This window comes from Staurois parvus, unplaced genomic scaffold, assembly GCF_062004578.1.
Source record: "Staurois parvus isolate SC_StPar_1 unplaced genomic scaffold, SC_StPar_1.0 ptg000686l, whole genome shotgun sequence".
Classification (NCBI taxonomy): Eukaryota; Metazoa; Chordata; class Amphibia; order Anura; family Ranidae; genus Staurois; species Staurois parvus.
The window spans coordinates 746,978-985,323 of NW_028318482.1; the positions used below are offsets into that span (position 1 = coordinate 746,978).

At 42.0% G+C, this 238,346-nt stretch overlaps 2 protein-coding genes across 3 annotated transcripts; both read left to right on the top strand.

Annotated features, from left to right (window-relative positions):
* The first annotated feature begins 5,398 nt into the window (after positions 1-5,398).
* Positions 5,399-93,232, top strand: SSU72 (SSU72 homolog, RNA polymerase II CTD phosphatase). Its single transcript, XM_089652549.1, has 5 exons — positions 5,399-5,589; positions 32,223-32,366; positions 82,834-82,973; positions 85,573-85,691; positions 91,257-93,232. Exons 1-5 carry the CDS (start codon positions 5,510-5,512, stop codon positions 91,356-91,358), a joined length of 585 nt encoding a protein of 194 aa, XP_089508675.1. The 5' UTR covers positions 5,399-5,509; the 3' UTR covers positions 91,359-93,232.
* A 22,611-nt stretch (positions 93,233-115,843) lies between these two features.
* On the top strand, positions 115,844-236,458 carry TMEM240 (transmembrane protein 240). Of its 2 annotated transcripts, none has more exons than XM_089652550.1 (4): positions 115,844-116,016; positions 116,258-116,364; positions 189,123-189,331; positions 231,890-236,458. In XM_089652550.1, exons 1-4 carry the CDS (start codon positions 115,960-115,962, stop codon positions 232,036-232,038), a joined length of 522 nt encoding a protein of 173 aa, XP_089508676.1. In that variant the 5' UTR covers positions 115,844-115,959; the 3' UTR covers positions 232,039-236,458. The 2 variants fall into 2 exon arrangements, with proteins under 2 accessions (XP_089508676.1, XP_089508677.1); XM_089652551.1 differs by having other exon boundaries at positions 115,879-116,016; positions 116,223-116,364.
* Positions 236,459-238,346: the final 1,888 nt, after the last annotated feature.

Genomic DNA, 238,346 nt, shown 5'->3' on the forward strand with positions numbered 1-238,346 from the left:
TTGACTGGGATGTCAAAGTCACCGAGGATGATGGCAGGCACCTCAGAGGAGAGAAAGTACGGTAGCCATGCTGAAAAGTCATCAAGAAAGTGTGAAACTGGGCCTGGGGGCCAGTAGATGACTGTGATCCTCAGACAAACAGGAGAAAAGAGACGAATACAGTGCCCATCAAAAGAGCGGAGGGACAGAGATGGAGGGGTAGGAAGAACCTGGAATGTGCTTTGTGGGGAAAGAAGAAGTCCAACTCCGCCCCCTTTTCGTCCACTGGGTCTGGGCGAGTGAGTCCAGAGCAGGCCACCGTGGGAGAGTGCAGCTGAGGAGACAGAGTCGGAATCCTGGAGCCAGGTTTCAGTAATAGTAAGTAGGTTGAGGGAGTGGGAGAGGAAGAGGTCATTGATAGTAGAGAGTTTGTTAGAGGCTGAGCGGGCATTCCAGAGGGCACATAGGAGGGAGGGGTTGGCGCGTGGAAGCAGGGAAATTGAGATGAGAGAGTAAAGGTTGCGGCTGTGGCCAGAGAGGGGAGGCTGCTGCTTCTGTGGGTTGGAGTTAGATGGTGGAGGGCCAGGGTTTGGAGCGATGTCTCCAGAAGTTAGTAGTAATAGGAGGGTGAGGGAGGTGAGGTGGGATTTATATGAGGGCAAATGCCGCAGTGATTTTGTAGTGACATTATGTGGACCAAGAGAGAGCAAGAGATAAGTGCAATGATATTGAGAGGGCAGAAGTGAGGGTGACATGTACAGGTTGTGGGGTGGAGGGGTAAACAAGAGAGAGTTTGAGAAGAGAGGGCATTATAGCAACAAAGAGAATTAGCAAGAGCATGCTGGAGAGAGGAGAGATAACAAAGGAAGGCTGACAGAAAGAGGTAAGAGAGGGAAGAGCACTTGCAAATTACAGGAGGTGAAGCACTAATGTTTGTACTTGCCTTAGTCAAAGTGCAGTGTTTAAAGTACCATGCACTTAGAGTCGTAATGACACTTGGCGCAAGGAATGCCAGCCTGTCCCCTCGCCAGCTGTCCCAAGGACTGTATTGAATTTATACTTGGATGGACGGGGGGGTGGGGGGGGGGGTTAGGCAACTGTTCAATTAAGCTAATAAATGACACATGGTGGATATGTTCTGCCCTTAACAGATTGTGAGCAGGATGGACACACGATAAGGCAAGGTGTTTGATCTCACCTAAGGCACTATGAGGCTAAGTTCACTTCATACAGGCAAGTATACACAGTAGTTACAAAAAAAATCTAACAAAGCAGATAATTTCAGGCAAGCAAAGTAGCTTAGTGATTGAGAGAGAAATGGAAGCAGTGGTTACCAAGGGCAACAGGAAGGCAGATGTCAGTTGCAGGCAGAGTAGGAAATTTCAGAGCAATGGAAGCAGTGGTTACCTGGGGAGCAGAGGAGAAATGATGAGAGGATGTTGGGATGTTCCCTGTATAAGTGCCATGCACTTGAATACCCAACTGTCCACTCACCAGCTGTCCCAAGGACTGTACTGAATTTATACTTGGATGGATGGGGGGAGGTTAGGCAATCCTTCAATTAAGAGCTAATAAATGACACATGGTGGATGTGTTCTGCCCTTAAGATTGGAAGCAGTGCACACATTGTTGTGTATGGGGCTGCGTAGCCGCAGACTGGTCAGGGTGCCCATGCTGACCCATGTCCACAACCAAAAGTGCCTACAATGGGCATGTGAGCATTAGGACTGGACCACGGCGCAATGGAAGAAGGTGGCCTGGTTTGATGAATTCCAGAATGATTTAAGGAACACAACAACCAGTTTGAGGTACTGACTTGTCCTCCAAACTCTTCAGATCTCAATTAAATCGAGCATCTGCTGGACATGCTGGAAAAACATGTCCGATCCATGGAGTCCCCACCTTACAATTTACAGGACTTAAAGTGGAACTTCACCCTAAACAGGAAGTTCAGCTTCTAAGAATCCTTCCTTCTTCTTCTAAAATTATTGGCACTTTTGGAGGGGGAACCAGTACCTAGTCTGTTAAGCCTAGTACACACAATCAGAAAATTGTACAAAATATACAGCTTTTGATGCGATTGTGCGATAAACTGATTGTTAGTGCACAGCTTTCAAGAGCCGATCTGAGTTCATTCGAAACTATCCATAGAGACAAAGCTGAAAAATGTTCTCATACTATACCAGATCGTACAATTTTCATTTAATCAGTACAGTTTTCATCTGAACATACATTACTTCTGAAGTTGTATTCTGTCACACGAGAATGTTCGTAAGTTGAGTAACCTCTTCGTTTTCGATATGAAGACTAGCATGCAAAAAAAAACATAATCATTGATCTGATATTCTTATTGTTTGTAGGAGGCTTTAGGGTACCCGCTCCAACTGGAATAGCCTAGGTCAGGGGTCTTCAAACTATGGCCCTCCAGCTGTTGAAGTACAAGTTCCATCATTACTCTGCCTTTGGGAGTCTTGCCTGTGGCTGTCAGAGTCTTGCAAGGCCTCATGGGACTTGCAGTTCCTCAACACCTGGAGGGCCATAGTTTGGAGATTCCTGGTCTAGGTGATTCCACCTAATGTTCTCCTCCCGCAAGCTCCTGGGACATGTGTCAGGTCCATTCACATGGAGCAGCACAACTCACGCATGCACAAAAAGAGGCCAGCTGCGAAGCCACAAGGAGTTATAGCCAGCTTCCCACAGTAAACAGTGACACTGGGGACCTGAAGACCGCTGAAGAACTGGCCCGGGTGAGAACAGTGCTGGATCCCAATACAGGTAAGTGTTTTTTTATTAAAAGTAAGCGGCTACAGTATTTGTTTTTAAAGTCTTTATTACAAATTTCAAAAGGATAAAATCAAGCAGCTACAGTATTTGTAGCTATTATACTGTGTTCACACTAGCCCACAGGGTTTGGGCTGGTTGCAGGTGTTCGCACCTGTTTCGGCACCCGCATCATGCTGCTCTGGCAAGACACCATTTTGAACGGAACACCTATACATCTCAGCCTGCATCACAATTACGGGAATCGCGGTTTTCCTGTGGCTGCGTTTTTGTGCAGGACACGTTGTGACGATTGCGCGTCAGACCCCTGACCTTCTCACCAAACTCGTGACCGAAGGACTAGCCAATCTGAAGCTGCGATGTCACGTGCGTAACAATACAATGCCCAGCTGCACCCTTCACAACAATTTTCCAGCCAGTGGACCACAAATTGATGTACCGGCAGCCTGGGAGCGATTGTTACTTGGTCAGGTTAATTACGCAATTAACCCTTCACACTGCCACCACCTCCTTTTTGAACAGAGAAAGAGGAAACTTGGCGATATCAGCTATAACACTATAATGGTTGAGATAATCATCTGTATAACACGGTCACCGCAGACAGGTTATACAGAGGGTTAAACAAACACAGTAGCGCTCTTTTAGAGGCAGGAATTCGTAAGTTGCAATAAAGAGCTATAGAAACAGTTCAACACTTTCAGAAGGAAAGATTTATTACTAAAAGGTCAAAAGGGTGCAATAAAAATATTTATAGAAAAAATATGTAACCAATAAATATATAAATATACAGAGAACAACAGCACAGCAAAGAGGTAATAGAAAGGAGGTTAAAGTACTTGCCAATCAGCCTTGGGTTTGCAGATCAAGTTTCAAAGCAAAAGGGCACGTCTCCCAGGTTGGTTCTGATGTTAAAAGGGAGAATTCTTCAACTTCTCTTAGGCCTGACAGCCCATTTTGTAGTCCCCCAGCAAGGGGTGTCTCTAAAGCCAAGGACCAATGCCTCGTTTAGGGAGGGATCATCTGGGCAGATACTTAAACTAGAGCCAAAATCTCTCATAGTTTATATTTTGCTCATAACTTTCCCTATGCACAAGTGACATTCCACCCGTGGGTAGATTACTATGCAGACGCTTCTGAGGAACGGTTATGAAATATAAAATACAGACTTGCATGGTTCAAGAGATATAATTCTCTGCTGTCCTAGGTCTTCCAGTCAGGGAGTGTGATCTATCAAACGATTTGTCTTCTCATGGCCAATCTGAAGATATACCTGGTTTTTATGCAAGTCTCTCATATTCCAAGATATAAGACATAGGGGAAAAATGGATTTTAAAAGTGTTATCTAGTCTCTACTCCTCTGGAATGTGTTTGAACTCAGGGGAAGGCTTGGGTTATCTTTTACAATGTGATAGATTGCACAGGTTCTTTGGACAGCGAGGCCCCAGCTCCCTTGGGGGTTTTACAGCTCAGGGCTCCCTGCTGTGCTCTGGCCTCCTGTGACACTGCCAACACACAGGCCATATGTCACTGTGGCTGAACAGAGAGGAAAAATGAGAATGAGGGGGATATGTTTGTACAAGATGGAGGATCCTTTGCCAAGATGGAGATTGGAGCCAAAATAGTTGAACCGTGTCCATCTCTGTGGGCATCATTGCTACACACGTGGCACAGCTGCCCATTCTAACAAAGGGCTACCATGTCTGAGCAAATATGGACCATGCAGCTTGCATTAGTATGAAGGGGTTAACTTTGTTTTCTACCAATTGAAGCTCCTCTTTAGGTCTTCTTTTGGCTTGGTGCCAAATAGCACAGTACAGGTGAAACGCGAAAAATTAGAATATCGTGCAAAAATTCATTTATTTCAGTAATGCAACTTATCCATGGGGCATTGCCAAGAGAAAGATGAGAGACATGAGACCGAACAATGCAGAAGAGCTGAAGGCCACTGCTGAAGCATCCTGGTCTTCCATAACACCTCAGCAGTGCCACAGGCTGATAGCTTCCATGCCACGCCATATTGAGGCAGTAATTGCCATAATCATCACAACTATGACAAATCACGGCTTGAACTATCTTGCTTTGCATGCAACGAGTCTATCTCATATATTAGTTTCATCTTTTAAGTTGCATTACTGAAATAAATGAACTTTTGCCCGATATTCTAATTTTTGGAGTTTCACCTGTACACCTTCAGGGATCGAGTCCATGTCTGCATGAGGTTTGGTATGCAGTCATATGGCTGGTCGTCACCTCCTGGGGTCCATGGATACTTCCTCCAGCTCCATCACTGGAGGTCCTCTGTACAGACCTGAGGCTGCAGGAACCAGACATGGCACCCACCATTCACTGACTGGTAGAAAAGTTCTGCCACCTATAATACACAAACAATAATAAATGGATATTTTTTGAAAACTGGGTGATTTTTTTATTTTTCCAAAAGACGGAATTTCCCTTCAGGTGACAGTCTCCTCAGAGATGTTCTCGGTAAGGCCGGAACGGAAGGTTCGCCATGACAGACAGGCCACCATAAAAAGGAAGGAAGAGAAGGCCTTATGAGGTAAGTGGTTTGTGTTCTCCTCCTTCTGCATTCCTCAGCGCTCACGTCACCTCCCCTTCTTTCTCCTCGTCACTTCCCGGTCCTCCCCGCCGCCATTTTAGTTCCTGGAGAAGGCGGAAGGGCCGCCATCAGCTCGCTTTGCCTGTTGTGTAATCGGCTGTACGGGGGATTGTGTGGGTTCCCGCCGCCATCATGCCGTCCACCCCGCTGAGAGTGGCCGTGGTGTGTTCCAGCAACCAGAACCGCAGTATGGAGGCGCATAACATCCTCAGGTAACTCAGGAGAACGGCTAATGGCCGCCACAGCCCCATCCCCTCCCCCTATCCTGTGCTGTGATATCAGGGGCCCCTGACCGAGAATTCAGTGCTGGAAGAAAACCTGTCACCCTGTACAATCAGAGGCGGGTTACCTCAGAGTGTTGGCGGTAATCTGTGTCGGTGGCGCCATATGGTGGGCCCTGTCTTGGGATGGGGGGGCCCTGACTGGAGAACGGTGGGGAAAGATGGGGTCACCCAGTTGCAGTAACACATGTGAGGTGAGATAAAGGCCAACTCCAGGTAAATAAATGACCCCCCCCGTGGGCTGTGTATGTCTATGGGAACAACAAGGCCTCAGCCACACAGAGTGTACAATACCGTACAGGGCCATGTTTCCCTGTATGGGGGGGGTACAGGTGTTCAATGCAGAAAGTCTCATTGACTTCTATTGGGGTGCAGCTGCTGGGCCATGTTTACCTGTAGGGGGGGGGGGGGGTACAGGTGTTCCATGCAGAAAGTCTCATTGACTTCTATTGGGATGCAGCTGCTGGGCCATGTTTACCTGTATGGGGGGGTACAGGTGTTCCATGCAGAAAGTCTCATTGACTTCTATTGGGATGCAGCTGCTGGGCCATGTTTACCTGTATGGGGGGTAGAGGTGCTCCATGCAGAAAGTCTCATTGACTTCTATTGGGATGCAGCTGCTGGGCCATGTTTAACTGTATGGGGGGTAGAGGTGCTCCATGCAGAAAGTCTCATTGACTTCTATTGGGATGCAGCTGCTGTGCCCCAAAATGAAATCCATTGCGGTGCCTGGTGTATGGCCCATACTCTCCTTGTGTGTGTTTTTGGCGGCACAGACCCACACACACATACAGGGGTTAGACAAAAAGTATGGAAACACGATCTGTGATGTAACATTCTTTTGCTTCTGCTGTGTGATGAGACACCTAGCTAACAGGTGGGAAGCCTCACTTTTGTCATTCACTGCGTGCGCTGCTAGTAATGACGGTTTCCCACAAACTGTATTTTCCGTCGTAAGCTTTGATACTGCACCTCATGACACAGCAAATAAATTGGCAACTTCAGTCACAGAGACACCAGCTAAGCGATACTAACAATTTGCCCTCTGAAGCTCCGTGAGCTCTGACATGACTTTGTATTACTAGCAGCTCACGCAGTGAGGGATGAAAGTAAGACTTCCCACCTGTTAGCTAGGTGTCTCATCACACAGCAAAACAAAAGAATGTTACATCACTTCCTCTTTCAATGCGAAACATGTCATCACTTTCACACCTGAAAATCATGTCATGTTTTCCATTTATTCTTGTCCTACCCCCTGTATGCCATATTGGGACACAATGAAGGTAGACATTACAGTTACAATCCAATTTGGTACAAGAGGACACAGAGGGCCCTGCTCGTTAGAGCTTACAATCTAGGAGGAAAGGTTGAGTGATACAAAAGGTAATAGCTGTGGGGGGATCAGCTGATGGAATAAATGGTTTACTAGGTAGAAGCATGATAGGCTTCTTTTAAAGAGAACAGTTTTCAGGGATCCTCTAAAGGTGGCTAGATTGGGGTAGGGAGTTCCATAGGATGGGAGAAGCTCGGGAGAAGTCCTGGAGGCAGGCATGGGAGGAGGTGACATGGGAACTAGAGCAGAAGGTCTTGGGAAGATTGAAGAGATCGGTTTGGTTGATATTTTGATACCAGGTTGGTGATGTAGCTGGGGGCAGATTTGTGGATGAATTTTGGCTTTGTAAGAAGTTAGTATTTTGAATTTTATTTGTTGGGTGAGTGGAGGCCAGTGGGGGGATTGGCAGAGAGGGGTAGCAGGCACTGAATGGTTGGTAAGATGGATGAGCCTGGCAGCAGCATTCATGATGGACTGGAGGGGGGGGGGGGGGTAGCCTATGTAAACGTAAGCCAATGAGGAGGGAGTTGCAGTAGTCAAGGCGAGAGATAACCAGGGAGGGAATTAGAAGCTTTGTGGTATCATTGGTTAAAAGGGGGCGTATTCTGGAGATGTTGTGGAGGTTGAGGCGGCATGATTTGGACAGGGATTGGATGTGGTCCTGAAAGGATACTTCAGAATCCAAGGTTACCCCTAGCACCCTGGCATGCAGGGGTGGGTTGATAGTGGTGCTAATGATCCTGACCGAGAAATCAGGGGATGAGGCACGTGGGGGAGGAAATATTATGAGCTCAGTTTTGGATAGATTGAGTTTTAGGAAGTGGTGTGACATCCAGTCTGATATGTCTGTTAGTAAATCGGTGATACGTGAGGAAACTGATGGGGTGAGTTGGGGAATAGAGATAGATTTGTGTGTCATCAGCATAGAAATGGTATTGGAAACCATGGGAAGCTATCAGCTGACCCATGGAAGAGGTGTAGATCAAGAATAGGAGAGTTCCAAGGACAGAACCTTGGGGAACCCCAACAGTGAGAGGAGGTAGAGTTGTGACACTGAATGTGTGTTGAGATAGTTAAGATTCGAACCAGCGGAGAGTACAGTCACAGAGGCCAAGTAAATAGTTTTTTTTTTTTGAGGAGGAGGGGGTGGTCAGTTGTGTCAAAGGCAGCGGAGAGGTCCAGGAGTAAGAGTACAGAGTAGTGACCATTGGTTTTAGTGGTTAGTAAGTCCTTTGTGAGTTTTAGGAGAGCAATATATATGAATGGGACTCCCCTCCACCCGTGCTTCTAAACATGGGCCTGCACAGGGCATGGATGTGGTCACCCCGTGTGAACAAGGCCTAAAAGAAGGTATACTTACCCAATACTTTGTTCCTCCCTGCAGCTAGGCCGGCCCCTGCAGCATCTGCACCTCTGCACTCTAGTGATCAAGGATTCTGACTAGTGGTGCACCGAAATGAAAGTTCTTGGACTGAAACCGAAAATTCAGGATGCATTGGGCTGAAAACCAAAATGGACAGTTTTCCAATAGGCTGCTTTCACACTGAGCAGTTTTTGCAGCGCTTTTGCGTTTTTAAAAAAGGCAGAGGAAAAGCTCAAGAAAAATGCATCCCTTTGAATTCAATGTATGTTTTCAAACTGGTCTATTGTGCTTCCCTTGTGGTGTTAAAAATCCTGCTTGCATTTTTGGTGCATGTTTATTGAGTTATAAAAAAAAAATGCCACCATAAACACACCTCCCCATTGTGATCTGGTTCTCACCAATGTGTTTTTTAGGGCTTTTTGCAGAAACGCACTAAAGTTCATTTAACATGGTTTCCTATTGGACACGTTCACAGCTATGCTTTTTTGAGCTGCTGCCTTTTTTGGAAAGGGTCAGGGACTCTTTTTATAAATGCAAAACATTGTGTTTTTGGTTCAGTAGACTTCCATGTAGACGCTGCAGAAAACACGTGTAGTACTTGCATCCCTGTTTCTGACATTAAGACCGGAGCTGGGTCCATAGCCCTTCACTGAACATGCAGATGCCAAGTGACAGTCCACCAGCAGAGTGGGGGATCACCGCCTGCTGGGGGAGCCAAGGAACATGTAATTAAAATCGCTTTTCCTCCTCCTTAGACAAAACAAGCTATTAACCTGTTCACATCCTTCTATCAGTGTGGGTCTGTGTCCCAGCACACCCATGGTGAGTTTGGAGCTGTGCACCCACAGGGTTGTCCTATTCGGACACAGAGGTGGTGTTCCAATAGATGTGAAAGGGATTAGATGTATGGCACACCTGTGCATCCCCATGTGAATAAACATGACCCTGCACGGGGAACAGATGTGATCACCCCTGTGAAGGAGGCCTAAAAGGAAATTGGCTTCCACAGCATCTGCAATTTAATGCTGTAGCGGTGTAGGGTTCTGACATCAAGACCAGAGCTGGGTCCATAGCCCTGCACTGGACATGTGGACACTGAGGGACAGTCCTCTGCTCAGAATGTGGGGAACAGAGGATCGGGTAAGTAAAACTTTCTCTTCTCCCCTAGAAATAATTTTTTACCTGGCCCGAGTTGGGTTTTTAGGTAACCTATTGATTTGTTTGCTATCTGCCCAAAAAATTCACATGAAATATGTTGGTAACGCGGTGTGCCGCAACACAGGGCTGTGCATTGTGGTTCATTGTAGCATGCACTAACACATGCACTACTGCAGCGCAACAGTATGAACCAAGCCTGACTGAATTCACACCTTTGCATTTCTGTTTCATTCATTTTCCGTAAAAGTGCAAAGCATACATTAGGTCTCATTCACAGAAGTGGTAAAAACAGGTGGTTGAGCAGCTATTTTACCGTCCCCTAAAGGCTTGTTTATACCAGCTGGACACTCTGAGAAGCGATCCATGATGGGTCATTCTTCAGAGGGCTTTTCACAGGCAGTGAGGAATCATTATGTTGTTTCCTCACCACTAGAAGCCTGCATTACCATACCGCCCGATTCATTTGAATGGGTTGCGGGCAGTGCTGCCTACTGAATGCAAGTGTAAACAAGGTCTAAAACACAACATTCAGCTAAAGGAGGTCATACACATGCTGCAATGCTTTGCTTTACCTTGGCACTTCAAGTTTGTCAGGTGGAGCCACCTGTCAACTTGCCTGTGGAAGTCAATGGGACCGATCTCTAACCAAAAGTGCTTGAAGCGCAATAAAAGCATGCAAAATCTTTCTGCAGGAAAAAAATTCAGGAGGCGCTGGGAACATGTTAACCACTTACCCGCCTGAGGATATACCCCCCCTTCCTGTCATGCAACGCTGCATTCAAATGAAATCTACATACTTTCTTTCGGTAGTATTTGATCGTCAGTGCATTTTTGTTTTGTTTTGTTTTGTTTTTTTTTTACTCATTGCGCCATAACAAAAATAGCGATCATTTTGAGAAAAAAAACTATTTTTCACTTTTTGCTATTAAACATGTCCAGTAAAAAAATTGTAAAAATCAAATTTCGGCTAAAATGTGTTCTGCGACATGTCTTTGCATAGAAAAATCCCAATACGTGTAAATTGGTTTACGTGAAAGTTATAGCGTTTACAAATGGCAGTATAGATACTGGAATTTTTTTCTTTCTTTCACTAGTAATGGCGTCGATCAGCGACTTATAGCGGGACTGCTGTGGACATTCTGATATTGGGAGGAACTGACTTGGTGTCACTAACACTGTACTAATGGCACTGGGCAGGAAGGGGTTAACATCTAGAGCGATCAAAGTGTTTTACTGAGGGGCACAGCCATCCAGAGCAGTGTGTGGGGAAAGAACAAAATGGGGAAAGAACAAAAACAAAAAGAAGGTGCACAGGCCTAGTGCATTACCATAAAAAATGTTTAATAAAAAATAATAAAGTAGGTGTTGTACTCACAAACGACAATATAGTCAAGGCACATCATAAAAGAACAGCTGGATCAACACCGCGCTGAGTGACAGTCCGCAATAGGGAGTTTAGACATCCAAAAGGCTGACGCGTTTCGAGGACTTGCCTCTTCCTCAGGAGGAAGGACTGTTGGTAAACAAAATAGTTCCCGTCGGAGATGCTCGGTAATTACCGACCGGGACCCGGTGATTTGCGGCGTGGGTAGGGTACGTGCGCTCGGCTCATGCGAGCCCCCTACCTGAAAATGCAAAATCGTAAATATATGTGATTTTGCGCACCCCTGCTGCCCTGTAGCAGTATATCTGCTATAGAGTAGTGGGAAAATGGTTACAGCATATCTATACCCTAAACGTTTTTCAGTTTTTGGTGGAATGGGAAAAGGATAGAATCCCTGTCAGGTTTTGTTGCTATCCATTGGATGTCTCCAACTTACAAGCCGACCTCAATGCACTGTTTATTTGGGGAACTATGTGGCAAATGAGGTACAGTGTTGATAAATGTAAGGTTATGCACTTGGGGGCTAAGACTATACATACGCCCCCTACCCGGAAATACAAAATCACGTGATTTTGCGCTCCCCTCTAGCCGTATATCTGCTATAGGGCAGCAGGAAAGCGGTTAAGTGGCATTCCCTGGTGTGCAATGAGCCTGGTTCACATAAGTTGATCAGCCATAACATTATGACCACCCACCATAACCTGTCAAAAGCATGGATTTCACTAGACCTCTGAAGGTATGCTGTGGTATCTATCAAGCCGTCAGTCGAAGATTCTTAATATCCTGTATTTTTGAGTTGGGGCCTTCATGCATTGGACTTGTTTCTCGCACATCCCACAGACACTCAATTGGATCGAGATCTGAAGAGTTTGGAGGCCAAGTTAACACCTCAAACTTGCTGTATTCCTCAAATCATTCTTGAATTCATCAGACCTGGCCATCTTTTTTTTTTTTTTTTCCCATAACTGTTGTCCGGTTCTGATGCCTACATGACAATTGTAAGTGCTTTTGGTTGTAGACACGGGCCAGCATGGCCTGCGGCTACACAACCCCGTACACAACAAACCGTGATGCACTGTGACGCTGATCTATCGGAACCAACCAATGTTGGTTATGGTTGGTCTTTGATTCAGAATACATGGGCCAGCATTTTTTCCCCAAGTTCGTCAGTGAGCCTTGGCCACACATGACCCTGTCATTTCGCCTGTTTTCCTTCTTTGGATCACTTTTTAGTCGGTCCTGATCACTGCAGATCGGGAATATCCTACAAGAGCAGTTTTCGCGATGCTCTGACCCAGTCGTCTACCCATTATATATTGGCTCCTGTCAAGTTGCTGAAACCGTACACTTGGCCATTTTTCTTCTGCTTTCAACACCTCAGCTTCAGGGGACAAAATGTTTACTTGCTGCCTAATATATCCCACCTACGTTTAGATGCAATTGTAATGGGATAATCCATGTTATTTACTTTACCTGTCAGTGGTCATAAAGTTATGGCTGTTTAGTTTTCTTGCTGCGTTGCGACATGCCATGTAAAATAGTTTAGGTACTTTTTTTTTTTTTTTTTTTTTTTTTTTTATGCCATCTATTGATATGCTTTGTGGTAGTGGTACACCGAAATGAAAATTCTAGTGCTGTAACCGATACCGAAAATTCAGAATGCATGTAGCTGAAAAACAAACCGAAATGTCTGCGTATGTGGAGGTGGGGAGGCTTCTTTTCCCTTTTTTTTTTTTTTTTTTTCTACTTTCATGTATTTTTTTAACTTATGATTTTATTGCTGTCACATAGGGGACAAATAGTCCCCTGTGTGATAGCATGTGAGTGACAGGTCCTCTTTGTAGGGGGGTGGGGGGCAGTGTGTGCAAGGAGGGGGCAGAAGAGGAGCAGTGTATACAGAGAGGCTCCCTTACTGGCTGTCACTATATGTCAGTGCAGGTTTTTAAATGCAATTGCCTGCTTTTTTTTTTTTTTTTTTTTTTTTTCTTCACTATAGCTCACAGAATTAGCTGTCACTTTCCCTGGAGCAAAAAGAAACTTTTTTTGTTTCTTTTATCTCCAGAAATAAACTAAAAAGAAACTGTTTCTTTTAGCTCCGGGGAAAGTGTCAGCTAATTCTGTGAACTATACTGAAGAAAAGAAAAAGCAGTAATTACATTTAAAAACAGGCACTGACCTATAGTGACAGCCAGTCGCTGTATAAACTGCTCCTCTCTTGCTTTTCTCAACCATCCCCTTATATCTGCAGTACACACAGTCTCCTGTATCAGCACCTGTATTGGCAAAATGCCGATAGTGCTATTTTCTGCTGATATGTTTTGGTGTCCAAAATTTGGGTGCATCCCTACTCTGTGGGGCCTGTGGAAGGCTTTCAGGGTGGACGAAAAGACTGTTAATTGCAAATGCTACAGTTTCTGCCCAAGCAAAAGGCCTTGTTCTTTTGGCCTAGCTACATTTGGTTAATAGCGGACTCTTCTCACACCTGCTTAAACTCTGATCACAAAAATCCAGAAAACATTGAAAAGCACATGAAAAGAGAAGTGCACAGGTGTGAAGGCATCCTAAGATGTGTCATCACACAGGTAAACAAAATGATTGGGTGGCAACAGGGTGTTTGTACAGAAGTCATTCTGTAGATGACTTCTTTACAGCCGCTGTGCCCATATGTGGATCAGAAATTCATCTTGATTCTTGCTGAACCAGCTGATATTCAGTACATGTCTGGCTGGGTTAAGAATACTCATTTATTATTATTATTCAGGTTTTATATAGTGGCAACGGTTTTTGCAAGGCAGTTCAATACAGAAGGAATCAGAGGGCCCTGCTCCTTTAGAGCTTACAATCTAAAAGGGAGGATCAGGTGATACAAAAGGGAATAACTGGGTGATGAGCATATGGAGAAAATAAAAGTACAGTTGTTGGGTGAAGGCAGGATAAGTTTCTCTAGTGAACAGTTTTCAGGGATCATAGTAGATTTCAGTGGACAGAGTAGACGGTAGTTGAACAGATTGGGGTAGAGAGTTCCAGAGGATGGGAGAGGCTCGAGGAAAAGTCCTGGATGTGAGCTCAGTCAGAGTTGACAAGGCAGCTAGAGAGTGGGAGGTCTTGGGAGGAATGAATAGAACAATTTTGGTTTGTATTTTTAAGACTAGGTTAGTGATGTAGCTGGGGGCTGAGTTGTGGATGGCTTATTAAGTTAGTGTTTTCAATTTTGTTAGTTGCGGGAGCAGAAGCCAGTGGAGGGATTGGCAGAGAAAGACACTGAACAGTTGGTGAGGTGGATGAGTCTGGCAGCAGCATTCATGATGGAATGAAGGGGGATAGCCTATGTAAAGATAACCCAATGAGGAGGGGGTTGTAACAGTTGAGGTAAGAGACAACCAAGGAGTGAATTAGAAGCCACCAGATGCTGTATTGTCATTTGCCACTGTAGCCTGCAGTGAGTGAAACCTCTACTTATGGCTATGCAGCCTCTCCCCAGCGCTACCACTTCAGCCCTCAGATCACCAGGCAGCCAGCATTAGATTTTCTAGGAGCGGGAGCCTTACAACCGGCACATTCACAGTTGACCGTGGGGCTCCCCACCGAAGAGAATCAAATGTGCCGCTGACCTCACAAGAGGCAGACTGTCACAGAAGGATCTTACAGGAGTTGGTGATGCCAGTGCCATGTGTAATGTAAATGTTTGGCACAAGGATGTGCAATTGCTATCACCTGATGCCTGGGACATGTAGTTCTGGGCGCCGGGCAGGTAGGTTTTTTTTTTTCTTTCTTTTAGCCCTGCTGCGGGCAAGCAGCGGGCACACCTGTCAGGTAAAGAAATTGGCGGCAGCGTTGCCGCCGATTGGTTTCACACAGCCTCTCCGCGCCCTGGGCATGAGATTTTCTATGCTCCGCTTGCCCATCTGTGGGCTCAGCTCGCCGTCGGTTAGAGGGGAGGGAGAAGCCCACAGTGTCAGCCTCTCCCCCACTATAGGTCCCAGGCTCCACTTGCCTATCTGCGAGCCCGAGACTGGTTCGGTGGGTGCCACGGGATGTGGTATAGGGGAGGGAGGAGATCGAACATGTCCACTTCTCTCCCCTTCTCCTGACCCGGAGTTGATGTGATGTCACTTTTGGGTCCCCGTTCAACAGATTCCCGCCGGTCATTGAGGCCGGGAAAGATTGTAATGCGGTGCAATGTACACCGCATTACATTAAGTGTAGTACAGGGGAGACATGCAGGGTCTTTTAGACCCTGGATATCTCAGAGAACCTGTCGCCAAAAATCATCACATAGGGGACTTTTTGTCCCCTATGTGAATTTAAAAAAAAAAAAAAACTTACTTTTTTTTTTTTTTAAAAAAAATGGAAGTTACACCCAAGCATATAACACTGCCAAATTGGTCATGGGCCCCCACCCCCGCATAGGTACGCACAAATGTAAAAGGACATGCATGAGCGCCTACACTACACATGAAAATGTGGATTGCGATACACCTGTTGCATATCGCCACGCACGCCATAATGGGAGCAATAAATCTAGCACCTGACCTCCTCTAACACTATACTGATGACCTGTGAGGGGCTTAAAAGTTTCACCTATAGAAAATATAGGGTACTAAAGTTTGTTGCCATTTCACAAGTGCACGCAAATTTAAGGTTTGCCATGTTGAATATCTATGTACTCGCTGCAACCTCATCTTTTATATTTTACAAAAAACTTGGATAATTTTATTGCTTTTCGTGCCCCAAATTTAAGTGTGGTTGTTTGGTTTTTTTTTGTTTTTGTTTTTTTTTTTTTTTGTTACTGAAATTTTGTGTTTCCTAGGCCTTTGTGATATCGTTTGATATAAAAAAAAATTGGAACTACTGCTGTTTTATTCTCTAGGATCTCTGAATTTAGAAAATATATAATTGTTGGGGGTTTTGTGTAATTTTCAGGCCGAAAACGATATTTTAAATGTGTGCAAATAACGCAAAAACAGCTCTGGCAGCGAAAGGGATAAAGGATAAGCCAGACACTCCCCTTTCCTGACGAGCAGCCAATCTGTGCTCATTACACTGCAAGGTCTCTCCCCTCCCTGCTAGTCCCTGGGGGTGGAGCTGGAGACAGGCGGGGGGGGGGGGGAAAGGAGATAAACAGTGAATGTTAAAAATATTAAACATTTACATCGCCATAAAGCCCCTTTTTGTTTTTAAAAGCCCCAGACATTACTTAAAGCAGATTTAAATATGGTTTTGGTTAAATTTGTTTTTCTATCAGGACAAGTAGATTTTCATGAGGGACAAGTATATTGGGACACCTTTTTTTAGTCCTTGGACAAGTAGTTTTTTTTTAAAAACGTTCACACCCCTGTGGCAATAAAACCTAGAAGCTGATTGGTTTACAAAGCTTAATTGAACAAGCTGAAGTTAGAAGCTAATTGGCTACCATTCATCGCTACACCAGATTGAGTGCATCAGTTTTAGTAAACCTCCCCCAGCGTGTTCTCTTGTCAGTTCTATTGTACATTTTAAATAAGTTCCAATAGTACCTTTTGTAAGATTGGATTTTAAAACATTGAATTGTGAAATTGCAAACAATTAACTTTGCACGTTATTCTTGGTTGTTAATGAAACTGAAATTTTGCAGTTTTTTTTTTTTTTTTTTTTTTTTTAGCCGACTTCAATGCTCGGTTTAATTGGGCAACTATGTGGCAAATGAGGTTTAATGTTGATAAATGTAAGGTAATACTAGGGGGGGTGCAACTGGGGGAATCAATGGTGGAGAAGGATCTGGGAGTTCTGGTAGATCACAAGCTTAATATTGGCATGCAATGCCAAGCTGCAGTTTCTAAAGCGAGCAAAATCTTCTCTTGTATTAACCGCTTCTCATCTGCCCTATAGCAGTAATATTGCCACACGGCAGCAGGAGTGCGCAAAATCATGTATATGTACGTGATTTTGCATTTCCAGGTAGGGGGTGCGCGCGAGCCCTACCTACACCGCTATTCACGGCTTCGGCTGTCAATCACCGGTCCTGGCCGGTGATTATTCACCAGCACCCAGTGACTGAGGGCATTACCGATGGAAGGGGAGAACTGTAAGTAAACTGTTCTCTCCCCTGTCAGCTCCTGCACAGTGCTATGCTTGCAGTGAAGCACACATGTACAGCACACAGTTAACCCTTTGCTCTCCCCATATGTTAACCCCTTCCTGCCCAGTGCCGTTAGTACAGTGTCTGCTTTTTTTTTTTTCTTCTTTCTTTTCACTGATCACTGTATTGGTGTCACTGGGGAGACTAGCAAAGACATGTCGCAGAATACATTTTGGCCTAAATTTATGACTAAATTTGATTTTTATATATATATTTTGAACATGTTTAACCACCTCCCATCCGCCATATAGTAATATGATGGACGCAAGGTGGTTCTCGTTCTGGGAGGACGTCATATGACGTCCTCCCATTCTCGCCACGCATGCGTGGCTCAGGGAGCGTGCAGCTTGGCGATCGGCGGTGCGAGGGACACAGCGAATCACGGAAAGAGCCGAAGATGTCCGCTCGGTCATGTGATCAGCTGTGTCCAATCACAGCTGATCACATGTAAACAGGGAAATGTCGGTTATCGGCATTTCTCTCCTCTCGAGCTGACAGCTCGAGAAGAGGACAGCCGGTAATTGGCATTCCTCGGAGGGGACATGTACACTGATCATCAGGGCACTGATGATCAGTGTAGCCCCAGCAGCGCCACCTGTCAGTGTCCATCAGTGCCTTGTGTTAGTGCTCACCAGTGCCACATCAATGCCACATATCAGTGCCCATCTAAGCTGCCTTTCAGTGTCACCCATCAGTGCCAGTCAATGCCAATCAGTGCTGCCTGTCAGTGCCGCCTATCAGTACCATGTATCAGTGCTGCCTTTCAGTGCCCATCAGTGATGCCTGTCAATGCCCATCAATGCCACCTATCGGTGTCCATCAGTGAAGCCTATCAATGCCCATCAGTGCAGCCTCATTAGCACACACCAGTGAAGGAGAAAAATCACTTATTTACAAAATTGTATAACAAAAACTAAAACTTTTTTTTTTTTTTTTTTTTTCAAAATTTTCAGTGGTTTCTGGTTTAAGAAAAAATTAAAATCCCAGAGGTGATTAAATACCACCAAAATAAAGCTCTCTGTCACAAAAAAAGATAAAAATTTCATATGGGTACAATGTTTCATGACCGCGCAATTGTCATTCAAAGTGTGACAGCGCTGAAAGCTGGAAATTGGCCGGGGCAGGAAGGGGGTATAAGTGCTCTGTAGGCTAGCGTTTAATAGCAAAAAGTCAAGTTTTCCCTGTGTGGTGTCTGGTTTTTTTTTTTGTTTTTTTTTTTTTCACCTCCAAAATTGTTCATTATTTTTTGCAATATTTAAAAAAAAAAAAAAAAAAATAGGTGATCAAATACCACTGAAAGAAAGCTCTATTTGTGGGGGGAGGGGAAGTACGTAAATTTTGAGTGCAGCGTTGCACGACCGCGCAATTGTCAAAGTAATGCATAGCCATAACACAAAAAATGGCCTCGTCAGGAAGGGGGGGTAAATCCTTTTGGAGGTCACGTTGTTAAGCGGTATAGACTCCAGAGAGAGAGATATCATATTACCCCGGTAAAAATCATTAAGACCTCATCTGGAATATGCAGTTCAGTTTTGGGCACCAATTCACAAAAAGAACATTGGGGAACTGGAGAAAGTACAGAGAAGGGCAACCAAACTGATAAGAGGCATGGAGGAGCTCAGCTATGAGGAAAGATTAGAGGAACTGAATTTATTCTCTCTTGAGGAGATTAAGGAGGGACATGATCACCATGTATAAATACATCAGTGGTTCATATAGTGTAGAGTTATTCACCCTGAGGTCATCACAGAGGACAAGGGGGCACTCTTTACATCTGGAGGAAAAGAGATTTAATCTCCAAATACGGAAAGGTTTCTAAACCGTAAGAGCTGTGAAATATGTGGAAAAAACTCCCTCAAGAATTGGTATTGGCCAGCTCCGTGGATTGCTTTGAAAAAGGCCAGGATTGTTTCTTGGATACACAGAATATAACTGGATACTAACATTTATAGATAAAATTAATCCAGGGAACATCCGATTGCCTCTCGGGGAATCAGGATGAAATTTTTTTTTTTTTCTTCCCTGCAGGAGCAAATTGGATCATGTTTTGCTGGGGGTTTTTTTGCCTTCCTCTGGATCAACTGTGGGTGTAGGATTATAACTTTTTTTGGTTGAACTGGAATGACGTTTTTTTTTTGTGTTAGATTAACTATGTAACTATTTTATACAGAACAAGTGCCCAGTTGTGTGTTTATAAATAATCGACACCACTGCTTGTATTGTCTTCCGAATGCAACAGTACACCCCAATTTGCTGCCTTTCCAGCTTCAAGGGGAGTGGTTGGGGGTGGAAATACGTGGCTCAGCCGCATGTTTTTATGCGTTATTCAGGAGCATGGCAGCTCTTTCAAATGGCCGGATCTCACAGCTGTGGTACAGTGAACCAGGCCTTCGTGTGAAGGAAAGCAGTATTCATGCTTTCAAAAACTTCGGTCTCAACAAACTTAAACTCTAGTTTTGAAAAAGAGAAATTCTATTCAATTATTATGTTTTCTTAACTTAAAAGTGCGTTTTATGAACAATTGGATCTGTAGTGTTCATAGAGCTGTGCAGGTGACCGCAGCTAATGAACATTATAAGCAGACAGAAAAGCACAGCAAGGGATGGGTTAATGAAAAATAAATTGTAGGGCCATTAAGTAGTGGATGTGTGTCTGTGTGGATTATTTTTGACGAATAAAAATTATTACTTTATGCCAGTTTGAATTGCCATTCAAGTTCTTGATATTTACATTAATGGAGAAATAAAAGGAAAGCACAAATGGGTCTGTAATACCTGTGTTTTTAAGAACTATAAATTCATAAGGAAAGAAAAATGGGTACATGTTTTTTTTGTGTTCAGAATTTTGGGGGACCCATAAACTGAAAGGGTTGTAGTTTTTTTGAAAGTGTTATGTTGGTGACCATTTTAGAGCCAAATAGTGGTTAGTGGAGTTATTTAAGAATACCTGTTTTTTCATAGCAGTAAGGACATGGCATCTGGCTATACCTGTGTTTTGGAAATAAAATGTTCAAGGGCTCATTCACACAGGCAAATTGGTTCATACAGTGTGAAGAGTCATTTATTTATCTGAGCTGTGCGCAAGCAGCTTGGTTTTTGTTAGTGGAGACAGAATGAGTGTACATATTCACCTGACTGTCTGCATCCAGGTCTTTACACACATCCCCTCATCTCACAATTACATCTGCCGGTGAGTCTGTACAGCCTCTCTTCTCCATTGAGAAAAACAGGCTGCCTGTGTGCACCCGCCACACAATAAAACCAATGGCTCTTCACGTTCTATAGGCCGATCCACCTGTGTGAGTCCACAGTCTCTGCATAAGTGAGATGTTTGACTTGGGGCCGGTATCACTACACTACAATACGATGGTTTTTAGCATAATAGGAAGGCCTTCAGAGGGTAGGTGGGCTGTGTTTTCTGTGGTCAGTGATGCATATGGATGTTTTATTTCAAAATACAGGAACTGCTAGGTATCATTTAGAGTCTGCTGGCGTAGCATACTGTTGCTTTTGTTAGACGTTTGCCAGCACTGCTTTGCTGTCATTTGTACTGCAAATACTTATTTACACCTTCTAAGTTCATCTGGCATGTTTTTCTCTAACCGTGAATGAACTGGAATAAGAAATGCAAGTGCTTATTGGGTGTAGCTGTGATGTATTTGTGTATAAGGGCTTTTACAGTTCTAATTTTCTGACCTATATAATTTTTTTATACAAATTGTCTTGACTTGTAAGTCTTGAATTCTTCAACCTGACTAGTACAGGAGTTTGTGTGCAATATATTCGTAGATCCATTTTTCTGCAACGTATTAGTGGTTTTGTCCTCTCTGAATTTTTATGTTGGCTTTATTTAGGATACAGCCCTATATAATGGTATATAACATTTTTTGACTTATTTATGTTTTCCTTAAAAGAAACTTGTGCTCACAGAAGTACAGAGACTGCCATTTTTTTTCTCTTGCTATTTTGAAAAGGCTAGTTGCCTGATTTTTCCAGCTGGCCATATACATAGCAGTCTTTAAGTGATTCCAAAGGCTCAAGGTGTTTTACCTTCATGCATTCTATGCATGAAGGCAAAAAAAAATCTTCTGTGCACAGCTCCCCCCTCAGTCCCTCTAACACCTGAGCCCCATTGCAATCCAGCGACTTCTACAAGAGCCTTGCTTCTACGGGGACTTTTGCTGTTGGCTCCCGTGGCTGCCAATCACAGCCAGTGAGCCAATCGGAAGATGGAGGGGAAGAAGTGAGCTGCAGCTGTGCGTGCGAATGGATACGCCGAGCTGCTGCTGCTCAGGAATGCGCCTGCTCGGAGCCTGCAGGAGCACTGATGGGTGACCCAAAAAGAGGATGCAGGCTGCTCTGTGCAAGACCACAGAGCAGGGAAGTATCGCATATGTGACTATGGCCTGCTTCTCACAGGCTTCAGCTTGTATAAGAGCAGTGTGAACCACAAGCTTTAACAGAGGATTTGCAGAGCTTTCAGTAAACTTTTGAAGTGTTCAAGGTACTAACACAGATCCTAATGGGAGTGCTGATTGCCACTTTAAACAAGCTGCTAACAGGCTTTCAGCAAGCTTCAAGAAGGGCTGAAGCCTGCTAGCAGCATATTAAAAGTGGCAATCAGCATTCCCATTAGTTTTTGTGTTCATCCTTTACAAACTGGAGCTGAATGGTACTTTTAAAGGATAAGTTCACCTTTCATAACATGTTACACCCATATTCAGGGTGTAACCTTATGAAAACACCAGCCCCCGCTCTCCGCCCTTCCCCCACTTTGATGTGGCTGTCTGCGGCTCTGCCCAGTCATGTCACTCCTCTGAATGAAGTCCTGACAGCAACTGTCGGCTTGTAGTTCTCCATGAACTGCCACAGTGTCGTGGAGCGCCGTGGTAGTTCATTGAATCATTTTATGTCAGATTCCTTAGCAATTTTGGCAAAAAAAATGGAATAGTTTTATAGAACGCTTTATCAAATTTCTGCATCTATGGCTAGTTTCAGGATGACTAAATGGAGTAATACTTTGAGATACTTTCTTGTTGTTCATATTGCCGTACTCAGTTTTGCAATGCTTCTCCCTGGTGAATGGTGATTACGTTTAGTCTTACTGTATGTAATCTCAGAGGATAAGGACAGACAACTAACATTTTAAGGTGTTTATGAATATCAGCTCCTTTGTTTCATGCAGGCTTCCTTAATATGAACCTGTGAGTAGAAATATGGGAGTTTTGATGGATCTTATAAAGGCGTAGGGTCCATGGCTGTCATCTCACAATGATCAGTCTGATGACTCCAGAGCTTGCGTCTTCACATATTCTCATTTAGGCCAACCACATTCTGAATTTCGTTTTCAACTTTGGGAAAACGGGGATATCTTTTAGGTATGACGCTTTGATGTTCTGTCTTATCTAGAGAATGTTGTGTTTCACCTTTCATCAATCTTTCAAATACAACTGCTACCTAGGGATCTTGCAGCCAGTGAGTCATGGCTGACGCTCTTGGCCTCAAGTTTTTGAAAAAAATGTAGTTTTTTTCATAAAGATCTGGGACTTATTTCTAGTGGTATTATTAAAGTGAATCTATTTTTATGGCATTCCACAGTAGAAGGGTATGCCGTAATATACAGCAACAATATTTTTAAAAGGAAAAAAACTGTACATTTTATCATTAACTGCTTTACAGCCGCCCTATAATAGAAATACTGCTACACGGAGGCAGGGGTGCGCATAATCAGATGTGTATATATGTGTGTTTGTGTGTGTGTGTGTGTGTATATATATATATATATATATATATATATATATATATATATATATATATATATATGTACCGGTATGTATGTATGTATATATACAATTTTTTTTTTTGCATTTCCGGTAGGGGGGCACGTGAGCTATACCAGCGCTGCCGGTCGCTGCCTCGACTGTCAGTCACCGGGTCCCGGACAGTGATTACTCGCCGGCACCCGGTGATTGCCGAGTAATACCGACGGGGAGAGAGAACTGTATGTAAACAATACGGTTCTCTCCCCTGTCCGCTCCAGCACACTGCTTTTGTATGGCTCTGCATAGCAGTGTGCTTACAGTGGAAAGTACAGACACAGCCCCATAGTAAAACGCACAGGTAACCCTTTGATCGCCCAGATGTTAACCCCCTTCATGCCCAGTGCCGTTAGTAGTCAGTTCTTTTTATTAGCACTGATCACTGTATTTGGTGTCAGTGGGGATGTCAGTAACACAGTTCCCCCACTGTAACACAGTAAGTCCCCCCCCACTGTCAGAGTGCCCACTGCAGTCCCTTCTATAAGTTGCTGATAGCTGCCATTACTAGTTTATATATATCTATACACAGCCATTTGTAGATATATATAGATATATATGATTTATTTTTTACGCTATAACCTTAATGTAAACCAGTTAATTTACACGTATTGGGATTTTTTTTTTTTTTTTTTTTTTTTAGCAAAGACGTGCACCAGAATATATTTTCAACTAAATTTTGATTTTTTTTTTTTATTTTATTGGACAGGTTTAATAGCAAAAAGTAAAAAAATATATATTTTCTCAAAATTGTTTATAGTGCAAAAAATAAACCACACAGGCAATCAAATACCACCGAAAGAAAGCTCTATTTGTGGAGGGGGAAAAAAGTATGTACATTTTCATTTGGATGTAGTGTTGCATGACCGCACAATTTTCACTTAAAGTAACGCAGCGCTGTAATGCAAAAAAAATGACTGAGGTTTCAATCCTCTCGAGGGCAAGTGATTTAAAAAAGAAGTATGGATTTTTCAAAAATCAAAAACATTTATACTGGCTTAGATCAGCAGTCTCCAAACTGCCGCCTGGACGCCAGATGTGGCCCTTTGCTTGCTTTTATCTGGCTCTTGGGGTAGTATTACCCCCACTCTTGGCAACAGTGGGGCACTAGTCCTCCCACTGACACAAACAATGGGACACAATTATTCTCATTGGTACCAATGGTGAGGCACTATTCCTCCCACTGACGTCAATAGTGAGGCATTGTTTACTCCCACTGATGCCAGGGCACTGACCACAGTCCGGCCTCCCTAAAGTTAGGATAGTAAAGTGGCCCTTTGTTTAGAATGTTCAGAGACCTCTGGCCTAGATGGATACAGCATCTGATTGATGCTGTATCTGTCCCCCACCGGTTCTGCAGTGAGAACTGAGTAATCAAACACCGCTGATCGCTCAGTTCTCCCCCTCCGCTCTGAGCAGAGAGCTGTGACTGTCATTGTCTGGCTGTCTGCCTTGCCCCTCCAGCACTGAAGCGCAGGACTGTGGAGGTGGGGAGGCTATCTCAGGCTCTCGGTGGATCGCTAAGGCCTAGGCGGTCCAGGCTGCAGGGTGGATCCCGACCATTTGGTCAGGAACTTTTCAACGCTTGGACTGGTTCGATAAGATCAGCCAAAAGCAGACTTTAGCTTGCTGTTGGCTGAAAGCTGATCACAGGAGTGCAGAATGAACTGTATTCTTGTGACCTCCAGGATCTTTTGCTATACATCTCCTTTTTAAGGCTAGTTTCATATTGATGCCTTCTATTTTCTTTGTAAAACATACCAATACCCATGTGGTGCACAGCAGCACAGATCTAGTTTTTAGCACCTTTACAGCCTACTCAAAAAGCATTGACTCTCAACGCAATGCATGTTAGCCTGTGAAACACTGCACTCTATTGTGTGTCGTAAGTTACTTGTACAGTCTCAAGACAGCCTAAAACATAGTCCTTTTGCTCCAGGCATGTGACTACTTGGGCTGAGGTGTGATCTGGGAGAATTTTGTCAGCGTGCAGTATAATCACACTGCACTAGGCTGCAAGACAACTGCGTTGATTTACTAAAGGCAAATATACATATTGTGTACTGCCAGTGCAGTTGCTCTAGATCTCAGAAACCCTGCTTATTTCTCTCATCCAATCTTGCGCGAGCAAAAATGCTGTGGTGTTTTTTTTTTTTTTTTTTTTTGTTTTGTTTTTTGTGTGGTGTGTTTGTGGTTTTTTTTTTTTTTTTTTTTTTTTTTTTTTTTTTTCCCCTTGCATGTTTTTGGGTATTCTTTGCAAAGTGAAGCTTTACCTCATTTACTAAGCTCTGAAGCAAGTGCAGTTGCAGTGTACAGTAGATTTGTCTTCAGTAAATCAACATTTACACACAGTCCAGATTATTATTGAATTTATTATTGTTCCAGCGATTTGTGCACTGATTTACAAAATACACAGAGCCAGTACAGTTGCAATACAGTTCAAGACGAGAGGGTTAGGAGGACCTACCTCCTGAGAGCTTACAATTTTAAATGGAAAGGAAATTGATACAAAAGTTAGTAACTGCTAGGATGAGTTTGAGAAAGTAAATTCAGTTGTTTAGAGGTGGCATAGGCTTGCTCAAAGAGACAAATTGTCAGGATGAAGTAGGATATAACCGGACATATTGTGCTAGGGAGTTCCAGAGGATGGGAGAGGCTCTAGAGACGTCTTGGATGTGAGCTTGAGAGGAGGTGACTAGGAAGCTAAGAACAAGGAGGTCTTGGTAGGTATAAAGAGAATTGGTTTGGTTTAGTTGGCATTTTGAGACGAGCTTGATAATGTTTGGGGAAGAGTTGTGGGTGGCTCTGTAGATTTAGTATTTTTTAATTTTATTTCTTGGGCAAGTTGAAGCCATTGGATGGATTGGCACATTAGAGCATCAGACACTGAAAAGTTGGTAAGGTGGAGTCTGGCACAGGCAACAAGTTTTACATGGCTGATTGCTAAGGCACCTAGAGGAAGAATGATGCTTTAAAACGATGGTGCTGGCCTTCTGTAAAGTATGACCCAGAGGGCATATGTGAGACAATAAAAAGGGTTACATGTTACCTTGTAGACTTGAATGCAAAATGAGGAAAAATATATGACCGTTTCTGTGGCTTGCTGCTGCTTCTAATTTGTTTAGAAACACTTTGGCATGTTATTGCATTTAGGTGTTAGACTCACAATGGATTTTATTCATTTTTTTTTTTTTTTGTCCAGCCAGTAATCAGCATATCTACAATTCACTTGTCCTGTCTTACTATTACACATTTAACTTTTTCTTTTTGGCCTGTAACAAACCTATTTAAAGGAGAAGTTTGGAGTTTGCCAAACAAATAAGAAAACCTACCTACTCCTCTAAGTAGCAGCATCGGTGTGATACTGCAGGTGTCCCACGTCAGCTCTAAGCCCGAGAACTGGGCGATCATATGACTACTGAATACTTAGTTCTGTGTCTACTCAGGGTGGAAGTGAGTGCTGAAGGAATAGAGAGGAGAGCGGTGACTGACAGTCACTGCTCTCCTCTGTTCCTGTAGCACTCTCTGGAGCACCAGGCTGGGGAGGAGCCAGGCACAGCTGGCTCCAGCTCTCAGTTGAGAGGTGCAGTCAGGTTTATCCCGACAATATTGTTGGGTTCCTTCCAGAAACTGGAGTGGCTCTGCCATGTCTGCTAATGGTGTGCGATAGCCCACTATTGGCTGATTCTGGATCACAGGACAGTAAATGTAAGTGGACTCCTGTGACCCAGAAGAGAAGTATAGCCAAAAAAGCTTTTGGCCATATTTTCTCTTTTAAAAGAAATATAGTAATCGCCTAAATAATCAGGCCTTATCATATTGGGGGAGCCCTATTCTACTCCTGATTGAAGTACTGGGCAGTCAATGGAGTTTACATTGGAAATCTATTTTTCAGTCTGTAATGCAGCACTAGACTGCACTAACAATTGGCACTGTATGGGGAAATGTGTAAACTAAAACGCCATTCTGGAACTTTCAGAGCATAATTTGGTAAGCAGAGCACAACCTCAGATCTTAGCCTGCATTCACAATACCTGAGCAGAGTGTAATTCTGAAGTGTGTTTTTTGTGAGGTTTTTTTTTAAATTTTGTTTTTTTTACAAGATTTAAGAAAATGGTTTTGCACAGTGTATCAAGCTTCAGGCATTTGGTTCCTGGGCTGGGAATGGGGGGAGGCTAGCAGCTCAAGTTGAAAACTTGTTGCATATTTACAGACACTCTCTTTTGAAGTCTATGGGGCCAAAAACAACAGATTATGCTCAAATGGCTTCTGTAGTATTTTCAGCACAAGGCATGCATCAAACTACAAGTGACTGAGTATTGAAGTTTCAATGGGCAATTACAAACAATGGGAATCTACATGTTGTGCATAGTCAAGCATAGAGAAACCTACTACAAAACCCTCAGGTGTGATTTGGGGCTAATGGAACATCCAGTATGGAGTAATTGCCTGTGGTTAAGGACTGGTAAGTGGCTCTGGACACAAACTGCCTGCGTATAAGACTGCTCATCTGTCTGACAGTATGTAATTGCTCCTTTATATGAATACATGTGAACAGCTGCCAGTAGTGTCAGCCTGCCATTGATATGTACAGTCTTCCTGTCAACAGCGGAACAAACACCTGGCATGACCGGCTGCAGAAATAATCAAATCTGGGCATTGTATGGCCAGGACAGCCATGTGAATGAGACTTAAAGGTTTATATGTAAGCAATACTTTTTTAATTTTTTTAAGTTTCCTATTTATACCATTTCTCCTCTCCTCCTGTCCAAGAGATACAACTGGTAGTTAAAGTATAACTAAAGACGAAACCCTTTTTTTGGATGGATTAGAACACCTATTTTTTTTTTTATTGCAGTCTGTGCCCCCCGTTTTAGGGAGATTCACCTTCTGTATTTGTAAATTTGGGCTATACATATTTACACCGCATGTGGAAATGGGTGTGCTACAGAATGCACAGGTGGGAAGGCGCAGCTGCAGGGAGAGAACTCTGGGCATTTTTAATTTATTGAAGATTTCAGCTGGAGTTGTGTATTATTTCTCTCGTTTTTATGTGCTGCAAATTCATTGTTTGGGGTTTCTTTGGAAATGTATACCACATAGGGATAGGCTTGGGTACCTAAAGTGATATTAAAGGCAGGCTTGCCACCCTGCTGCTGAGTGCCTGCAGAGCAAGCAGCTTGCTATGGGGGCACCCAAGCAGGCTCGCTCCTGAGCCGCTGCCCTGTCCTCTTACACACAGAGCCTTTTGTCAGGCCCTGCCCCCTCTCTGCTCACTGGCTGTGATTGACCGCCAATGGCTCCCACTGCTGTCTCAGACCATGAGGAGGGAGATTCCCTAGAGAGCTTGAGGCTCTTGTGCACATCGCTGCATCATGATGGGGCGCACGTCAAAATAAGTGGGCCTTGGGGGGGGGGTTCTGCTGCACATACCTTCAAACATAGACTGTTCCAACTGCATCCAATCTGCATACGTGTGAACCGACACTTAATGAACGACCACAGCGCTCCACAGTAGTTCACTGAGAACTACAAGTAGATAGCCCCGAAGGTTGTCGGGACTTGTTTTCTCATTCGGAACACTGTGAATGAATGACGCGGCCGAGTGGGTGGAGCCCTGCACATCCGCCTTTTTATATAAAAAATTGTGACAGCTAGCGGGGGTGGGGGAGGGAGAAGATCCTCCATTTGCTGTTGCGGGGGTCGGTCTGTTAATATGTTACATCCTGAATATGGGTGTCACATGCAACGTGTTACGAAGGGTGAACTTCTTATCCTTTAAATCAGAACTTCATCTACTAAAAAGAGAAGTTCTGTTTCCCCTACTGACCTGCATGAAGAATGGGTATGTGCTAGAGCCAGGGGTCTTCATTCTAAATTTAAACAAAGGACTAGTTTTTTGTCCTTGAGACTTTGAGGGGGGTGGGGGGGGGGCAAATTTGTAGGCAGCCGGAGTAGAAAATGTCTTGGGCTTCATGGTCTCTGGGATTAGAAAAAAATTATAGTGCCTGTAGTCAGTAGGAGGATTAGTTCCCCACTTTGTTAGATGGAGCCATCCTCCATCCCATTGTTGGCATAAGTGATAGGATTCGTGCCACAATGTTCATTTTTGTAAAGCGCTGTGCAAACTGTTGGCGCTATATAAATCCTGTATAATAATATTGTTGGTGTCGATGAAAAAAATGATGCCTCATCTTTTGGTGTCAGAAGACTAGTTTCCCTTAGGCTAGATAAAGGGCTGCATTTGGGCCACAGTTTTAGAGACCACTTTGCTAAAGGATTCATAATTTTAGCATCAGTGGTGTGGAAATTAAAAAAAACAAAAAACAACTTGCCCAAAGGAATAAATTGGGGTCCCACTCTACTTGTCCCTCATGACAATTTACTTGTCCTGATAAAAATAATTTTACCAAAACTTTATTAGACAGTGGTGATTTTAGGAATGTCTGGGGGCTTCATGGTGACTTAAAAAGCGCAATGTTAAAAACATTAACATTTTATCTCCTACTTGCCTCCCAGTCTCCAGCACTGAACCCAGGGACTAGCAGGGAGGGGAGAGACCTTGCAGTGTAGTGAGCACTGATTGAATGTGCTTCAGGAAAGGGGAGTGGCAGGCTCTCAAGTAAATGAGGTGCTGGTCCCAATGAGGACAATTGTTTTTTTGTTTTTTTTATTGCACACTGTATTTGTGCAGTGGTTTTTCAAAGGCATTTTTTGGAACCGCACTTTAATGAAAAGATGTTATGCCGACTAAATAGATACCTGACGTGACGCTTTAAAATTGCGCACACTCGTGTAATGCCTACAAACTACAATAATTAAAAATCTCCATAGACGATGCTTTAAATGTTTTTACAGGTAACCAGTTTAGAGTTGGAGCAGGTCTAGCACTAGAATTATCACTCTCTCGAACGTTTGTGGTGATGCCTCACATATGTGGTACAAATTCCATTTACAAAAGCGTGCGTGAACCATGTATGTGTGTCTGTGTGTGTGAGCATGAGGGGGACGGGTGCTTTTTAAGTTGTTTGTTTTTGTTTTTGTTATTGCTATCCCAAAGCTTAAATATCTCCTTTGATAACAAAGCATGACATCTCCTCTTTAACCACTTGCCCTTCTGAGGATTTACCCCCCCCCCCCCTTCCTGACCAGGCCATGTTTTGTGTTACGGCGCTGTGTTATTTTAACTGACAATTGTGCAGTCATGCAACGCTGCACCCAAATGAAATTTCCTTCCTTTTTTTTCCCCCCACAAATTGAGCTTTCTTTCAGTGATATTTGATCGCCTGTGCGGTTTTTATTTTTTGTGCTATGAAAAAAGACAATTTTGAGAAATAATATTTTTGATTTTTGCCATTAAACATGTCCAGTAAAAAAAAATTAAAAAAATCAAATTTAGTCATAAGTTTAGGCTAAAAAAAAAATTCCAATACGTGCAAATTAATTGGTTTACATGGAAGTTATAGCGTTTACAAATGGCGACATAGACACTGGAATTTTTGTTTTGTCTTTTACTAATCAAGGAGGCGATCAGCGATTTTATAGTGGGACTGCGGCTGGCATTCTGACACTGACATCCCCAGTGACACCAATACAGTGATCAGGGCTAAACAAAAAGCACTGACAATGTACTAATGTCACTGGGCAGGAAGGGGTTAATGTGAGGGACGATCAAAGGGTTTACTGGGTGCTGGGAGTGGTTTACTGGGGGTCGGTGTTGGTGCTTCACTGTAAGCACACTGCTCTGGATAGAGCAGTGTGTCTGAGCTGATAGGGAGGAGGACTGTTTGTAAACAAAGCAGTCCTCCTTCCCATCGGAGATGCTTGGTAATCACCAGCCGGGAAACCTGTTATGGGGGAGAAACTCATTATTGTGGCATGTAAAAGCCCTCATCTGCTGTCTATTGCAGTTTATAGATGGCTGTTTGTTGAGTGGCAAAAATGTGGCTCTACTAAACAATTACCACCCTCCACCCTCCAACTGCACATCTAAATAAAACCTTAGTGACACTTTAAATAAAATACAAAAAAGGAAGAAAAGTATTCCAGTGTTGCTAATCTTCTGCTGACTCTTTGCAGCCATGTCCTGCCTACATGTGTGTCCCCCATGGGTGACTCCACTCCTCTTCTGGGTGGTTTCTGGTCACCATGAAATGCTGGAGCCCAGCTGTAAAGAGTGGTAATTGGTAATGGTAAACAGCACTTGGGACTCTTCTAAAACATCTACCTGCCTTATTCCACAATGATTTCTCCATATGAGTGTCTTCCTAGGCCGGAGCCGCTCACAGTGGAAAGTCTGGCGTTGCAGCAGACATATAACACCCATGGAGCCAGAAGAGCTCAGACCTGGCCGGGAGAACTTGTCTCCCCTCCTCCACCTCACAGCACACTAAACTTCCAAAGGAGTACCGGCTCTGCATGTCACAGCGCCGATACAGGAGGCACCATAGTTTATCTGCCTGCCCCCGGGACACGGCTCTTCCCTGCCCTGAATAACCTGTGTGGGCTGTCAGATGGGAGCCAGCCTCAGACAGCGTACCTCCTGCTGGTGACAGGGAGTGGCACGCGATCAATGTGGGAGAATCAGGACTGTCGAGGATCTTTTTTCTACACACGGGAAGGAACAGTGAGCGGGCTGACAAAGGCTTCGGGTGCCAGGACACAATTTCTAGTCACCATAGCGACCCGATACCTGGGATTTATCGAGCCCTGATGGGACTTATAGGCCAGATGACTGTTGTACCTAATTTTGATATTTTGCTTGTATATAGGTCACCAGTAATATTCCATGTGTTTGTTACTAATTAGGGTACCCAACATACTGTATATGCTGTCTTGCAGTTTTCCTGCATGACTTTTTGCAGGTAACTCTCATGAGGTTTTTGTGATGCTGATCATCCTGATTAGATTTGGCTATTTTGTATATTCGGTTGTAGTTTTAAATATCAAACTACCCACATGTAAGTGCAGCTGGGTTTTTACATTTTTTTTTTTTTTTTTCTATATGATATTCTAAAATATTTCAAATGGTCAGCCATTAAAAAAAAATGTTGGTACACATTTTGGGTATTCATGAATTACCACTAGTTTAGTCTAAAGGTATAATTTAGAGAAATCTATTTCTTCGTTCCTGTGGCAGCTAGCGATCTTTTATGCTCCAGGCCCGGAATGTGGGCTGGCAATTAATGTTGTCATGTATATTAGCGAAAATGCTGACTATAATATTTCATAAAATCTGAATTGCTTTTTGAACTTCAGACTAGTGCTAGGATGAAAAGCTTGAATATGCTGTATGATATTGCTTTCTGTGCCACATTAGAACACCCAGTGAAACTGTGTTTTTAAATAATGCATATCTTTTTTTTTTTTTTTTTTTCCCTTTCTTTCTTTCAGCAAACGGTCCTTCAACGTCCGATCTTTTGGAACAGGAACACATGTTAAACTTCCCGGACCAGCACCGGACAAGCCAAATGTTTACGATTTCAAAACCACATATGAACAGATGTACAATGATCTCCTTAAGAAAGACAAAGAACTGTATCCCCGGGGAATTCATTTTGTTTAAACCAAAAAGGTGTCAACTCGTAAAGGTGTAAATCATAACTTTACATTTGCAGCTCCTCCATGTGGGAATGTAGGCAGGTATAACATGAGTATTGTGATATGGTTCAGGGTGCCGATAGTGGTAAAAGGTAAATACTGCATGTGTCAGCTGATTTTAGGATCAGAATAGTGCCTCGGTGTTCCAGGTAAAGAAATGTGCTTACAATGTCGTAAGCCAGTTGTAATTTAGCAGATGGTTGGGAACTGTTTTTGTTTAGGTTTCCTGTCCTTGCAAGGATAAAGACCATAAACTTTACATATGGACAGAATGTTACATTGTAATGTTTGTCAAGGGTAAGTATATAATCGGTGGTTGAAACATTGTAAATTCAATTTTATGTTTTGCAGGGTCAAGTCCTATGGTTAAAGACTCCAGGGACCTTGCATTATTCTATCCACTCGACGTGAACATTTAATATTTTCAAGCAATTAACGCATGCTTAAGTAGCAATCCCCCTAATGGATCGCTGCTAGGAAGCATGATTTTTTTTTTTTTTTTTTTTTTTTTTTTTCTAATCCCATAATTTTAGCGTGTGTGTGTGTTTCTGTATAGCTCAGTTTAATATTTTCTGTCCTGTTTTCTGTTAACATAACCTCTTTGTTACAGCAATTACTGTTGCTTCCCCATAATCCATGTTATTTCTTACAGAGAAGTCAAACTGTCTTAGAATTTTGCTTTTCTTCACCAATTGCATTGCCCTGGAGCATTTTATTGGCAAAGGATAAGCAAACGTTTTTTCTCAGGATATAAAGAGGGAGTAAGCTAAAACCATATAATGCTATTGAGTGCCTGTGTATAGTGTTCTATTCCAGTGGTTTTAGGCTACAAAATGTTTGGGGGGTGTATTATTTATTTATTTCAGGTACTTATCTAGCGCCGTCAATTTACGCAGCGCTTTACATATATATTGTACATTCACATCAGGCCTCAACCCTCAAGGGGTGTACAATCTAAGGTCCCTAGTTTACATTCATACACATACTAGGGTCAAGTTAGACAGGAACCAATTAACCTACCAGCATGTCTTTGGAGAGTGGGAGGAAACCGGAATACCCGGAGGAAACCCACGCAGGCACAGGGAGAACATGCAAACTCCAGGCAGGAGGTGCCGTGGCTGGGATTCGAACCAACGACCCGAGTACTGCCAGGCGGAAGTGCTAACCATTTAGCATACATTCCCCCACCGATTACAGCTTCTGCAGGGAACTGATGAACCTTGACCCCAACTAATAAATGTTAGCCACTGCAATTCTGGCTGAGTAGTTCTAAATTTATCTTATTGGTGCAGTTACAAATCCAACTACAGCCAGATTTGTCAGTGTCCTCAGTCACAAGTGGGTAGAAATCCTCCTCCTTCCACAGCAATAAAACGTGAGAGCCTTTAACCCCTTCACGCCGGCGCCTCCCGGCCCTTTAAGGGGTTTAGGGTCATGTGACCGTCGTGACACGCCGTCACTGCGGTGACATGATTGGGAAAGGTCCCGATTGAAAGAGGAGATCAGGATCTTTCCGTGAGTACCGGACATGTGTCCTGGGAGCACGCAGGGCGCGCTCTCTCGGCACATATGTCCTTTTTTAATAAAACGCAAATTGATTTGGTGTTGAGCTTCAGAGACAGCCATGTAAGACAGCAATTTAGATATTGCACTTGTGCCTTCATTTCCAAAGATCACATAGATGGCCCTTCTTGATCTACTCTTAACCACTTGCTGTGTGGGCCAATTCTGATGTTTTGCTCATATATGTGAAAATTTGCATTTCATTTATTTTTTGCTAGAGAATTAGAATTTTCAAACATTTTCTGCAAACAAAGGCCTTGGAGAATAAAGTGGTGGTTGTTGCAATTTTCTTAGTTTTTTCTTTTTTTTTTTGTTTTGTTTGTGCAGCTCTTTATCCAATGCAAATTTTCACAGCAAAATACACTTTAATGAATTTTAGTGCACGTTAAAAAAACACTATATAATACACCATTTTTTTGTAAAATCTAAAAGATGTTGCACTAAGTAAACAGATGCCTAACTTTAAAAGCCTTTACAGGTTGCCAGGTTAGAGTTACAGGAGGTCTGGTGCTACAATTATTACTCTCACTTTGACACTCATGGCAATACCTCACATGCTTGGTGTGATAACCATTTACATATGTATGCAGGATCTACATATGTGTTCATATTTGTGCGTTTAAATATACTTTCTCATTAAATTGCTTTGGATCAACTTTATTGCTATCACAAGAGATGAACACCGTTCCTTGTGATGGCATGGGCAGTGAGATATCTTTACTGAGAGTTTTTGGGTCTGTTAGACCCCAGATCTCTCCTCTGCCCTCAAAAGCATCTGATCAAACAGATGGGTTCGATCAGATCAGGGACAGCTTGTGAACAACAAACTGAAACCAGAAGTGATAAAATCCTTTTGGTTTCATCCTTCACAGAGGAAGAAATGGTAGAGATGCACCTTCCATTCCTATGTACTGAGCTGGCCACACAGGCTGTAGAGTCACTTACAGAAAAGCCAATCACCAGCTGCAAATTTTGATAGCAGGATTATGGCTACAGCTGCCATGATCCTGGTATCGCTGTTTCCATCTAGGGATGTGTATGTATGGTAGGTGGGAAGCGGTTAACATTGACTTGTTAATCATATCTCAGACTTTTTTTTGGTTACATAATTTTCATACCTCCAGAAATGGAAATGCTCTTTCCACTAAGATCATTTCATTACTCGTTCTTTTTCGAACTGGACAATATAAAATTTTAACATTTTAGAAATGCAAGTTCAGTCTACAAGAAGTACTAAGATCATAGCCTTAAAAGTGGATACAGTTTTGAGGCAGTGTTCCTAAAGGTAGGCAGTAAATAGCTGCCTTGTCTGCATGATATTTGCCTATCACAAAATCTCACTCAGAAATATTTATTTAATACCTTGTACATCATTCTCCTACACATCTCTGGAATGTGATTCATGGTGACAGCTCAAATGCCTTTTTCACGGTCTTTGTGTGAAATTGACCAACAATTATATGCCCTTGTCATGGACCTTGGTTGCACGAACAGACAGGGAAGGCTTGTGCTTGATCAGTTACCACATTTCTGTTCGAACAGACTCATGAATGCAATAATCTACCATTTCTTTTGTGTTCCTCAAAGCCTTCCTTTCAAAAAAATTTTTTATATTCTTTTTTTTTTTCTCGTTTCATATCTTTTTTTTTTTTTTGTTCCTCTGTTTCTTTTTTTCACAAAGAATTACATGTCCAGTAGTTACTCCACAGTGGATTTGACAATAATAACTCAAAGCTTTCATGCTCATTAAAGGAAAGATCTTGGATAATCATATCTCACAGGGGAGAGATTTCTAGTAGTAAACCAGTGTATGCCTTCAATTTCTCTACTGGTGATTTCCTGTCTGTTGCATTACCTGTTTTACACAGTTGCTGCTTTAACACAGGGCAGCCTTTTTCAACCCTTTGAACACAGAGGAACCCTTGAAATAACATTTCATGTCTCAGAGGACCTCTGCTAAAAATTACATCTCACTAGGGTTGCACCGATACTTTTTTTTTTCCCTCATCGGCAAGTACGAATACTGATACTTGTACTTGCCAAAAGCAATTGCTGATACCTTTTTGTGGTGTGACTTGAAACTGCGCAAAATGAATGGACTCAAATTGCACTACAAAGAAAAGGGATGGGCTTTGAACCGGAATGCGGTACAATTCCTGTCCGAATCACATGCTATTTCCCTTTGGGTGTGGTGCGAATTGTAGTGCAATTCAAGCCATTCATTTTGTATGTCTCAAATTGCACCAGCAAGGAAACGTGATTCGGACTGGAATCACTCCACATTCCTGTTCAAATTACATGCAATTATTTGCGATTTGAGCTAATTTTATCTTGTATGGGCTCAGATTGCACCGCAAAGGTATCTGTTTTAGGTACAGTTGCAAGAAAAAGTATGTGAACCCCTTGGGATTACGTGGAGTTTTGCATGAATTTGGGCATAAAATGTGCTCTGAACGTCATCTAAGTCACAACAATAGAAGAACCTAGTCTGCTGAACATAATACTACACAAACAGTAGATGTTGCCATGGTTTAATTGCACATAACATGTTAACATTCACAGTGCAGGGAGGAAAAAGTATGTGAACCTTTGGACTTAATAACTGGTTGACCCTCCTTTTGGCAGCAATAACCTCAATCAAACATTTCCTGTAGTTGCAGATCAGACCTGCACAACGATCTGGAGTAATTTTGGACCACTTCTCTTCACAAAACTGTTTCAATCGGGTTGAGGTCAGGACTCTGACTGGGCCACTCCAGAAGGTGTATTCTGTGCTGTTGCAGCCATTGTTTTGTTGAATTACTTGTATGCTTTGGGTCATTGTCCTGTTGCATCACCCATCCTCTGCGGAGCTTCAGTTGGCGGACAGATGGTCGTATGTTTTCCTGCAAAATGTCTTGATAAACTCGAATTCATTTTCCCATCAATGACAACAATCCGTCCAGGCCCTGTGGCAGCAAAGCAGCCCCAAACCATGATGCTCCCTCCGCCATGTTTTAAAGTGGGGATGAGGTTTTGATGTTGGTGTGCTGTGCCTTTTTTTCTCCACACATAGTGTTGTGTGTTCTTCCCCAACAACTCAATCTTGGTTTCATCTGTCCACAGTATATTTTGCCAGTAGTGCTGTGGAACATCCAGGTGCTCTTTTGCAAACTTCAAACGTGCTGCAATATTCTTTTTGGACAGCAATGGCTTCCTAGGTGGTGTCCTCCCATGTACTCCATTCTTGTTTAATGTTTTCCTTATTGTAGATGTGTCAACAAAAATGTTAGCATGTGCCAGAGATTTCTGTAGGTCTTTAGCTGACACTCTGGGATTCTTCTTTACCTCCTGTAGCATTCTGCGCTGTGCTCTTGCAGTCATTTTTACAGGTTGACCACGCCTAGGGAGAGTAGCAACAGTGCTAAACTTTTTAAGGGCAGGACAGCTGTCAGCAATACATCCAATATCATCACATTGATTGGAGTCAAGGTTGGCTCACTCCTGGCTCCAATTAGCTCTGGGAGAAGTCATTAAGCTAGGGCCTCACATACTTTTTCCTCCCTGCACTGTGAATGTTTACATGTTGTGTGCAATTAAACCATGGCAACATCTGTTTGTGTAGTATTATGTTCAGCAGACTGTGTTCTTCTATTGTTGTGACTTAGATGACGTTCAGAGCACATTTTATGCCCAATTCATGCAAAACTCCACATAATCCCAAGGGGTTCACATACTTTTTCTTGCAACTGTATGTAAGCATTTGCAAGTACTTGTGCAAATGCTCAGTATCGGCACCGATATCGGTATCAATGCAAACCTACGTATCGCATATATCTACAACTCATGATACGTTGGTGGGATGGTCAGTGGGGAAGAATGCTTTATACACTTGTCACTGGAAAAAATTACCCCCTTACAGATAGCTAAAAAGATCAATGGTGTCAAAGGGAACTTATCTGAGAGGCAGATATTGCTCAAGGAGCCCTAGGGTTCAGTGGAACCCTGGTTGAGAAACCCTGCTATAGGGAATAATCTGCCAAAAAGCTACCTGCCTACAGTAGGAGGAGAAATTTGCATGATGCAAGACCTTCAGAACAATGAAATGGACCAGGGGCTTAGAGGTAAGCACTATTCATGCTACACCCCCATCACAACATAATTTCTAGATGTTTGATCATTTTGGTGGCCTTGTTTTAACCCATTTGCTGCTGCTGACATCTATTACAGTGATGGCAGCGCTGGCATGTAAACACACTTCTGGCCACAGGCTGTGTTTGAGGAGTGCAGAGGTGACATAAGTGTCTAAGTAACCTTTCATCTGCCCTGGGCCATCACATGGGGGGCTTATGTGCCTCCTTGTGATAGCAATAAAGAATTTAAAAAAAGGAAAAAAAACTTTTTTAAAAGAGCCTCCAAAATTTTGGAGTGCATATGTACAGATGTATGAAAACAATTGTGCCACCCATGTTTGGCCCAAATGACACCTGCCCGAGTGAGGCAAAATTCTAGAGACATCATTAGAAAATGTTTTGATGCAGCTACCTTCAGAGAGAGATTTTTATTTAACCCCTTGGCACCAGGGTCTCCTGGCCCTTTAAGGGTTCCAGAAGCGGGGGGGTTGGGTTTTAGGGTCATGTGACTGCCGGGATTCGCTATCACGGCGGTCACATGATCGGGAAAGGTCCCGATTGAAACAGGAGATCAGGACCTTTCTGTGAGTACCGAATGTGTGTGCTGGGAGCGCTCTCGGCACATATGTTTTTTTAATAGAATGCAAATGTGCGGCCACGTCTAGGCCCAGATGCCGGGAGGCTGCACATTTGTGTTTCTGCCGGCGCCAAGAGGTTAAAGCAGTAGTAAACCACCGGTAAAAAAAATTGGGCCCCCTGCAGTTTAATGCCATAATGTGCAAGTATGTACCGCATACTAGCACATTGTGACTTGCATACATTTCAAACAAAGCCCTCCCGTGGAGCTGTCACTGCTGCCAGGCTTCCATCTTCACCCGGTCTTCCTTCCGGGTTCGTGGGCTATAGCCGTTTGCATGCCCATGGCCGCCGTGATGTCACTCCTATGCATGTCATGGCGCACTGCATACTGTATGCCCTGAATGTGGAGCAGATGACGTCATCGGCTAATGCCAAAGTGAGCATCTCCTAAAAAATGGTGCATATTTAGAAGATATTCATTGTACCAGCAGGTAAACCTGATTTTATAGGTGTACCTGTAGGTACAAGTTAAGATAGTGTTTACTACCACTTTTAAGTACAGATAAAGGCTCCTGTACAACAGCCTAAACAAATACAAAATCCAGTTACTAGGTGATGCATGTGTCTTATAAAATTAAAAACTTCCTTTACTGTCACCTGACTGAGCAAGATCCTTAATTTGTACTTTACATGCTCTGCCTCCAAGACTGTTAGGGTTTCAGCACCAAAGGCAGTTCTGTCAATCCAGAAAGCAGTGGGCAGGACTAGGTGTGGCAAGGGTGAATTGACAAGCTACAGGCTTCGTAATCGGCAGTGACCATGTTGATGGCCAAGCTCCCTGCAACAGTTTTCATTCCACCGTAGTTCAGACAGACTATGTGGCGGTGATGCATTTGCACCAAGTTGCAAATCTGCTCTGAATTCAGGAGCACTGCAGTATTGTTGCTACAATGGTACTAGTGGGGGCTAAACGTAGAGAGCTCAAACCTGGAGAGAAGTGTCCTAATGTGCAAGTACATTATGGGAAAAGTTGGCCACCCTCACCATGCCTCTCCCTTTTTTTTTTTTTTTTTTTTTTTTTTTTTTTTTGCACACATTACAATCTGCAGTTTTAGATTTAAAATTACTTAACCACTCGCCTTCTAGAGGATTTACCCCCTTCCTGACCAGGCCATTTTTTGCGATATGGCATTGCGTTACTTTAACTGGGAATTGCATGGTCATTCAACGCTGCACCCATAAACAAATACTGACAATTTTGAAAAAAATATTTTTGCTATAAAACATCCAGTAAAAATGGAAAAAAAAAAATTAATTTCTGCATAAATTTAGACCAAAATGTATTCTGCTACATGTCTTTACTACAAAAAAAAATCCCAATACATGTAAATTAACCACTTGCTCTCCAGAGGATTTACCTTCTCCCCCCTTCCTCACCAGGCCATTTTTTGCGGTATGGCGCTGCGTTATTTTTTAAGTTTTTTTTCTATTAAATACTTTCCTCCCGGCCTATAGTAAAATAATGGCCGGGCAAGCCTCATCCCTCCGATAGGGCTTCATATGGTGTCCTTTCCGGATCGCGCTTTGTGCGTGCCTGCAGGGTCGCACTGTGGTGAGATCTGTCACTGGCTGTGTACCTCAGACATGGCCGATGACAGATCTGTGTACCGGCCTCCTTGCCAGTGCCATGTGACCTGCTGTGACCAATCACAGCAGGTCACATGACAGTTGTATACAATGGATGGCTTCCTTTCATGCTATCCAGTGTATACACAGGTGTCTAGCTGTGAATGGTCACAGTGCTTATATGCACAGGCTAGGCCAATCGCAGCCCATCTGTGTCATGTGATTAGCCATGGCCAATCACAGCTAATCACCAAAAAAAAACCCTGAATGAATCTTTCATTCAGTTGAATGCTTGCTTATAGCAAAGAAATTATGTGCTATAAGCAATCAAATTTGTGTTTAAAAAAAAAAAAACAAATACTGTTTTTGATTTGGGTTATTTTCACCAAAAAAATGTAGCAGAATAGCAGAATTATTTATTTGCCAACTTTTATAACAGAAACAAAGAAACTTGCTTTATTTTTATTTTCAAAACTTTCGGTCTTTTTTTGTTAATTTAGCAAATACAAACCCCAGTTGTGATTAAATACCACCAACAGAAAGCTCTAATTGTGTTAACAAAATGCTAAAATTTTAGTTTGAATGACAATTGCACGGTCATGCAACACTGGACTCAAAGTGTGAGAACGCTGAAACCTGAAAATTGGCCTGGGCAGGAAGGGAGTAAAGGTGCCCAGTACTGAAGTGGTTAAACATGTCCCAGTAAAAAAAAATTAAATAAAATTTTGTCTCAGATGTAGTTCAAAATGTTTTCTGCAGCATGTCTTTGCAAAAAAAAAAATAAAATCCCAGTACGTGTAAAGTAATTGGTTTACAAAAGTTACAAGTGTTTACAAATGGTGTGTATATATTCTGGGATTTTATTTATTTTTACTAGTAATGGCGGTGATCCGCGACTTTTAGCGGAACTGCGGCGGGCATTCTGACACGGGGGGGGGGGACTGACTTGGTGTCACTGACAATCCCCAGTGACACAAATACAGTGATCCGTGCTAATAAAAAGCACTGACGCTGTACTAATGGCACTGGGCCAGAAGGGGTTAACGAGGGGTGATCAAAGGTTTAACTGTGCTGTTTTGCTGTGTGTGCTTCACTGTAAGCACACTGCTTTGCATGGCTCTGCTATGCAAACCCATGCATAGCAGTGAGTAGGAGCTAACGGGGGAGAACTGTATTGTTTACTTACAGTTCTCTCCCTCTGTCGGTAATACGCCTCAATCACCGGCTGCCGGCAAGTAATCATTGGCTGGGACCTGGTGATTGACAGCTGAGGTAGCAGCACAGGTATATAATACAATAGTATTGCTGCTACAAGACGGACAGGAAGCGGTTAATTTGGTTTACGTAAAAGTTATAGCGTCTACACATGGCGGTATATATACTAGAATTATTTATTTACTTTTTATACTAGTAATGGTGCCGATCAATGACTTATAGCGTGACTGCAATGGGGAATTCTGACACTGAGTGGGAACTGACTAACTGCCACTGACATCCCAATGACACTAATACAGTGATCAGTGCTAATAAGCACTGATACTGGGCAGGAAGGGGTTAACATCTGGGGCAATCAAAGGGTTAGCTGTGTGCTGTTTTGCTGTGTGTGTTCTACTAGGGAAACATGCTGCTGTGTATTTCTCTGCTATACAGAGCAGCATGTTGTTGCTGGCAGGGTAGAGACCTGTGGAGTGTGGGTTTTTTTTTTTTTTTTTTAAACACAGATCTCTGCCCTGTCCCTGTTTCTTGGCGATCGTCAGGTTCCGGCAGAGAATCTTCAGCCGGGACTCGGTGATTGACATCCGTAGGCATGAATGGCGGTGTGGGTAGATTGGTGCGTGCATGTGTCCCCAACCCGGAAATGCAAATTATGTATATATACACTTGACTTTGTACAGCCCTGAAATACTGCTACAGGGCGGGGGCCAAGTGATTAAAACCCCAGAACAGTGTATGTATATACAGTTGTGTTCAAATTAAAAGTGTGTTGAAAAATTGAATAAAGCTCAAAATCCTTCAAATAGCTTTTATTTCCATATACACAAATGCATTGGGAACACTACACATTCTATTCCAAATTAAAACATGAAGAAAAATAAATCAAATTTGTGTTCCTCTAAAAAAAAAAAAAAAAACATTGAAGAAAAGTGAATATTAGACTGTTCAAAAAAATAGCAGTGTTTGTAAAGAATACAAACTCAAACATTCACTATATAAACTGAAAAATGTTTGAAGATTTTGCTTTCCTTTGAATCACTTAATTAATATTTAGTTGTATAAGCACTGTTTCTGAGAACTGCTGTACATCTGTGTTGCATGGAGTCAACCAACTTCTGGCACCTGTGAACAGGTATTCCAGCCCAGGATGATTGGGCTACATTCCACAGTTCTTCTCTATTTCTTGGTTTTGCCTCAGAAACTGCATTTTTGATGTCACCCCACAAGTTTCTATTGGATTAAGATCCGGGGATTGGGCTGACCACTCCATAACGTCAATCTTGTTGGTCTGGAACCAAGATGTTGCACGTTTACTGGTGTGTTTTGGGGTCGTTGTCTTGTTGGAACACCCATTTCAAGGGCATTTCCTCTTCAGCATAAGGCAGCATGACCTCTTCAAGTATTCTGATGTATTCAAACTGATCCATGATCCCTGGTATGCGATAAATAGGCCCAACACCGTAGTATGAGAAACATCCCCATATCATGATGCTTGCGCAACCATGCTTCACTGTCTTCGCAGTGTACTGTGGCTTGAATTCAGTGTTTGGGGGTCGTCTGACAAACTGTCTCTGGCCACTAGACCCAAAAAGAACAATCTTACTTTCATCAGTTCACAAAATGTTGCGCCATTTCTCTTTAGGCCAGTCAATGTGCTCTTTGGCAAATTGTAACCTCTTCAGCACATGTCTTTTTTTCAACAGTGGGACTTTACGGGGGCTTCTTGCAGATAGCTTGGCTTCACATAGGCATCTTCTAATTGTAACAGTACTCACAGGTAACTTTAGACCTTCTTTGATCTTCCTGGAGCTGATTGTTGGCTGAGTCCTATTGGCTATTCTATCCATTCGAATGGTAGTTTTTCACTTTCTTCCACGTCTTTCAGGTTTTGGTTGCCATTTTAAAGCATTTGCGATCATTTTAGCTGAGCAGCCTATCATTTTCTGCACTTCGTTATGTTTTCCCCTCTCCAATCAACTTTTTAATCAAGTACGCTGTTCTTCTGAACAATGTCTGGAACGACCCATTTTCCTCAGAATTTCAGAGAGAAATGCACTGTAACCAGCATGTACAACATTTGCTGCCTTCCTTCCTTAAATAAGGGCAATAATTGCCACCTGTTTTTCAAAGAATGAATGACCTCACTAATAGAACGCCACACTGCTATTATTTTGAATATGCCCCTTTCAATTAGTGATTCAATTACACAGAATCAGCAGCATGCATGTCATGACTGTTGGGTCTGTTGGATTTCTATTACTCTACTACACCGGATAGTAAATTATTTGCCATGTAGAAATATCATTTCTACCAAAAACAGTGATTGATCAGGTTAGTGATGTCTGACTGCTATTATTTTGAACACAACTGTATGTGTGAATATATATATATATGTGTGTGTGTGTGTATACTGTTTATTAAACTTTTATATGTATTTTCAATTTAAAAAAAAAATGTAAATGATCATTGCTAGAAAACACAATTTAAACCCGTATTAAGCACCAAACCAAAAATGTTATATATTGCAGCTTACCAGTCAATGGATGTGGCGGATACATTAGTTTTTTTGTTTTTTTGTTTTTTTTTCCCCCCTCCCTGTTTTCACCTGGAGATCTGGCCAGTAACACACCTCCTGTATTAGAGTGCCTCCACTCTGGATGATGTACAGGAGGCATCTTTGGACAGCAGCATTGTCTGGAGAGAAGGCACACTAGGAAATTAAAGCAAAACTCCAGTTCACACTTTTAACAGTTACAGCAGTTTTTTCTTCCTTTTGGGATAAAGTTTTTACATAAAAGTTGATCACTGTAAGCACACCAGTGTCAGTGGTAAATAGTTTGTCTCATTCCTGTGACTGCTACATCTACAAGAGAGCTTATTTTGAAAAATATTTACTGGCCAGATCACCAGGTAATAATAAGGGAAAGAGAGCCTAAAAATAACAAATGTAGCCATCACAGAATTTGTAAGGTGCAATATGTTCATTTTTGGGTTTAATCCACACTATTTTTTCCAAAAAATAAAAGGAGGTAGTATCGAGTAAAGAAATGCCAAATAGGTCAAGCCTCAAAATGGAGTTAGCCCACACACAAAAAAAAAATAAAAAAATTACATAGTGACCGTTGTTTACGTACACTTGCATACTCTATGAACTTGCATTTGTGAGGGTCCATTTAATTTTTTTGCCTTTTCAAGGGGTTAACAAACCCCCTATTTGATAGCATTGGGCAGGTCAAAGGTTTTCTATATGGGGACATCAGGTATTACACATTTCTCCCCTGCCATTCACTGTAACTAATCAAGCACAGATCTTGCTTGATTATCTGCTTTACCAGACTCTGCAACCAAGAAATAACTGCTCTGAAGATGGAAATGCTCAGCTGTACTCTTTCGGCTTTATACATAGTAGAAGAGATCAGGTAGTGGATTTTCCCAGATCTCCTCCTGCTCTCTATTCTGAAGGCATTTAATGTGGTCTCTGGAAGAGCAGAAGAGACCAGTAACCACCGCAAGCACTATAAAAGTGATAAGATGGCTATACAGCAGCATGGATCACTTTTACAATAAAGCAGAGTTCCAGTTAAATTAAAAATAAATAAAAGTCAGCAGCTGCTAAAACTGTAGCTGCTGACTTAAAACACAGACGCTTGCCTGTTCCTCAGTCCAGCAATGTCCTCGCCACGGCTGGTTTCACTGGCTGTTTTCTTTCCCCTGCATCTTTAGTGTGGGTACCTGGCTGTGACAGCTTGCGGCTTCACAGCCGGGTGCCCACTGCATATGCGCGAATAGCGCTGTGCTTTGTGAATGGTCCTGTAGTGTTCTGGGACCTGTCACATGTCCCAGAAGACTACAGGGGGGTGGACAACTTCTGCTTCTGATTGCCTTAGGCAATCGCACTATAAATGGGAGCAGGTACCTCTCAAATTCAGGTACCTGCTCCCCAAAAGTGCCAATCCTTAACGGGGAGCTGAGAACAAAGACTTAAAGCGGAACTTTTGGGTGGAGCTCCGTTTTAACCACTTGTCCATCAAGGTACAATTATAAACCACATGGTATAAAAATGGTTAAATCAAGCTTACAGCTTCTGCAGCTGTTAGCCTGGTACCATCTTTAGGAGCTGGTTAAGGACTTTCTGACAAAAGCGATTTGGCAGCTCTATGCCCCCCCCCCCCCCAATCACTTTAACAGGGCTCTCAAAGGGTGTGACCCCCAGCTGTGGTGGTTCTCGGGCTTTCCCATTCCTATGGGGGAGCCCAGGACCAACAGTAAACACCTTCCACATAGAAAGCAGAAGCAAATCCATTCCCTCAGTCCCTTCTGTGATTAATGAACCTGGAAGCATCACAGTCACAGCTGTCATTCCTCAGTTAGTGTAGCAGAGGATGCAGCTATTCAAACACAGTCTGTGATGGCAATAAAAAAAAAAAGTTAGCAACAATTTAACATTTTAAAGCGCTCCATTCCACACACACACCTACCTTGGTATCTTCAAGAACATTGGAGTTGAGAGTATTAATTCTAGGACTATAGTTAATAACTTTTATAACACAGGCTTTTAAAGTGCAACCTATGGAGAATGTTTGGGTGCCATGATAATTTTAGGACCATATTTAGGTTGTCGTGTAAATATCAATATTTTTTATATTTTGCCTAAAAATTGATTGGGTATAATATTGTTTTTTTGCACTAAAATTCATTTTGGTGTATTTTTTTTCCCTGAAAATATGCAGTTGATAAATAACTGCAACTATTGAGCAACATAAAAAATTGCTACTACCATTTTATTCCCCAGGATCTCGGGAGGGGGCACAGTAATTTCTAGTGAAATTTATTTAAAAACTGTCCTGGTAGGCAAGTGCTTTAAATCTGGGAACCAGCTGAAAAAAAATAGATACAAGCTCATAGGTGCCACAGCTTATGTTAAACACAAACTCTGGATGTACTACAAATGTCCAGAGAGCTGAAGTAGTCAAATGGGAGGGTTGAATGCCGCTTCAAGATACTTTAAGTAACACATATGCTTCAGGCAGGTCCGTCCCTCTAATTTATCTGAAAGGAATATAAGATGCTTGTTAATCAGTTTCCCGCTTTTTTGTTTTGGAACGTTTTCTGTCTCTTCAAGAACTCAATCCTACTAGTACTGATACAATTCCCAGGTCAGTGTGACATCTGTGGGTGGGTGGTGAGACTGTCTTCCCAGGGGTATTGTCTCAGCTAGTGGATGAACAACAATGAAATTGTTTGGAATGTATGATCTCGAATTGCTCTCATGCAGTGCAATTGTGGAAGTACCATAATCTACACTGGAGAAGATTATTCAGTGCTGCATATGAAAGGGTGGCTTAAGATGACCATAGATGAAATGAAATTCATCCTGTTCAGAAGGGACCAGCTGAATGTCAATCCATCTATGGGTAGGCTGGTTGTAAAGTTGATCTCTTGAATGACTTTTGTACAGCTAGCCTTTTGGAAATTTGTCGCTTGAGCAGGGCCGCTGACTATTGCTGTTGATGCTGATGAGTTTATTCTGATGGCAGGAAAGCTTCCTTGCTGTCAGAATACAACTCTCCAGGAGGTATTCCCCCATCAACCTTGAATGTGTGGTTGAATGAAAGGAAATTAACTGTGTATGTAGAATCATGTAGTGGGGCTACATGGCCCAAAGGCTATGACAATACCAGAATAGAAAGCCTCACTTGAACACCTTACAAACAAAATAAATAAATGCCATGCCTAGGGCATTAAACAACCATCTATATCTTTTTAATTTTGGCCTGTAATCCTCCTGATTGGTCAGTCACAGGCTTCTCCCATAAAAAGACTAGAAGGATTAGGCCAAGGATGCCTTTGCGGCTTCACAGCTGGTTTCCTGATACTTTGTGAATGGGCCGCAGTCCTCTGGAACCTGTGAAGTGTCCCTGAGGGCTGCGGGGGACCAACATCTGGCTCAGTTCAGAAGTGTCAAAACCAGGTACCCGCCCCCTTCAAAAAGGTGCCAAACGTGGGCAGGAGGCACAGAGCTTCCACTTTTGGGCGGAACTCTGCTTTTAATATGGTATTCAACCCAAAAACAAACCTTTTTTTTATATTGCAGCTTACCAGTCACTACATTTCTCCCCCCTCCAATGTATTTTCATCTGGTAATCTAGCCAGTAACGCCCTTCCTGTTTTAAAGGGTGTCCACTCTGGATGGAGAGCAACGGAGACCCCTTTGGACAGCAAGCATTGTTAATCTGGGAAAATGGTAGTGTTGGATGCATTTGCAGTTTTAGATGGACTATTAAATAGAATATGAATTCCAGCTCCCACTTTTAAGCTGTTACAGTAACCGGTTTCTTTTTGGGATAAAGATTTTACGTAAAATCAGTGGAAACCAAGGCAAACACAGCACATAGCTAAACAGGGGGGTTGAGAGAAGGGGGGTTTTGGGAGGACTAGGTAAATGAAACTGTAGGTGGATAAGCTCTGATCAGGCAGTCGTCATTATGTACTAATACCACTAAGTAAAATAGAATGCAATACATTAACCAAATAGGGTAACACAACGGTTCAAATCTGGGTAGCCAGAACTAAACAGAGGACTACAAAAAGTACAAGGTGGACGCTGCAGCACATGAATCAGGAGTGGATGCTCCATCTGTGTTGCACACATGGAGGAAAAGAGTGGTGCCGTAAGGTATACTTTTCACTATAGACAGGGGCAAAAAGCCACCATAGTGTAGTAAGTAAAATCCAACAATTTATTAACCACTTGCCTACCGGGCACCTTCACCCCCTTCCTGCCCAGGCCAATTTTCAGCTTTCAACACTGTTGCACTTTGAAGGATAATTGCACGGTCATGCATCACTGTACCCATATGAAATTTGTATCATTTTTTTGAGACAGAGCTTTCTTTTGGTGGTATTTAACCACATGCCGCCCAGCCACTGTAGAAATACAGCGGCAGCGTGGCACGGCTGGGCAAAACCACATTTTAAAACGTGTGTTTTTAAAACAGGTAGGGGGCGCGCCGCCACCCTACCTGTCCCGCCGATCACAGCCGTGGATGTCAGTCGCCGGATCATAGCCGGTCGTTACCGGCTATGTCCCGGCGATCGGCGGCAATCACTGACAGAGAGCACAGCTGCAGTAGCTGTGCTTTGTCAGTTCCCTTACTGCTCCAGGACACGCTGATCGGGACAGAAGAGTTTCTCTCTCCCGATCAGCGGTGTTCCCTGCAGTACACACCCCCGCCCCCTAGTAAAACACTCCCCTCATACAGTTAACCCTTTCCCTGAATAATAAACTTAACCCCTTCCTCCCCAGTGCCATTAGTACAGTGTCAATGTTTTGTTTGTTTTTTTTTTTTGCACTGATCACTGTATTGGTGTCACTGGGTATGTCAGTGACACCAAGTCAGTACCCCCCAATGTCAGAATGACCGCCGCAGTCCCACCATAAGTCACTGATCGCTGCCATAAGTTGCTGATCGCCGCCATTATTAGTATAAAAAAACTAAAAATCCCAGTATCTTTCCCGCCATTTGTAAACGCTATAACTTTCACGTAAACCAATTAATTTACATGTATTGTTTTTTTGGTTTTTTTTTTTAGCGCAAAAAATAAAAACCGTACAGGCGATCAAATACCACCGAAAGAAAGCTCAATTTGTGAGAAAAAAAAGGATGTAAATTTCATTTATGTACCGTTTTGCATGACCGCGCAATTGTCCGTTAAACTAGCGCAGTGCTGTATAGCAACAAAATGGCGTAAATTGCAGTATCTATACCATAGTTTGTAGACTCTATAACTTTCACACAAAGCAATCAATATACACTTATTGAGATTTTTTTTCACCAAAAACATGGAGCAGAATACATTTTGGCCTAAATTTATAATTAACTTTGAGTTTACTATATATTTTTTATAGCTGAAAGTAAAAAATATTGTTTTTCTTCAATTTTTGGCCTTTTTTGTTTATAGCGTGAAAAATAAAAAGCGCACAGGTGATCAAATACCACAGAAAGAAAGCTCTATTTATGTGAAAAAAGGACGTAAATTTCGTTTGGGTGCAGCATTGCATGACCACACAATTATCAGTTGAATTAGTGCAGCGCCGAGTAGCAAAAAGAGGCCTGGTCATTAAGGGGGGTAAATCCTCTGGAGGTCAAGTAGTTAACCACCACTGCGTTTTATTTTTTGATAAACAAACCAATAACTGAAAATTTTGAGAAAAATTTTTTTTTTCTTAGTTTCTGTTATAAAATTTTGTAAATGAGTAATTTTTCTCCTTCACTGATGTGCGCTAATGAGGCTACAGTGATGGGCACTGATGAGGAGGCACTAGTAGGTGGCACTGATGGGCATTGACAGGCATCACTGGTGGACACTTATAGGTGGCACTGTAAGGCAGCTCAGATGGGCACTGATATGTGGCATTGGTAGGCACTGATATGTGTCATTGGGCAATGCCAGGTGACATTGATGGACAATACCAGGTGGCACCGATGGGGCTACACTGATCATCAGTGCCCTGTTGATCAGTGTACATGTCCCCTATGAGGAATGCCGATTACTGGCTCTCCTTTCCTCATGAGCGGTCAGCGTGACAGCTTGTGAGGAGAGAAATGCCGATAACCGGCATTTCCTTATTTACTTGTGATCAGCTGTGATTGGACACAGCTGATCACATGACAGAACTGAAGTCATCTGCTCTTTCCACTGATCTGTGATCTGCTGTGTCCCAGGGACACAGCGCACCACCGATTGCCACTCTGCGCGCCCCTGGGGGCGTGCACGTGCAGTTAGAGTAGGAGGACGTCATATGACATCCTCCCAGAATGAGAGAACCACCTTTCATCCGTCATTTCCTTATATGGCGGGCAGGAGGCGGTTAAAAGATTTAATTGCACTTGCAAGAGTAAAGATGGCAGACAGTAGTGGCCAGTACTGCATTGTCAGCGCTTCAGCAACTCAGGGTCGAGGACCACCGGCATCTGACACTGCATTTCTTATGCTATCCTTTCCCTATACTTGTGTGTTGCATTTTTGTTTTTTTGCTCCATTTTAACTTACCAAACACTGTACTACTCTTGGCTGAATTTTCTTGTATGGCAAGGTTAGTCATGGTCTCAGCTGCTTCACTACTGAAGTTTACCTTGGTGATCGGTGGAGTGAAAGCAAATACTGAAATTTCAACTGTCTGAAATCATTTTTTTTATGAGCCTGCTGAGCAGCACCACCAGGAACAGCAGACTGCACTAGAACCAGCTGGACAGGTAGGACTGTGTCAACAAATTTCCAGGAAATTTGGCTTTTCCTTCTAAACAGTTTTCCAAACTGGGTGAAGGGCTGGGGCATGTGAGAGTGTCCCCATACCCTTTACTTAAGTGCAGCCACACAACGGAGCGCCAAATATCTGCAGACAACAGCTGTGTACTTGGGATGGCTTAGGAGGCCAGCCTCACCTGCCTGATCTCCTGTCCTAGTGCTAAGTTTTAATTTTAGCTCTTAAAGGAATCTTCTCCCTGTAAGCAAACATTTAAAAGTCAGAAGCTACAAATACTGTAGCTGCTGACTTTTAAAAAAAAAAACCAAAAAAAACCACACACTTGTCCCAGGATCCAGCAATGTCCTCACATGACCCCACTCCTGTTTTCGGATCCAGGCGCTGACATCTTAACTTTGGGCAGCCGACTCTGATTACGGCTTCACAGCCTGCTGCACATGCGCAAGTAATATTGTGCCCCATGATTGGTTCTACCGTCTCCTAGAACCTCTGACATGTCCCAAGAGGCTGTGGGGGGAAAGATGGGGAGGAGGGACTTTTCCATTCACCTTGGCGGCCAGAGCAAAAGTGGGAGTGGGTACCTGTTAAAAATCAGGTACCCACTCCCCCTCCTTCCAAAAGGCACTCCAAACATGGGAGAGGAGGAAGAAAAGAGGAACTACCCTTTTTGGATGAAGTTCTGATTCAAGTAGTGTTTACATCCAACTACCATATTTGCTGTGCAGGTAATCTAATTCAACCTTTGCCCAATTTTCTTTGCTACCACAGTACTTTAATTTCTGCCTGGACCAAAACACCTATATGTGTATTTGTAGCTGCAATGTGTAGGTTGTACAACATTGGTGCAACAAACAAGGCCATTGGTACACGTAGGATGGTGAGCCTGTCCTCTCCTGCACTTACTGGAACCTATTATGTGCTTGTCACCAGGCCTTCTACGCATACTGCCTCCGGTCCTACCCTTTGCACACCTCTCCTGCAGATTTCTGTTAGCCATCATACACGCCACACTCCTTCTCATCTATACATACTGTCCACTGTCATACTCTTTTTCATGCCTTTCCTGTGCATACTGCCCACTGTCACGCTCTAATATTGTTTGTAATGTCAGGAACACATTTACTAGCATAAAGCATGTATAAGAGAATGACCTTTAGCCCAGCAGGACTTCTGCACTTGCGGACTACTGCTGTTAGAAAATTCAGATGGGCATTGTCCATCTTATACAGTTTGGTGTACAGATCGATTTCTGTGTTCTCCGTTTCATGTTGGCCCAGTTTAAAGAAACTGCAACAGTAGACTGTACCATGGTCTGATCCATCATGGCCTGATTCATTTAGCTTTGTGGCTAATATATATATATATATATATATCATCATAGGCATAATGGCTTACATTTCTTATACTTCTCTGCTGGTTTTCCTTAGTAGTGCCTTGCATTTTACCCCTCATAGTATCTGATTTAAGAAGCAGTCAAGTACAGAGTCTACATCTTAAACATGCAGCAGAAACATAGGGCATTTGTTGGGAGCCCCCCGATAATTTCTTAAAACTGCCCCCATTATTGGTACCCACTATTTTTGGAGTCAAGGCATAATGGCTCCTTGAATAAATGAATTGTGTCTGCCTAGACCAGTTTTTCTCAACCTTTTAAATATGGAGGAACTCCTGAAATACTTCTTATTCTAAAGCTGGCCATACACATGTCGATTTTCGGATGAGAATATTTGTAAGAGAAGTCGTATGAAAATTCTTGGAACGTTCAATGAAAATTTTGTCTTTTGCTTTTAACATTTGATTTTAAAATGAATCTAGTTTCTGAACAATAACCACATACACTGGCCGAAAATTTGTTTGATCGAAAAACGTTTTCCTTGTTGCTCGTTCGAATTTTCCCATTGCTACTGTCGAAAATGAACAACGATTTGACCCCACTAACAATTAGAAAATCAAATATTCTTTAACGAAAATCTATACGTATATGGCCTGCTTAAGAGAACCCCTGCTAAAAATTATATCTACAGCTCATGATAACATTAGTGTGTTGGTTGTGGGAAGAATGCTACTTACATTTATGATCATTGAGAAGAATTACCCCCTTATAGATAGATGGCTAAAAAGATCAATGGTATCAGTGGCAGAAATTGCTCAAAGAATGCCTGGCAACCTCTGGAGGAACCCTGGTCGAGAAACCCTGGCCTAGATTATTCATATAATAGTTGCATCCATTTTTCATCTTCCTTTAATATGAAGTGTCCCTAATATTTAGGCTAGACAAAAATTTCAAACTCGACTATCAAATCCTGAAAAGAAGGGAATCGCTTCTTATTGCTTGAGTGTTTCAGCAACAATCTGACCAGAAGATATTTTTTTTTTCTTTTCCATTTTCTGGTTGCATGCATAAATGCAGACTTTTGTCCTAAAAGACTGTGTGAATGGTAGTGACCCGTAGTGCTACTACTGCTTATGAAGAGGCTTTAAGGAAAAAAAAAATCTTCTGGCTTTATAGCCAGTGCATTTTTTTTCCAAAATTTGCTAGTCTTCAGTGGACAGCGGTGTCCCATCAAATAGACACAATTGTAGAGTTGTGTGGGACATATTCTTTGACCTGTACATCTACCAGTCTATCTGGAAAAAATGTCGGGAGACATTTTTTCCTTTAATGCTACAGTGTGAGCCTTTGATAGAAAGTGTGCTTCTGAATACATGCATGAATATCTTGTATTTATATATAAGGAAATTTGCAGATGTGTATAAATTGCATCAGTTAATGGACTACAGTAGCATGCTTTCAATAAATGTTTAGAACTTTAGGGAAATATAAAGATGTAACATTGCGAAAAAAAATTCTGACGTCCGCCAAGAGATATGTCTTCTCAGCAAAGTTTTGAGTATCATAAATGTTATGGCATGTAATTTTATAACTTTACAGTAACAGCCGAGACTAAAGGCAAATGTCTTACTGTGTGACTGTATGTTGTATTGGGCCAATAAAATGCCCTCTTGTAAACTTTTGGTTTAGTGTGACTTTCCTTAAACAGTTTTATGGAGCTCTGGCCTCTTATCTGGCTCCACTAGGGCAATAATAGAATATGCCCTATTGCCTGAGTATTTAAATGAGTGTTCCATTGGCTGAGGTTAGAGTATCCAGCCTTAATAATGGTAGCAGTAAGAATTGCTCATTGTCCCTGACATCCCCACATTTTGACTTTTTTAGACTTCATCATCACAGTAACTTATGTTAAGATACGTTTATTTAATTTGATATCCTTTGGACCCTTAGACGCCTAACTGGAACTTATTTGCTATGTTACGATGTTGAAAATGAGTCCTAGCATATGTCATTAAGAGCTCTTCAGTTATTTCCTCGGGACATTTTTTAGTAGCTTACTCAACCTGGGGCCTTTTGAACCTTAAAAATAATGTTGCTCATGCATTCTTGGCTAGTTATTAAAATTGTACTGCTATCATATCACAGCTACGTTCTAGAGATATTCCCCATAAGGCCTTGTTGACAACAAGGGTTCAAATGAGGCAGGCAGAAAACTGCCTGCTACATTTTTTTTTTTTAAAGGGTTTTAAGACCGTGACTGACCCATTATCCCTTTTGCTGCTTTTCTCAGCACACATGAAATGCACCGCCTGCAGATTAAAATCTGTATTTTAACTGGAGTCATCAAGCTATGATTTGTAAAAATATGAATCTGTGCCCAGGTTATTAACATTAAAGACGTACATATTCCTAACAAGCAGTAAAATAATGTTAACGAAGTCCTCACTATTCTCTCTAGTTGCTTGCACTGTAAAGTAATGCATCCCCAAATGTCACAATATGGACATTTAAAGTAAAGTAAGGTTTGTTTTTTTTTTTAAATTTTATTTATAGGCTTTCTAACAACTGAAGCTAAACTTTAGCCTTGGCTTTCCACAATGGATTGATTTTAAGAGGCATTTTACAGGTAGTGAGGTGGTGATATGTTGCCTCCTCATCCCTTGTTTTAAGCCTTGGCAATGAAACATCATGGCCCCACAACTGTGTTCGCGTTTGGTAGTGGTACTGCCTGCTGAATGTGACGAGTATAATTTTTGTCACAACGTGTACACTCTCTTACCATCATCTTTTCTAAAAAAAAAATGGTCTATGCCGTCAAGGGGTCTCAGTAGATATTACAAATCTGTGCAGCTTTGGAAAAGAATCATTCATTTTATTGTTTTACTTGTAGGTCGTTTGAGTCCCTCGGAAGCCTGGAAAAACCCTTGTTAGCAACCCCCACAGCCTACCTTTTTGCTAGGACTCCTAGCAACTCCTTCACTCCTGCAATACCAGGAGTGAGCTTCCAATGTTTTCACATCCTAGCAACAAGTCAGGATTGCTAACTAGGAGTTTTTTTAACCATGCTTTTGAGGAGACCCAAATGGCCTACAGGTAAAACAAAATTAAAACTGAATTCCACAAATTCACAAACTTTGTAAAAAAATGCAGGCACACCATGAGTTAAGTCCTAATTGCTGCCACGTGTGGGCTTATATGGGACATGATTATGGCTCTGCTGAGGATACACTCCACAGTCTGTAGGTGAGAAGCACAGAGCAGCTATGTCCACCCCTCCCCTCTGCTGTCCATTCACAAAATTCTTTGAATTGTGAGAATGAGGGGAAGGATGGGCATAATAGCTGCACCACTCTGCACTTGAAGGGGCTGAGTCCAGCAAAACTCTATGCTGCTGGATCATAATAAACCTGTCAGATATAAATAGAGATAAGCCCAGGAGGTGACAGGTACTTATTGAACTTGACTCGGTGCTTTCACTTTTTACAAAGTTGCTCAATTCCTGAAATTCAGCTTTAAAAGATAAGTTCACCTTTCTAAAAAAAAAATTAAAAGTGCACTTTTTTGCAGGTAAAAAAAATGTGCATTTATTATCTTTTTGTAGGAGGCTGTAAAGCATTGAACCCGCGATCAGCAGATCGCGGGTGCAATCTCAGACTCCTGCAGACTGTTGGCATATCTGTCTGCTTGTACCTCATACGGGCAAGCAGTTACACAATGATAAGGAGACTCAATGAATTACGTAAAGTGCTCACTAGCAACCCTGGTAGCTCACCGAGAACTACAAGCCATCATTCTCTAACAATTGTACAACCGTGCTATAGCTGACTGACCGCTACAGCGTAAGTGTCCAGTTCTGGGAATTTGTCATATGACACAGCTGATCACATGACTAGGTAAAAGGCCAATCACAGCAGCCTTGTACCATGTGATCAGCTGTGTCCAATGACACAGCAGATCACAAAGTAAATACAGTCGCCGGTTATCAGTAGCAGTTTCCTCACAGCTGTCACAGCATGGGGAAAGTACTGCTGATAACCGGGATATATCACAACGGACATCTGCAGTAATAATCAGGGCACTGATGATCACTGCCGCCCACAAGTGCTGCCTGTCAGTGCCCATCATTGCTGCATATCAGTGCAGCATCATCAGTGCCTCCTCATCGATGCCCACCAGTGCCACCTAATCAGTGTTGGCTATCAGTGCAGCCTCATCAACGCACATCAGTGAAGGAGAAAAATTACCTGTTTGCAAAATTTTATAATGGAAACAAAAACTTTTTTTTTTTTTTTTCACATTTTTTGCTCTTTTTATTTATAGTGCAAAAAATAAAACCCCCAGTGACGATTAAATACCGCCAAAAGAAAGCTCTATTTCTGTGAAAAAAATAACAATGTCATAAGGGTACAATGTTGCATGACCGCGCAGTTGTCATTCAGGCTGGATTCACCCTGATCTGGTGCGGAATTTGCAGTGTTTTCTGTGCAAATTCCACACCACATCAGAATCTCACCCCGTTCATGCGAACTGATGCGGGTGTGTTGTTAAGTTAACAACACCCCGAAATCGGTCCAAAAAACATGTTGCAATGTGCAGAATCTGATCGCATAGGTGTGAATACCCATGCGAACCTGACTTTAGTGCGGACCCATAAAGGGTCCTGCACCTTTTTGGTGCGGTGCGATTGGAGCCATACAAAATGTACGGCTCCAGTAGCACCACACACAAATCGCATGTGGTACGGTTCCCGTGTGAATCACATGCGATGTACCGCACCGCATTAGTGTGAACCTAGCCTCAAAGTGCAACAGCACTGAAAGCTGAAAATTGGCCTGGGCACAAAGAGGGTAAAAGTGCCCGGTAGGCAAGTGGTTAAAAACAGGTGGAACATGTAACATTTTCAGAAAAGACACAACTCCATGGATAGGTTCACCTTCGGGAACATGTTCCACCTGTTTTTAGAATGTAGCATGTTCCCAATGCTGCAGTCTCTGCTCGATTTTTCACCTCCCCCCCCCCCCCCCCAGACCCACCCCCACAGCCATGTCATTCATTCAGAGTTTTGTGAATGACTGAACTACAAGTCCCAACAGCCTGAGCGGCTGCTGGCTTTCAATGAACTACCATGGTGATGTGTGTAACGCCATGGTAGTTCATTGATTCTTCCTGTCAGTATATCTGCTTGCGGGTACATCCCATACGGCAAGCACATAAACTTACAGGTCTACTGATCGCTGGTGCAATGCTTTACAGGCTCCTGCAACAAAAATAATAAATGCACATTTTTTTTTTTACCTGCAAAAATGTGCTTTTATTATTTTTGTCAAAAGGTGAACTTGTCCTTTTTAACTACCTGTTTTTACCACATCCCCAACAATAATGTAAATGAGCTCTCAAACACGTGCTGTGCTTAAAACAGAGGACTGGCAACCTGTCAAAGATTCTGCTGCAGTAGAAAATGAGAGAAGCTGTAATTTCAGTGATTCTGAAATCTGAAGATAAGTATCTCTACAGTGCCTACAGCTACAGATGTCAATGCGGGCCTATTTTAAGGTCAGTTCACTCCTAAGTGCGTATGCACTGGTGATGTGTGTTGTGGTACGGTTTTGTTTTGTTTTTTACTTGAGTTTTACATGAGTACTTTTCCTTTTACCCAATATGCATTGCAGCATGATACAATAAAATGCTGCCTGCCTCATCTTTTTTCAGCATAAACCAGCATGTTCAAGTGCAATAGAAAACAAAACCTTTTTGTTGTATCCATGCATTTAGTGCTACCTTGACCAACACATGGTGGGAAGAAGCCCATAATATTACACTGCTTGTTTAGACTATGTAAGTACTTTAATATGTACAACCTTGTGCACAGGTTCACTTTTAGGGCCCAGCTTTAGTCCACCAAGCAGGTCCAAGTCCTAAAGAGTGGACATTATGGGGTTTATTTACTAAAGCTGGAGAGTCCAAAATCAGACTCCCTTCTGCATAGAAACCAATCAGCTTCCAGGTTTCATTGCCAAAGCTTCATTGAACAAGCTGAGGTTAGAAGCTGATTGGTTTCTATGCAGAAGGGAGTCTGATTTTGGACTCTCCAGCTTTAGTAAATAAACCCCCATGTGTTCAATATAATGTAGTCCACAGCACCAATTAACATAACTTTCTTTTACTATGACATTGCAGCAGAAACAATGCAACATTTTAGTCTGGCTAGGATTGTGTGTGTGAGTTTTTTTTTTTTTTTTTTTTCCTCCAAGCCAATATAAAACATTACATTTTTACATGTAAGAACATCATGCAAATCAGAACAATTAGATATTCAATAACATACAGGTACCTGTTGGACAATAGAGCCCTTGATACAGCTAAAATGTTCAGAAGCATAGCGTCGGAATACATCTGGGCAGTTATTAATAAATTTAGTTTTGGAGCAAATGTTCTGTTCTTGGCTCCACTTACTGTATGCTTGTCACCTAGCTTCTGTTGGTGCTAATGGCTTGTTATCACCTGAATTCCCACTACAGCAGGGGTGTTCACGTTTGCCTCTTTTTTGTTTCTTTGGCTATTGAACCACTTACATGCCTTCTCCAACAAGCACCTGAAATAGCTGGTTTCCATAGGGATCAAGGGGAGGAAAAAATGCACTTTATGCAGATGACCTGCTCCTCTTTTTCTCGGACACCCACTCCCTCCAGGCCTCTATATATATTATTACTGAAATCAGTCAGTTTTCTGGTTTGCAAATTAAGTGGGATAAATCCGTTCTTATGCTGCTCGATCCCTTCCTGGCCCCAGTAGCTAATACTCTCTCACATCAAGGTGGTCACATATTTAACGGTAACTCCACTTTTGTGGAAAAAAAAAATTAGCAAATAAAAATATAGCATACACAATTGCACCACAAGTCATATTTTAATTGAATGTTATTAAAAATTATCTTTCCTTTTCAATCTGCTGAGCTGTAATTTTCTGTAAAATACAATGTAGTATGGCTACTTGGGGGCGTTTTTGTACACAGATGGTATACAGAACACCTTCCAGATCTGTCACGTCCTGCTTCTGTGATTGGTTCACTGATTTTCCCAGAAGTCTGGCATCTCCTGCAACAAAAATGTCATATTTGGTCAGATACTCCCAAAGGGAAATCACATCTAAGGCTAGGTTCTCCGTGTTCTTGCGGGCCGCGTTCTGCTTGGGCCCGAGAGCCCATTCATTTGAATGGACTCCTGTGCCCCAGGACACGCAAGGAAGAAGTCCCTGCACTTCTTTGGAAAACTCATCTCACTCGGGAACCTCGGTTCCCAGTATGGTTGCGATTTCCAGTGCGGGAAGTGTGCCATTAAAATTATTGGCACCCGCCTGGGGGTCCGCATTCCTCTGTGCAGGTGGTGCGGCTGCACTGATTTTTGTGCAGATCTGCTGCGGCACCACCCGCACATATGTGAACCAGGGGTAAAACAATGCAGATCCTGCAGGTGCATCAGCTGATAGATCATTATGAAATATCTCCCATACAGATTCACTCTGCACACTGACAAACAAATCGCTACTTCTTCCGCATAACAAAAGGAAGGAATCTGCAACAAAGTTTGTTAAAATCCTTGCAATGTGCATAGATCACCCAGAGCGGAATATTTTTTCTCAACAAAAGTGGAGTTACTCTTTAAATACCTAGATATAAAGATATCCCCTACAATTACTGATTTTATTTCTCTAAATCTGCTTTTCCTGATGTCTAGATTTAGCTCACAATGCAAGATATTCATTAATTTTGGGTATATCAAGCTGATATAGCTTGAAGCAGTATAACTTCTGTCCCTTAGTCTGACTGCCATATGAGTAGACTATCGGTGTTAAAAACCTGCCCATACATTATAAAATTTTCTTTTTCAGTTTCCTTTAGATTTATCTTCAGCTATGTAGGGCCAGGCCCTGTCTGACTGCATACAAATTTAAAGGTTTTACCTCATATATGGTTTTGGTAAATCAAAATGTAAAGGCTACAATTTTCCTTTAAAGGACTCCTTCAATAATGTTATTCTCGTAGTATGAGGGCTTCTTCCTTAGGCTCATATGGATAGCAAACGGTCATGTGCTGAGGAGGTACAATTACAGTATCCAGCTTCGCTGTCTGCAGCCTGTTGGTCTATCACTGGCTTAATTACGCTGCAGCTGGACATTGTACCAAATGATACTCAAGTTTAGGGGCAAGTGTGTTCCGGGATACATGCCTGGAACACAAGTATTCTGCATTCCAGTAAAATCTTGACCTTCTGTAAAAGCCCAATTCCAATTGTCTAATTTTCTGAAGCTTGGAGAGCTATTAATATGAAAATAATAGGTTAAAACCAGTCTGATTCTTTAACCTGTGCTGGCCTTGCTTTACGATCATTTTGAATTCTGTGAGGGCCATACTGCCCGTGGAAGCCACAGAAATGTTTGTTATGAGAGGCAATACAAAGGTTCTCATATAGTTTTAAATTTTTTCACGTTTATCCCTTTCATGCACGCAGCAGTTTGGGTGTCATTTGCATAGGGTGCAATGACAGGTGTCCTTAGACTTTTATTACTGTCCTTCAAAGCTGCAAATTTAAGCACAATAGTCTGGATCCCTACAAGAATTATATTTATCCAGGGATTTATTTGGGCCAAATTGCAGTTTTTTTTTTATTCCTAACTCTGACCACAGAGGACACCAGCATACTTCATGCCTTCTGCAAAATCATTATCTGATCTTCCCGCAGCTTTAGCTTTAACCTCTGAATCTTTGCTTGGAGAGGCTCTGTCCGATAAGGAGTCTCAAAAACCCTTGCTGGATGAGGTTGTCCCTAAGGAGTTGCAGGCAGCTGTTGTAACTCCCAGGCGACCACACTGATGCTTATTGACTATTGGTGCATGCCAGACCGAAGATGGAAGTGCAGCCAGTAGCTTCTATTAGTTCTGCTACCAGTCTACAATCCCTGAGAGGCCCTAAGATTACTAAGATTTTTTTCTCTGCTCACACTTTTTCTAGACACTCTGTATGCTGACTAGTAAACTCACAAACCGTTTGCATCTCTCAAATGTTTTACCGTCCAGTACCAGTTTGAGGATGTCTTTATTAAGAATTGAACTTTTCCCACAGTTGACCTGGCAGTGTCCCGTCCTAATAAAGCTCTAATGACCCCTATAGAAGATGGGCCAGTGACAAATGGATCCTACAGATAAATGTGTAGAGAGACTCTCCAAAACCTTGTTTTTTCTGGCAGGCCTTGCATTATAGCATGACCATGATGTTAGCCTGTCAAACATTAGGGGAATGGACTAAACTCCAGGCAAAGGGTTGAAATGCTGCGCTGAAGGAGCAGGCATGTCCTTTGAGGGTGAATGTCTCTTCAAAGCTGCCTAATACTTCCTCATCAAGGATATTACTGGGAATAAGAATACTTGCCTACCACCAGTAAAAGAAGCCTAGGCCTCAAGCTGACAAACATTGTTTCTTTTCTGAGGAAAGCCTCACAGGCTTCAGCCTTTAAGGAAAAAACCTCAATCCAACCTGCAGACAAGTCCTCTTTGGCATGAAGGGGAGACTCCACTTTAGGGTGACATCTGTGAGCTTTTGCAGACTTTTGGATAGACAGCACCTCAGATGCCTGAATATGGGAGGTGGTATAAATTGGCTATGAGCTAGAGTTCCACTCCCAAACTTCCTCCTGAATTTGTCTTCCAACCTGCAGATTTTACTGCTTAGATTATCAGATCTCCATGTGGCCCTTGCAGGCCTTCTGAAGCAAGGGATTATGGCCTCTGTTCCTGTATCAAAAAGGTTTCAGGGAATTTATTCCAACCATCTTTTTCACCATTGTAGAAGGGAGCATCTGTGACATCTTGGATCTCAAGATCCTGAATGCCTTCTTTCAATCCCAATTTTTTCCAGCACATCAGAGGTTTCTTTGCTTTGCCATGGGGCCTCAACACTTAGTTTGTGACCCTGCCATTCATTCTTTCATCTTCTCCCACTAAATTCACCAAGGTTGTATCTCCTGTGCTTCCTATGTTACGCTCTCGGGGCATCCCCATTGTGGAGTATCTAAAAGGCCTCTGACTGAGGGATAATTTGGCACAGATCTCAACCAACAATGTGGTATGTACGATTCAGATTTTGAAAAGGTTTTGTTGGATCATGAACCTTCAGAATTGTTCATTGGAGCTAACTTATCGCTTGCAGTATCTGCGTCTGATCCTGGACACTGCTCAATTTTTCTTCCACTACACAAATTTCACACTCCAGTCAGAGTCGACAGGCTCTTCGCTTTTGCATGAAAGTCATGGAGCTCATTGTAGCCCCCCTTTTTTTTTTTTTTTTTTGAAGCAATGATCTTTGCCCAGGTTCCCAACAGACCCCTTCATCTCAACATCCTCTCACCATGGGACAAATCCGTACATACTCTAGAACAGTTGATAAACCTGACACCAACATTCAGAAGCTTTAAGTAAATGGTTGTCTCTACATCATTTGGCATCTTGACGGAAAGGTCTTCACTCAGGATCCAAGTGAGCAATGCCACAGTGTGGCATTCATATCAACCATAAGCGAAGATGTCATACAGCTTCAAGAGGAGTAGAAGGGATGTTATCCTGTACAAAACTTTGTGCTACAGTTTGTCTTCCATTCACATTCCAGGTGTGGACATTTGGCAAGCACATTACCAGCCTGAGGTGCCTGGACCTGGGGGAATGGTCCCTATATCAATAGTAGTTTCAGGACTTGTGTCACATGGGAGAACCCCAGATGTAGGCCTCCTGGCTTCCAGGTTCAACAAAAAACTGGCCAGATTTGTCTCCAGGTACAAAGATCCTCTAGAGGAAGCAGCATCTGTTCTAGTAGCTCTGTGGAATCCGAATCAACTAATTTCTTCCCCAGAAACTACTTCCTCGTCTGTTCCACATGATCAAATATGGGAGCATTCTGGAGATCCTCATAGCTTTGCACTCTCCCAGGTGGACTCCAATCGGTTTAGACTCCTGACAGATGCTTTGTGAGCTTTTCCAGTTCAACTGGATCTTTTATCCCAAGGACCTGTTTACCATCCTGCTTTATAGTTGCTGGCATTAATGGCATGACTGTTGAAGCGCAGATCTTGGGAGACAAAGGCCTCCCTGCCTTGGTGATCCCTACAATATTAAAAGCCATGAAGCTCACTTCCCGCGAGGTCTACCATCGCACATAGGCTTATTTTACTTGGTGCAAGGATAGAAACTTTAATCCGAGCCAATACTCTGTGAGATAAGTCATAAACTCTTCTCTTTTTTTTTTTTTTTGGTCGTATGTACTATTAAAGGACAGGTCTTAGTGCTTGTGATCTTGTTCCAAGGACTGCTAGCCACTCATTCTCTAAGACCTTTTGTACAGGGTGTTTCTCATGTTGTTGCCCCTGTGTGCTCCTCTGAATCAGTTAAGGACCCAACTAATAAGCAATTGGAAGCCCTCTCCGGGTCTTTTCTTGCTGGAAGAACTGGTGATTCACCCTATTTTGGCAGTGACTTTGCTTTGCCAAACTATAGCTAACTGGTCAAAATCCCTTAAAAGGACTTCATGATTTCTAAGGTTGATCCCTTGCTTATAAGATGTGTGGAATACATGGCTGTAGTTTTAAATTTCAGTTGTTGCTAGCAATTTCCCATCTCATTTCTTGCATGGGGCTTTTGTTGATACCAATGTGTAAGATACATGTGTACGCATGCTTTAAAGTGTAAGAATGTTTTGATCCACATGACCTTTGAGGGATGAGGCCAGATCATTGTCACTTTTTATAACAGAAAATGCCTGAATAAGGATCTTCTGGTACACCAGGAACTCTTTTTTTAATGAAAGCTGAAAATGAAAACAAAAAAATTAAAACTACTTTTGAAATAACATTAACCCCTTGACGCCGACGTAACACTCACCCCCTCCCTCCTAGATTGTAAGCTCGAAAGAGCAGGGCCCTCGATCCCCTCATGTTTTGCATTGTATTGGTATTGTTCTGTCACATGTTCTGTCCCCCTTTGTAATGTACAGCGCTGAGCGAACTATTGGCGCTTTATAAATACTGTATAATAATAATAACACAAATATGCAGCCTCACAGAACTGGGCTTTTTTCCGTGAGGCCGCATATTTGCGTACTGTCTTTGTGCTGGGAGCGTGCCATGTGGCGGTGTCACTGAGAGCACTGAGGTCCTTAACGATCGGGACCCAGGACTCCCGATTCCGGGTCACATGAGCGCTGTGATAGCCAATCAGAGGCTATCACAGTGATCAGTCACTGTACAGGCCAGCCCCCTTGTTTTGTTTTTTTTCTCTATGAATGGAGGAGAGAGATACATTGTATCTCTCTAACTCCTGGCATAGAGAGAAAAAAAATGTTTGTAAAAAAAGATAAATATTAAAAAATACCTAGATCAAGGTTTGATCTAGTTCAGTGCCAGGGTAAGTGTTTGGGTCAGGGTCAAAGGTCAGGATTTAAAAAAAAAAAAATTGGTATCCCTGTCAGTGTCAGTGTGTTTTAGGTAAAAAAAAACAAAATGCGCACTATTGTTTCTGGGCTGTACTACGGGTACAAATAACATACACATATATGGTATCGCTGCGATCGTCAAGAGCTGGAAAATTTATTTTGGGTTGTTATTTGGTGGTAGGTTATGATAGTAACAAGAAACACACAGCTAAATAAAAAAAAAAATTTTTTTTTCTTTACTATTTTGGGCCAGTTTTCGTTTTATGATAAAAAAAAGAGATAACCATTACAATTTACCACCAAATGGAAGCCCAATTTGTCCTGAAAAAAACAAGGTATAATTCACCTGGATGTACAAAGTGTTTTATCCTTAGGTGTGCAGGGGTTAACTTGGTAAAGCTTGTTGAGCCTCACAGCTGGGCCTTGTGGTGCAATATTGTTTGTACATGTGTGGTGTGGTGCATTTCAGAATGAATGGCACTGCAATGCACAATTACCTGTGCATTACAGTATCATGTGTGAGTTAATGTGATGTACAATATGAGCCCAGCCTTAGGGGTACCATTGGACATACCATTGCACATAGACACTAAAGCATTTAATGTCTGACTCATGACTGGGCAAGGCTTGCCAGGTGAAGAAGAGATGGGAGAAAGTGGGAAAACTTTGATCAATATTATTATATTCCCCCTGTTCAGCCAGTAGCAGCAGTTTCTTTAGCTCACATCCCCTGCATAGGCGAAATGGCAACAGTTGAACAATGCAACCAATTCTGTAAGGACTGTAGTGTAGACATAGTGCCAGATCATGCCTGCAAGTATGATTAGCACCTTGTTAATGACTTTTAATTCTGTTTCCATGTGATCAGTATTTAATGCAAACAGGAAATGTTTGAGGGACTAAGCGACTAGTATCATTACTGCTGTACTCTACTGCATTGCTAAAAATAGCTCATGCACCTTTTTCAGTACATTCCACTGCATAAATGGGTTGTTTTAATGCAGCTCATACATGTACAGTAAATGGGCCCTTAAAGAAGAAAGCTCTCAACAACAAAGCATTTTTTTTGTTAAAAAGGTGATTAGTTTACTTTTATGTCCATGTCTATCGAGGAGGGGAGACTGAAGGACTGACTTGCATTTTTCTACTCTATTAAATGGCATCCTATTGTTGTTGTAGATGGATTGCTCAGTGGTGTGACTACTGATCTCTTGTGCAACAACACGTGTGAAAACTAAAATGAACAATCACATGAGATTTTTAGTCTCTAATGCTAACTTGTGTCTACCCATTGCCAATATAGTCCTAGCCTTAGTGACCTAGCTCAGATCATGAAGCAGTGAGTACTAAATGCTGTTATTGAGTAACAATCTGCCTAATTAGAGAGTTGAAGATTGGTCACTGAAATCTGTCTAATGGTGTAGTGTATTAATAAATACTAAAACTAAATGGTAAAACAAAGGTGGTAGCATTGGTCTCTATGTGAAAAGTGCTCTAAAAGGGAGTGAAAGAGGACCTTGTTGATGGAGACTGTGATAATGCAGAGACGCATTATGGGTGAAGCTCCATGTGGGTGGGGGTGCTTCAAAGTGAACTATTTACAGGCCATTCAGTGCTAATGAGGAGGTAGTGATGCAGCTCCTTGAACAGATAGATAGGACTGGGACAGTGATGATGATTTTGCCCTGTAATCAACTGGAGTAATGGCACTGGTGAAAGGGTGGTAATTTAGAAACCTATTACAAGATAGTTTTTATGGTTTATGGAATCCCCAACTAGAAACAATGCTCTACTGGACCTCATTTCAAATAATGAAGCACATATACAGTAGGTTCATATAAGAACATCTGGGTAGCAGTGACCTTAATATGATTTAATATTATGTTGGCTGTAAACAAGCACATATTAGAATTTTTAAAACACTTAACTTTAAGGGAGCAAATTTTCTAAAGCTGAAGGTTGCTTTCCAAAAAGTTATACTGGGAGGAAATATTGTCCTCAAAGAACACTGCGCAGAAATGGGAATGTTTCAAATTGGCTGTATGCAAACACACTGCAAAATATATCCCCAAGAGCAATAAGTTTAAATGCCAAAATTAAACCTATGTGGCTCAGGTTCAAAGTTAAAACTGGCATAAAGAATAAGAAATGCGCATTTAAAAATGAAGGAACACTATCCTCATTTTGAGTTACAATAACAAAACGTAAAAAGGAAATAATGGCCACAAAAAATTCAAAACTAACGACAGGTTGCCAAGGTAAGTAGGATGACCCCTCCCTCCCCCCCAAAAAAAATTCTTCAGATAAATTAACCACTTGACTTCCGAAAGATTTATTTCCCCCCCCCCCCATTCATGACCAGGCCATTTTTTGCAATGCGGTGCTGAGTTACTTTAACTGACAATTGCATACATAAGTGAAATTTGTATATTTTTTTCCACAAATAAAGCTTTCTTTTAGTGGTATTTGATCACCTTTGGGTTTTTTTATTTTGTGCACTATGAATGAAAAAACACCAACATTTAAAAAAAAAAAAAAACTTTTTTTAACTTTCTGCTCTAAAACCTATCCGATAAATACATTTTTAAAGATCTAATTTCTTCATAAATTTAGGCAAAAATGTATTCTGCTACATATTTTTGGTTAAAAAAAATCCCAGCAAGCATCTACAAATTGTGGTATATATACTGGATTTTTAATTTGTTTTTTTTCTATATACTAGTAATGGTGGCGAACAGCGACTTATAGTAGGACTGCAATATTGCAGCGGACAATCTGACACTTTGTGGGAACCAGTGACACTAATACAGTGATCAGTGCTCAAAATATACACTGTCCCTGTACTATTGACTCTGGCTGGGAAGAGGTTAAATGATCTAGGGCGATAAAAGGGTTGTGTGCCTAGCCAGTGTTTTCCAAGTAAAAATAGAATATAATAAACACAATCTGCTATATTTTATTCCCTGAATAAAATCTAGCAGATCGCCGTTGATATAACACAGCTTTGCCTTGTTTACATAGGCAGAACTGTTATTTCAGTCTCCTCAGCAGTCAACAGGTGCTGGCGCTCATCCATCCACCAACACCTGTTGATCAGCTTCTGCTGTGTCCAATCGTGGCAGGCATGCCCCCCTGTGGTGGAAGTGCAAAATCACATGTATATAGATAAGATTTTTCACAGCATATCCACCCTGTAGCAATAAATCTGCTATAGGGCGGACAGCAAGTGGTTAATTCTAATAATAAAAAGGTCAGGTCTGAGCACATAGACCCTTTACAAGGCAACTTAAAGGTGGTGGCTGGGGACGAATTGCTTTCTCAATGGTGTCCAGAGGGCTAAAAAAACAGCCGGGCCACAGTTTTGCCAGCCACCGGAATTCAAACGTTACAGCCTGATAGGGCTGTACACCTGCCAATGCAATTTTAACTTTGGCTGCAGAGTTTGACAGTTGGCACCATCTGTCAAAATACCACACTGAGATCAATGGGGCCGCTCTGCAACTGCAAGTAAAAGACAGGCTCGCAGTTGAGACACTGTGCCACAATGTAAAAATGCCATTCAGTAATTTAAAAAAAAGGTGTCAGAAGACAGCACTAGTGCCTGTCAGCCACTGCTATATTGCTCTCTGAAAAGCCATAAAGAGAAGGCAGATTTTATTAACCAATTCCCAACCGCGCTATAGCCAAAAGACAACTACAGCACGTTTGGCTAGTTTTGGGAGGCTGTCCATGGATGTCCTCCCAGAACCGCACACCAGGCGCGATCTGTGATTGTCGTGTTCTTTGGACACAGCTGATCACGGATCCAGGTAAAGAGCCATTCACAGTGGCCTTTTTACCAAATGAGCAGCTGTCTCCAATCACAGCTGATCACAGTGTAAATAGGAAATGCTGGTTATTGGCAGTCCTCTCCTCGTGCTGTCGGCTGGTAAGCAGTATTTCTCAGAGGGGACATCTACAATGATCATCCGTGCCCTGATGATCAGTGTAGCCCCATCAGTGCCTGGCTATCAGTGCCCATCAGGGCAGCCTCATTCAGCAAACATCAGTGAAGGAGAAAAATCACTTATTTACAAAACTTTATAACAGAAACTAAAGTTCAAAATTTTTGATCTTTTTTTGTTTAGAAAAAATTGAAAACTGCAGTGCTGATTAAACACCACCAAAAGAAACCTCTATTTGTCTCACAAAAATTACAAAATATAATTTTGGGTAGTGTTGCATGACTGCTCAGGTCATTCAAAGTGTGACGGTGCTGAAAGCTAAAAATTGCCCTGGGCAGGAAGGGGGTAAAAGTGCTTGGTAGGCAAGTGGTTAAATACCTTTTTCATCTCTTTGCATACAAAGAAAAATGGGGGAGCTGATTTCCATAATGGGGATAGTATTGACATAGCTCAAAATTGATATGATCCAGAAACCTTGAGACAAGAAAAGATAGATAAAGCACCTGAACCAGATAGCTTACACCCATGGGTCCTAAAAGAATTGAGCTCTGTTATTGCAAAGCCAGTGCTTCTAATTTTAGGAGACTCTTTAACAACTGGCTCAGTACCAATTGATTTGGTGCAAGACCAATGTGATGCCTATATTTAAAAAAAGGATAAAAAGCCTTTATGAAGTAACTACAGGCCAGTTAATTTAACTCGTACATTCTGGAATTGAGCATTGGAGTTTGTTACAGGCCATTCAGTGGTAATGAGGAGATAAGAGATAATATACAAAAAAAAAAAAGTTTCAATTACATACACTTTTGTGCACATTGAAACTACACCGAGAGCTACGAATGTACTATGCAAGTCCAAAAAGCTGAAGGGTTAAGCACATGCTGATGGCTGCAGCTGCACCCATCAGCTTGTGCCCATTTTTCTCCGCTGTTTCCTGGCTTGAAAGTGATTTCTTCTCTCCCCCCTACCTTGTGGAGCCCAGGACCACATAGAAGGGCTTTAGGATAGCGAATGGGTGGAGACAGAGGAACATCTGGCCCTCAATCTTCTCTGCAGAGAATGAAATCAGAAAATGCCTGGTCTTAAAGTGGTCATTGTTTCTGACATGTTTACATGTGAAAATCAGTATTTTTGCTAGAAAATTACTTAGAACCCCCCAAACATATGTTTTTTTTTTTTTTTTAAGCAGAGGCCCTAGAGATAAGAATGGTGGGTGTTGCAATTTGTTTTGTCACATGGTATTTGCGCAGTGGTTTTTCAAATGCAAATTCATTCTGGTATAAGCAATTAAAGTTCAGGGTAGGACTACGTCACTTGTCTGGAAGAAGAACTTCAGTAAAATAGTCGGAGACTGCTTAGCAACCAGCAACTGTAAAAACAATGAACACTTTGAGAAGTATGTAATGTACAATATAGTGATAGTGCAGGAGTCTGTAAGGCAAATTGCAAGGGTGGGCAGTGCACCCTGGAACTGGAAGTGACAAAATACTCATCACTTCCAGTTTCTAAGACCATAGAGCTGATCGGGGATGATCAGGTTCTCGGTTATCTCTATGGTCAGTGGGTGAAACTTCTGGTTCAGTCTCTGGCTTCCCAGTGGGATGGGAGAGTCCAGGAAGGAGGGGGGGGACCCCTTTCCGCAACTTGTAAAAGCAATTCAGCAGCTTTTCAGCCTCTTGCATTGCTAATAAATTTTTCAACATCGCCAGCTGAAAAAAAAAACGATATGGGGACATAAGTGCAGCTGCAGCCATACCCACTTCAACCAAAGGATGTACAAGTATGTTATTTTGGGGGGGAGGGGTTTAATATTGTGTTTAGTATAGAGATTTGTAGATTAGACACTAGAGGGATGTTTGCAGGTAGTCTGTCTTGCACTGTGATTATTCAGCCTCCTGAAGAAAGATAGCAACACAGGGGTTCATTGTTTTCAATGAATTGACTGAGCTTGTTAGGAGAAAACTGTGGCTGTCCATATATAATTAGAATTTATACATATAAACTGTTTTAAAACAGGGGTCTCCAAACGGTTGAAACAAAGGGCCAGTTTGCTGCCCTTCAAACTTTAGAGGGGCTAGACCTGTAGCCAGTGGGAGTAAAAAATAGCAATGCCATAGGCTTGATCAGAATACATGCCTCTGCCTGTGGCTGTTTGAGTCTTGCAAGGCCTCATGGGGCTTGCAGTTCCTCAACACCTGGAGGGCCATAGTTTGGATACCCCTGCCCTAAAGGCCAGATAAAGGCAAGCAAAGGGCCATCTAGAACCCGGGCTACAGTTTGAAGACCCCTGTTTTAAAACAGTAGCATGCAATAAGATTTATCTACATGAAGCTGTGTTTTTGCATGTTTCTCTAAAAAGGATAATACAGCCCACTTGAGAAGACTGACATGATCATGTGATTGTGATACTTAGATTCTTCTTCTAGGTCAGTGACCAGAAAGTGTAGAAACCAGAGACAGACTAGTGTTTTTAGGAGGCGCTCAGCAATGGCAGCTACACAGTTATTTAAAGATGATGTATTAAATATTTGTTATTTTGTTCTGTACAGGACAGAGTGCTTGTAGTACTTCATCCAATGTTGTTAGGTGCTTCCTGACCCTAGCTATGATGTCTGACCTTCACCCCCTCCTGCTGCAGCCAACCCAACAACAGCTAGGAAGGAGATTGCTGCTTTATAATGGCAGCTTGTCTTGGCTTTGAGCATTTTCCCAAGGCAACAGCTACAGCATACTAAAAGATTGTAGAAGGAGGGGGATGTGTCAGCCTCTGCATTCCTCTTACCATTGCTTGTCTCTGGAAAGTGCTCAGAGCTTAGATATTCTGCTGTCCATGTGATACCACAAATAGATGTGAATGGGCCCATATAGTTTCCCTGTTCATACTAAACTGTGAACATTGATCTGAAATAGCCACATGAGAAAAAATGGGATTTCTGCTTGAATGTATTTTTGTGCAGTAAAATAATGTGTTTTGCTGCATAAAAGTGGACACTTATAGTGAATCTGTGCCCAGACTATGCACATTACAGTATTTCATACTGTGAACCAGCATTAAAAATCACTTTATTGCGTATTACTCCTTTCGCAGTTAAATTGAGACAACACCTCAATCACATAGCATAACTTTAAGAAAAAAATAAAAGTGAATGCTCACCTTTTACTTGCTCTTTATGAAAACGCTAAAACAAATGTTTAGTCTACTATGGTGGGGAGGCTGGGGCGTTCATGTTTATCATATTTAGCCTCGTCTGTTCTGTTTGAGGGTTAAAGTGGTTGTGAACCCTTACACAAAAATGTTAAATAAGTGAACTTTCAGACAACGTGCACTTTTTTTCCCTGTTGCCCTGATCTAACCGTAGCCACCTTCCTCCTACAGGTGGTCCGTTTGCATCCGACCGCCCCATAGAGAACAGTGGTCTGTGTCTGCTCTTCTAAAGCAGAGTGGACACTGATCTGTCATCTACCTGCTTGGTGGGGATCAGCGGACAGATCCCTTGCTGAGCAGTCAGATCTACTTTGCGGAGTCCGCCAATGTGAAAGGGCCCTACAGGCCTGTAATGTTCAGGCATGACCAGGTGATAAATAATCCCCATAGGCCTGGGCTGGGGGATTGAGGTAAGCATGCATCTGTGAAGGAAGGTGGGATGGTTTAAGTAAGTTCTAAGGGGCAAATATGTGTACTTTGTCTGTAAAATTAAACTTTTACTGTCATGTCAAAAGTAATTTTCAGTATATTTAAATTTACAGGTTTCATTAAAATACCTGGTGATCCTGCCATGAAGATTCTTATGTAGGCACTTGCTGTATAAGGTGGCTGTACTCTATCCCTGTTTCCTGATTGCGCTCCTGTTTTGTCTGATGACTACAAATGACAATCATAACAAAAAAGTACCTCAAACTTCACACAGGCATGGTCCACTGTTGTCGCCATCAGGAAATATGCCCTGAGAAATGCCATACAACCATCATTGGAGTTCATGTAGGCAGGGAGTGGCTGCAAAGAGGCCACAGGAGTTCAGCAGCACTGGGATGCAACAAAGGATGGCAAAAATATGTACACAAGTATTTTGTTAATAATTTAAAATGACACTTGTTTATTATACAGGGCTTGAGCAAACTAAATGACATCCTGTTAGGTTTCTCTCTGTCATTTTTTTCCTTGGCAGGCCCTTCCATGCTATCTGCGGTTGCTTCTATGGCAGTTTGAAATCCTAGTTCAATCCTAAAGGATAACTTAGTCCAGACAGTTAGACTTTATATACAACCTTATGCTATTGCGCAAATAGCTTCGCGGACATACTCCGCCAAATCTCCAGGGTTTGGTCTTCTCCATCCGTTTGCAGATGATCATTTATATAATTTTATCTTCAAGTGCACACGCAACTCAAAAGGACCTTCTATTGTTTTTTTTTGGTTTTGATTCAACATCCTGTCAGAGGGTGACTTTGTTCACTCTCCATGGATCCACTGTATGTAGGAACATCGCAACCCACTCTTACTCGCTACCAAGATAGTCTAGGGACTATAGTATGTGTTGAGGGTCTAAAATAGTACGCAACTAACATGCACTGCTCATTCAAACACAAAAGTGAGCATGGAAAAGGAGACGTTTGGGAGCTCACAGAGAATGTTATAAGGAGGCAGAAAAACACAATAAATCTATTTCATGAAAATAATTAACAGGGCCATCAAGTAGTGGATTTATATGGATTTTTTCATTGTTTTTTGAGAATAAGAATATTGTTCATCACTGAGCTCCTGTGCAAGTGCTTCTATCCAGTTTTGAGTGGTTACCCTTTGATAGCAAATGCCTGTTGGAAAAGTACATGAAGGAGATTACATGGTGTGAGTCCTTTTTCCCCCCGGAAGATGAAAGCTTGTGCCTCTACTGGTATGATTTCTGCTGCTGAAGGTAGGAAAGGTTTTTTTTTTTTTTCTATTTTTGACTTCCAATGCCAAATCAATGACAGGAATGTACAATCCTAATTCCAAAAAGTTGGGATGCTGTGTAAAATCTACATAAAAACAGAATGCAGTGATTTGCAAATCTCATAAACCCACATTTTATTAACAATAGAAAACATGTCAGATATTTAAACTGAGAAAATGTACCATTTTAAGAAAAAAAGATTTTGAAATTGATGGCAGCAACATGTCTCAAAAAAGTTGGGACATGGCCATGTTTACCACTGTGTAGTATCCCCTCTTCTCTTAACACTCTAAATGTCTGGGAACTGAGGGGACCAGTTGCTGGAGTTTTGGGAGAGGAATGTTGTCCAATTCTTGCCAGATATAGGATTCTAACTGCATTCTAACAATCCTGGGTCGTCTTTGTTGTATTTTTGGTTTCAAGATGCACCAAATATTTTCAATTAGTCAAACGTCTGGACTGTAGGCAGGCCAGTTAAGCACCCGGATGCTTCTACTACAAAGCTATGCTGTTCTCATAGATGCAGTATGGAGTTGGGGTTGTACTTTCGTAAAGGAGACATGGCCCTTCAAACCAACCAAAACTAGTTGCAAGGCTTCTTCCAAGTGATGCGGTATCCCCACTTTCGCACTCTCTGCCTTCTCTCCCATTCATGCTTTCAAACTTGTTTCCTTTTCCGTCATAGAATGCGGATCTGCTTGCTGCTGTCCAGAAGCTCTTGTCACAAGGAGACATTATCCCTGTACCAACGAAAGAACACTTTCACGTTTTCTACAAAAACTTTTTTACAGTGTCCAAACCAAACTGAAAAGTCCCTTCCGTTCTGGATTTAAAGACTCACAAATGCTCCCTTCTTCTTTTCAGGGGATTTACTGGCCTCCAAAGATATCTGGGATGCGCACATTTTCATCTTTCCACCACCTCAACACTATCTACATTTTGTAGTGAGTGATCAGTATTACCATTTTGTTGCCCTTTCTTTGGTCTCTCCACAGCCTTGTTGGTTTTCACAAAGGTGCCTTCCCTTGGGTTTGGCTCTGCTGTATGCTCAAAAGATTAATGTTGTGCTGTACCAGTCCTTCCTGTCCCTGTCAGCAACTGTCCAACAGAAAAGGCAGACTCTGCAGAGCTTTGGATCCTCAGTCTGAGGAAGTCATTACTGGATGCAGCTCCCAGACACCCTTGGGCATTTGCAGTGAAAGCTCTGATGACACTATAGAATACGTTCAATCTGATATGTCTTTTTTTTTTTTTTTCTTGCCAGTTTCTTTAGGATCAAGTTGTAGGGCTGCAGGGAAATTCATTTTTGCATTAGAGGAGTTTTGCTTTTTAAATCTGCTATCACTCTTGCCTCCAACAACAATAATTTGACAATAATTAATCATTGCTCATCCTTCATATATGACAACACAAGTTAGAGGACATTCTGGTGATCTTCATCACCAAATTGTTCCAGGAGGACATAATACTTGGACATCCTCAGATTTCTTACAGATGCTCTGTGGGCCTTCCAGATCATCTAAATCTTTTGTTTGAAGGGCCAGTATTGCATCCTTCTTCTTGATCACTGGTTTTAATGGCATGTCTTGAGAGACTGGGGCCTATGAGACTTCGTCATCCCCACCTTCTGGAAGGCTAAGAATATGACTTTATGCTAAGTGTACCATCACACCTGGAAGACCTATTTTGCTTGGTATATGTTGAGAAACTTTCATCCTAGAAAGTACTTTATGGAATGTATTCTGACTTTTCTCCAGTGTGGTCTGGATTAGCATCTAGCCTTAAATACCATCAAAGGACAACTCTAGGCCTTACCTGTCCTGTTCCAGAGGCCTTTGTCCTCAGACTTTCTAGCGAAGTTTTAGTTCAGGGTGTAGCACGTCTTTCCCCCTGTACGTTCTCCTGTGCCCCTTGGGGCTTTAATCTGGCTGTCTTAGCGCTGAAGAAGCCGCCTTTTGAACAAATTATGAATATTCCCTTGTCTGAGCTTAATCGCAAGGTAACTTTTCTTGCTGCTTTCGCCCTGACAAGGACAATCTCTGAGTTAGTAGCCTTATACTTCAGGGAGCTATACTTAGTGTTGCACAAGGCCTAAGCCCTCCTTCCTCCCAAAGGTGGGTTCTTTCTACCTTATTCAGGATATTGTCCTTCCTTCCTTATATCCTGCTCAATTCTCAGGGAAACCTCTATTCACTGTCTTGATGTGGTGCGTGCCCTGAGAATTTGCATCTCAGCTACTTTATTTTAAGCAATAGGATTCCCTCATTGTACTTTCCTAGGTCCCCCAGCTTCCCACTCCACCATTGCTAGGTGATCAGACAAAATATCATTAGAGCCTATGGGTTTAGGGATACGGCACACTCTACCAGATATTTAGTGCCTCATGGGCTTTTCATCATCGTGCATCTGTTTCTCAGGTTTAAAAAAACTGCCACGTTGACTTCTGTTCGTTTGTTTAAGTTTTACTAGATCGAAGTTCAGGCCTTCAGTTTCAGGTGTAAGGTGCTACAAGCTGTTCTTTGAGTCTGTCAAGCCTTAATTGATCCATTTGTTATGTGGACCAGTTGGCGCTGTTTGCTATGTTGCCCACCCCTCAGTTGGATTACTTTTTCACGTCCCAGTCCTCATTATTGATTAAAGAGCCTATGTCCCAACTGTACAACAAAGAAAATAGGATTACTGACTTACCAGTGAAACTCGTCTCCTGAAGTACAGTATAGGACATGGTACCCTCCCCTCTGTTTTGGTGTTCTTCCTATTGCTTGCTGCAAAACTGAGGCTAGCTGAGAGTGGGAGGAGTTACATTTGGGGGATGTCCCTGCATCTTTTTTTTGTTTTTTTTTTTGCCAGTGTCCAGTCACCAGGTAATGGCAAAGAAGGGCCATTTCACATGGGCATTTCGACCACGTCTCCTCCAGTCTTGCAGGCAAATCTGAATGCACACTCGGTTGCTACATGTTGCTCTATGGTGAGGCACTGTCCTCCCAGTCTCTGTTAGCCAATGAGGGTGCAGACTCTGCAGAGCTTTGGTTGGATGAGGAAGTCACTCTCCGCGATAGGCATGCAACCATTTACATCTGATTACCTACGAGTCATTTTAGGTCCAAAAAAAGGAAAAGGTCTGTATGTTGTTTTTTTTTTTTAAATGTTATGAATCAAGGGTAAAAGGATGTAAACGGGAACACATACATACATTTACACTGGTCGGCCTGTAGAGGCCTAATGAGTCAGTTAAACTCTGGCAGGATGCTGAATGGATATGGATGTCCTTAAAGTGGCACCTGTACTGGCTCTGAGCTGTTCATGGATCCCCTGCTGATTAGAAAGTAGCATGTCCATGTAAAAGGGCTCTAACATACTTGTTTTGATTGAAGAACCTGTGTCCCATACTGTATTACAATTTAAAAAAAAGGATTTTACAAGCAAGTCAAAAATTCTATTTCAGCCACGAATATAAAATAGACATACATTCCTGTTAAGGTTTTAATACAAACTGGCGACTTACAAGGTAAACCTGGCAATCAAGATTCAAACTCTTCCTGTAGGAAAAGTATCTGTGTAAAAAAAACAAAACAAAACTCTAAAGTCTAATAAAATTGTCATAACTCAAGATCAAACTGACTGACTAAGGCTTTCAGTGGCATAAAGATTGTTACTGACAAAACCTTTCCAATAAATAACTTCCCTCTTATTTTATAATGTTTAGCTTTGCTGGTCCATGTTCTTCCTCTGTAGTCTCTACCTGTACCCTATATTTCTCCTTAATGTACACTTTGTTTCTGTTTCCATCCAATCTCATTACTTTCTGCACAGTTTTCTGGCTGCAGTAACTGATCTTGAATTATTTAGTTTTTATAGCAATCAACTTAACAGATTGAATCACAATGTACAGGTTTTATTGGTATGCGTGCAAATAGATGTCAGAGCAGTAAGCATGGGCCAGTGTGATCTTTGAACTGATAGAGGTGTATGGGATTTAGAAAAATAACAGATGAAGTGTATGGGTTCTATGTATAAATGTTTTTACAGATTCCAACAACTTTTACCCACATTTGTGTAAATCCTGTGTGAACACTTTTTTAAGCTGGGTTCATACTTTTCCACTGCAGTGTGTTGCAGTAACATGTACATTACCATAGCACACATAATGCATCCGTTTTCTGTGGTGCCATTTATTTTAAAAGGCACTCCAATACACAATGAAGCTCCAGTGCAGCGAATATGTACACCACTACCATGTGTTGTGGTGCAGAGCATTGTCAAAAATGGTGCATGCGGGCTATACTGCTGCCAGTGACCGAAGGGGAAGATTTGCTCCTTTTCTAGTGTAGTCAAAAAGCCTGGAATGCTGCTTGCTGCACGTGTTGTCACTTTCTCCCTAGTGTGTGCTCCATAGGAATATATACCAGAAGGGAAGTGAGAAGTGTTGGTGGGGGAAATTGCCTCACTTGGGCTTTGGATATCCATAAAGATCCAGAATCTAGCACTGTCAGAACCAAAAACAATTGTATATAGATGATAAAATAACAAATATAAAACGGTTAACCAAAATAAAATGATTTCAAACCTATTTTAAGTTTCCCCAACTTTCTGTGTCCAGGCCTGCTCATCCGTCCCTGTACAAATGCAAACACTTGGATGTGCAGTGACACACATACAGCTGCAGCCTGTTGTGTGATTTGTAATGGCGGCTGTATACACACCTGCCACTCCTGGCCACATAAACACACCTTCCACACTATGGTCCTTTGTGCCCATGTGAATAAGGCCTAGATACCAGTGAATACTCTCATACAGTTGCAAGAAAAAGTATGTGAACCCCTTGAGATTACGTGGAGTTTTGCATGAATTGAGCATAAAATGTGCTCTGAACGTCATCTAAGTCACAATAGAAGAACACAGTCTGCTGAACATAATACTACACAAACATTAGATGTTGCCATGGTTTAATTGCACATAACATGTAAACATTCACAGTGCAGGGAGGACAAAGTATGTGAACCTTTGGACTTAACTGGTTGACCCTCCTTTGGCAGCAATAACCTCAACCAAACGTTTCCTGTAGTTGCAGATCAGACCTGCACAACGATCTGGAGTAATTTTGGACCACTTCTCTTCACAAAACTGTTTCAGTGTAGCAATATTCTTGGGATGTCTGGTGTGAATCGCTCTCTTAAGGTCATGCCACAGCATTTCAATCAGGTTGAGGTCAGGACTCTGACTGGGCCACTCCAGAAGGCGTATTCTGTGCTGTTGCAGCCATTGTTTTGTTGAATTACTTGTATGCTTTGGGTCATTGTCCTGTTGCATCACCCATCCTCTGCAGAGCTTCAGTTGGCGGACAGATGGTCGTATGTTTTCCTGCAAAATGTCTTGATAAACTCTGGAATTCATTTTCCCATCAATGACAACAATCCGTCTAGGCCCTGAGGCAGCAAAGCAGCCCCAAACCATGATGCTCCCTCCGCCATGTTTTACAGTGGGGATGAGGTTTTGATGTTGGTGTGCTGTGCCTTTTTTTCTCCACACATAGTGTTGTGTGTTCTTCCCAAACAACTCAATCTTGGTTTCATCTGTCCACAGTATATTTTGCCAGTAGTGCTGTGGAACATCCAGGTGCTCTTTTGCAAACTTCAAACGTGCTGCAATATTCTTTTTGGACAGCAATGGCTTCCTCCGTGGTGTCCTCCCATGTACTCCATTCTTGTTTAATGTTTTCCTTATTGTAGATGCGTCAACAAAAATGTTAGCATGTGCCAGAGATTTCTGTAGGTCTTTAGCTGACACTCTGGGATTCTTCTTTACCTCATGCAGCATTCTGCGCTGTGCTCTTGCAGTCATTTTTACAGGACGAGCACACCTAGGGAGAGTAGCAACAGTGCTAAACTTTCTCCATTTGTAGACAGTCTGTCTTACCGTGGACACATGAACATCAAGGCTTTTGGAGATACTTTTGTACCCCTTTCCAGCTTCATGCAAGTCAACAATTCTTGATCGTAGGTCTTCTGAGAGCTCTTTTCTGCGAGGCATGGTTCACATCAGACAGTGCTTCTTGAAACCAGTAAACCCAAAACAGGTGTGTGTTTTTTAAGGGCAGGACAGCTGTCAGCAACACATCCAATATCATCACACTGATTGGAGTCAAGGTTGGCTCACTCCTGGCTCCAATTAGCTCTGGGAGAAGTCCTTAAGCTAGGGCCTCACATACTTTTTCCTCCCTGCACTGTGAATGTTTACATGTTATGTGCAATTAAACCATGACAACATCTAATGTTTGTGTAGTATTATGTTCAGCAGACTGTGTTCTTCTATTGTTGTGACTTAGATGACGTTCAGAGCACATTTTATGCCCAATTCATGCAAAACTCCACGTAATCCCAAGGGGTTCACATACTTTTTCTTGCAACTGTATGACATGTTCTCTAGCCCTGGCACAAAATCTTTGAAGTGTATTATGCAATGCCATGACAAGGTCAGAGAGATCATCTGTTTTGGTACATTATACCGCGTCTCTCGCTAATAGTAGGGAAGATGTACACAAAGGTCTGATGTCCCTTAGATACAACAGTTGTTACAATGTTCAATCCAGAAATACTGATTGAATTGCCTGAGTACGGTAATAAAGAGAGTCCTGAAATTATAGTCTGCTGAGGGTACTTGAAGATTGGAGCTGAGCAACACTGCACTGAAAAAACCGCAGTCCTACTTTTAATGCTCTAATAATGCAACCCATTTATTTCCATTAAAAAAAAGGAATGCCCTTGAATGAATACATGTATGATTACAAAAACCTTTTCTGCAGCTCTTCAAATTAGCAGAAGGCAGAGAATTTAAATGTGAAAAACACCGAGGAGTGGATGGGAAGCTCTGACAGATCTCTATGAATATTCACTCAAAGCTCTGATCCCATTGATTGAGAAGCGCAGTTCACTAGATTGGCCATTCTCAGCTGCTGATAGTATAAGGCTGTCTAATGAAAAGACTGTTCGTGAACTGATTTTTTTGCATTATAGACTTGTTGTAGACTTGAGCTTCTCCTTCTGACAGGCATATCCATTAAAAATATGCTGCTGTATACCCACTCTCCTTTTTCATGTTACCATTACATTTGGTATAAATGATCTAGCATGCATGTAAATATGTTTTCCTACATTTTTTTTTTAGTGGCTAAAAATGGGTTTTCTATGTGGTCACAAGTGGTTGTACATGTGCTTAGGTAGCTTAGCTGTGTGCGGTGCTGGCAAGCACAAACTACTGTATGTACAAGGGGTGTCCAAGTCAAACTGGGACTTTATATAAGAAAAGAACAAAAAGGAGTGGAAACTGCATTTATTTTTTTACATACTCCTCTGCTACATTTATACACTTATCCCGGTGTTTCACTAATGTCCGGAAAGCTTCGGCATAGAAGGATTTGTCAGTGCGCCTGAACCATCCTAGGACAGCCTGCATTACTTCATCATCAGTGCTAAAATGCTGACATCCGAGGAACTCTTTTAGGGGTCCAAACATGTGGAAATCACTCGGAGCAAGGGCCGGGCTGTACAGGGGATGTGGCTATACCTCCCAGCTGAGTTGCTGTAATGTGTACATAGTGCAATGAGCAGTATAATCTCATGCATTGTCCTGGAGAAATAGGACGCACTTTGAGATCAAACCAGGCAGTTTTTTCAAGATGCGCAAGCACATTACTTCCATGATGGTCATAAGCGGAAAACTGTCTTTGTACCCAGTTTGCACTAACTTTTCGAAAATGCAAATATTCGTGAGTGATTGTGTTCACTGTTCCCAAAGAAAGATTTGTCTTGTGCAGTTTCACAACAGATTATGCATCAATTATCTAGGATCAGGCATTCCATGCGCTGAATGTTCATAGGAATGACTGCTGTGGACTGGGAACCACCATGGCCAGGATTGTCACAGACGGACCCACAGCCATCTTTGAAACGTTTACACCATTCAATTGTCTTACCGCGGCTGAGCATCTCATCACCATACTATGCTTGAAGTCTTCTGTAGATATCTGCGGGTTTTAAGCCTTCGTGTACAAGAAACTCCATCACCACACGCTGTTCCATACATGCATTAACACTGTTGTCTGCCATCTTGATTTACAGTCTCTTGACTGGCCTGCAACATGTGCGCCACCCATCAGTAATAGGACACATTTGCGACTTACTAATGTGTGTAGTACTGCCATGCCAGCATCCTTTTTATACCTCCTGTAAAATTAAAAGTCCCGGTTTGACTTAATGTCCTTAGAAGATTGCATTGGAATTGGTACTAAGGCCCAATTCAAGACAGACCTTTCTTTTTTTTTTTATTTATTTGTTTAAGTTTTCCTTTTAGTGGGGAAAGTTTAGAAATTCTGTCAGGTTTAGAAATGTCACTTTCTATTTCTTAAGGTGGTGCCAGAGCAGGAAGTGAAGGTGAATATCCCCAGTAAGGACACAAACCATAATCTGACAGGTTCTTACCCTTCCCGACTGAACTAAGACTGTTTTTTGTTTTTTTTGGGGGGGGGGGTTTAATGTATTCTTTTGTGACTTGGGGTAGGAAAGCAAAGAGATTTTATCCCCAGCACAGGTAGACTGTAATAAAACTGTCAATTCTAATCCTGCTTTGATCCAACTACAGCTGTGTTCAAATAAAAGTAGACAGCAATTAATAATTTTTTCAAGTTTAGAGGTGATGATTTCCATTTTTTTAAAAACATTTACTACAGGATGTACCCATAACACTGTTTTTAGGGCGCAACGGTAGCAGTTATTGCTTTTGTAACTCTAACTGTATCTTTCCACGACCCCATATGAGGAGAGGGCAGCCCCATCTCTGGCTTATTCAGGTGTGTGTGTGTGTGTGTGTGTGTGTGTGTGTGTGTGTGTGTGTGTGTGTGTGTGTGTGTGTGTGTGTGTGTGTGTGTGTGTGTGTGTGTGTGTGTTTATTTTTTAGCAGCAAACTTAAGGGTGGCCTGGTAAATGCATAAAAAGGAGCTGCATTTAATAAATATTATACTTTTTTTTTCCTATACGTATATATGTTTCACCAGACAGGAAGTGATTAAAACTGAGCAGCAATTGAGACATCAATAAAAGCTGATGGGGTTCTATCTAGCCTTCTCCTCCCTTAGCTAAAATGTTTGCTTTTCAAGCTTTACTTTCTGAAACAGGAAATGTCTATAAAAGAGTCCCAGATAGTAGTAAAAACCTAACAGGGGTTCCATTCCTTCCCAACTCTATCCAAAATTAAAAATGTTTGGACTGGATGTATAAATTAATGCACACAAAATTCCAAAGATATGTATTTTGTTTAAAATATTAACATGACTGGTTGCAAAAGTTCCTTAATTCATGATAATTCAGATACACACAGAATGGTATTTTGCACATGCTGGACCGAAATAAGAGGATTAAGCCACGACCGGAGAGGTTCCAGAACTGCAAGGACTATTTTGACCTAGTGATCACCTGCGAGGAGAGAGTTTATGATCAAGTAGTTGAAGGTAAGAATGTTTTTTCTTAGATATTGCATGCAAAGAAAGGCTCGAAAGCTAGCCATATAAGGTTCAACTCTCGGCCGGTTCGGCAGGGACTGGCTGTGATTCGAACCATCTATGGCCAGGCTGATTGCACTCAATTCAGTTATTGCACGACTTTGGTACAACCAGCATATCGGATTTTTCATGCGATTATTGCCAGCGGCTATAGCCTCTAGCAATAATCACTGTGTTCTCCTTGCAGGGCCAGCTGGGGAAAACACAATAGGTCTGCAGGAGGGATTCCCCATCAACGCTGACTGCGATTTTTCTTTAATGCAACTCATGGTCATCATTGCATCATCTATAGCTGGCTCAAGTTCTGAGATTGGACATCATAAACTTACTGATTTTGCTATTATCATCATTATCAAACAAATTTAATCAGATTTCTGGAATGTCCAGCTCCCCCACCACCAGTGGCCATCTCAGAGCCAAGCTTTGGTATTCTGCTGCTGCCTTATTCTTTACAATGTAAAATAAATGGATAAAGTGAGAGTGACATAAATGAAGTAGGTGGAACTGGGAACTCTGATACTGATGTCCCTGAAGTTGGAGGGTGAGAGTGACGGAGCTCCCCAGCATCATCCCAAGCTGGAACAATCATGATCAGGCAGCATTTGCTTATAAATCGATCATAAATTGACCTAGACTGATAGTGTAGGCCAACAGTTTGTAGTCAATGATGACTAAGTGGAATTCCTTAGAGAATTGTGCCCAAACAGGCAGCACGGGATTCCTTCTTTTACCTTTGTCAGCCAGAGGAGTGCCTTCTGTGTGTCTCTTTTGTAGCGTGTTTCACTTAGCTTCTTAGGAGCCCACTAATTAGAATTAAACTGGCCATACATGTGTAGATTTCTCTCTTTCACATAGATTCCTCCATCAATGCTAAACAGCTTACATAGAGTAATAGAGTATTGAACTGTATTGTTACTGTACTGTCTCCCTCCATAATGTAAAGCGCTAAGCAAACTGTTGGCGCTATTTAAGTCCTGTATAATAACAATATTCTGCTATCTAGACTGTGTCTGTATCTGATTGGATGCAAGCACAGTTCAGCATAAGATTTTCAGACATCCTCCTTTGACAAAAGCTGATAGAATGACATTTGTAGAGTGGAGAGGTGCTGACAGGGCAAGACTCAGCTTGAATTTTGTCCAAAATTCAAACTGTGTATGATCACCCTTACTATCCACCATCCTCTTGTTTCTAGAGAATACACTTATTAGCAACTGAGACACTCTTATTGGACAAGGGAATTTTATTTGGTCTGAATTTTATGGTAGCTGGACTCCTTATTAAAGCTAGTTCCAGAGAGGCACACAGAGGAACCTTTTCTGGCTAAGTTTGCTATTAATTGTTAGTCAGGGAAGACAGATCAAACTGCATTGAGAGAGAGGAACAGTAAAGCACGAGCGCAGGGTACATTTTCTAAAGTTTAGGTAGATCCTACATACCCAGTTAGCAGATTTCTATTTATTTATTACAGGTATTTATATAGTGCTGACAATTTGTGCAGTGCTTTCCATTTATTGTACATTCACATCAGACCTTTCCCTCAAGGAACTTACAATCTAAGGTTCCTACCTCGCATGCTTAAAAATAATAAGGCCAATTGAGACAGGAGCCAATTAACCTACCAATGTGTCTTTGGAGTGTGGGAGGAAACCAGAATGTCCAAAAGATATCCACACAAGTACAGGGAGGACATACAGGGGCTTGGCAAAAACAAAACCAAACGGATTCCTCCATCCACACAAGCAAGGTGGATGGAGGAATCCTCCATATGGGGACTCTCAACTGTTCAAATACACTGATCAGCAGCTGCAGCCACTGATCGAGAAACATTTTCCTACATTCTTGTTCTATAGAAGACAATCTAATGATCAACTTTTGTCAAACAGAGATGCCCATATGCAGATCGAAATTCGATCAGTTCTTGCTAAGCCTAATTTTCGATCCATCTATGGCCAGCTTTAGTAAGTGTTGTCATTCTAGAACTGGAAGGGTTACTGGCAGGATCACCAGGTTAAAGAAGAATACCAGGTATGGATATTTTTACATAGTACGTTGGTCCAGCCTTGACCAATGTAACATCGCATTTACCATACTTGTGGTATCCCCCTGCAAACTGAAAATCACTGTATTAGGCACTGCTACCCCGGTGATCTCCCCTAGCTTCTGGGTCCAGTGCTAAGTGGCTGCATCTCCACTTCGGCCAGTTATGGTATATCCATAGTTACATTGATCCAAGCTGGACCCATATAACTGTAAAAATGCCATACCTGGAATTCTTCTTTAAAATAAAGGGGGGGGGGAGCCTGAAAAAAAAAACTGACAGCCTATGGCATCAAGGACTGACGAGCTGCAATATATTACATTTTTATTTTTAGGTATAGATACACTTTACCCTGCTGGTGTTTTTTGTTTTTTTTTTTACCTTGCTGGTGTTTTTTTTTTTTACCTTGCTAAGGTTCAGTATTCCTTCTTGCTAATGCTATGCTCAGCACTGCTGAGTGATTGCTTTGTTGTAATGCTGTGTGTTTATTTTTTGTCTCCTTTACAGACCTGAACTCTAGAGAACAGGAAACGTGCCAACCAGTACATGTAATAAATGTTGATATTCAGGATAACCACGAAGAAGCCACATTAGGAGCCTTCTTAATTTGTGAACTTTGCCAATGTGTAAGTTTGTAAATATTAATTTGGTGTATTGTAGCACATTTCATTAAAAGTTGAAATGGCATGTACACATGGCTCTGCATAACTTTGTATCTCGTGCTGCTCTAAAATCATAGTCCTCCAAGCTGGATCATCCGCAAAGCACCCTAAAGCAGCAGCCTAGGGCCTGGTAGATGTCATTCAGCCCAGCTACAACCTTCATGCTCCTGCAGTATACCGGGGGATGGTGCAGTCAGTCAAAGCTCTGTTCCTGTCTGTCACTTCACAAAGGAGGATATGCTTGTAGGTAGTTGAAGTCTGATTTGCATTGCCAATGTGGCAATACAGGCAATTCAAATAAGGCTTCTTTGTGTATTTGCTTGCTGCTTTGCCTAGGGCTCCATTCTGCCCTAATCCCTATTCCCACTTGCAAATGCGGCTGTTTGCAATCAAATGTGAGACTGAGCAGAGCTACAGTACCCTGCAATTAGCTGGGGTGGGAAGTCCCTTTGAAAACAGTGGGAGGCTGATAGCTCCCACATCTATTCATGGCCACTAGCATGTAGTCACTTATGGAGACAGACAATCTGTATCCAGGGTCAAACATTCACAGGTAATAACTCCATAGGTGATTACATGGGAGCACCCACGAATAGCTGCAGGAGCTATTAGCTTCTCACTGTTTCCAATGGGGCTTCTCCCCCTGCAGCTAATCACAGGGAACCCCTGTATCTAATTGCAAATTATGAGTATAAGAGCTACTTCCAGTGAGCCGAGGAGTTCCACTTCCAATCAATATATGTAAACCCAAATTAGGCAGTGGAATGGCTTTTGTTGTGTACAAATTTCAACTATAAGCATCAACATACAAATAGAAAATTCCTGCAATCGGGAGAATCAGAGAAAGAAAATAAGAGGAAAAACAGCAGCAGAAGAAAAAAAAAATTGAGTTGGGGTGGAGGGGATCTAACCTCACTCTTCTGTTGCAAGGGCAGCACAGTATTCCTTGGAACAGATGAAGTGTCCAGTGAAATCGCGTACGCCTGAATTTCTCCCCTTTGCTGGGCATCACAGCTGTAATGCTTTCCATAGAATTAATTTCAGCTATCTTGGTAAACCACAGCGAGAGTGTAGGAGGGGAGTCCTGCCTCCAGAGTGCTAGTATGCAGGCCTTGGCTTCATTCAGCAAGTGATTCAATATTTTACTGTATTTCGGGAGGTCAGAGAGGTGTAACAGATACTTTGATGGGTCCGTAGTCCAAGTCAGTGAGCTGTTTGATAGTCCCCCCGACTTAGAATCAGAAACCCTCAAGCTTTCTACATTTCCAGAAGACAGAATAATAATGATAGAAAAGCGCCACACCTTTAAGAATAAATAAATGCAAAATATATATAGCAGCAACTCCAAACCCCCCAAACATTTTTGGGCATAAAAATGAATAAACATAGGAATGCGCTAATACTTTAAATAAACAACCAATTTAAAGTATCCATAAATTAATATGTGGAAGTCCAAACACCATAAAAATATCCCAAACTCATCATGTGAAAATCATAACACCGTGATCAATCCACCACCAGATAAATTGGATAAACTCACCAGAGCTACAGTCAGGTCCATAAATATTGGGACATCGACACAATTCTAACATTTTTGGCTCTATACACCACCACAATGGATTTGAAATGAAACGAACAAGATGTGCTTTAACTGCAGACTGTCAGCTTTAATTTGAGGGTATTTACATCCAAATCAGGTGAACGGTGTAGGAATTACAACAGTTTGCATATGTGCCTCCCACTTGTTAAGGGACCAAAAGTAATGGGACAGAATATCAATCCACCACCAGATAAATTGGATAAACTCACCAGAGCTATATGCTGATCAAATTATAGACCAGCATAACCGCTATTGCTCTGGGAGCGATGAATGTAGCAATTTCCAGACTCTTTGATGCAATGCTCTGCAGTGGTCAGTAAAATTCCAGGTAATAGGAGGCAACACTCTGCAGTAAAGGGAAATTTCCGGACTTTAAGGAGAAACACTCTGCAGCCAATCTTTCATAAATGAACCTTTTCGTGAATCGACAATCTCCATAAGTTATGGGACCACACTCGGGACAAAGAGAAGACATGATGGTGCAGCACGTTTTTAAAACAATATTCGTTTAATACATACTCGCAACACTCACAAGATCAGGTGTCCAGACCGACACCAGCGTATATAACACAGGCAATGAATGAGCTCCGCTCACCGCGGATCACCTTCGACAATCACAAGGAGTGTACTGACGTCAAACATCCAGTTGGCTACGCCCTGCGCGTTTCATCACCACAACATCCCCGTGAGGACATTGTGGTGACTAAATGCGTAGGGTGTGGCCAGCTGGATGTTTGACGTCAGTACGCTCCTTGTGATTGTCGGAGGGGATCCGCGGTGAGCGGAGCTCATTCATTGCCTGTGTTATATACGCTGGTGTAGGTCTGGACACCTGATTTTGTGAGTGTTATGAGTATGTATTAAACGAATATTGTTTTAAAAATGTGCTGCACCATCATGTCTTCTCTTTGTCCCTGAGTGTGGTCCCATAACTTAGGGAGATTGGTGATTCACGAAAAGGTTCATCTATGAAAGATTGGCTGCAGAGTGTTTCTCCTTAAAGTCCGGATATTGCCTATACTGCAGAGTGTTGCCTCCTATTACCTGGAAATTTACTTACCACTGCAGAGCATTGCATCAAAGAGTCTGGAAATTGCTACTTTCATCGCTCCCAGAGCAATAGCGCTTATGCTTGTCTATAATTTGATCAGCATATACAGTCAGGTCCATAAATATTGGGACATCGACACAATTCTAACATTTTTGGCTCTATACACCACCACAATGGATTTGAAATGAAACAAACAAGATGTGCTTTTACTGCAGACTCTCAGCTTTAATTTGAGGGTATTTACATCCAAATCAGGTAAACGGTGTAGGAATTACAACAGTTTGCATATGTGCCTCCCACTTGTTAAGGGACCAAAAGTAATGGGACAATTGGCTTCCCAGCTGTTCTATGGCCAGGTGTGTGTTATTCCCTCATTATCCCAATTACAACGAGCAGATAAAAGGTCCAGAGTTAATTTCAAGTGTGCTATTTGCATTTGGAATCTGTTGCTGTCAACTCTCAAGATGAGATCCAAAGAGCTGTCACTATCAGTGAAGCAAGCCATCATTAGGCTGAAAAAACAAAACAAACCCATCAGAGAGATAGCAAAAACATTAGGCGTGGCCAAAACAACTGTTTGGTACATTCTTAAAAAGAAGGAAAGCACCGGTGAGCTCAGTAACACCAAAAGACCCGGAAGACCATGGAAAAAAAACTGTGGTGGATGACCGAAGAATTCTTTCCCTGGTGAAGAAAACGCCCTTCACAACAGTTGGCCAGATCAAGAACACTCTCCAGGAGGTAGGTGTATGTGTGTCAAAGTCAACAATCAAGAGAAGACTTCACCAGAGTGAATACAGAGGGTTCACCACAAGATGTAAACCATTGTTGAGCCTCAAAAACAGGAAGGCCAGATTAGAGTTTGCCAAACGACATCTAAAAAAGCCTTCACAGTTCTGGAACAACATCCTATGGACAGATGAGACCAAGACCAACTTGTACCAGAGTGATGGGAAGAGAAGAGTATGGAGAAGGAAAGGAACTGCTCATGATCCTAAGCATACCACCTCATCAGTGAAGCATAGTGGTGGTAGTGTCATGGCGTGGGCATGTATGGCTGCTAATGGAACTGGTTCTCTTGTATTTATTGATGATGTGACTGCTGACAAAAGCAGCAGGATGAATTCTAAAGTGTTTCGGGAATATTATCTGCTCATATTCAGCCAAATGCTTCACAACTCATTGGACGCCGCTTCACAGTGCAGATGGACAATGACCCAAAGCATACTGCAAAAGCAACCAAAGAGTTTTTTTAAGGGAAAAAAGTGGAATGTTATGCAATGGCCAAGTCAATCACCTGACCTGAGTCTGAATGAGCATGCATTTCACTTTCTGAAGACAAAACTGAAGGGAAAATTCCCCAAGAACAAGCAGGAACTGAAGACAGTTGCAGTAGAGGCCTGGCAGAGCATCACGCAGGATGAAACCCAGCGTCTGGTGATGTCTATGCGTTCCAGACTTTAGGCTGTAATTGACTGCAAAGGATTTGCAACCAAGTATTAAAAAGTGAAAGTTTGATTTATGATTATTCTGTCCCATTACTTTTGGTCCCTTAACAAGTGGGAGGCACATATGCAAACTGTTGTAAAACCTACACCGTTCACCTGATTTGGATGTAAATACCCTCAAATTAAAGCTGACAGTCTGCAGTTAAAGCACATCTTGTTCGTTTCATTTCAAATCCATTGTGGTGTATAGAGCCAAAAATGTTAGAATTGTGTCGATGTCCCAATATTTATGGACCTGACTGTAGCTCTAGTGAGTTTATCCAATTTATCTGGTGGTGGATTGATCACGGTGTTATGATTTTCACATGATGAGTTTGGGATATTTTTATGGTGTTTGGACTTCCACATATTAATTTATGGATACTTTAAATTGGTTGTTTATTTAAACTATTAGCGCATTCCTATGTTTATTCATGTCCAGAAGACAGGCTCAGTTTCTTAGTTCAGAATACAGAATGGCACACAATACGTGGTAGGTTAACTGGATCATGTCCATAAATTGGACTTAGTATGGGTATGTACTGTATGCATGTGAGATAGGGACCTTAGATTGTAAGCTTGAGGGCAGGGACTGGTTTATATAGCGCTTAAATTGTCAGCGCTATATAAATGTCTGTAGTAATAATTCATAATTGGTTGCTGTGGGAAGCTGCTATACCTTCCCCCCAGGTTCTGGTTTAATAAATTAGTGACAGTGTAAATCACAAACAATCAAACCCAGCATAGCATAAAACGAATGCTTTGACGTTTCAGTCGTAGAGAGAAAGCATAGTGTATTTTCAGTTCTGATTTCTAATACGTCTTACATTTTTTTAGCATGCATGTTTATGTTGTTGATTTAGATAGATAGCAATTTCTAGATTAGCCAGTAGGTGGAATTCAGTGTCTTAGTGCAAAGCCTTTCCCATGATCACTCTCTTGCTTGTGCTCGCTCTCGTGCAAGCTATCTCTCTCGCACATGTGGTTGATCTGTCGTCCAATCGAGGTATAGGTGCAGAAGTGACACCCTTGAATTCCATTATAAAACGGTGTCACCCTCCAGGTTGTGCTGTCTGGTAGAGCGGTATTAATAAAAAAATCAGCTGCACAGAATTGGTAATGCAATGGCAGATAAAACTGTAAATATGTATTTTAAATCTGTAAATCTCAGCTTGCCTGGCTTCAATCCTGGATAAATCCATCACAGACCCTTTTTTGGATGAGCCTAATTGTGGTGTTGCAGTAACTGCAAGTATTTGCTTCCCCGGGAAGTAATGATTACAAACACAACTATTCCAATGCATCTGAGGAATCTGTGAATATTTATTTATATTGATATTGTATTTTCATGCACACTTCTTACTAAGTATCCCCATCTCCTAATATTACAGATACAACATACAGAAGATATGGAGAATGAAATTGACGAACTATTACAAGATTTTGAAGACAAAAGTGGCCGAACCTTCCTTCATACTGTCTGCTTTTATTGATGCAAGTCCAGCCAAGCCTTATTCTATCTACAATATATCATTGTATTTCTGAAAAACAAAACTTTACAAAAAAAAAACCCTTTTTTTGTTTCATTTTGGTTTTGTTTCCACCCTCTTGTGTTTCTCCTGCAAAGTGTTTTCCTTCAGGTATTTTGTCCAAAACAAGCAGGGATGTACAAATGTTTGTGTGTATATATGGAAAAGAAAATATAGACTGAAAGACTTATATCAAAAAAAGAAGAAAACAGAATTTCTTATGATTGTGCTGCATAAGTATTATTTTAACCCTTTTTTTTTGTTTTTTGTTTTTTTGTTTTTTTTTTAAAAAGTGAGCTTTCTGTCTGAAGAAAGATTTTTGTTTTGGTGCTAGTTACATTTAGACTCCTTGCTGTCAGAGGGTAACAGCACACTGTTAGGTCTGTGGTCAGCTCCGCTAATAGCACTGATGGAGAACTTCAGGCAAAACACTCATTTAAGAAAGACGATCAGTAGGAATAACAGATTTTTGTGTCTGCTTTTGCTTTATGAATACACAGAGAAGGTAACGTCCTACATCAGATTTTGGCATGCTATAGCTTAAAGGGCTGCTTGTGAAATGAGAAATTCTGAGTATATTTGGGACAACACATATCTGCTGTTAGTTTGGCCCTCAACATACACTATCTAGCCAAAAGTTTGTGGACAAGATTTTGAAGTGCGCCTGTGAGAATTTGTGCCTATTCAGCCAAAAGAGCATTTGTAGGGTCAGGTACTGATGTTAGATGAAAAGACTCTGCGTTCCAATACATCCCAGAGGTGTTCAGTGTGGTTGAGGTCAGAGTCCTGTGCAGGTCACTTGAGTTCCTTGTCACCAAATTAATCAAACTGTGTTAATGGAGCAAGCTTTGTACACAGGGGAACAGTCTTGGTGGAACAGAAAAGGATCTTACCCTAATTGTTACCACAAAGCTGTATAGAATGTCTTTGTATGCTGTAGCATCAGAGAACATTTCCTTGGAAATGCCTGAACCATATAGTAGATATGATGGTCAGGTGTCAACAGACTTTTACTTTTGGTCATATGGTGTATGTAGTAATCTTGTATGCTATATGATTTTGAACAAACTAGACACACCCCAAAACAGTGCTAATATTTAGTATGCTAGCTGGGAAGTGGAGCTGCTGGAGTTTAGTAGCATTTTTTTTTTTTTTTTTAATGCCAGTGGTTTCTCACAAAAGGAGATAAGAAAAAAAAATTGTTATTGAGTTGATGATTGCTCCATGATCTTATTGTGAAAGACAACAGGAGCCACTAATCCTTACATAAATGCTCTCTGACAAACTTGTGTGACTTTGCCCTAACTCCAGTTTAAGGATTTCTGGAGCTAATGCCTGGTACACACTATAAGTTTTTTTTTGGAACTAAAAAAGCCCTCAGAGATTGCTGTACTAACACAAGCAAAGTTAGTACAGCGATCTCCCCCACTGTGTTGTGTTCTGACAGAGGGACTGCCCCTCTTCCAGAACAAACAACTCGCAGTCATTGGGTGAGAGCACTGATCAGAATCCGATTGGGTGCTGGTTTTCCAGCATGTCCATTTGACAGATCTGATCGTGAGACTGGCTTCTGTTGGACAGGGAGCTGTACACATGGTCGGTTTCAACTGTACTGGTTGATTTTGAACAATATTCGGCCCGTGTGTACCTGGCTTAATAGATAAAACTATGACGATAGTTGTGATCTGATATTATGAAAATTATTTTTATCGGTGGATGCTTTTATTTTATTTGTGTGTGCTGACTGAAGTTCTCATTCAAGTAGCTTATGGCGGATTACAAATATGAATGCTAATATCTGTAATATACTAGTTAATAAATTGAAAAGGTATTCAAAAGATGGTGTCATAAGTCTTTTTTTTTTTTTTTTTTGTTTACTCTGATGTCTAGTTGCATCTGTGCTTAAAGGCATTATAAACCTTCTTACCTGCATCTTGTGTTTTTCACCGGCATAAGATGTGCATTGATCATGCACTGCAGTTTCATGGTGTCATTTGTTGCTCTGTACGCATAGCCTATAGAAGAAAAACTGTTCAGATGATTCTGAATGTAAAAAAAGAAACCGATTCTTCCATCCACATAAACAAGGTGGATAAAGGAATTTCTACCCCCCACCAGGACATTGTATTCTGACAAGGGGACTCTGTCCCTTTGGCAAATAGGAACAAGTAAAGTGAATGAATGGACATAGGGGAATTGACCATCCATGACACTACAAACTACAGCCGCAACATGTGAGTCTATCATTACACAGTAAGGCAAATATGGGACACAGAATATAACTACACCAAAACCTGGTTAAAACAAAAAAACATTTAAAAGTGTACAATGCCTTTTTATAGCAAATTATTAAAGCAACTAGCATCCAACCACACTCCATTCCTTACTCTGTACTGGGCACTCATTTATATCTTGAAGACTCTTAGTATGCCATTGAGCTGAGCATTTGACCATTAGGAATTCCTACACTAGTTAATGTTGAATATTGCCATTACTCCCCTATTGTGCTGGATTCCATTGAAAGGTTTAACATGTTGAGGAATTACATGCTACATCATTAGATTGAGAGTCCGCACTCCCTGCTCTGTTCCTGACCAATTTGTCCCGTCAGCATGAGGTAGATTCTTCTTTCCATTGCTCCTAACTGCAAGAGGCAAGTAGTTCACACCTCATGTTGGTGCCTACAGTGACCTGGTCACAATTGACCATTGATCTTCTCTGCTTAAGCATTTGTCTTTTGAGTAAAGAAAGTTTATACCTGGTGTTTTCTTTGGGTTGTGCCTATTACCACAGTGCAACACATCAGATCCCAAGTACCAGGGGAGCAGGACACTCCAGCTCATGATCCACTAACTGTTCTAGGGTGGCCTGCAGCGTTTCTCCTAAGGAACCTGACACTCACAGCCTGGACTGTTGTCCATCTTGTCCACTGCTCAAGCCAACTCACTCCTCAGAGTCTTCCATAGCTCTGTTCTGGTGTGGCCCCATATTCTGTCTTATCCAGGAAAGAGTTATCTGCAGCTATGCTAGATTTTATGGGCCAACTTGCAAATATGATTGCTGACCCTGACCAAAGAAGCTGTAAGCGTTGTTCTATGCAGACTTCAGAATCTTTGACATTCCTGCAACTATAGCAGCCTCCATGCCTTCTGCTGTGAATGTAGTCCGAAGACGTGTCTAACAGGTATGTATTGGATGACTGTTCCTGACAAGCCTCAGTCAGCTGAAATAGATCCCAGGCTAAAAGTTACCATATCTGTTTTTATTAATGCGGTGTGAGTTTCATGTAGAATAGAAAAACCTGTAGCTTCTGCCACTGCTGTTACCATTCTGGGATCCCTGAAAGGACCCATGACTATCAAAACTTTTCTGGTATACTCAACCTGCTTTGTACAGAGACTGGGCCAGTCCTAACAAATTATTTATTCCTCTCAAATGCTTCGCAGATACATATCCATTTGTGTTTTTCCTTAAAAAGTGGCCTGACCCTAGTATGGATCCGGCAATATCCCAACTTAATAAATCGCTGACTGTACCTATTGAGCATGCTTCAATGTTTAAGGATCCCACTGACAAACATTTGGAATCCATTTCCTAATCATTATTTTTAACTAGCAGGCCCTGCTGTAGCTGTGATGTCTGTTTGTCAGACCTTAGGGAAGTAGACTCAGCTGATCTCAAAGGATTCAGCTACAGTCCATACTGACTCACTAGTTGTAGAGCTATTAGAGGGTTTTTTTTTAACTGCATTAGCAAGCTACAGTTCATACTGACTCTTTAGTTATAAAGTGCATAGAGCTTTTTACTGCATTATCAAGCTACAGTTCATACTGGCTCTTTAGTTGTAGAGCGCTTAGAGCCTACATTATTGTGTTGAAGGTCTAGTTAACTGTTATCTATTATCTGTCTTATGTTTTATGTGCCTTTTGATTGTGAACATCTTTTTAATGCTTCCCACGGCTATTTCAAAAGACATCACTAGCGGTAAGAGTACTTAAAAAACCAGCAGAAGAAGCTGAAACTTTAAACTGGCAAATCTTGTACCACCTCTGAGGCTAAAATGAGTTCCTTCTGTTTCTCCTAGACTTTTCATTCCAAAGCCAAGCCTAAGGGAGGAGCCAGTACAACCACATACCCTGGTTCTCCATGTCAGTAGACAAGCTCCCTTCTCATCCCGGATGCCTGGATAAGTGACCCAGTTGTTAATTTACTAAAATCAAATAGACTGCGCTTTGCGGGTACAGCTGGGCTTATATTTCCCAGAGCTTAGTGAATGTGTTAAAGCTCTGCTGATTTCCATCATCCAGTTATGTGCAACCAAAAATTAGTTTTTTTTTTGTTTGTTTGTTTTTTTTACTAGCACCTGATCTGGTATTCTTTACAAAATAAAGCTTCACCACATTCACTACGCTCTGGGGAAAATGAATGCAACTAAACCTTGCAAAGTGCAGTCTATTTGCCTGTAGTAAATCAACCCCCTAGTGTCCAGGGGCTACAAGCTACAATTCATTCTCTACTTCTGCTCTGTTTAATTTTATCCAATCTACCTGTGTCTCTCTAAAGGATAGCAGACCTCTATTCTGCTCTTGCAGACCTTTTAAATCAAGGACTTATTGCAATTGTATCTAGAGAGGAAAGGTTTCAGGGTTTTTACTCCCTTTTCATTGTTCCAAAACGAAAATGAGGTATTCACCTCATCTTGAACTTGAAGGAATGTCTTAATTCGAGTCCAAAAGTTCCGCATGGAAAACACCACCCATGTAATAGCCTTCCTTCACCAGGAAGACTTTCTGGTTTTGGTGGGCCTACAAACTTCTGTGTCCCCATGTCTTCTGTGTATCAATGTTATTTCAGGGTTTTTTTTTTTCCTGTGGGAACTCAACACTACCAGTTTGTTGCCCTACAATTTGGTCTATCATCCACACCTCCAGTGTACACCAGGTATCTGACTCCTGTGCTGGCCTTACTATGCTCTCAGGGTATTTCCATTGTGGGATATCTACACAACCTAGAGTCAGCTCAAACTCTGACTTCCAATTTGATGTAGACAGTTCAGGCCCAAAAAATATTGTTGGTTTGTTGCTGAACCTTCACTGGACTCCATACATTACTTGAAGTATCTGGGTCAAGTCGTAGACACATACCAAGCCAGAATATTTTTCCTTAAGGAACGCTGACTCTCTGCTCACACAACCTGACTCAACAGTCCCAGAGTCATCCAATTCTGAATCTGCATGAGTGTTCTGAGTTGATGATAGCATCCTTCAAGGCCGTCCCTTTTGCTTTGTTAAAATTCAGACCCCTACAACACAACAATCTGTCCTCATGCGTCAAAGCTGTCCAAACTTGCTTGTTCGTGACCTGCTGGTTCATGAATTCTTCCAGACACCACTACTGTAAAATATCTAAACAATCAAGAGTATGTCCAGTGCTTCAGGACAAATTATAAAAGGTGTTAGCCTGCAGATGACATTCCAAGCCTCTTATCAGATTTTCAATCCACTTATGGCAAATGGGTCCAATAAACTGTCAAAATCACCAACTGTGCGTCTTCTTACTTTTTCTTCCCAAATATCTTCAACTCATCACATGTGAAACCCAAAAGAAACTCCTATTGTGTAGTATTTTTAAAAAATAAATAAATGGAAAGAAAGATATCTATATTGTGCTCACGTGAATATACCAACATCAGTGCACCTCCAGAGATAAAGTGCTCGACCCACCACTTGTGTGCCTCTTACCAAATAATCAAATTAAAACCGCATATCATTCCATTCCAGGTAGGTAAGTGGATCAACATCCCTTGGTGTTCCTCCTCTCGGTATAACAAAATGGATCCTTTAGGGGACAGGGTATGGTAATCTCAGCCTCTCTCCCAGTCTTCTCTGTAGTCAGCTTCCCCATAGATCAATAGTTAAAGGACATGGAGAAAGCAAAAAGAGCTTGTAGTGCAAAAAATCCCTTAACAGCTTTACCAATATGCTTACATGTAAGAAGGTATACAGACATCCAACACTCAAAATGGCCACCTGGGTGCTTCCAGTCCTGTCTTCTGACATCACTTACTGACGCTTTTTGTCCATAGACTTTTGCAAAGGAATATGGCGCTTCAGAGTGAAATTATATGCTGAAATTAGTGTCTGTGTTATAGGTAGGATAAAAAAAGCAAAAATGTGCACCATTGATTCTGGGCCCTACTACAGGTACAAACAACAACTAACATACACATATGTGGTATCGCTGCAACCATCAGGAGCAGGGGAATTTATTTTGGGTTGTCTTGGGTAGTAAACTATGGTAATAGAAAGAAATATACAACTAACTTTTAATAAAAGGTTGTTTTTGTTTCTACTATTTTGGGCCAGTTTTCCTTTGATAATAAAGAAAAATGGGAGATATCCAGTACCATCTACCATCAAAATAAAACCTTATTTGTCCCGAGAAAAACAAGGTATAATCCACCTGGATACACAAAGTAGTTTCGATGACATGTACAAATTTACTAACACAGGTCAGAGTTGCAAAATTGTGTTCAGGTAGTAACATTTGTTTTACCCTCAGATACCAAGGCATATCACAATATTTCCAACAAACACATTCCTGAAGATGGCTGTCCAGTGTGAATGGGTGTTGCAGTGACCACCGGTTCGAACCGTAGGAAGCTTTTGTATGCACTTTGTGACCACTTAATAAAGCTTTGGACCCGTTGAAGAAATCTTGGTGTGCTGATGACATTTATTTGCATTCTCTGTCACTAAGGGGTTAAATTATATTTGTATACATTGTTAATTTTACAAATATCTAATGCAGTATACATCCATGAAACTCAGTTTAAAAAGCATTCTTGCCTTTCGAAAACGAAAACCTAGCACTGCCTGCATACCTGGAAGCACCCTGTATATCAGCAAACCATATAGGTCCTGTCTCTGCTAGGAGAGATGAAGAAGATGTTTCCTTCCTGCATGGTCACTCTGCAGTCTGTGGATTATATTCATATAATGAGTTTAAATATACCGGTGATCTTGAATAGAGCTCTCCAGCTGGGAAACTAAACATTTAAATAAAGTGTTGCATATTTGACATAATAATTAAAAACTCCTGTTAATTATTGTTTTAGTATCAAAAATGAAATATATATTTTGCTCCTATCAGCCAGCAAACAATGAACAATGGGCAGACAAAACAGCACAAAAACCAGAGGAAGCCCTTAAATCTTTCTCTTTTATCAATTTCTCCCTGTTCTGTCATCTTTTCTCAGGATAAAAAAGTGGATTTGAATGGACAAGGTGGAGAGGCAGGGTGGTAACGTCTTGAACTCCACCTTACTCAATCAGAGAATGCCTTGTATTCACTGAAAAAATTACAAGGTGTTCTCTGAATGGTGGCAGTGCCAAGTGAGTGATCCCCTGTAGTTGCAGAAGGGCCACTCAGTTCAGGACCTGGAAAACTGATGCTATCACTGTAGTAGTGACATCTACTACAGTGATTCGCATCTTCCACAGGGATCAGGTGTAAGGTATGCATATTTACATAGGTCCAGCACAGGGCAGAGGTCCAGGCACGATGGCAGTACTCTAGCAGTGCGGGGATTAACTCACTAGCTAGCAGTGAGCCTGGGGCAGAGAGGGCTGTGAGGTCAGTAGCATCTGTAAGGTGGGATGTCCTGGGGGTTTGCGGTCCAGTCAGTGAAGGAGGATGGGAGGGGTACGTGGGGTCTGGCTGCAGCATAGATCTCGCATAGCAGCAGGCAGGAGAGAGCGACCAGGGCGAGCAGAGCAGCTGCTGCCCAGGGTCCACTCTGACATTCATATATGGAGTTGGGCGCGTACTCGTTGCTGTGGTAACCCAAGACTTGGTGTTGGTTTACCATGATAACAGGCTCCGCCCCCTCGATGCTGGTCCTGCACAGGGAGCATGGCCTTTGTCTCTGGTGGGCATGGAGTGCGGGAGAAGCAGGACCGCGCAGTGCCCGTTGTAACAGCGTATACCCAGAGATGGACGCGGTTCAACCATTTTGGCTTCAACCTCCATCTTGGCAAAGGAATTAACCATCCTGACAAATATATTTCTCCCTCATTCTTCCCCCCTCCCTCCTTAGAGAGGCCTAGCGACATTTGGCCAGTATGTGTGTGAGTTGAGAATCTCACAGGAGGGTCATAGGAGCTATAAAGCCCCCAAGGGAGCCGGGGCCTCCCTGTCCAAAGAACCTGCAAATTGTAACACCTCGTAAGAGATAAGGCAAGCTTTCCCAGGAGTTGAAAGAGATTCCAACCTAATAAACCTAACTCAGCATAGGTGACAGAATCAGATAAACACTTTTCAAAAATTTCTCCCCTGTTTCATATCTTGGAAAATTAGAGACTTACATTAAAATTGGACCTATCGTCAGATTGGCCACGAGAAGGCGAACAGTTTGATAGGTCACTCGCATTGTCTCAGATACATAGGAAAACAGAAAAGTATATCTCGTGAACCGTACAGTGTATAATTTCATAATTCATATCTAATCAATCCTCAGACGTGTCTGCATAATAATCTACCCACGGGTGGAATGTCACTTGTGCAGCTGGAAAGTTATGGGCCAAAATATGAGTTAGGGGAGATTTTGGCTCTAGTTGAGGTATCCACCCATACCTACACGCCCTAAACGGGGCATTGGTCCTTGACTTCAGAGACACCCCCTGCTGGGGACTACAAAATAGGCTGTCAGGCCTAAGAGTGTGGTTGAAGATATCTCCCATTTTAACATCAATACCACCTGGGGAGACCCGTGCCCTTTTGCTCTGAAACTTGGATCTGCTAACCCAGGACTTTGGCAAGTACCTTAACCCTTTCACCTCTCTCTGATATCTCTTTGCTGTGCTGTTGGTCTCTGTATGTTTATATATATATCTTAGTTACATCTTGTTCTGTAAATATTTTTATTGCACCCGTTTGACCTTTTAGTAATAAATCTTTCCTTCTGAAAGTGTTGAACTGTTTCTATAGCGCTTTATTGCAATTTATGAATTCCTGCCTCTAAAGAGAATGCTACTGTGTTTGTTTAACTCTCTGTATAAAAGGCCTGCGGTGACCGTAATTATGCAGACGATTATCTCAACCATTATAGTGTTTTAGCTGATATTGCCGAGTTTCCTCTTTCTCTGTACAAAAAGAAAGTGGTGGCAGTTTGAAGGGTTAATTGCGTAATTAACCTGACCCAGTAACAATCGCTCAGGCTGCCGGTACATCGATTGTGATCCAATTAGCTGGAAAATCGTTGTGCAGGGTGCAGCTGGGTGTGGCATTGTTACGCATGTGACATCGCCGTTTTAGATCGGCTAGTCCTTCGGTCACGAGTTTGGTGAGAAGGGCTGGGGTCTGACGCCGCGATCGTGACACCCGTGGATACAGGGAAGGGGCACATGGCGACAAGAGTGTAGCCTGCATGTGGCAAATCTACATGCAGGCACCGCAGGGAGGCCTCCTGGTCAGGGGCTGCATACCTTCTTCCCATACAGCAGTTCAAAGAGAGATGGGGCAGGTATCGTTCCCAGTCTGGCTCTAGGTCCACAAAGGACCGTAGTATGGCCTTCAGGGTCCCGTTGAAATGTTCACACAGACTATTTGTCTGGGGGTGATAGGGGGTGATCTGCCTGGCCTGAACTTCACAGGTCTGTCAGAGGGCAGAACAAGGTCCGACAGGAGCTGAGTCCCTTAATCTGAATCGGAAGCCCACTCGAGTGAAAATGGTAACCATGGCTTCCACAACTTTGGGTGCTGTGATGCTGGACAGGGCTACTGCTTCGGGATAATGAGTAGCATAGTCTACAATGGTCAGGATGTGCCGCACCATGGTTCCTTCGCCCTCGGTTCCTCCATCCCTGGTCAAGAAGACGGGTGGGAGAGATGGAGGGAGAGATGGAGGGCTTGGGGGAGCGTGAAGCTGGTTGGTGGACCAGAGGTCAAATACGCTGTCAGACTCCTATCTGACTGATGATTCGAGCCAGGGATTGGAGTGGGCGTGCATGTTTTGAGTCTTCCCACCCAAATTAGGAATCCCTAGTGGGAATAATCCACAACAGATTCCAGGGCAATATGTAGGCCATGAGGGTCCTAGGGATAAGATAGGTAGGGGGAAGGGAGGGTGGGGAGTAGGGTTGTGGGTGGGTGAACAGAGGGGGGTGGGGAAGAAAATGGGGGGATGTTTTAGGAGGGGAAGGGAGAAAAAGGAGAATGTCCATATTTTAAAATGTTGATATCTGTCTTCCTTTGATGGGAAATTAGGTAGTGTAGTAAGCTAACAGTAGAAATGAGCCTAATTAAATTCATGACATATAATGTGAAAGGGTTAAACTCTCTGACAAAAAGACACAAGATAATGAGGGAAATACACCAATATTCCATAGATGTAGTGTTTCTTCAAGAGAAACCTATAACTCAGGATACAAATGTCAAGCTATATATTCAAAGCATAATCCAAGGTGGTATTATGCTGATTCTCCAATTAAAAAGGCTAAAGAAATTGCAATTGGGTTATCAAAAAACATAAGTTTCACCCTGGAGGGGAGATTAGAGGACCCCGAGGGTCGGTTTCTGTTCCTGAGTGGAAAATTACAAGGATTTGAATTCACATTACTTAATATCTACTGTCCGAATAAAAACCCTGTAATATATCTGGAGGGTGTATTAAGAAAACTTATTGAATTTAAAAAGGTTACCCTGATTGTGGCAGGAGATTTAAATTTGTGTCTGGATCCTCAGTTGGATGTATCATCAGGTAGGTTGAGAGAGGGGGGTAGGAAATTAAAATTATTGAAGAGGTTACTATATTAGTGCCAACTGACCAACACTTGGAGAGTAAAACATCCGAGAAAGAGACTATACCTTCTTCTCTCCTGTATATGGTTGAGATTCAAGACTGGACTATATAATGATCGAACATAGACAACTGGAGTCCTTGGTTAGTTCCAACATAGAAGTTATGTCCATCTTTGATCATGCTCCTGTCACAATGATGTTATGGGTAGGAGGGGAACAGGATAAATTAACTATGTGGAGACTAAATGAGATGCTTATACAGGATCCTGAAACAGAGACAAGGCTAAGGCAGGAAATTGAGAATTTTTTTGAGCTCAATGAGACTGAGGAGGTTTCAGTGGCCACAATTTGGGAGGCACACAAAGCATACATTAGGGGAATATTGGTTTTGATAAGAGCGGGAAAAAAAGAAAGAAAGAGGGAAAAAAGTAAAGATGGTCATAGAGGAGCTCCATAAGTTAGAACAGTTACATAAAATGAAGCTAGATACAGATGTTTATCAGAAGATAATTTCCAAAAAGAAAGAACTAAAAGATCTTATGGAACAGGAATCGAGAAGAATATTTAATTGGGTTTCAAAAGAAAGATATCAGTTGGGGAACAGACCTGGAAGATACTTCACAGAAAAAATCCAAGACAGAAATGGAGAAATGGCTTATTCCACCACTAATATTACCAATAGGTTTCAAAAATATTACAGTGGACTGTACAATGTGAGCTCCAGAAATCAAAAAGAAATGGAGTATGAAAAGAAGAAAATAAGCCGGGAATATTTCCAGGAGGCAGAGTTACCATGAATAGCAGAAGAAAAATTAGAGGCCCTAGAGAGAACTATTACCCCAGAGAAAATGACCTTGGCCTTAAAGAATATGGCTACAGGAAAGAGCCCTAGCCCCGATGGATATACAATGAGATATTTAAAAAAATGTAGAGATCTCCTGGTCCCTAAAATGTGCGGTTATATGAATGCAGTAGGGGAGGGGCTGGAAATGAGGGAAGAGTCAATGCAAGCCTACATAACGATCATAATTAAGAAAGGAAGGATAGCTCACAGTGTGCTAGTTATAGGCCCATATTCTTATTGAATATTGACATTAAACTGTACGCTAAAGTTCTGGCAACTAGATTGAAGGAGTGAATACATCTGGATCAGGTAGGATTTATTCCCAGAAGAGAGGGAAGGGACAACGGCCTGAGATCACTGCTCCTCTTACAAAAAGCAAAGAGAGAGAATTAGCCAACAATATTTCTGTTGATTGATGCTGAAAAGACTTTTGATAGGGTTAACTGGGGGTTTATATTTGAAACGCTAAAGACCTTAGGATTAGGGCCTAAAATGTTAAGGTGGATAAAAGAGTTGTATAACAATCCATCAGAGGCGGTTAAGGCTAATGGATTCCTCTCTCAGCTTTTCAGACTGTACAATGGTACTAGACAAGGATGTCCACTTTCTCCTTTGTTATTTGTTCTATCCCTGGAACCTGTCCTGGCAAGGGTAATAAAATGTATAGATATAGTAGGAATAAAGATAGGGGAAGTGGAGCATAAGATAGCAGAATATGCAGGCGATATGTTATTCTATATTGTATATCCTAGAATAATGTTGCCCAATTTACTGAGATTTTTAAAACAGTATGGCGAGTTATCAAACCTTTAAATAAACCCTGCAAAGTCAGAAATTTTAAATATAAATACACCAAAGCTAGAGAAACTGACCTTACAAATTCCCGTTAATAAATGAAATAAAGAAGGAGCTGGGAGGACTTTTAAAGGGAAGAGCCTCCTGGATAGGTCGTATAAATCTGGTAAAGATGGTGATAGCACCAAAAATCCTGTATAGGTTTCACATGCTTCCAATACAGAAGAAAAGAGACAGGATGCGCCTATCTGAGTGTAGTAATAATACTATATTTAATAGCAAAGGATTAAAAAAACACTCACAAAGGAAGTAATAAAACAAGCTCATCTGTGTATATGAGAGATGACCATTCCTCAAAACGTCCTGCAGGCATCACTGGTGGTTGGTGCAATAGCAGCTGGGCTGATGGAGATGGTGAGAGACACTGTAGTGGTCAATCCTACAGAGTGGTGGTGTTGTAGAGTTGATCCAGTGGCGTTTGTGCATGAAGGAACCTATTAACCAGCTTGAAACACACCGGCAGGATGTGACATCACAGGAAGAGGGTCAGTGGGGAGGAAGAGCACAGACGTGGGAAAGTCAGGCTACGCGCTCGGAGCCTCTAGCTCCTTTTATTGGCTGGATTGGCTCTACAACACCACCACTTTGTAGGATTGACCACTACAGTGTCTCTCACCATCTCCATCAGCCCAGCTGCTATTGCTCCAACCACCGGAGATGTGGTTGTGGGGAAAAGGGAACAATGGCACATATAGGGTGGGATTGCCCAAAAATACAGGATTACTGGAAGGGAACTACCCTATACAGTTGCAAGAAAAAGTATGTGAACCCCTTGGGATTACGTGGAGTTTTGCATGACTTGGGCATAAAATGTGCTCTGAACGTCATCTAAGTCACAACAATAGAAGAACACAGTCTGCTGAACATAATACTACACAAACATTAGATGTTGCCATGGTTTAATTGCACATAACATATAAACATTCACAGTGCAGGGAGGAAAAAGTATGTAAACCTTTGGATTTAATAACTGGTTGACCCTCCTTTGGCAGCAATAACCTAAACCAAACCTTTCCTGTAGTTGCAGATCAGACCTGCACAACGATCTGGAGTAATTTTGGACCACTCCTCTTCACAAAACTGTTTCAGTGTAGCAATATTCTTGGGATGTCTGGTGTGAATCGCTCTCTTAAGGTCATGCCACAGCATTTCAATTGGGTTGAGGTCAGGACTCTGACTGGGCCACTCCAGAAGGTGTATTCTGTGCTGTTGAAGCCATTGTTATGTTGAATTACTTGTATGCTTTGGGTCATTGTCCTGTTGCATCACCCATCCTCTGCGGAACTTCAGTTGGTGGACAGATGGTCGTATGTTTTCCTGCAAAATGTCTTGATAAACTCTGGAATTCATTTTCCCATCAATGACAACAATCCGTCCAGGCCCTGAGGCAGCAAAGCAGCCCCAAACCATGATGCTTCCTCCGTCATGTTTTAAAGTGAGGATGAGGTTTTGATGTTGGTGTGCTGTGCCTTTTTTTCTCCACACATAGTGTTGTGTGTTCTTCCCCAACAACTCAATCTTGGTTTCATCTGTCCACAGTATATTTTGCCAGTAGTGCTGTGGAACATCCAGGTGCTCTTTTGCAAACTTCAAACGTGCTGCAATATTCTTTCTGGACAGCAATGGCTTCCTCCGTGGTCTCCTCCCATGTACTCCATTCTTGTTTAATGTTTTCCTTATTGTAGATGTGTCAACAAAAATGTTAGCATGTGCCAGAGATTTCTGTAGGTCTTTAGCTGACACTCTGGGATTCTTCTTTACCTCATGCAGCATTCTGCACTGTGCTCTTGCAGTCATTTTTACAGGACGACCACGTCTAGGGAGAGTAGCAACAGTGCTAAACTTTCTCCATTTGTAGACAGTCTGTCTTACCGTGGACACATGAACATCAAGGCTTTTGGAGATACTTTTGTAACCCTTTCCAGCTTCATGCAAGTCAACAATTCTTGATCGTAGGTCTTCTGAGAGCTCTTTTCTGCGAGGCATGGTTCATACCTCACATGAACCAGTAAACCCAAAACAGGTGTGTGTTTTTTAAGGGCAGGACAGCTGTCAGCAACACATCCAATATCATCACACTGATTGGAGTCAAGGTTGGCTCACTCCTGGCTCCAATTAGCTCTGGGAGAAGTCATTAAGCTAGGGCCTCACATGCTTTTTCCTCCCTGCACTGTGAATGTTTACATGTTATGTGCAATTAAACCATAGCAACATCTAATGTTTGTGTAGTATTATGTTCAGCAGACTGTGTTCTTCTATTGTTGTGACTTAGATGACGTTCAGAGCACATTTTATGCCCAATTCATGCAAAACACCACATAATCCCAAGGGGTTCACATACTTTTTCTTGCAGGTGTATATATACAGTTGTGTTCAAAATAATAGCAGTGTGTTGAAAAAAGTGAATAACGCTCAAAATCCTTCTAATAGCTTTTATTTCCATACACACAAATGCATTGGGAACACTACAAATTCTATACCAAATCAAAACATGAAGAAAAATATGTCAAATTTGTGTTGTTCCTCTAAAAAAAATGAAGAAAACTGAATATTAGACTGTTCAAAAAAATAGCAGTGTTTGTATTCTTCTTTACAAACTCAAACATTCACTATATAAACTGAAAAATGTTTGAAGATTTTTCTTTCCTTTGAATCACTTAATTAATATTTAGTTGTATAAGCACTGTTTCTGAGAACTGCTGTACATCTGTGTTGCATGGAGAACAGGTATTCCAGCCCAGGATGATTGGACTACATTCCACAGTTCTTCTCTATTTCTTGGTTTTGCCTTAGAAAGTGCATTTTTGATGTCACCCCACAAGTTTTCTATTGGATTAAGATCCGGGGATTGGGCTGGCCCCTCCATAACGTTAATCTTGTTGGTCTGGAACCAAGATGTTGCACGATTACTGGTGTGTTTGGGGTCATTGTCTTGTTGGAACACCCATTTCAAGGGCATTACCTCTTCAGCATAAGGCAGCATGACCTCTTCTGTCAGGGATCGTGGCGGCGAGTGACTTCGCGCATGCGCGGAGTGCCGATTCATTCGATTCGGCGGACACTGAGACCTGGATGGCGGCGGCCTCGCATGCGCACTCGCGATTGCGGACGCTCACCTGGCACCAATGGCAGGGCAGGGCACACTATTTAAACCTGCCCCGCACTGACAATCATTGCCGTATGGTCTTTGCTCCTGTGTTCCTGTATTCCTGCTATTGAGATTCAAGCAGACTGGGGCTTAGACTCCGTGCCCTGGGGAATCCTGTTCTGTGGACTGCTAGAGGCCCTGCTAGGTGGTTACTAACAGAACCATACGGCCATGATGGAGCCTGGAAGAGGACCATCCCCACTGGAAGACATATGTCAGCATTTGGCGACACTAACACAAACCGTCAAATTGCTGAAGGAGGGTTACACACACCTCGATGGCCGTATTCAGACGTTGGCCACACCAGCGGCTCCACCTCAGTGCTCAGGTTCTGCCGCTGCAGCCGGAGAACCCTCAGAACCTCCCGGCCGGGCAGTAGTCACGTTGCCTCCACCGGAACCTCATGTACCGTTGCCGGAATGCTTCAATGGGGATCAAACGAAATTCAGGGCCTTCCGGAACGCCTGCCAGCTGTACTTTAGTCTGCAGCCCTGGACATTTTCTTCTGAAGCAGTGAAGGTGGGTTTCATCATTTCCTTACTCCTGGATGAGCCCCAGGGCTGGGCCCACCAGCTGATGGAGACCCACGATCCCCACCTAGAGACCGTGACCGACTTTTTCAACGTCCTATATGACGATCCACAGTGGGCAGCATCCGCACAATTGGCCCTGTATTCTCTCCGGCAGGGCCGCCGGGCAGCGGAGGAGTATGCATCTGAGTTCAAACGCTGGATGGGGGACACCCGGTGGAATGATGCCGCATTACGCCACCAGTTTCGCATGGGCCTGTCTGAATCACTTAAAGACGAGTTAGCCAGGGTGGGCCTGCCTGACTCTCTGGAAGATCTCATCACCCTGGCCATACAGATTGACCGCAGACTGTAGGAACGCAGGTTAGAGAGGTCAACCCCATGACAAGGACCCACATGGGTACTACCCCGCACTCCAGTCCAAATCCTGTCAGGAGGAGGCCCAAACTTGGGTCCTGGGGGAACGCCAGAACCTATGCAACTCTGGTTGGCACGACCATCACTATCAGTGGAGGAACGCCAGAGACGATGGGCGAACAACCTATGTCTATACTGCGGGGGAGCAGGTCATGTGGTGCGTTCTTGCCCAGCGAAATTGGGTAAGTGTTCTTCCATTTTTTCTACTGTTTCCTCTAAACGTAGTTATGCCAATTACTTAGCCATACCCGTGTCTTTTCAGCTCCCAGGAAGAGCTGTGTCAGCAACAGCAATTATTGACTCCGGGGCTTGTAGTTGCTTTATTGATCTAGATTTTGCCACCCAACAGAGGATTCCTCTCCAGACCAGGGAACACAAGCTTAATATCTGTTTGGCAGATGGGTCACGTATTAAGTCAGGACTGGTGGACTGGGAGACCCCACCTATCTGTACTACAGTGGGTAACCATCACCGGGAGTTCCTTCGTTTGGATGCTATCCCATCCCCTCTGTTTTCAGTTATCCTGGGACTCCCTTGGTTGCGGGCACATAATCCCCAAATTGATTGGAAGACGGGGTCTGTGCAGTTCCTGTCATCTTATTGCCAGGAACATTGTCACGCCCCAACCTCTGTGGCTCCCCAGTCACTCTTATGTATCGATGGGGACGCCGAGCTTATCCAGATCATCCCCCCGGCCTACCATGACTACTTAGACGTTTTTAGTAAGCGGGGTGCTGACATTCTCCCTCCACATCAGACCTGTGACTGTCCCATCGACCTCCTACCCAGATCTGAGATCCCATTCGGACGGATTTTCCCCCTATCTGAGCGAGAGTTGGGAGTACTCAAGGAGTACATTGACGAGAACCACGAGAAGGGGTTTATCCGCCCCTCCACGTCACCGGCCGGGGCGGGAATCTTCTTTGTTGAAAAAAAATAAGTCCCTCAGACCCTGTAACGACTACTGTGACTTGAACAAGATTACGATTAAGAATCGTTACCCCCTTCCCTTGGTTCCGGAACTGTTCCAAAGGTAAAAGACGCCAGCCATATTTACCAAATTGGATTTGAGGGGCGCATATAACTTGGTTCGCATAAGGGAGGGGGACAAGTGGAAGACTGCATTTCGCACAAGATTTGGCCACTTTGAATATCTTGCCATGCCCTTCAGACTGTGCAATGCCCCAGCCACATTTCAGCATTTTATTAATGACATATTCCGAGATTATCTGGACATTTTTGTGGTTGTTTACTTGGATGACATCTTGATCTTTTCCCCTTCTCTGGAAGACCATAGGGGTCATGTCAGAAATGTGTTGGAACGTTTACGCCAACACGGGCTGTATGCGAAAGCTGACAAATGCAGCTTCGAGCAGCACAGCATTGCATTTTTGGGGCTGATAATCTCCACCACGGGGGTTGCGATGGATTCCCAAAAGTTCTCGGCAATCTTAGACTGGCCAGTACTCACAGACAAGAAGGGCGTACAACGCTTCATAGGATTTGCCAACTTTTACCAAAAGTTCATCAAGAACTTTTCAGGCCTCTTGTCTCCCATTACTCAGCTCACCAAACAGGGAACCCGTTTCCGGTGGACGCCCGAGGCTCAAGCAGCATTTGAGACCTTGAAGAAGCTGTTTACTACTGACCCTATCCTTAGCCATCCTGACTCCTCCCTGCCTTACATTTTGGAAGTGGACACTTCGGAGAATGCAGTTGGGGCCATTCTGTCCCAGAGAAAAGGTACCAAGGAAATTATGCACCCGGTGGCATTTTTCTCTAAGAAGTTGACATCTGCGGAGAGAAATTATGATATTGGCGACCGGGAGCTTCTGGCTATCAAAACAGCACTGGAAGAGTGGAGGTATCTACTGGAAGGGGCCATACATCCAATTTTGATTTTCACTGACCACAAGAATCTGGAATACTTGAGGACAGCCAAACGTCTGAGACCACACCAAGCAAGATGGGCACTCTTCTTTGCCAGATTTGCGTTCCACATCACGTACAGACCCGGGTCCAAGAATACGAAGCCCGATGTTCTCTCACGCATGTTTGAGAACCCAGAAGAAGTTCCTAGACCAGACACCTTCCTGTCCACGGGAAATTTCCTCGCCCTCCAGATGGAGCTACGCTCCAGGCTTCAAACCGTATCCATAGGAATGCCAAGCCCACCTGGGGTATTTCTACAGAATAAGGAGGGTCTCTTTTGGAAAGAAGGGCAAATCATGGTACCTGAGGAGGTCCGAACCTTAGTGCTGGGGCACTGCCATGATCATCCTCTAGCAGGACATTTTAGAAATGTGAAGACTCTAGAGTTACTCCAGCGGACGTTCTGGTGGCCAAACATGGCGAAAGACTGTGAACTATATGTGAAAACCTGCGCCACGTGTCAGAGAAACAAGCCCACCAGAAGTAAGGCCTGGGGTCTACTACGACCATTGCCCATACCGGATCGGCCATGGCAGATGATCTCTATGGATTTCATAGTGGAGCTCCCACTGTCTCAAGATCACTCTGTGATTTTTGTAATCGTGGATCAGTTGTCAAAGATGGCCCATTTCCTGCCACTAAAGAATACGCCCTCAGCTATGGAAACAGCACAGATTTTCGTGAAGGAAGTAGTGAAACTCCATGGAGTTCCAGAAGACATTGTCTCGGATCGAGGGGTCCAATTTACCTCAAAGGTCTGGAGAGCATTATGCGAGGTTCTGGGAATCAAGCTGCCCCTTTCATCGGCCTACCACCCTCAGACGAATGGGCAGACAGAAAGGACAAACCAGACGCTGGAACAGTACTTGCGATGTTACACGTCTTTTCTCCAAGACGACTGGCTGGCACTCTTGCCATTTGCGGAGTTCGCGTATAATAACGCAAAGCAGTCTGCTACAGGGCAATCCCCATTCTTCGTTAATTACGGGTTTCACCCCACATTTGTACCTGACCTGATTCCGGAAAGCCCGGTCCCGGCTACACAGAATATGCTGGATTTTTTCTCCGCCAATAACAAGGTACTTCAAGAAGCCATGTCAAAGCCCAGGGGGACAGTAAGAGGGCCTTCGACAGGAAAAGAAGAGGTGAGCTAAGCTTGCAACCAGGAGACCAGGTCTGGCTAGCTACTACCAATTTGAGGATGTCTTGCCCCTCGAAAAAGCTGGGACCGAACTTTATGGGCCCATTCCGGGTGAAACGGAGGATCAATGAGGTGGCATATGAGCTGGCGCTCCCAGGAACCTTCAAGATTCACCCAGTGTTTCATGTGTCACTACTGAAGCCAGCAACGCCAGATCCCTTCCCGGACCTAAGGTCCAGGCCTCCGGAGCCTATAACCATCAACGAACAGGAAGAATTCGAGGTTAAGGCAATCATTGATTGCAGGAAAAGAGGCGGTCAGACACAGTTCCTGATTAAGTGGAAGGGTTATGACCCTGTAGAGAATTCGTGGAAACCGGCCCAAAACGTTCACGCCGCTAGACTGGTCCGGGAGTTCTATCGTAGCCACCCATGGAGGAGAGATCGGTTGGGCATCCGGAGGATGCCCGTAGAGGGGGGAGTAATGTCAGGGATCGCGGCGGCGAGCGCCGATCCATTTGATCCAGCGGACACTGAGACCTGGACGGCGGCGGCTGCGCATGCGCACTCGCGATCGCAGCTGCTCGCCTGGCACCAATGGCAGTGCGCACTATTTAAACCTGCCCTGCACTGACACTCATTGCCGTATGGTCTTTGCTCCTGTGTTCCTGTATTCCTGCTATTGAGATTCGTTGCTGACTTTGCCTGAACCTGACTTCCGCTGACTTCTCCTGCTCTGACCCCCTGGCTAGTTTGACCTCTCTTCTGAATATCCCCATACCTGATCTGAACTTCTGTTACCGACCCCAGCAAGTGACCTGACTATTCTTCTGCCTGTCACCTTGTACTACGCTGATCCCACTGTTACTGACCTGGCCCGTTTGACCACGCTTACTACTCTGCCATCTATCCATCCATCCCGCTCGGATCCAGCCTTCCGCTTCTTCACGTCAGGCTCTCTACCTGCATATACCTCTGGTGGACCCCTCTACCACGGGTGGGTGTACTCAGGGGCCGCGACCTGGTCCCTGTCTGCTCCAAGCCCATCCCCACCATCAGGGGCCCTGGTGAACAAGCAGACTGGGGCTTAGACTCCGCGCCCTGGGGAATCTTGTCCTGTGGACTGATAGAGGCCCCACTAGATGGTTACTAACATCTTCAAGTATTCTGATGTATTCAAACTGATCCATGATCCCTGGTATGCGATAAATAAGCCCAACACCGTAGTATGAGAAACATCCCCATATCATGATGCTTGTGCAACCATGCTTCACTGTCTTCACAGTGTACTGTGGCTTGAATTCAGTGTTTGGGGGTCGTCTGACAAACTGTCTTTGGCCACTAGACCCAAAAAGAACAATCTTACTTTCATCAGTCCACAAAATGTTGCGCCGTCTCTCTTTAAGCCAGTCAATGTGCTCTTTGGCAAATTGTAACCTCTTCAGCACATGTCTTTTTTTCAACAGTGGGACTTTGCGGGGGCTTCTTGCAGATAGCTTGGCTTCACATAGGCGTCTTCTAATTGTAACAGTACTCACAGGGAACTTTACACCTTCTTTGATCTTCCTGGAGCTGATTGTTGGCTGAGTCCTTGCCATTTTGGCTATTCTTCTATCCATTCGAATGGTAGTTTTTAGCTTTCTTCCATGTCTTTCAGGTTTTGGTTGCCATTTTAAAGCATTTTCAATCATTTTAGCTGAGCAGCCTATCATTTTCTGCACTTCTTTATATGTTTTCCCCTCTCCAATCAACTTTTTAATCAAGGTACGCTGTTCTTCTGAACAACGTCTGGAACGACCCATTTTCCTCAGAATTTCAGAGAGAAATGCACTGTAACCAGCATGTACAACATTTGCTGCCTTTCTTCCTTAAATAAGGGCAATAATTGCCACCTGTTTTTCAAAGAATGAATGACCTCACTAATAGAACTCCACACTGCTTTTATTTTGAACATGCCCCTTTCAATTAGTGATTCAATTACACAGAATCAGCAGCATGCATGTCATGACTGTTGGGTCTGTTGGATTTCTATTACTCTACTACACCTGCTAGTAAATTATTTGCCATATAGAAATATCATTTCTACCAAAAACAGTGATTGATCAGGTTAGTGATGTCTGACTGCTATTATTTTGAACACAACTGTACGTGATTTTGCATTTCCAGGTAGGGAGCACGTGCGAGTCGCACGTGTGCCCTACCCGCGCCACCATTCACGGTCACGGCTGTCAATCACCGGGTCGCGGCCGGTGATTACTGGCCAGCGCCCTGTGATTACCGAGGATCTCCAACGGGGATGAGAGCTGTTTTGTTTACTAACAGTTCTCCTCCCTGTCAGCTTGGGCACACTGCTTTGGACATGTAGCAGAATACATTTTGGCCTAAATTTATGATGAAATTAGTTTTTTTTATTTTTTTACTGGACATGTTTAATAGCAAAAAGTCAAACATTTTTTTTTTCTCAAAATTGTTGATCTTTTTTTTTATAGCGATAAAATACCACCAAAAGAAAGCTCAATTCTTGGGAAAAAAAAGACGTAAATTTAATTTGGGTGTAGCGTTGCATGACCGTGCAATTGTCAGTTAAAGTAATGCAGCGCCGTCATGCAAAAAATGGCCTGGTCATGAAGGGGGGTAAATCCTCAGGAGGGCAAGTGGTTAAGACAGCTCTCATTGACTAACATAGGATTTCACATGTCATCCAAGTTGGGGTCTCACAAATCGGATCCCAAGTCTTGGCAGCGTGCACTGAGCCTAACACGGCAATGATTCTAACATTAACACTACATTGATTCTAACATTGGAAGTCACATAGGCTGATTTATTTGTTATTGTACGTAACCAAAGTTGGGAAATTTACTTTGCATTTGCTCTGACACCCTCTTTATATAATGTATTCCCTTTTTCTTTTCTTTTTTCTATGTAAAGAATACAATTTGATCATGTGACAATGTTTCGTATACTTATCTTTTAATTGAAAAAATAATAAAAAATTATTGCAAATGAACAACTAACATATAACATTCCCCCATCTGAACACTTAGAAAACACTGGGAAAAAAAGGACACAAATTTCATTTGGGTGCAGCGTTGCATGACCACTCAATTGTCAGTTAAATAATGCAGTGTAACGCAAAAAATGGCCTGGTCAGGAAGGGGGGGGGGGGGTAAATCCTCTGGAGGACAAGTGGTTAATATAACAATGATCTATGTTCCTTCCATTGTTGTGGGAACTTCCTAAGTCTACCACACTCTTGCAATGCAGGTCCAGCGGTATTTTAGCACATGCACCACTAGATGCCAACAGTGAGCAAGCATCCCCATGCACCATCTAGCTATGTGTGAGCTGAAGTCACCTTTTGTCACAAGTGGAGGGACTGACAGCAGGTCCTTAAACCTCTTCTAAGTCCCATGATCCTACTCCTATATAGCACAAGCAACATAGAGCTTACCTTTTCCTACACCTCTTTAGCTATCATGGAAATGGCAGGGGGTGGGGGCATTACATAGCAATGATTTAAATGATGCATTAGACCCCATAGGATGTCCATTCATCTTTATTACACAAGTGGTAGTCAGCACTCTTGCTTGTTCATTAAGGATGAGCAGCCCACAGCAACCAATCAGATGAGCTGTGGCCCCCTAGGTTTCTGTCCATGCATCCTCCCAGGATCTAGAAGGCTGCTGCATATCAGAGCAGCAGCACTGCATGCCTTAACCCTTGACATGCCAAGAAGCAAAAGCATCCTGTATCCAAGGCTTGCCCTTATTGAAGATTTCATGAAATGGCTAATATGTATCCCATCTGTGACTTGTGTTGCATAAGTGCCTCCCCTCCCCCCTCCATGCACCCAGAGCAGTGCCCAGGTCCAGCATGGCAGCAGGGGGTGGTGGGCTTGGTGTGTGTATGATGGGGTGGGGGGGATAGCTGTCTCTTTCCCGACTTCTGCTTTCTAAGAGAGGGCTGTCCACATCCCTGCTATTCACCTAAAACAATGGATGATTCCATTAGCATATTCTAGTAGGAGGAAGCCCAGTGGCGTACTGCATGGTGCAGAATATCAATTGTGGCTGCAATGTCACTGAAAGGGAACAGGGCGTGCAAGATGCTCCAACACATCACGTCCAGCCACCTCTCTAGAGGGGACACCAGGCTCAGCTCCCCCCCACTTCCGCTCTGCTCCCCCCAGCCATGTCTATAGAGCCCACTTGTGCAGCTTAGGATTGTCTTCTCCTTCCCTTGTGTTGGTGTCATGATGGGGGAGAGTGATCAGCTGTCATGACGCCAATGGAGAAGGCTGCCCTCCTGCCTTGCCACTTCTGCTGGGCTCCTCTATAGACATCACATCGAGTTTTGCAGGAGAAAAAAAAAAGGATCCTTCTGTGATTGACTTCTTCTTCTTCTTCTTTTTTTTTTTTTTTTTTTGCTGGATCAATGAGCGTTTGATGCAGAGAGAAGGGGTGTCTGCCTGGATGGCATTGTGACAGTCCTAAAAATTTCCAGGGAGGGAGGCAGAGAGGGATTGGGGGAAGAGAAGAAGAGGAGGAAGAAGAAGAAGGGTGATCAAGACTGATTCGACCCCCATACTCCAAGAAGAAGGGGGGTGGCTGCTAATCCTTTAAAGAGCAATACAGGACTACAGCAACATGATCCTGCCTGTGTTCCTCTCTGTCTAACTGGATTCTTTTAGGTCTTGCTTCAACATCAAGGAATTGCAGCTTTGGTTTTTTTTTTCTTTTCTTTTTTTTTTTTTTGGGGTGGGGGGTGGGGGAGGTGGAGGGAGAGGGGGGGGGGGGAGATGACCAGTTCTGACCTTTGCGGAGAAGAGGGAGGAAAGAGAAGAAGAAGAGTACCTGCTATTTTGGGGGCAACAGACACCACCTTGTCAATTCCATCTATATGCACATGAGCGCTAACACCATGATCTTCATGGTACTGGGGGCGTCTGTTGTTATGGTAAGCCACACTCTTCATCACTTGGCTCATTGACATGTTGATGGATTCTTTGTAGCAATGTCATATTGGCTTGATGTCAGTGTGTGTGAGTGTGAGTGTGTGTGTGTCTATGTGTTGTGTCCTTTGCAAGAAGTGGCAGCGTTGTGATGACTGCTCCAGCAATTTTTTTAGCCAGCAAACTAGAGTCAATGTTTTATTCCATCCAGAGTTGACCAGATGCCTTGGTTATGGGCTCTTACAGGCAATAGCTTGCTTGATGGACATGAACGCTCTTTTGGACCGATTTCACAATTATATCTTACCGCATTTAAGAGGGGAAGATCGGGTCTGTCACTGCAACTGTGGAAGGTGAGTCCCCCTCCTCTCCTCCTCTCTCCTCTCCTCCTCTCTCCTCTCCTCCTCCTTGATTGCATTTTGATCTGTCTTTGACTGCATCTGATAACACTGAGGATTGCCTGCTGTGCGCTGGCCAGCCATGGGCGATTCAGCACCTTGGCCAGCTCAGGCTCTCCTCTCTAGGACGTTGCTTGTTGTTTCTGTCATTCAGTCTTGTCTGGATTTTGAAGGCTCCTCACTCTCACCCCACCACCAACCTTCCTTCCTGGCTTGCATGGGCACAACTGCAATTCAAAGCAAGATTTCCCAGAAGGCAAGCGCAGGATGGGGGGGGGGGGGATACAGGTGCCCTGCACCCCCCCATGGACTGCCCATTTGGACTGGGCAAATTATAAAGCAAAAAAACCCCCAAAAACTCTAAATCTGACAATTAAAAATAAAATATTTTAAAAAATGGTTCCCGTTTATATTTTTTCAAAGCACAGCCTATGTATATAACGTACGCAACATACTGTAACCCAATCAGATTTCAACGGACTGTAGTAGACACAAAGAAAGATGAATTCTGATTGGCCGCTGTGTGTTACCGTACTTTGCATGTTGCTCTTTGCCTTATTAAATAATGTCTGCAGTATGTGCTTGCTGTTTATATACATAGGATATTCATTTTTGATTTGGCAAAAGAAAGTTGGAATAGACCCGCTTCCTTGGCTACCCTGCGCTTGCCTGAGTCCACTATCTTCTGATGTGAGTTTGAGGCCTGCAAAAAACACTAATGGTTAATATTGTGCTGTATTATCAACCTTACTTTGCATGAACTTTATGTTAAATGCATTGCAATACTAAATGCCTTGGCTTGTCATGACATGGATCAAGCAGGTTACCCAAGCCTGAACAGCAAATTATAAAGCTTGTAAGTTCTTTTTTTCTATTTTAGGAGAAAATGGTATATACTGCAGATGTAATATATTTTGCATGCAAGCATTTCGAATGATCCCTTCTGGTCTTAGTGGCAAGTGATTTCTCATGCTAGGGTTAGGCTTGTCAAACAAGGATTCAAAACTTATTTGAGAGGTACGGGGCAGTTTGAAATCCATCTGCAGCAGAAGCCTTTGATGCAACCAGATTACAAATGGACAGTAATATGTAGACCAGCCTCCACTACAAAGCCAACCTGACAAATACATTGCCAACTAAACACGGGATACCCTCCAAGAGTCTTTCATTAGAGCTTTGTTACAAAATGTTTTCACACAACTTTTACCTAGGATTCAAACAAATTTGCAGTTAGTTTCCATGTGTGAATCCTGGGTGAAAGTTGTGTGAAACATTTATAAATAGACTCCATGTTAAAATGGAAATATACTGTAATTTGTGTGAGCACATAGAGCGTTATTATAATAATGCCAAAAGGACCTAAATATGGGAGGATTCCATTACTGACTTGTTTGTGCAGGTGCAAGTTCCAGTGTTGTCATCCCATTTTACTATCAGTGAGATCAATTACGTGTCTACCAGGTGACCTGACACCTCACTGGCCACATGCTTGGTGTAGGTGGCTTTCCAAGTAGGATGAAGGACCTAGAGCCGAAACCTTCAAATACACTGGAAGCTCTAATGTTTCTGCCCTGACATTTTAAAGACTACAGTTTTTGTTTGCGGTCCACAGTGTTGCATACTAAAAGCTAGATTCCATATAATAATAACATACCTATGCCCCTCTTTTAAAGGGGGGAACCCACTGTCTTCACTTTGGCTTTGTTACTACAATTTAGAGGCTCTGATTGGTAGCCTTCTAGTTTAGTCAATTAATGCCTCTGCCTCGGACAGAACCATGGCAAAGGTATGATTGTGAAGAAAGTGCCCAGCTGAACTCTATGGGACTTTGCTCCAGGATATACTGTAGGTAAGTATTAGTCGAGTCTATAGGGCAGAATGGGGAAGCAACAGACTTATATACAATGCTTTAGTGCTTTAATTCATCTCAGCCAATCAGAATTAAAGATGCACTGGAAAATGACAGTACAAGAATAAAACTATGAATCTTATTGGTTGGTTTGAGAAAATACAGATTGTTTTTATGAAGTACATTTCATAATAATAATAATAATACAATAAATTTAGAGGCATTGTTGGTCTGTCACTGACATCCCAAACTTAGTTTTTTCAAAGTTTTTAATTGAGTACTTCTATTGGCTGTTCAGCATGAATCATGAATTCACAAGAGACGTTGAATAGCATGCTGGATCTTGCTCACCGTCAGATTCTTTTGATATGTGTGCTTTTCAGCAAGTGCTGACTTTGTTAATTTGCAATGACTTTTTTTGTCAGTGAAATTTGTCTGGCTTGTTTTCGTAGCACAGCCATCCAGTTGGCTGGTTACCTTCATTCAGTTTTCTCAATCACTGAAAAGTTGAACCTGTATTTTTTAATGAAGTGGTCAAATATTAGTGCTTTGCTTCCATTTTACTTGGATGAAATCTCACACTCCTCTTCTGGCTGATTCATGAAAACTGGGGCTATTACCATGGCAGCCATATAGACTTATTCTTTTCATAGAAAATGAAAACACAGTTTGGAATTTTGGGTAAGACCTCCAGTGTTCTTTAGTTTGGATAAATGAGGTCTATCCTTTATTTTTGTGCCATTCATATATACTGCTGAGCATAGATTGATGTTGTTTACATCTGCATTTTTTTCTATTTAAAAACATGAATATTATGGAAACATTGTATTCATTTGAATGGGCTGCCAACACCCCACAACACAGCCCAAATGAGACATCAGCCATTTTTTCTAACACAATGCACCAAAACACATGATATGAGGTGCAGTATCTTGGAGTGCAGTGTAGGTACATATGTTTCAGTATGTTGGGAAGCTACTCAATATTATTAATACCGCAACAAGGCACGAACAGCATGTGTAGCAGTACAGCATAACCTTTATTATACAGCGGGCAAAATAAGTATTTTACACGTCACCATTTTTCTCGGTAAATATATTTCTAAGGGTGCCGTTGACATGAAATTTTCACCACATGTCAGTAACAACCCATGCACTCCATACATACAAAGAAACCAAAACAAATAAGTTCAGAAACTAAGTTATTTGTAAAAAAATGGAATGACTCAGGGAAAAAGTACGGAACACGGTAACTGAAATGTATTTAATACTTCATACAAAATCCTTTCTTGGTAATGACAGCTTCAGGACGCCTTCTGTATGGAGAAACTAGTCTCAGTGCATTGCTCAGGTGTGATTTTGGCCCATTCTTCCACACAAACAGTCTTCAAATCTTGAAGGTTCCAAGGGGCTCTTCTATGAACTCTTTTCCATAGATTTTCTATTGGATTCAAGTCAGGTGATTGGCTGGGCCATGCTAGCAGCTTTATTTTCTTTCTTTGAAACCAATTGAGAGTTTCCTTAGCTTTGTGTTTGGGATCATTGTCTTGTTGAAATGTCCACCCTTGTTTCATCTTCATCATCCTGATAGACGGCAGAAGATTTTTATCAGGTATGTATTGGTACATTTTTCCATTTATCCTTCCTTCAAAGATATGACGTTTGCCAGTACTGTATGCTGAAAAACAGCCCCACACCATGATTTTCCAACCTCCAAAATCTCACTGTTGGTATGGTGATTTTGGGGTGATGTGCAGTGCCATTTGACCGCCAAACATGGAGTATATTATGGCATCCAAAGAGCTCAATTTTGGTCTCATCTGACCATACTATATTCTCCCATTATTTCTCAGATTTGTCTAAATGTTGTGCAGCAAACTTTGAATGAACTTCAACATGCTTTTTCTTCAGCAATGAAGTCTTGCATGGTGAGCGTGTATACAGGTGCATTACTTATTGTTTTCTTTGAAACAATTGTACCTGCTAATACCAGGTCTTTCTGAAGCTCTCCACAAGTGGTCCTTGGCTCTTGGACAACTCTTCTGATAATTCTTTTCACTCCTTTGTCAGAAATCTTGGGAGGAGCACCTGGTCGTGTCCGGTTTATGGTGAAATAATGTTCTCTCAACTTCCGTATTATGGCCCCAACAGTGCTCAAATGGAACATTCAGAAATTTAGAAATCCTTCTATAACCAATGCCATCAGTATATTTTGCAACAATAAGGTTTGCGAAGGTCTTGAGAGAGTTCTTTGCTTTTGTGTTACACCTTGGTATGGAGACACCTTTTTTTGGGGCATCTGTTGAGACTGAACCAGCTGATATTAATTTGCACTGACAAGGGGCAGGATTGCTTTCTAATTACTGATAGATTTCAGTTAGTATCTTGGATTTCCATGCCTTTTTTGCACCTCCCTTTCTTCATGTGTTCAATATTTTTTCCCTGTGTCATTCCATTTCATTACACATAACTTTATTTCTGAACGTATATGTTTTGGTTTCTTTGTATGTATGGATTGCATGGGTTGTTACCGACATGTGGTAAAAATTTCATGTCAATAGCACCTTTAAAAAAATATTTCCTGAGAAAAATGGTGACGTGTTCAATACTTATTTTACCCACTGTGTATATATATATATATATATATATATATATATATATATATATATAATTGTAATATACTGTATATAAAACACTTTGATTTGCTAATAGTGTTGGGTTTTCCCATCAGAAAGTCCAGCACTACCTTTAGATTCTCTGGCAGTCTGTTTTATATAGTTAGTTAACCTCTTGGCACCGGCCGAACACAAATGTGCAGCCTCCCGGTGTCTAGGCCTAGATGCCGAGGGGCCGCACATTTGCGTTCTATGAAAAAAAAACATATGTGCTGAGAGCGCGCACACATGTCCGGTACTCACGGAAAGGTCCCGATCTCTTCTTTCGATTGGGACCTTTCCCGATCATGTGACCGCCGTGACAGCGTGTCACGGTGGTCACATGACCCTAGACCCCACCTCCCGGCTTCTGAAACCCTTAAAGGGTCCGGGAGGCCAAGGGGTTAAGATGTTGCCATCTAGGCTAGCATTAGGAGGGGGGTGTCTCTCTAAAAAAAAGGCTAATAAACAAAAAATTCTAAATTAAAATTAAGATAAAGGCAATTATGTGGGTGACTTCCTTATGATAATCCGATAGAGGACTACTGCAAAGTAACACCTACTTATCTTAAAATGGCTGAAAGAGAAAAGAATACTAGGCATAGTGTGTTTTATTCCAGAACGTAACTAGTAGCTGATTTATGAACTTAAAGGTCTTATAGAGACCTTGTCATAAAAGTGCTACAGATATAAAGGGGAGGCATAATTTTGCAGCAGCCTCTAGTAAACTGCATTTACAGTTATTGCTGGGACCCTTTGACAGGCAAAGCTCTGGCATTTCTAGGTTTTAATGGACCTTGTAACTACCTCTCTCTCCACCCACCCACACCTTGACCCACTGGCCAATATATAATGGAGGCAGTAAGGAGCTGGAAAACATTGTCACTTTCATGGGGTGCCAAAGCTTTGGTCATAGTTAGGGCCAGTGCCGGCACAAGGTCATCTAGCACCCAGGGCGAAGATACCAAACTGCGCCTCCCCCCAAGATGTATAAGCATTATGTGTCAGCAGAATCCCCCCCCCCCCCCATGCATAAATTCCCTTTGCAAGCCAAAATTCTCCCCAAACAAAAATTCTCCCTCTTCCCAGTACAACCCCCCTCCTGCTAAAAATACCCCCTCCCAGCTTAAATCCTCTCCCTCGAAATCCCCCCTCCTAGCTTAAATACCCCCCCAATCATTTCTATTAGCACAAAATCTCCCCCAGATCCCATTCCTAACACAATCCTCTCTGACAAAAATTCCCCCTCCTAGCACAAATCCTCTCCCCTCTCCAAAATCACCCCTGCTAGCACATGCTCCCCCAAATTTCCCATCCTAGAACAAATTTTACTCCCTGCCACCCCTAAAATTCACCCTCCCAGCACAAATCCCCTCCCCCAATCCCCCTTGCTAGCACAAATCATTTTCTCTATTCCCCCCAGCACAAATCCCCCCCATATTTCCTTTCCTAGAACAGCCCAACCAAATTTTCCCTCCTAGATCAAATCTTAGCTTGTCACCCCCCAATTTCCCCCACCCAGTACTAATCACCCTTACCTTCTTCCAGCAGGAATCCACTCAAATCGCTCCTCTTAGCACATCCCCTCCAAATTTCCCCTCCTAGGTCAAATCTTACTCCTGTCACCCCCCAGATTCCCCCTCCCAGCACAAATACTCCCAGATTTCCCCTCCTAGAACAAATCTTACTCCTGAGACCCTCCATATTCCCCTTCCTAGCACAAATTCAACCCCCAAAAACATTTCTGCAACAAATCTTACTCCGTCAACCCCAAATTTCCCCCACCTAACACTAATCCTCTCAGCCCATTGTCATCCCCAGCACAAATTATTTTTTTTCTGCTCCCCCCAGGTCCCCAGTACAATTCTACCCTCCCTCCAAAATACAGACTTCAGATGCAGTGTGGCGGAAGACTGTGGTATGTCCTTCTTCCCAGACTCCTCCATATCTTGACCAGGGGCGGACTGACAACTCATGGGGCCCCCAGGCAATAGGGGATCATGGGGCCCCTGTATGAAAAAGGTACCAGGGGCATCTCATGGGGCCCCCTACTGACCCCGGGCCCTTGGAAGTGCACGAGTTTCCAAATGGTCAGTCCACCCCTGATCTTGACACATCTTGACATCACAGTTGAGCCTAGGGGAAGCAGACTTGCAATATTTAACAGAGGCATGGCACTGTGGTACCATACTAGTGATGCTACTGCTTTCAGATCAGGACTTTATTGGGTTTATTTACCCGCCCCCTACCCACATTCTTTGGTAAGAAGAGATGATGGGTGGGTAAACAAATCCTGCACAGTCCCGATATGAGTGGAGCTGGAGGGGATAAAGCGCAACCCACTCCTGGCTGTCTTCTCCTCCAAAAATGTGCATGTCACTTTCCGTGCTAAGCTGGTAGGAGCAGAGAAGCTGCTGTCACTCTCCTGTTGCTTGTAGCATCAGGAACTCTCCTTGCACCCCCCTCCATATCACATAATACCAGTGCCCAGGTCCCCCTTTGTCCTGGCCCTGGTTAGGGCAAATGGCAGTACAGGGATATTTATATTTTATCTATTTATTTATTTCAGGTACTTATATAGCATCATCAATTTACACAGCACTTTACATATATATTGTACATTCACATCAGTCCTTAACCCTCAAGGGGTGTACAATCTGAGGTCCCTAACTTACATTCACATACTAGGGCCAATTTAGACAGTAACCAAGTCACCACCAGCATGTCTTTGGAGTGTGGGAGGAAACCGGAGTACCTGGAGGAAACCCACACAGGCATAAGGAGAACATGCAAACTCCAGGCAGCTGGTGGCTGGGATTTGAACCAATGACCCTAGTACTGCCAGGTGGAAGTGCTAACCATTTTAGCCACTGTGCTGCCCATATTTTATGTTTTAATATGGGTGGAGCTTTAACTGTAGATGTGATTTTTGAGTTCAACAGAGGTCACAAGTGTTCTTCTTATAACTGCTCATAAATGGCTGAAGAAACATAAGACTCTTTCTGAAAAAGCTAGCTGTCTTGCTGTCTTTGCCATTGATGGATTTAGTTCAGGAAAGTCAGATAAATTCAGAGCTCTCAATCTGCAGACTTGTTCCAGTTCAGTAACGCATAATGAGCTGAAGCCATTGGAAAAGAATGTTGGCCAGAAGACCAGTATTTTCTGAAGAGAACATATTATTCTTTTCCTTTCCTTCCACAATGCAGTACTGGGTACTTGAGTGACCAACTGTGAGGACCCAACTCCATCATGTGTTGGGGGTATCCCTAACCCAGTGTATGCTCCAACCAGATAATTGTGGAGCTTACACAGGGTGTTTTCACTTACCTCTACTGGGCGAAAGGGAAAGAAGAAGAGTGAAGAAAGGTAAATATAAAAACATTGGGAACAAGGAAAGTAACAGAGTGAACCTTTTGCTTTGCCCTACATGGCATGTTCAAGCTAAGGGCATAAGTAGTAACATATTTACCATAAGGCACATGCAGGAATACCATTATGGGAGAAAGGTAACATAGCAGCACAAAAACACAATGTAGAAATGTGTGTTACTTTTTAAATTATATCTTTTTCTTGACATCCTGGATATGCCCAATACCCTATCACCATTGTAAACACATTATAGAGTTGTTATGAAAGAGGGAGGGGATTATACGACAGGGGATGCCATCCATTCATGTGTGCATATAGTTCTGCACATCAGAACTAATTTTTTAAAAAAGTATAGGAAAAGATTTATATACATCTATCTATCTATCTATCTATCTATCTATCTATCTATCTATCTATCTATCTATCTATCTATCTATCTATCTATCCATCCATCCATATGTATTTATACAGGGTTTTCTTTGGTTGGAACATGGATCACTCCTGAGCCCTGTATCCTGTGTGATGCCCACCCCTGAGCTCTGTGCAAAACACACTCCTGAGCACTGCACAATGTGCACTTCTGAGCTCTGTGATATGCGCTCCTGAACCCTGCGCCCTGTGCGATATGCACTCCTGAACCCTGCGCCCTGTGCGATATGCACTCCTGAACCCTGTGCCCTGTGCGATATGCACTCCTGAACCCTGCACCCTGTGCGATATGCACTCCTGAACCCTGCGCCCTGTGCAATATGCACTGCTGAACCCTGTGCCCTGTGCGATATGTACTCCTGAACCCTGTGCCCTGTGCGATACGCACACCTGAACCCTGCGCCCTGTGCGATATGCACACCTGAACCCTGTGTCTTGTGCGATATGCACTCCTGAACCCTGCGCCCTGCATAATATGCAATCCTGAGCCATGTACTCTGTGCATTACACATTTCTGAACCTTGCACCCTGTGCAATATGCAGCTCTGAGCCCTGACCACATCCACCATCATTTGGAGTGGAGCCACCTTACTTCTCTTCCCTGATGATATATAGCCACTTGCCAATATTTGTATTTGTAACTAGACTTGCTAAACAGAAAAACAATATGGCTTAGCAAGTCCAACATATTTATAAGCTGCATAGAGCTTGCCATTTTTATTAAAAGGTGGCTTACTGAGGTTAAGTAACTCTCAGGAGCTACATAGAGGTACAGTACATTGGTTTAAAAAAAACCCGTTCCCAGAAAACACAATATCCACTATCAGTGACAGGAAAAACAAGGAGCCGGTACATACCAGTCTCTTATTATAAATCTTCCTTTCTGGAACTGATGGATTAGGGGAATATATGCAGTATGCACATTTTGTCTGTGCTGTAAGTCAGGGCCCAGGCACTTTCCTGTGTCCCTCAATGCAATTTGGGCACCTCAGAATCCTAAAGACATTGGGATGTGGGATGTGTCTATGTTCTGACTTGTGATGAAATCAAGTATTGCATATGGTTTGGGGTCTCCTGGGGGGACACAGGAAAATAATTTTAACAAGCATGTGGTATGTAGAAGCACCTCAAGATACCTCCAGTCTCATAGTAATGACAGGTTACAGAATATTTTCTAGCAAAAGGCTCACTTTATCCATAGTCAGGGGGCAGGCTGCTAAGACGAGGTTATATAGATTATTCCATCAATAATATTGATGGAAGCTCTGCATTCTAGGACAGCCATATAGTAAAGGGGTTGCAATTCCACAAATACAAAGCAGAAATCTGAAGCCACAGAAGGCAGGGGGAATTTATGTTCAGCTGTGCAGTAAATACGTCAAGTGGTCATTGTAGATAATGGGGCTTGCATCTTAGTCGACAAAGCATTGGTGTTTATACATGGCTTGGTGCAATATTTAATTCTCCTTCAGTGAATGCTTCCTCCATTCATGTCTAATGGATATTCTGCACCCAGGACAAGTTTGTCATTTACATAGTTAACCATATCACAGGGTTCGCAGCCTATGTCATTCCAGTAACTATAAGGAAACACAATTCTGATACTCAACGTATAGGATTATCACATTCCGTGGTGATCAAAGTATCACAGCATAAATTATTTCAGTGTTTAAGTAGGTGGATCAGTGATTTTTAGCACCATTTTTTTGCTTTTAGTGCCATTGATTCTGGCATCAAATAAGGTAAGGATGCTAATGCAGGGGTTCATTTATTGTTAGGAATTCGATTAGGGTTTAGGTGTGACACATTTGTTCATATTCCAGTGGGGACAGCACTGGAAGTTTTTGGTGCAGGTCTGCTAATTTCAAAAATGAATTTAAATTCGGCAGCACCTCTACTAAAATGAAGAAAAAAGACTACATCTTAAGCTCAGTTCACACTACTGCAGCTTGAAAGACACGTAACTTATGGTGTGACTTTGCCAGGCGACCTCCTGGCAATTTCCTGGCAACTTGATGTGACTTGAGTACTACTTTGATGCAACGTTATGCGACTTTGAAGCAACTTTCATGCCATGAGACTTTTCCTATGGCCAATTAGAATGTAATGTCCTGTAATGTCGGATCCAAATCACATCAATATACATGAGGATCCTACTTGGAGGCGACTTCCATTAATATATATGGGCACAAGTCAGATAGAAGTCAGATAGAAGTTGCCCTGAAGTAGTACAAGAACCTTTTCTAAAGTTTGGGCAACTTCAGTAGTGCTAATTAACCTCTTAAGGACCACCCTATAGCAAATATACATGATTTTGCAATTCCTGGTAGGGGGCGTGCATGAGCCGAGTCCCCGGCTGGTAATTATCCACCAGCGCCCGGTGATTACCGAGCATCTCTGACAGGGAGGAAGATTGTTTTCTTTAAAAACAATCTTCCTCCCTGTCAGCTTGAGCACACTGCTCGGGATAGCTGTGCACAGTACAGCCATCCCGATCACTGTGCTTACAGTGAAGAACACACCCCCTGCCCCCTAGTAAAACACTCCCAGCACAGAGTTAACCCTTTGATCGTCTCTCAAATTAACCCCTTCCTGCCCAGTGCCATTAGTACAGTGTAAGTGCTTTTTTTTAGCACTGATCACTGTATTGGTGTCACTGGAGATGTCAGTGACACCAAGTTAGTTTCCCCCAGTGTCAGAATGTCCACCGCAGTCCCACTAAAAGTCGCTGATTGCCACCATTACTAGTAGAAAAAAAAAATCCCATTATCTATACTGCCATTTGTAAACGCTATAACTTTCACGTAAACCAATTAATTTACACGTATTGGGATTTTTTGTAGCAAAGACATGTAGCAGAATACATTTTGGCCTAAATTTATGATGAAATTTGATTTTTTTAATTTTTTTACTGGACATGTTTAATAGCAAAAAGTCCAAAATATTGTTTTTTTCTCAAAATTGTCAGTCTTTTTTTGCTTATAGCACAAAAAAAAAATGCACAGGCAATCAAATATCACTGAAAGAAAGCTCAATTCTTGGGAAAAAAAGGACATAAATTTCATTTGGGTGCAGCGTTGCATGACCACGCAATTGTCAGTTAAAGTAACGCAGCCCCTTAACGCAAAAACTGGCCTGGTCATGAAGGGGGGTACAGTTGTGTCCAAAATTATTCAACCCCCAATGCTGTAAAGGGGTTTAGGGACTATAGTGTACATTTGGAATTGTATTCAGAATCAAATCCTACAAGGACGTTGTAACTACCCAAATGCAACTAAAATGACATCAATTGTTTATGTAATACAGTAGTAAATGGTTCTTATGTGGTTTCTTCATTGCCACAATTATTCAACCCCTTAAAGACTACCACTCTGAAGAACAGAGGTTCATACAGGTGCTTTCCATCAGGTATTGAAAACACCTGTGGATGTCACCGAGCAGCAATCAAGCATAATAAGCACCAATTAGGCAGCTTTAAAATGACTGTGATACTCAGCTCCTTCTAGACATTTACTGGTGTGGTTACAAACATGGTGAAGGCAAGAGAATGGTCCAGGAAGACAAGAGAAGAGGTGATTTCTCTTCACAGGAAGGGCAATGGCTATAAGAAGATTGCAAAGATGTTAAACATACCAAGAGACACCTTAGGAAGCATCATTCGCAAATTCAAGGCAAAGGGCACTGTTGAAACGCTACCTGGTCGTGGCAGAAAGAAGATGCTGACTTCGACTGCTGTGCGCTACCTGAAGCGTAGAGTGGAGAGAAGTCCCCGTGTGACTGCTGAGGAACTGAGAAAAGATTTGTCAGATGTGGGTACAGAAGTTTCAGCCCAGACAATAAGACGCACACTGCGTAATGAAGGCCTCCGTGCCAGAACTCCCAGGCGTACCCCCTTGCTGTCTCCAAAGAATAAGAAGAGTCGACTGCAGTATGCCAAAAGCCATGTGGACAAACCACAAAAGTTGTGGGATAGTGTTCTGTGGACTGATGAAACAAAATTAGAACTGTTTGGGCCCATGGATCAACGCTATGTTTGGAGGAGGAAGAACAAGGCCTATGATGAAAAGAACACCTTGCCTACTGTGAAGCATGGTGGAGGGTCAATCATGCTTTGGGGCTGTTTTGCTTCTGCAGGTACAGGGAAGCTTCAGCGTGTGCAAGGTACCATGAATTCTCTTCAGTACCAGGAGATATTGGATGGAAACGTGATGCAGTCCGTCACACACCTGAGGCTTGGGAGACGTTGGACCTTTCAACAGGACAATGATCCCAAGCATACCTCCAAGTCCACTAGAGCATGGTTGCAGAGGAAAGGCTGGAACATTTTGGAGTGGCCATCGCAGTCACCAGACTTAAATCCGATTGAGAACCTCTGGTGGGACTTAAAGAAAGCAGTTGCAGTGCGCAAGCCTAAGAATGTGACTGAACTGGAGGCCTTTGCCCATGAAGAATGGGCGAAGATACCCGTAGATCGCTGCAAGACACTTGTGTCAAGCTATGCTTCACGTTTAAAAGCTGTTATAACTGTAAAAGGATGCTGTACTAAGTACTAAGATTGAATGTCACTTGGGGGTTGAATAAAACTGATAATGCTGTGAGCACAGAAAAGACATTTGTGGTTATTTCATTATAACTGTTATGTTATATTTGTCTGACCTACAAGTGCCTCTTTAATGTAAATGTAAGCAAGATGACTGAATGATCAAAAGCAATGTCAAACTGGCCAAAACACTCAATTTCAGTGGGGGTTGAATAATTTTGGACACAACTGTAAATCCTCAGGAGGGTAAGTGGTTAAGACAGCTCTCATTGACTGAATGGGGAAAGAACAAAGAGAGGGCACAGGCCTAGTGCATTACCATAAAAAATGTTTAATAAAAAATAAAGTAGGTGTTGTACTCACAAACGACAATATAGTCAAGGCACATCATAAAAAAACAGCTGGGTCAACACCGCGCTGAGTAACAGTCCGCAATAGGGAGTTTAGAAATCCAAAAGGCTGACGCGTTTCGAGGACTTGCCTCTTCCTCAGAGCCACTCCTCTTCCTCAGAGTGGCTCTGAGGAAGAGGCAAGTCCTCGAAACGCGTCAGCCTTTTGGATGTCTAAACTCCCTATTGCGGACTGTTACTCAGCGCGGTGTTGACCCAGCTGTTCTTTTATGATGTGCCTTGACTATATTGTCGTTTGTGAGTACAACACCTACTTTATTTTTTATTAAACATTTTTTATGGTAATGCACTAGGCCTGTGCGCCCTCTCTTTGTTCTTTCCCCATTCAGTATATTTGGATTCCCCTGGTCCATTTGAGGGCAGCAAGGTGTGCATGTTCCAGGACATTCTTAATGTGGTTGTAGCCTGCATCGAGTCCATCCCCAAGCGCAGGAGCACTTGTGTTTGCTGGTTCTTTGAGCTCTCATTGAATAACATGGGATCCTAACTCCGGCACCATCTGCCTGGAGTTTGCATGTTCTCCCTGTGACTGCGTGGGTTTCCTCTGGGTATTCCGGTTTCCTCCCACACTCCAAAAGACATGCTGGTAGGTTAATTGGCTCCTGTCTAAATTGTCCCTAGTATTTATATGTATGAATGTGAGTTAGGGACCTTAGATTGTACGCCCCTCGAGGGTTAGGGACTGATGTGAATGTACAATATATGTATGTAAAGTGCTGCGTAAATTGACGGCGCTATATAAGTACCTGAAATAAATAAATAAATAATAAATAATTTCACATGTAATCCGAGTTGGGGGTCTCACAAATTGGATCCCAAGTCGCGGCAGTGTGAACTGAGCCTAACACTGCATTGATTCTAACATTTGAAGTCACATAGGCTGATTTATTTGTTATTGTACGTAACCAAAGTTGGGAAATTTACTTTGCATTTGCTCTGACACCCTCTTTATAAAATGTATTCCCTTTTTCTTTTCTTTTTTCTATGTAAAGGATACAATTTAATCATGTGACAATGATTTGTATACTTATTTTTTATTGAAAAAATAATAAAAAGTATTGAAAATGAACTAACATATAACATTCCCCCATCTGAACACTTAACAAATAACCTAATCCCTAAATGAGCCTTTACACTGAATTCTTAACCCTTAAAGTGTATGTAAAGGCAAATCTTTTTTTTACATTTTTGAGAAAGATTTACACCGTCTGGCAGGATTCTACTGCTATGAAGGGAAAAGAAATTAGGCCTGTGACACTGCTGTTACTTGTATATATTACTTATCCTACTACCAATTTTTAATCTATTTCTGAAATTTTATTGCATCAATATGTCATAAAACAAACACACATAAAAAAAGAGAAAAAAGGTTAAAAAAACAAAAAAAAATTGGAAACTCTTCATTGGCCAGTCTGTTATTATGGATGCAAACTTTCAGGATCCACTGGGTCCCTTCACTAGGCTTGTACACTTTGTAACTAAAACACAACAGAAATGAACTAACCGTATTCTCCTTGCAGCAATACATTCTATTGCTAGAGCTTGGAAGCATTGGAACATTCATTTCTCTACATGAAATTAAGATTACGTCATTTCATAATTTACACAAAACATTCCAGTATGTTGTCTGATTCTCATAAAGAAATGTTTGCAGATCCGTAGATTGCTTATGCCCATTCAGAATCTAATTTTGATATATATGAACTCCCATTCTTGGTATCACCTGTCTAACATCTTAACTTTTATTTTTTGGCTCCCCTTATCATACTTCCTCCCCCTTTTTTTTTTTAAATTACCTAACATTTGATTGTATTGAATTGCTACCTTTTATGTATAATTTTTCTGTTATAGTATACTTGCAATTATAATTTTATTTGTAATAAATTACTCTAAATGTAATAAAATACACTGAAAAAAGTAGTTACCTTAAAAAAAGGTTGAACTGGAATTCCAGGCTAAACCCAACTAGTGCTAAAATTGCTCCCACTCCTCTCCTAACACCTATGCTAACTAAGCTGCGTAAAAAAATGATGTGTTTAATTGCCTATTTTCAGCCTGTCATGTGATCAACCCCCCTTGTGTCAGTCAGTGGCTGCTGAAGGGGAGAGAGAAGGGAGCGCCAACAATGGATGGGCCATAGCCTAGGGGTGACATCACAGTTCCAGGTTTTACAAGCTGTTGTTGAGCAATCTCTCTTCTCCCCTAAAGTCGCCCTTGACTGACAAATGGGGGTCACGTGACCAGACCGAAGCAGCATGAAAGTAGATAAGTATATATGTTTTTCTTACACAGGTCAGTCAGAATAGGTGTTAGGAGGGGGGAGGGAGTATTTTTTGGACTAGTTAGGTTTAGCCTGCAATTCTACATTAAAAATATCAGCATGACCCTGAAGCTTGAAAGTGACACTAAACAATATCCTTATTTCCCAAATAATCCATACACACCCACTACCTACAATCTATTTTTCATGAAATTGTTTCATACTGTGTTTTTCTGCCTCCTTTTTTTCTTTCCTTTTCTCCTCTCATTTCTGTTTGTTCCGATTGGGCAAGTAAACATTAGTAGCATCCATATGCATTACTCTAGGAACACTAAAAGTCCCACAGTCCATCTCAGGAGTGAGCAAGAGAGGGTGGCTATGTTCTTTTATAAAGTTGAACCATGGAGAACTAATGAAGCCACCCTTTAACAGAAGGTTGGATCACAGCAGCAAAAAAAAAAAGTGAAGATTTGGAGGAGCTTTAGAGCGAATTAAAAATATATACAAATATATACCTGAATAGATTTTTGTAACAAGGATTTAGTGTCACTTTTGGTCTATTAAATATTTATAGACTCCCTGACTGTAATCTGTAGAAAAATGTGAAAATTTGTTTCTAACAAGCTCTCCCATAGAGTTTTGCTTTCTTAGTATTACACGATTAATTCATATCATCTCCATGTTTGGTTGGCCCACAATTTTAATTTGGTGAACAAAGCTGATCCTTTCAAAATGCTAAGCAGCTATTATATAAAAAGTTTATAAGTTGAAGAAGTTGTGAAGTAGACTCTCAACTAAATATTTCATTTAAAAATATGTGTACAAACTCCTGAATTACACATTTAATGAGGAAACATGCTCCAAGAACCCCTTTCCTTAAAGTAGTTGCAAACCCTTAAATATACCCGGTGAAGTGATCAGCCTCAGGTGATACACAGAGAGGAAACAAATCCTCCTACATAAGTTGTACCTGTCTGTCTGCAGTGTTTTCTTATCTACATCTGTTCAAAGTCGAGAATTTATAAAGCTTGTCTGAGAGTTCAGATAAAAGGGAGCTGAAATTACACACTGCAGAGCTCATTGAGGAGAGCTCTGAGAGCTGATTGGAGGGAAGAGACACCCCCCCTCCACGCAGCTAACAGGTACAAAGATGAGGCTGTCAATCTGCTGGAGGTCCCTCCCCTTTCACCATATTTCTCTTGGTGTCAGGAAAACTTGTCAGAAGTGACTCATGCTGATAGAAGGATAGAGGATTGAAGCAGCTGACGGAAATAACACTTAGTGGTCCTATTTGAGACAAGTACACACTATAGAGGGATATAGAAGAAGATATATAAGCGAGCGCTTGACTAACTAGGAAAGCAGCTATGCACCAGAAAGGAGACCATAAAACCTTCAGTAATAACTAATATAAAATAGTGCAGCGCTAAAAAGTGTATGGGTATGATAACAATGATAAAATAATATGAAGGAATAATAATCAATAAAATGCAAGGGATAAATGTAAACCATAAATGACCATCATAAAATAGCTCCTAATCATGAAATATTAAAATATTAGGAAAAAAGTCCATAAATTGAAATGCGATTTAGAAGTCAAAAATCATGAATGGACAAGGTGAAGCGATTAATCCAGGTGGTATATCAGTCATCAGACAGGGTGGCAACAAATAGATAAAATGCGCACTCACCGGAAGCGCAAAGGGAATGCGCAATGTATTTAATCAGGTGGAGGTCTGCCCGGAATCCCTCTTAAGATGGTGCAGCTTAGGAGTGGTGGATAACATCAGGGTGTCCTTACATCCGGGTTCCACTTAAAGGACGTGCATTCAGCTTCTTCATAAACCAGGGATGGTCACCAGGGGGAGCTCTGGGGGGTTAAAAAGCTCACCAAAGAGCCATAAGGAGAATGCCCATAGTGTAGTATTTTAAAAATGGATTTTATTAATAATCATAAAGGATGTATAAAAACAAAGTGATGGACAATGTCCTTCCAGAGCAGCACAATGTAAAGATAATGACATAAGAAACAAAGTGATGTAGCAGCAACAAACACCGCTCTGTGCACTGACCAGCTGGTATGATATGGGGGGCCGCCAGACCTCCGTGATCCGGCGGCGTAGCGTCAAGGCGTGCAGGCTCCTCCAAGCCTTTTTGCTGGTACCTCTAATGCTTTCAGGCCAAATGTTTACAAAATGTGACATACTTTCACAGAAAACCTATAAAAAAGATAAAAGTAGCTTGTGAGTGATTCACTCCATTGATGTCCAAGCGGACTGACCCTTTAAAAAAAATGCCATTTTTATGTGATTGCCATTCCGGGGAGGCTTCTGATGACTAAGTGAAAGAGATGCAACTCTGCAATTACTAAGTCATAAGTGATTATTGATGTGTAAAACTTAAATAAAGTGCATTTGGCTGCCCATCAACTGAATTCGGTTCACAACAACATCTGCAGGGAGGCAGAGAAAAAAATCATTTTTATAATGGAGTTATAATGTAGCACACTTTAAAAAAACTGCCGCTCTGTCAGGAAGGCTTGGAAGGTATAGCGGCAGCAATATGTGAAACAAGGAGATAATTACTGGCTCAGAAACATCTCCTACAAGACATTTGGAGCATAATTTTATGAAATACTCTTACCCGCTCACCTTAATTCACATGGTGGAGGGATAATTGTTTTCTAATCAGATAGCTTTACATCCAAACAACGTTGTCATATCAAATCTGAGGGTGTTTATGCCTATCATCATAAAAGTGCTGAAAGCATATCCAAGGCCATAAGTGACATTAAAGTAAACTTCAGGCTTAGGAGTTAATATATTGCTGTGTAACCAGCCACTATACCAAAATCAGCCATTCCTAAGGAAACTGGGGCAGAGACAGAACAAAGCAGTGCTTGTAAGTGGTGAAAATAAGGGACTGTACTGCAATGGGTGCCTATGAACTGGCCATATCCACTAATGGTTCTCTGCAAGCAACGCTGAAGTCACTACGTCAGTGCTGACTGAAGTAGGAGATCCCATCAATGCACCATACCCCATTCCACTGAGCAATGTTTTGTAGTTTCTAGTTGGCTGGCAATTGAAAACAATGCAAGGGCAGCACAGTGGCTAAATGGTTAGCACTTCTGCCTGGCAGCACTAGGGTCATTAGTTTGAATCCCAGCCATGGTATCACCTGCTTGGAGTATGTGTGTTGTGTCTGTGTTGGTTTCCTTTGGGTACTCCAGTTTCCTCCCACACTCCAAAGACATGCTAGTAGGTTAATTGGATCCTGTCTAAATTGGCCCTATTACATGTACAGTTGCAAGAAAAAGTATGTGAACCCCTTGGGATTACATGGAGTTTTGCATGAATTGGGCATAAAATGTGCTCTGAACGTCATCTAAGTCACAACAATAGAAGAACACAGTCTGCTGAACATAATACTACACAAACATTAGATGTTGCCATGGTTTAATTGCACATAACATGTAAACATTCACAGTGCAGGGAGGAAAAAGTATGTGAACCTTTGGACTTAATAACTGGTTGACCCTCCTTTGGCAGCAATAACCTCAACCAAACGTTTCCTGTAGTTGCAGATCAGACCTGCACAATGATCTGGAGTAATTTTGGACCACTCCTCTTCACAAAACTGTTTCAGTGTAGCAATATTCTTGGGATGTCTGGTGTGAATCGCTCTCTTAAGGTCATGCCACAGCATTTCAATCGGGTTGAGGTCAGGACTTTGACTGGGCCACTCCAGAAGGCTTATTCTGTGCTGTTGCAGCCATTGTTTTGTTGAATTACTTGTATGCTTTGGGTCATTGTCCTGTTGCATCACCCATCCTCTGCGGAGCTTCAGTTGGCGGACAGATGGTCGAACGTTTTCCTGCAAAATGTCTTGATAAACTCTGGAATTCATTTTCCCATCAATGACAACAATCCGTCCAGGCCCTGAGGCAGCAAAGCAGCCCCAAACCATGATGCTCCCTCCGCCATGTTTTACAGTGGGGATGAGGTTTTGATGTTGGTGTGCTGTGCCTTTTTTTCTCCACACATAGTGTTGTGTGTTCTTCCCAAACAACTCAATCTTGGTTTCATCTGTCCACAGTATATTTTGCCAGTAGTGCTGTGGAACATCCAGGTGCTCTTTTGCAAACTTCAAACGTGCTGCAATATTCTTTTTGGGCAGCAATGGCTTCCTCCGTGGTGTCCTCCCATGTACTCCATTCTTTTTTAATGTTTTCCTTATTGTAGATGTGTCAACAAAAATGTTAGCATGTGCCAGAGATTTCTGTAGGTCTTTAGCTGACACTCTGGGATTCTTCTTTACCTCATGCAGCATTCTGCGCTGTGCTCTTGCAGTCATTTTTACAGGACGACCAAGCCTAGGGAGAGTAGCAACAGTGCTAAACTTTCTCCATTTGTAGACAGTCTGTCTTACCGTGGACACATGAACATCAACGCTTTTGGAGATACTTTTGTAACCCTTTCCAGCTTCATGCAAGTCAACAATTCTTGATCGTAGGTCTTCTGAGAGCTCTTTTCTGCGAGGCATGGTTCACATCAGACAGTGCTTCTTGAAACCAGTAAACCCAAAACAGTTGTGTGTTTTTTAAGGGCAGGAAGCTGTCAGCAACACATTCAATATCATCACACTGATTGGAGTCAAGGTTGGCTCACTCCTGGCTCCAGTTAGCTCTGGGAGAAGTCATTAAGCTAGGGCCTCACATACTTTTTCCTCCCTGCACTGTGAATGTTTACATGTTATGTGCAATTAAACCATGGCAACATCTAATGTTTGTGTAGTATTATGTTCAGTAGACTGTGTTCTTCTATTGTTGTGACTTAGATGACGTTCAGAGCACATTTTATGCCCAATTCATGCAAAACTCCACGTAATCCCAAGGGGTTCACATACTTTTTCTTGCAACTGTACATATCATCAAAACTACTTTGTGCATCCAGGTGGATTATACCTTGCTTTTTTTTGAGAATAATTGGGCTTTCATTTGGTAGTGAATAGTAATAGATATCTCCTGATTTTTTTTATTATCAAAGGAAAACTTGCCCAAAATAGTAAAAAAAATATTTATTTTAAATTTAGCTGTAAATATCTGGCTACTACCATAACCTACCACCAAAGAACAGCTCAAAATAAATTCTCCTGCTCCTGACAATCGCAAGGATACCACATATGTGTATGTTAGTTGTTGTTTTTACTCACGGTACGGCCCAGAAACAATAGTGTGCATTTTGTTTTGTTTTTATCCTGCCCAAAATACACTGACACTGACATTAAAAAAAAATCCTGACCAAAAAAAATAAATAAATATTGACCCTGACCTTGACCTAAACCCTATCCCTGCCACTGACCACTAAACCTTGATCTAGGTATTTTATTTATTATTATTATTATTTTATTTAAACACACTTTTTTTCTCTCTGAAAGGACAGAGAGAGATACACTATATTGGCAAAAGTATTGGGACACCCTTCCAAATCATTGGATTCAGGTGTTCCAATCACCTCCAAGGCCACAGGTGTATAAAATCAAGCACCTAGGCATGCAGACTGCTTCTACAGACATTTGTGAAAGAATGGGTCACTCTCAGGAGCTCAGTGAATTCAAGCGTGGTACCGTGATAGGTTGCCAACAGTGCAATAAGGCAATCCTTGCTATTAAAGATTCCATAGTCAACAGTGGTATTATAACAAATTGGAAGCAACTGGGAATAACAGCAACTCATCCAAGAAGTGATAGGCCATGAAAAATGACAGAATGGGGTCATGAATGCTGAATCGCACAGTGCGCAGAAGTCACTAACTATCTGCAGAGTCAATAGCTAAAGACCTGCAAACTTTGTGTGGCCTTCAGATTAGCACAACAACAGTGTGTAGAGACCTTCATGGAATGGGTTTCCATGGCCGAGCAGCTGTATCCAAGCCTTACATCACCAAGTGCAATGCAAAGCGTCGGATGCAGTGGTGTAAAGCACGCCGCCACTGGACTCTAGAGCAGTGGAGACGTGTTCTCTGTTGTGACAAATCAAGCTTCTCTGTTTGGCAATCCGATTGACGTGTCTGGGTTTGGCGGTTGGAGAACGGTACTTGCCTGACTGCATTGTGCCAAGTGTAAAGTTTGATGAAGGGGGATTATAGTGCGGGGTTGTTTTTCAAGGGTCGGGCTTGGCCCCTTAGTTCCAGTAAAGGGAACTATTAAGGCGTCAGCATACCAAGACATTTTGGACAATTTCATGTTCTCAACTTTTTGGGAACAGTTTGGTGATGGCTCCTCCCCTTACCAACACTACTGCGCACCAGTGCACAAAGCAAGGTCCATAAAGACATGGATGAGCAAGTTTGGGGTGGAGGAACTTGATTGGCCTGCACAGAGTCCTAACTTTAACCCAATAGAACACCTTTGGGATGAATCAGAAGGGAGACTGCTAGACAGGCCTTCATGTCCAACATCAGTGCCTGACCTCATAAATGCACTTCTAGATCAATGGTCAAACATTCCCATAGACACACTCCTAAACTTTGTGGACAGCCTTCCCAGATAGAAGATAGAAGAAAAAAAATGTAGGAGGTCACAGCATTAGGACCCACCCATGTTAGGCACTCACAAGCAGATGTGCCCGGGTGCCCGATGTTAGTGCCTCCGACCACTGGGAATATTGCCAGGAATCTTTGTTTGCAGGAGGCAAACCACTCAAAACCTGTATGCTTTTGTAAAAGCTGTGACAAAGGCAGTCATGTTGTTTGGGAGACAGGTCACCCATGACATATTTTTTTTAGATAACAGACAAAGCAGCAGTAACCCCCCCATTTTTCGGACATGGCACTACGTCTTTATACAATTAACAGACTTTTAGCCACATTGCAGAGCATTGTGATCAGTTCATTTAGAGGACACCCAGACCCTCTCAACCCTATTAACCAAATACACAAGTCAGTCTTGGTGCCCTCATAAAACTGGCAAACTTGCAAGCTTGAGTAATTAGGAAAGGAAGCAGATATGTTCATTAATCCCCCATTGTAAATACTTTAGCTGTAGTAAGTGGTGAATCCATGTTGCTGTCTGTCTGCCCTGGTAGAATCAAAAACTTCAGTGTATTTCATAACTCCTGAGATAATAACAGTACAGCCAGAATAAGGACATATTTACCCGTATCAGTTAATTAGCAGCATTTTAGGCCCCCCACCTCTCATAGATGGAATAGACATTGGACACCACTCATATTTATATTTATTCAAAAGGTAATTTTACACTGGACAATAATATACAAGTTAGCTGAACCTGCAACTTGTAGGTATTAGCACGTTCATAAAGCTGTATCTGTGGCATGGTCATAAACACGATGACATCCGACTGGCCACACCTTAGACCTGGTGATTGGCCAAATCATTTCTGTCAACATCCCCCTCAAGGTCCAGAAAAGAGGGACTGCAACTACACTAGACAGCTCTCGTTTAAAATCAAACCAAGGCAAAGACTTGAGAGCCACATCCGCCTTGTTCATCGATTGGACTTTGCTGAACCAGGGCTTGATAAGTACTTTCCATTTTTTAACCTTTTTTGTTTCCTGTTGCATTATTGTCTCCTTTCTAATACTCTTTTACGTAAATATTTTATTTGCACCATTTTAACCTTTTCCGTTATTAACCACTTGCTCTTCGGAAGATTTACCCCCCTTCATAACCAGGCCATTTTTTGCTATTTTGCACTACGCTATTTCAACTGGCAATTGTGCGGTCATGCAACGCTGTACCCAATAAAAATTTGTGTCCTTTTTTATACACAAATAGAGATTGCTTTTGGTGGTATTTAATCACGACTGTATTTTTATTTTTTGTGATATAAACGAGAAAAGACCAAAAATTTTGAAAAAAAATAATAGTTTCTACTTTCAGTTATGAAAAATATCCAGTAAACTCAAAGTTAGTGATAAATTTAGGCCAAATTGTATTCTGCTACATGTCTTTGGTAAAACAAAAATCCCAATATGTGTATAATAATTGATTTGCGTGAAGGTTATAGTGTCTACAAACTATGGTATACATATTGGAATTTCTGACTGCCTATCACATTTCTTGAGGTGCCAGAGCAGTACAAAAACCCAAATTACCCCTTTTTGGAAAGTCGACACCACAAGGAATTTGCTGAGAGGCATGTTGAGTCCATAGACGATTTTATTTTTTGCCACAAATTGTTTGGAAAATTACAAAAAAACTTTTCTTACACTAAGTTGCTACTTAAATGATATATTGCTCACGCATGCCATGGGTATATGTGGAATAACACCTCAAAACACACTCTGCTACTTTATCCTGAGTATGGGGATACCACATGTGAGAGACTTTTTGGCAGCCTAGCTACATACAGGCCATGAAAAACCATTTACCTTCTCCAGGCTTTCAAAGGGCATATTTCCTCATGTTACTTCCTCACTACCTATCACAGTTTCAGATGCCCTAAAATGCCAGGATAGTACAAACACCCCCCCCAAATGACCCCTTTTTGAAAAGTTGACAACCAAAGGAATTTGATAAGAGACATGGTGAGTATTTTGCAGATCTCATTTTTGTCACAGGGTTTTGAAAATGAAAAAAAGAAATTTAAAAATATTTTTTCGCTTTCTTTCATCATTTTCCAAAACCTTGTGGCAATAGATGAGATTCTCACAAATACGCACCATGCCCCTTAGCAAATATCTTGGAATGTCTACTTTCCAAAAAAAGGTCATTTGGGGGGGAGGTTCTACTATCCTGGCATTTCATGGACAACATTATAAGCTTATGCAACACAACACCCACTCTTCTAATTACTTGAACACCAAGCCTTTTCTTACAGTTTTTGTTTACATGAAAAAAACAGTTTTTTTGCTAGAAAAGGACTTTGAACCCCCAAACATTATATATTTTTTTAAAATAAAATGGAGAATAAAATGGTGGGGATCAAAATTGTATTTGTCACACAGTATTTGCCATTCTGGTCTCCGATCAGCTTCATGGTCAGCCAGTGGAACTGCCGACTGCATTCTTGGATTCCCCTTTGGGACGGGAGAGCCAGAGAAAGCCATGGAAGATGGTGGAAGGGGGAACATCCCTTTCCACTGCTTGTAAAAATGATGCAGCAGCTAATTAGCTGCTTGGATTATTTTTACATGAAAGCCGACCGCCAGCTTACAAAAGCTGCAGGCATCATCCCGCGATCACCATTCAAATTCCAGTTACGTACCAGTACGCTGCTGGTCCTTGTTGAGCATATATGTAACAGCAGAGAACATGGGCATATGATCAATTGGGTCTGTGGACCGCAATTCTTTCTTTTTTGTAATGCCCATATTGAGAGCATTGAGGGTTAGGCCCAAACAAGTTTTAAATTCAGAAACTGTGATATGCTTCCATGCGAATTGTCTGGCAAGAGCTGAATTTGGGTAGGTGGCCATGTATTGTTGTGTGTATAAATTGCTTTGGCCCACAATCAATTGATACAAATCTTCTGTGAAAAACAGCAGAGCTGCTAAACACTCGGGGACACTATACTAAGAAGGCACTAGTATAGTTCTGTTTGTGATCAATATATTGATCTGTACAAATACTATCCTAGATTGTAAGCTCGAAAGAGCAGGGCCCTTGATCCCCTCATGTTTTGCATTGTATTGGTATTGTTCTGTCACATGTTCTGTCCCCCTTTGTAATGTACAGCGCTGAGCGAACTATTGGCGCTTTATAAATACTGTATAATAATAATAATAATAATAGTAATGGTGGTGATCAGCGACCTATAGCGTGAGTGCGATAGTGTGCAGGCAATCTAACGCTAGCTGACCTTAGCTGGGAGGGGATCTTCCAGGTCCTGACACTATCTGATGTCGCTAGTGGCAGTAATACAGTGATCAGTGAAAAATTCTATATACTGACACTGTACTAATGGCACTGGCTGCATGAGGGGGTGATCAAAGGGTTAATACGGGTGATCAAAGGGTTAAATGTACTAATCTAACGTGTGTGCAAAATGTAGTGCTTTTGCTCAGTGCCGTGTTCTGTTTTCTGTCCCTGGACTAGCATAGGGGGCAGCATGGGCACACGCACACCCTGAAATAGAAAGCGTTGTAAGAGTACATCGCTTTGCCCAGAGCCGCCGCTCACCTGCACAGTATGGCTGACAAATAAAAAAAATTCTCTCAATATTTATATTTTTTTAAACATTATTTTTCTTTTCTTTTTACTATTTGTTTTTTTAAAATACCGTCACCAGAGTAGTACAATATTACCATAGTAATATTGTACTACTCTGGGGGGGGGGGTAAAACAGGAAACAGGAAGTTTATATGAAACAGGAGGTTTATATGAAGCTGTTGCCATGAAATAGTTTATATTTGAAAGAAATGCAAATATATTTTATTTTATTTTTCTGTACTAAAGAATAATACAGAAAATATATTTAAAAGTTACAGATTCTTCTTAACCAATTTATACAGTACAATGACCTGTCCCCAGCCTGGACATATTTTTAATGACCCCTTGGACATGGGATATCTTAAAGAATACAGTATATAAACCCAACATTTCATATTCCTGATATGTGCCTGCTGTACCATGTACTTGTATGAAAAAGTATTCAGTTCCCTTTGTATTGCTTCTTTTATGTGTAATCTCTGGTGTTTCTGACAGTCCCTCTGGTTTCCTATTAAAAACTGACCACACTAGGCAGTAGAGCACAGTGTGGTTAGTTTTCTGGCTGTGCTGAGAACTGAGCCTGCTCTCTTCTAATGATCAGACTTGTCCTGATACCCTCTCCCCTGCTCAGCCATTCACTGGGACAACCAGTGTGCTGCTTTTTTTCCTCCCCTATCTCTCTAAGATTCGTATGCAACTGAGAAAAGAGGGTATGTAATAATTTATAAAAATGGGAGAACAAGTTATTTATAAACTTTTTTTTAAATATGTATTCACAAATGTTCTGCCTTTCCTTTCTATTTTAAACTGAATGGGTTGTTTTAAAGATACACCTTACAGAAAGATGACTACGGTTTCACTTGGGACTAATACTATGGGATCTATGCATAGAGGATTCGCTTTGCGAATTTTACATGCAAAAGTCATAGATAATATCTGTAATGTTTGTAATGTGTTTGGAATATCAGTTTCTGTGCGTTGTTTTTCACTGGGTGAATGTAACATTCTCTAACATTTGATCCTAAGAGAAAATTGCATCCTAAGAGAAAAGAACATTCAGCCAGATGAGTTAAAGGACATTCGACCAATAGAGGAAATTACCTACCACTATAGGTTAAGAACATTCAACCAGTATGTACAAAATGTATGAAGATTCCTGGGAGAGTGACCAAGTGAATGGATTTTCAGCCAAGCGAACCTCCAGCTGCTGCAGGAAGTGGAACATTTAACAGCAATATCTCCACCCCTGATTTCTGCTCCAGGTTGTTAGGGAGCTGGCACATGGCAGTGTTCTAACAACCAGTGACTCATTACTGCTTGGACAATTGTGCGTCTCCCTCCTTTATTTCCCCTCATGGAAAATTACCTTGTCCCCATGTTGATAAAAACAAAGGCCTCTTTCCCGCAACCCTGGCCCAGTGGTTGCAGATGGGGAACTTAGCAGAATCTGTAAGGCCACTTTAACAATAAGGGGGCCCCCAAATATTACTTCCTCCCACATGAATGAGTAAGGGGTACATAGTACCCGCTATAGTAAAGAAAGGAGCGGGGTGATGTAATACGTTTTGTTAAGTATTGTCACGTTCCCCGTGATGTCGCTGTGTTCCATTTGGCATGAAGCCAGAACTTCATAGTGAACCTGTGTATACCAACCCATAATGTTCTATACACTGCTTGTTCTGTAGAATTACACTCAATGCACCTTCTTTTGGTCAGTTGTGTTTTGTGATAAAGCTAATGCAATCTGCTCCTTTTCAGCTGTACTGGTAATGTTGCCCTGATTGATAATGCAAAGTCGTAAATTTGCATTGCACAAAGTATCTGATATTGATTGCCTCTACTGAGTTCAATAAGCAAGACAATTAATTTGTGAATTTAGAAGATTGCTGGAAGACTTTTCCATATGAATGTCGCTTAAGATATATTTTAAAGCAGAACTGCAGCTAAACAGCGAAAACCATAATCGAAACTGATATATGTGAGTTTATTTACCTAACGGGAAAATTGTAATTTTTCAGTCTCACTGTATAGACCGGTGATGACACCACTATTCAAGCCTGTAGCAATGCAGCTTCCTGGCTCATCCTACTTTCACCATCTACCATTCACCAACGCTAATAACATTGCTTATTAGAATATGAATGAGTATCATTGCACTGGTAACTTGGTGGACATTTGAATGGGCTGCCAACACACCACAACAGACCTAAAATCGAACCTGTCCTTGCATTTTGCAGGTGCGCTGAGTGTCTGCTGGTTTAGCGCATTACAGTGCCATTCAAAATTACCTCTCTCAGAAATTAACATACTATCCCTGACGAACAATGCCTTCACCTGATTTTTCATTCAGAAGGATGGCACCATCTTTGTTCAGGCATCATATAAGGTTACTAGCTACTTCCTGGACTAAGATACCAGCTCAGAGGTGTCACAAATGGCTGACCCTGATCAGCCCCTGCTTCAGCACCTCACCTTGTGATTTGATACAAACAGGGGCGGACTGACAACTCATGGGGCCCCCGGGCAATAAGAGATAATGGGGCCCCCTGTGTCTCCGCCTACACTCAAGCCAAAGCTACACCCACACAACACCCCCACCTACATATATTGCAGCTCAGCTGCATAGAAAGGGCATTATAAATAATTAAAAAAATAATAAAACAACGTCGTGGGGTTCCCGCTCCATTCATACCAAGCCCTTCAGGTCTGGTATGGGTTTTGAGGGAAACCCCCATGCCAAAATTAAATACAACTGGCATGGGGTCCCCCCCAAGATCCATACCAGACCCTTATCTGAGCATGCAGCCTGGCAGGTCAGGAAAGGGGGGGTGAGTGAGCACCTTGTCCCCATGTTGATGGGGACAGGGTCCTCTTCCCCACAACCCTGGCCTGTGGTTGTGGTGGTCTGTGGGAAGGGAGCTTATTGGAATCTGGAAGCCCCCTTTAGCCCCCACCCCCATGTGAATGAGTATGGGGTACATGGTTCCGCTACCCATTCACAAAAAAAAAAAGTACGTGAAAAAAGACAGGAGACAGTCTTTGACAAGTCCATTATTAAAAGAAGAAAAATAAAAGAATGTCTCTCGAAGTAGATCAAACATCAATCATGATGCACGCCTCTGCCGCTAACTGAGAAAAAGGGGAAAAAAAGGCTCCGCTCCCAATGCTGGCTCCCAGCCATCTGACTGCTCCGCTGGCTTGACAGTTCTTAAATATATAAGGGGCAGGGCCATCCAGTGACATCACACATGTGGCCCCACCTCCTTGTGACATCATTGACCCAGCATGCCCCGGTTGATGAGGCCACAAAGTGCAGGGTCACACTGACCCAGCTTCTTACATATTTAAGAACTGTCAATCAGTGGAGCAGTCAGACAGCCAGGAACCAGCGTCGGGAGCGGAGCATTTTTTTTTCTTTTTTCGGTTAGTGGTGGGATCTACTTCGGGGGACATTGTTTTATTTTTCTTCTTTTAATAAAGGACTTGTCAAGACTGTCTCCTGTCTTTTCACACTACACTTTTTTTTTGTGAATGGGTAGCGGTACCATGTACCCCATACTCATTCACATGGGGGAGGGGTGGGATCTGACCCCCAGAACCACCGGCCAGGGTTGTGGGGAAGAGGCCCTTGTCCCCATCAGAGGGGAGCCCACTCTGCCCCAAAGCACCCCCCCATGTTGAAGGCATGTGGCCTGGTATGGTTCAGGAGTGGGGACGCTCGCTCGCCCCCCCTTTGCTGACCTGCCGGCCTACATGCTCGGATAAGGGTCTGGTATTGATTTTGGGGGGGAACTCCACGCCATTTGTTAAAAAATGTTGGTGTGGGGGTTCCCCTCATAATCCATACCAGATTCGAAGGGCTTGGTATGGAAGGAGGGGGGACACCATGCATTTTTAATTTTTTTTTTAATTGCCGGCAATTCTTTCTTTTACTTTCAGCTATCAGTGGGGAACCCCGCTGACAGCTGAAACATTAATGCATGGTTTTCACTACTAAAATACCTAACTAACTCATGCAGTATTTTAGTAGCGTTTTTTGGTGAATTCAAACGTTTTTAAAAAAAAATGCTATGCAGTATTCTACCGCATACTCGGATGCGGTAAGATACCACTTAGTGAATTGTTCCCAGTGAGCCACTCACCGGGCCCTCTACTGACCCGGGCCCTCGGGCAATGCCCGAATGGTCAGTCCACCCCTGGCTACAAAGTTAAAACATTTCAATCTGATTGCTGAGGGAGAGGAAATCCAACTAGTTCAACAGCTCTTGCCTAAAATTGAAAACAAATTGCCTGCACAAATATGCATATAGATGTATCTGGTGAAATTGGATGTTCTATCCGTCAGATGCACTGAGCCTAAGCTTTAAGGCTCCAACTTAGAGAATACTTGCGGCTATAGTTACTGTACACTGGGGTAACAACAGGCATAGCAGAAGTTGCAGTTGTGACCTGGCCCCTGCTCCTAGGGGGCCCTGGGGCCTGCCTGTCAACTTCTGTTCATTAAAGCAGAAGCAGATTCCTCCCGTGTATCCCAATGTGCTGATTTCCTTCTACTTTGCTGAAAGAGTTAACATCCACCCCTTAGTCATCCTGTCAAGAAGCCTTCTCAGATGAAATATATTATCTCCCTCTGAAAAGCCCCCTCCTCACATGCCCTGTGATCTCTTATCTAGAACTGGACACAAGATGAAAAGAGAACAGGGAGAGTTGCAGAGTGTGGGGGGCTGAGAGCCCATCTCCCTGTGTCAGTCCAGTCAGTGCTCAGTGTAGGGCAGACAAGGAATTGCCCTCGGCATGCTCTGTAGTCCACACTCTGTACAGACAGGTAAAAAGTGTAATGTGGTGATTGTTCACCAGACAGCAGCATTAACTTTCACATTATGGATACTACAGTCTTGCCTGCAATGGGCTCTAGGAATGGTTAGGACATTGACTGCCTGCATCGTCTGACCATGTGTAATGGAAATGTGGAAGGGTGCAGTAAGCAAAACTTGTATTTTTTTTTTTGCATACAGACAAAAGAGAGAGATGAACACCTAAAGAACCAGGGCTGGTTCACACCATGCCTGCAAAGGAATTGCACGGGAATGTGCTGTGCGTTCCTGTGCAATTCACACTGCAGGCAAAACACACTCCATTTGCGATCTGCATTGAGTGTCAGTAAGAAGTAATGACACCCCGAACACAGGTCACAAACGCAGCGTGTTTGCCCACACCAAATCGCATGGTACTTTTGTTGCAGTGCATTTTATAAAGCAGTGCATGCAATACTTGTGGTGCAGTGCAATTTCTGTCCATTCAAAATGAATGAGCTGAGATAGCACTGTACAGAACTGCATGTGAATTGTACAGGAACTGCAGACTGTCGTTGTACATATCACATGTAGTCTCTGGTGTGAACTGACACTGAACTAATGGGGAGAGATTAAATGAAGATGAAAAAAGATTGAAAGGGAAATGAGAGAGATAAGGGGAGAGAGAGAGAAATGGAAAGAGAAAAGGAGAGAGATGGGGGAGAGAAAGACAGAAAGAGAGAATGAGATAGATGTAAAGATTGAGAATTTATGAGACAGAGACATCAAGAGAGAAAGAGGCGACAGCAAGAAGGAGAGAGAGAGAGAGAGAGAGAGAGAGAGAGAGAGGGGAGGAAAGAGAATAGGAGAGAAGAGAGAGAGTTTAAAGTGTTACTAAACCTACAACAGTAAAATCAGTCTGTATATGCAGGAAAGCATGCTTGTTATACTCACTGTGGAACCTAAGGGGTTAATCCTCTGCATTGTGTAAAAAGGCTGTTTGATCCTTTCTTCTCTGTTTCTCCCCTTTTTCAAGTGACCACCTCTTATCTCCAGACTGAACCGTAGCCAAAGCACATGCTCAGTTTGGTGTGTATTGCTAGAAAGGGTTTTTTTTCTTGTAAGAGGGCATGTGATCAGCACAGGGCCAATCAGCACGTCAGGGGTCCTAAACCCTCACAGGACAATCAGGGGAGAATGAAAGCTCTTCCTACAAGTTTTAACCAGTGCTCTGCTGGGCACTGATAGAAGTCACAAGACTGCTCTAACTGCTGATGACAAAAGTATTTAGCAGTTTATATTAACTAAAACAATTGTATTTCCATGTAGTGTGTACTGCGGGAGACCAGATATAGTGAATGCAGGGTCCTGGGTTTAGTAACACTTTAATGAATCATTCTGTTCTAAGCAGTTCTGTCACAGGGGGGCAGGTCACATGCTCCCCTGTACTGAAAGTGCTAGGTATCCTTGTGGGCTGCGAGGAGTGCAGGGAAGACAAGTATAAGGGGTTTGAGGGATGCACTTTCCAGAGACAGTGGGGTTGATTTACTGAAGGCAAATTGCTATTCACTTTGCAAAGGAAATATCACATAGCTTAGTGAATAAAATGAAGCTCTGCTGACTTCCATCATCCACTCACATATAAGCAAAAATACTGTTTTCCCCTTCCCTTTTTCCCTTGAAAAGTGCAAATTCTCTTGCAAAGTCTATTTGCCTTTAGTAAATCAATCCCAGTGCCTGTGTAAAGTGAACCTACCACCTTGCCTAGTCAGGTTCCCTTGATTGCTTTATCCCTCTGACCCAAGGTTCACACCTAATCGTTTTCTGTAGCGTTTTGCAGAAACACACTACAGTCCATTTAACATGATTTCCTATGGGACACACTCACATCTCTGCGTTTTCACCCGGTGCATTTTTCGGAAGGAGTTAGGGATTTTTTTTTAATGCAAAAAGTTGCATTTTTTGATCTATAGACTTCAATAAAAACGCTGCAGAAAAGCATGTAGTGCGTTTCTTGCTGCGTTTTAAATCTGCCTAGCAACAAGGACAAGAAAAAAGTAAAACACATCAAAAACGCATGTTCAAAAACGCAATGCAGAAACGGGTCAAACGCAAACTGCATAGGTGTGAACCTAGCCTGATACCTGCTCTGTGTAAGCTTATTTTGGCCTCTGTTGCTGCTTACAAGAGGCTTAGGACCTTCCTCCTGCCCCCCACAAGACAGTGGTCACGGGTCTATAGGTGAGCACCGCATCCTAGAAAGACAGTGGAAGCCAGTATGCTTAAATTGCACGCTCACTGGCAGTGTAAACACATGTAACACAAAGAATCTTCCTCCCTGGCCCTGTGATGGTTTAGATGTGATGTAAACATTGTTACACCATTGATGTAAGTCCAATTTTAAAGCACATTTATAAACACAAAAAACAAAACATTTATATAATGCAGCTCACCATTCCTTAACCACTTCAATACTGGGAACTTTTACCCCCTTCCTGTCCAGTTCCATTTTCAGCTTTCAGTGCTGTCTCACTTTGAAGGATAATTGCGCGGTCGTGCAATACTGTACCCATATTACATTTTTAGCATTTTTTTGAGACAGCTTTCTTTTGGTGGTATTTATTCACCACTGGGGTTTTTCATTTTTTGCTAAACAAAGGAAAAAAGACAAACTTTAAAAAAAAAACAAAAAACTTTTTCTTCGTTTTTGTTTTTTTTTGCAAATAAGTAATTTTTCTTCTTCACTGATGTGCGCTGATGAGGCTGCACTGATGGGCACTGATAGGCCTCACTGATGGGCACTGATAGGCTGCATTGATGAGGCTGCGCTAATGGGTACTGATGAGGCTGCACTGATGGGCACTAATGAGGCAGCACTGATGGGCATTGATAGGCGTCATTGATGGGGACTGATAAGCTGCACTGATGGGGCTGCACTGATAACCAGGGCACTGATGAGGCAGCACTGATGGGCATTGATAGGCGGCACTGATGGGCACTGACATGGGCGGACTGACAACTCATGGGACCCCGGGCAATAGAGGATCATGGGGCCCCTGTGTCCTTGCACAAACTCAAAAAACCTATGAAAAAGGTACCAGGGGCATCTCATGGCCCCCGGGCCCCCGGGCACTGACCAAGTTTCCAAATTGTCAGTCCGCCCCTGGGCACTGATAATCTGCACTGATGGGCACTGATAAGCTGCATTGATGGGGCTGCACTAATAACCAGGGCACTGATGATCAGTGCCCTGATTGTCAGTGTAAACAAAGTATATAGCAAGTGCAGCGCTCGTAGCCAATAAATTAAATAGATAAAAATCCAGTATCATAAACCAAATTGAATAAATATAAGGAGCAGTCCCGTAAATATAAATAATTCAGGATGAGAAAAATAGAATAATCAAAGGTGACTTCGTTGTCCGGGTAGAGGTGGAAATGAAATGCGCACTCACCGGACGCGCATATTAAATGCGCCTTGTATGTATAAATCCTGATCTTAGGTAGTAGGGGGTCTTCCTTCTGTTGGAACCCAGATGAGTTGTCCTTCTCACTTAGAAATGCTTGTGTGGTCCTGGTGGGTGCTATCACTCCCAATGGGCTGGGTGGCAGGTGGTGATCCGTCTCAACGTTGGACCTGTGGGCTAGAGTACTCCCCCAGGGGACAACAAGGATACTCCCATAGTGTAGTAGGTTAAATTTTATTGAGTAAAGAGGTACATCACATTAAAAGTGTAAAAAACGTTGCAGACAGTTTTCTGTAGGAGGACTGACCAGCTGGTATGTTATAATGGCCGCCGGAGCATCGTAGAGCTCCGGCGGCCATTATAACATACCAGCTGGTCAGTCCTCCTACAGACAACTGTCTGCAACGTTTTTTACACTTTTAATGTGATGTACCTCTTTACTCAATAAAATTTAACCTACTACACTATGGGAGTATCCTTGTTGTCCCCTGGGGGAGTACTCTAGCCCACAGGTCCAACGTTGAGACGGATCACCACCTGCCACCCAGCCCATTGGGAGTGATAGCACCCACCAGGACCACACAAGCATTTCTAAGTGAGAAGGACAACTCATCTGGGTTCCAACAGAAGGAAGACCCCCTACTACCTAAGATCAGGATTTATACATACAAGGCGCATTTAATATGCGCGTCTGGTGAGTGCGCATTTCATTTCCACCTCTACCCGGACAACGAAGTCACCTTTGATTATTCTATTTTTCTCATCCTGAATTATTTATATTTACGGGACTGCTCCTTATATTTATTCAATTTGGTTTATGATACTGGATTTTTATCTATTTAATTTATTGGCTACGAGCGCTGCACTTGCTATATACATTGTCTCTTTTATAGGGTATTGGTACCTAATTCCGTGCATAGCAGCTTGTTTACTTATACTAAGGCGCTTTTCACTTTTTACTCTTTACATACTCAGTGTAAACAAAGTACTGACAACCTTTTCCTCACACAGCGTGTGAGGAAAAGACTGTCGCTAACTGACAAGTCTATTTAGATGTGATCCGCTGTGATTGGGCACAGCTGATTACATGGTAAAGGGCTGCTGTGATTGACCCTTTACAGTGATCTGTCCAAAGAACACAGCGGTCACAGAGTGTGCCTGAAGCGAACCCTAGGGGGGCGCGTGGGAGGCGTGTTCTGGGAGGATCCCTCCCAAAAGAAGAGAACCACGCTGTAACCGAAAAATTGAAGTGGTTAAGGCCCACAAGTGCGATTTCAGATGCTACTTGAGTTGCACAGAATGTCATGACAATGGAAAATACATTGTTTTCTATGGTACCTGCTTACATCAATACAGCACAGCATGATTTTGGAAAAGGTGCATGTGCTACTTTGGTGAGATTCCAGCGTGATTCAGGCCCCATAGAATATGCAAAACACATCCAAGTAGCATCCAAGTTGCATCATATAATCGCACTGAAAGTTGCATCAAAATCTGATCACAGCAGTGTAAACATAGGCTAAATATGGGGGCTGCTTTAGATTTCTTTTTTTCCCTTTATTTTCTCCTGGTTATCCTACCAGTAACACACTTAGGATGTCTCTGTTCTATAGAGGAGCGACAGAGCCACCCTTGGACAGCAGCATTGTCAGCCTGCAGAGAGGGGAGAATTTTATGCACTGGCAAATTTAGCTGGACTTTACTTTAGCTGGATAAAAGTTTTGCAGAACTGAATTTGGAGGCACTTACTATTCATGTTGGTTACCCCAGTGTCAATGGGCTGAAATTTGAGCCAGACAACAATCTGTCTATAGAATGACTACAGCATACAGAATGAGGCTGATGTGATCAGGCTTATTTGCTGGATCCAGATATCAGCAAGTGTGGAAACCTTTACAAGTCGGCTAATACATAGTGAAATTGGCTGATTGCACATTTAGCAATATTCTCAATAGCCGCAACATAGTAATAAAGCGTGTTCCATTGAGTTCTATGCATTTCCTAAAGCAATAGCATCCATTCATGTAAACGCTTTCCAAATGTGAACTGAATGGGACACTGTGTAACGTCATGCCAGTTGTAGTCCACAAGATTGCCATTGGCCTTTCATTGATAAATGACTTCTGACTCAGCACAAAATTGGAATTGTCCCAGGACAATGTGCAGCTCCAGTCAATTAGAAGCCATATTTCTTATTCATGGTATTGATATCCTATACCCTGATTGCACTCCTCACCGTTCCAATATTCACTGCACTCTTCAGCAATCTGCTTATTACAAGACGAAGGATTGTCTGGTGATTTAACAGAAAGCTGAATTCCAGACAAACAGCTAATTCCACAGATTAAATATATGGAAGGGAGCTGTTTTACATGCCAAAAAATTTGTACTCCTTTTTATCAAATGCTGAGATTCATACACCTTACAGTGCCATTACACCATACAGCACAGCTGGCCTGATTATTCTCTGCTGCAGGAGAGGCAGAACAAGTCTGATCATTGGAGGAGAACAAGCACAGCTATAGAACTGACCACGCTCTGCCCTCCTGCTTAGTGTAGTCAGTTCTTAATAGGAAAGCAAAGTGACACCAGGGATTTCACACAGACAACTGTAAGAAAAACACCCTTTAACCCTTTTACTGCCATCGGCGTATGTCATAAGACAATGGCAACAGGGGCTTTTACATACACTATTTGCTGAGGCGTGCAAATCTGAAAAAATAACTACTGGCTTCCTGATACATTCCCCCCCATGTTTCCCAGCTGAAACATCTGCTGACATCTCCCCTATCTACTAAGAACCCAGAAGTAATAGCGATTTTGTCACTTCTGCTTTCCGCTGTGGCCAGGGAAGAAGCTAATGAAGAATAATCTGCTGTAAAGGAACATAGGGGAGACATTAGAGGTCTAAAAGATTGCTGATGTCACATTTAGAAACCTGTCAAAGTAAAAATGCTATCACATAGGGAATTATGTGATTGCAATAAAGTTAAGTGAAAAAAAAGTAAAACAATTCCAGGTACACCCAAGCACTTAAACTCCCCCACATGGAAGAAAAATATATTTTAAATATATTTTAAGAATGTTCTTCCAAAATATATTGACATATATTTGAAATACTACAATTCTGGCCATATTCAATATATTTCAGTTTATGTGTATATATATATATATATATATATATATATATATATATATATGAAAAATATTTTTAAAAATATATTTTCAAATATACTGTATGTTAAAAGTACAATTAATCTAAATTTTTGGAATGTATTTACAAATATATGTTAAAATTACTTTTTTATATGTTAAAAAAACATTCCCTGCTCACATCTTATTGATCCAGCACTGACACCTGAGTCCCGGGTTCAGCTGCACATGGGTTTGAACTGAACCCAAGCTCATCTCCAATGGTGGCCATTATCTAGCCACCTGCTCTCTGTCCAGACCTGCAATTCTCATGGAGCCTAAATAGAGCTTTTTACTCAGAAGTAGGAGACCTACCATACGTGGGGTAATAGAATTCCCCTGAACAGAGTCACAGTACATTACACAATCTGGGCTGGAGACTGAGCAGCAGTGACCAAGCAAATGGGCCATTGGGAAAGTGATTAGCAGTTGAGGTATGGGGTGGGCTATCTGGAGAACCTGTCACGTGGCCTTTTCAGGTCAAAGTCTCCTGTTCACTTTAACTTTTTATAGCCTACTCACACAATACTTTCGCTGTCAGTAATCAAGGGGTTGACCACTAAGTCATAGCCCTGGTTAATAATGCATCTGATACATACAATTGTGAGCTTGGAGGGTTCACCCACAAACACGCTCTAGTCTTCAGGGAAATCACACATTAAAAACAAAGGCTTTATAGTACTTAAATAATAGATCAATAGATGTCTGAAAGCCGTGTTGTGTCTCTGCGCTCATTCGACTACGTCAGTAGACTTGTTGGGCGTATTTGACTGACACAACCTTGACAACAAAACAATTCTTGCATATAATCCAAGGTCATCCAGTCACTCCATCTACAAAGTGCTGAGACGTCAGTCTCCAATTTAAAGGCACAGCAACCCTTTTTTTAAAACTTCATTATAATGTTAATTTTTTTGCTTATATAAAAAAAAAGTCTACATATTTTTAACGAGCTGACTACTTATGGCCAGCTGGCTTCTCATTACTGTACAAATCTTAATTTATTATATCTTGGATATTACAGGTGACACGTCTCTTCTGGTACTGTGACTGACAATACTACTATTGTACAGTATGAGAATCGTGTAGTTCATTCTTCCTTCATCCTCTCCCCTCATCAATTCACAAAAAAGCTTTTTATTCTTGCCACTGAATGCAAAGCATTATGAAGAGATCCTGTTGTTTACTCATCCCTCTTCTCCCTCTGTCCATTTCTTTTGTGATCTCAAGTAACTGGCCTGGGCTGAGAGGTGCATTCTGGGAGAATGACGACACCAGTCTGCTGCAGGCTCATCCCTCTCCTCTTCCCCAGTGAACACAATGCAACATAGTAACTTTGTAGCAAGTAGGAAGGTGATAGGCAGAAGTGGGGGGCCCACCATATGTGGGGTAATATAATTTCCCTGAACAGTCACAGTATATCACACAAGCTGGGGTGGAGACTGTGCAGCAATGACCATCTGAGTACAAACCGTGTTGTATGAAAGACTAGAATAGTGTGTTATATAAAATTATATCATCAGGTACAACCAATGGTTTGCTGTTAATACAAGATCAATACTAGGTATATTCACTAGGTATAGCATTACATTGTCATGGAATTTGAAAGTGGCAATGGTATACAGACCTTCTGTCTACTAATATGACAATATTGTGTACCACTGCAGGAGACAGGCTGGAGGATGTCATGTACAACATAGTGGAGGAGAACCAGTAGGATAATTGGCGCTGAGAGGGAACTCCCCTGATAAAAGAAAACTGGATAAACAAATGTAGCAACAATAAGGCAACAATAAACCATGTAAAATTGTATAAAATGTCAAAATATCACATGATGTCCATTGAAACCATATTGAAGGCACTAGCAGTGGCAGCTCCCCATACAGCGAAGCAATACTCTGTAGGAAATATAAAAGGACACAAAGGGGCACCAACCTAAGTGCAGAGGATTAAAATCATTTATTAAAATACAATAGCCTATAGCTACTCACAAAGGTAGGAGAATGATAAGCAAGTATGTCATTCCTCCACTTGGCCAGTGAGGGGGAGATGGTATCAGTCAGAGACCTTGTCCCTTGGGATGGAGAGGGATGGAAGCCATCAGCTGTCATTGGTGGGGACGCTGGAGACCAGCGCTGTAACCAACGTGGAGCACACGGACGTCCGGACCAGGCGGGCTATCAATGATTTTAATCCTCTGCACTTAGGTTGGCACCCCCTTGTGTCCTTTCATGTACAACATAGTGTAGAAGTCTGGGGTATATCTTTTATAGCACACCATGCAGTGTAGCCTAGAGTATGTCATGTGCAATACAGTTTTCCATCCAAGAGAGTTGGCTGCTGCCATTTATTGAGGAATTCAGAGACAAAAGGAATTAGGTATAATTGCATTTGTTAGAAGTGAGTATTAGCTCTCCCCATCGAAATACACTTAGTACATTGCACCTTGAACCCCAAATACGCCCATCTTGCATTACCATGTATCCTGTTAAGCTCAGCAACCCAATAGTCTCAAAACTCTGCTTATATCCTATCTCTATATAAAGAAATATATGTGTCTTACAATGATATCCAATGGTGATGTCACATTTGAGTGTAGTGTCTGTACAGAGAACAATAGAATTGTATTATGATCTCGGGTGAAAAGGTTATGCTGGGAATGTAGTGTCTATGTGTGGACAGAGGATTACACAAACGCATTATTATCTTACAAGGTCAGGTCATGTTGTGGCATACTGACTATGCTTGTACAGAAGATATCGCTGAATTGTAATCTCCAAAGGTCAGGTCATGATGAGGGTGTACTATCTATGCCGTACAGAAGATATTACTGTATTGTAATCTCCAGTGGCCTGGTAAAGTTGTGGTTGTACTGTCTATACCGTACAGAAGATATTACTGTATTGTAATCTCCAATGGCCTGGTAAAGTTGTGGGTGTACCGTCTATGCCTGTACAGAAGATATCACTGTATTGTAAGCTTCAGTAGACAGGTCATGTTGGGGCATATTGTCTATGCCTTTACAGAGTAATCTCCAATGGTCTGGTCATGTTGGGGCATACTCTCTATGTCTGTACAGAAGATATCACTGTATTGTAATCTCCAATGGCCAGGTCATGTTGGGGCATACTGTCAATGCCTGTACAGAGTAATCTCCAATGGTCTGGTCATGCTGGGGCATACTCTCTATGTCTGTACAGAAGATATCAGTGTATTGTAATCTCCAATGGCCAGGTCATGTTGGGGCATACTGTCAATGCCTGTACAGAGTAATCTCCAATGGTCAGGTCATGTTGTGGCATACTGACTATGCTTGTACAGAAGATATCGCTGAATTGTAATCTCCAAAGGTCAGGTCATGATGAGGGTGTACTATCTATGCCGTACAGAAGATATTACTGTATTGTAATCTCCAGTGGCCTGGTAAAGTTGTGGTTGTACTGTCTATACCGTACAGAAGATATTACTGTATTGTAATCTCCAATGGCCTGGTAAAGTTGTGGGTGTACCGTCTATGCCTGTACAGAAGATATCACTGTATTGTAAGCTTCAGTAGACAGGTCATGTTGGGGCATATTGTCTATGCCTTTACAGAGTAATCTCCAATGGTCTGGTCATGTTGGGGCATACTCTCTATGTCTGTACAGAAGATATCACTGTATTGTAATCTCCAATGGCCAGGTCATGTTGGGGCATACTGTCAATGCCTGTACAGAGTAATCTCCAATGGTCTGGTCATGCTGGGGCATACTCTCTATGTCTGTACAGAAGATATCAGTGTATTGTAATCTCAAATGGCCAGGTCATGTTGGGGCATACTGTCAATGCCTGTACAGAGTAATCTCCAATGGTCTGGTCATGTTGGGGCATACTCTATATGTCTGTAGAGAAGATATCACTGTATTGTAATCTCCAATGGTCTGGTCATGTTGGGGCATACTCTCTATGTCTGTACAGAAGATATCACTGTATTGTAATCTCCAATGGCCAGGTCATGTTGGGGCATACTGTCAATGCCTGTACAGAGTAATCTCCAATGGTCTGGTCATGCTGGGGCATACTCTCTATGTCTGTACAGAAGATATCAGTGTATTGTAATCTCCAATGGCCAGGTCATGTTGGGGCATACTGTCAATGCCTGTACAGAGTAATCTCCAATGGTCTGGTCATGTTGGGGCATACTCTCTATGTCTGTACAGAAGATATCACTGTATTGTAATCTCCAATGGTCTGGTCATGTTGGGGCATACTCTCTATGTCTGTACAGAAGATATCACTGTATTGTACTCTCCAATGGCCAGGTCATGTTGGGGCATACGGTCAATGCCTGTACAGAGGATATCACTGTATTGTAATTTCCAGTGGTCTAGTCATGTGTACTGTCTATGCCTGTACAAAAGATATCATCGTATTATAATCTCCAATGGTTAGGTCATGTTATGCTGTGGGTGTACTGTCTATGTACTGAGGATAGTACACCACTATGTCCAATAGCCGGTTTGTGTTCGGAGTGTAGTCTCTATTCTTGTAGGGAAGACATCAGAACTGTAATATGATCTCCAATGGTCATATCATATTGGGGGTGTAATATTTATGCCCGTAAATAGGATGATAGGGCTGTATTATAATGTCTAGGCCATAAAGGAGATGTGGTTGTATATCCCTATATCCCAGCCTTTCTTAATCATGGTCTTGTGGAACCCCAGGATTCCTCCTGAGGTTTCTTGGGGTTCTTGAGCAGAGAAAAATTGTGAATTGATCTCCCACCTACACAGATCACCTAAAGGGGGAATTTTTTTCATGTCCACCAATGTAAGGTGTCATTTCTACACAAATAAATCAATAATACAGCGCAAATAATGCTTAAATGTGAAAGAAATTTAAATATAGTGAAAAAGTCCTGAACAAACAGTGCTTCAGTGCTGTGATGCACTGAGGATAAATCAGAGAAATAGAGTCCCAAACAAACAGTGCTTAAAAGAAATTCCTCTGTTACATCCAAACAATAGTTGTTCTGCAAATGGTGTCACCCCACAGTGCTGCACGATCACCACCTAATACACTCCACACTCACCAGATATGTTGGACTCCTAGCTCGTACGTCATAAGAGTCAAAAAAGCCTAAACTGGTGACTTTTTCACTATATCTTAATTCCTTTCACATTTAAGCATTGTTTGTGCTGTATTATTGATTTATTAATATTTAGCCACTTGCCCTCCAGAGGATTTACCCCCCTTCCTGACCAGGCCATTTTTTTGTGTTATGGCACTTTAACTGACAATTGCGTGGTCATGCAGCACCGCACCCAGATGAAATTTACTTCTTTTTTTTCCCATGAATTGAGCTTTCCTTTAGTGGTATTTGATCGCCTGTGTGGTTTTTATTTTTTGCACTATAAGCAAAAAAAGACCAACAATTTTGAGAAAAAAACAATATTTTGGACTTTCTGCTATGTTCAGTAAAAAAATTAAAAAAATCGAATCTTGTCATAGATTTAGGCCAAAATGTATTCTGCTACATGTCTTTGCTAAAAAAAAAATCCCAATACGTATAAATTAATTGGTTTACGTGAAAGTTATAGAGTTTACAAATGGCGGTATAGATTCTGGGATTTTTTTTTTCCTACTAGTAATGGCGGTGATAAGCGACCTTTAGCGGGACTGTGGGGGGCATTCTGACACTGGGGGGAACTAACTTGGTGTCACTGACATCCTCAGTGACACCAATACAGTGATCAGTGCTAAAAACAGCACTAACACTGTACTAATGACACTGGGCAGGGAGGGGTTAATGTGAGGGGCAATCAAAGGGTTAACTGTGCGTAGGGTGTGTTTTACAAGGGAGCAGGGTGTGTGTGCTTTACTGTAAGCACACTGCTCAGGATGGCTGTGCTCTGCAGCGAGCTGACAGGCAGAAAGACTGTTTGTAAACAAAACGGTCTTCCTCCCCGTCAGTGATTGTCGGTAATCACTGGGCGCCGGCGGGTAATCACCGGCCGGGACCCAGTGATTGACATCCGCAACTGAAAATGGCAGGGCAGGTATAGCACGCTCCCTCTACCCGGAAATGCAAAATCACGTATACAGGTGAAACTCGAAAAATTAAAATATCATGCAAAAGGTAATTTATTTCAGTAATGCAACTTAAAAGGTGAAACTAATATATGAGATAGATTCATTACATGCAAAGCAAGATAGTTCAAGCCGTGATTTGTCATAATTGTGATGATTATGGCTTACAGCTCATGAAAACCCCAAATCCACAATCTCAGAAAATTAGAAAAGGTGCAATATTCTAGGCTCAAAGTGTCCCACTCTAATCAGCTAATTAAGCCATAACACCTGCAAAGGATTCCTGAGCCTTTAAATGGTCTCTCGGTCTGGTTCAGTAGGAATCACAATCATGGGAAAGACTGCTGACCCAACACCATCATTGACACCCTCCATAAGGAGGGAAAGCCTCAAAAGGTAATTGCAAAAGAAGTTGAATGTTCCTAAAGTGCTGTATCAAAGCACATTAATAGAAAGTTATGTGGAAGGGAAAAGTGTGGAAGAAAAATCTGCAAAAGCAGCAGGGATGACCACAGCCTAGAGAGGATTGTCAGGAAAAGGCCATTCAAAAGTGTTGGGGACTTTCACAAGGAGGGGACTGAGGCTGGAGTCAGTGCATCAGGAGCCACTACACACAGACGGATCCTGGACATGGGCTTCAAATGTCGTATTCCTCTTGTCAGGCCACTCCTGAACAACAAACAACGTCAGAAGCGTCTTACCTGTGCTAAAGAAAAACAGACCTGGTCTGTTGCTCAGTGGTCCAAAGTCCTCTTTTCTGTTGAGAGCAACTTTTGCATCTCATTTGGAAAGCAAGGACCCAGAGTATGGAGGAAGAATGGAGAGGCACACACTGCAAAATGCTTGAAATCCAGTGTTAAGTTTCCACAGTCTGTGTTGATTTGGGGAGCCATGTCATCTGCTGGTGTTGGTCCACTGTGCTTCATTAACCACTTGCCGCCCAGCCACTGTAGAAATACGGCGGCAGGGCGGCATGACTGGGCAAAAGCATGTTTTAAAACGCACTTTTGCAAAACAGGTAGGGGGCGCGCACGAGGCCGCCCTACCTGCACCACTGATCCCAGCCGCGGGTGTCAGTCGCCGGGTCACGGCCAGTCATTACCGGCTGTGTCCCGCCGATTAGCGTCAATCACTGACAGAGAGCAGGGCTGCAGCTCCTGACACGCTGATCGGGAGAGAAGACTTTATCTCTCCCGATCAGCGTGTCCTCATGCAGTACACCCCCCCGCCCCCTAGTAAAACACTCCCCTCACACAGTTAACCCTTTCAGTGAATAAAAAAGTTAACCCCTTCCTCCCCAGTGCCATAAGTACAGTGTCAGTGTTTTTGCACTGATTACTGTATTGGTGTCACTGGGGATGTCAGTGACCCCAAGTCAGTTCCCCCCCAGTGTCAGAATGTCCGCCGCAGTCCCGCCATAAGTCATTGATCGCCGCCATAAGTCACTGATCGCCGCCATAAGTTGCTGATCGCCGCCATTATTAGTATAAAAAAAATTAAAAATCCGAGTATCTTTCCCGCCATTTGTAAACGCTATAACTTTCACGTAAACCAATTAATTTACATGTATTAGATTTTTTTTTAGCAAAGACATGTCGCAGAATGCATTTTGGCTGAAATTTATGCCGAAATTTGATTTTTAATTTTGTTTTACTGGACATGTTTTATAGCAAAAAGTCCAAAATTGTTTTTTTTTCTCAAAATTGTCAGCATTTTTTTTTTTTATAGTGCAAAAAATAAAAAATGCACAGACAATCAAATACCACCAAAAGAAAGCTCTATTTGTGTGAAAAAAAGGACATAAATTTCATTTATGTACCATATTGCATGACCGCGCAATTGTCTGTTAAACTAGCGCAGTGCTGTATAGCAAAAAAATGGCGTAAATTGCAGTATCTATACCATAGTTTGTAGACGCTATAACTTTCACATAAAGCAATCAATATACACTTATTGCGATTTTTTTTACCAAAAACATGTAGCAGAATACATTTTGGCCTAAATTTATAACCAACTTTGAGTTTACTATATATTTTTTATAGCTGAAAGTAAAAAATATTGTTTTTCTTCAAAATTTTTGGTCTTTTTTTGTTTATAATGTGAAAAATAAAAAGCACACAGGTGATCAAATACCACCAAAAGAAAGCTCTATTTGTGTGAAAAAAAGGACGTAAATTTCATTTGGGTGCAGAATTGCATGACCGTGCAATTATCAGTTGAATTAGTGCAGCGCCGAGTAGCAAAAAGAGGCCTGGTCATTAAGGGGGGTAAATCCTCAGGAGGGCAAGTGGTTAAGTCCAGGGTCAACGTAGTAGTCTACCAGAAGATTTTGGAGCACTTCATGCTTCCTTCCACAGACGAGCTTTATGGGGATGTTGGCTTCATTTTCCAGCAGGACTTGGCACCTGCCCACACTGCCAAAAGCACCAAAACCTGGTTCAATGACCGTTGGATTACTGTGCTTGATTGGCCAGCAAACGCGCCTGACCTGAACCCCATAGAGAATCTATGGGGCACTGCCAAGAGAAAGATGAGAGACATGAGACCAAACAATGCAGAAGAGCTGAAGGCCGCTATTGAAGCATCCTGGTCTTCCATAACACCTCAGCAGTGCCACAGGCTGATAGCTTCCATGCCACGCCGCAGTAATTGCTGCAAAAGGGGCCCAAACCAAGTACTGAGTACATATGCATGCTTATACTTTTCAGAGGTCCGATATTGTTCTATGAACAATCCTTGTTTTATTGATTGCATGTACTATTCTAATTTTCTGAGATTGTGGATTTGGGGTTTTCATGAGCTATAAGCCATAATCATCATAATTATGACAAATCACGGCTTGAACTATCTTGCTTTGCATGTAATGAGTCTATCTCATATATTAGTTTCACCTTTTAAGTTGCATTACTGAAAAAAATGAACTTTTGCACGATATTTTAATTTTTCGAGTTTCACCTGTATATACGTGATTTTGCACACCCGTGCCGCCGTGTAGCTGTGTATCTGCTATACGGTGACGCGAAAGTGATTAAGGTGTTATCACTTTAGAAACAGCAGCAACATATTTTATTATATTTTGGCATATATGATTTGTCACGTTAGCACGGGTATTTAAAGTTATATTTCATTTCTACACTGCCGACTACAGTTAGGGGACCCCACAATTTTTTACTTTTTGCATTTATTTTCATCATTCATTTATTAACTATACAAAATTAGTGTAGTGCGCTTAATAAATAAAATTAATAGATATTCATGCATAAGCGATACCAAAATAATTATTAATTGTGACCTGATCCCCTTTGGGGTCTCCAAGTGACAAAAAAACAACACAGTGGGTGAAAATTATAAATTCATGGTCTAAAATTAGACCCAATGTGATCTTACTGCACATAACAGAGTGCTCCAAATTCCCAAATCTTAATTAGGATCAGTGATTGAACGTGACTTGTTCATCAAAAATTAAGTGACACACACATGTGATCCCAGCACTGGGGGATAGATATTCCAAATATAGTGAAAAAGTGCTCAGTGAGAACAAAAACACTCCAAATAAATGTATTCCAAATTCAATTCTCACAATTATTTCCTCAAATAAAAAACATAAAAAAAATAAACGTCAAACCAAATTAATCTCAGAAATAATATAATGCAATATATAATGCACTAAAAAATTCCAACAAAATTAGTGTAACACCGGTGTTCCACAGATATTAAAACGTGCAGGTGATGCTGTGGATGTGCATTGCAGCCGCTGGTGATGAATCCAAAAATAGCTGAATTGGCTCCTCACCTCCTTACCGTGACCGTAAAAGGGCCAAACAGCTTTTGTGATCACACCTGGATCCTCTAAGTACGAATTCCGCTTAGTGGTATCCTCCAAAGCAGTAAACCTCACATCAGAATTGTGTGTTTAACCTCTCAGTCAGGATCAGCTCCAACTCTACTTTAGCTATACTCAATATAGCCAACTCCCACAGGATTCATAAAAAGAGAGAGCCTCCATAGTGTGATAAAGTTTAATATGTATAAATATCGTTAAGAAAGCCAATAAAACACTCACATTTGGTCAGTAGATATACAGGAGTTTTAACCTCATGCTATGGGTGTATTTGCATGGGTTCGTATGGAGTACAAAGATGGCGTCCACGTTGTATATCGCGTCACCACGTCACCTACGCGTTGCGTCACGGCACACATGAATTCATGTATATCTACTGACCAAATGTGAGTGTTTTATTGGCTTTCTTAAAGATATTTATACATATTAAACATTATCACACTAAGGAGGCTCTCTCTTTTTATGAATCCTGTGGGAGTTGGCTATATTGAGTATAGCTAAAGTGGAGTTGGAGCTGATCCTGACTGAGAGGTTAAACGCACAATTCTGATGTGAGGTTTACTGCTTTGGAGGATACCACTAAGAGGAATTCGTACTTGGAGGATCCAGGTGTGATCCTAAAAGCTGTTTGGCCCTTTTACGGTCACGGTAAGGAGCCAATTCAGCCAATTTTGGATTCATCACCAGCGGCTGCAATGCACATCCACAGCATCACCTGCATGTTTTAATACCTGTGGAACACCTGTGTTACACTAATTTTGTTGGACATTTTTAGTGCATTATATATTGCATTATATTATTTCTGAGATTAATTTGGTTTGACGTTTATTTTTTTTATGTTTTTTATTTGAGGAAATAATTGTGAGAATTGAATTTGGAATACATTTATTTGGAGTGTTTTTGTTCTCACTGAGCACTTTTTCACTATATTTGGAACATCTATCCCCCAGTGTTGGGATCACATGTGTGTGTCACTTAATTTTTGATGAACAAGTCACGTTCAACCAGTGATCCTAATTAAGATTTGGGAATTTGGAGCACTCTGTTGTGCGCAGTAAGATCACATTGGGTCTAATTTTAGACCATGAATTTATCATTTTCACCCACTGTGTTATCGTTGGTCACTTGGAGACCCCAAAGGGGATCAGGTCACAATTAATAATTATTTTGGTATCACTTATGCATTATTATTTCTTAATTTTATTTATCAAGAGCGCTACACCAATTTTGCATATTTAGCATTTATCACTTATAGGTAATAAGTTGTGGGTGTTAGCAGCCAATTTTTGATATTGAGTATTCATTCATTTCTGAGCGCAGGAGGTTTATATCATATATCATTTATTTATTAATTTCAAAATGATTACTAAAAATAATCTTGTATATAGCAAGTGGTGTTAAAAAAATTATCTGTCCTGGGTGTTAAGTACTGTAGGTATACCATATTCTTTATTCTCCTATTTAGTATGTTTTACAATTCACGCATCACACTGATATACTCTGAGCTGTGGGTATGATTTAGGTTTCAAGTTCCCAGAGACTTGAAAATAATTTCCAAGGGTTTGCCAGTGACAAAAAATATTGAGAAAGACTTTTATATAGAATGTTAAAAGCACAGGGCATAGTGATTAGCCCTTCTGCCTTGCAGCACCTCTGATCTGAATTCTTGTTAAGACACTCTCTGCATTGGAGTTTGCATGTTCTTCCTTTGCTTGCGTGGGCTTCCTCCAGTTACTTCAATTTCCTCCCACATTCCAAAGACATGCTGTTAGCCTAAAGTGGTTCTAAAGTTAAAATGTTTTTTACCTTAATGCATTCCCTGCATTAAAGTGACCGAACGGCATGGTAGCCAAGCTGTGTTGTGTATGTCTATGGACAAATGCAGCCTGGCTTGGCTTATTATGGAGGCACATGTAGTAAAGAAGGAGCAGACAGTGCTGGTGGGGAACACAAGAAGAGGAGGCAAGTAACAGCTCTGTTCAACACCATTGCACAGAGCAGGTAAGAATACACTCTTTTTTAATTTACAAAAAAAAAATTGGCTTTACAACAACTTTAATTGGCTCCTTTCCAGTGGTGTATGTACAGTGGTTGCAAATGCAACCCTGCCCCATACTTCAAGAAGCCCGTGTGGCTCCCTGGTACACCTAGATAGGAGGGGTGGCAGGGGTGGCATATAGAGGAAGTGATGCCCTTCACTGAAAGGTTGCAGAAGGAAAAAGAGGGGGGGTTTCGGTTCCTCTACATGCTGCCCTGCCACCCCTCCTATCCTCCTCTACCGCCTGCTGCTGCAATGGATGTGTCATGATGGAGTGCGAGAAAGGGGCTGGTAAATGTGCCATTTACCGGCCCCTTCCTTGTCTTAATGAATAAAGTCAGTGAGCGGTAACAATCACTGACTCTGTTCATTCATAACTGAAGCATAGTAAAAAGTATGTTTGCTATGCTTCAGTTTGTAAATTAATGGTAAGCTCTGTATAGAGCTATTCCTGTCCATTCATTCTGTGTTGCTGAGGTTGCAGAGATGGAGTCTGAGGGCTGTGTCCTCAATCTCCATTCTCTGCCTCAAAGGCGAAACATCAGAGGTCTGTTTAGACCCCGGATATTTCACCAAAGCCCCCCAACAGGGCTCCTAAAAAATTATAAAAAAATAGAAAAATAAAATTGTAAAAAAAATTAAAATAAAATAGAATGGTAAAAAAATTGTAAAAAGATATCATAACAAAAATAAGAAATTACAGACACCAGTGGCAGAACTACCAGGGTCGCAAAGGTTGTACTTGCAATAATTCTGTTCTGGACATATCAAGTCATGTTGATAAGACAAAGGGTTCCCTTTCTGTCACTGTCTGTCCCACTAATTTTCCAGTTTTAATAAGTGAATAAAGTCATTGATGTCTGAGGCCCTAACTGCCTTTTAAAATCAATGATTTAAATCGACCCAGGCGTCTCCTAGTTTAATCAATATAAGAATTCCTGTGGAAGAAAATCAGTAATTGATCTAAGGGACACTCACTCTACTGTACCTAGACTATTTCAGATATTACCTGTGGAGAGCTATGAAATACACTATATTGCCAAAAGTATTGGGACACCCCTCCAAATCACTGAATTCAGGTATTCCAATCACCTCCATGACCACAGATGTATAAAATCAAGCACCTAGGCATGCAGTCTGCTTCTACAAACATATGTGAAAGAATGGGTCGCTCTCAGGAGCTCACTGAATTTAAGCATGGTACCCTGATAGGTTCAATAAGTCTATCCATTAAATTTCCCTGCTACTAAATATTCCACGGTCAACTATTATTGATATTAAAACAAAGTGGAAGCAACTGGGAACAACAGCAACTCAGCCACGGAGTGATAGGTCACGTAAAATGACAGAGCGGGGTCAGTGCATGCTAATGCGCACAGTGTGGAGAAGGTGCCAACTGTCTGCAGAGTTAATAGCTAAAGACCTCCAAACTTCATGTTGTTTGTTTCATGTACTTCAGATTAGCACAACAACAGTGCATAGAGAGCTTCATGGAATGGGTTTCCATGGCCGAGCAGCTGCATCCAAGCCTTACATCACCAAGTGGAATGCAAAGCAGTGGTGTAAAGCACGCTGCCACTGGACTCTAGCGCAGTAGAGACATGTTCTCTGGAGTAACCAATCACACTTCTCTGTCTAGCAAACCGATGGATGTGTCTGGATTTGGTGGTTGCAAGGAGAACGGTACTTGTCTGACTGCATTGTGCCAAGTGTACAGTTTGGTGGAGGGGGGATTATGGTGCGGGCTTGGTTTTCAGGAGTTGGGCTTGGCCCCTTAGTTCCAGTGAAGGGAACTCTTAAGACGTCAGCATACCAAGACATTTTGGACAATTTCATGCTCCCAACTTTGTGGGAACAGTTTGGGGATGGCCCCTTCCTGTTCCAACATGACTGCCCACCAGTGCACAAAGTAAGGTCTATAAAGACATGGATGTTGAATCTATACCACAAAGAGTGAATGCAGTTCTGAAGGCAAAAAGGGGTCCTTTTTCCTTCAGAACTAGCAAGGTGTACCTAATAAAGTGGTCAGTGAGTGTATATCTTTAACCGCTTCCGTGCCGCCCTATAGCAGAAATACTGCTACAGGGCGGCACGGGTGTGCAAAATCACGTATATATGTGAGTTTGCAGTCCCGGGTAGGGGTCGCATGTGTCCTACCTGCGCCGCCATTCGCGGCGTCAGCTGTCAATCACCGGGTCTGGGTCAGTGATTTCTTGCCTGCACCTGGTGATCACTGAGTATCTCCGACGGAGGAGAGACCTGTGTATACACAACACAGATCTCTTCCCTGTCAGCTCCTGCACTCTGCTTTGTATGGCTCTTCATATCACATAGTAAAACAGCACACAGCACACAGTTAACCCTTTGATCACCCCTCATGTTAACACCTTCCTGATTTTTATTAGCACTGATCACTGTATTGATGTCACTGGTGGTGACTCAGTTCCCCCATATCAGAATGCCACCGCAGTCCCACTATAAGTCGCTGATCGCCGCCATTACTTCTAAAAAAAAAAAAAATTCTCAGTATATATACCACCATTTGTAAACGCTATAACTTTCACGTAAACCAATTAATTTACACGTAATGTAGCAGAATACATTTTGGCCTAAATCTTTGACAAGATTTGATTTTTTACATTTTTTTACTGGACATGTTTAATAGCAAAAAGTCCAAAATAATGTTTTTTCCTGAGCTGTAGGTGGGGTGAATGAACTATGAGCATGCTGATCAGGTAGTTCACAGTTCATTGATACTACAAGTTCATCTGTCATGGTGGAAGATGGGACTTGTAGTTTATTCATTCACAGATTCTTGTGAATGAATGAAGCGCATGTGCATGTGAAGCCCTACACAGCTGCATCGTTTTTAAAATGTTAATACCATTAGAGTTTATTATAGGCATTTGTAGTGTGGTTTTAACGCTTGTAAAACACCTGTAAAATGTCTATAAAATGCCTCAAAACCGCACATAGGGCATTTGGGGAGCATTTTTAACGCTTGTAGAATGCCCATACTAAGCCTGGGTTCACATCTGTGCGGTGCGGTATATCGCATGTGATTTGCACAGGAACTGCACTGCATTCCTGTGCAAATCACATGTGATTTGTATGCGGTGCGATTGGCTCTATTCGCACCGCACCCGCACCAAAAACGTGCTGAACCCTTTTTCGGGTCCGCACTGGGTACTCACACCTATGCAATCTGATTCTGCACATTGCACTGCGTTTTGTGGATTGCTTTCAGGGTGTTGTTAACTTAACATACACACCCGCAGCAGTTTGCATGAACGGGGTGTGACTGTGATGCAGTGCGGAATTTGCAATGAAAATGCTGTGACTTCCACACCGCATCAATGTGAACCAGGGCTTAAGCTCATTAACGCCTGTCTAACGCTATAGGGGCGTTTTTGAAGAGTTAGAACTGTAGTCAAGTGTGTCTGTAGTCAAGCCCTAAGAAAGCTTCATTGTAATTTTCTTTGAAGATCATAGGCTGGTGTCTACTCTGCCTATTTGCCAATATGACACAGCCAGCATTACACTTCTGGAAGTATCCAGGGTCCTGAAAATTGCCTGAACAAAAATACCACAATCCTGCCAATAAGAAAAGCAGATGAAGGGAAGGTATTGTCAGGGGGAGTCCTGTGATCTCTGTGAAAGGTAATAAATACTTCCGGATTACACGTAGGCAGTTATTGTATTCTGACAGTGGGGAGATTTCCCTACCGCCAGAATGCATTCATTGAGAAAACATTTTCCAACAGGCTGGTTGTACACAAGTTGATCGATATATCAACTTGTGTACAACCAGCCTGCCTTTACATAGATTGAAATTCTGCCGGGTCCCTGCTGAACTGGACGAGTTTCAATCCATGTATTGCTGGCTTTACTCTTCCAGTTTGTTACCCTTGCTGTGCATGGGATTACATGATAAATTCAATTACTTACACTTGTTGCATTAAAAAGCACATCCTATTATAATGAACACATTCCATATCTGCCTGCAGTTAGCTTCAGACCTCGTTCACATGTGAGCATTTTTCAGCTCGAAGCTCAATGCTCAGAAATGCTCAACAAGAAAAATCCCATTATTTCCAATGACCCCTGTTCACACTTGAGAGTTCAGTCACCTGTAGCAAAAATGCCTGTCAGTCAAGAATTGTACTTGCACTACTTTTCAGGCAGATCTGAGTATTTGTCCCCATAGGCTTGAATGGAAAACACCTGAACAGTGCGAATGAGCATTTTTTTCAAGTGTTTTTTCAGACGTTTTCAGCTCCAACAGCAGCTATTTCCATTGGCCACAGCAAAAACGCCTAAATGAAAAATGCATAAAACAACGCCAATTATATTTGCAAATCCACTAGAAAAAAAAATCTTAAAAACGCCTTAAAAAAAAGCTTGAAAAAACACCTGAGCTCAGTGTGAATGTAGCTTTACATATCCCAGTAACTGTACTGTGCTTAGAAAGCAATGATGAATCCGAAAGTAATGATGACTCCGAAAGCAATGATGACTCCGAAAGCAATGATGACTCCGAAAGCAATGATGACTCCACCGTTACTGTGAAAAGCAGAAGCTGTTGTCAGGACAGACAGACACAGGAGGTGGACACAACAGATAGCCCTTTACTTTGGCAAAAATATAAAAATACATACACTGATGGGTTGGATACAACAATATGCAGTGTGTCTATACTAAATCCACCCCTCCTCCTATTTTGGATCATTTAAAAAAAAACAAAACATTGTACTTTTACACATTAAGAGGTGCTTCTAGTATCGGTGTTACTTTGAGGGCTCATTGACACTATTTTTGTTGCAGTAAGGCTCCTTTCACACTGATTATTTTTTTTTTTTTTCGTTTTTACTTTATTAAAAGTGAAATTAAATTCACGACCATTAAATCCTATGCAGCTCTTCACCCCAGTCAGTCCTACATGCTGTATTATTGGTGCATATTTGGTGTGGTAAAAAAAAACACACCAAAAACGCATCTCCCAATTAAATAATGAATGGAAAATGCATACAAAACACCTGCAGTTGCGCTTTTGGTGCGTTTTCGAGTCACATGTCCTTTTTTTAGGCCTGGTTCACACTATTGCTGGTCTGCACAGGCACAGCAGCCTGTGCATGCGTTTCATGCAGGAAAAGGTTCCCACACTATTTTCAAAATGCAGCAGCAGGGTGCAAGTGTATCGTGATTTTCCGGTAGTTCCCACACCTCCAAACGTGCTGCGTTTTTGATGCATGGGGATGCCATCAGGAATGAACAGCAGCGTGTTTTGGCTGCGGGTGGTTGCTGGTGTGGGAACAACCACGTGCAATAGTGTGAACCAGGTCTTACAGGTGAAAAATGTGCTGGTAACACAGTATAAACTTTTGAAAAAGGTCAAAAATGCATATGCGTTTTAATCACATTTTTGCAAAGGAGTAGTGTCGACATTTATTTTGAAGACAACAGTGTGCTACACATTTTGTGATGCCTCTAATTTTCTAGACATTTTAGTGCATTGGCAGCTCATTATTTTCAATGAGCTGCCTTAATGCAAGGCGTGACAAAATGTGCCCTAAGTTCAGATTTCCACCTGGGGGCATAATGTTAGTTAATAAGTGTATGAGATGTGGTTTATACACTGCATGCCATGTTCAGTTTGCTGTGTTGTAACACAAGGTAAGAAGACCTGAGCTATGGAATCTGAGACAAAAAAATGAAGGCAGAGGACTAGTCACCAATATTGCCTGTAGTGGTCCTGCAGCTGATCTTTTTCTTTCTACTGACTTACCATGCCTTGTTCTGTACTGTGTCTCAGTGTGGAGGTGGCCAACTTGGTAGAATAACAGAACCTTGCTCCCTAGTATCAGTGCAGCTCTCCGATGACTGCTGGGAGTAATAAAGCAGCAAGAGAGGTGGAGAAGTCACAGATCCCCACAATAAATTAAGTAGAAGCAGGGAAATACATGCATTGCAAGTCCTCAGGTACAGCTTTCTCTCCACCATGGAGAACAGTGAACAGCACCATAGTGAGATAGCCAAAATGTTCAATCTAGCAAGACTAGCAGTCACAGGTATCAGTGCTTTAGCTCATCTCTGTAATGAATATACCCTCAGTGAGTGCAGAATTGAAGCACCAAATGGTTTTTACCAGAGCTTATGATGGTGGAGATGGGTTCTGTTGCGTTCTGGTACCAGATAACAATAGGATCGCCCCAGCAAGGAGTGAGTGAGGACAGGAGACAGTGTGTAGACTGAACACTAAACATCAGGCATGGGTCATGGGCAGGAAGGAGAGTGGTCAGGTCCAGGCAAAGTTGCAGGCAAGCAGGAGATGAGAGAGTGGCCAAGTATAAATGGAGGTCCTGGGTAGTAGACAGGTCAATCTGGGACAGCATAAAACAAGCAATCAGGAGTGTATCATAGCTCTTTTACATAAAGCAAGGTCGCTGGTGAGAAGACATAACACCAGCTATTTCTAGGGCATTTTTTTCAGGGAGCACTGAAAGTCCTGGCAAGAATTCTGCAAGCACCAATAGAAGTAGTGGCAGTGATTCTGCTAAGTGATATTGGAAGTTCTGGCAACTTTGTAAGTACTCACAGGGATTCTATGAGTGCCTTAGGAATTACTGGCATGGAAGCAGCATTGCAAGTACAGGCAAGGATTCTGAGGCTCCATGAACACTAGTGTTTTTTTTTAAGCTCAAAAAACGCTGGATAAAAAATGCCGGTAATAGCAGTTTTTAGTAGCATTCAGAAGTATTTAGGAGCATTAGTATTTTATTAGCCTTTTTACAGTACATGTAGAGGAGAAAAAAAGCTAGAAAAAAGCTGTTAGGAGTGTTAGGAGCATTTAGTGTTTTTTTCTGCTGGAAAAAATGCTCCAAAAAACTCTACAAAACAATTTTTTTTGCGCCTAGATGCTGAAACTCAAAAAATGCTAACAACCTAAAGTAGTGTGCATGGACACATAGGATAACATTATTAGGCTTCTAGGAGCAGAAAACAATGCTAATAACAGCTTCTAGGAGCTAGTGTGCATGGAGCCTAATGCAGGCCATAGACGGGTAGTTTATCGGATGAATTTTCGTCCGCATGAAAAATCGTCCGATATTCACGCCGTTAGTGGGGCCAGCCCATCGGACGTTTTTCGCGGATCTTCTTGTTTATTTTTATCGGTCATGATGGAAAATCTGCGAAAAACGTCTGTTTTTTGTGGACATTGGTGGCAGCATCGGCAACGGGGCCTTCCGATTTTTTCGTTTATCAGCCAACAATTTGGCTGATAAACGGCTCGTCTTTGGCCAGCCTAAGTCATTTTAAAAACGCTGGTAGTGTCAGGCTCCATGCACACGGGGTGCTTTCATAACACTGGTAACATTAGCTGTGTAAAGTCACATTAAAAATGTGAGTTTTTCAGCTTATTTAAAATGTATTTGCATTAGCGTTTAGCGACGTTTTTCCCGCGTTTAGTTGCGTTTTCCCGCGTTTTTCCATGTTTGCAGCATTTTTTAGCGTTTCCTTTTACCAAAAAACATTTTTGTTTTGGTCAAAAAAAGTCCAAAAACATTGGTTTGCGGCGTTTCACCGTGTTTTACACTCTTAGAGCGTTTTTACAGCTAAAAAACTCCTCTAGAAACCCACTAGTCCTGGGTTTTTTTCCAGCCAAAAAACGTTCCTGCCAAAAAATGACGATTACAGTCTATGTGTGCATGGACACATAGGATAACATGCTGGAAAGTTTACTGGCTGTAGAAAAAAACTCCAGAAGCTAAAAATGGCAGCTGTAAAAACACCCAGTGAGCATGAGGCTTTAAAGTCCAACAGAAATCTTGGTGGACCTACAGGTCCCAGGAATCCTGGAAATGCAGACATGTGAGGTGTAGGCGCATGTCCTGAAAATGCAAAGATGGGCAGTGAGACATACTCCTAACAATCTCATACTGCAGATTGATAGCTATGAGGATGAAGGCACAGATAGTGTACTGCTATTCTCCAGAAAAATACAATGTACATTTTCAGGGTACTGCTTAGGCAAAATTACCATTTCGTTATAGGATAGCAAATCTTTACTTTTCTAATTCTGGTCCACTTTAAGCACAGTGCATAGTTTGTAGCTAGGAACCTGGGGGTGGGGTGGGGTGGGGGACACAGTCATTGTGTGTAACAGAAAACTATGGATTGGACAACATTATAATGTGTTTAGAAATTGGAGGACAGTGTGTGAGGTCATACAATTGACAGCAAATAGACAATGCAGATTGTGAGTCACTGGATGGTGGGGTTGTGGATATGTGTCAACTACACATGGTGGGGAACTCCAGATTTAGTTCTGTTTTGGGAAAAAATATTACTTTTTATCTATTCTCAGATCATTTTTGAGTCCTAAAGCCCAGAGGCTATGTAGAGCTTTGGATAAATCTTAAGGACATAAGATTCAGCAAGAACCACTTCTGACAAGTTTTCTTGACACCAAGAGAAAAAAGGTGACAGGGGAGGGAGCTCCAACATACAGCCTGTGACCGACAGTCTCAGCTGACCCCTGTGTGCTGTGTGAAAGGGGGGGGGGGGGGTAATCAGCTCTCACTGAGCTCTGCAGAGTGCAACTTGAGTTCCCCTGCTTTTTGGAATCTCAGCCAAGCTGTATAAATTCTGCACTTTGAATGGATGTAGGGCTGTATTTCTCAACCTTTTTTAAGTCAAGGCACCCTTTAAAATCATGGACAGTCCCAAGGCACCCTTTAAAATTATGGACAATCTTGAGGCACCCTTTACAATTACAGGCAGTCTTGAGGCACCCCATTCTAACATGTGAAAAACTATTCTAATAGTTTTATATAACGCAGCAACATCCACATATGCAGGACACCCAACATTAGAGATGATTTATTCTTCCAAAGTAAACAAACTTTTACACACTGGTACTATTATTCCAGTGTTTCTCTTCTCCCTCAGTTTTTCTCCATCACTAATGTGACCCCAGCACTGACTGAGAAGGGCAGGGGAGGGTTGAACTAGGATTCTGTGCAGGCAGCTGACATCCTCCTTATTAACTGATGAGATCATTGGTTATCAGGATGCTGGTGGCTAGAAGATCGTAATGGTGCACAATGAAAATCTGTGGCTTTGTGTAAACTAAAAGTCAGGATTGTTCCACCCACTGGCTTGTATACAGATTTTGGACATTTTGCCAAGTCACCCCTGAAGAAACCTCAAGGCACCCCAGGGTGCCTGGGCACCCTGGTTGAGAAAGGCTGATGTAGAAAAGAGGGAGATACAGATAAACAGGTACAACTTATGTAGGAGGATTTGTTTTATCTCTGTGTATCACCTGAGGCCAGTCACTTTACTGGGTATATGTAAGGGTTTACAACCACTTGAGAACCAGCTTGTGATTTGCATTTCGTTCAGGCATTAGATCTTAAAACAAAACCTTTGTACTAGAGCCTCTGGACTGGGGCCCCATTAGCAGATCTCCCAAATACCCCCCCCTTTCCACTTTATTTATACCCTAAATTTTATGTTGCCTTTTCTTCTACAATTTTAGCTTTTCTCCATCTTACATACAGTATACTATAGATCTGCAGCAGCGTTTAGTTGGCTCCAAATATTATACTGTAACCAAGTGGACGCAGATAGATGAAACGTTCTGTTTGATTTGAACTACAATAGAAAAATCAAGGACATTGGCTTATATGCAGACAGGTATACAATAATCCTTGTATACCTGTCTGGTGTTTGTTGTTGGTGGGGAAGCTGAGCTGCATACATGGAAGATGCTTGTAACTGTAAGAGTGCGTTTAGATATGTGAGGTTAATACTGAAGAAAAGGAGATAATTTTTGTCTGAAGTATACCAAAAATGCAGGTTAGCCTTCCCTTAAAAAATCCTCGCACACTTGTGTTTAAGCCCCGGTTCACATTAGAACGTGGTACATAAACCCATAATTCATTCCCGCATCATGTTCAAATCGCACTCTGAATCGACACCTCAAATGCAGGTTGTAAACACAGTGAATTTGCCTGCACCAGATCTTATGGTACAAAATGACCATGCGATCTGGTTGCACTGCGTTTCTAAAATTGATGCATGCATACCACCTTGGTGTGATGCAGTGCAATTTGAGCCTATTCACAATGAATGGGGTTAAATCGCACCACTCTAAATTGCATTTGAATTGCAGAAGAATGTGGTGCAATTCAAGGTGCAAACCTAGGCTAAGACCCCGGTCGCACTGGGTGTGACTTGGCATGCAATTTGCATGCCATGCGACTTGCAAATCACATTACAAGTCTCACCCTATTGTCTGCAATTACAGCAGTCATATCAGTGCGGTTCCAACTTGGTCAGAGCCGCACCAATTTCTATAGTAGTACATGAACTACTTTTGGTTCGATTTGCATAGACATCTGTGTCAGATGTCTTGCAAATCACACCTCCAATCGCAATGACATCCCAACTTTGAACTTGTGTAACTTACAGTGAAGTCGCACAATTACAAAGTCAGGATTGATGTGAACGGGGTGTAAAGTTGAACTCCAGGATATAGGAAAAAATCCCTTAGCCCAGGTTCACACTGATGCGGTGCAGAATTCACAGCGTTTTCTGTGTGAATTCCGCACCGCATCAGAATCGCACACCGTTCATGCGAACCGCTGCAGGTGTGTATTTTAAGTTAACAACACCCCGAAAGCGGTCCGCAAAATGCGGTGTGATGTGCAGAATTGGATCACATAGGTGTGAATACCCATGTGATTCGATTCTAGTGTGGACCCAAAAAATGGTCCTGCACCTTTTTGGTGCGGGTGCGGTACGATTAGAGCTATACATAATGTTTTTATACATAATGGCTTCGATCGCACCGCACACAAATCACATGTGATTTGCACAGGAATGCGATGCGGTTCCTGTGCGAATTACATGCCATATACCGCACCGCATATATGTGAACCCAGGCTTACAGTGGGGGCCCCCTGCACTACAAGGGTTAAGTTCTTTTAAAAATTTTACTAATGGTTGAGAAATAATTCTGTTCATAAATGTATTTATAATTCAGAAAAGCTCCTTCTATTGCTCTTAGCCTCCTTTAAATCTACAAATGTTTTTTTTTGCTGCTGTGATCCAGCTTCCTGTTAGAGGGTGACTACATTTGTTCTCCATGGTCCCACTGTATGTAGGAACGTAGTCACTCTCTCTTGTTCGCAACAGAGATGGACTGGGGACTATGTGATGTGTAGTGTGCATAGAGTAGACCGCAACTATATGCAGTGCATGTTCTAAACAAACAAAAGCAAGGGGGGGAAAGGAGAGGTTTGGAAGCTTATGGAATGCATTACAATGAGGCAGAAAAACACAGTAAGAAATGTCATGAAAACTAGATTACAGGGCCATTAACTAGTGGATGTGTATGGATTATTTTTGGTGTCGGTTAGTGTCACGTTAAGTCAAGAGGTAGAGGAATAAGATGCCAAACCTCATTCCTTGTTCCCACAGCAGCCAAACTCTCCTGTCTGACACTCTGGAGTGCTGCAGAAATCCTGCGACCAGCGGAATGGCAAAGGGAAATGGCTGTAGGGGAATGGTCACACAGTGTTGTGGTCACATTCCAGAGCGAGAGATGCCATAAATATGGGCAGCACAGTGGCTAAATATTTAGCACTTGTGCCTGGCAGTACTAGGGTCATTGGTTCAAATCCCAACCATGGCACCACCTGCCTGGAGCTTGCATGTTCTCCCTGTGCCTGTGTGGGTTTCCCCCGGGTATTCTGGTTTCCTCCTTCACTCAAAAGACATGCTGGTAGGTTCATTGGATCCTGTCTACATTGGCCCTAGTATGTGTATGTATGAATGTAAGTTAGATTGTATGTCCCTTGAGGGTTAGGGACTGATGTGAATGCACAATATATATCTGTAAATTGATGGCGCTACATAAGTACCTGAAATAAATCAAATATTCCTTCACCCCTAGACTTAACAAGCATTTAACCCATGCAGTGTGGGGGAGGGGGACAAGACCAGTCCTCCTCTACAAGGAGAGAGAGCAGCACTGACTGGTCTATAGCAAGCTATCGCACAGAGGCAAAGTACGGAATTGTATCCTTCTGGATTACTACACAGATATTGAAGAAATACATAAAGGACGCATAGGGGTCTATTTATAAATTCATTGCATAGCGATTCATCCAGTGAAACTGCTGTACATTCATTCTGTGTGAATCACCAGCATTCACTAGTTTGAAGGATTCTGTGCACGATGTATGAAAATGTGGCTGTTGTGTGAATGAGGCAAGTTTGAATGTTTGAATGTTTTTAGGCTATTGTTTTAGGCGATTTCTGGTCGAATCTTATGAGACTATTGTTTAAGGAGATTTCTGGTCGAATCTTATGAGACTATTGTTTTAGGCGATTTCTGGTCGAATCTTATGAGACTATTGTTTAAGGAGATTTCTGGTCGAATCTTATGAGACTATTGTTTTAGGAGATTTCTTGTCGAATCTTATGAGACTATTGTTTTAGGCTGTATCTGGTCGAATCTTATGAGACTATTGTTTTAGGCTGTATCTGGTCGAATCTTATGAGACTATTGTTTTAGGAGATTTCTGGTCGAATCTTATGAGACTATTGTTTTAGGAGATTTCTGGTCGAATCTTATGAGACTATTGTTTTAGGCTGTATCTGGTCGAATCTTATGAGACTATTGTTTTAGGAGATTTCTGGTCGAAACTTATGAGACTATTGTTTTAGGCGATTTCTGGTCGAATCTTATGAGACTATTGTTTAAGGAGATTTCTGGTCGAATCTTATGAGACTATTGTTTTAGGATATTTCTGGTTGAATCTTATGAGACTATTGTTTTAGGAGATTTCTTGTCGAATCTTATGAGACTATTGTTTTAGGAGATTTCTGGTTGAATCTTATGAGACTATTGTTTTAGGCTGTATCTGGTAGAATCTTATGAGACTATTGTTTTAGGAGATTTCTGGTCGAATCTTATGAGACTATTGTTTAAGGAGATTTCTGGTCGAATCTTAGGAGACTATTGTTTTAGGCAATTTCTGGTCGAATCTTATGAGACTATTGTTTAAGGAGATTTCTGGTCGAATCTTATGAGACTATTGTTTTAGGATATTTCTGGTTGAATCTTATGAGACTATTGTTTTAGGAGATTTCTGGTCGAATCTTAGGAGACTATTGTTTTAGGCTATTTCTGGTCGAATCTTATGAGACTATTGTTTAAGGAGATTTCTGGTCGAATCTTAGGAGACTATTGTTTTAGGCGATTTCTGGTCGAATCTTATGAGACTATTGTTTTAGGCTGTATCTGGTCGAATCTTATGAGACTATTGTTTTAGGAGATTTCTGGTTGAATCTTATGAGACTATTGTTTTAGGCTGTATCTGGTAGAATCTTATGAGACTATTGTTTTAGGAGATTTCTGGTCGAATCTTATGAGACTATTGTTTTAGGCTATTTCTGGTCGAATCTTATGAGACTATTGTTTAAGGAGATTTCTGGTCGAATCTTAGGAGACTATTGTTTTAGGCGATTTCTGGTCGAATCTTATGAGACTATTGTTTAAGGAGATTTCTGGTCGAATCTTATGAGACTATTGTTTTAGGATATTTCTGGTTGAATCTTATGAGACTATTGTTTTAGGAGATTTCTGGTCGAATCTTAGGAGACTATTGTTTTAGGTTATTTCTGGTCGAATCTTATGAGACTATTGTTTAAGGAGATTTCTGGTCGAATCTTATGAGACTATTGTTTTAGGCTATTTCTGGTTGAATCTTATGAGACTATTGTTTAAGGAGATTTCTGGTCGAATCTTATGAGCTATTGTTTTAGGCTATTTCTGGTCGAATCTTATGACTATTGTTTTAGGAGATTTCTGGTCGAATCTTGTGACTATTGTTTTAGGAGATTTCTGGTCGAATCTTATGACTATTGTTTTAGGAGATTTCTGGTCGAATCTTGTGACTATTGTTTTAGGAGATTTCTGGTCGAATCTTATGACTATTGTTTTAGGAGATTTCTAGTCGAATCTTATGACTATTGTTTTAGGAGATTTCTGGTCGAATCTTATGACTATTGTTTTAGGAGATTTCTGGTCGAATCTTATGACTATTGTTTTAGGAGATTTCTGGTCGAATCTTATGACTATTGTTTTAGGAGATTTCTAGTCGAATCTTATGACTATTGTTTTTGGCTATTTCTGGTCGAATCTTATGACTATTGTTTTAGGAGATTTCTGGTTGAGTCTTATGTGACTATTGTTTTAGGCTATTTCCCCTTCTGGTTGTATGTTCTTAGGCTTTTATTTTAGGCTATTGTGGGTCAAATGGTCACTATTTCTGTCGCCTGGTTTGTTGCTTTAAAGGTCTGGTGTATCCTGTCCATGAGTGTGTGGAAGGTATTAATAATGGAGAGCGCCACAGAGTTACTCCACACCACATACACCTCATCTATAAAATGTGGGAGGTAATATAGAATCTGAGGCATATCAGAGGGTGCCCTCAGGGAGGGCGTATCCTTGCTGCCTACTCCAAGTTGTAGGCCCACAGGGGTTCTTGAGCTACGCCAGGCAGTGGATGGGGTTGCACGCCCCGCACATGGGGTACCTTTATGCAAGGGAACGTGCTAATCAATGCAGAGGTCCAGACGGAGGCCGCGTTCAGGTGAAATCAACCTTAAGGAGGCTTAGGGATGAGCCATGCACTGTGTGTAATAGATAAATGTACAGAGGTCCTCTGTGAAGCACTACATCCCATGTTATCACCTATCTGTGAACTGTTACATGAAGGAGGGACTCCGCTGAGCCTATGGTCTGTCAACCTGTCCAGCATACTTCTGCCACCTCACTCCCAGGAACAGAATGGGGTCCTGCCATGCACATAGTGTGGACTTCATGCGTGCACAAAACCGACTTCTTCCGCTCTCCTGTGCCATGCTGCTATACCATGGGTCTCTGTAACCTGGTTTCTGTTCCACTTACGTTGGGGAACTGACTGCTGCGGAGGAAGCTAGAACATTGAGCCTCTCGCTACCGGAGACCACCTCACCTTGTCCTGGTACCACGCTTCATGACAGGGTGCTATTCACTCTACACCAGTCCTTGGTTACCCATGGCAACTGCTCTTCCTCATCCTCCCGAGTTCACCCTGGTAACGGACTTGCTTCTTACCCCGAATCTGTTTATATAGGCCCAGGTTCTTGTAATTGCCAGTTACCTTCATGCACCCCTTTTCAGTAACTTCAGACTAAGCTCAGGACACAGTTCAAATTTACTGCATTGCAGTTCAAAGTACAAAACACAGTCCTCCTAGATAACTACTCTGTGGCTGCCCAGGTCAGTGTCCACAATTGGTGAACGTCCATAACGTAGTGTTTTTGAGGTAAACCAGTGTCCTCAGGCAGATCGCAAAGGGCCCAGCGGACCCCCTCTGTAGCGCAGTATCACAGCATCTTCGAAAGCCCAGAAGCCCTAAAAGCCCCGGGAGCCTCTCTGTAAGGTAGCTGGAGATTTCATGTTTATGGCTCGTCTTTGTCTTCTTCCCATTCAGACCAACATGTGGGCAAAGCCTTCCCCCCTTTTATAGCAGCCTGTCTCACTTTCTAACGGAACCCATTTCCCTTGTAGACAATCTGCCTACACCTTGGTGAGCAACGTCTGTGATTGGAGGAGGCAATGTCAATCAGCCGACTTCACTCCCAGATTTTTCTTTCATTCATTTGAATAGCGGGATGTGCTTCAGAGCTGTGAAACAAGCAGAGCACAATGCACATTTGTCCTTTATGTGTGTGGGTTTTTTTTTTTATTTAGGCAGTGGCGTGGTATTGCAGTGGTAAGGCCAGACGACTGCTTTATAAATGAGACTCTATGACAACTCTTGGGTGAATCTGACTTTAACTCCCTATAGATAAACCTCTTTGAGCCCATTTACATCTATGCCTGTGTGTAGAGTGTGTGTAGAGGTGCACTGTCAGGCGTCAACATGCATTTTCTTTGTACATTGATATGTGTTTTGACACATGTTGACATGCATATTAAATGTGTTTTTAAATTTAGAATTTGGCATGGATAGAAATAACAGCCATTGACCAAGGCTTGTTGAAGCCCAACGCTGGGAAACTTAAAAATGATCCCTTGCAGTGGAGCTGTGCCAGCACTGCAAGGTTTGACTGCAGGTTTAGTCTTGGGAAGAGTTTTGCACTTTAACTTACCTGATGCTGCACCCCCCCTTTCCCCTCGCAGATGGTGTTCCAGCAAACAACTGCATCATCACATCCAATGGAGGGCTATGGACCCTGCATTGGTTTTGATAAGGTCTCTGGAGCATTGGGGAAAAGACTCTGCGGGGACTGGTCTTGCATCAAGGAGGAGTGGACGATCAGCTAAGCAAATGTTCTTTTCTATGTTCCCTAGACCTAAACAACTAACCTTGCAGTATAGCCGCAGACCCATTGCAAAGGATCCTTTTTACATTTCCAGCACCTGGGCTTTAACTCTTATGCTGCCAGTTCCGTACGTCGTACAGACCTGACAGCTGGGGAGGTTGTAGGTGTTTGCACACAATCAGATGGCTTCAGCCACCAGGATTGTGTGTAAAACTGACAAACAGAATCCTGTATTCTGTGAGGTGGAAGCATTTGGGCTGCTGCGCTGCCGCCTGATTGCTTCCACACACCCTCAGTATTGGTGTGCCTCCTCCGTGCGTGCCCCCGCCATGTATTCCGGGCTCTGCTTGCCCATCTGTGGGCCCAGGACCTACATGGCGGGTGCTGTCGGGTAGAGCGGAGGGAGGAGAGCAGACACACATCTTCTCTCCTGCCCTTCTTGTTGTGACCCGGACGTGTATGATGTTATTTCCGGGTCACCATATCACTTTCCCTGGCTAGCATAGCATTGCAATGCTCTCAGTGGAGCACAGAGGGGACATGCAGAGTCTTTTAGACCTTTTGTCTCCTATGTGATGAAAAAAAAAAGTTAAGCGAAAAAAATTTTTTGTCATTGAAAAAATTAAAGTTACACCCAAGTTTATAAAATCCCCCCCCCCCAAAAAAAAAATGTTGAGACCCCCCCACACATATGTACGTACTAATAAACACATAAAAACGTAGATTGTGATACACATGTTACACACTGGGGTGAGAGCGATGATTCTAGCACAAGACCTCCTCCGTAAAGCTAAACTGATGACCTACAGGGGGCTTTTGAAGCATTGCTTGTTGCAAATATAGGGTACTGTAGTTTGTCGGGTGCACACAAATTTACGGTTTGCCATGTTGGGTATCGATGTACTCGGTGCAACCTCGTTTTTTACATTTTACCAAAATTTGGGTAATTTCTTGTATTTTTTTTCCCTAAATAGTGAGTTTTTTTACTGAAATGTTGCATTTTCTAGGCCTTTGCAGTAATATTGTCAGGCCTAAAATGATTTTTTAACGTGTGCAAACCCCCCCCCCCCACAAAAACAGCTCTGGCAGCGAAAGGGTTAAAGTGGTTGGGAAGCCTGAAGGTGTTTTATCTTTATGCATTCTATGTCTATGTCTTATTGACACGCAGAGTGGGCTCAGGAGCGAACACGCACAAGTGGCCCCGTAGCAAACGGCTAGGTCTGGGGGCACTAAGTGGGGGGAAGGTGGAGCCAGACGTGCCAGCAGGAGAAGAGGAGGATCAGGGCTGCTCTATGCAAAACCCTTGCACAGAGCAAGTAAATATAACGTGTTTGTTACTTTGGAAAAAAAAATTAAACCTTTAGTATCATTTTAATACCATCTGAAAATGCATCAAAATGCATGTTACAAGTGTTTGATGCACAGCCATTGACTTATATGGGCCTCCCAGCACACTAAAATGTAGAAAAATTCTATCTATACTATAGGGAACCACAATACATTTTAGCCCCCCCCGTGACAGTGGGTGGGGGATCCTCTCCTTGAACTTTTTGTCACAATTTAAAAACAGCGTGGCCATGCGGGGCTCCACCCACAGGGCCGCGCCGGTCATTCACAGAGTTCTGTGAATTAATGAACTATAAGTCAAAAATATGAATGTGAAAACTCGTGAGCAATTCTAAAAATCTATAAAATTGATAAAAAATTAAATTAAACAGGGAAAGCTGCTCACACCTACACATACTCATAAAAATGTGCTAAATATCAAAATACTTGCAATAAATGTGCCGCGCTTCTCTCAATGTTACCCAATGCTAAATAAAGATAACATAAAAATCCCAGTGTGAAATATATAATATAAAGTAATAGTAAATAACAAACACTGTGCACAAAAAACTAATAAATATAGTCCATCTCCACAATGTGGAGAACTGGAGAATAAAACTGACATTTTATTAAAATATACAATGGCCATTCACATGGCCCCCAAGGGGAGGGGCTTGGTGACATCACGACGTTCGCGGTCAGCTGACCTGTCCCGGAGAGAGCTCATGGAGAGGAGTCCGGTGAGATCCATTAGAGCCTGAGGGTGTCAGCTACGGTTTTTACACATTGTTTTTATGTGTGCAATATTTGGTGCAATGGAGCATCTGTACGATGTGAGTGGCCATTGTATATTTTAATAAAATGTCAGTGTTTTAAACGATAAAGCACTATCGATTTGCCTATATATTTTGCAATATGTGTGTTGAGCAGAGAAGGAAGGAGCTGAATCAGCAACGAAGGAGAATCTTGATGGAGGACTTACCACCAATATATGTCCGTATAATGAGTGCAAGACATTTTTTGACCAAACATGATTGTGAGGTCAAAAATTCCAGGTGAGAGCACAACTGGTGTTGGTGTTGGCGAAGGTACACTGCATATGATAAGAGGAAGATTTGAATGGCACAAGTTATCATTGTGTACTGAAAGGACCACATTGTGGAGATGGACTATATTTATTAGTTCTTTATGTACAATGTTTGTTATTTACTATTACTTTATATTATTTGTTTCACACTGGGTTACATAGTTAGTCTGTCTGAAAAAAGACAAAAGTCCATCCAGTTCAACCATTAAAAAAAAAAAACAATTATAATCCTATGCCCACAGTTGACCCAGAGGAAGACAAAAAAAACCCAGCAAAGCATGATCCAATTTGCTCCTGCAGGAAAAATAATCCTTCCTGATCCCCTGAGAGGCAATTGGATATTCCCTGGATCAACTTTACCTATAAATGTTAGTATCCAGTTATATTCTGTGTATCCAAGATTGTAAGCTCCAAGGTGCAGGGCCCTCGAACCCCTCATGTATCGCATTGTATTGTTATTGTACTGTCACATGTTCTGTCTCCCATTGTAATGTACAGCGCTGAGCGAACTGTTGGCGCTATAAAAATACTGTATAATAATAATATTCCAAGGAAGAATTCAGGCCTTTTTTAAAGCAATCCACTGAGCCGGCCAGAACCAACTCGAGTCTATTCTACATTTTCACAGCTCTTACTGTGAAGAAACCTTTCCGTGTTTGGAGATTACATTTCTTTTGGGATTTTTATATTAACTTTATTTAGCATTGGGTAACATTGAGAGAAGCCCGGCACATTTATTGCAAGTTTAATGAACTACAAGTACCATCGGCCACATGAACTACAGTGACTCTGGTGAGCGCTCTCGTAGTTCATTGATTCTTCCTGCAATTCAGTACCTGCCTGTCTATATGGTAGGTAGGGACAAACAGTGTATTGAGAGTCTGCAGGAGCCTGGCATTGCATCTCCTATCTGCTGATCATGGGTGCAATGCTTTATAGGTTCCAGTGCAAAAAGATGTGCATTTACTATTTTTTTTTTTCAATAAAAGAGGATTTATCCTTTAAGACGCAACAGTGTAGATGGCCCCTTGGACATTGCAGATAGAATTTTGACAGTACACACCTGCTGCAGTTCCACTGACAGCCCTGAGCCGGTGTGTGAGCTCGGTCTCTGGATTGATGAGAGCTCTCTGTGTGTATTTCTGATATGTATACTGAGGCTTCTCTCTGTGCAGGTGTGAAACATTAAGTCATTTCTAAGTTGTGTCTGCCCGGGGATTTATTCAGCCCTGCAGCCCTTTGTTTACAGCAAACACTGGCATGTTTCTGGTATCTCTGCCAGGACCTGAGATGAATGCAGTCAAGCAGCTGCTGATTGGCGGGAGCCCCTGGTATCTCTGCATCACGCTCACTACCTGTGCTATTGCTGCATTGTGTCAGAGCGGTTGCAGCCATAGATGCAGAGCTCAGTACCATTAATCCCCTGCTGAGCAACTGCAGAGAGACACGAGCACTACTGACTGCAAAAGAAGCCGATTCTGCGCTGTGAAATCCACACCTCAAAATAAGGACGAGTGAAACAGATGAATCAGGGGCCCATCTGTTCTGCCTCACCTGATTTCATGTCAATAGACATGAAAGAAAACTGCAATTTGCTGTATATTAGGCTAAATCTGATATACAAGTGAATTGTGACATACTGTTCAGTTATTAATGCAAGGACTGTGGTCAAAGCTGCAACTAGCCACTTTGCTGCCCCCATTTGCTTTAGCATCCTACATTACTAGCTCAGCTTACAAGCATGTAGAACCAGAGGTGTGGCCCTCTCCAAAGATCCTCCTCAGAAGACAGAGACACGTCTGATAAGCAGCACAGTGATGCTGCTTCATGTGTCCCCTGGAATTGGTCATATGACACTACATCTCACATGGCCAAGTGCAAAGGACTGTGGTCAAGGCTTCAAATGGCCTCTTCCCCACACCCTTTCACTTTAGCGTCCTTCATTACTAGTGCAACTTCCAAGCATGTAGAACCAGTGGAGTTGTCCTCTCCAAGATCAGAAGACAGGGAAACTTCTGATACATGTCATGGTGATCTTGCCTCATGTGTCCCCTGGACTTGGTCATATGACAGTACATCTCACATGACCAAGTGCAAAGGACTGTGGTCAAGGCTACAACTGGCCACCACCTCATCTGCATCACTTTAGCACTCCCAATTACTACTTCAACTTACAAGCATGTAGAGCCAGTGGAGTGGTCCTCATCAAAGATCCTTCTCAGAAGAGAAAGAAGCTTCTGATTAGTGGCACATTGATGCTGTCTCATGTGTTCCCTGGACTTGGTCATATGGCACTTCATCTCACGTCACCAAGTGCAAAGGACTGTGGTCAAGGCTGCAAATGGCCTCTTCCCCACCCCCTTTCACTTTAGTGTCCTTCATTACTAGTGCAACTTCCAAGCATGTAGAACCAGTGGAGTTGTCCTCTCCGAATATCTCCAAGATCAGAAGACAGGGAAACTTCTGATACATGTCATGGTGATCTTGCCTCATGTGTCCCCTGGACCTGATCATTTGACACTACACCTCATATGGCCAAGTGCAAAGGACTGTGGTCAAAGCTGAAACTGGCCGCCACCTCACCTGCATCGCTTTATTGCTCCCAATTACTACTTCAACTTACAAGCATGTAGAGCCAGTGGAGTGGTCCTCACCAAAGATCCTCCTCAGAAGAGAAAGAAGCTTCTGATTAGTGGCACATTGATGCTGCCTCATGTGTTCCCTGGACTTGGTCATATGGCACTTCATCTCATGTCACCAAGTGCAAAAGACTGTGGTCAAGGTTGCAATTGGTCTCTTCACCACCCCATTTTGCTTTAGCATTCTCCATTACTAGTTCAAAATACAAGCATGTAGAACCAGTGGATTAGACCTCTCCAGACAGAGAAACTTCTGATATGTGTCATGGTGATGCTGCATCATGTCTTATCTGGACTTAGTCATATGATACTATATCTCATGTGACCAATGGCAGAGGATGCATGGGGCGGTGACGCTATGCTGGCCAGCAGATGGTCCCCTTTCTGCTGTAGAGGATCTGTGGTGAGAACCACTTTCAGGGGCATCTATAATGCCCACTATTATTATAAACAGTAATGTGCAGGGAGGATAGTAAAAGGAAGACTGATTAGGATAGTACAGGGGGAAACTGATGGGGGAAGTAAAAAGAAGAATTATGGGGACATTAAAGGGGAAAACAATGAAGGGCAGTAAAGGGGAACTGATAAGGCATTTTTAAAAAGGGAACTAGTGAGGGCTAGTGTCACGCTTACCCCTAACACAGGTGGTCAGACACTATAGCTAACTTTTGTGTTCTTCACCTATAGCAGCACCCTTTCCCATGAGGCAAGTAGGCTTACCAGTACTCTACTGCCCCCAGGACTTTTACACACTGCTATAGTGCCTGGTTACCACGCGGGGGCAGGTGCAAGCTGAACACAGCAAACAGAGCAGAGTGGTTCAATGGTAGTCCAGGTACAAGGCAGGCAAGGTTCAGAATAGTAAGGGTCAAATTCATAGTCATAAGACAGGCAGAGTTCAAAGAGTAGTTGATATCCGATCCAAGGTCATAAACTGGGAAATCCAAACAGCAGAGTAGACAAACGGAGCTTGGACCATGTGTTACAAGCACGATACCACACGCATGAGACTGCAGGCTTGGCTGGCTTAAATCAGGTTTGGTCTCCTCCCCAGAGACTGGCCACATCAATCACCTTGCAGGTAGACAAACAGACAGGGAAAATGTATTACAACCAAAACCAGTATACTGGAATGAGACCAGCAGCTGTGATGGAGCATGAGCGCTACATGCTCCTGACTGATAGTAAAGGGAATAATTGATGGTGTAAAGTCGAAGGGGGAACTGCTGAGGGTGTAGTACAGTAAAGAACTGATGTGGGGCAATAAAGGGAAATCTGATGGGGGAAGTAAAAAGGAGGCATTGATGAGGGTGTAGTACAGTAAAGAACTGATGTGAGGTAATTAAAGGGAAAACTGATGGGGGCAGTAAAAAGGAGGCATTGATGAGGGTGTAGTACAGTAAAGAACTGATGTGGGGCAATAAAGGGAAATCGGATGGGGGCAGTAAAAAGGAGGCATTGATGAGGGTGTAGTACAGTAAAGAACTGATGTGGGGCAGTAAAGGGAAAACTCATGGGGGCAGTAAAAAGGAGACATTGATGAGGGTGAAGTAAAGGAAGAAATTGATGGGGGATGTAAAAGGGGAAACTGATGGTGGGATAGTAAAGGGAGAGAGTGATGGGGACAGTAAAGGAAGGAATAGATGGAGGCCAGGATAGTAGGGAACTCATGGGAGACAGTACACCAGTTCAGATTTTTTTTTTCCAGGAACCAAATAGATCTACCACCTGATTGAATATGCACATGCCAGATCACTTGATACAGCCTGAATACATGATTTGCATTATCTGCAGAGCATTGTACAAAATCATGACAGTTGCATGGATTTATGAATCACGTGATTTACTGTGAATATTGAGAATCAGCACATGCATATAAAGGGGAATCAGGAAAGCATAATTCATGAGGGATATACCGTGCTGTTTTGGGGAGAGAACTTCCTGTTGGAGGGGAAAAGGATGCTGTGACTCTACATTATAGTGGTCTGGTAAGTATGATATTTTCTACTGTTTTTGCTATTCCACCCAGGAAACTGCATGTTCACCTGGTGAAGTGAATAATGGCATCTGCCCAACCAAATTTACAGCAGAGCAGATTTTTCATTATTTGCTGAACTATAGTAATCATTGTGTCTGCTGCATTGCTAACTTGGGGTGTTCCCTTGTTCTGTTCCTATTTCTACAGGTACCATGTTCACTATGTCATCCCGTACGATGGAGACCAGTCAGTGGTGGACTCATCACAAAATTACTTTGTCACTGACAATGTAACTAAGCAGGAGATTGACCTGATGCTGGGACTGTTGTTGGGATTTTGTATAAGCTGGTTCTTGGTCTGGATGGATGGGGTTCTGCATTATGCTGTCAGAGCATGGCGGACCAGTAGGAGATATGGTAAGTCTGTGGCTCCCCAGCTATTACCATCGTACTGTACCTGTTTTATACATCTTGTTACATCAAATCTCGTAAAATGCCACTTTTGCACAGAAACAAATTCCCGGTTCCTCTATTTGAGCCATATGTGTTGCATGGGTTCTAGCAAAAGTAATTACAGATTCTTACCTTCGTTTGGACTGCAGATATTGATACAAATGGCTCTGATATGCTTTTAGAAGTATGCTTCAACTTTCTCTTTAAAATAACTCATTCGTTAGAGGAGCACTGAGCCTACCGTTGCTGACTTCTAGTTATCTGGCTGTCATTCTGACCTTCTTACTGTAATGCCTGGAGTCACTAATTCAGAATGAGATTGCTGGTAAAGACTTCTTGTTCTGGATTCAGAAACGCAGAACATATTGAAGCTAGTGCATCAGCATAACAAACAGACAACTAGTTTTCAGATGGATAGCATAGACAGACCCCATGATTTTGGGATCAGTTAACTTATCGCTACAAGCTAGTGACAACCAAATCATGGACCCATGTGTTTAGTATCAGTATTCCTGATGCTACTAAAAGCCATTATAAAGCACCATATTTTCATCAGCTTCCAATAAACTAATACCTGATGAGCCTGCCATGAAGGTCCATGATCAAGCGCTTCCTGATTTAGGTAGACAACTTTCTCCCAGTTGTGCTCCTGTATTGTGTCCTGTACTAATGTAACAGAGAGCAGAAGTAACCACAGTGCTCAGCGGGGAATATGCTGTATGACACATAGAGCATTGTTGGATAGCAGTGGTGCCTAGATCTGTCACGCAGGCTTCCAATGAAGACTTCAAATGGCTGTTTCACCACACATTATGCAGGCATGGTCAAAAGTTGTCACCTTCAGGAAACCTTTCCAAGAAGTGCACTGTAGTCATTGCTGTAGTGCAATGTAGACAGGAAGGGATTGCAGAGAGGCTGCAGTAGGTCAGCAGCACTGAGATGCAACAGCAAAATATAAAAAAAGGTTCAAATAAGTATTTTTTAAATAATAACCCATAAAGATATGCAATGTTTAAGGCCCCTTTCACATGATCGGTCCAATCGGGTCTGCATGTCCATTTTTTAGGTGTACCCAATCAGACCCTCCATTCTCCTACGAGGGGCATTCAAGTCAAACTTTTGAGTTTATTTATTAAAAGAACAAATTTCAAGGAGTGGAAACTGCATTTATTTTTCGACATACTCTCCTGCTACATTTATACACTTATCTCAGAGTTTAACTAATGCCTTAAAAGCTTCGGCATGGAAAGATTTGTTAGTACACCTGAACCATCCTAGGACATGATGAATGATTGTGTTCACCGTTCCCACAGAAAGATTTGTCTCTTGTGCAAAAATCATGACAGGCTATGCATCAATTATCCAGGATCAGGTGTTCCATGTGCTGAATGTTCACAGGACAGGACTGACTGCTGTGGGCTGGGAACCACCTCGGCCGGGATTGTTACTGAGGGACGTATGGTCATCTTTAAAACGTTTACATCATTCAAATGTCTTACTGCGGCTGAGCATCTCATCACTGTACTGTGCTTGAAGTCTTAGATACCCGCGGGTTTTACACCTTCGTTCACAAGAAACTTCATCACCACACCCTGCTCCATGCATGCACTAACACTGTTGTCTGCCATCTTGATTAACGATCTCTGGACTGGCCTGGGACATGTGTTCCACCTATCAGTAATAGGACACACACCGCCATGATAGCATCCCTTTTTATACCTGTAAAATTAAAAGTCTTGGCTTGATCTGAACGACCCTTGTATATGGAGTGGCAGATGTAAATGGACTTGTGCCTGTTTATACCCACTTACATTCTATTTGATCTGTTACAAACAAACAGGAAGAAAATCCATTCCCCTCTGTCTGGGCAGATCAGATCAGAAGGCAGTCAGGTGTAAATGAACAGCCAGTCCGCCTACATCTGACCGCCCATACAGCAGAGCGGGCTGTGTCCACGTTTGCTCTAAATATGTGGAATGGAGGTGGTCCTGTCGTCCATCCTCTCTGCTCAGCCTCAGCGGGGGTATCAAGGAAAATTTTGCCTACTGAGCAAGCGAATTCCATCCCGGGCCATAACAAACTGAATGCCTTTTATCGGCTTTGCTCTTAGGCTATTGAGGTCCGTAAACAATAGGCTTTATTGGGTCTAGGTTCACACTCTTGTGGGTGGTTGCAGGACAGCAAGTAAATTGCACTTGTTCCTGCAAACACCCGCAACTAAACCGGTGCTGCTCTTTTGCAGACACACCCCCAGTGCATTTTTGGTTGAGGGAAATTACATGGTGCAAAAGCAGCATGCGTTTTCCCTGTTGCTGCAGTTTAAAAAAGGTGCAGAAACCTTTTTTTCTGCATGAAAATGATTTAAATGAATAGGCTCCTGTACCTGCACAAATGCAGCTCGCAGAGCCACATAGATGTGAACCTAGCCTTACATCAAAGCAGCAAAGAAAGCCTTAAAATTGTGAAAAGAAGCCTAAGGCTCCACCTGCTGGTCAAACAGGAGGATTCAAAACATCAATATGCAACTTTTACCATACTAAACAAAAGAAGAAAAATATTGTTTTAGCCTGGATTAGAAATAAAAACAAAAATACATACAAAACGACTATACATCCCCTATAAACAGATGTATCAGACTGTGACCAAGTCAAGACAAAGATTACTATTCATAATTTAACATGAACAATGACATACTTAACACTAAAGAGTCAGATTTTTGCACTGAATACATTTATTGCATATGCTGGATGATGTCTAGTTCCTCTTAAATACTGCACACAATCGTATTAACAAACAATGTATGTGTTTGATACTCTAGTGTTAATGTGCTTCTTTCTTGTCATATCAAGAGAGAGAAGTGATATTCGGAATGACTAGCCTTCCTCTAGCTATCTAGGGGCTCCAGTACTAAGCTCCATCCTGACATTTCCAAGATGACAAGACCTAGAAGGCATTTTCAGAGCTTCTAGTTCCAGGGCATTCTTTATTGAAATGACTAGCAGATGCCCAAAAATAAAATAAATATAACACAAACAGCTCCCAACTTGCATTCTGAATTCTTGCTGCGATTGGTGAACTAAAGGGAGAAGCCTACACAAAAGGAAGTCATTACTCCTGTCTATTACCTAAATATATGCAATGAGAAAGGGACGACTTACAGTGTGTTACTGCCCGCACATTGACGTATGTCTTTTCATGCATTATTGTACAATGAGGTAAGATAACCCATTCATTTTGAGTAGGCTTCCAATCTACCACATTGCAGGTTTTAATGAACCTGAAGTATATTTTCACTGCAGTGCACCACAGAGCATAGTTTGTTGCATTGTGGTGCCCTAAAATATACATGCATTGGGGTGCACTGGCTAGGTGCATTGGGGGTGCATGTTCATGGCACCCTAATGAATGAAAACCACTGCAATACACTGCACTTAATTTTGTGCGTTACCATGCTTTGTGGTAAGAGTCGGTAAAATGTGTTTACAGTGTGCTGCCATGCATAGATCTGAATAGAACCTTAAACAGTACCACTTTTGTTGAGAAAAAAACAATCTCTGGGTAATCAGTGTAAATAGCAGGGATTTTAGCAAATGCTGTAGCAGATTCTTACCATTTGTTTCTCTGAAGAAAAAGCTGTGGGTTTTTTTCACCATATCCTTTGCAGACGGAATCTGAATGGGAATGCCTGGTTAATTCTAATCAGCTGGTGCACTCTCAGTCTTCAAATAGGAAAACTGCAGTGTCTGCATTTCTTTAGAAGTATTTAACCCTTGGGGTGTATCCCACCAAAACTGAAATTCCTATTGCAGAGGTTGCCTCAAATTTGATTTGTATCTACAGGTCAGTTTACACCACAAAAACTCACTCCAGACGTGTTTTTGTTTACAGTTCACACCACACTGGGTTCCGGTGCATTATTGATGCATTGTGCTGTATTCCAGTACAGTTCTGTTAAGAAAAAAAGCAGCATGTTCTACTTGTTTTTTTCAGCATTTGAATGCACTGGAACTGATGTTAAAGTGGATTTTCAGTGAAAAAAAATAAAAAAATAAAAGTCAGCAGCTACAGAAACTGTAGCTGCTGAGTTTTAAAAAACGTACACTTACCTGACCCACAATCCCGCAGTGTCCCCCCCACAGTCAGTTTCACTTGCTGCCCTGTGTTCCCAGGTCCGGCATCTTCAGTGTGGGAACCCGGCTATGACAGCTTGTGGCTTCACAGCTGGGTGGCCACTGCACATGCGCAAGTAGTGCAATGCTTTGTGAATGGTCCCTTAGTCTTCTTGGACGTGTCACGTGTCCAAGACTATGGGGAGGGGGGGAGGACAACTTCTGCTTCCAATCATGTAGGCAAACGCAATGGAAGTGGGAGCCAGTACCTGTCAATTTCGGGTACCCGCTCCTTTCCCCCGCTCCCCAAAGGTGCCAACGGGGAGCGGGGGACCAGTCCTTAAAACAGAACTTTCTCTTTTGGGTGGAGCTCCACTTTAACTAGGGCCATTGGAATACACAGAATACACTATGCATGCATTTTTGATGAAGAAAAAAGCACTGGACTGCATCTGGTGTGAACCAGCCCTAGGGGTGGATTCACACCAGAGAAACACAGGGCAGATGCATTCCGGATGTGTTTCCCCATGCACATTTTTTATGCTTTCTGGGGTGCTTTTTCACCTACTTCTTTCTTCATTTTAAATAGGGACATGTGCATTCTGATACGATTTTACTGCATTTAGGTGCGTTCCAGTGTGTTTTTGATACATTTTACCATGTTCTAGTACAGTTCAGTGCACACAAAAATGCAGCGTTTTCCACTTTTATTTTCTGCATTGAAACGCACAAGAACTGACTGCACTGATATGAACTAGGCCATTGGAACCCATATAACCTACTGTCCATGCATTTATGATGCCGACAAAAAAAACGCAATGGACTGCATCTGGTGTGAACCCGCCTTTATTGCAGATTAGTGGGAAGATCAGTGAGCCAATCATATAAGCAGGAAATTACATTGCGGGGGGGGGGGGCATTCTGTATACCTATTATGTACAGAATACCTCCAGGTTGCCATATTGTAACAAATTTTATAGTGAATGACAATATGGCTTGTGTAGCAATTGTATATGTTGTATTAATTTTATATTTGCTATTTTCTTTTTCCACAAAAATGGAGTTACCCTTTAAGCTGGCCATGCACTGACCACTGACTGTTTCATACCCCATGGCAAGCCCCCTCCCCACCTTCCCACCTGCCCGACATCCTTCAATTGGAAAATTGAAGAAGCTGAGCAGAAAATTGGCAGTGGAATAGTGGCTGAATCCAATCTGATGCAGTCACTGTTCGGGTGTCAGAATACAATAGCCAGCACTGTTGATCATCCATCCATGCTGTATAGAGTGAATGGAGGAATTTGTTAGACCTTTTTTTTCAGCCTGTCTTGCACCTTCAAAGTCTGGGGTTCTGTTTCCATGATATACATTTTCTGCAGTGAGTTTTTATGTTCATTCTTTATTTGTATGGGCTTCCTCAGTCTGTGAATGTGTACTTACCTGTATAGGTCATTAGATGATAAAAGTATAAAGACAGGGACTGATGTTAGTGCTATGTGCACTCTGGAACTCACCAGGGAATGTATCAGTGAGTCAAAAATGAATAAAGGAAATGAAGACATACATGCATACAGCTCTAATGCCGGACTCTGCTTTTCAATATAGAGATGAAAGCAGTGTATTAACAGAGGAGCAAGCACTCATCATTCCATTTGTCACTGTGGTCCCTTGTGTCCAAGCCAGCTAAATTAAATTAATCGTGATTGACCATAATGACTTAAAACTGCTCTTTCTCGTTTTGTCATTATTTGGTTATTCCCACCCCGATGTTTATTTTGTTCCCAACAATTTATACTAATGTTCCGAACAGTGGATCGTCCTGATTCTGTCCAAAATTACATAGGGGATCATTTTTAATCCTAGCACAGGAGAAGAGCTATGCAAATCCTGTTTCTAAATCCAGCACCTTTGTGTGGATACTTTTTATTTTGCCGCATTAGAGAGAGTTGGTTTATTGTCATCTTTATTTGACTGTTTTTATGTTTACTGCGCTAATTTAACTGGTAATTGTGCGGTCATACAATGCTGTACCCAAACAAAATTTATACAATTTTATTTTCACAGAAATAGAGCTTTCTTTTGGTGGCATTTGATTACCACTGAGTCTTTTGTTTTTTGGGATATAATGAAAAAATTCCTTCATAAATTTTGGCCAAAAAGTATTCTGCATGTCTTATGTCTATACATGTCTTTGTTAAAAAAAAATCCCAATAAATGTAAATTGATTGAATTACATGAAAGTTATAGAGCCTACAAACTATGGTATATGTACTGGAAATTTTATTTATTTATTTTTTATACTACTGTTGGCAGTGATCAGTGATTTACAATGAGACTGCAATAGTGCAGAAGGCAATCTAACATTAACTGACACTAGGGGGAACTGACTAACTGCCACTGGCATCACCAGTGACATTTATACAGCGATCAGTGATAATAGTATTAAATACTATACTACTATGTCACTGTACTAATGACACTGGCTGGGAAGGAGTTAACATCTGTTCCCTTTGTACAGAGCTCTGTGTTGATTGCAAACACAGAGCTCTGGGCTGTGATTTTACACAGCCGATCAGCAGGTCCTGACCTTGAATCATTGGATGGGACTTGCTGACAGGCTACCATTGAGTACAATCATAGCGGGTGCCAGTAGGGGGGTGCGCATGCATGTGCCCTAAGCCCAGAAGCAGGAAACAATGTACAGGAAAGTCACTTTGCCTATGCAGGCTGCTTGTTCGCAGTACATTGTGGGTGGGCGGTTCACACGTGGATATATGTTTTATATAATTATTTAATAACACAAGATTCTAAATTACTAAACCAGCAGGTTCATGCAATGGCCAATACAGTGGAAATTAATCTTGATTGGCTCAGACCGTCTGACCCTCATTGTCCCACTGCTAATACACATAATTACAGGAAACTAACACAAAGACAATAATATAATTTAGTTATTTAGTTACAAGTATTGATATAACCATTTTTTGCAGCACTTTACATACAGAGTACCCAAAGGAAACCCACACAAACACAAGAAAAACATGCAAACTCCATGCAGATTGTCTTGTGGTTATGACAAACCTGCAAGTATAAGAAATTTGTTCCTATTTAATGTGGTCTAAAATAAGTAGAACTAAAGGCAAAACGTTCTTTTTAGACAGAGTAAGGGAGAGTTATACAACTGTCAGTTTCCCACTGGGGAGATTTCCTTTAACTTTCTATCACATAGCCACAACAGGAGGTGAGGAATTGATGAAAATCACTGTTAATCTACAGGGTCACCAGAACTAGACTCCCTATTGGAAGATTTACCCTCTCTTCTTGATCTGGTGACAACCCAAAATTTGGGATTTTCTTTCACTTTCACTGTCGATGAGCATGGTACAGAGGACAAAAAGAGAGGGTAAATCTACCTGAAAAGAGACATAGACACAGAAAATCCTGACAGGTGTTCTAATCCCTATCCACTCTATAAAAAACTAAAAAAAAGTGTTACCTTTGCTTTGACTTTAATTCCCTTCCTTGCCTTTACAAGTTTTAGGAGATCACATGGCTTTGCCCTCTTGGCACCACAGAAGCCCGTGATGCTATTTGGTTCACCAATGTTATCAGTGGCTGGCTCGTGTTTATTGGGTTATCCCGCCAATGGTGTCCATGTGTGAATTTTTTAGAATGGCCATGCCACTTTTACCTCTTCTGAAACTCTGATGGCTATAGCAGCAAGACAGTGCTCTCTGTGCAATTGCAAAAAAAATGGAGTTACCCTTTAAGCTGGCCATGCACTGACCACTGACTGTTTCATACATGACCCTGTGGCAAGCCACCTTCCCCCCTGCCTGACATCCTTCAATTGAAAAACTGAAGAAGCTGAGCAGAAAATTGTCGGCGGAATAGTCTCTGAATCCAATCTGATGCAGTCACTGTTCGGGTGTCAGAATACAATAGCCAGCACTTCTGATTCATCCATCCATGCTGTATAGAGTGAATGGAGGAATTTCTTAGACCTTTTTTTTCAGCCTGTCTTGCACCTTCAAAGTCTGGGGTTCTGTTTCCATGATATACATCAGTGCTCTCTGTACATTTTGTCTTCAAAAATTCGACCTGCACAAATGATGTATCCAAATGAGTGCAAGACGAATATACAAATTAATTTGCCTCCTGCACACATAAGATATGGATATATCATTTATGCAGAAAAAAAGTCCATGAAGGTCTCGCCAGTTCTCACATTTTATCTCCAAGAGCTGCTGGGAAGGCAATGGTGATGTAGTCTTCCCAGAAGGAAGCTGGGAGGCACAGACAATGTTCCCAGGACCTTTAGAGGGACAGTAAGTAGATGTCTTTTGCTGCTAAATGCAGAGATTCAGAATAACATTGTGATGCTTTTGTTGGAGAAATTTACTACAATAAGCTTTTTTTTTGGTAAAAGATCTGTTTTAACCCAACAATCTTTTATTATCTATTTTCCCTCCTTAGCTATCTATTTTGTCCATTTTTTTTATTGTGCATATGCAACCAAGTCCCCCCCTTCTAATATAGCGCTTACATGGCAAATAAAGTAAGCACACCACAACAATTCTCATGTAAAAATATATAGTATGTTATGACACAAAGTTAACAAATATTAAGTGCATAGTATCCAGCATACAACAAATAGTATTTACAATCAAAATAGATAGGAAAGAAGATGATAAATATAAAAATTGAATGGATCGCATACTAAAAGTTAAATTGCACACGATTGATCCATCAGGCTAGGTTCACACCGCTGCGATCAGATTTCAGTGTGATTATGTAGTGCAACTTGATTACAACTCGGATGCTACTTTGAAGGGGTTTGCATATTCTATGGGGCCAAAATCAGGCTGGAATTTCACCAAAGTAGTACAGGAACCTTTTCCAAAATCGCATGTGCTGAGATGCATTGATGTGAATGGACACCACTGAAATCAATTTGATTTCCATTTTCATGTGATTCTGTGTGTCACAAGAAATTCTGAAGGACCCTCTGCACACTGGTATATACCCTTTCAAGCAAACTATGCAACAAATAGGGATATTTGGTTCACACATATTGCAATACATGTTTAAGCTGGCCAACTGCGTCAAAGTAATCCCTCTATGGCCAGTCCTACTCTGCCCTGCCTACGCAAGTGCTACTGTGGACACAATGCTAGCATAGGGGAAAAGACACAATGGGGAGAGCTACAAGGTTCAGGTCTGGCTACTGACCCAACAATACAACAAACAAGAGATCCCTGTGCTCAAATCCATACAGCTAGTGCATGCATTTATCCATCAGGTGCTAAAGGGGTGTAACCACATTAACTCTAGAAATTCTGAAGGACCCTCTGCACACTGGTATATACCCTTTCAAGCAAACTATGCAACAAATAGGGATATTTGGTTCACACATATTGCAATACATGTTTAAGCTGGCCAACTGCGTCAAAGTAATCCCTCTATGGCCAGTCCTACTCTGCCCTGCCTACGCAAGTGCTACTGTGGACACAATGCTAGCATAGGGGAAAAGACACAATGGGGAGAGCTACAAGGTTCAGGTCTGGCTACTGACCCAACAATACAACAAACAAGAGATCCTGATGGATAAATGCATGCACTAGCTGTATGGATTTGAGCACAGGGATCTCTTGTCTGTGTGTCACAAGTCGCATCTGAAATCTCACTAGTGTGAATGGAGCCTCTGGCATATAGTGAAGGAGTAAGGTCTTATTCCAATGTTTTGGTATCCACTGACCCCTTTTTCAAGGAGGTTTTTTGGGGGACCTCCAGTCTAAAATAGCTTTCCAGCTTCCATGGACCATCCTTGTATGGTGCATTATTTCTCATGGTCCTGTATGGTGCATAATTTCTGTGTGCCCTGTGTGGGGTGTCATTTCTGGCAGAAGTTGCGGCATACTGGAACCAGAAGCGACATCACCTGGGATACATTTTACAGGAGGAGACTGGTGAGCAGGGGTGGACTGACAACTCATGGGACCCCCGGGCAATAGGGGATCATGGGGCCCCTGTGCCCTTGCCCAAACTCAAAAAAGCCTATGAAAAAGGTACAAGGGGCATCTCATGGGGCCCCCTACTGACCCCGGGCCCTCTGGCAGTGCCCGAGTTTCCAAATGGTTACTCCACCCCTGGTAGTGAGTCATCAGCTACCTTCCGAGAAGAAAGAAAACATCATTGGCCATTATGACTAAACCACCATGTTCTTTTTTTTTTTTTTTTTCCAAGAAATTTTATTGAGATATGAAAGGCATAACAAGTCATAAACAAATACGGATCGCAGTCCGCGCAAGTCTTTAAGCATGTTCTCCCGTAACGCAGACGGGTTCAGGACATAGAAGTAAATCGTAGCTCAACCTGAAATACAGTCCTAAGGGGAAGGCACCGTATATACCCATAGCAATGATGTTAGCAGTAAGTAATTTATAGAAATACGGGGTACAATAGTCCTTGTGTAGGGAGATCTAAAGAAACAGGACAGTGAGGTATATAGCAATAGTCGTGTCAACTCAAGGCATATATGTCTTAGGATTCCGTACTTGAACATTATAGATTAGATTGGAGGAGTATTGTTACACCTGTGTGTCTGTAAGTACTCTGTACCTTATGAAAAATATAGTTAGTTAGAATATGGTAAAGAGGTGAAAAAGAGAGAAAGAAGAGATGGGAATGAAATGAGCAAGGGAATGGAGGAAGAGTATGAGAAAAAATATCATAGTGGGGCGAGGAGGGACGTAGGGGACGAATACAGATGAAGAGAGAGAGAGAGAGAGGTAGAGGGAGAGAGAGAGAGAGAGAGAGAGAGAGAAAGAAAAAAAAAAAAAAAAAAAAAAAAAAAAGGGGGGGGGAAGAGGGGGGGGGGGGGAGGTGAATGGGGGAAGGATGAGGTATATAACTAAATAGGCATAACCAAACCAGTCATATCAGTTAGCAGCTTCCAGGCTGAGACAGATTCAATCATTACTTAGAAATACAATTTCGTTAAAGTCCCGTAATGGAACTATTCCTGAAGTGAACGTTCTAGGGGTTTCCGTGTCACCAAATCTCCTCTCGCTCATTCCTTCATTAGACAATGATAAGTATCGGTAGTTTGGAAATTATTCCAACACGCCCAAGTCTTCCTGAATCTCTCGGGGTGTTCTTTTGCCACTGAAATCAGCTCCTCCATCTCTGCGATCTTGATGATCCTAAGAATCCACTCTCGCACGGTGGGAACGTATTCCGATCGCCAATGGACCGGAATACACTGTCTTGCCGCATTTATCATGTGTAAAGCAAGCGACCTACGATAAGTCCGCACAGAAAGTGAGGAATGATGAAGTAGACATTGTGCTGGGGTAAAGTCTAGGGTGTATGTAGTTACTTGAGTGATTATGTCCAAAACTTTTTTCCAGAAGGGTTGCAGCCGCGGGCAGTCCCACCAGATATGTAGAAGAGTACCTGTTGCCCGGGAACATCTCCAGCATAGATCTGAGGCGTTAGGATCAAATTTACTAACCCAAGACGGAACTCTGTACCATCTGGAAAATAATTTATAATTGCCTTCTTGTGTAGAGACACAAATGGAGCCTTTATGCATATGGTCGTAAATGTGGTCCCAGTCCTCTGGTGAGATTTGAAGTTGTAGGTCACGTTGCCAGGCTGAACAGGTCTTCCGCGAATGAGATGTGTTAGTACTTTCAAGATAGGAATAGAGCTTAGATATAACATGCCGCTGGGGGATGTCCGTAAAGCAGATCTTCTCAAATGCAGTAAGCGGTCTTGAATAGTCTTTTAGATGTGGGGAGTTACGTAAGAAATGGTGTATTTGTCTATACATCCATGGTGTTAGTGTAATGGATGGCCACGTCTTTGCAATGTCTTCTGTAGATAAGAGGCTAGAATCTTTGAAGAATTGACCCACTGTAAGACTCTCATCACGGCCATACCCAGCGAGAAAGGTCGGAGAAATCCCTGGAATAAAGTCCGGATTCAATTTGATCGGAGTAAGAGGGCTCGGAAAGGAAGATAGTTCTTTTTTCTGGAACAACTGAGCACTACAGCATAGAGTGGGACCTATAAGTGGGTGTTCTCGAAACTCGGAAGGGACGTGAGAGGTTGTCAGCCACGGGGAGGTGGAGAGTGGTATCTTTGAGAAATCAGCCTCTACACCAACCCACACCTTACGAGTGTGGTTTGTTGTCCAGTCCACTATTCTGGCTAGGTGACAGGACCTGTAATAACGGTGAATATCCGGAAGTCCTATACCTCCACTCCTCTTGGGCATGGTGAGTTGGGCAAAGCTAATTCTTGGGCGTTTATTATACCAAAGAAAGGAGGTACAGAGCGTTCTATAGGATTTGAAGAATGAGTTTGGTAATTGGATTGGTATTGTCTGCAAAAGATATAATATTCTGGGGAGCACGTTCATCTTTAGTATAGCTGCCCTACCAAACCAAGAAAACCAGGGTTTATTCCATGTCTGTAGGTCTTTGGAGATGTCACGTAAGAGGGGTAGAAAATTTTTTGTATATAATTCCGAAAGATGTGTTGGTAATTGGATTCCTAAATAAGTGATAGCTTCACGTTGCCAAGTAAAAGGAAAATTTGATGTCGCTTGTTTCAACACATCCGGAGTTAATGATACATTAAGTGCTTGAGATTTAGAAAAATTGATTTTAAAGTTAGCCAAGTACTGAAATAGTTTGAAATCTTGTAGCAAGTTTGGCAACGTGATATGCGGGTCTGTTAGGAAAAGAAGTATGTCATCAGCAAAGGCTGCCACTTTATGTAGTTTGTCATTGATCAAAATCCCCTTGATGTTAGCATTATCCTTAATGCAATTCAATAAAGGTTCCAATGTAAGGATAAATAAGAGGGGTGACAAGGGGCATCCCTGTCTAGTCCCGTTGCCAATTGAGAAGGAGTCCGAAAGGTGACCATTAACGCGCACTCGCGCTGTGGGGGCTATATATAGAGACATAATAAAAGTCAAAAAGCGCAAAGGTAGTCCTAGTCCAATCAAAACTGCCTCCAGGTAATCCCATGCTAGTCTGTCAAACGCCTTTTCGGCATCTAAAGAGAGAAAAAATCCAGGTTGTCGCTTTTGAAGTAGCCAGTGATGTATATTAATGGCCCTAATTGTGTTATCTCTGGCCTCTCTGCCCGGAACAAAGCCCACCTGGTCCGGAGATATGATGGAGTCTATAACAGGTAGTAAGCGGTTAGCCAGAATTTTAGCAAAGATCTTTAGATCAACATTTAATAGCGAAATCGGACGATAATTCACTGTAGAAGTTTGGTCTTTATTCTCTTTGGGTATAACCGTAATGTGAGCCTCCGAAAGATGACTCATAGATTGTCCTGGCGTGTCTAATGTGTTGAAGGCCTGTAGAAATGGAAGCGCTAAAATGTCAAGAAAAGATTTGTAGTAAGAGTTGATAAAGCCATCGGGTCCTGGGCTTTTACCAGGTTTCAACTGTGTAATAGCCTGTTGTAGTTCCTGTAGCGTCAAAGCTCCCTCCAATTCTTTCGCTTGTGTCCTTGAAACTGGTTTGGGGAGATATTGCATGAGGAAGGCCTGTATAATGGTCTTACGTGGCCTAATGTCACCTGTTGGTTTGGGCTGTAAAGGTAGGTTGTATAGGTTAGAGTAAAACTCTTCAAATTCCGCCGCGATTTCCGACGATGTTTTCAGTAGGCGTCCATGCTTGGAATGGAGCTGATAAATGTGTCGAGCTGCCTTTTTAGATTGTAGCGCCCGAGCAAGAAATTTGCCACTCTTATTGCCATGTTCATAGAAAAGCTTCTGTTGTAGAGTAAAATTACGCTTAGTTTTCTTCTCTACGACATCGCGGAGTTGTTGTCGTGCTCGATCTAGTTCAGTAGCCGATCTTAAGGCTATAGATCGTTTATGTGCGCACTCAAGTGAGCGAACTTTTTGCAATAAAGAACAAAATGATGCTTGAGCCCGACGTTTTCGCGCAGCTGAGATTGACATTATAAGTCCACGTATTACACATTTGTGTGCTTCCCACCGTACGAGAGGGGTCGTTTCCAAGGATGTATTTTCTCGAAAGTAGTTTGTCAAAGAATCACGGATCTGGAGGGTAACTGAGGAATCCGTAAGGAGAAATGGATCCAGTCTCCATATTTTGGATATGCCTGGTGTATCCAGGAATTGCAACGTTATCATAATCGGGTGGTGATCTGAGAGGATCTTTGGTTCGATCGAGGCAGACTGCAAGGTATTTAAATCGTTTTGCGAGAGAAAGAAGTAGTCGATTCTAGAGTGGCGTTTGTGAGGAGCAGAATAAAAGGTATAATCTCTGTCCGAAGGGTGAAGGGTACGCCATGTATCATGAAGGAGAAGGTCTTTCAATTCAAATTTGATTTGTTTGAGTGCTTGGAACGGTATGGAGGAAAACCCCGAGGACGTATCTTCCAGTGGGTTCAGAGCCACATTAAAATCGCCTCCCAGAATCAGGATACCCGATTGAAATGTAGCAAGTAACTTGGTGATTTTACGAAAAAAGCTTACTTGTGCAGTATTGGGACTATAAACATTGACTAGGGTAAGCGGTTTATTAAAGAGGGTGCCTTTGAGAAAAAGGAACCTGCCCTCGGGATCTTCAAGAGACTCAGCAAGTTCAAACGGGAGCGTTTTAGAAAGCAAAATGGATACCCCCTTAGCTTTTACTTCCGCATTAACTGAGTGAAATGCCGTGGGGTAGTTAACATTAGAGAATTTAGGGACTTGGTCTGCTCGAAAATGAGTTTCTTGGACAAAGATCACATCTGCACGTAGGCTCTTCATATAAGTGAGTAGTTGCGAGCGTTTTTCAGGCACATTTAGGCCCCTTGCGTTGAGAGAGGCCACGGAAAGTGTGCGAAATGACTGTTTAGATGCGTGTTTATTAGCCATTATGAAATCTACACGAACTGGTTGCTGGAGGGCTATAAGTGTACTCAATACGTATCGCTGAGGCAGGGAGAGGAAGGGGAAGGCGAAGAGAGAAAGAGAGAGAGAGAGAGAGAGGAAAAAAAAAAAAAAAAAAAAAAAAAAAAGGGGGGGGACGGGACGACGACAACAAGGGGGTATCAGAAGAAAAAAGATTAATATAGAGTTTCTAAACTGTTGGAATAGAAACTAAATTATAAAGGAACAGAGTCAAAAAATTAGGTAGAAAAAAAGATAGAAGTGTCAGGTGTGTTTCATATATGTCCGTATGTATGTATTAATCTATGTTCCTTCAACTTCCTTTAAAACTCGACTCCAGAGGCAGAATAGTCCAGCTATTCTATCTCATAGTAAAGCTCCTATGGAATGGTTGTTTGCAAGACGTTGTGTGAGAATCTCGAATAAACTGTCGGAGAGGTGTCAAACCCAGAAACGGCCGTATTAAGAATATACAGTATAGTTCTAAAGAGGCCTAACTCTCCTGAATAAAAGTTGTAGAGGGGGAGTGATCCAATATGATGTGTCCTTGACACATATACGTAGGTGGGAAGTAGCTGACTTGTATCGAGAGATAAGTGGAGTGTAACAGGGGAGGGATGTATGCTAAAAGTATTATATGCAACATCATGATAAACTCAAGGTTGTAGGTAGTCACTTGGACCCTATCAAGGCTCCTAAACAGTGATGTGCAACAATAGGTGTAAAAGTGAATGTATGCCAAAGGAGAAGACCCAATATTTAAAACTGTATGACATAACTTGGACAGTCATTGGAAATACGTTATGCAATTGAGCGTAACCTATTTTACCATATACATATTATGTTATCACGAGTCATATACAATGCAATCTGTGATCTGTCATTTCCTAAAAGATACTTTAAATCGTACCACATAAACACGCGAGTCACTTGAAAAGGGTCTGCATAGGTCATATCAATTTCGGATAAAGATAGCTACTGTACATGAAAAAGTGCATGGCAGGAGCAACATAATCCCATATGCCGAAACTGAGATGTAAGCCAAGGGCCAAATATCTCCTGAAACCGTTTTCCAAAGATAATGTAAGTAATAATCCCAACTGAGGGATTCTAAGTAGTGTTAAACACCCCATCGCCTACAAAACAAAGATAGGTTGCTGGGGAAGAAGCATCTACAATCTGTGGCCCAACGAGTCTGCGACAAAGTAGAGCAGCTAAATGTATAGGGCCAAATTGCACCCATCCACGGAGTGAACTATACATGTGAAAATCATATAGTATGGACTCATACTCCAAATCAAAAATACCACAGTACTCACATCTAGTTAGGAGGTATGTAACATATCATAAACTGAATTGCAGATAGAGGTATCCCAAGAGTTTTGTAAGACCAACATAATGTAAGGAGAGCAAATAAATAATGCGAATAGACTATTAATATGATATTAGCATTGATCTAATTAAGAGACAAGGGTCAGAGGCAAGCACGTACAGCAGTACACCAAGATGGTACGAAATCCCATGAATCCAGATTATGGTATTATTGTTTAGGATGCTTCAGGAGAGATAAACACATCTCGGTACACTACTGATCCGCACAAGCCCCCATCCCCCGTCCCACCAAAGATGGTATGCACAAGCGTATAGGCTAGTCCCGAGGCAATTCAAGGCTTATGGAGAATTTATCTGCAAGATCAAGACAAATAGCTTTTCAGAACCATAGTATTGCGCACTAGCCAAGCAAAAAAGAGCCCTTCAATACCAGCAGGTACACAACCAATAGCTCCACAGATCCCAACATCTCTCTTTCATAACACAAATAAGGATACCTCAGCCCTTACATGCCTACAAAACGAATATATATGATCGATACATATTACATATATGAAGCTTGGCAATGTGAAGCGATACACATACCCTTGAGAAGTACAGGTGATGTTAGTTATGTCACATAAAGGAACCGTGGATAAAAAATAACAAAACCTACTCGATTCACTAGTAAAGCAGCCTCAGACTGTGGGGGTGTTTATACCCATGAGCATGAATATCAGAAAACGGGAAAAGGTCATTCATGACGCGCCTTACGGTGTGCAGGCGATGCTGGTAATCTGTCATCATTAATAAGCCTCCTTCGTACCGGGGAAGTTGAAGCTGGGTGTGAAGATTTGCGTCGTCTTTCTCCAGATAAGTGGCCAGCAGACTGTGCTTCCATGGGGCTGTCATCTAGCTGCAATTGTAAAGAAGAAGCACTGGACCAGTTAGGTATATCCGGTAAAGGGATATTCAAGGTTTCACAGAATGGTGCAAGGTCTTCCGGAAATCTCATGAGAGCTGATCTCCCCATATGTGTTGCAGCAAGACCAAACGGGAACTTCCAACGGTAGGCGATACCTTTAGAGCGAAGTAAATCTAGTAAGGGGCGCAGGTCTTTCCTACGTTGCAGAGTGAGATGGGAGAGATCCTGAAATAATTTAATTTCCGTTTCCTGGTAAAACAAGCGCTGTTTGTCCCGAGCTCTACGTAATATTTCCTCTTTAAGTCGGAAGTCGACTAGGCAGCAAACTATATCTCTCGGTGGGTCCGTGTCTCTGCCTTTGGGACGTAGGGCCCTATGGAGACGTTCGATCTCAATAGGAGATTCATGCGGTCTTTCCAAAAGATCATTAAAGATGGTTAAAAGAACTTGGGCGAGCTGCCCAGACTCTATTGCTTCCGGTACACCGCGCACCCGCAAGTTATGTCGTCTTCCCCTATTATCCAAGTCCTCAATATGACGATCGAGCTCTCTTAGGTGCATTGAGTGCGTGTCAACCTGCTTGCGCACCTCATGAATAGCAAGGCCTTGCATACTAACTTTATCCTCCACTGCGTCCAGCCTATGCGCCACTGCCTGCAGGTCAATATGTAGCTCAGCTATTGCCGCTGAAAGAGTCCCTTTAATATCTGATGCAACCGCTTTCAAATCCCCGATGGTGAGAGGGGGAGGTTCGACATGTCCAGGTATGGCCGCTGTTGTGGCAACTGTTGTCAAACTAATAGACTGTGATGGAATCTCCTTTGTAGGCGAATGTAATGGTGATGCAATAGAAGAGGATTCTGCGTGATCCGGAGTGTGAGACCGGAATAGCTCCGGGATACTGCGATTAGCAGGACCACCTGTACGGCGAGGGGATCTGGAGCGAGGAGTAGTAGCTTTCTTGTCTGCCTTCCCCATGTTTGCGTCGCCTCTCTGTGAAGATTGCGTAGCCCCACCTACGTGTGTCAAGGCTCACGGTATTATATTGCCATTTTCTTTGGGGTCAAGCTGGATCCCCCAGAACAGATATGTGAAAATGAGAATAGGTAGTTTACAACAGGCCCAGAATTGCACTATATGCCTCAGCGTGCAGGAAAGGATAAGCGAAACAGGGGGGGTCAATGGTTTCTGCTGTGCGGACGTACGGATACAGGGATTACCACAGCCTTCCCCTTATATGAATCTGTATGGGACGTCTGCTATAGGCCTATCCTCAGCACAGCTACCTGTTGTAAAGGCTGTAGCAAGGCCTCTACAATATGCCGATATTTCCTGGGTTTGTGTGGGGGGTGACCCAATGGATCGGGAAGTGCTGGCAGTTCTCTGTGGGAGAAGGAATGTACTCATGGATAATATGTCTCCCTGGACTGAAAATGCACTCAGCCTGTACCCTGATGGAAGAGGTCCTGGGCTCACTAGGCCTCACTACTCCACACCGCCCCTGTTTCACATATGGGGGGAGGGAGGGTGACACTTATATTCCTGTCGTCCCGTCTGGAACGGAGGGACGACAGGCGGATCGTTCACTGAACGAGTGGGAGGGGGGGCGACCAGTCCTCCCCCTTCCCACCTCTGCCCCGCGTGCTCTGTCACCACCGATCGGCCCGATGTGAGCCGGAGGACTCCGCGGCTCCACCCGGCCGCAACAAGGCCACACCCGGTCACTGCCTCCGAGTGGCGCCAACAGCGCCCGAAGCTGCCCAGCAGGGAAGTCGAGGGAACGGGTGAGTCACGCACTCACTCCCGCCCTCTGACGTATGGTGGATGCCGGTGAACTCCGCGGCTCCACCCGGCCGCAACAAGGCCGCACCTGGTCACCGCCTCCGAGTGGCGCCAACAGCGCCCGAAGCTGCCCAGCAGGGATGTCGCGGGGACGGGTGAGTCTCACACTCACTCCCGCCCTCTGATGTATGGTGGATGCCGGTGGATGAGGAGATGAGCCGTCGGAGCTCCAGTTCAGGCAACTGGTCCGATCGCCATCTTGGACACGCCCCCACCATGTTCTAACTACATCTACTGAGCCATGCCCACTAAAAAATGGCAAGACCAAAAGGTGGAGAGCCCACTTTGCTCTTTTTCCCTGTACAAGTTAATGTGAACACATTGGGGGTTATTTACTAAAACTGGAGAGTGAAAAATGTGTTGTAGCACTGCACAGAAACCAATTAGCTTTCAGTTTTTATTGTCAAAGCTTAATTGAGAAAGATGACGTTAGAATCTGACTTACTACCATGTACAGCTGCACCAGATTTGGAGTGCTCCAGTTTTAGTAAATCTCCCCCATAGTAATCTAAAATGTGTCTAGCTCTGATCTTTAATGCAAGCCTTTTCTTCCCTGAAAGATGTAATGCTTTGACTTGCTTCCAAATCTGAATCCAGTGTACATTAAAGCCCAACAACAGCCAAAATGTTTTTATATCGTTTTGGAAAGAAAGGACGAGAGCTAGCGCCTTTGTCAGATTTCTGTTGCCATCAGTGTCCCTTTTGGGGAGATTTCCTCTCACTTCCTGACAGGACAGGACGGGGTTAAAAAATGAGAACACCTTTTCAGAAGAACAGGAGGGGTTAGAACATGTGGCAATGTTGATGCTGCCATCGATGCTATCCCCTGTTCTGTGAACACCACACTCTCTATTACTTGTATGGGTGCCATAGGAAGTAAGGGAAAATCCCCTAAAAGGGGTAACAGGCAGAAAAAAAAACAGACAGCATTTTGGCTCTTCTCCATCCTGTCCAAAACATTTAAAAAATGCGGTAAATAGACTTCAAAGTGTATGTAAAGCCAAAACATTTTTGTTTAGTTTTGGATATCATGGGGAAGGGTTAAAACCCTTATCAGTATATGATTTTCTGATTGTTTCTCATTGTAGTGATTTCCCTTCACTTCCCATGAAGGAGGTTGCGAAAGGAGGTGAGAGGAAATTTCTCACTTAGTTACCAATGGAACAAGCATTTCCAATGGAAGATTTAAAGTGTACTCATAGTGCTCCTGGCTCCTCCCCTTTCTGAGTGCCCCCATACCAATGGTGGTGTGCTATGGGAGCATTCAATCCTAAGCTGCACTCTGTCCATTGACACAAACAGCATGGCTCGGCTCCACCCCCTACTCTCTCCTCACAGGCTGTGATTGACAGCAGGTGATAATGCAGTGCACTGAGAAGCTGAGCCAGCTGCTTGTCAGGAATCTGGGTGGATCCCGACATTAAAGTCATGATCCCTGCATTGAATGAGTAACATCAGCCAAGAGTGGAGTTTAGTCCTCTGTTGGCTGAATACGGGTCACAGGAGTGCAGTACTAAATACAATCCTGTGACCCACAGGAGAAGTATTGCCAAAAGAGCTTTGCCCCTACTTTTCCTTGAGCCCTGGTTCACACTGATGCGGTGCGGAATTTGCAGCGTTTTCTGTGCGAATTCCGCAGCACATCACAATCACACCCAGTTCATGCAAACCGCTGCGGGTGTGTACGTTAACAACACTCCGAAATCAATCCACAAAACGTGGTGCGATGTGCAGAATCGGATCGCATGGGTGTGAATACCCATGTGATCCGATTCTATTGCGGACCCAAAAAAAAGGTCCTGCACCTTTTTGGTGCAGATGCGGTGCGATTTAAGCCATACAAAATGTATGACTCAAATCGCGCCGCACAGAATTGGCATGTGATTTGCACAGGGATGCGGTGCGGTTCCTGTGCAAATCACATGCGATATACTGCACCGCACAAGTGTGAACCTGGGCTTAAGGCAAAAAAGCTTTCTGCCTTTAGAACCACTTTAAACCTGCGCCAGGTGTTATTATTCCTCCAGAATAAGCCAGCTCCCTTTTCTTCTGATTCCTCCATCTCCCTTCTCTGTGGTGTTTTATTGCAAACGTTTACACTTGGTTCACATATATGAATTTTTTATCTGATGCTTTCTCCAGTGCTTTTTGCAGTTTGCTTTGCATTTTTCTACACTTTTTGATGTGTCTTTACCACGTTTTGTTCAGCTCTTTTTTTTTTGTTAAAGTGGAATTTTTATTGGTTGATGGGAATAAAAATGCAAAATGCGTCAAAAACACACTGCCATGCATTTCAACAGCTCCTCCATTGAACTCTATTGTAGCAAAAACGCTGCCTTTTGCTTTTAGAAAAGTCCTTGACCCTTTCCAAAAACGCATAGATATGAACACCACTAAAAAATGCATTGGTGTGAATGGAGCCTTAGAGATTGTGCAATACTTTTTATCTGTGCTAACATCCAAATTTTCAAGACAGGTGTACCCCCTTCTTCAAAATCCAAGCCACCAGCTTCAAGTAAAATAATTCCTTTAAGTAATTCTAGCACGCTTGGGCCCTATCCAAACATTCACTTTCACATTCCTTCTAGTCTCCAAACATATGTTCACAGTACTCACATTCAGTCAATTCCAAACCATGTAAAGTTATACCTCTTGTATTACAAACACCCACCAATATTTTCAGAGGTAAAAAATTCTCCAAAATGTAATTCCAAAACTACCCAGTATCTAGGTGGTATAGATGTTCTTTCTACACCTTTCTATAATGGCAACTCCATCCCACATGCCGATGGGTGTTGTGTTAGGCCATTGCTGCGTGCAATCCTTCCAGGTTCCAAACCTTGATCTTAGATGGGCATGTCACTAGGTCCCCTGACCATTACATGGTCACTGGGTGTCTGCCCCACTGTCAACCAGAGGGATTTCTTAGCGAACCCGTGGACCCAGCAGTCATACTGCATAGCCAGAATCTCTGGGCCAGATCTGGAGCGTTCCCTGCTATGAAAATGTGGTACAAAACCCCAACTGAATGTAAATGACATAGTTTGTATAGATAGGGTTTCAACTGTATAGATTTGTTAGACTCAAAGAAAATTGTATGAATATTTTACAGACTGTTAGGGCCATATGCATTCAGGGAATGCAGGTATAGCTCTAAACATGAACACTACTCATTTTAGCTGTCATATATTTGAACAGGCTTCCGGGAACAGGGTTGGACACTGCCCCTGTGCCTCCTGAGCTCATGAAAATGCCAAGATATGACGCACACAGCAAAGTATGCATGTCCATTGTGCCTATAGCCTAATGTGTGGGTAACTTAATCTCAATAAACAAGAAAGCATTCTGTGTAGGAGGAGTGATTCTGGTGCAGGGTACTACTTTGGTTCTGAAGGCCTGCATTTATAGGCTCCAGGGATGGAAATCAAGCCTTGTACCAGAGTATTGCATTGTGGACAATCAAGTAGGTACAAAAACGTTGTTGAATGACATTTAATTTAGTCAAGCAATGTTTGAGGTGATTGTCGCCATATTAGTGCACTTGCAACAAAAACAATTGAGTACTGCTTGGATTTTGAAGAAGGGGGTACACCTGTCTTGAAAATTTGGATGTTAGCACAGATAAAAAGTATTGCGGACAGTACACATTTTTTGTCAAGCACTGTGTATCATAAAGAGTTGCCTTTTTTTTTTTAAACAAAATACTATTTTTACTTTTCCATCCTTTTTTGCACATCATTGCTGATGACCACATTCATTCTCTTTCAGACAATTTCTATCTAGATGCACTGGCCCAGCACTGGGTGCACATTATTGCTTTGGGACAGTATACTGACAGTGACAGTGGTGGGCTATGGCTGTGCAGTGTATGCTAGAAAGGCTATTTGTGATCTCCAGCAGGCATTTGATAAGTTGACAATGCAGAAGTACAATTGGTAAACCTGTTAACAGGAAGTGTCTGAACAAGGACCTTCATGGCGGGATCACCAGGTATCCAACTGATGAAAGCCACAGATTGAAAAGCTTGAAAATAACTTTATAAATTTTATCAACATGTCAAATTTTATATGAGATTTTTGTGATTAGGTTTAGATCTATTTTATTACCAGACAGGGCTGAATCAGCATATACCTGTGAGAGAAGATATGAAAATCTTTACAAATAAACAGAAGGTGGATGAGAGGGGCTATTAAGAAATGGGGTTAAAAGTCGATATAGCTGGTAAAGATCACCTGACCGTTACATGGTCGAAAGGTGTCCAACTCCACTGTCAGCTCAAGGGAACTCTCAGCGGCTCAGAGATGCAGAAGGCATGTGGGTGAGTGCAGCGTAGTATGGCGATAATTACTCACACCCAGTCAGGTGCAATCAGGAGAACTTATATTGTGGCAAATGCAGAATTTGTATTGTAGTAAAGGCAAAACGGTTCACAACAAACCCGGTGGGAGAGGACCCAACCTGGAGCACTCACGAATTCCAACAGTGTGTAGTGGAGCAGGAATCATCTGAACTGACAGTGTCTATCTGGAGAGGCAGAATGTGGCCTGGCTGACTTATACCCCAACGGGAAGAAGTCCAAGGGAATTGCAACTCATAAGCTTTCCCTTCTTATCTGGACCCTTTCCCTGTCCCTGACAGACAGAAGACCTGTCCCTACACTATCCACACTCAAATGTGTGCCAAAACCTTAGGAGCAGGGACTTAAAAAGACTCTGCTGACCCAAGATGGCCAACAAGGGTCATCTGGATGCAAGGCAGCCAACCAGAACGCTGCCCCCAGAAACCAGGAAACCACAGAGTAACCAACTTTCCCCTGACTTCCTCTCCAAGCTTACTCTGTTGGAGCGCCACCTAGAGTGGAGGAAAAAGACTGCACCTGTCTACAGTCAGACTCAATAGCCAGATTCTCTGGGCCAGATCTGGAGATTTCCAAGCTATGACTATGTGGTACAAAACCCTGACTGAATATAAATAACATGGATTGTTTAGGTAGGGCTTCTACTGCAAGTCTATTGTAAGTCTAAAGGAAATTGTATAGATATTGCACAGGCAGATCTTTAGGTTTATGCCCAATCTGCGATCCTGTGGTAGCATCAACTTGCCAGCAACAGGATTGCTATGGCAGGATCACCAGATATTCAGTTAATAATAGCCACAGAAAAAAGATTTTACTTTTTAAATCCTATGAACACGTCAAATCTTATATTTGATTTTGTGATTGGCTTTAGATCTATTTTAATACCAGACAATGCGGAAACAGCATATGGCTGTGACAGAGGATAGGAAGATCTTTACAAATGAGCAGAATGTGTATGAGAGGAGATATTAAAAATGGGGTTAAAAGTAGAGATAGCTGGTTATGGATTGATGGTTTTAATGAGAATTTTGACATGGATACTGACAATAGGTGCAATTATAGGACACGTGTTACTTCTTTTTTTTAAAATTCCATTAAAAGTCTATTAGTTTCTCATTAGCTTTTCTAAGAGGCTGCTCTAGAGAATTCTGGTGCACAGGTGTCTGTGGTGAGTGGAAACGAACCCATATCTGCCACCAGCTGAAAATAGCTCCTCTGTGTTACGGAAGTGTTCTAGATTCTCCAGGCTGTGATTGCAGTGCATGGATTCTGCTGATAGGAGGAGCTGTGGGTGCACAGCAGTACAATTACCATGCAGGTCAGCCAGATACAGCCTGTTCTTATTGTAGGATTTCACATTCTACCTATGAATATTTTGACAAGACACTCGAGTGCAGAGACAGATTTTGGAGCATCACCTTGCAGTCTTCTTTTGGGATTTTGGATTCTTGTAGGATGGATGTCTTATTTCTAAATGTCTGCTTAAGTGTAAAATGACTGCAAACCATCTATATTCCTGATGTCCAGCAACCAGCCCAGGCCTTTGGCACTTACTGTGCAGCCTTCGGGAGCCCCTACAGATAGTTGCCTGTGTTTTTCTTACCTAGGTGGTTACATAGTTCAGAGAAGGAACATATCCTTTAGAATAGATTCTTGTATTTAAATGATTTGGTCATTTTCTCTCTGTGCTGTCCATCCCTTTTTCTCTCTTTTACATTTCTTTCTCTGATTTTTTTAAAATAATAAATGTCATTTTTAAGGTAGCTGTAAGAAGTACAGATGTGAAAGCATTGATATGTAAAGAGTCTGTAAACGTATTCTCTAGCAGTTTCATGAAATGAGTCTTCAGTCTATGACTTTCTATGGTGTCTGCATGTCTCTAACAGCTCCTAATATTTTTTTAAAGTCTCTGACCATCTCCTGTAGCATGCCTGCAGGCTTTGACCATCTCTTGTAGCATGCCTGCAGGCTTTGACCATCTCTTGTAGCATGCCTGCAGGCTTTGACCATCTCTTGTAGCATGCCTGCAGTCTTTGATCATATCTTGTAGCATGCCTGCAGTCTTTGATCATATCTTGTAGCATGGCTGCAGTCTTTGACCATCTTCTGTAGCATGCATATTGGCTTTGGCCATCTCTTGCAGCATGGCTGCAGTTTTGGGTCATCTACTAAAGCATGCCTGTAGTTCCTGACCATCTCTTGTACAATGTTCACAGTCTCTGACCATCTCTTGTATAATGTCTGAAGTCTCTGACCATCTCTTGTATGATGTCTGTAGTCTCTGACTATTTCTTTCAACATGCTTGCAGTTTTTGATTATCTTTTATAGTATACCTATCAGCTTTGACCATCCCTAGTAGCATGCTGACAGTCTTTGACCATCTCCCATGGCATGTCTGTACTTTTTCTTACAGTTTTCTGTTGAATTGTATTCTCTGATTATTATGTGCAGTGCTTTTGGTATTGTCAAGTGCTGTACCCGAGGCTCTCTTTATCAAGAGTTGGCCACCACTGATCTGTGTTTTCTATATCTATCTATGTTGAGAAAATACAGCTGATTACATCAGATGATAGTGCATGGAGGAGGGAGGGGGAACACTCAAGGGCTGGATTATCTGCAACCTGACCAACTACTTCTATAGAATTTTTTGTTGTGTGTTTTCTATGGTTGGAGACATATGAAGGCACAATTCAAACTGTATTGCTGAAAATCTAACAGGAACAGCTAAGAAGCCAAACCCTTATCCAACAACCACAAACATAAGTATTGCATACAAAACAGTTCTGATGCCACCTAATGTTTACCATTGTATGTTATAGTTTAATTTCCTGAATTGGGAAGGGCTTACAGACATTCAACTGTCTTGTAGACACAATAGGAAGTACAAGGAATTCACATCTTAGACAGTTGTCAGTGGAAAAGTTGGAACACTTATCTTCGAATCTAGTTCTGGTGACTTAAAATTGAAAAGGGCTACCTAGACAAATAGAGTGAATACATTTCCTCAATGGTTGCAAAGACAGAAATAATAATTTAACAGGAGTTCTAAGCTTTACATTTAACAGTAGCATTTTTAGTGAGTCCATGCCAGTCAGAACTGTGTTCACAGGGCTTTTAAGACCACTTTTATTAAACTAAAGTCCAATATAAAGTAGTTGGCCAAGCAGGGTGTTTTTTCACCATCAGTAATTGTGAAAATAATACTAAGCCACCTGGCTTCCTCTCTTCAGAAGCATTGTTGCTTAGTCCATAAACCTTGACTTTTGGCTGGTCTGTTAGACCGTCTCACACAGTAACTTTGTCTTCTTGTGCCGATCTCCCAGCTCATCCAGCTTTCCTTGCTCTCTCAGCTCTGTGGGCTCTCTCAGTCTTTTAGTTGCAGCTCCCTGCTGCATGGATCCAAGCTCTAGCCTCTTGGTAGGAAACTTCCTGACACATTGTCCTCTCTTGGTTCCCTGAGACCTACAGATTCCCTGAGTCTTACAGACTCATTTAGCAGTCAAGACACGCTTGAAAACGCCCTGTGGGTGGGGCGAAACGCGTTGACGCACTTCCGGTCTGCCATCTTCTTGGCCTACGTCACTTCCAGTATTTGGAACGCACGCTGACTTTTGCGGTTCAAGCAGCCATTTTTGAGGTGGAAAGCTGGTCATCCTCTACAGTGATCCTTAAAGCGTGAGATCCCTGTATTTACAATTTGGAAACTTGTTCTTTTGAAGCCTTTGAGGCTATTAAACAAGGCCTGTTATTTTATTGAAACATGTGAGTGTCCTTATTCTATCGATTTATATGGTATTGAGTGGCAGTATTACACTATGTAGCCTTTCTTTCCTTGCACATTATTGAGGATTCCATGGAGAAGTAGAGTGGAGTCGATTGCTGTATCTAAGCAGGGTGAAGGCGATTTGAGTTCCTCTTGAGGGGCTATAGGATCCCTTATATCCTATGAGGCTTATTACTCACCTCCATCTGGTGAGTGCGGTCAATATTATTTTTCACGTGGTGATTAGGTGGAAGCACATTTTGGAACATTGTTTTGAAAATCCTTTTGGGAAAATAAGGACTTATGTTTGAAATATTATATATATATATATATATATCTATATCTATATATATATTTTTTTTTTTGCACGGACATTTATTTATTTGTGATTATTTTTATTTATTTAATTTTTGCGCTGTTTTTTGTGTTATAAAGTACAAGTAAGGTTGTGCTACCTCCTGTAAAGTCCTGCTTGTAAGTAGAACTAAAGCCAGAATGTTTTTTTTAGCTTTGGACAGAGTGGAGAGGGTTTAGAACCTTTTATTGCCGTCTGTGTCTCATTTAGGAAGATTCACTTTCTCTTTTCATCTTAGTAACCAATGTCATTGAGAGTGAAAGAAAATCTAAAATTTTGCATTGTCAGCAGAACAGGAAAACAGTGGAAATCTAATGGGAACATTAGATCCTTATGGCAACCAAGTATTTTCCTCACTTTTAAGGGATTTCCCACTTTTAAGGGATTTGCCATATGTGTCCCACAATGGGACACATATGGCACAAAAAAAAGGCAGGGGTTATAACCACCCCTTACTCTATACAAAATAAAAAAAAAGAAAAGTTCTACTTTAGGCCAACTATGCCCATCTGTTGGGACTGCCAAACAGCATGCGCGCTTGGTGATATCTGAGACTACACAACTGCAAAGGAGACGTGAAAACAATTTTATGTCCAAGCATTATCTACACAGTCCTGGAACTCTGAAATGTGGCCATAACCAGGCCTTGATTTATCTCAGAGTTTTAGCATCTCCACCATTCCACTCTCCCACAGAACAATGGATAGTGGAATGGTGAGGGGGCAGAGTCTAAACTAAACTGAGAACTAATTGCTGTAAAGATTGAAGGATCAAAAGACACATATTTGGAAAAAAGGAGCACATTGGCTATTTTTAAACATGTTTTCAGGTATCTCTTCATACTGCATATACACTTACTGTCTTAGGCTGGTTCTCTTCTATGGAGGAGCAGCGGAGTCAATTTTGGACAGCAACGTTGTCCATCTGGGGAGAGGGTAGTGTTAGATGTACTAGTAGATGGCCTTTCCTAACAAATTAAAGCCAAACTCCAGCGACCACTTTTTAACAGTTAGACAAGGTAGGGAAGTGGTGTTATTAATACATAATACCATTAGAGAGTATCATCCCTTTTTAAAATGCTAAACCAAAATGTTTTGTAGTAGGTGGGACTTTAAACATACCTTCAAGGGCTATACAGATGAGTAATGGCAATCATTAAAAATAATACATCTTTATGTATACATTTAAAAATATATCATTACTTTAGAAACATTGTACATGAATCTATCACCAGTTCTGTCATGAATAGTATATGAACTTAGATCATGGAGTCCTCGGAGACCATTACCATGGGTCAATGCATTTCACAGGGTATCCCGCTTCCTCAGGACCTTGGATCCCCACCAATAGAATAATCACTATGCATGTGCCTCAGATCTTATCAAATCCCTGCATCATACTCCTGATCTCATTGGCCATTAACTAAGTTCAATGAAGAGGGGAAACAATCCCGGCAAGTCCCATTGGCCCATAGAGAGACCATCAACAAGGGAAATTCACACGACCATGTGGTACTCAAAATGAAAAAAAAAAGAGAGAAAGCACATATAGGTAGCTTGGGCCAGAAAAGTTTAAAGTGTAAATGCATGCTCAGCATAAAGAGGAAACAAAATGTAGATATCTACAGCAAATACATGGTCTCACACTTGGTCATCTAAGATGGCATAAAATAAATTGTATATATTTTAAATGTATACATAAAGATATATTATTATTTTTAATGAATGGCATCATTTCTCTGTATAGCCCTTGGAGGTATATTTAAAGTCCCACCTACTACATAAGCATTTTGGTTTTGCACTTTTTAACTGTTAAAGCAACAGTTTTTACATATTTAAGAGTTTTTAACAGTATAAAGGTTTTACATAAATGAATAAAAGCTGACCATTGTAAGCACCCCTGACAGTGTAAATGGTTTATCTCAACCCTCTAACTGCCACTTAGTTCAGTCTATTAAAGGAAGTTGAAAAAAAGAGTGCACATGGTGAAAATAAGGAGAAAAAAATCCTAAAAAGCAAAACTAATGCAGCCACCACATCTAAAGACTGGTAAAATTGCAATGTATTACATTTTTTCCTTTTGGGTTTAGAACAAAAAAAAAGTATTGTATGAAGGTAGCCACGCTTGCATTTTGCAGTAAATGTAAAAACAGCCTAATATATAGCAAATAGATTGCGACTATGGATAAGTATTCCAGATGGAAGAATAAATATACAGAGAGAATGGAGGCATTGCTCGATAAAGGGCACAATTTAAGTAGCAATATTCTGTAGGTGTCTTTATCAGTGAACAGTTTAATAGGGAGAATTCATCAAAAACACACCAAGGTTGTCAGGGGACAGATTCCACGCTGATAGGATTTGGCCTATTATACTTTCTGCCTCTGGGATTCTGGCTGCGGGCAGCAATTGATGGTCACAGAATTGTATTTTTTTGTTTTATTTAAAGGGAATCTGTCACCAACAAAAAAAATGCTTGGACATTGAACGGTTCACTAATTAAACAAAGTGATATATCTTCCCAGGTCTGTCTGTATTCAGATGAAAGCTACAATATAACATAAAATTCACACTGCCAAAGCCATACTGAATCATTTTCTGCAATGTTCAGGCCCACAGAGAGAGCTCTGCCTCTGTGCAAGTTCTAAGTACATTTCTATAAAAGTGTAAAGTTAAACTGCAGGCAAATAGCTACAGTAAGTTTGTAGTTGGGCCTCATGATTGAAGTATTGCAAGATAATATGGTTGCCATGACCTCACCCAACGTAATTATGACCCACCAATTAACCAATAAAACTACAGTTTTTCTTTTGGAGTTACATGGTCATAGCAGCCATTTATTAAATAACAGTAAATACAACTTTATTACATTTTTATTAACAGAATAGAAAATAACCACAACAATAATATAAATGACTGTATTTTATCAACTGGCTGTATCTGCCACCATACTCCACTTCAAGGCCCCCAGCCGCTACTACATCGACTCGAGGACAATTACTAACAAATACCCTCAATACAGCCAAATAACCCTTAATACATTACTGACTTAACTTAAATAGGGAAGGTACACCCATATCTGATATGGATCAAACCCATCATTCTCAAAATGTATTATCCATCACCGCCTTCAAAGACCTTGAGAGCTCTGCCAGCTGCCATGACGAAACCCTAACGCAAACAATTCCCCAAAAAGTCAGAGCAATGCCAACTATCTCTCCACTGCCCACTGTACAACATCTGTGGAAAAATAGGGGGAGAAGGTGACTAGAAAAGAAATGAAAACACAGCAATTCTGGTAAAGGATCCATGAAAGGGAGGGTGGGAAAAACTACCAGCTCCAACTGACCCTAAGGAAAAGGCACCACCCAGCCATCATCCCACCGAGGACCTACCCTGCCCCACCCTATGTCTCTCCAATCGGGTAAGCAATGTAACTTTTTAAATCAAAAGATAATTGAATCCTTTGGTAGTCCAGCCTGTCCTGCAAACCCAGTCATGTCATCCGTCTGCTTATGCTGCACATTCAGCTCCAGGCCGTGGTCTTTCACATGGAAGTACTGATCTGCACACCCATGCGAATAGCAGTCTTTACCTGCGTGGAGTGTACAGGCAGGGGCGGACTGACAACTCATGGGGCCCCCGGGCAATAGGGGATCACCAGGTCCCTGTGTCCTTGCCCAAACTGAAAAAAGCCTATGAAAAAGGTACCAGGGGCACTCATGGGGCCCCCTACTGACCCCGGGCCCTCAGGCAGTGCCCGAGTTTCCAAATGGTCAGTCCGCCCCTGTGTACAGGTGTTCTATGCAGGCGACCTGTTGAATCAATGACAAGCAGCCAGTTGCAGGGATCTCAAATGGCATCTTGAAGTGTACATCCACGTGAGTCTGATACAAAGATTGGAATGCCGACAGGCTGATCCACACAGATGTACGCTCTGGGATGTTGTTGGAGATCCATGCAGATCTGTGCATCCGGCTGCCCTTCAGTGATTTGAACGGGCTACCTGCATGAGGCTGCATGGTGCATTCAGCACAGGTAAAGACGACCCTTCACATGGGTGTACAAATCTGTAGGGGAGATTTACTAAAGCTGGATCACTCAGAATCTGGTGCACCTGTGCATTGTAGCCAACCAGCTTCTAGCTTCAGCTTTTTCAGTTAAGATTTAGCAATAAAACCTGGAAGTTGATTTGTTTCTCTGAAGAAGTGCACGAGATTCTGTGTGAACCAGCTTTAGTAAATAAACCCCAGTATGCCTTTATGAATGAGGCGGTAAAGGTACACTAACACCCCAGTCGCACTTGCAAATCGTATGCCAAGTCGCACCCTATTCTCCGCAATTACAGCAGTCAAATTGGTGCGGTTCCGCATTGATTTCTAAAGTAGTACATGCACTACTTTTCATGCGATTTGCATAGACATCTGTGTCAGATGTCTTGCAAATTGCACCTGAAATCGGTATGTCCCTCGACTTTGAAATCGTGCGACTTCACTGTAAGTCGGGCTTGATGTGATCAGGGTGTTATCCAAAATTTTAAAATGTAGGTTTTAGATACATACAGGGCGTGCAATCTACGTGTTCAATACTTTTATCCCAAAACTGCTGTAGGGCACCCATTTCATTTTGTCTGGAATCTGTGAATCCTGGAACACATCTGCTGGTGATGCTGTGGCCCCAAGCAAACATCCTAATATAAAAATAATGTAGCTACCAGCCAGATTCAAACTGTCCTTGGACATTTTGAATGTGATTGGGGATGCAGGAAGCAGATATCGAAGATGTTACACAGCATAGTCTTTAGGAATTACATTTCTATTTCTCTCCTACTACGTGTACTGTACATGCAGTGGATGGAAAACTACAATATAACACAAAAGATAAGTAAGGTTTTTGATTTTAGCACAGCAACAGTATGATAGAATGTTTTGAGTAGCTCACTGGTTGGTTTCACTTGTTTCCAGCAATTCCTCGGTGACTATGCAGCATATCTGGCCATCTTCCCTACTGAGTAATACATAATTCTGTTCAGCACTCTGCTGATGAGGTCACCTTAAGCCTGGGTTCACACTGATGCAGTGCGAATTCCACACCACATCACAATCGCACCCCGCTCATGCGAACCGCTTCGGGTGTGTATGTTAAGTTAACACCCTGAAATCGGTCCACAAAATGCGGAGTGATGTGGAGAATCGGATCGCACAGCTGTGAATACCCATGTGGACCACAAAAAGGGTGCGGACCATAAAAAGGGTCCTGCACCTTTTTGGTGTGGATGCGGTGTGATTTGAGCAATACAAAATGTATGGCTCAAATCGCACCGCACAGAATTCAAATGTGATTTGCACAGGAATGCGGTGATGTGCCACACCGCATAAACAGTGAAGGAAATAAGTATTTGATCCCCTGCTGATTTTGAATGTTTGCCCACTCCCAAAGAAATGATCAGTCATTGACACTCCGTGAGGTGAGATAGTTTGGTAACCGAGTCCAGCCTTGTGTAGGTCTACAATCTTGTCCCTGACATCCTTGGACAGCTCTTTGGTCTTTGCCATGGTGGAGAGTTTGGAATCTGATTGTTTGATTGCTCCTGTGGACAGGTGTCTTTTATACAGGTAACAAAATGAGATTAGCAGCACTCCCTTTAAGAGACTGCTTCTAATCTCAGCTTGTTACCTGTATGAAAGACACCTGGTGGCCAGAAATCCTGCTGAATGATAGGGGATCAAATACTTACTTCCCTCATGAACATGCAAATCAGTACATAATTTGTTAGACATGCATTTCTTTTGAATTTTTTGTTGCTATTCTGTCTCTCAGTGTTACAATACACCTACCATTCGCTTTTTAGACTGATCATTTCTTTGTGAGTGGGCAAACATTCAAAATCAGCAGGGGATCGAATACTTATTTCCTACACTGTATGTGATCCCAGGCTAAAGTTGATATCTGAGGAAAGGATCCAAAAAAGAATGCAAATTCTCCACCATGCGTACATTCAGCTGGCCCAGAGTCGTGTAGCTAGTTTAGTCTGTATTTACACAAAGGTACTTCTTTAAGAAATATGCACTTCTATACTATAGACTAGATAAACCGCACAGGACAGGCTGTTTACAGCATCGACCAGATGGCTGTAATTAATTGCCTTACTCCAAAATGAATTGCATGATATTTGGTTGCACTGTCCTCTCAAATAAACAATGTAGCAATGAAGCAGCTGATTGCTTGAACATCTGCCAATCTCTGTCAAATGAAGGAGAAAACAATATTCCAGTTTCTCAGTTTATGTCACTTTCAATTTATTTTTATTACTGTGTTTGAAAGATACCTCCAGTCCAATATGTTTCAGTGGAGTATTTGGCCTAAGGAGTTGGCACTGAAACTCAATGTAAGATTAGTAATATTTAATTTTTCTGAAATTTTGTTGAAAATCTGGAAATTCCCCATTTGTGCCCAATGTATTGGTATCAATTGGGAAGGCATATTGGGATATAAATTTCCCAGGAACAGTGTGGCCCTTGACAACGCAATCAACAGGATAGATATTTACATTCTTTTTTACAAGAATACCTTTTCTTTGAAACTTTCAAATGGTAATGATAACTTGAATGTGCAGACTCCAGACCTCATGTCTTGATCCGAACATTCCTGTTCATGGAAATCAAGAAGGGAAAGGGGGGAGTAGAGTGGCACTGGCAGATGCTGTTGGGGTTTCTTATCTCAAGGAGGAATAAAAGTAATCTGGACATTTTTTTAATCTGTTTGATCAACTGCTCTCCCGCCTGGTTGTAGGTACAAGAGTGTGAAAAGCCATATTGGGCATCTGTTATCTTGTGTGACATCTGTAGGTGGCTTAACTTGTTATGCTTTTGGACATCCTGCAAGTGTATATGACTTTGTGGAAATGCATTAGAATCGTTCATGCTTAGACCTTGTTCACATGATCACATAGCAGGAACAAGCGTTCCCGCTACTCGATTTCGACAGTGCGATTTTCACACGATTCTGTATGCTGCATAGAGCAGACTGTTAACTGGAATGGGCTGCCCTGTGCTCTTTTGTTGCCCAAAAAGAAGCTCCTGTGCTTCATTTAAAGGCGCGGTGTTCCACCATTGCTGTGCAATCCTGTCTCGCAACAATCATGGCAAATTTGCATCACGTTTGTAGTGCCATTGAAGGATAATGACACCCAAATGTGCCCCATGTGTGGTGCTGTATTTGGCACGTGATATGGAATCATGGACAGATTCGCAGTGATTCTACCCGCGATTCCAAACTGCGAAGTGAGAATGAAGCCTTAAAGTCCAACCAGCAGGTAGATCTGTAAGTTCCTTTTAACATTTTTTGGAGTAATTCTCAAAGAGAAACCAGTCCACTCAAGGCAGAATCCCAGTCCCTTCTGATAGCCCCCCAGGAAGGTATACTCACCTATTCTCATTCCTTTGCCACCTCTCCGCCACCTTACCTAGATGTCTCTCCCCCCATCATCCACTCAGAGACAGTGTTCGGGCCAGGTGATTGGTTACTTAGATTAAAATTGGTTCTTTATTATTATTGTATTCAGGACCACAACAGTTTACAGCTCTCTGACAAATGCATATACTGTGGATAAGCATACATATGCACCAATATGCATACATGCATTCAGTGCAAATAATATGTAAGCAATAGCCCATGCTAATAATACAAATATATTCAAAGTAATGCAAATATTATAAAAATAAGAAAAAAATGATAATACAATATGTCGCATAAAAGATAAAATACCAAGGTGCATCAGCGTTCATAGGAGTATATATGTATATGATGGAATATTGGATAATGAGTCTGTGTGTGTCTTAATTGCTTTGCATCTTTCTCCTGATGGAAGGGGAAGAAAAATATTATATCCTGTGTGAGTTGTATCTTTGCTTCTAGCCTTTTTCTTTAGTTGGCCAGCATACACAGTGTCCAGGTTTGGCATTTCTGTACCTATAATCCACAGGGCTGTTGTTACTGCATGGGCCTGATGTTTCCTGTTCTCTGCCATGCAGCTGGCATACCATAGTGTAGACCAGTGGAGGACAATACTCTCTATGGTGCAACAATAGATATTTACCGAGTTTTTATGGTAGACTGGCCTGTTTAGGTCTTCTAAAAAACAACAGCCTATGTTGTGCCTTCTTTACCAGATGGGAGGTGTTGAGGAGATCGACACTGTCACATGGGAGAGGTCACATGCTTCCCAAAACCTACAGCAGCAGTGCAAGGACTGGAGTGGGAAGGCAGTGAGGGAACACAGATGGCTGAGTATACCTTGCTAGGGGAAAGAGGGCTTTTAAGAGGCGCTGCCACCTGAATAGACAAAGTAACGGTGTCTCTCTAAATGCTTTGCTTAAAAAATCCTGTTGTGCTCAGAACTCAACAGCATCCCCTAAAATGCACACACAGACAGCAAGAGGAGTGACTTCTCCCCTTTTCTTCCATTTTCTGGCTGCTATGTTCAGAAGAGGCTGTTTAAATTTACAGTGAGAGAGAGCGAGAGTCTGAAAGGAAACAGCCTCTGGTGTGTTCCTCCTTTAGAAAATGTATAGTGCTCCAACCCAACACAACCCCACCCCCCCACACACACACAAAATTAAATAAAATTAAAATTTTTTTATATATATATATATATATATATATATATATATATATATATATATATATATAAACAAACATTCCTCAAGGATTTTGATCCATATTGACATGATCACATCGTACAGTTGCTGCAGATTTGTTGGCTGCACATCAATGAACCATTGATATAAAGCAGGATGGATCCATGCTTTCATGTTGTCTACACCAAATTCTGACCCTACCATCTGAATGTCACAGCTGAAATCGTGACTCATCAGACCAGGGAACTTTTTTCCAATCTTCTATTGTTCTAATTTGGTGAGCCTGTGTGAATTGTAGCCTCCATTTCCTCTTCTTAGCTGACAGGAGTGGTACCCAGTGTGGTCTTCTGCTGTTGTAGCCCATCTGCTTCAAGGTTCGACGTGTCTTGTATTTAGAGATGGTATTCTGCATACCTTGGTTCTAACGAGTGGTTATTTGTGTCACTGTTGCCTTTCTATCATCTTGAACCAGTCTGCCCATTCTCCTCTGGCCTCTGACATCAACAAGGCATTTTTGTCCCCACAACTACCGCTCACTGAATATTTTTCTTTTTTGGACCATTCTGTGTAAGAGATGGTTGTGAATGAAAATTCCAGTAGATGAACAGGTTTTGAAATACTCAGACTAGCCCGTCTGGCACCAACAACCATGCCACCTTCAAAGTCACTTAAATCCCCTTTCTTCCCCATTCTGATGCACAGTTTGGACTTCAGTGAGTCATCTTCACCAAGTCTAGATGCCTACATGCATTGAGTTGCTGCCATGTGACTGGCTGATTAGCAATTGAACAAGTGTACCTAATAAAATGGCCGTGTGAGTGTATATATAAATATATATATATATATATATATATTCATTTTTAAAGAAATTTTTACACACTTGCTCTTCCCTTTTTTTGTTATGGCAATGTGTGCTAAATTGTACGTGTTAACATGCATTACCACAACACATGACAACACAACACAGCTGCTTTGTTCATTGTGAAGGGTTCCCTAACTTATTGTATTGTAGAGCCTAACACGACACACTGAACGACGCTACAACAAATTTTTAAAGAAGGATCAAGTAAGTATACTTTTTTCATCCATTTTGGTGCATTGGTAGCCCGATCATAATGAATGGAATGTATGTTAACATGTTCAATAAAGTGCATTAACGTGTACATTAAAGAGGATATAGAAAAAAATGACAAGTCAGCAGCTACACATACTGTAGCTGTTGATTTTTATGAAACAAAAAGACACTTACCTGTTCAGAGATCCAGCGCTGTCCTCACCCGGGCCAGTTCTTCAGCGGTCTTTGGGTCCCAGGCATCACTATGTTTACTGTGGGCTCCTCACTGCGCTACACTCTGCGAATGGATCCACAGACTCCTGGGACCTGTGACGTGTCCCAGGACATTGCAGGCAGGGAGGGGGGGAGAGAATTTCCACTGGGATCACTTAGGTCAGGGATGTCAAACTAGTGGCCCTCCAGCTGTTGCGAAAGTCCCATTACAAGTCCCATCATGTCTCTGCCTTTGGTAGTCATGCTTGTAACGGTCAATCTTGCAGTGCCTCATGGGACTTGTAGTTTGGCAACAGCTGGAGAGCCGCCAGTTTGACGCTCGTGACCTAGGTGATTCCAGCAGAAGTGGGAGTGGATACCTGTCAGAGCCAGGGAAATAGGTACCCACTCCGTAAAGAAAAAAAAAGTGCCAAAAGTAGAAGAGGAGGGGGGAGGAGGAGAATCAATGGAACATTCCCTTTTAAGGTAAAATCCTGCTTTAACAGAATGCAAGGTAGGAAGAGTATATTCCCAAAGTCAGGGAAGCTAAGCCTTTAGTAACAAAGTAAAAGAAGAATCAGAAGGTCAGACAGGAGAGGTTTCCTGGCTAATAAAGATGAATAGATGGTATCTTACATAGTGTTTGCTGTTAACCAGGACATTTAAAGTACGTGTAAACCCAATGACTAGAATCTCATGTAAGATTTAACATGTCAATCGAATGTCAATGTCAATATTTTAAAGTCTGTAGTTTTTATTAAAATTGTACCTGGTGGTCTGTTGTTGAAGGTCCTTGTTTAGGTATTTACTTAAGGTGACACCACTCTGTCCCTGTCTTCTAGTTGTGCTCCTGTGTTGTCACACAGGCTTGTGATGGAGGTTACAAGTCAAATTTCAACACATTTCATGCATGCTTTTATACCTTTTTGATTTTGTGAGTACGCACTCATTTGTTTTCATTTAATAAATGAAGAAGGTAATGCAGTAGACTTTTGGGCTCTTTGTTTTGTTGGTCTACCCAAGCATGGTTCCCTGACCATGCTTGGACCCTGAAAAATGCCATGCAGCCATCAGTGTAAGTAGCTGCAAAGAAGCTTCATGAGATCAAAAGCACTGATATGTAATAAAAAAAAGTGAAAACATTTTTTAAATGGCAATGGTTTATGGTACATAGTACTAAGGCAAACTAAATATCTTTTGGTTAGGGTTTTCATTAGCACAGATGGTATGTATTATATTTTTGCTGCAGATAATTTATTAAGTTGATTTAATGCATTTGTTGTGTTCAGGCTCATAAACCTGAGGTGTCTGGGCAAAAAAAAAGGCAGCAGCTCTTACGTCAAGGTCATTAACCTATGGAATTTCCAAGGAGGAATCTCTATTATTCTTTCTTCCCTTAGGCCTGAGATAAGGATAATTGCTTTAGAACCACTTTAAACTTGGGAGACTGACATTTATTCTTATTGCTATGGAAGTAAATGGCTGTCTTAGAAATTTCAGATTCTTAAAGCGATAGCTTGCAAACTCCTAGAATGTACATGCATGCTCAAGGACCTTGGACTTTCCATCTTGAAGTAAACCTGTCACCAAACTGGGTGATGCACTGAACATAAAAATGACAAAAGCATAGGTCATTTGCAGTGTAGACTCCAGTAGAACCAAAGACACAGTCAGCTAAAACCATATGCAGATCTCTGCTTTTCTTCAATAAGTAAAGCTTTGCCTAGCAACTCACACCTTTTCCTCTTCTTACAGGGGAGAAGCAATTATTTAGGTTGTAAAGGGCATTCAGATAGCCAAATGATTGTGTCTCCCCTGAAAGAAGAGGAACAAGTATGAAATGTATGTAGTAAATGCAACATTTCCCAATGCTCACTTTGAAAAAACTCAACAAGTGCACTGGTTTGCCTGTCACAGTATCTACAGCACAGGGGCAGGTACAGACCTCACATTACAAATTTATTTATTACAGGTACTTATATAGCGCTGTCAGTTTATGCAGTGTTTTACATATATTGTACATTCACATCAGTCCCTAACCCTCAAGGAGCGTACAATCTAGGGTCCCTAACTCACATTCATACATACACATACTAGGACCAATTTTAGACAGGATCCAGTTAACCTACCAGCATGTCTGTGGAGTGTGTGAGGAAGCCAAAGTATCCAGAGGAAACCCACGCAGGCACAGGGAGGACATAAAAACTCCAGGCAGGTGGTGCCATAATTGGGATTCGAACCAATCCTTGCAATCTAGCAGTTGACCTAAAAATGTTTAATTTATTCTCCCTTGACAATATTGGAGAATGTACAGCCAGTGTTACACAAGTGTAATATGTGAAAATATGAAGTTTTGGCTTTATAGCGGTTATTTAACAATCAGATCTACTTCAACAGTTTGCTGCTGTATGACAAGTGTGGTTTTGAATGACATGGTGTTATAAGAAAAAAAATACTATAATTATTATTTCACTGAGGATCCAGCTGGCTATAGCTCAAGGTATGTTCTCTCACCCCGTTTTTCTGAGAATTTCATCTGCAGGAAGCTCTGGTAACAACGGGGGCTGTCAGCTTGATGGTTCGGTGTGAAATGAGAAATAAGACAATGGATAATGAATTGGTTGGGTAAAGGCAGAGTGTAAGTAGGGACATGTTTCAATGTATTCAGATGTCTCATGACTGTCAGTATTGTGCACCCGGGGGTCCATTAAACACAAACCACTGACAATTAAAATTACCATCTTCCCCGTAAGGGCGCGAACAAGAATTATCCCAGCAGGTGCCTAGGCTTTGTCCTTTAATGAAAATTGTCATATTTAAAAACAAAATAGGAATGACAATAGAGGTCAGATTAAAGGTTGTGTTATTGAATACTGGGACCTTGGTCTCAATTTACTTCCATCATTATACTTTTTTCAGTAACAGATATTAGGCAGTCTTAAAGTGACATTGTTGTCCACCCAAATTCCCCAAAGCAGTCCCCTATAAGTGGTATACTCTTGTCTCCTATGAGCCTTGGCATCTATGTTCTGCACTGTGGTTATTTCCTCTGGCCCCTACGTCACTATAAGAGATAACAGTGACAAAGAAATCAAAGGATGGTGGGGCAAATAGGCATCCAATACTCAATGAAGCTTTGAATGTTGAAGATTCTGTTGGAGGCTGCAGCATTTCAATGGCCAAAAGATAGGAGACATGGACACCTGAGAGGTAGGTATAACATTTTTTCCGTTACATGGAACTGTTGCTTTCTTGGGGGCAACAGCGGCAACAGTGAGAGGAACATGGAGGTTACCATTACTGAAATCTCCTTGAAAAAATGTTATCCCGCTTTACAGTTCTGTTACTAATCCAGAACAAGCTTCCAGAAAAAAATTTCTGACTTTTCTCCAGTGCTCCTGACACACTTATTTATTCCAGGCCAGCAACTCAAAGTACTGATGCCAGTAGGGCTGCCTAAGAGCCGGGCAAATAACTATGTCTGAAGTATCTTAGCAATGGCAGCGCTCAGTTTCCTCATAATATATTTATTGCGTTCTGCAAAGAAACACTTGTGAGCCATTCAGAAATATTCATTCTGAGCATAAAGGTTTACCAGCTTATAAGTGAACATAGCCAACATTAATGAATTATAACTTGGCAATCTGGTCAGTAGCCTGAGGCCTTTATCTCACCAGATGTTTCACATTCAGAGTCGGTGACCTAATTATGGTCATCAGCAGAAAAATAATGTTGGAGTGCTGTACTCAAAGTATGTTCCAGTACACTTGGAGATATTTTTTTTTTTTTTTACTAGAGTGGAGATATTTGAAATATTAAAAAGTGAATTAAAGCTTATGATTGATTTCTGTATGGCCATCATGTAGCCAGCTCTTTCATGTGACTGTAATTTTCTGTTGCAAAACGTTGCTTAAAACAAGACACTTTAACAAACAAATCCATGCCACTGGTACTCCTCAGTGTAATACCTGAGCAGGTCTGCACCATGAAAAAAGCTAGGTTGCTCTCAGTGAGAGCTTTTCTATTTCCCCCTATGTACACTGTTTTATGAATTGGTTCACTAAAAGGATGGGCACAGACACAAAACAATCAATAGTTTATTTGAATGTGTAAAATGGACAATTAAAATGCAATGCAAAGATAAAAATAATGTGAAGCATTAGGGGGTAAAACAAGGGAAAGGGGTAAAGGTGGGTAGGGGAGGGAGTAGGAAAAGGGGAGAGAAGCAGAAGATGATACAGGACGGGGGGATGATTGGACAATGGTCAATCCGCCATAATTCCCATAGAGAATGGTTTAAGGTTAATGGTACGGTCTCTACAATGAAACAGGTACAGCAGGTGGTAGAGGGCTAGGTGGAAGTTCCTTTCCCAGATAAAGCAGTAAGAATATTTCCATTGTCCACTTGTCAAAGCTTAAAAGAGTTGGAATCTCTGTGTGCTATCCAACAGCTCCAAGCTTGACGGGACACTTCAGGGTCATTCATGTCCCTGGTGACCAGAATCGCAGTTGAAATTATATAATTTAGTATTTGTACCCATTCCCATTTAATACTTTTACCAACTTCTCAGTTTGAAGAAATATATGTTTTTTTCATGGGACTGAAGTTTTTACTGTGAGAGACTTTGTCACTTCGCCTGTTCAGTAATGTGACAAAGTATACTTAAAACCAACCCTTGACTTGCCTATACTTATCATCACAGTGATCTTTCACCACTCTGTTTCCCCCCCAGTTCTGACCCTGTGCAAGCCCTTTGTTAGTTGGTGTGGGGCTTACAGAGTGTTGACATTGTCACCCCCTCCCATAACAGCAGAGAACCAGGGGAGAGTGACACAGCTAAGTATACTTAGGTCAGGAGTGGGATTCAAAAAAGATTCTGTCACTTTGTCTGTGTAGGGTGGTGTCTCTTTTAAAGTACACTTCACATTTATATTATTTCTCTTTCAATACAGTTATCAAAAGACAATATCAAATAATAGATACTCACTATTCTCCAATCTTTCCTTTTTTTTTGCAGACAACTCTTGGTCATGGATTCCTAAGTTTTGTAACTTAAGGGATTTCGGAAAACGTCACACGCGGCAGTACGACGATACCAGTGGAAACATGGTTCACATCAAGCAGAAGCTCTACCACAATGGCCACCCGAGTCCTAGACATCTCTAAGGGGGCCACCCACAGACAGTATCCTCTATATTTAGGGGATATATAGAACTCTTCTTTCCTATTGAGGAAAAAGAAAAGTGAATTCATTTTCCGAAACGGGAAGACAGTAGGAAAACAGTTTTATTTCCTTCAGGCCTTTTTTTGCTCCTGCCCTTATCTGGTAGGGGAAGGACTCCACATAGAAAGGGCAAGGGAAATCTTGGACCTTGGTACATGTCTCTTGGCATCTGATTTTAGTGCTGAACTGCTGTAAATATGTAAAGAACAACAACAAAAATTATAAAAAAAGACGTGTCTCTGAAAATTTCAAAAAGTGTAAGGTGTGGAAACCTCATGACTTACTCTACCTTTTATGTGTGTCTGTAGTGTTGGGGGAGTGGAGGATTTGAGTGTCAACTCTTGCTAAGTGTCATGTATTGTAAGATTTGGTATGGGCACATGTAGAAAAAAACATAACTTGTCCTTACAGTCACAGTTCCGTAGGTGAATGATTGAGTCTTTCTGTGCCAAATTTAGGAATGTACAATCAAGACCTTACCTCTGCTGATGATGCAATGGTCTTCATTGAATTGTTCTTCCCCATTAACCTCGTCTTACTGTTTGCTTGTAAGCAATGCCAAACGCAGCTTTTTTTTTAAAAGTGCAGCTCCACTTGTCTAAAAATAGTATTTTTTACAGATCATTTTTATTTTCTCCCTGGACATATACTTTGTTGTGAAATATTCAACTAGTTTTCTATGTTTTAAGATATGTAAGAAAAATGTAAAAACAAAAAAAAAAAAAAAAACAATTGTGCTTAATGTTACAATGTCTGACCGTTTATCTGTGGTCTTAATGTGAGGGCAATTTTCAAACTCAAACTTCCAACAAGAAAAATGAAATATACAGATAAAAAGAGAGTTCTAAAATTGGGGACAAATTATAATGCAAAAAATATATTTTTTTCTTAATTGCTTTCACACATTATGGCTTGAATGACCTCTTAAAGTCAAATTTTTAAACCCCTTTTGCTTTTAAATATACAAATTCAGTTTTAGTTTTACAGTGTTTTATGAAATGTAAGTGAAATGGTTTGTCTGGTAAAATTTTAACTTCCATACTTAAAAAAACTTTTTGAATGAATCGGATAATAAACATGGCTGATTGTTTGTTTGTTTTCCAGATTTATGGAAAAGAAAAAGAATAATTGATACTTCAAATTAAACTATTAAATGTACAGAATATTTTCAAAAAGAAAAAGTAGTTGACACATTTCTATTAAAATATTAGATGCACAGAAGCAAGCGACAAAATGTCAAAAAACACCAAATTTGAAAATTAATTTATAATAGCATACTGCTCCAAATTATGCAAACAAAAACCCTTACAAAAACAATTTAATGACAAGATGTGCTTATTTGCCTACTCCCTTTTTATAACATAAACATAACTATAAACGTATAACTTTATTTGCAGAAATCTTAACATGGATCTTTATTTATTTCTAAAAATGGACCCCCGCTTCCAGTGTCGTTGTGTTACATTTTCTTTCTCTTTGTAAATGCCCCATCTAAGGAATGATTCTGACACCTGAGACATTGTGGTAATTACCAGGTAGAAACGTCTCTGTGACAAAAAAATGGGAAGAACTCTAGAAAAGCTACTCCATTTCAAAAATATGGAATAAAAAATAGAGTAATTTTTTTTAAATTCGTGTGTGTGTGTATAAATATATTATATATAATTGAGTCTTTTATATATTATATATATTTGAGTATAAATATATATATATTTATACACACGAGCACGTTTCTGGTAATTGGGGAGGGCCAACCCATTTTTAACATGGATTTTAAAAAAAATTGTAATACAAACACATATATACATTTTTTCTTTTTTAATAATTTAAGGACTGGGACTGCATCTTTTAAAAAAAATTGCCTGCTGTGGCTACCATCACAGGCTGTCATGGCCAACGAATTGGCAAGTGGTTACAGACCTAGCTTCTGTTTCAGTTACAGGAACTTGCACACCTCTCTAGCAGAAGGCTTGGGTGGACTCCAACCATACAGTTGCCAACACTTTTTGTTCTCTGTTTATCCCCACAAACATGTTTATTGTACTTATTTTCTGTAAGGTCATAAAATGATATAAAGATGATGATAATAAACAAGATGGTTCTGGCAGTAATGGAACTGCATGGGAATGTGGCAGAGCTCCATAAGACTTGCATGAAATCTTCTCTGTCATTCTGAACATTATTTTCCATTTTTCGTTGTCTTTGATTTCCTCTCATGAGTTTCGTTGGTGTCGCCTAGCTGGGTATATAAATTACGCTGAGACGTTTTGAAGGTCTGCTTGTGGTCTCCTTAAAAGGAGTGCAGTGTATGTATATTTATTTGTGTATCTCCCATTGCATATGCCTAGTTTTAGTGCACTTCAACAGATTTATTAATTGTTTGCTTTTAACTGTACTGGAGAATATATATATATTTTTTTTGTGGTGAAAGCTGAAGCCATATTTAGATATGCTAAATTAGGATTTTTACATTGTTGCATTTTAGTCCTAGCCAAGGTACAAAATTTAGCTACTTTTCATTAAAAGCACTTTATTTTAAACACAACATCAAACCTCTTATATTCATCCATACTGATATCTAAGGGGTCTGAAATATAAACTGTATCCATTGCTGTGTGCTGGAGGACAAAACGGAAAATTGTATGAAATACCATAATTTTCCTATCCTGCCGCCAATCCGTGGAAGCATACATGTGGTAGTAGCCCCGCTTACTTCCGCTCACAGGACCAGTGCATAACTATAAAGAGTTAAAACCCACACAATAGTCCACTCCCTGTACAATGCTAGGAACAAACTGGATGGGTTCAGTATGCTGCCATGGAGGGAAAGGGAAATTCCAGTAAGTATTTGATACAATTTTCCATTTCCATGGCAGCATACATGTGGTAGACCAATAACTAGCTACCAGGGTGGGAAACTTAAAAAAATCCTATCTTAAAAAGTGAGCAAGCTAGCGCCTTCTCACCAAAGTCAGCTGTAGTGGGCACTACTGAGCCAATCGGAAATGCTAAAGAAACGTGCCATAAAAGGACCTGTTTGGCTGTCCTGCCTATCATGTTGGATGACATATCTGTGTAAGGTACCCACTATGGTCAGATGCTGCTGGTCAAATATGCAGAAAATACTTCTGGTGGCTGCAGCCCAGTCATTAAGGGGCTTTTTGAATTAACTTTAGGAATGGGCTGTTGTATGGGTGTTAACTCTTTATAACTATGTATTGGTCCTGCAGGGAAAAGTAGGAAGGGCTACTACCGCATGTATGCTACCATGTTGGTGCCAGGAGAGTGTTTTTTGTGGGGTGAACTCCTACTGAGCTTTTTAAAGTATATCTAAAGCCAAGACTATAAAAATTGGCTTGCAGTAGGGAACATTGAAAACCCCTGTCACAGTTTTTATCCCATTGGATAGATTTCCCTTCACGCCCTGACCTGCAGACACAACAGGAAGCAAAAGGATATCTCTTCAAAATTAGGAAAATTCCCATTTAGACAGTGTTTTTACTGGAACAAGTGACTCCAGTAGAAGATTTCCCCACGATTCCTGTTTTGGTGGTAAATGAAAATGTGATTTTTTCCCTCACTTTAATTCCCAGGAGGCCGTGGTCACCATGACAAATAAAGAGGTGGGGTGGGGGTGGGGGGCAGACAGCAATAGAAACCTAAGAGGGTGCCCAACCCCTCAGCACATCTAAACTTAGGAAAATATCTTGGTTTTGGATATACTTTGGGTTCAATAGAAATTCACACAGTGAATCAAAATAGAGTCTGATGTAGACCAAGATGCCACATCCCCAATAAATGCATGCAGAATCCAAAAATTGAAAATGGGATTTTTAGACAAAATCCCATTTTTTGGACTTTTTGATTTTATACAGTTCATAGTAAAGGAATGGGCCTGAATTTATCAAAAGTCCTTTCCATGCACACGCACACACATGCAATGGCAGCCAAACTTTTAAACTGGAATGGGATTGGTAGTTGTGAGCATAACAGACAGCTATTAGAACACTTTTATAAATAGCGTATGTCATATTTATAAAAGAATACAAAGGAAAAACTGTGCTAGTTGCCAAATATCCCTGATTTTCAGGGACAGTTTTAAATGTTTGTCACTGGAGATGGCTGTGATTTGGGGAAGTGTTCGACTGCAAACTGAGATCCCCCTTTTTGCAGAATGCCAGATATTTATTCTTTCTTAAAGTTTCCTTGTTATTTTTTTTCCTGTCACTACTGTGTGAACGAGAATGGTTCATGTAATAGGATCCATAAGCAAGGCACTGAGAATTGGACTGTGTAGTAGGGTCCTAAAATGCAAAAAAAAAAATGTTTTATATTTCAGTTCAATAAACATATCATAAGGTATTCTTTTCTGTGGTCATCAGTACGTATTGTGCGCAACAAACATAGATACAATCTTCAGCGGCACAGTGTCTTTGGGAAATATTTCAAAATGTTGACAACTAAAATATAATTACCTGGTGAGAAGTGAGGGAATAGTGAGAGGATAACCAGAACACTGCTTTCTTCATTCATTCATAGTTCTAGGCAGGGTGTAATTCATTGGTTATAATGCATCTCTAGGCTGCGTTTAGATGGGAGGCAGAGGGTAGTGAAGATCGAAAGTTTTTACTGCCCACCGCCAAGTTAACATTGCCAGTGGACGTTTGTACATGTATTTTTTTTTTTGTACAAATATTACCCAGCATTTGGGTAGGTTGTATCTTAGCCAAACGTGCCCTATATTTATGAATGGGACAGTGTCACAATTACAATGCAACCGCATGCATGTGGTTGCAGAGAGTAAGGATTTCCCTGCTACTTAGCCTACTTCCCTCTGTCAATAAACACTTACCTGGCTCCATGTCAATGCTCATGTACTGCCTCCAGCTGAAGCCCCTTCTCCCCTCACTTCCTGCTTTTACAGAAGAATCTGATGGCAGTGAAGCCATAGGCCAGTGGTCTCCAAACTGTAGCCCAGGGTCCGGATGCAGCCCTTCGCTTGCCTTTATCTGGTCCTTGATGCGTTGACACTAACAATGCCTGACCTTGACACTAACAATGGTACATAATTTCTTCCACTGACACCAACAATGGTGCATTATTTCTCCCACTGAAACCAACAACGGAGCACTATTCCTCCCAATGATACCAACTATTTCTCCCCCTAATACCAAAGATGGGGCATGGTTTACTCCCACTGGGCACAGCCTGGCCCCCCTAAAGTCTGAAGGACAGTAAACTGGCCCTTTCTTTAGAATATTTGGAGACCCCTGCTGCTATCAGTCAAACTCCTGTGAGGAGGAAGTGGCGGTGTGTGGCTTACTGGTGCTGAGTGTGTCTATAGATACACACAGCCTAGATCAAGACCCAGAGGGAGCATGTATGCATGGGTGCCTCTTTAGAACCTGGGTTGCTACAGGGAGGCACCTGAAGGAGAGAGGAGCTGGTAAGCAAACTTGTACAATATCATTGCCCAATCGTCCAGAGCAGGTAAGCATGACATTTTTTTTATTAAAAAAAAAATGTGCCTTTAATATCACTTTAAATTACAACATGGCTTTTTTCCATAAAAGTGGAGTTACTCTTTAAATGTCCATTCATATGCAGGACATTTAAAAATAAAAAAAGAACTTTACTTCTTAAATTAAACACAGATTTACTTCACTTTACTTTTTAATGCATCAGGCCTCATGACTAGTTCACATATGTGCATGTGCATTATAAGTGCAAGTTTTGGGTAGAGCAGCCTATTCAATTCCCAGGCTGCCCTACCTGTGAGAAACGCAGGAAAAAAAATCCCGACCCTTTTTATAAAAAAAAAATTCCACCATACTGAACCACATGGTGCTGCGGCACCATTCAGTTTGGCACGCATGAAAACGTGGGGGTGCTGTTAATTCTTAATGGCAGCCAGGGGCGTACTGATCATTCAAGCACTCGGGCACTGCCCGAGGGCCCTGGTTCAGAAGGGGGCCCCATGAAATGCCCCTATTGCCATTTTTATAGGCTTTTTGGGTGTGCTTTGAGTGTGGGCAAGGTCACAGGAGCCTAGGGGCGGACTGACTATTTGGAAACTCGGGCACTGCCCAAGGGCCCGGGGTCAGTAGGGGGCCCCATGAGATGCCCCTGGTACCTTTTTCATAGGCTTTTTTGAGTTTGGGCAAGGACACAGGGCCCCATTATCCCTTATTGCCCGGGGGCCCCATGAGTTGTCAGTCCACCCCTGCAGGGGCCCCATGATCCCCTATTG

Coding starts and splice junctions, on each gene's coding strand:
- SSU72 (XM_089652549.1), top strand. CDS start 5,510: ATGCCGTCCACCCCGCTGAGAGTGGCCGTGGTGTGTTCCAGCAACCAG. Junction 5,590..32,222: donor GAGGCGCATAACATCCTCAG/GTAACTCAGGAG, acceptor TCTTTCTTTCAG/CAAACGGTCCTTCAACGTCC. Junction 85,692..91,256: donor TTTGTGAACTTTGCCAATGT/GTAAGTTTGTAA, acceptor CTAATATTACAG/ATACAACATACAGAAGATAT.
- TMEM240 (XM_089652550.1), top strand. CDS start 115,960: ATGCACATGAGCGCTAACACCATGATCTTCATGGTACTGGGGGCGTCT. Junction 116,365..189,122: donor TGTCACTGCAACTGTGGAAG/GTGAGTCCCCCT, acceptor CTATTTCTACAG/GTACCATGTTCACTATGTCA. Junction 189,332..231,889: donor GCGGACCAGTAGGAGATATG/GTAAGTCTGTGG, acceptor TTTTTTTTGCAG/ACAACTCTTGGTCATGGATT.